At 40.8% G+C, this 243,628-nt stretch overlaps 10 protein-coding genes and 1 non-coding gene across 25 annotated transcripts; 7 read left to right on the top strand and 4 right to left on the bottom strand.

Annotated features, from left to right (window-relative positions):
- Window positions 1-3,726: 3,726 nt before the first annotated feature.
- LOC146364609 (aquaporin AQPAe.a) lies at window positions 3,727-8,756 on the top strand. Of its 2 annotated transcripts, none has more exons than XM_084917594.1 (6): window positions 3,727-3,878; window positions 4,288-4,479; window positions 5,023-5,184; window positions 5,287-5,451; window positions 5,996-6,076; window positions 7,075-8,756. In XM_084917594.1, the coding sequence occupies exons 1-6, from the start codon at window positions 3,864-3,866 to the stop codon at window positions 7,288-7,290; spliced, it is 831 nt and encodes a 276-aa protein (XP_084773720.1). In that variant the 5' UTR covers window positions 3,727-3,863; the 3' UTR covers window positions 7,291-8,756. The 2 variants fall into 2 exon arrangements, with proteins under 2 accessions (XP_084773720.1, XP_084773719.1); XM_084917593.1 differs by having other exon boundaries at window positions 4,285-4,479.
- A 3,482-nt stretch (window positions 8,757-12,238) lies between these two features.
- mipb (major intrinsic protein of lens fiber b) lies at window positions 12,239-13,898 on the top strand. The gene is made up of 4 exons (XM_084917595.1): window positions 12,239-12,610; window positions 12,805-12,969; window positions 13,059-13,139; window positions 13,240-13,898. Exons 1-4 carry the CDS (start codon window positions 12,251-12,253, stop codon window positions 13,423-13,425), a joined length of 792 nt encoding a protein of 263 aa, XP_084773721.1. The 5' UTR covers window positions 12,239-12,250; the 3' UTR covers window positions 13,426-13,898.
- Window positions 13,899-16,067: 2,169 nt separating this feature from the next.
- On the bottom strand, window positions 16,068-38,485 carry rbm38 (RNA binding motif protein 38). Its single transcript, XM_084915956.1, has 4 exons — window positions 37,975-38,485; window positions 36,390-36,513; window positions 33,094-33,148; window positions 16,068-17,588 (listed from the first exon to the last, which is right to left on the bottom strand). Exons 1-4 carry the CDS (start codon window positions 38,194-38,196, stop codon window positions 17,237-17,239), a joined length of 753 nt encoding a protein of 250 aa, XP_084772082.1. The 5' UTR covers window positions 38,197-38,485; the 3' UTR covers window positions 16,068-17,236.
- Window positions 38,486-40,200: 1,715 nt separating this feature from the next.
- On the bottom strand, window positions 40,201-104,846 carry LOC146364606 (nuclear receptor coactivator 3-like). The gene is made up of 23 exons (XM_084915955.1): window positions 104,525-104,846; window positions 67,443-67,529; window positions 58,241-58,348; window positions 57,259-57,419; window positions 55,286-55,386; window positions 55,014-55,188; window positions 52,363-52,545; window positions 51,746-51,832; window positions 51,459-51,599; window positions 51,011-51,158; window positions 50,206-50,684; window positions 48,993-50,113; window positions 48,739-48,871; window positions 47,482-47,637; window positions 47,012-47,245; window positions 46,576-46,681; window positions 46,305-46,476; window positions 45,680-46,006; window positions 45,186-45,284; window positions 44,351-44,597; window positions 44,022-44,199; window positions 43,709-43,901; window positions 40,201-42,971 (listed from the first exon to the last, which is right to left on the bottom strand). The coding sequence occupies exons 3-23, from the start codon at window positions 58,327-58,329 to the stop codon at window positions 42,960-42,962; spliced, it is 4,542 nt and encodes a 1,513-aa protein (XP_084772081.1). The 5' UTR covers window positions 58,330-58,348; window positions 67,443-67,529; window positions 104,525-104,846; the 3' UTR covers window positions 40,201-42,959.
- Window positions 104,847-119,651: 14,805 nt separating this feature from the next.
- On the bottom strand, window positions 119,652-128,205 carry LOC146364605 (translocating chain-associated membrane protein 1-like 1). Its single transcript, XM_084916347.1, has 11 exons — window positions 128,086-128,205; window positions 127,245-127,305; window positions 125,958-126,076; window positions 125,088-125,204; window positions 124,945-125,003; window positions 123,617-123,701; window positions 123,106-123,176; window positions 122,818-122,922; window positions 122,586-122,729; window positions 122,338-122,498; window positions 119,652-122,222 (listed from the first exon to the last, which is right to left on the bottom strand). The coding sequence occupies exons 1-11, from the start codon at window positions 128,203-128,205 to the stop codon at window positions 122,149-122,151; spliced, it is 1,116 nt and encodes a 371-aa protein (XP_084772473.1). The 3' UTR covers window positions 119,652-122,148.
- Window positions 128,206-128,482: 277 nt separating this feature from the next.
- On the top strand, window positions 128,483-147,267 carry LOC146364603 (MYND-type zinc finger-containing chromatin reader ZMYND8-like). 7 transcript variants are annotated; one of them, XM_084916341.1, is made up of 23 exons: window positions 128,483-128,573; window positions 131,002-131,057; window positions 131,226-131,425; window positions 131,528-131,773; window positions 136,668-136,738; window positions 137,330-137,493; window positions 139,436-139,657; window positions 139,969-140,082; window positions 140,207-140,299; window positions 140,456-140,543; window positions 140,622-140,677; window positions 140,779-140,856; window positions 140,970-141,085; window positions 141,224-141,699; window positions 141,852-141,980; window positions 142,098-142,247; window positions 142,560-143,069; window positions 143,970-144,395; window positions 144,516-144,661; window positions 144,768-144,848; window positions 144,929-145,007; window positions 145,148-145,387; window positions 146,051-147,267. In XM_084916341.1, the coding sequence occupies exons 4-23, from the start codon at window positions 131,760-131,762 to the stop codon at window positions 146,224-146,226; spliced, it is 3,429 nt and encodes a 1,142-aa protein (XP_084772467.1). In that variant the 5' UTR covers window positions 128,483-128,573; window positions 131,002-131,057; window positions 131,226-131,425; window positions 131,528-131,759; the 3' UTR covers window positions 146,227-147,267. The 7 variants fall into 7 exon arrangements, with proteins under 7 accessions (XP_084772467.1, XP_084772465.1, XP_084772466.1 ...); XM_084916339.1 differs by having other exon boundaries at window positions 131,226-131,439; XM_084916340.1 differs by having other exon boundaries at window positions 131,226-131,443.
- On the top strand, window positions 130,320-130,392 carry trnak-cuu (transfer RNA lysine (anticodon CUU)). The gene has a single exon. It is a non-coding gene; the product is annotated as a tRNA-Lys (tRNA).
- A 4,522-nt stretch (window positions 147,268-151,789) lies between the features above and the next one.
- On the top strand, window positions 151,790-182,946 carry LOC146364602 (uncharacterized). 3 transcript variants are annotated; one of them, XM_084918406.1, is made up of 17 exons: window positions 151,790-151,891; window positions 155,204-155,288; window positions 155,372-155,453; window positions 155,542-156,703; window positions 156,821-157,052; window positions 157,220-157,513; window positions 157,664-157,841; window positions 172,630-173,164; window positions 173,583-173,742; window positions 173,830-173,946; window positions 174,085-174,189; window positions 174,348-174,504; window positions 174,615-175,227; window positions 175,334-175,487; window positions 175,597-175,686; window positions 175,791-175,986; window positions 176,136-182,946. In XM_084918406.1, the coding sequence occupies exons 3-17, from the start codon at window positions 155,405-155,407 to the stop codon at window positions 182,129-182,131; spliced, it is 10,038 nt and encodes a 3,345-aa protein (XP_084774532.1). In that variant the 5' UTR covers window positions 151,790-151,891; window positions 155,204-155,288; window positions 155,372-155,404; the 3' UTR covers window positions 182,132-182,946. The 3 variants fall into 3 exon arrangements, with proteins under 3 accessions (XP_084774532.1, XP_084774531.1, XP_084774533.1); XM_084918405.1 differs by having other exon boundaries at window positions 157,217-157,513; XM_084918407.1 differs by lacking the exon at window positions 155,372-155,453 and having other exon boundaries at window positions 157,217-157,513.
- Window positions 182,947-183,683: 737 nt separating this feature from the next.
- Window positions 183,684-188,184, top strand: LOC146364601 (uncharacterized). Of its 3 annotated transcripts, XM_084918413.1 has the most exons (8): window positions 183,789-184,453; window positions 184,768-184,854; window positions 184,954-185,339; window positions 185,435-185,591; window positions 185,693-185,759; window positions 185,874-186,030; window positions 186,922-187,063; window positions 187,472-188,184. In XM_084918413.1, exons 2-8 carry the CDS (start codon window positions 184,774-184,776, stop codon window positions 187,592-187,594), a joined length of 1,113 nt encoding a protein of 370 aa, XP_084774539.1. In that variant the 5' UTR covers window positions 183,789-184,453; window positions 184,768-184,773; the 3' UTR covers window positions 187,595-188,184. The 3 variants fall into 3 exon arrangements, with proteins under 3 accessions (XP_084774540.1, XP_084774539.1, XP_084774538.1); XM_084918414.1 differs by lacking the exon at window positions 183,789-184,453 and adding an exon at window positions 183,684-183,756 and having other exon boundaries at window positions 184,766-185,339; XM_084918412.1 differs by having other exon boundaries at window positions 184,768-185,339.
- Window positions 188,157-218,162, bottom strand: col9a3 (collagen, type IX, alpha 3). Of its 4 annotated transcripts, XM_084918411.1 has the most exons (36): window positions 215,648-218,162; window positions 215,059-215,124; window positions 214,880-214,961; window positions 214,702-214,780; window positions 212,125-212,191; window positions 202,976-203,044; window positions 201,691-201,726; window positions 201,073-201,144; window positions 200,881-200,934; window positions 197,826-197,861; window positions 197,387-197,410; window positions 197,146-197,199; window positions 196,336-196,389; window positions 196,117-196,158; window positions 195,955-196,011; window positions 195,363-195,416; window positions 195,182-195,235; window positions 194,997-195,050; window positions 194,857-194,910; window positions 194,673-194,726; window positions 194,540-194,593; window positions 194,402-194,455; window positions 194,259-194,312; window positions 194,111-194,155; window positions 193,968-194,021; window positions 193,797-193,850; window positions 192,998-193,051; window positions 192,844-192,915; window positions 192,262-192,297; window positions 192,023-192,067; window positions 191,481-191,513; window positions 190,736-190,882; window positions 190,567-190,621; window positions 190,254-190,436; window positions 189,488-189,565; window positions 188,258-189,311 (listed from the first exon to the last, which is right to left on the bottom strand). In XM_084918411.1, the coding sequence occupies exons 1-36, from the start codon at window positions 215,771-215,773 to the stop codon at window positions 189,127-189,129; spliced, it is 2,391 nt and encodes a 796-aa protein (XP_084774537.1). In that variant the 5' UTR covers window positions 215,774-218,162; the 3' UTR covers window positions 188,258-189,126. The 4 variants fall into 4 exon arrangements, with proteins under 4 accessions (XP_084774535.1, XP_084774534.1, XP_084774537.1 ...); XM_084918409.1 differs by lacking the exons at window positions 212,125-212,191; window positions 214,702-214,780; window positions 214,880-214,961; window positions 215,059-215,124; window positions 215,648-218,162 and adding an exon at window positions 203,812-204,853 and having other exon boundaries at window positions 188,157-188,958; window positions 189,090-189,311; XM_084918408.1 differs by lacking the exons at window positions 212,125-212,191; window positions 214,702-214,780; window positions 214,880-214,961; window positions 215,059-215,124; window positions 215,648-218,162 and adding an exon at window positions 203,812-204,852 and having other exon boundaries at window positions 188,157-189,311.
- Window positions 218,163-222,838: 4,676 nt separating this feature from the next.
- Window positions 222,839-226,632, top strand: kcnk15 (potassium channel, subfamily K, member 15). The gene is made up of 2 exons (XM_084918073.1): window positions 222,839-223,221; window positions 223,467-226,632. Exons 1-2 carry the CDS (start codon window positions 222,930-222,932, stop codon window positions 224,465-224,467), a joined length of 1,293 nt encoding a protein of 430 aa, XP_084774199.1. The 5' UTR covers window positions 222,839-222,929; the 3' UTR covers window positions 224,468-226,632.
- The last annotated feature ends 16,996 nt before the right edge of the window (window positions 226,633-243,628 follow it).

The following is a 243,628-nucleotide window of genomic DNA, read 5'->3' as shown; positions in this document are numbered from 1 at the left end:
GGTGCTAGAAACATTCCTCAGAGATTTTGCTCCATGTTGACATGATGATACCATCCGAATGTTGCAGCAAAAATTGAGACTCTTCCGACCAAAAAACGTTTTTCGTTAAACGTTAAAGCAAGCAGTCTGGCATTCTCCACTGACATCACCAAGACATTTTCACCCGGAGAACTGCCGCTCGCTGGATATTCTCTCTGTTGTAGACAATTCTCTGTAAATCTCAGACGTACTCGGATCATCTTGTACTAAAAACCATAAGATCACTTAAATTGCGCATCTTCCAAATTCAATGCTCATTTTGAACTTCAGCAGGTCATCTTGACCATCTCTACACTCCTGAATGCATATAAACAACCTTTAATGCCAGACAACTACTTCCCCTCTGACTCAACCATTCACAGAAAGCTAAGCAGATAAACACTGGATGGATTTATTTCCTTGTAGATTTCCTGATACCACACACTGTGAACCGCATACCAGCACACAGTTGAAGGTTTCATATTTGAAATATGTGGTATGTTTTTGGTGGAATCAAAACATTTCTGTATCACCACTTTAGTTACTTTAACTGTAACTTTGACACCAGTGTTTCTAATTTCTTTGAGAGTGTGCTGAAAGGCTTGCCCATATCAGGCTTACTTAAATATTGGGGATTAACCAAACAAACAGGGGAAAAAAAGAAGCGTAAAGCCTGCTCTCTTTTGTGTGTACATACGAGGAGCACATCCAATATAAGAGTGAAGAAGGGCTTGAAACCGCCGAAGTGTGGCGAAGTGTTTTCTTGCAGGACTGTGCAGCTCCCTGGAGAGTCCTGTCTGAAGCACATGCTGTTGAAAACATCCTGCCATCAGGCCCAGCTGCTCTGCAATAGAAAAGATCCGAGTTCAGTGAACACTTGCTTGCAAAGATTGATATTCTACACTTTCATCTGGGAAGCATCTAAAGACAAAAAATATGTGTGTAGTAAAGTTAAAATGTAAAAATGTGTATATCGTGTCTCTTAGAGCATCTCTTCCCATTACCCCTCACTCCCAAATCCCTTAGCTTGCACTTTGTATGAGCGTGTATATGTGGGTGTGTATGTGAAATTGTGTCAGTGTCAGCAGTATGGGCGGGGGGTTGAAAACTCCCCACGCCAGCGGGTTCCAGTGCGCCCTCCGCCCGTCCTGCTCCACAAATTTGGGCTTAGCCCCACAAAAGGGGGGATAACAGTTACACAGTTGCTGTAGGGAGGAGGGGGTAATCCACAACATAATGGGGCACACCAGCACTCCTCCTCCCCACCTGCCCAACCAGTTCATTCTGGACTCACTCTGCTAGATTTGAAGGCTTTTGATGCTTGGAGGTATCAGGAAAATCAGATTGGACTCCAAACATTTAGATACTCTAAATGAAAAACAACTAAAAAATAACATGTTAGAAAAAGAAAGGAAAAAAACGTCAGAGAGGTGATTAATCTGAGTTTTGACGTAAACCAAAGAATTCTGTCTGCTTTGGTGTGTGTTTCATATCAAAGAGCGAAAATGAAAAGAGTGCATAGACGCAGCATCTCAATAGGTTCTATGGCAACAGCATCATGAAAGGGTTTGTCCCCATGGTGATCAGAGCGGTACCTCACAAGTAGTATGTAGAGGAGGGGGAAAAAAACCCTGAGCCTGCCGACATCAAATCTGAGATCTTTGGGTAAAGTGTCAACAAAACAGCAGGCATTTGTTTGCACCTTTAACCTGTAAATATGTTGCTGCATAAGATGGAAAGAGTCCCTCTGCTTCACATTGGAGCCTTCTGAAACCCAAATTTCCTTCCAGGAGGAAAAGCTTTTATCACATATTTATCCACTGAACAAATGCAATGCATACACCAACAGCCTAAGGTTTTGGTGTTTTCTTGGTGCTCTTGTCACTAATTGGCTCTTTCTATAACTGATATAAAGGCTGAACGTCTGTTTTTCAGGTGCTCAGAACACGCTAACGCAGGTCATCCAACAGGAGAAAGCAGGAACAAAAACAACTTTATCCTGTGGTAATTTTTCCACTGTTGAATGTATCTGTCATGCTGTTGCACAAATGTAATTTAATAAGGAAACAGCCATGCCAGCCAGCCCTTTTAAAATGTGCTTTGTAAAAGGAGCGCTAATGTTAGCATGCTGAGATGGTGACAGTGATAATGGTACCATGGTCATCGTAACAGAAATGGCTCTTTTCTAATTATCATAAACCCATAATAATGATGTCAGTGTTTTTACTTTCAAGATAAATATAAAACACACAAATATTTAAATTTATAAGCTAGATATAGGTTTCAGGTGTGAAAGGTGTAGCCAACTGAGTTCCTCAAATGGCCAGCAGGGGGCAACTCTGGTTACAAAAAGAAGTCTGGTTGTATAAAAGTAATTTTTACAGATAAAACAGCCTTTCATTTCCCTTGTCCATATCCTTAGTAAATACCTTAACAATGTCTTTTTAGGTCTCAGGAGTTAGTTTCAAGTCTTACTTGATGCAACATGAAGTTTATTTAGAAAGCTGCAGCTCTCATTTGAGCAAATGGAGGATGAAGCAGGTCATGCTTTCAGGTGGGATTCACAATTTGCCTGTGAGCAAAACAAACGAACTAATAAACCAGCGAATAGATTTGCTTACAGGCTTTTTGGGAAACCCACAGCCTATGGGATTAAAAACATTTCCTGGCACTAGAGGGGTTAGGGAATCATCAGTTAAATATCTGTGCCAAAGGTTTTGCCTTTTGATCCCATAACTCTGTGAATTTGTGGCCTGCCTAGTCTGCAGGTCAACATTACATTAATATTGTCCATAAATCAATACATGCCAAAAAAAGAAAAGAAAGTGGTCACAAATTTATGATTTATTTCTCATACTGTTTATAATATATAATTATTTTTTTCATTGAATGGTTTCAACCTTTCACATTCACTTTATAGTGTCATTAAATGTTCTGTTACATCTACGTTTATAGCACAGTTTGGAGAACTAAAAATGAACAGTATTTTACTTTATGATTAAACTAATTTTCAAAACTGATTGATTCATTTTTAATAGATTTATTGATAAATATTTAATACTTTCCTGCAAAACTTTCACTCTGCTGTGAATCCAGTGGACTGGATTGGGACTGTTTGCAGGTTTGTTATGGCCCTCTGGTCCGATTTTTACCACCTCTGTTTTGCACTTTTCATAGTATATGTCCATAATAAAGAAACATGTGACTTAAATTGACTTAAAATTTAGTTCAATTTGTCTTCAGGACTATTAAATTTTTTCCCCCTGTCTTTGAAGGCAATCTAGCCTCCTGGGTCTGCATTTCATGTTAAGATATAAACTGAATATAGATGGGTTGCTACAGCAGGTAGCACTGCATGTTTGATTTGACAGCTTTCTTATGCCAGGCATCTGGGTCTCCTCCTGGGATCAAACCAGTGGGTCTTTTGCCTTCTAAACCACTACACGATACATGAACCAGCTGTGAATGTGAGTTATCTGGAAACTGCCCTCTCTATACTGGCCAAAGTGACTCCAGTTAGAAAATCCATGAAATGCTTCTCATAGTTCTTTGAAGATTTGTTACAGTAGTGAAGGTCAGTGGATGTTTTGGAGTAAAGTATGAAAATGGACTGATGTGTGTGCATTACTTGATAAGGCCTGATGTGCACTAGAAGGAGAGGGCGAGGAGGAGAGAGAGAGAGAGAGGGAGGAGGCTGTTCTCATCAAAGGACCTCTCGCAGACTCAGGTTAATCAGGGAGGTAGCAGGAACCTTGAAGTCCTCAGAGACCACCAGTTACACAGAGACACACAGAGAGACCGACCAACAGAAAACTGCCTGAATAAACCTACTTGTTGGGTTTGAAATGACGTGGCGTGAGGTAAGCATGTTAGGTTAATGTATTAATGTTTAAATGTGTTATAATTTACATGGGATGGAGTTTAAATCTTGTCTATTTTAGTAAAAAATGTCTCTTTATTATTAAGCTTTTTGTACAGATTATTAACATTTAAATATAATCAGTAATTTTAAAACTAAATGGATTAAAACAACATTAAGCTGGTTACGTTGAAAGTGTTTTTAAGACATATTTTGAAAGAAAAATATGGATAAATATCATTTGCAGCATAGAGATTACATGTTCATCATGCTCTGGTGATTAAAATCTTTATTTATTTTTTATTTATTTATTTTTACCTGTGTTCTGTTTTTATTTACCCAAAAATGTAACAATATATTTAGAGGAGTAGCTAAAGCCCAACTTGTTTACATCCCTTTTCTATGAGGAGCTACGTAGTCGGCAATTCTGGCACGCCATGCTGGCAGAGCTCCTCGGCACCCTGGTGTTGGTGAGCGCTGTGCTGGGTGCCTCTGTGCCAGGCCCTGGAGATGCCCCTGGAGGACCCCTGTATCCAGCGGTGGCAGTGGGTGTGGTGATTGTAGCACTGGGACACTGTTTTGGAGAAATAAGTGGGGCACAGGTAATTATGTCATTTTAACATGTTGTTTTTCATTTTTCTTTCTGAACTGAACTTGACAGAAACGCTTTCAAAGTACTTGTTTTCATTTAAGTGACTAGGAGTACGAATGCGACAATGTAAAAAAATGCTTCAAGTAAAAGTCCTGCATTTAAAGTCCTACCTGAGTGAAATTTTGCGAGTATAACTAGCTTAACGTACTTGAGCATCCTCATTTTAAATTGCCTATTTGTTAAAAAATGTTCTCATAATAAGTTCATTATATATTTATATATACTATTAGGTAGTTTTATTTCCGGGGTTTCAACCTTGGATGGTTGTCTCCTCTCCAAAGGGACATTTGATAAATGTAAGAGGGTATAAATGTTTTAAGAAAGGAAAAAAAAACCCTGCATAAATCCACATTTCCTTTTTGCACTTTAACGTTTGGAGATCATTGATTTGATCTATTACAATAGATAACCTAAGACTAAACATTAAAGTAAGGGACCGTGAGACCACCGAGACCACCGAGCTGTTTATGTGTGTGCTTGTGTTCCTGCTCAGGTGAACCCTGCTGTGACTCTGGCTCTGTTGGCCACACGGCGCCTTGATGTTCTCCGGGCCCTCGTTTATATCATCGCTCAGTGTTTGGGGGCCTCCTTAGGAGCTGGGGCCCTGTACCTGGCCCTGCCGTTTAAAACTACAGCAGAGCACTTTGTCAACAGGGTCAGTTCCTAGAATGTATGTGTGCTATTTAAAAAAAATAAATTCTAATAATAATTTGCATCTTTCTAGAATATGTTTTTACTCTTCTCGCACCTCACCCAGGTACCTCTAGAGCTGAATGCAGCCAAGGCTCTGGGCATCGAGGTCTTGTGCACCTTCCAGATGGTCTTCACCGTCTTCTCAGTGGAGGACCAGCGAAGGAGGGAGAGCCCAGAACCAGGAAACCTGGCCATTGGACTAGCACACACTGCTGGTGTGCTGATAGGGGTGAGATGAGCTTCTTCTACACCTATAGTGTATTATTTGTATTTTTCCCCCCACTGCTACAGCCACTGTGGGTTGCATTTCTCAATATACATAATCTGGAGCTTTTGTTGCTTTCTGTCACACTGACACAGAAAAAAGATCTCCCAGTTAAATATGTGAGTGGAAATAGTTTTACAGAAAGTGTGATCAATTTTAAAGAAGAGCAACAAAAAACAACCAAACCAGAGAAAAACAGAACTAAAATATAATCGACACGAGGAAGTGTGGTTTTAAATCAACATCTGATTTTATTTAAGGTGTTAAATAAAGAATCCATTGAACCTTTTGCCAACTTATACATTAAATAACTTCAGAAGTGTTTTTTTTTATGTTATTTAAAATCACTTTTATTTAAGCAAAAGACCTGATTGGTTGTTGTGTTCCTTCTGCCATAACATTTTTTAAACTTTAATTATTATGATATATGTCTTTATATCTTAAAGCTACATTATCCTCATGTAGAAAAACAAAAAGCCTTATTGTGATGTTGTTTGTTTTTCTTCAGGCTCGGTTCTCTGGCGCGAGTATGAATCCCGCCCGCTCGCTGGGTCCAGCCATCATCACAGGCTTCTGGGAAGACCACTGGGTGAGACAGAAATCCAAAATCCAAATCTTTTTTTTAAACACAGATTTTTGGTCAGTGTACAAAAGTTATGAAGACATGATTTTTAGTGCAACATAAGTAAAGTGAACAAAATTTTCTACATTCACATGGGTTCATTTTGAAGAACTTATTTTCTGATTTTGATTTTTTGCTAGACTATAAAGACAAATATTTAACTTCTTACTAATGTTTGCTATTGTTATTTTTTTCTTTTCAGATTAAGCTCTTATAACATGGTCACATATTTTAAAAGGTTTTTTTGTAATAAAGAATGGAGACATTTCATGTGTCTTTAAGTTGTTTCATAGTAGATATTTTTGTTTTTAAACATCATAAGATACAAATTAGACATTTAAAGAAAGAAAGGAACATTTGCAGAATTTTATTGTATTTTTAAATTTTTTTCTTCTGTTAATCAGCTCAGCATATTTAAGATCTATCTTGTGATGAGACCAAACTACAGGGTGGATAAAACAGCTAAAAGTAGCTCAAACTTAATCAACTACAACAATGAACTGATCCATGGAAGTGTGCTTTTAAAATCTAACAAGAGCAGAAACTGCATCCCTCACCACACATGAAATGATTCCCTGTATCAAGCAGGACATCTGGATCTGAAAGAGTTTGTGAAATTTTCTTGAGAATTTCAAGATGATTTGATTTCTATATATGAAGATCCAACAGTTGCATTGGTAAAGCATTTATGGAGAAATACCTGGATCTGCATCTTTATTAAGTCTGATGACCGGTCATTTCTAATTCAGGGCGGTCCCCATCTCTGGTCCTCATGCAGACGTGTCAAAAACTTTCGGAGTAATCTTTTTAAAAACAGACAAACAAGCCAGATCAATCACATAACCTCACTGGTGGAGGTGATAATGTCAAATCTAACAGTACTTCAGTTTAATGGATTCCTCTATTTGTCTTAGATCATTTAGTTACCATGAAAACTCATATACCTCACTTTTGCCCACCTGCAGGTTTACTGGATCGGGCCGGTGCTCGGCGCCATACTGGCAGGGATGTCCCATGACTTCTTCTTTGCACGCAGCGCCTCTCGTCAGAAGCTGGTGGCCTGTTTGACCTGTAAGGACATCGAGATCGTGGAGACGGCAAGCATGACCGGGTCGTCGCTGTCTACAGTCACGCAGAATGCCATGAGAGCCAAGCAGGCCAGCAAGCAGGAAAACAACTGAAGAGACATGCACCAAAAAAGCGCACTCTGTGCAACAGCGATTTTTTAAAAGATGCACTGGTGTACACATCATCAAAGTAAATGGTGATGGGGACAAAAGAAAAGGAAGAAGGTGTGTGAAAGGATGAAATTTATCTCACATGACATGCTGTAATATACAAAAGCAGACAGGAGTGCTCGACCATTTAGAGTTTAATGTCATCTAATAGCAATGGTAACATCCTGATAAAGAAGCAGTTTAACTCTTGAATTGCAGTTTGACTGTGGCCATACAGAGACCCGTCTATTAACTGCAAGACTGATGGCTTAATACCCAGGTTGTGAGTGTTGGCGCACCAAAATGCACCACAATGGGATATAATTACTATTTATTTTCACAAATAGTCACTTTTATTTATTTATTTTTAATATTTATATGTCTGATATTGTTTGACCATCTGTCTAAACAATTTTTAAAAATAGCAGGTCTACATGTACAACCTAACAAAAATAAAAAGCAAAAACAAGCAGTGATTACTCGTTTCAACACAATAAAAGAAAAATGAGGCCCTATCTCTATCATTATACGGTAAAATGTGTATCATTTACCTATTACAATTAAAAGTACTTTAAAAAATTCAATTGTATCAGCTAAAACATACTCAACAAGTATCGAAAATAAAAACACTAATATTTGAGAAACTCTCCCATAAATAACAATAAATCATGGAATATAATACTATATAGTATTAGTATAATCGTTCCGCTTTTAGTAAATATTTTGGAAGATTTCTGCACAAAAACAGACATTTTTTGGAATGAGGTTAGCAAACAGTTCAACAACAACTGTCATAAAACGGTACGAAGCACAAAGCACAGTATTTCTCTCTTAGTGTAGGATAATAAAACATCCTCAACCAAAAATGCCCAGAAAATGAATTTCAATGAGATACTTCACTGTTTGGATTTCTGGGAAAATTGAATGTTGGAGCCATTATTAGTCTTTCAACTGTACCTTTACTACTGTGACAAGTTCAGCTGAAAGATCTCATCCTAAGTACGCTTGTGTTTTGGAGGTTCGCGTTATATTTGGTCAATTCTTGTTTTATGAGCTGGCCAACGAGTAAGTTAGCTACAGATACAAGATTAATTTGATTTTGAAAGAAGACCTAGCACAAGATGGAAATTAACTGCAGCTTAAAACATGTACTTGGACTTTTTACTGAAATGCAATCGCTAAATTTGATTCACAGAGAATTATCACATAAATGTGCAGCTCTCCTTACATTTGAAGAGCTTCAGTTTCCAGTCATTCTGGGGCTAAATTCATGAAGGTGATTCAAAAATATAAATATTGGAAATATTCCAATCTTTCCATGTTACAAATGAGTGTACAAATGTACAATTTATACATTCAAATGCCAAATTTTATTCTAAAGAAGATCATCTTAATGTACAAGTCACAGTTTGAAGTTTATGGAAGCTTGTTTACGCCACACTTTGGGGTATTATCTCAAAATGTTTAGTTGGGTATGTAAAACTTTTGACTTACTCAGAAGTAAGTTTTTCATATTTATTTTGTCTAATTTCACAAAATAGGACTCTGATTTCTCCCTTTTGTCACAGAAGAGAGCTGTTTGCAGATTTAAAAAGCAAAATGCTCTAGAAACCTTAAAAACTATCTTAAAAACAGCAATCAGGCACAGATAGCGACTCACTAATTCACACAATGGAGCGCTTAGTTAGCAGATATATCCCCTCATAAGTTAATGGAGACCAAATACAGAGACAAAAGAGAATGATTGTTAGACTTGGACTTACCAGAAAGACAGAAATATGACCCCCAGATGTGTACATGCTAAAGTTACGCATTTACTGTATAAAAGATGATGAAATCTCAGTGTTCACAACTTGTTTCCAATGCTCAGAGTACGTGAAAAAAAAACTTTATTGCAGGCCTCATGGCACAAAAACAGAAATGTCTTAAAGTTGCAGTGATGCAGTAAAATTAGGTAAAAATACAATCTTATTCCTAAATTTGAGAACACTAGCAGTAGTAATACTAACAAAAAGCTATAAGACATGAGTGGGATGGAGAAAAAAAGCCCAGACTGTGTGATATGGAGATAAAATGGCAAAACTTCCCATTTCCTCTTCAGAGTGACACAGTTTTTGGGACGTATGCAGCTAATGTTTTATGTTTTCAAAGAACCAAAGCTAATAAAAAACCCACATGTGATAATGAGGCAACAAAGGGAGGGTTGCAATTCTCACCTTCTGCTGGTGCATTACAAGCACACGATAATTTTCATTTTTCCCCCTTTTTTCACTGCGCGTGGGGGAGAATTTAATGTAGAAGCTGAATTTTAAAAGGACTGGATGTGACCTTTGAGGTCCTTGTTGTCTGTCATTAGTGTATGCAAAAGTGTAGCCAATACTGTGAGATTCAGTATTCACTTTCACATTTGCATGTCATTATAATTCTAACAGAGACTCATTGAAATCCTGCTGAAAACACCCTTATGTTTCAGTTGCATCTTGTGTTTGCGAATGCTTTGAAATGCTAAAGAGGTCCTTAGCCTGCACCGTGGGTTCAATGACGCCCTCATCCAGCATCTCTCTCATGTCTGTGCCTGTTAGCGTCTATCTCTTCTCTGAGGTCTCCTATTCACAATCAAACGGACCTTCATTCCTCTGTAATGGCTCTACAGAAAGAACACCTTCAGTCACAACACGCTTCGTAATTTGAAATGGAAACGCTGAGCATACGCGTGTATGTGGGTGAGAGACAATACTTTGATGAAACCTTTAAAAATATTTGTGCGTGGGTGTACGCGCCTTTATTTTTGCCTCGTATTAAAATGTGTTTTGCGTGTTTGCAGTTTAAATGTTCAGTCGAAATAGAAAAAAGTTGCTCTTTACTGATAATTTGCTTTAGTTTGTCTTAAGTCACAGGCATTGTACAATCAACAACAAATTATACATAAAGAATTTGGATGAACTAACCCTTTAAAATTGATATTAAATAAAAAAAATCAAACCATTTATTGTATACTTCTCCTGTGTTGATGTGTGTAATTTTCATACACATGCACACACACTCTTAAATGTGCATGCAGCATGCGCACATACACTCGCAGACACACATACAGCATGCACAATAGCTATAACTGCCACTGTGCTGCCAGCATTTTGCATTGTGTGTGTTCTTTCTAACATGTATAAAAGGGAGTTAAAACGGCAAGCTCAGCTATCTGCATTCATCACGCCCCAGCTACACACACACACATGCGCACGCATACACACTCCTCCACCAGTGATGTCTCTCGGCTGGTCGGCGTGATGCCCCGGTGCTGCACAGTAACCCCATCGTTCCCCCGCATCCCCGCTGCCCTTCTCCACCTCTCCCCTTTTCCCAACCTCGCGCACACACTGAGAACGTTCAGGGCTTTGGTCGTACGTCCTCCTGCATCACAGCCTCACATACTGCAAACCTCTGCTAAGCACCTCCTCGAAGCTCCTGTCACAACAGAAGGCACAATCTGCTGCGTTGTGTGAATTATTGTTGGTTTGCTGCTTGATTCACTGTTTTCTCTCTGCATTGCTGTTTCCCCCCCTTCTTTGCACACATCAGCCAGATTAACATGTTTCTCCAATATTTCCTAGCGCCACCAAATGGCGCTGGTTGTGGGGCGGTGTCAGGGCACACTGAACCCTAAGGCGGTGTCAAGTTCAGGTTAAAGTGCTCACACTTCCAGGCCTCTGCTGTGCTTGATGCCAATTAAAGATCGCTGATTCTCACAGGCAGGATTAATTATGTGCACGCCAATAAACAGAAGCTGCAAATTTAAACATGCATTTTGGCACTAAGCTTTGCAAATTTGAGAAAATGCTTTGCCAGCTGTTGTTACTTGTGCTTCGGTTTAATATGTATTTTTGTCTTATCTCTGTCCATACGTAGCCCAGATGCTTGTTACAGACAATGGTTTCACAGGGTCAGGCATTTCAGTGTATCGGTCAGGCCAGCACTGTTAGCTTTGGACACTTCCGTCCGGGGCCCCAACTGTATTATTTGAATGTGTGCATGTGTGTTTTTGTGCATACATGTGTGTGTTTTCTGCCCTAATCTATCAGCATGCGTGTCCCCTGATAATGAAAGTTATGATACATCAACAGATGACATACTTCCGAAAGAAAACTCAGCATAACCTGCTCTTCACTGCAACTCTTTCCTCTGTCATTTTTGACTCCTTCTGAAGATGAATACACTCTCTTGTGACTTTTTTCCTGCAAAATGTTACTACCTCACTCTAAAAAAGAATAATTTCTCACTCATTTTCACTTCATATTTTTTTCTTCTTAGATATGCTACATCTCTTTTGGCCATACGCTGTTATGTGGGGGGAGACAGAAGGGTTAAGTTTGTTTGATTTAGGATGTCCAGCACTGCTGCCCCCCGCCCTTGGCCCTACAGGGGGATTATGGCGTCACCTGGGGCCCCTGGGGGGGTATTATAAAGCGCCCGTCTGGCCCTCTCCCCTCCGTCAGAGAGGCTAAAAGGTCCACTGGACGCTATCTATCCCCGTCTCTTTTTAGAAACACCCCTTTAGCATTGATGCCCACCTCTTCTTGACATCCCATTCCACCTGAGATCTCCTCCCACACTCCCACATTATCTCACACCTATGTCTTTGGACAGGTGGACAGAGGTGGCAAGCGAATGCAGCTGAGTTGACTTTACCAACCCAGTCTGGTAAAAGATCTGTTGAGTGGATTCGTCTGTTGACGTTCTGAAATCCTGTTTTGTCTTTAAACTGACTTTCCAGCTGTGTTTGGTCAGCTTAGTGAGCTGACTACAAAAGGGAGACTCTTTTTTTAAAATTTTTGATATCTGAAGAGGATTGAAAAGGTACACATTTGACCTTTTCTAGATTTATTTTTGAAGAATCCTCTTCATCTGGTGGAGAGCCTCAACCGTCACCATGTGGGAGTTCCGGTCTATGAATTTTTGGCGGGCAGTTTTTGCCGAGTTCTTCGGGACCATGTTTTTTGTGTTCTTTGGCATGGGCGCTGCCCTGCGCTGGACCACTGGGCCTCATCATGTCCTTCACGTGGCCCTGTGCTTTGGGCTGGCAGCCGCTACCCTCATCCAGTCCATCGGCCACATCAGCGGCGGCCACATCAACCCTGCCGTCACTTTTGCCTACCTTGTCGGCTCACAGATGTCTCTTTTCCGAGCCATTTTCTACATTGCTGCCCAGTGCCTGGGTGCTGTAGCCGGGGCTGCTGTGCTGTATGGGGTCACACCAGGCAACATGAGAGGCAACATGGCAATGAACACGGTAAAGACCAAAGAGGGATGTTTCAGGAAATAAGTGTAACATGTTGGGAAATCCTTTTTGGTTTAGAGTTTGCAGTACCAATTCAGGTTTAATGTGGTAAGATATGAAACCATGGTTGGATTCAAATGAAATGCATTCATTCACTGCACCTCTCGGCCCAAATATCACCTTTTATCATATTTGTGTATTTCCAGCTGCAGCCTGGCATCAGCCTGGGGATGGCCACCACTGTGGAGGTCTTCCTCACCATGCAGCTTGTCATCTGCATCTTCGCCGTGACTGATGAGAGGAGGAACGGACGTCTCGGATCTGCTGCCCTCTCCATTGGCTTCTCTGTTACCATCGGACATCTCATGGGGGTAAAGACACACGGTCTTAGCATATAATCTAGTGTTAAATGCATGCATACGGAAGTGTAAATATTAGAAATGTGCTTCTTGTGTTTCAGATGTACTACACGGGTGCTGGAATGAACCCTGCCAGGTCCTTTGCCCCTGCAGTGATCTTCAGAAACTTTATCAACCACTGGGTAAGACCTGAAACGATCGATCTTCCCTCACCTTCCTTTTGTTTTAAGAGGTCTCATAAGTGACTCAACCGCTGATAAATATTAACTTTGCTGCTTACAGGTGTACTGGGTCGGGCCTATGATAGGAGGTGCCATGGGGGCCCTCCTGTATGATTTCATGTTGTTCCCACGCATGAGGGGTCTGTCCGAGCGTCTGGCCACACTGAAGGGCAGTCGACCTCCTGAGAACGAGACCCAGCAGGACACCCGCGGGGAGCCCATCGAGCTCAAGACACAAGCCCTATAAACCTGCCCCTTCTCCCCTTCTCTGACTGGGGCCGAGGGATGAGGGACAAGGCCCTGAGCTACACCAACCCCACCTCCACTGCCCCCACCCAGTGCCTTCACATACACACACACAGACACAAAACTAACCCAGACAACTCATGTGTAGACTAACACCTAACAACATTTTCCGGTGCCACTCTAAAAACATGCAGGTCAATCACCTTTAACCTCAACACACAACAACACTCCTCTACACCCAGTCATCTCTCTGTATTCTGAACTGGACTTTGTGTTTTCATAAATGGTGACCAGAGATTGAACCAGTAGCCGCCCCGTCTCTTCCTGCCCGCCTCTTTCCTCCTCCCAAGCAGGCTTTTGATCTGCAATGCAGAAACGTGTGGAAACCCCTTAAATCCAGCAGAGAAATTTGAGGAGGGGAGGAGACTGGGGGGTAGGACGGAGGTGAGGCAGGGATGTGGGAATGATATGTGAGAGGGATAAGAAAACATGGGGCAGGTGGGGGTGGAGTAGAGGGGTGGATAGAGAGGGCAGCACTTCTGGGTTTGTGGTCGTTTCAAGTTGGGTTAGACCAGTGAAGATGGGCATGCTTTTCATTATTCACAAGAATTCTTTTTTTTTTCTCCATTTTAGTTTATTTTTTGTTTTGTTTTCTGCACTTCACACACAAGACGTGGATGTATGATACCATTAGATTTAACCAGGGTTTCATTATTTTCAATCACTACAATTTATCTGTGGGTTTGTGTTTGTGTGTGCGCGCAAGTGTGTGCGTGAGAGTGAGTGTGTGCCTTTGTGTGCGCCTGCGCCTGTACGTTTGGGTGTATTTGCAAGTGAGTGCGTTTATGTGTGTACGTGTGCGACCGAGATCGCACATACAGTACTTTTTATTTCGTTTTACCGCTCTCGTGTTTCGTAACCATTGATTGTGCTCATTTTTTGTCCCCAATTTTTAAGACATTACCATTTCTCCTCCCCCTTCACTGTGCTATTTGGTATGATATTCATTTTTACATAAACCATCTGCTTTTTTGTTCTGAATCAGCGCAATCCAAAGCAAATGTTGTATCCCAGACTTCAAGAGTAGGTCTGCTGATCGGCTGTGCGAGTTTTACATTGAGTCTCCTTTTATTATTTGATCCTTAACTGGGAGCACAAAGCGTTTCAATAAGAATTTCAATGAAAATAAACATAAAAAAAACTTGATACGAGGGTCGGCTCATCTTTGCTTTTTTCGCCTTTAAATGTTATGAATGCAATTTAAATGAATGCAAGAGGAAGTGTGAGTTGTAATAAATAATCTTGGCCAGAAGAGGGCATAAAGAGCACATGGGATAATCTCACATCTAAAATTAGACTCAGCCGAATGACTTCTGGCCAAAATCATAAACGACAAACATTCAGAGTGGGCTCTCGTTTTGTGTGGGTGTGGCTTGAGTGATATATTGCTTTAGATTAAGGGAGTGTCTTTTGGGTAAGACAGGATCAACCCCACATCAGGACTATTGCTTGAATTTGATAAGAAACATGGTTAAAGCTTTTATTGTAGATTACAGCTGATAAACTACAGTATTTACAGACTCAACCTTTTTCAGAGATTTGACACTTTATTAAGCCGCATCACTACAGTGAGCAGTCCCTTCTTTAAGAAGAACTGCTGCACACACAACATACTAAATCCTGATGCTGGAGTGATAAAAGGAAATCCCCCGATTTAACATTTAATCTAAATAAATCCATCCATCCTCTAGAGTTGTCCTTGCTGTCATGGAGTGAGAGGTGGGGTACTCCATGGAGCTGAGTTAGCTTACTGTTTATAGATGGAGAATTATGTATGGATATTTTCTTAAGAATGTCAAGTCAATGTCTTCAAAAAAGGACATTGATATGTCTCTTTGAGAATATGATGCAAAATGTCCTTTTTTTTTCTTTTGCAATGGCAAAGAAAGCCACCAAAAATTCCCGGATTTACCTCCTGATCACCTTCAAGTCAAGACCCACCTCTTGTAAAATGTAATTCTCTTACTGTAATTCTTACATTGCTTTTTAAAAAGGTTATTTTCAGAGTAAACATACCAGATCCACAACCTCCTTGACCACCTTAATAGTATCAATCATTAACAACACAGCAAATCATACAAGTCAAAGTTTAGTGAAGTAAAAGTCAGAAATTCCTGTTTGCTTTCTCCACTGAAGTCACATTATATTCATTTTATCCCATATTTTCTGCTCTGTGTGCCACAGTTTGAGAACCACTGGTCTTTTGGATTATTAAACAAAACACATCAGTGCTGTGCCGTAAATATAAAGTAAATGCTTAGTTTAACACTGAGAACAAAAGGAGGAGAAAAAGGTAGGCTTTCTTGAGGCCAAATGTAGCTAAACAAGCAAGACATAATGTGTTGTTTAGTGGATCTACTGGCTGTGATTGGCTGGCCATGTTTGATGATTTTTCATTGTAAGAAAGGTAATTAACATATTTGTAAAATCTATTGCCTTCATGTCTTCAGCGGGTTTCCAGTTCACCAGTGTAAAGCAGCTCAATGACATAATGAAATGTAAATTTTCCGTGCTGCTGCTGGTGTATGTACTGTGAAGAAGTACTCAGATTTGACCTGCTTAAGAAAAAGATAGCACATCTCATTTAGAAATATTCATTTTATTTTTGCATATTTGTTTAAGATGTGATGTATGGCTTGTTTTAAGACTACTAAGATGATGCGGCGGCACCAGGAAACTGCAGTATCACGACTAAAGAATCTCTCTGATTTCTGCATTCGAGGAAAAAACAAAAACAAAGAAACAACTCTGATCAGTACAAGAGGCTAGAAAAGAAGCTCAGACCTGACACCAGCATATACTGCATTATACCGTATGTCTCTCACTCACTGACACTCACAGAGACCAAACATGGACATACACACACTTTTGGACATCCACATCCAAATACATTTACCTGATCTGTATTGACACCTAAGTAACTGAATAAAGACCGACTCCGAAGATGCTTTTGCTGCAAAAGTTGAGAAAGCCTACAAAGCAGCTACAGGAACTTCATGTGATGACTAATATGCTTGAAGTGTTAAGAAAGTCGATCTCAGAGTGACAATCTAGCAGTAGCATTACACAAAAATATTACACCAGTGTTGTCTACCTTATTAATGTTCCACCTCTGTCATTAATATTGCATATTCTGTGGTAATTACTACATAACAAATTGCCAGCAGTGGAGAAAAGGAACAAAAGGGAATACAATAAACATTTTGTTTGTTTCACATGTGAGACTAATAAAAATGACAAAATGAACTAAGTACAGAGACAGATCTCTAAGGCCATAGACAGAAAGTTAACCTTGAAGAGGAGGTAATTGGAGCTGTGTTTCTGAAGGAGGAACTGACTCCCAGCTTGGCTAGAGCCCAGCATTCAGCTCAGTACCTTTCGAAAAACTGCAGCCACAGCATCATGTCAAACATATTTCCTCGTTGTCTTTACCCCGAAGTCAGACTGCCTCCGAACTCAGCAGCAAGAGAAACATCCAGAAAATTACCAGTAGTCTAATTCCAGTCTCTGAGTGCTGCCACTGATGAAAAACATTCAGAGTGTATGCTGATGACAATAGTAATAGAATGTTTTCTTTAACTATTACAACAACAATAATAATAAAAAAAACAGGAACTAGAGTGCTCTTGAGAAGCCCTTTTGATTATATCACACTCTCTTCCACTTCTAGTCTCATCCTGATGATGTCACGAGTCAACAGTCACGCTGTTTCGAATCATCAAGTCAGCAGCTGCAGCCATGCTCAGAGCTGCTCACTGCATGCGGTCTGGCTGGTGCAGAGGGTAGTGGAGGAAGGCCTGCGGTGCAGCAGACACAGCAGTGAGTGCAGCTAGAGGAGGATGGATGGCAGCCGGAGGGGTTGGTGATGCTGTGATAGTGGGCGCTGGCGTACTGGGGGAGAAGGTGTAGCTGAGGTAGCCAGCGGAGGGCGACGGCGATGGGGTGTAGGGGTACTGCTCCAGTCCTGTGGAGGCATAGGGCGTGTAGGTGGGGCTGTAGTCTAGGTAAGGGGAAGTGAGTGCCGCTGCTGTCGGGCTGAGGTGAGAATGGAGCAGCAGGCTGGGCTGGAGGAACGTCTGGGGGTAGACGTACTGCTGAGTGAGCCTGGAGGGACACAGAAACACATGTTTGGTTAGCAAATATTAAGTAATTCATTATCTGGTTTTTACAAAACGGTAATTAAATGAGTAATTATTGCAACTCTATTACCATTTCAATTATTTATCATATAAATATTAATTTTTTAGTCAAGAAATCAATTACCATATTGTTCTATAGTAAAAACAGAAATATACACTTAATATGCTTAACACTAAAGCACACATAATAAAATAAACGTGGGACTTCTCATTTTTAATGTGTTTATATATAAACATATAATATGTTACACACATTTTCTCATGATCTTTCAGTAAATTCTTTAAACTCAATCACTGAAATCATTAAAAAAATTACACTGACTGAAGCACAACTGTTACAAGGATAGGTTTGTAGGACTTTGTTGAAAATTGTCATATCATTTGTAAATGTAACCGATGAGTCTTTATTTATTGTTTCATTATCGTTTATTGTTAAGATCACTCATACCTGTTTAACAGCACCTTTTGGGGTTTAAGAGTTTTGGGGAACTCTTTGGGAGTCATGTGAAAAAGCAAGTTTACACGGGCATATGGAATTTTGCAGCCTTACTGCTTTCATAGTAGATAAGAGGGAAAGTATGTGCCAGGTGCTTGTAATTAAGTGCATTTGATCAATAAATCAATCATCAATAAATGTGAGAAACTCTTAAAAAGCAGAATTTTGGGTAGTTTGCTAGTCTGCAGCATTCAGCTGTATGTCAACCAAATGCCACAATCTTCCCAGGAGTGGATGTCCCATCAAATTCACTCCAAAGTCTGACGATACAGTGCAGTCAGTCAGGCTCTACAGGCATTGGTTAGCATGTTAAATGTTAAAGTTAATGATAGCACAATCAGATAAAGACTGAATAAGTATTATTTGTTTGACTGACTCTGCCAAGAGAAAGCCTCTTCTCCCCATAAAGTACACGGCAGCAAAGTTGCTTCTGAACAAAGCACAAGAGTTTTGGAAAGACAAGACCAAAGTGAAGATGTTTGGCCATAATGCACACCACCATATTTGAAGCAAACCAAACACAGCATATCAGCCCTGTGTTCATATCAACACCTCATTTCAACTGTCAAGCACACCACGGTGGGGGTGGGGGTGATGGTTTGGGTTGTTTGCACCCACAGCACCTGTACACCTTGTAGTCATTGAGTCAAACATGATCTCTTCTGTATACTGAAGTATTCTAGACTCAAATGTAGGATCATCTGCCTGAAAGCTTAAGCTTGGTCAAATTGGGTCATACAACAGGACAATGATCCCAAACACTGGCAAATGTACAACAGCATGGCTGAAAAAGAAAAGAATCAATGGCCCAGTGAAAGCTCATATCTCAGCCTGGTTAAAATGCTGAGGCAGGACATTAAACGAGCTGTGCATAAAAAAAATACCCATGAAAATCAAAGAACTGAACCAATGATGTAAAGAAAAGTGGGCCAAAATTCCTTGACAGTCATGTGAGAGACTGCTAAATGTGTTCATGCAAGCTATTGAATCGTGGGTTGTATTTAGTTTTTCACAGAACTTGTCTTGTAATAACGTTCTTTCTTTGAGGACTTTTCCTCTGCTTGCGTTCACAATGCCAACGGTAGAAACTCAGGGTTTCCTCTGTACGCCACAGTAGGTGCTAGAAAAGAAACTTAAATGACATTTTAAGAACTATCGTCCTCAGTTTCTGCGTTGGAAACTATAATTATTTCGGCTTCTACTGTATTTTAAATTTAATGTAAATCAGTTGATATTAGCATGTTAGCATGCTAAAATGCTAAACCTTGCTAATGCTAAAAATTAAATAATCCAGCATGTTTTTCATTACTACTGTGAACACATTAGCATCACGTACTACAAACACATGCTAACTTATGTAATTTGTATGCAAGTCAGTGTGTGGTCTGACATGTAGCTTTGCTTGGCGTTAAGTCTTATTTATTATATCTTTTTAAATGTATATCCTATAAGTTGCACTTGATGTTAGTGGAGATGTCTCAAATTAGCCTATAACGTTATAGTTTCTGGGCCTTTTCTGCCAATTTTAAAACCTTTTTTCATGCAACAAACAAACAAACATACAAATAACCAAAAAAACATTAAGATATGGAGAAAAACAATAAAAAGAATGTAGGTCAGTACATGTTGGTTAGCAAAGACAAAAGATGAAGCTGAAATTCCTCTTGAGACTTTAAAGATTGTCGTAAAAATCACACACACAGGCCTGACAACATCCATTTCTGTCTGAATATCCAATGGCAACATCAGGAAAATATGTGTGCAGAGCTGCCACTCTGTATATCACTGCGAGGTCTGATTTTTAAAGCGATGGTAATACGAGATGCTCTATGTTCACAGTTTCTTTAGCGAATGCTCATTTTCTCTATACCCCAAATACTGAGTCCTACAAAAGGTTCTCCTCCTCCTTAAAAAGCAATTATCAGTTCTGCTCCCTTAAAATAGATCACCTCCCTTGTGTTTAAGTTTAATTAGCACACTGCCTGAAAAAGGTTTTAAAAAAAAAAAGACGCTTTGATCCTAATGAAACATTTAGGTAATAAAAACTAAATTGCAATAAACTATTCTTATCGGGATTGGCTTATGTTTCAAAAAATCTGTTTTGCTTCCAAAATATGATTTCTGGATTTGACACCTGTGCACTCACACACACACACACACACACACACACACACACACACACACACACACACACACACACACGCTGCCACAATAGATGCATGGTATGAGATTGTCTGCACTTGGAGCCACAACAATAATGAGAGAGAAAAGCGCTCCACTGTCCTCTTGTATTCAATCATGTCCTTGCCTGAGGCTGCCCACTTAACCTGAACATCCTCAGTTACATCTGGCAAAAGCAACAGCGATCATATCAAAGGAACTAGGTTATGCTACGCTGCTTAAGTAAAAACAACAGAACATGACAGTGTTTAACACTACAGCCTGCAGTCAGAGTCATTAACCTGACAGTAACCTTGTCACTGCATCTGAGCAGGTGATCGGAGCAGTGAGAGGCGGTCTGCCGCTGCTCCTGCTTACCCCTAAACAGAGAGAGCGAGCAGGGATCAGGTGTGATTACACAACAAACACTGAGCCTGCACACAGCCACTGTGCTGTATACACAGCACACAGACACACGCCAGTATGTGCAGGATAGCTGCCAGTATAAATACAGCATCCGTATATTCATTTTAAGCGTTAATCAAATTGAACTCTTCTTTTGAACTTATTTTAACTTATCGTGCCCTCTGATTGGTCACCCTAAACAAAATCCACAAACCTGTTTCCCCCTCATCACCAGAGCTCTAATGCTAGATAGCTGCAGGCTTAGTCTGATTGGCTGGTGTAGGCAATAGAAAGAAAATTTGATATTTTTTTTCAACTACTGATGATTCATGATTTCTGAAAGTTGTTTTTGTTTTTTATTTAACTAGTTGTGGGGCTGAACTGGACAAAAGGACCAAAAGAAAAACGATGGGTAAATAAAATACCACTAAAATACCACTAAAGGCAGTATAAGTGAAACTGATTCTGAGGTCTCTTTAAATGTAATTCAGTTGCTTATTGAGACTACGAGACTGTCCATGACCATTTTCATGGTTTTGGATTTGTTAGTTTTCCATCCTTCCCTCCCTTATTATTAGTCTCACCTGCGCTGTCTTTCACGGGTATTTCAAATTAACCAGCCACCCTCTTCAGTGTATATCCTTCCTGTGTTCCACCTGTGGCTTTTCAGATTTCCTGTGGGGTTTTGGGTTGTTTTTTCTTTTCTTGTGTTCATTGGTACTTTCCCACATATGACCTTTTGCCAGTTTTTGGACCTTGCTTTCACTGTTTGTCCTCACTGGCAGCCTTTAAGTTTAAGGCCACTGCCTGTTTTTGAAGTTGGTCTTTTGGCTTTTATTCCTGCTTCCTGGTGTCATGCATACACAGGCACTGTTAAAATATTAACCACAAAAATGTGGGATATTTTCTTATCAGGTGTATTTATAAATTGCAAATATGTGACTCCTCTACTCTGTTTCTTCTTTAAAACCCCTGAAAACCATTCCTTTTCTTCTATAATATTAAAAACTCATTACTAAATTAAAAAGAAAAAAATGAGTTTATAATTTATTAAATATCATTAAAGTTTGATTTGAGTCTTACAAAATTCTGATTTGGTAAGTTTTTACCAACTTTACTCAATTAAAAAAAAAAAGAAAAAGAAGGAAGGAAGGGCCAACAAAATTGCTGAAGTTCTGGCTGGCACGACGAAGATCATCATCTGCACGGTTTCAACAACATATAAAGTCAAAACAAAGCTGAAGCTAGCAACATCCTTCCTCCTCGACCCCTCTCTATCCCATCTCGTATCCCCCCGGAGCAGAAGTGCAGTGTCATTCCCACGGCTGTGTGCCGCTGCCTGCCTGCACCGGGCCGACTGATCCAATGTGACAGTGGCATCGTACGAGTGGGAGCTGTGCCTCGCCTCTCTTCTCCCCGTGCCTGGCATCATCGCATCACTGTCAAACACACATTTATACATGCACACAAACACGCACAAACTCAAAGGGGATGTAGACAGGCACGCAAACTCTAAATTACAGCGCACACATTGAATCACACAGTCGAATACGCCACATCCCGAAGAAGTGAACACGCAGGAAACGTAATATATGCACACACTTAACAGGTTGTGTGTAGTTAGTTAAGCAGCTTAGAAGAGTGTGTGTGTCGTGGGGGGGAGGGGGGGGTTCAAGCATGGCAGGACTAATTGGCGCAGCTGCATGGGTGTGCACTCACTAACAGACCCATGTGAGCAGAATAACCTCCACCGACTCTGCTCTCCCTCCCCTCTCTGGGTTCGCTCCCTCACAGCCATCTTCCACGTCTGCACTCCCCCTCGCTGTCCTTTCTCAAAACCAGGCAGCGCCATGAAAGAGAGAGGATGCACTGACCAAAGAGAATAAAAACCCAAACATCCATAAAGGGGTTTATTTGTTTTTTGTTTTTTTTTGTTGCTGAGGTTCAAGGTCGGGACTCCTTAGACGAGGAACGAGCGATGCTGAGAGGTGAAGGATCAGCCATCATATCCCTCATGCCTTAGGACAGCCTCGCTTATAATAGTACAGATGAGAGATGTGAGGAGAGTGAGTCAGTCAAAGACACAAACACACACTCATGGAGAGGCACACGCATGACCCTCCGTCCTCTGTCGATAAACACACACGCAGCTCGAGGGGGGGTGAGTGATAGAAAGGCCAACATCAGCGCCGGACACTCAGCTCACATGTCAGCAAGCAAGAAAGACATTTAAATCTGATTCATTCAAATAAGGCTGACACGGAGAAGAAATGTCAAAAAAGGGAAACGTCTCCTGACTTCAACCCATCTCACGCCTGAGTTTTAATCCAGCACATGTCAGTCTAATGAACGCCATCTCACTTCCATCTGACGTTCACTTGTTGCACGAATAAAAAAACATTCAAAATATCCTGTTCCGGACCTGGATTTATCTACTTTAACGGCTTTAACTTTTTCCAGGTATAAAGCTTTCATTTGAAGTTATTTGTCAGCTTCCTAATGACATAAAATATAATCATCAAGTAAATAAGGAGCTTTCAGGTCACCGTTTGCTTTTGATTTCAAGATTTCAAAGGATGTTACATCAGTCTTTTTTTTTTGCCTTCAAGCCACGGCTTCTTTCAAAGTAAGCCCAAATTCATCCATAAAGAAAAGAAAATGTTCAGAACTGTCAAAATGATGTAAAAATTTTACTTCAAACACACATCCAATGAATTGTTCAGATTTTTAATGTGAATAAGTACCCATTTGTAAGGGTTATAAAGAAGATATCGAAGATATTTAACTCAAAATAAATGTTTATAACTTTTCCTTTATAGATTACTCTGTGTTGATACATGTAGCTGGTTCTCAGTGTAATACTGAGAAAACCTGTTATGAATGAAACTGCTCGCTGTTAAGTTATGTGTAGTCCCTATTCTTGCTTCCTCAGGCCAGTGTCTGCAGATGTGTGCACATAAAGTGACTGACATTCATCATGTTGATAAATGAGAGAGTACAGACCATTTGTGGTTGCTCTCTAATGTTGACACAGAGCTAAAATGAACTGTGGAGACACACTTAAGCAACTGTTGACAATCATATTCAGGTAGGCCGTGGAAGTAAAGCTTTTAACCTTTATTGAAGAGGCCAATGTGTGCCGAGAAAAAATCCCCAGCAGCAGCAGCAGCAGCAGCCTGAACCGTTGATACAAGGCAGCATGGATCCATGACTCTACCTTCTGAATGTGACAGGAGAAACTGAGATTCATCAGACCAGGAAGCATTTTTTCCATTCTAGCTGACAGGAGCGGCACATGGTATGGTCTTCTGCAGCTTCATGTGCAGTTCACTCAAGAGATGGTCTTCTGCACACTTTGGTTACAGTGCTTGTTTATTTGAGTTACTGTCCAGAGATGTGGCCATTTTCCTCTGACATCTAGCATCAACAAGGGATTTTTTTAGCTGGAGAACTGCCACTCACTGGATATTTTCTCTTTTTCAGAAAAACCTAAAGTTGTGTAGGAAAATACCCACAGATCAGCAGTTTGTGAAATACTCAGACCATCCTGTCTGTTGCCAACAACCTTTGCCATTCTGATGCTCAGATTGAACTTGAGCATGTCGTCTCTTCATAGCCGCATGGCTAAATGCACTGAGCACATGATTGGCTGATTAGATATTTGCATTAATGAGCAGTTAAATGGGTATACCAAATGAAGTGAGCGTATTTTGAATATTTTAAATAGTTGTTTATAGCAGCTGGAGCTTCACAAGCATAATTGGGAACTTCACTGAGAACAGCGTTTGCTATCTTTCTGCTTTTTCTGCTCTGATTAAGACTTAAACCAATAGTTATTTTCCTCAATTTCCTAGAATAACCTTCTGGGTGAGTACAATCCCCATTAAAGTCTTCACAGTGGTTTGTTTTAAATTGTTTGCATGTTCAGTTTACCCCTATGTAAACCACAGAGAAGCAGCAAATCCTCACAACTAAGTGGAAGTAATTTACAATGAATCAATATCAGTGGATGGCTAATCAGTTAATTGTCTGACGGTGGCAGCTGCAGCTCTGAGCAGTCATAGGATTACTTTACATGATGCAAACACGAGACATGCCTTTCTCTTGTCACATTTCTGGCAGGTTGACAGGTCTTTGCTGTGAGGCGTCTGCAGGAACACAGAAGTGTTGATTTAGCCTGAAAAGTCACTGCTCATTAAAAACTGGCCTCGATCTATATTTTATGCACTTTATTTGTCAGCATCAAGGCATCAGTGGGAGACAGAGGATGAGAAGATGACTTTAGTGCTTAAATGCACATCAGAAGAAAAAAAAAACATAACCCGATGTGGAAGAAGTGGAAAAAGATGCAATCAGAGATCAAAATGTGTCATCTTTTAACAGACGACTGTGCTCTGTGTGCTCTGAAAAGCTTGCAACACCATCTCTTTACATTTTTTGTTAAATGAGGCTTTTCATCCAACAGAGGTGTCGCTCCTAATTGGGTCCCTGGGTAAGAAAAATATCCACCTGAGGGTTCGCCGTCTACCTAAACCCCCCGTCAGAGAAAGAGTGATGACTGCAGACTGAGAGGAAAGAGAAAGAAGGATTATTTAAAGGGGGAAGAAGACAAGAGGAAGAATGGGAAAAGAAAATCAGACAGGGAGAGATACGGAGTTACGGATGTGAACATATTAAACAAGTCGACACGTCGGCGCCCGCTGAGGCCGTTCACTGATTTCCTGATGTTTCGTTGAGGAGCGTTTTATAATAAACGCACATCACACGACCCTGAAGCTTCACTGAACCCAGCCACAACTTCATCCACCCACAGGTGTGCTTTAAGTCTATCACCCCCTCCTCCCATCCTCTACTGCTCTGTTCCACTGCTTCAACAGGAAGTCCCCCCTCCCTTCCCCCACGCCTCCACCTTAAATAGACTCACCGCACATCCATCTCCCTCACCCTCCTTTATTTTCACTTAAAAGAAATTAAAGAGCAGAAAAAAAAGAATCTCACTTCTGCCAAGCAACCGCATCGACGTTGCTGCAGCTTCTGGGTGCTGAAGGCAGACAGCAGGCGGCTATGGGCGACAGACGCCTGCCCTCCTCCCTCATATGAGAACATGCTCCCCCACAGCCCTCCACCCTAACTCAGCTGTACCTCAAAGCCACATTTGGCATCAGTCTGTCCTCTGTCCTCTAAAAACTTAAAGCAAATATGCCAAAGCAGCAGACAGAGAGCTGCGCTTTGTTTGAGTTTATTTTTGATATTTGCTGTTTACTGTGTGAGTTTGTGTGAGCAGACAAAGGAAGAAAGCCCACTGGGAGCCCCACAGTGATGATGGTGAAGTGGGAACAGGGGGCAGCAAAAGGCATGGGGATATATTTAGACGAATCTTATGTCTAGTAGTTTGACGTTTGGGAAAAACATGTTTGTTTGCTTTTCTCGCACTGAGTTAGATGAGAAGAATTTCATATCTGTCCCTTAAATATGAAATGACGGCCAGCCGCTGATTAACTTTAAAGAGGCACCTAAAACCTTAACAAAATTCACCCACTAGCTCCTCTAAAGCTCGTAATTATCATGCTAGAACTTCTTTAAGTTACTGCTCTGAGCCAAGAAATAGTCTGATTTGAAACCCACCTGGTAGGTTTTGATCACTGGAAGGGAGCTGTCATTCTGGCACATAGATCCTTGTTTTTGCTTTTACAGAATTTTTAATTAGTGACATTTAAAAGTGCTTATAGGTGGACTTTGTTGACAAACCCCCACTTACCACTTAAAATGATAAGAATAACCTTTCTGCGAAAGGAATATGCATAATTTCTTATCACTGAAGCTTCCTTGACTCACCGGTTATTTGTTTTAATAAATCATAAAAATTCACCATTTTTTAAAAATTTAAATTCTAATGAAAGTGCAGTCAAAAATAAATTATAAACGACATTTTATCACAATTACAATCAAAGTTGGTGCAGATTTGTCTGTTGCACAAGCATGAGCGCAAAACATTTAAAAATCTTCTATTGTCCAATTTTGGTGAATTGTGGTCTCAGTTTCCAGTTCTTAGCTGATGAGAGTGGCACCTGGTGATATGCATTTAAAGATTCTCTCCTGCCTTCCCATCAGCTTGAAGCTGTCTGGCCATTCTCCTCTGACCTCTTTCATCAACAAGACATTTTCACCCAGAGAACTGGTGCTCACTGGATATATTTTGTCTTTTTTTGGACCATTCTCTGTAAACCCTGGAGATGTTTGTGTGGTAAAATCCCAGCAGATCAGCAGTTTCTGAAATACTAAAATTCTCATTTTGATCCGATGTTTGAACTTCAAGCCATGTGATTGGCTGATTATCAACTAGTTGAATGGGTGGAACTAACAAAGTGTATATTTATATATATATATATTACAAAACGTATGACGCCTTTTGTATGGCCTGCTTTAACAACGTGCTAACCTTATTTACAATCAATATTGTATGGATGTAATAATGATGCTAAAGATACAGAGGGCTGTTAAAAAATAAAAAGAAAGTTTACCCAGGTCATTTTACTTGGGTGGCTGTAGCTCAGGTGGCAGAGCAGGTCAGCCACTAATCAGAAGGTCGGTGGTTCGATCCCAGGCTGCATGCCAAATATCCTTGGGCAAGATACTAACCCCATGTTTGCCTACTGGTGGTGGTCAGAGGGCCCGGTGGCGCCAGTGTCCGGCAGCCTCGCCTCTGTCAGCGCCCCAGGGCAGCTGTGAATGGGTGAATGACTGAATGTAGTGTGAAGCGCTTTGGGGTCCTTAGGGACTAGAAAAGCGCTATACAAATGCAGGCCATTTGCATGCAAAAATGCAGAATAAAAAAGAAACTGTGACAACGGCAACATCTTACACACAAAAAAGATCCCAATCAGTTCAATAAATTTAAATATGAAGATCATTAGTTAGGGAAAACAAGTCCTAGATTTATAATCAGAGAGAAAAGACACCCTCAGTTAAAGTGAAAAATGGTGAATGCCCAACTATCTTGTGATTAAAGACTGGAAAAGCTACTGTTCTTTCTCAACAGCAAGACCCTGTTTAAACCTTGGACTATTTCTTTTAGTTGAGCCTAAAATAAAAGTCCTTCATGCAGCCAAGAAATGTTTGAAACTGACTGCAGTCATACTGATCATGTCACAGACACATCGAGCCTCGGAGCACAGAGATCTGAGCTGGGACAGATGTGCCCTTTGCACGTAAGAAACTGAAAAATCTAGACATTACTCAGGCTGCAAGGTTTATTTATCCCCAGTTTAAACATGTAATTTCTGTCAAATCTGCACTCCAGATTAAACAACTTCTCTCACATTTGTTTAAAGAGTCAATATTAGCTCAAGTCTCCTTCTGTCTGCTTGTTTCACTGTGGTGGATACAGAACAGTAGCAGTGGTATCCTACATTCATCAGAACGCCCTCCTCAAACAGCAGATTTGATTTCTTATCTGCACCAAAGAGATAAAAATCGACATTAGCGGTAATAGTAGCAATTCAAAAATAGACAGTTTCCTGTTGAGAAAAAGGCAGTAACCTGCAGCTGTGGTGCACTGAGACCTCCTGAGGTTAACGCTGTGGCAGACACTGGTATTGCTTCTTCTTTTGCAACAGATTTTTCCCTAAATACACCCTCGAACAATGAAACTCAACTTTGTTTACAAGACACATCATGAACTGATGGTAATATGGCTTCGAAGTAGGCAGTGTTGGAGAGGAAAAAACAGAGGGGAATGCTCAAAATGAATGTATTTGTTTCACTTTTTTTCAGCACTGACATGCACACAGTTGTTGCACACATGAGATTTAAAAAAAAAAAAAAAAAAAAACCTGCATGGTTGAAATCAAAGCAGAACAGGCTGAGATATCTTAAACCAAACCAACAATATTAGTCAGAAATTAGTCATCTTTGTCAGCTATGACACAAAAACAGCCCAGCATTTGCTAGTTTCAGTTCTCAATTGTGACAATTTGCTTTTTTTTTTAAATAGCAACTCTTCAAAATAAAAGCTCACTCAGTAGTTTTCATTGATCTGACTTTTGAGAAGCTGGAGTATCATCCGGTCGTCGGTTTGAGTATACCCTCATTCAAATCTAATGCTTTAAATAGAAAAAACTATAAAATATAAGCGGCTCATAGCAGGTCTTAAAATTAGTAAATACAATCTAAGATCAACTGTAAAATATTAAATATTAAACTGCTATTATATGACATAATGTGAAAAACTAAGTACACCCTTACTGGTTTCATAGCAATTACAAGACGGACGTAAGAGCGGCTTAACAATTTGACAGTCTGAGTGTTCAGATGTGTGTTAACACAATGCCAAGGAGTAAAGGCATCATCAGTGATCTTAAAGAAGCAGTTGTTGCTGCCTTCTAAATGTCCATCATTCTACAGCGGAAAGGATTATTCACAAGTGGCAAACATTCAAGGCTGCTGCCAGTTTTCCAGGGACTGGACATTCCAGCAAATTCACCATCTCTATTAAAGCAAAGGTTTAGGCAATTTGCTGGTCTGGAGCATTCAGATGTGTGTTAACATTATGTGCCAATAATCTTTCGTGAACGTAACAACAAATCAGACTGTGAAATGCTCAGAGAAACTGCAAAAAACCTAAGAGTTACATCTCAGACTCTACATGCCTCAGTCATGCCTGGCGAAAGTCTATTTTCTCTATATAGAATATGGCAACACAGCTTAGGTTTTCAAAGTTGCATCTGAAAACAACACAAGAGGAACAATGTCATTTGAACAGGCGAGACCAAAGATGCCATGATGCACACTGTCACATTTAGAGACCGGGGGTGATCTTGGCTTGTTATGCAGCCACAGGACTTGTGAACATTTCAGCCACCTTTCAGTTGACCATGAACTCTTGTATGGTATTCTAGAGTCAAACGTGAGGGCATCTGTTCAACACCTAAACATTGGTCTGTGTGATGGCGACAGGAAAATGATCCCAAACACACCAAAAACTCTAGAACAGCCCAGTCAAAGTCTGCAAACCTCCATAAAGTGATGCAACAGACAGTTATTGCTGATAAAGGTGGCTCTATCTATTTAATCATGGAGTGCAGTTTGTTTTTCACACACTGCTTCTGCATTTTTGGTTTAGTTTGTGTTGAATAAATAATGACACAATCTAGTATGACATGTTGTTGTTCTTCACAGGCTGGACTTACCTAATTTTAAGAGATGCCAAGGGCCAGATGATGTTTTATGTCCTGGTATGTAAGATGACTTTACCTTGACTGTGTTTTAGTATTTTACACCACAGTGTAAAATAAAAAGTATAATTCGATAATTAGGTTTAAAATTACCTGTCGGTGGATTTTGTTAACAGACCAAACAAATGTGTTTTTTAATCCAATGTTTCAGTTCATACTGACAGAAAACAGAAAGTGTTCTTGCTTCACCTCATATGTCTCATTTATTTTCTTCACAGATCTCCCAATAGTTTCTCAGCAAATTAAACCGCTACCTGCAAAACACACACGCATTACACACTGCCTGAATTTGGAGGTGTTTTAACCCTAACAAACAAAGTGCCACCTGTGGTTTGTGTTTGCCTTTGGGGTGTGCCAGGTGATGTTTTCAGCTGTTTTTCTTCAGTCTGAGGTGTCAAACTGTGACTCTTCCTGCAAGCAGAGATTAACAAAAGACTCCCTGTACGTCAAATCTCCTCTCGCACTCTGGGAGACTTTCTATCAACCCCTCATCACTCATTCATAGACTCATCTGGGTCAGCCTCAATTCCCTCATCACTCATTCAGAAATTGAGGACTGCAATATTAATAGCACTCAGAACAGTTGAGGTTTTTAATGGACTTTTCTGTAGCCGCGGGATCGGAACTTGTCAGCCTTCAGAAAATCAGAGCGAAGAGATCATTTCCAAAACGCTACATCCTGTAAATTCCTTAAAATACCTCTAAAATATAGAAGATCCCATCGCTAAAACTTCAGATTTGTGACAGCCAAAGACCAAAATAGCAGCTATTTGATTTTGAAATGAAGCTCAAAAAGTCAATAGCAGAGCCAGACACACAAAACAAAAGCAACAACTGTGACAGTTGGTAACATCTTCTCCTAAGATCACCTCCTCACTGGCGATACACCAAACATCTGAATCAAGACTAAGTAGGTGTTGACAGAAGAAGAAGAAGAGTCATCCATCCAGTCATCAACAACAACAACACATCAGCTGGGTTCAACCTGCACTGTCTCTCTCTACTGTCTGCAGCATATGATATGAGTCATCCCCCTTGTTTTACTCAGGAACTGAGTCATTAAGATTTCTTTTCTTGTTCACACTGAAACTCTGGGACACTGAGTGAGAACGTCTGTCACCCGTGAATTACACTTTCCCAGAAAGGTTTGATTCTTCCCAAGAAACTAGCACCAGCTCACCAGCACGATACATCTGTTGCCATTCATCTCTTTAGTAATTTGGCATTAAATCCTTTGTACTCTGATACATGAGATATTGACATACACCGTGATGTCGGAAACTAGTTGCAAAACAGGCCTTTTCCCTGACTTAGTGAAAGTGTACAATATTTCATAAGAAACAACACCTCTGATCAGGTGCAGGGCTGAAGCATCAGTGTGCAAACATCCACACAGAGCACTATTATAAACTACTTAAAGGGAAATTAAAGTGAAACCGAGTGTTAAAAACACTTAAAAGTGTTTAGTGCAGCTGCTGGCTGTACTTATCATATTGTATTTTCCCCATCTTTTTAATGCTTTTCCTATTCCTGTCCTGGGGTAGCATGTGTGGTGGTTAAAAACTCTTTCAGTAGGCAAATACCTAAATGGACACAATTGTAGTGGCATCATTTAATCATTATTTGCAAGATGTGTGAATTTTGAGAGAGTAATCTTGTCAAACATGGAAAGTTCTGTAATGATGTTTGCAGCATTTGATTATGGTAGTTGCGCTAACTGTTGCATGTTATCTAGGGTTGTGCCACAGCGTACCATCCACAATAATTCCAGCACAATTTTTCAGCATAAAAAGTGTCATCTCATGATACCAATGGTATAGCAATGCCATAGATTAAACATCCCTAACACGCACAAAAGCAAAGCCCAGACTTGTCTGAGAGGGAGAGCAGCAGTGCTTAAAAAGGGAGCTACCTAAATTTTTGGAAGTGGAAACAGCAAACTTGTTTCAACATTTGAGGCAAACATAAACCATTAAATAAAACCAGATTATGAAGGGCTAGGGTTATGAGGACATGTTAGCGGTTTGTGATGTGCAAGCCAAAAGTAAACAACTCAACCGAGCATCGCTGGAGCGCTTGCTAGCTTCACTCCATATGACAGGAAGACCAAATAGTGTTGAGCAGTTGTGTTTTACACTTAAAACTTCAGGGAAAACACTGCCTAGGCTACATTTGTGCTTACATTTGACTCACGCTGTGTCACTGGATATTTTATTGTGTCACTACTATTGCGCTATAATGCTGCTGTCTTGTCACCTTGTGGCAATAAATTCACACTTCAAATAAAGGCAGTCTGTCATCAGTGTCAGAATCACGGCGGAAAAAAGGATGCAAACTGCCCTTCATGTTGTTTGCGCTAATAAATGCTGCTGCCTACAAGCTTGCTGTATTAAATAGACACCAAACAACATAACAACACATATAAAATATCTCTGCCTCCATTAACTAGAAGGCACCGGTGTTGCTATATGTAGTGATGACAGACACTTGCCTTTCTCCTACATCGAGGGTCAGCATAACAACCAAGATTAAACTTTTATTGATTGTTATGGGTATCCATATACACAGCTAACTGCAGTGAGCACAGTAAACATGTTAGCACCTGCATGTTTATAGACTCTTGTTTTTCCGGTTTCCTGCCACAGTCTCTATCTTGCAGCCAGTTGGGATCATGTTCAGGGTTTTTAAAGGGTGTTAAAAACACCACTTTCTATTACACAACTACACAGTGACTCATGAGTGGCACTGATGCAATGAGACCTCTGTGTGCACAAATGTGAGGAAGCGTGTGTGTGTGTGTGTGGAAGTCGGAGAAAAAGAAGGGATGGGGGAAGTTTGACTAAAAAGCTTGTTGCCTCAGTGAAGCCCAACTCATGCATGAGTGAAATTCAGAATTGAGCTTCTCATGGGTTTAATGGACCAGAAAGAGAGAGAGAGACAACAGAAGACATCAAAAGCCAGTGCACCGATATAGAAACGGGCACAGGGTCGAATACATTCTTGAGGCGCTGCAGAGTGCCAGCGACTACCGAGACCCAAGTGCAGAAAAGGAGTGAGTGCTCACAAATGTCAAGGGCGGAGGAGTGAAATGTATTGTGTTGAGGAGGAGGAGGCAGGTAAGAGAGAGTGAGAGAGAGAGTGTTGGAAACAGTGGTATTGATTCTTCCCCGTCTTACCCATACTGCCTCTGAGCCCACGTAGGATGGACTTGCTGAACTCCAACAGAAAGACCTGCAGACAGAGACAAAGACAAAGAGAGAGGCAGCGGTAAGGCGGGATATTTTAGCTACTGGCTATACAGACAACAGAAGAGACGGGCAGACAAGGACAGAGCTGCTCTCTCCCTCTCTGTCTGTTTTTTTCTCTCTCAGAGGTTAGCATGTATACGGGAGTATCACAGGCCCACTGTTATTCCCCCAGCATACACACTCATACAAATAATGATGCACTCTATTGCTCACAAACATCTGCGACCTCCCTGCCTCCAGACTTCATCGGGAATCAGCTGAGACTGAGTAAGAAAGGAGAAACGTATCCTCCTCCTCCTCCTCCTCCTCCTCTCTGCACCTCCTCTGACTTCATCTTTACATTCCTGCAGCTATTTATTCCTTCCCATTCCTCGTTTTTACTGTACTGACATGACTTCATCACCCCTCCTCCTTCGCCAGGACAAAGAGGAGACAGGCACGCTGTTATTTGTTGCTCTTAACAGTCCCGTCCCCTTCTTGCTCTTTTTCGCCTTCTCCCCGCTCTCCTATTCTCTCGCTACTCTCGCACACAATAACAAAATACCAAGCGCTGCCATCTCCCATCAGCCGCATGCTTGGGGAGTTGCGTCGCAGCCCTCGCCCAGAAATAAGGACACACAGTCAGTTGTTGTTGGCACCGCTGTTTGTCAATCACACCTACACTCCATGGCATTTCAGCCAGCACGCTTTAAACAGAGTAGTGAGGGAGAGCTGCTGTCAAGGTCTGGTGTGCACCCAGATGTCGAAGGGGAAGCACAAAACATGTGCGGTGGTGGTTATCTCTGAAAAAGCCCAGCGGCGGAAAAGCTTGTGCGTAAACTCAAGCACACAAGGAGCGAATGTATGGTGGGAATAAGCAGCTGGCTGGGGTGACGAGCATGCCAGTGGTCGTCCATGATTTATCCAACTAATGTCACATTTAAGCATATATTTATATTTTTTGTGATTTCTCTTGTCCTCCACAAAGCTCTGGGTCAACATCCCTTTCAGTAAAATGTAAATATGTAGAGATTTGAAGCCTGCTTGAGAGCATTTGCTGCCTTTGTTCCTTCAACAACGTAGAAGGCCTTTAGCTGGTTAGAAGTACACTTACTGTAAATCAGTCTGATCCTATTCAGAATGTGCTGTTTACATGGGACACAAGAAGACTTCATATTTCAACAGTATCCAGATTTTTGATTGTCTACCTGCAGCTTTTTTACATTTCACATGTCAAACAGTGTCCTGGATTCAGTTTCTCAGTAAAGGAAACTAAAAGTAACAGTACACTTTAAGGCTTACAATATTCTGCTTCCTTTATACTTCCCTATTATGTTTTTTTTTTTTAATTTTAATGTAGTTGCTAACTACAAGCTGTGACAGAATGAGGTAAAACCTGAATAACATGTTTATAACATGCAGTTTCCCGATCTGCCAACACGTACCCTGGACATGTGATCATAACCAGGGTCTTCATGCAAATAAGTGTTATTCCAAGCCTTCCGTGCAGACTATCACAGGCTGCGATATTCACCTTCATGATCTATCATATTCACATTGTTCTTCCAGTAACGTCCGTGTTCGTCAACATCCACAGAACGGTGGCTTGTGAATGAATTTATTCAGCTGGCACCTGGTACCCAAGCTTTGAGTGCCAGCTGCTTGTCTTCAGCTGGCACTCAAGGCTTCGACTGATAAACAGTGTCTGCTCTTGAAGTGATGCCCAATTTATGCTTCAGCGGGAAATCTAAGTCGTAACCTACGACGTAACCAAACCTCCAACGTAGCCTGACGCGCACCTCCCAAGTAACATAACTACATGTCGTGTTGAATCAGCCCGCAGCTACTGTGATTGCCTGTTCAGCATTGTAGACGCCTCCTGTAGATTTCTGGCTACTTTTTTCTCCAATTTTTGAAATTTTTTATTCACTGAGAGAATAATAATCATCATCTCAGTATGAGAATTAATAACCACAGCGTTGGTATAAGGACTTACGAATGTTGGCAAATTCCTGGAGAAAGATTCCTGAAAGTAACAGAATGGATATGGGGGAACGTTTGTCTCTGGGAAAAGAACAAAAAAGAGCAGAGACTGCATATGAAACACCATCAGCCACTTACATGGGCTTCAGAAAGGTTCCCCTGTGCTACTGTCACTGACTAATTCTGCCCCCACCCCCATATAATCTAGAAAACTAAGTATTTGTTGTGGCTTACTATACTGTAAATCTCAAACATGTTATCTCTTTCACTTTGAAGTCTTTAGAAGCCACCGCCTGTCAATTTGCTATATCCCTTTTTTCCACTTATCCAATTCAAGGTCAAAGGCTGTAGGAGAGGGTACATCCGAGACAGGTCGCCAGTCTGTCACAGAGCCACCACAGGGTGACAGACAACCATTCACGCCTACGGTGAATCACCAATTAACCTAACATGCATATTTTGTACTGTGGGAGGATGCTGGAGAACAGAGAGATCATGCAGGCCTCAGCAGGCTGGTTGCTATGAGGTGATGGTCTTCACCTACACGCTACCATACTGTCCTCAAATGACTAAATTATATTTTTTAAATAAGCCTAGTGATAGTGCACTGTGGAAACCTCATATACCTTATTTGGTGTCATAAATCCTTAAAAACATTCAAGAAGTTTTTAAGCCAGTAGTGAATCTCAGATGCGCAAATACAAGTGGTCCAAACTGCACTTCCACAGAGCAATATTTTCTACTTTTTTAAGCAGCAGCACTCAAAGTCATCCAGAGCTGCACGATAAGAGCCAAATTTAAATCAACTAAGATTTTTGTTTCTCATGGTTGCAGGACTCCTGCTCTAAATAAGCGTTGTTTTTTTTTTTACTTTTTGTGCCATTCCCAACTTGAAACGTCAAAAAAGTCACGTCTAACCTCCACAATTTTTAGCAATCTTTACCAATAAAAAAGTATCGAATTTGAATTTCACACTGGCATCAGCAAATTAGTTTTTTGATTTTTAAAAAATCTTAAAAAAAAACACACTTATTCAAATGAGTTTCACTTCACGTTTTTTATTGGTTGTCCTTCCCCTGCCGGTGGTTGCATGCACCAATTGTGGGAACCACTGCTCTAAATACTCACCAAACCACCAAAACCACTCACTGACAGCTCACCTTTTCAAACCTTCAAATAGCATTTGATTAAAAAGAAGCTTGGTGCTACCTCCTGTTTGATGAGTTTTTGAAGAAAGAAAATAGACGCAGACTAATGCTTACTTGACTGTGAGCTGCGAGGTTTGGCCCCCAGGTACGCCAGGTTCACATTGGCCTTCCTGCCGTCGATGATGGGGTTTGCGTCTTTGCACGCGCGCTCTGCCGCCCCCCTGTCCACCATGGTCACCTGTAGACAGCGTCACAGCATTGCACATTAATACCACTCATGTAATCTCTTAAACCGACAAAACTGCAACGCATGAAAGCTTCTCTACAGTCTGGATGCCAGCATGAGCACTCGGATGAAGCAACACAGAGGGGTGACCCTGAGGATGCTTCTGTCCTCGTCTCCTTAATCTTTTTTTCCCCCTTTTTTTGCAGGACAGGACACTGACTCCACTACATGAAAGGAGAAATGAGTGTGTTTTAAAGCTGCCAGTGGAGCTTCAGCTGTGTTGGTGTGGGTTGAAGTGTAGGAGGCAGACTTTTTTTCTTCACCCTGGCCTGCCAAGGATGAAATTCTAGAATCTACCTTGAGGGACTGAGTTGAGGAGTGGGCAGAAAGAAACTGGGAAGGGGTGATACAGGTTAACACACACACACACACACAGAGTGCAGTTACACCACAATGCAGAACCACAGCTGCAGGCTCCACTGTCAGTAAGAGGGACAGTGAAAGTAAAACAGCTATGCTTGCTTTCATTTTACAGCATCAGACTCTGGACTTTTATGCAAACATAAAGCAGTGGATGGTTTTTAGATCGCTGTGGTTCAAGAATTAAGACCTCTAAAGAGATGTCAGGGATGAAATGAGCACGCTGCTACCCAACTCTCAAAAAAGGGAGGGGGGGAGCTCAACACATGGCTGCTTTAGCTGATCAGCTCATTGGCTGCGCAGTAGGTAGAGATAATCTGAAGTTCAATACACATTAACTCAAAGTCACTCAGACAAACAACCAAAACCCATCCTGGCAGAGGGGGGATGGGTTTTGGTTGTGAGGGAGGAAGTCAACATGAAACTGCTGCAGCCTTATCTTGCAGAGCCAACTGACATGTCACACCTCCGAGTCCAGGGACCCCCATCTCCCCACCCTACACACACACACACACACACACACTCACACACAAACACACAGACGACACAGACATCTGCCCACAGCTGCAGCAGCTTATTACCAACTCAAGTGTATCTGTGTGGGTATGTGTGTCCTTGTTTTGTGTCTGTTCGAGCTTCCATTTGTACTTGGGGAGAGTGGAGATAATTGATGACACACTTATAAGATATAACCTGCTTCTCATGCTTCTGGCATGTGACTGTCACCACCAGACACACTGCACATGGCTCCTGCTTGAACAAAGTGGCAGTGTGTGCAGCGTGCAAGCCCGAGACACACACATTAAAAAAGGGTTCCGATGAAAAACATAAGAATAATGTAATTAACTATTAAGATAAAGTCACTTTAAACTGATTAGCAGCTACAACAGACGTGGGCTACTGTGCTTTAAGCGCCCGCCGTTTAATTAGACTGGAAGTTGCTGATAAAACCTTAATTAAACGCTCTTTTCTGCTTTGTTTATTCACTCTACATGCGTTGAGTTGTTCTCTGAATCTAGCAGAGAAAAGGCAGATGAACTTAGATTGACTCACAAAGCCGTATCCTCTGGATTTTCCCGTCTGTTTGTCCGTGATCACCACTGCCTCGTCGATGTCCCCGAAAGTCTCGAAATATTTCCGAAGTGAAGCGTCGTTGGTGTGATAAGGAAGCCCGCCGACGAAAATCTTGGTGTAAGTTGTGTCTTTTTCCATGGTGGGGTGCATTATCTCTAACGGAACCCCGACCAGCTGACCCAAAAACAGCGGTGAACTCATGCGGCTTGAAGATAAAGAAAAAAAAACGCAACACAAAGGAAAAAACAAAAAACACAACAAGACAGTAGCGGAAACTTTACGCTTTGTGGTCACCGACAGCCTATAATAACGCCAACAGCGCGTCCATGGCTTGACTCGCAGCCCCCGGTTGCCTCACATATACCGCTTTTAGATGTGTACTTGTCTTGGACCCTCTTGTCTCCCGTCCGTGGAAAAAAAAGGCAAAGTCTCCAGGCTTGGACAGGCGGTTACATGCGCCCACTCTGTTTCTGGTCCAATAGACGAGCGGTGCGTCTTTTCCTATCCGCGCATCCCTCCTCCTGCTCCACCCTACCTCCTGCCGCCGCACACACACACACACACACACACACACACACACAGGAAACCCCCAACTTGGTCAGTGAAATGATGAAACGGAACAGCCGGATAATTTGATGTCTGCTGCTGTGGAGAGCAAAGGGGACCAAATGTCTCCAGGAAAAACCGGACCGTGTGCGCGCCTGAGAATGCGTTTGACTTGAAGCTTCGGAGAAAGTTGGTGCGAGGAAAACAGTGATGAGAATGACAATTCACCAAAAATACATATAAAACCGGCAGTTTGTAAAAAACTTTGGACTTTTTCGTATGGCAAGATTCCCACAGCATAGCTTTAAGGAAGAATTATTTTGAACTAAAGTTCGCAATTAAGGTTTTAGCAAAACCAGCCTCCGCGAGTGAAGCAGCCAAAAATGGTGCTACTGTATAATTTACAAGAGATAAAATACTATTAAGGAAATTTGTTCTCGATTAAGCTAAAATATGCCAAGTTCCTCACCCACTACAAAAGCTCTAACTGTCCTGACTTTTTGAACCAAACTAACACTCCACAGAAGTGCTGGCGGCGCTGTGAAGCAATTCGCTGCACCCAATAGTTCCCCATTCTGAGTAACTTCATTAACATGCATGAGCTGGAAGTCATCCCCTGGAAATCATTAACCGGTGGACGAAGTTTTATAAAGAGTAGAGGAGACCTTCACATCTCCAACCTGCTGATCACCCATTTCTCCAACTGAAACACTGCGTATTTATTTAACCCTCTGAGGTCTGAATCATCAGAAGTAGTATATTTTGCAGAAAGGCAAAAGGGACCTCGCTGTAAAAACTGTAAATATTTTAAGGAGTTTTTCGTTAGAATTATTTTTTTCTTTGTTCATAGATCGATAAGAAGTGGGAGAATAATCTAATAAAACAAAACTTATATATTGTAAATGGCTATTGGTTAGAGATGGCGTGATTGTGTGGTGATTCAGAGCTACGAGGGATTTTCCCTCGTAGCTCTGATTGATTGTTACGTTACCTTAAAACTGAAGGGAAACGTTAAAAAAATGATTTGCATTTCAGACTTGCAGTTGTTGGAGAATTTAAAAGGGTGAATGAGTCACCCCACAGCAGCAGGTCAATCAAGTGAAAGTTATTTAAAGCTCTGAAAGGCAGATAGTCTTTTAAAGTTTCTGTACAGTAACAGAAGCTGCAGCACTCGTGGGGATGGGATGGCCTTGCCTGATGTGTGTGTGTGTGTGTGTGATCCTTTCATTAGAGGGTGGGGGTGGATAATTAAGATGAGGGAAGAAAGCGGGATGATACATGACAAAAGCTCACACGTTTGAGAGAGCAGCGGGGCTCTTGCAGGAAACATCCCTGCAGATGAAAGCGAGACGTAAATGAGAAGAAGCTCTCGTCTTTTGTTTTAGAGGAATGGCCACCCAAACGCCCGAATCCCCCACTACATGTTGATAGCTCTCATCCACACAAAGACACACTCACCTCCCCTCCTCCACACAGACTCACGTCTCATTAATACTTGGACCAGATGAACGTCTGCTTGTAACATACACTTGTAGCTCCTGAAAGGCTCAGATACTGCAGCAGAAACACAGTTTCAGCGCTTTCTGTAAGTCTGGATTGTTGCTGCAGGGCGTGAAGACTGATGAGTCGTGCACAAAATCAAACACAGCAGAGCCACTGTAATGTTTAAATATAAATTTGTATTTACATCAATATTAACATCAAGAAACAAGGTAAGAAAAATGCAACAGTATTTTACATCCTGTATTAATGACTGTATGATTCCCAGATGTGTTTTCTCTTTTCTTTAAGCTCCAATGAAGCACTGAGAGGAGTTCCTTTCCGTTAAAGCAGAAACACAGATGTTTTGTTTGAAATGTTTGTAGATAAGTCTTTCATATTCTTCATCGAGAGACAAGGGTTTTAGAAAAAAAGAAATCCAGGCTATTATTCTGAGACATAAATGACATCAATCATGAATGAAGCCTCCCTTTCCCAGCTGAAAAACATTCTCCTGTGTGAAATTTGCAGCACCACGATTCAACTGGCCATAAGGTCTACAGAAAGGAAGAAACGATCACAAACAAAAACCGAAAGCACCTCAGCAGAACCAGACTCATGTCTACTCTATTTCATACAGATGGGGGATATAATATATGCAATTAAACATATTCAGCTCAATGTATATTATAGGTAATGTGCAACAGTAAAAGCACACATGAGTACTTGCACAATCTACATCAGGAACTGTGTCTACGCACTGCAGAATGACAAACAGAAATCTTTGGGTTGAGCGTGTTTTCAAAGGTAGATTTCTCAACAGAAAGTTCCACAGGAAACACATCAGAAATAAAGTTCAAAACTTGAATGTGAAATTAAAAAACACCCTTCCAAGACAGTGGCAGATAATCAGGGGATTTAAATCTCCTTCCTTCTGTTTGTTGCTTTCGTCATGATTAAATATCTGCGGACAAACCGCACAGGCTTATGGACACAGCGGGACTGATTTCCAAAGTCTCGTATATGAGGCTGAACGAAACTGAAAGCACAGAAACCTCAGGAGGGGAAAACAAGTCAGAAATGGAAGCTTGAGGTTAAGTACAGAGAATACACACCTCACATACCGGTAAGACATCTGGGCCTCTTGAAGCCTAACACAATCATGTGTCAACACTTTTTATATAGGCAATTGTTTTGTTTTAATTAAAAGAAATATAATTTACTTAAAAAAAAAAAAGTTAACCCACTAGCACCTCTTTAGCTAAGACTATGTCCTCGGAAAAATAAAGAGAAGTTCTTGATTCGGAAATCACAAAATAAAAATAAAGGTGCGTTCTGAGAGAGGGAAAGTGGCAGTATGAAAGAAAGTCACACGTACACGTACTGCTTACAAAAAGAGGCCCTTCCTTTCCAAACCGTTGGTTAAAGTAGTGAAAATAAAAGCCGAGCCATGACAGAATAAGAAAATTACACTTTTAAATATCAAGCCTTACAAGCTGTGCAAAAAACAGTATGTGACCTACAAAAGCATATATATATTTATATATAGTACATTTGAAGCGTATTTACAATTCATATTCACAGACGAAAGGAAAAGAAAAGCTCCTAACAAGACACCATGTCTAATACTGCAGTACCGTCGTTTTGAGTAAACAATGCTTCAGCTTTGTCCTCAGAGGAAAACCAGGAGGAAGGATTATTGCTAGAAATATGCACACCTACACTCAAATCTAACACTTTCTTTTAACATGTTAGGTAATCTAGGCATAATTTCATAACTGGCAATCCATTTTTGATTTACTTACTAGTAGCACTGTAAACAGGTGCAAGGTAACCAAAATATCTGAATCATTTTGAGCTAAAAATCACCTCCTCAATGTAAATGATCACCTTATGACTCTGTAGAAATATAAGTGGAGTGTTTGAATTTTAATAGAAGACTCTTTGTTCCAAGAGTGACTTTAAAGTGGCTTAAAAATTGTCATATTAATAAATCCGCACACTATATACGAGTGTATTGGATCAAATCTGTGCTTACTGCCTTTCTACTGGTTCCCACTAATGAACAAAGAGCATCTAGGTTACCCATTTCCAATCAACAGCGCCTTTTCTCAGATAGGAAACCCTGAAGAACAACGCACACAAAAATAAACAGAAGATGTCTGCTGCTATGCGTTAATTCTCGGGTAAAGGCCTCTATATTGCCACAATCCTTTTGATGTTGGCTTTTCCTTAAAGTGCAATCAGCCAACAAGGAATTCAGTCGTACTTTAGCCCAGGGGCGTCCCAGGGAATGAAACAATGTGCTACTGCTTAATCACATTCGTGTGAGTGTCACAATCTGACGGCTCGTCATCTAGAACCGCTTTGACAGAGATCCTCCAGGAGCAGCAGAAAGACGGCAGATTAAAAAATCCCGAAGAGTTCAGAAACGAGAGAGCAATCTTTTCAGATCTGAATACAGCTTCATGGTACATTCGACAAAGGAGAGGATGTCACAACACGTTTGTCCACGTGGTTTCACTCGAGCGTCCGTCCACCTTCACCGTTTGGTCCGGCGAGTGCGTTCGGCGTGGGCACGCACACACTGCTCACAAAGAGGGGGATATTATACTAAGGTCCGTTAGAGGAATCGCAAAGGTGTCTGTATGACCATCGTTATGTATCTGTGTGTAAAGAAGTCACAGTGTTTCTGATTTTTTTATGTTTTTTTATGATCGCTGTGTGTTTTCATGTATGTGACAGAGTCTGTGTTTCCGCAGGTTGCCAGACTGACGTTACTGGCCACGAGTCCAAAGGGAAGTTCACGCCCCCACCTGGTGGGAGTACAGCACAGCACAGACTAACATCGCCCAGTCTGCCCCACACACCGCGGTGCTGCAGCCGTCTGCCGTCTCTGAATGGTGATCACAGTGAGACAAAGGAGTCTGCCACGATGTTCAGCAGTATTTCTAAATGTACAGCAGAGGGAGAGAAGAGAGAAAATGAGACAGGGAAGTGCAATCAACAAGTTTTCCACAAAACTAGAAAGAGACACGACAGGTTCAGTCAAGTCTGTCCTAAAAATACTTACATACTTATATATAGTCATTGGTGTCTGTCCTTTAAAGTGGACGTTTATTAATTTCTGCCCTGTTGAAATTGTGAATAATGAATAAATAAAGGTAATTCTGGACTGTGACTCTTACAGAGCAAAGGTATTCTAAGACCTGACAATATAATGTTTTTCTAGTATATGTGATACAAGAGCGGAGGTAAGGAGCCTGTTTTGACAAATATGCAACAAAGAGGACCGTCACACCTTGTCATATAAAGTGCAAAGGACTCTGGGATTTATTTGTGTTACAGAGACAAGAAGGTGGAGGCATGCATCTTAAGTTAGCTTAGCTTAAGAAATCTGCACAAAGATAAGATTTTGGGCTCAGTTTGCTTCTCGGGACTTCTACTTGGATCTTCAAAGAAACTGTAGCAGTCAGTCAGATCTGTAGGTACTTATAAGAGCTTGAGAACCATAAGTGACGACATTAATGTTTCTATACGTTTAAAATAAGCTTAGAGTTTAAGCTTCGCTTCCCTGTGCTGTAAAAACTATGTATACTATGAATAAGAGGACTTCTTTAGTCAGCAGTTAATAAGCCTTTAACACATGTGAGCCTGTTCTTTAGCTTCTCACACCCTCTGAACATACCTGATCAGGCCCCATCGGCATTCGTCCCATCACCATTGGGTTCATACCCATTTGCCCCATGTGACCTCCTCCTCCACTAGGCGGCATGCCTCCGTTCATCATCATGCCTCCATACTGCCCTGGATTCCCCTGCTGGCCAAACTGCTGTTGCCCTGGAGGTCCCTGCTGCGCAAACTGTTGCTGAGGGTACGAACTGGTGACAGGAAGGAAGAAGAGTTAAACTGTTCCTCTTCAACAAGAGAAGAACAGACACTATGCCCATCCCTCTCCCCTCCTCCTGACAGCGAGATGCAGGGGAGTAAATGTGTCGTACCTGTTGCGACTCATGCCTCCCTGTGACCAGCCTTTCATATCAGCACCCTGGTACATGGGGCCACCCTGTGGGTGCTGTTGCATCATGGGATTTTGAGGCCCCAGGCGGCCGGGCATCATGGCATTAGGAGGACTTCCACCTGAGGGGCCAAAAGAGGGGTCTCCTTGCTGGCCCATCCCTGTGGGGAAATCATCAAGCTTCAACTTCAACTTCTCTCCACTATTGCTTAGGTACCCGTAATGTTCAAGGCACAGTTGATAAATACAGTACCAGCACTCACCACCAGGGAGCAGCAGTATTCTGCCTAGAAAGCAGTTAATTAGACTCACCATAGTTGCCACCATAGCCAAACTGCTGGGGGCCCGGCTGGCCCATGGTTGGCCCTCCCATAGGGTTGTCCATACCGCCAGGAGCTGTGACGTTGGGAGGAGGGCTGAACCCTCCGGCAGCTGCAGCAGCTGCCGCCGCCGCCTGCTGTTGCTGCTGCATCAGCATCATCATGCGTTGCCTCCTCATCTGCATGGTGACCATCTCCCTGCTTCGTTGAGCCATCATCTGAGCGTTCAAGAAGCTCGGCTAGAGAAAATAAATAGATAATCACATATCCAGAGGAGAATTGTCACCTGCTGTAGTCATATTTAGACCTTTCTGAAAATATGTGATGAAGAATGTGTTAAAACTGATGGGAAAATGGACACGGTGTAATAATATTTTCCTAAATTTTACTAAACTACAACAGTCAATTACACTATTAAAGATGTAGCACTTGAAAACTGCAACAATGCTTCAATAATAGACTGGGTCTAAAATTGCTGCAACTCATCAGAGGTCACTGTAATACTTTTTTTCAACCCCAAATTAAGGCTGAAAGTCTGCACGTGGCTAAATTAACAAAATTTGTGTCGATGGTTAAGAAGAAAAAGATGCAAAAAAGGTGATTTATTATAACACAGTGCCACATTTAAAAAACTGTGCACACACAAAAGGTCTGAGCTTGCACACAGTAACTCTGCAGCTACTGCGTCAGCCGTTATATCGATTTGCTTGGTACATAAACACCTTTTTGTGTGTTTATTTAGTCATTAATAAAAGTATGACAGGTAACTGCAGTCACATTAAAATCATTTTCACTTAGATGTAACCAAACAGATTTTTGACATCTACCTGTCCTCCCATGCCAGGTTGCATGCCGGGCCTCATGCCAGGGTTTCCTCCTGGGTTCTCCATTTTCAAGGCCATGCCCTGCCGTGTCTGATTCATGAACTTCAGGAAAAAACAAAAATCCAGGATGACACGAGAAAGCAAATATTAACACAGAGCTCCAACACAGAGAGACAGACTTAATATTTACATCTATGGCCAACTTTTGGTTACCAGTTAACCTAACAAGCATGTCTTTGGCCTGCAGGGGGAAGCTGCAAGAGCGAGGAAGCTCCAAATTTCAAAATGGACAAAACTATCCACAGCAAATACAGGTTTCCAATTTTCCAAGGTAAGACCACCACTGACTTTATTTGCATAATGGTACACTTGCGTTTGTCGTTCTAATTTAAACATACTGCATATCCTGTTTGTATCACAAAAACTACAATACTGGGACAACTCTGACCCAAGTTAATTTGCCTGTAAAACAAATCATGATGGTCTTGTGGTCACACCTGTTGTCCCTGCAGTCTCTGTTGCAGCTGGAGCCTCATTGGCTTGTTTGCACTCATCATCCTGGGTCGCATCATGTTGGCACGAGGGTGGCCCATGCCCACCATTCCACCCATAGAGGGGAAACTGCCGCCTTGGCCCATTTGTGAGAGCATGGGCCCAAATCCCCCCTGCTGGGCCTGACCCTGCATAGGGTTCCCTCCATAGCCAGGCTGCATAGGCATAGTAGGAGGTCCAGGATAGCCCTGCCCATAGAGAGGCTTCTGGTCCACTACCATGGACGGATCCTGCCCTGGAAAAGGTTCTAGCTGCTGCTCTGCTCCCTGTGTCTGGAGGAGATAGGACAAGAGGACAGAAAGAGAAGTCTGTCAAACTTCCAATTGGTTTCCAATTGGTTTGCTCTGTAATTATCTTTTTCTAAGTGCACAGACTGATCCCTCTGGGCTCATCTGTTACCTTTCAGCGAGGGAACAGATTGAACAGGGTGAGTCACGACTGAAATATCAAATGCAAAGATGAATGCTACACTCGCATGCAAGCAATGATATTTTTCTCCTTTTACATCACATATTGAGAGGTCTGGAAGAGCACAGGGGTGAACATGTTGTCCTTTTATTGTTTTCTAACCTGGCTGACGAGGTCTGGGATGCCCAGAGCTCTGTCTATCTCCTCCAAAGCGATGCCATCTGTATTGTTCAGCAGGGAGTCTAGCTGGTCCAAAAGCGCCCGTTCATCGCTCTGACCCTCACTCGTGGTGGGAGGCACCAGAAGATCATCTAAGGTGTTGCCAAACTGCCGCCTGCAACAAACGCAGAAAAAGAGAAACTCAGCACAAGGTTCAGGATAAAACATAAGAACATAAGAATTCAATGGAGACCCAGAGGGGTGTTGCATTGACCTGTTTCCCTCCATGCCCATCATTGTGTCCGGCCAGGAGGGCGACTGGTTCGGTTGGCCCTGCTGGCTGAAGGGGCTCATACCCATGCCCATATCAGCAGAACCTCCTAAACCAGCAAGACATGGGTATAGTTATATAGCCAGTCAGCTGCTTAACTGCTACTTTTAAAAATAAGGTTTCTAGCAGGAAACATTCACATTCCCCCAAGAAATGTAATTACTTTACTTTTCATCTCACACTATCATTCAAACAGAAAGTTAAGTTTCGTATATTCATAGTTAAGTTAAACTACGAATATACATTATAGATAGTGAACACAGTATAAATGTACCTGCCAATCTCCTTGGCTTGTATTTCTAAAATTTCACCCTTCTGTCTGTGCTTGTAAACATTTCCCTACCACCATCGGCGCCTGGGCCCCGTATGACAGACGTACCCATATCCATGAGCTGTTGCTGCAGCATCGACCTTGTGGCTGGCACGCTGTTGGAGCGGCTGACCATGGGCCCTGACATTACGCCCTTGCCGTTGTTGTTGTACTCCATGCCCGGGCGCATCATGGGTGGATATCCTGCTGAGCCCACAGGACTGGCACTGGTGCGGGGCATGCCCCACTCACCTGAACTACCCATGGGGGATCTCTGAGGACCCATCCCTCTATTCATTGGTCCTGGCAACACATAAACACCACATGCGTGTGTCAGTATCATCAAAGCTGTTACACAGAGCAGTTTAGCCCAGTCTTAGTCCTCAATATTATCCATTTAAATTGTGATACAGTCAAAGGCAGAAACTGGTGAACACATACCAAAAAAAACAAAAACAAAAACTGAGAGGCAGAGAAAGAGTGAGAGGAAATGTGCGGAGTAAATAAATTCTGAGCTCCATAAACACATAACCACACACCCATGTTTCCTGGATAGCTGTCTGGGCTGCCCATCATGTTTTCCTGCTTGACAAGCATGGGGCGTCTGCCTCCTCCAGGCCCACCAGGAGGCTTTGCATCCATGGACATGGCCCTCTGGAAGGGCACCCGGGGTCCTGAACCCATACCTGGACTCCCTGTAGAAGCAGCATAAAAAGATTTCGGTGCTTTATAAAAATGTAAATGTATGACATGAGAAAAAACAGCTCCTATAATAACATATTTGTCTTGAAAAGTATTGATATCCCATTGTTGCACAAGCTTTCTTTTTATGGATTCATAAATGAATAAATGAGAAAATAATGAAAATAAAGAGAAACCCAACAGAAAATCAAATAGAATCGAATGACTAAAATTAAGCTATTTTCCCCCTGCTCCGTTACTCACAGCGGGCTGCCACAGCGGATAGCTCCACATATTTGATTTGACTGCTGCTTTCAGTTTTTATGCCAGATGCCCTTCCCGACACAACCCCAAAGGGATTTGTGTCTCCTCCTGGGATCAAACCGGGGACCTTCTGCAAATGTATAAACCACTACACTATGGAGCCACTAACCCGATCACTAAAAAATACAGGGAATTAATAAAATAATGCAGTTAATATTGAAAGTATTAAAAATTAAACAGGCTCCAGTCGCCTTCAACCCGAAACTGGACAAGCGGTTGAGAAAGTGGACGGATGTTTTACTCTTTCTTCTTTTTAAGACAACTTTTGTAACACTTTGTGCACTTTCCCACAGATTTAGACTCACTCACATTTTATTAATTGTCATTTATTCAGCGAGCGAGGATATACAAGCTTTTTTCACAGGATTCAAAAACAGCAGCTACGACATATAAAACATTTTAACAGCTTATTAAAGTCAGATGCTGCGTGTGAATACAAATCTCTATATGGTCAAAACTAAATTCCACTGAGAGAGATTATAGTGTTCGCTTCACTTTTGTATTTTTTGGCTTTGAAACTGAAGTTGTACTCTTTGCCACTGTTTTGTCAAAGGATCAGTGTTGCAACATGCAAAATGCTGCAAAGGAGGAGCCCTCTTCAGTACAGCTGAAGAGAAGTGTTTGGGAAACAGCCACACAGACGTTAAGAGTTCAAGAAAACTCTGAATGACAGCATGAGATGCTCAGATGCTATTTCAGTGGCATTTTATCCTGATATCATCACATATGATATTATAACGCCTGCTCTGCGTCTGTCACTTCTCATAAGCTTTGATCTGTAAACCACTCACCCTGCAGGCTGTCGTCAAGGCAACCCGGGGGTTTGCTTCCTGTGTCGTTGGCCCCTCCACCTCCAGCCTGATCGGGGTAAAAGTCAGAGCTTGAACTCCTCAGATCTCCCAGGATAGATTCCAGGTTGTGCAACTAAAAAAAGAAATGAAATAAAAATAGTTACCCAATAAGTCAACAAGACAAGATCAAACATTAATCTTCATAGAAAGCTAAATGTCAGGTCACGACAATAGTACAGTACAGTCAATCTTACATCATCAGGTGGTTCTGACTTAATCTTGCTCTCGGGATGTTCAGGTACAGGGCCGGGCCCAGATCCGGGGATACTCCGTGGTGGGCCGCCAGCAGCCCCCGCAGGTCCCTTCCCGTCTAGCTCTTCGAGTTTGGGTTTAACATCCACTGGCTCTTTGGAATCATCCTTGTTGAGGAGATAATGGAGGAGGGCATGGGTCTTCTCCTTCTTGGGACTATGCTGCTCCTGTTTGGGATCTGTGATCAACCCAGGGCCCGACCCGGCCCCTGAGCCTCCTGTTCCAACCTCAGCGCCCTCCTGGCCCCCGAGAGACACCTTGCCTGTAGCCTCGGCTGTGATCTTAGCCACTTCATCTGGCGTATTGCCGTTCTGCAGCAGCTTGTGGAGGATCTTGTGCTTCTCTTGCAGCGAGCCAGTATAGTGGGCTGATGACATTGATGCTGACACGCCCCCTGGTCCTGTCGCTTGGCCTGAATTTCCACTGGCCGAAGAGGATGAGGTAACCCCAGTTGATGAGGGGCTAGTCATGCCTCCCGTTGCATCCTTACTGTCTGAGCCCGCAGGAGTGTTACTGCTGGTCGGAGGGGGCGGTACAGGGGGCCCCGTTGGCCCACTGCCACCTATTCCCAGCTCCTCTGTAGGAGACGTCAGCAACTGCAGCAGCTTCTTATGTCCCTTACTGTCTGGCACCCTGCGAGGGGGTTCGGAGTTAGCCGCTCCTGCTTCACTGCTTCCGTCTCCAGAGTCTTTAGTCGCTGTTGCTGCCTGGCTATCTGGTCGGTCTCCAGAACTCTCAGCCTGAGGATGCTGATGATGGTGGTGATGGTGCATGGGGTGGTGATGGTCGCTGGGTCCAGGTGCTAAGCCCCCGGCTGGGCTTTTGGAGCCATCCTGGCCTGGTTTGGCTGCCTGACTGGGCTGAGAAGAAGAAGAGGAGGAGTGGATGCTGGGAGAGCTGTCTGGTTTGTGGGCCGGAGAAGGAGATGTTAGGGTAGAGGGGAGTGAGCTCCCTACTCCTTCACTGATGGCTTGTAGGGCATTTAAGGAGCTGCTGGAGAAGGTGGTGGTGCTGCCCCCACTTCCACCATTACTGCCAATGCCACTCATAGGAGAGTGCAACCCTGGAACAGAAAGAGGAGTCACACATTAACTGGATTCAACAATGAATTCCGTAAATTAAAATATCCTGAACACTTGACGCTAACAGACTTACCTCCAGGTGAGAACTGGTTGGAGCCCATTTTTGGGCTTCCCCGGTTCCGAGGTGACATCAGGAGACCCTGCTGAGGAACGCCCATTCTCGGGCTCCCCGAGGGACTGTTCATGCCACTGAGGCCAAAGCCGCCACTGCTCTGAAACGGGGGCTGCTGTTGGTGCTGCGGCATGCCTTGGCCTGGGTGATTCATAGGACCCATCTGATTCATGTGCCCCATCTGATTCATCTGCATCATGCGGTTACCCATGCCTCCTCCTCCACTTCCTCCTCCGCCATTTCCTCCATACATCGAGCCGCCGCCCATCGGACCCATGTGACCCTGCTCATTCATGCTGAAGCCCCTGTTCATGCCCCCCATACCCATTCCGCCACCGGTGTTCATTTGGGCATTCGGGTTGGGGCCTCCCATGCCCTGCTGTCGCATCGTGTTTGGCATCATGCTCCCACCCGGTGCTGAGCGGTAACCATTCGGCTCCCTGTGTGGAAGTAGAATAAAAACTAGCACAAGCTTTGAAAAAAAGCACATACCTTGAAAGTGCACTGTCTCCCACAATAACCTCTCAGACTGTAGACTTGAGATAAATGCATATAAAATACTCGCTCCTCTGCGGATTCTTTTCACTGTTCACAGGATGTCGGTGTATATAAAAGCTACTTCAGCTCCCACTTGAGCTATTTATGTGGCATGAATACCTTGGCTGCCTTGCACAGACATGCTTGAAGTGCTCCTTTTTGTCAGTACAATAAATGAAACGCACTTTGCCGAGTATGAATGCAGTGTGTGTATTTTCAGTTTTCTGACCTCTGTAGTAGGTGCGTGGAGATGAAGCCTTGCGGCTCGTTGCTCATAGGGTGACGGTACAGCTTACTCTTGGTCTGGGCTGTGACTGGAGTGCCGTCAGAGAGGGAGAAGCGGTACAAGGGCGTCTCTGCGTGACCCTGCAGAAAGGCTGCACAGACAGATAGAGTAAGATGACCTAAGTCACAACACAGGTCATCAATCACTTCCTATATGATGAAACCGTCTGTTCATGAGATCAGTACTGAGATGGTAATGCAGGAGGTGTTTGTGTTTAAATAAGTAAGAGTCTTCTTTCTAAAAAGATAAGTAGTAACAATAAACTAAAAACAAAGCTACAACCAAGATAAATAAATATACAGTTAATTAAATAAAGCCTTTTCCAGCTGATATTTTTAATGTGGATTTCACTGAGATGAATTCACTAAGTCCTTATACGTGCGTTACCCACCCTCATGATAGTGGCGTTTGTGTGACCAGGGCTGCCCATCACTGTGCTGAAGGAACATCTGAATGCAACGCCTCAACAAATCCTCCCAGCCCGGACGCATCGACGCTCGCAGGGAGTTCTGGTCGATCTGAATCAGTTTACCTGCCAAGCAGGACAGAAGGAGGGCACGCGGAGGGAGGAAGCAAGAAGACGCAAGAAGAAAGAGTCAAACCTGTTCGTGGGTAAAGAAAGACCATCGCGGCCTGTTTGAGCTTCTGTGTTTGTTTAGTGAGTACGCAGCTCCTCACCTGAGAGTTCATGCCTGGTGTTAAAACTCTCCGTCCTCTCCATGGCTGTCACTCGACGGGCCACGCAGATCATACATGACTGAAGGTCTGCAGGCGAAAGGAGATCAGCCTTGACGATACTTCATATTCACTCTGTGCGTTTGAGGCTTATTATTCAGTTAAAAGTAAATACTTGATTTAAAACAGTTTTAAACAAAGAGCACTTTTAATAATTAAAAGATGTGGAGAAAACCAGGAAAACTCAGATGAGCTGTAATTACGCACTCAAGACATTATTGACCAACAAAGTATTGCTATTTAACGTTAATTTTCACCTTTTATTGTTTTATTTATGTTCCGTATTATTCATTTACTTATATCTGATTTTCCACTTTCTTTTAGAGATCCTCTAACAAAAACACAAAATAAGGGATAAGATGTGTGTTCACCACATTAAACATGTGTCTCATTGAAAAATATATCAATAGACTGTAAATGTGCATGTGAGCCTCTAAATTTGTGAGGTTTCTACAAAACAGTGGATGTTGAGCTCATTCTGTGCACAGACAAAAGACAAAAACTAAGAAAAACACATTTCTGTGTAGAGACACTATTGTGAATATACTGGCTCCTCCTACCTTCGCCCTCCTCGATCATGGCCTTGGGTTGGGTAAGAGCAAAACATTGCATGGTCTCGTAGCGTGGCCCTCCAGGCCCCTCCTCCATGGGGCCGTGGGCATGGCCAAATTTGACCAGCATCCGGCAAGTAAAGGTGTGACTCTTCTGTCGGGCTGCCTCGCTTCCCCACGACACCCCATTTACTAAAAAAAAGGAACACAAACAAAAAGGCGTTTACTCTTGGGAGTAAAATGGAATGAGCCTGACGCTCGTGGGACTGAAAACCACACACAGCTATGAATGGATTGCCTGTCATCAAATATCACAAACAGCTCACACCCTATCCTGCCACAGATCCACACAGACACACAAAGGACGACAAAGGAAGCAAAAAAAAGAAATAAAAAATGGCACTGCAACATGTATTGTCCTTCTTTAATTGAGAAGCAGAAGCTCCCGCTGCTGTTCGGATCCCTGGCTAAATGGACCATGGGATTAATCTAGCCAAGGTGTCGATTTCCAATATCTCCCCCTCCCAGTCTGCTCTGCAGTGGGCAGAGGCCAGGGACACTCAGCCATCTATCCTCATTTAGACCCTGACTTCTCATCACGGCATGCACACACACATTTAGAAGGGGTCACCTTCACAGGGAGATGTAGAAAGAAAGAGGCACAGGGAAAGGAAACTTCAGAGAGAGATCTGACTGTTCGCCAAGGTCTGAGTGAAGCCTTATCGGGCCTTGAGCTGGCCGGAGGTTTCTGTCTGGTAGGTGTGCGGAGGATACAAGAGAGGACACGGGAGAGCGAGACACGTCGGGGAGGTAAGCATGGCAGTGGTGGGGAGGGGCTGTGTGATAGTGAGAGGTGATTTAACAAGACCTTAGGTTTCTCTCTGGAAAAAAAAAAACAGAAAGAAAGAAACACCAGCAGTCACCGGGGCTGACGCCTCCCCTCAGACGCAATTAGCCAACAGCGAGGGAGGACAGAGGGGTCAAAAGCACACCGGCTAACAATGAAAGCTCACTTCATGTTCTGGGGACGAGTGTGTGTGTCTGTTTTTGTTGGTGTATGTGTGTTTCTTGGGTGCTTGTGTGGTGTGTGTGTGTGTATTTAACTGTAGCTGGCACGGTCAGCGGTCATCCCGCAGGAATGTGCAGCGAGAGCGCATTTCATTCACGGCTTCTAAAGATAATGAAGGGGCAGAGCAGCAGAGCGAGACACAATGAGGGGTGGGAGAGCAGAAAGGGAAGCCGGTTGAGAAACAGACAACCACAATATTCGTCTTAGTAGGCAGCCATATTAAGTATGAATGAGGCTGAGAAAGAGCGAGTTGAGGGAGGCACCAGGGACGCTGAGAGGAAAAGTAGATAAAGATGAGTGTTAAAAGATAAAGAGAGCAAGTGAATAAAGGAGCGTGCAGGGGAAGAGGCTGAATAAGTGGGAGAACGTGTCAGTGACATGTCGGAGCCGCCGCCACCACTGCTTCTCGGAGGTTGCTGCTGCTTAGTTAATCGAGTAGCAGGTTCAGTCGAGCACACATATCCATAATTAATCAGCTTTATAAATAGTTCTCCACGCACATGCTCACATACGCGCGCGCACACACACACGCGGCACCCTGACGAGTGGATTACTGACACAGACGTGTGAAAATACACAATAAGCAGTCGGAGAAAGCAACATTTGCTCGAGTGCTGCGCTTAACTCTTTCCTGTTTAGCTATTTCTTGGAGACACGCTCTCAAACGTGATGATGTGATGCTTTATTTGAGTTTATTTTTTAATAATTTTGAGCCACCGAGTCTGAAAGCGCCACTTATCGTGAGGATCACTTCTTATCATTTTTAGAATTTTTTTAGATAACAACACCAAAATAACCAGGAGATGAATTCATAATAGGAGCAATCATCATTTGCACTCCGGTATTAAAGAATTAGCCTCACCTCATCCAACTACACAACAATAAAATGATACTTAGCCCTAACAGAGGGTACTTACATTACTCTGATTGTACACAAATACTAAAAGTAGAAAGATTTCCCATACTTCGAATGGAGTATTTTTAGGGTGTGGTGGTACTACTTTTAGCTGAGTATAAGTTTTGAGTGCTTGCTCCACAACTGACAATAAGACACACATACGTACATGCAAACACAGTGAATTAAGTAGAGGAAAGTGAGGAGGTGCATTATTCAGCAGTACGTAGTTTCCAGATGGCTGCCATGGGATCTGAATAGAGCTCGGGCCTGTTTTACACTGTCTGGACCACTGAGTGTGACTGACAGCCGCGCTACGCTCTGCCTGCTTAGCACCGAGTGGGTGGGTGCTCCTGTGGACATGTATGTTTTGTCAGGTGTGTGTGTGTGTATGCGTGCATGTGTTTCTGAATTGCTCCTATGCACATGAACACGCTTCCCAGGAGCTCCTCATTATAACAGGAGATGGAGTAAAGACCGGAGGTGCAAGAATAAATAACTTTGAGAGTTTACGTTGACGTGTGCGGAGAGTTGTTGTAACCTCTCAAAGTTAGTTTTATACCTCGGCCCTGTGGAAGATGTCAAGCAGAGTTTGCTTTTGAGCAGATGTGTAGCTTTGCCGTGTGTGTGTGTGTGTGTGTGTGTGTGTGTATTGAGACGTGTAGGCTTGTGTGTGTGAGTGTGCGTGTTCCTCACTGTTGGTCTTGGGCAGGTTCTTGTGAAACTCCTCCCTGTCGTCCTCGTGAAGAATGTTGTACACGCTGGTGTTGATGAGCTCCTCCTGTTTGTACTGCAGGTAGTGCGTCACGTTGTCCGACACGAACACTATGCTGCCCTCCCGGTTTACCACGAACAGGAATCCATCCAGAGCCTGGAGCAGAGCGGCCGGAAGTTACCAACGGCCAGGTGGCCAATCGTAAGCATTGATAAAAAGCACGTGATTGACAGGGGAGGAGAGCTGGGCTCACCTGCAGCAGAAGTGGACCCAGGTGGTCCTTGTCGATGACCCCCTGACCAGTTGAGGACACATCTGACTTTTGAACGTCGTCATCGTTGGATGAAGCTTTACCTGGAGGAGAGGAAATGAATCACAACAATAAATAAATAAATCGATGACATCACACGCAGTCAGTTCAAGCCCAGCTGTTTTCAAAGAAGAAAAAAAAGAGCAAAGGAGAAACAAGGTGAGAGCTATGTTACCTGAGAAGAGGAAACAGGCAGTCACTACCCAATCTGCATCAGCAGGGGGCAGCGTTTCTCAAGTTTCACTTTTTTTTTTTTTTTTAAATTTAAAAATACAGGTGAGGAGGGAGACGGATAGAGGCAGGTTTCTCTGAGGAGCCCGTCAGGAGGAGAGGAGGGCTGGGTGCATGTGGAGCAGGTAGCTGCCGTCCTCATGCTTTATATTCAGTGTCAGACTGTGAGGGACTGGCTGGTAGGCTGGGGCTGAGAGAGAGAGCGAGCGGGAGAGAGCTAGAGAGGATCTGGAAGCTGTAATGGTGCAGGGGTAGGAGCTAAGACACCTGAATTAATGGAGGTGCTGAGGCTGAGAGCGGGAAACACAGACGGAGAGAAAGATGGAGATGGGGAGGTCCGGGGCTGAGACAGAGGGATGTGGATGGGAAAAATGGATTGTGTTGGCTTGTTGTATTAATGCAGAGCTCGGTCTGAGAAAGAGGCGGGGGCTGCTTGGCTACAGGAATCATTCTATCTGATTAGCTCCCAAGGGGCACTGATACCCACACAAAGAAAAAAAAAAGCCATTGCTGCCTGCAGCCGGGCGCTGCGAAGTTAGGAAGAGAAGGACGAAAAGAAATGAGGGAAAGGAAGAGGAGAGAGAATGAAACAGAAAGAGAGAGGCTGCGCTCTATCAGTTCATTCAATATCTTAAGATGCTGGGAGCAAACCTGAAGATGCTGCAACTCATTGTGCTGCAATACAGATGAGACATGAGGAGGGAAGAAAAAAAAGGCAGGAGAGCAGAAGTGAAGCAAAAGCAGAGAATCTTACATCCAAGTGAGATGAGAAAATGGGAATGATTGATGGAGAAAAGAGCAAAATGAAGACTGGCAGTAAGACCAACTGAAAGTGAGAAGAGGAGAAGAGGAACAGGTAGAAAGCGAGAGACGAGTCTAAACACCCGTGTCATTTCTGTCTTCACTTCCTGTAACTATGGCAACCTGTCAGCAGCCAGTCAGGGCCAGCTGTAGCCTCTTCCCCTTCCTGTCGAGGTGGCAGACACTGACTGAGCCGAGCAGAAACAAGAAGGAACAAAATTTCACCACCGGCTCTTCCCCCTGATCTCCCTGAAGTTCACCTTGGAAGGAAAAATTGATCCTGACACACGTCCGATTCCAGGAGTTTAAATCTGTCAGTCTGTGCACTGATGGTGCCTCTGCAAGGCAAACGCTTCAGCCTGCAGCTTTCTAGATGGTTTGCTGCAGAAATGACCGCCGCATCACGGAGATGAAACTATGACAACTATGACAAGAGCAGATGTAACTGAACTAATAATTTGGCAGTTCAGCAGAACGGATGGGCATGTGATTACCTGCAAACGTCCAATTAAACAGCCCCTGGCAAGGCCAGCACACAGCTGTGCATGGCAATATTACACACACACACACAGACACACACACACACTCAGAAATGACAGGTTCACAAAGCATTGCCAGTGTTTCCTCCCAAACATAAACAGTCGGGGCTGTGAAATTTGTGGGAGATGAATGACTGATCTGTCCTTGCACCTGGGCTCAGAAGAGGCACGCGTGTGCATGTGCGTGCGTACATGCTAACCCTGCAGCTGTCCATACCGCCTCTATAGCACCATAACACCTTTCCCAGTGTTTCCTACAGACACTTCCTCACAGTCTACCTAACTTTCAGGGCACCTGTCCGTTTACTGCCCCTCAGTAGCCTTCAGATCACCGTGCCCACTCACCCTGCTCTTTGATCTGGCGGATCTGGCGCACCGTCTCTTTGAGGATGGCACATTTGTCTGGTTTGACGTTGAAGCTGTCGATGTCGCTTAGGTTGGCGGAGATCAGCTCCGCCAGTTCCTCTATGTATTTGCTCTCCTGCTCCCGCCGCTTCCTCTCACACCTGCAGGGGGGCAATAAACAAAGATTAAAGCTAAACTACAGCGATGCACTTTTCTCAAAGTGTGATCAAAGTGCTGTTTCTATGTCAGAAAACAATGCAGAGTGGCTGCGAGGTAGATGGCAAGCAGTTTATTTGTGAGACCGATGTCTTCTTTGTGCCGCAAAAAATGTCTAGTTGAAATGTCAGCAGTGGTTGTATTGAAGGTTGAGAACAATGGCTATCTTACGAGTTAGTCATTTGCTGATACGGCTAACTGGACATTACTTTCTTTTTTTTAAAAAAGCTTGCAGTACGGTCACCTTTCCTGGCAAGACTTAGAAGAGTAGATCAATACCACTTCTAGTATTTTTGGATCATATTTGCCTTTATTTTTCAGCTGCAGTGGAGACAGAGACAGAAAATGTGGAGAAAGATCATCAAACGTAGGGTGAAAGGCCAGTGGAAATAAGCATCAATAACACAAAATTGAGTCTACACACATTAACGTGGCAATGGTCAATTTAATGTGTTTGTCCTGATGAAGATCTAACTGGAATAAAAACACATGACTAAAACAAAGTCAGTACGCAGGCACTTTTTATTTCTTGCGTTCCAACCAGGTGAAAATGGCTTTACCTTCTAATTTTCAGAGCGTAAAGTACAAAAAGGAAATAAAAGAATTTTTCCAATCAAAACTACAAAATTTTTTTTGCAGGGTTTCACTGTTACTCATCACGGCAGACATCGACATAATAGCTGTACAGCCAGAGCTCAAGAAGACACTGACCCAGTAGCCCACTTTCCTGCATTTCCCCTCTTGTTTGCTGATCCCACACACTCACCCCATACCAGGCGTGTCACAAGTGGAGAGCTTGCGTTTCCGGTTTTCCGAGCTCAGAGGCTCCATGGAGTTTTCCCCCAGCCCGCTCATCGTGAACACATATCAGCACCTGATAGAAAAGGAGCATAAAAAACACACACACACAGAGGTGTAAATAAAACTTTAATGCATTGAGTGAAGTGATTACACAGTCCCCTCTTAGCCTTTTAGCTCTCATTATAAAGGTAATTGTGAAGGCAGGAAGGCATGACAAGCATCCTTTTGAACTCAGCAAAAATAATAAAGGCAGGTTGTAAATGAATAAAGTGCAAAACAGTATACAAGCAGGCTAAAATATGCTTATATCATGCAAATCGTATTCTCCTTGCAGAGACTGACAAACATAAACATGTCTCGTCGGCCGCCTCCTCCTCCTCCTCTTCTTATTTGGAGAATATGAGCGTACGCATGTGAGGCTGTGTGTGTGTGCGTGTGTGTGTGTGCGCGTGTGTGTGGCTGTGCATGTATGAATTCATCAGCTCGCATGGAGTATCCACGCGGGCATGCACACACATACACACAAAGACACAGGATTAGCAGTGTCTCTGATGATAAGCCACGCAACACAACTAACCCCGATAGACAGCCGTCTGTCTCCCATAATGCATCACATTTCGTCTCCAGGAAGTGAGCTGATAAAGGTTGCGGGGATGAGAGGCAGATGGGCCGAAAAGGAGGAGGAGGAGGAGGAAGAGAAGGGAATAGAGGGAAGGAAAGGAAGAAATGAGGAAGGGAGGGAGAAGCCGGTGCAGTGATGTGAGCTCTGATTGGTCATTTTCTTTGCCACAGTGACAGCAGCTGACACTGGGGAAAGGTAGGAGGGAGGGAGGGGAAAGGAGGATAGAGGGAGGGAAGAGAGGAAAGTAAATGAAGGGGAGAGAGAGCACAAATATAGTGGGAGACAGAGGAATTGCAGAGGAAGAAAAAAAAATACCAAGGATGAGGGGGGGAGAAATCAGAGCAAAAAGAGGTGGCGGCAGTAGGAGGGAGCGAGCTGAGAGAAAGAGAGATAAAGGCATGTCAAAGAAAGAAAGGAGGGAAGGGGAACAGGTGAAAGGAGGAGGATTCAGTAACATTCAGACAGTCTGGAGTGTGTTTTGAATGCATGTGTGGCACACAGAGTGGGCTGAAAACCGCCTGTACCCCTCTTAACCTTCACAGCCAGAGCAGCTTTTTCATTCCATTGATTACATGGTTATCCTCTGACCAGAGCACTGCCTCTCCTGCATAGAAAATCAGGCCAGCGGCAGGGGAGAGACGCCGGCCTGTTATTTAATCATCATGCGCCATGATCTCTGGTGGGATCGGAGCAAAAGCATCTGATTGTGTTGCCTTTTTATTTTTCGGTTTCAGGACAGAGAAGGTCCCAGTCTTCAGTCGTGTGAACTTGGCTTGCGAGAACGAGAACACACCTTCCTACTGAGACAGAATCAATATGAGGACTGCTTTCACGCATGTCTGCAAGACCAGGTGAAACACAAGTGTATTCTCTTGCAAGACAACAACTGGGAATACTCTCCTAAAAGCATGAGATGCTCTGAAATCTCACAGATACTCTTGCTCAATCCTTCCCTCTTTCAAATTTCTCTTTTAATCTCTCCCTCGAGTCCCTCCCGTCTAACTGACTGACTGTCTGCCTTAGTGCCTTTGTCTGCTTGCCTACCTCTTCTTGCCTATCCTACGATCTGCCTCCCTGCGTGCCTGTCTACCTGCCTCCCCGTCTGCTGCTCTTCGTTAGACAAAACCCCCGCTTGCTGTTGTCTGATGAAACCTACCACGAGGGAGATGAGGAGCAGGAGAAGCTAAAAGCAGCGAGAGGGGGAAGTACAAAGTAAGGAGGTTTCAGAACTCAAAGAGCCAAGACAAAGTGTTTGGGTGAAACTCCGTCTTTGCTCCTACACCAACCAAACCCGCCCGTTCGCCTGCCTGACTGCCAGCCTATTGATGGAGTTCTCAAAGGGGGAGTTGCTCTAATTGCAGAGTGAATGAGGCAGCCCCAGAGAATAGTTGATTAGGAGGCTGCTGAATGCCCCAGGGAAATGGGTCACCTCCAGCCTGGCGCGGGCCGCCCGCTTTTCCAGTGCGGGGAGAAAGTCAATTACACGCCACAGGCAGTGTGGGGCCTGGTGGCAGAGAGGCAGCGGGGCTGCGGTGGGTACAATACAGCAGCAGGGGGCAGTGGGAATGAGCCACGTAAAGAAGGAAATGGAAGAGGGTGATGGCGTTATTGAGGGCAGCAAGAGGGAATGGAGAGATGGGCATGAAGACGGCAATTTGAAGGAGACGGAGGGATACTGGAGATGTGAAAGGGAGTGTGCAGAGCAAAAAACATACTGCAAACTAGCTTCCCTGCACCTGGGTTAATGTGCAGTTTGAATGAGAGTATTAGAGAAACTGGAACAAAAACTGTGGAAATTAAGGGGATATTGTTTTGGAAAATGAAAGAGAAATTTTGGCAGAAAAAACCCAAAACACACAGTCGCAAAGCACATTTGTTAGTAAAACTTACAAATGTTCAAAAAACTAACAATAGTCAAATCATCCATACTAGAATCTTATAATCTTATCTTAAGAAGACACGATTGAGTCGGTCGAGTTGTGGCAGAAAACAGCACTGGTCATTTACACTCACAGCGAGTGTACAATAACCACATTTCACAAATCAACTGCTTCATGCATGCAGGCAATTATTTAAAGCCTGATTCACAGTCACAGAAATGCATTCAAATGCAATCTCCCCCCAAAAAACTAAATGAAACCAAAAGAAATTGGTTAAAAAGTTGGTTTGAAAAGGAAAGGAGACTAGGATAAAGAAGTTAGGAAAAAAGTAGAGACAGAATCACAACGAACAGCAACAGTTGGTTTTACTCCAATGTTATAAGTTCCGACTCCTTGGCAGTAGGTGCTAACACTGTCTTTTGACACTGCCTCCAGGTGACAGTGCACAGGTACAACATGTAGACAGGGGCCTGCAAAGCTCAGCGTACGGACTACCCAACACAAAATCATGCTGGGATCTTTGTTCCTAATCCAGGTGTGACTTGTGTCCTACGATACTACAATGCGCTCATGTTAGAGCTGTTAAGAGACCGGCATACTCCTTTAGAAATTTTTGTAGGATGGCCGAACAGCTTCAGAAAGCCCCCACCAATTTCCGGTATCATCAATGAGAATTTATGTAACAGAAGATCTGACACTTTACACCCACTTCGTCCAGCCACTGTCCAACTGTGCAGAAAAAAAGCAGTCAACATCTTTTTTTCAGCCTCAAGCCCCATTTTCTCCATTTCTTATTTTCACTTGTGAATCTCACTCTATAAATCGACTATATCCAAAACAAAGGCATATGTGTGGTAGCCATTGCTCTCTGATGTGACTGGACAGCATACTGTACATTTCTTTTCTAACCATACACCCGCTGTTTAGCCCCCTAAAGCCTGAATCATGAGCAAATTCATAAAGAATTCTAATTTTTAGAAAGTGGAGTGTTTATTGAGCTTTTTGGTGTGTCTAAAAAAGAAATTAAGTATCAGTTTGTATGTGTAAGTTTTAATTTGTCCGGGATTTTTGTGTAATTTGCACCGGTGATCTAGAGGTCTCAAAAACTGAAATATTCTATGCTTGGAGTTACAGGGTTAGAGAAACAGTAACACAAATGTATTCTTATATACCTCTAATGATGAGGTTAAAGGACACTGGGAAGTAAAATAAGAGCAGAAATCCAAGTTTGCACCTATGTTAGACTTCATAACAAATTTGTATGTTCTCACTATGCGTGCAGAGAGGTTATGAAACAGCACTGGCTTTTCACTGACAAACAACAGCAATGAAAAACAAAATTAGCTCCCATCTGACTGGTCATGGGAAAGCCTCCTCGTTTGATGACAGGTGAAGGTTAGCGGACTCATGCAGGCAAGCAGCTCTGAACTTTGATATTAAGTTTGACCTGATACTCAACCCTGATCTTGAACTGAGTGATTCCAAGAGGCCATCACCTTCATGCTGACAGCTGACCCATATATTATTTGGGTCAATGGGCGAATGAGGCAGGAGGATCGTTCAGGTCAGCACTGCTGTGGTGTCACTTGGGGTGAAGCTAAACTTCTGAGGTCTGCTAAAGGACAGTAGCATGCCAATGACCCTGGATCCCGGAGCCCAGTGGGAGCACGACTCACCAGGAACCACAAAGTTTATGGCTTTATGACAAAACCAGAGGAAATGGCTCACCTCATAAAACAGAAAGCATACAGTCCTGTTGACTAGTGAGGGATCTAATTCACACACAATGTTGCTTTCAAAATATCCCCCTTAACTTTGGAAAAGACCTAAAGAACAGATTTTTTAGTCTTGGCAGGAAGAAAGAAATACATTATTCATTATGGAGAAAATACAGACACCGCACTGACTGATGGGTAAGCTACAATCAAAGCAGTATTGCTAGGCAACTGTCAAAATCCCACGATGAACACATTCCTACTCATTCTCATGAGTTCTGAACACAAATTGACATTAATGAGAGTTTACTAGATTTTTTTTTAATGCAAGCCCTGCAGAAAAGAGAAAAAAAGATAGATGATGGACAAGAAACTCCACAGAGAAATGGAGTCGTTCTATTACGGTGATGGACCAAATACTAGGTGGAACAAATTTACTTCTGCAGTTTGCGGGCTTTATACATCCTTTAGAGGGACCTTTTGGGGTTCTTTGTTGTTGCTACTATTTTTATCTCTTGCACATATGATGTCAATGTCATAATCTTAGTTAGGATGGTAGGCAGAGACTGGATCAGAAGACAAACAAAAACCACATACTGCTTTTGTCTCCTGGCTATAAAAGCAGACAGTAGAGGATTTACTAATGAACTGACACAAGATGTTCATGGTGCCCAGAGGGAGAATCAAGTCAGAGCATAAGGACAGGGCATTAATCTATTTCATGTGTCCTCACACTTTGTGGTTAAGAGGAGGGGTGGTGCCTGGAAGGAAGCTGCCTGATGTGATGGTGCTTTCTCACAAGCAGCCTCTATCAGGTAATGTATAGGCAAGTTCAGGGCTACGGTGAAGCACGATGTGATTTCCCCGTGCTTTGTGTTGCTCCTAGACAATCATGACAATGTTGGTCCACATTGCAACTGACCAATCCTGTTGTCTCTGCATTCAGTTAGCATTAGCCAAGAAGTTAGCAAACAGTATTAAAAACTATCACAAGGAAACCAACACAAGCAACCTAAATTTGGCAAACAGCAAATATTACCATTCCAATTTGTTCCAGAAGCTGGCCATGATACGAATCTCTCATATGTACATCATGTTTTGATTTGAGCTACAGAGATGATACTTTTAGTATTGTATTGTACTTGTAGTATTGGCTATATGAATAATAAAAACCAAACATGTTTTAAACTTTTGTCTAAACATTTTCATTAATCTAATGACAAAAAGCTCTGAGGTAAACAAATAAGACTGCAAAAGTAATGTAACTCGCCTTTAGATATGAACATCCCTTCCATTCCTGACTACCCTGATCTGCATGTGGAAATACTGAGCCTCTAATTGCCCTCCACGCAAGATACCAAGATACAGTTGTGGTCAGAAGTTTACATAGGCTTTTTCAAGGTCTGGAAGAAGACCCAATTTTGTCATCCTCAGATAAAAGGGAACTGATTAAGATGTTCAGGAAGAACCCAAGAACCACCCAGCATGAAGGGAATTTTACGCTGCCATGGACTGAGAGGGTGCCGACCAAGAAAAAACTCCCTGCTCCAAAATTGACACCTACATGGTCAAGCCAAATTGCCTTCTGGAGAGAAATCTTCACATGAGACAAAGATTGAGTTATTTGTCACAATCACAAGAAGTTTGGTGGACTAAAAGTGAGGCTTTGCATGGTGGTGGTAGCATCACTGGTGTACTGCACAAAGTGAATGAAATGATGAAGAAGGAGGACTACCTCAAAATTCTTCAACCTTTCCTCAAATCAAAAGCTTCAGTTGAAAGTGGGATATAATTGAGTGTTCAAATGGGACAATGATCCCAAACACACATCAAAACTGGTTTTGGAATAGATAAAGCAAGCTAACATTAAACTTTTAGAATAGCCTTCCCGAAGTCCTGAACTTAAACTTGCAGAAAATTTGTGGACTACTCTTAAAAGCTGGATCTCCGCAAGGAACAACCAATTTAAAGGAACTCTACTAATTCTGCCAAGAAAGGCAATTCAGCCACAATCATGGCAGAAGCTTGTTGATGGTGACCAACTTGCTCAGGGACATTTAACCAACTATCAGTGGTGTATGCACATATTTGAATCTGCATGTGTACTTTTGACCCTGTGTTTATCAGAGAAAATCCATAATAAATTCAAACTTGCGCACACAATTCTTGTTTGTTTTTTTTTTATTAATCAAGGATTCATGCTGTACTGTGATTCCACCCTGGAAAAAGAACAGTTCAAAGAAGTAATTAAAAGCCTAAAATCACAGTGACAGTCATGTCCATGATGATGACTGTATGCAAACTTCTGACCACAACTGTAGATGCACAGAATGAAGTGTTGTATGTATATGTGTGAATGTGGTGTAGTGTTCAAGTGCTTAAAGTGGTTCAGTAAGACTAAACAGTATCTCATCCATCCATCCCTCAATAACTACACTAACCAAACACTGCTCCCGCTCAGTCACATTTTTGGACTGCGCGAGTGTGTGTGTTCTTGCACTTTGGTGGAAACAATAAAATTATTTCCAATAAGATGAGCATCACTTCAATATTACTGATGAGTAACACTCGCTGACGCCAGATTAAAATGGATGAACAGCAGAGAAAAACTGAATTAGGTTTGGGAAAATAGCAAGCAAAGTGGAGAGTCGACAGACCTCCCACAACACAATGAGTCACAGAAGTGGGGGGAAAAAAGGTGCAACAAACAAGAATGAGTCGGAAAGAGTTAGTGGGGGTAGGCGGCAAGCGAATGGGAAAAGATTAGCAACAGCAAATACAACCTCAATCTATCACCAATCTGTGTTGTACATCATCTGTAGACAGGCGGGATTATTCCCATCTAAACATCATAATAAATATCTTGGGTTTCCCCTGTGTGGATTCAGTCAACGTGCAGGCTCCATTAGAAACTTTTATTGTTTGCTGTGCACAAAAAGCCTCATGGTTAATCTTTCAGTTTATCTAGAAACTAATTCATTTGTCATCTCTCAAATGAGATAACAGATCTGTGGCGCTGCCTGCTATCAAGCTTTCCTTGAGTTTGTTTGAACATCTCTCTTTCCATTTTTTCCTGATTGGAGGCGATAAGACCGTGGCGACAGGGCGGTCTAGCCAGAGTGCTTGTTGCTGGCGACAAAAGGGAGGAGCAGACAGGACGGGACAGAGAAAAGGGAGAGAGAAGGTGACAGAGTTAGAGGGGCAGGCATGCTCAGCCTGGGTGATGCAAATAGCCCTGCTGTCGCCTCCCCCGCCTGCCAGTCTTTCATAATCTCTGTTGACAAAACAGAGGCACACGGCCCATGTCTGGCCGTGTAAACTCACACCAGCAGCACGACAAGCTGCTTCAACTACTCACACAAGTTGCAAAGACTGTCTTCTGGTTTATCCTAATAATAAAAAAGACCTGGTCCTTAACAGGTCCTTAAATGACACAGTGTAAGTTATTTAACAAAAACTAAGACAAACTACTGAAGCACTGTGTGAAAAACTACATACACCTTTAAACCTGGATTATACTTGGTTGTGGACATGGACAACCGAGTAGTCATGCCTGTTATACTTCCTTAAAGTTCGCTTGAAGTCCGCTCTCAGGTGCATGCATAGTTGGTGCATTATAATGTAATTTCTCTACAAACAAGTCCTTGTGATCACAAGAAACAGAGCGGTATGCAGACTTTTGTGTGGACCCTCACACTGACTAGGCGACGGCAAAATTTACATCACAGAGAGCCAAGCGGACTCCCGGATGTGTAAAGTATAAAACCTGCTTTCCTGGTTCCATAGGAATTAAGAGGGTAAGTCACAGAAAGGTTATCCACAAGCGGAAAGACAGCTGTCAATCATTTCTTAAGCGGAGGTAACCAAAATTTACAGATCTGTGTGTCTGATCAGGGGCAAGCAGATTCAGAGATACTATGATGATATCAAAGTAGGATATCAAAGGATTGATAAAGATAAATCAAAAAAGTCCAGCACCTCTGCTTAAGAAATGAGCAAATCATTCAATTAATCCTTGAAGTTCTACTGTGTGTGTGCTAAAAGCACACTGCTGAATGTGTAATTGGGTTTAGATAATACCTTTGTAATTAAAGATCAAGTTTTTTTATTTTATTTTTATTTTTCTATTGATTCAATGAGTTTTCTGCTCATCCAAAACCCTGAAGTGCCTCGACAGCCCATCACCTGACATTTATGCAGAGAAATCAACAAAGCCTTCACCTTAACTCACTGTGGAAGATTCCTGGAAGTATCCTTGCCTCACCTCATCCTTATCCCTCCTATTTTCTTCTGCTTCAGACTGAGTGTCTCCCCTCCTATGGCCTGGACTCTCCTTCCTCCCCTTTCCTACCAACCTCACTCCTCACACAATCACTGCTGCTATAAGTGCAACAGCAGCGAGTTTGCAAAAAAACATGCGTGTGAGAATTCACATGAACGAAAGAGAGAGTGTGGTTTGGTTAAGTGTGGGTACACTTATGTGTTGGCGAGTGTGTGTGTTGTCGTCACCTGCAGACAGGGGTAAAAGATTAATGCTCTCTTTCAGCCTCTGTGGCAGGTAGAGCACAAAGAATAATTTGATTTCTCCTCCTGTCTCCCTGCTGTCTTCCCACTCTTCATTTTCTCATCTGCCTGAAAATCGTTCGCAGCCCTCTTTGTTTCCCTTGTTGCTACCGCCAGTACCGGTCTTTTTTCGTAAACTATTCCACCTTCCAAAATTCAACCACACACACACACGCACACGCACTAAAAAACAACAAAAAAACCCCACCTCCATAAAATATTTGCCTCAAAACACACACACACACACACACTTTTCTCTGCATTTCAGCGTTCAGGTCAGGAGGATGTTGCAAGAGTGTGGCAACAACAAGAAACTGTCTCTGACAAACCGTTCAACCTGAACCCAGCAGGCCGTTACCATGCCAACCGTGCGGGATGTTAGCTCACCTTTCGACGGCGCCAAGATGATAGACGATCAGGTCCCCCCTCCCCTCGCTTTGGGGGCGCGGTCCTATGTGGGCTGATCAATGGAGTCTGGAGAGAAAAGAAAAAACAAACACACACACACACGCAAAAAAGTTTAACAATCATGCTCAACAGTGCATGTTCATTAGGGCAATATTAATGAATAACAAGCAGCATTATTAATCAGCAGCCTGAAGACACATGCACAGGAAGCACCATTAACGTCTTAATGAGGAGAAGAAACTGCGAGGGAGCCCAGCCTCGCTATGTGCTTTTGTCTTCATTACGGCTGCACACGTACAGAGCAAACACATCATGGCTCCTGTGCATTTGCATTAACATGCAGACCTCTCCCACAACCTGACCAAATGCACACACACACACACAAAAAGAAGGGATGTTGAGACACAAGTTTTACAGGAAGTCAAAGAGCTGAAACCTGAAAGTGAAGACAGCATGTGATCCACAATTCAGCCACCCAAGTTTTTTAAAAAAGAAGAAAAAGTGAAGTGCTTCCACATCTTTCCCTCTGAATGAATACTTCAAAAACACAACTGGATATAAACACCAAGCCTTTATTGGCAAATATCCACTGTGGCGTAGGGACTTGGAGTAAGAGCACAAAAAACAGACTATTAGGCTAAAATCACTGCGCTAATCCCAAAAGCACATAATAGGCTAATTTGTGTCCATTTAGATCCTGATAAGAAACACTGTGCGTGTGTCTGTGTGTGTTCTTTGGCCATGAGTTGTTGTAGTAGCTCAAGTGTTCAGCGTCTGAACAATCCAAGAAGAGTATCCCGTAGGGGTAAACAGTGCGTAACCATGGGGAACGCTGGGCGTTTCCATGACACCCTGTCATCGGTGAAGCACACCACAAGGCTGGCTCATGTTCTCCTGTCCGTGTACCTCAGCGCATGTGTGCGTCTGTGTGTGTGAGAGACAGAAAGTAGGTTTACTTTCATTTTTATTAAATGAATGATGAGAGCGTCACGTCGGAGTCTCTGAGTTCAGTTTGAGTGCGTCTGTGTGATTCTATTGTTAATCTCTACCAGGCTTTAACTGTTATTTTACCGTTTTTGCCTGCTGTTCTTCTTCCTATAAAACAAATGCAAAAAATTTAATGTATGGTTTATTGCAAGTGTTTCAGTCTTAATATATTGTTAAGTATTTCTACTGTAAATTTCATCAACATTTTATTTTAAAATATAATTACTTTAGATTTATTATCTATAGAAACACCGGCACTGAACAGCAGCAAAATGAGCTCCTGAATTAATTTTTCTAGTCATCCTTCTATGATGGAAAGTTTTTTTATTGCCATCAAAAGCTGATAAATGCCTTAAAGCAGAGATCGGTGGAATGCACTAACAACAGACTTTGAATCGAGAAAAAAAGGTTTTCATGAGCTGCTGTGCTGAAAAATTGAGGTTTTCGGGAGACAAATGTAGATTTAAAAACAGCATGTTAGGCAACAGCAAGAAGATTTGCAAAAACCTTAAGCAAATATTTTAAAACCATATGAAATATTTCTTCATGTTACGCAATATTAAGTCAAAGAATCCATCCATCATTTTCTGAACCAGCTAGCCTATCCTAGCTGACACAGGCTGGGAACACTATCGACGGGTGGCATGGCAAACACAGAGAGGCAGGAAACCATTCACCCTTAAATTCACACCTACAGCCAATTTTTAAATCACTAAATAATCTAACATGACATGTTACATGATGTGTAATATGTTTCTGTGGGAGAAAGCCTGTTAGCCATATTTAACTTTCTCAGTTAAATATGGATAACGGAGAAAGTTACGATCAGTGACCTTCATCTATGGTCATCTACAGGTCAACCATCAACATCTACGAAGGTTGGCGGTTCGATCCCTGGCTGCTCCACTCTGCATACCAAAGTATCCTCGGGTAAGATACGGAACCCCGAGTTGGTCCCAGTGCATTCATCAGATCGTCAATGTGTGCGTGTTAGATCGCTAAAGGCATTTTGTTTGCACTTCAGCGTTCTGTTGTATATTCCTGCGCTAACTAATTTGTCTTTTTCTTATGTCTGATGGACTGTGTCTCTAAAGCAGGATTTATGGTCCAGAACAGGTAGCGGGTTAGCTGTCCGGGGACGGCCCGTCTGCCTTTAGAGAGTTCTGTTGTCAGATGGAGGCAGTGTAGAAAATATGTGGTGCAAGCAGTCTGTGGACCACTCTTTCTTGTGCTGTGATTGGTCTGTCAGCCAGCCACGCAGAAGAGCGAAGCCAAACAGAGTGTTACAAACAATGAAAAGCATCCTCTGCAGTCAGTGCTTGAACTTTATATACTATATTTATTGATCTTTATTTATTGAGTGTTTTTGTCACCTCTCCTTCTCTATTCCAGCCCACTTGTCAACCAATCAACATTAGACAGATGCTTACATCATCTGTTTCTACCGGTGCACAGTCAGGATCTAGGAGAACTGTACGGGACCGTGTCTGGGGTGGGTGAAAATACCTCTCCAGCCCCCGTCCAACTGGAAACGCTCCCAGACACATTAAAGACCTTAAAGATGTTGTAGTAGATAGTGCAACCCCCTCAGGATTATTGATGGACAGATGGTGGCCCCATGCTAGCCACACCTTGAGCAATTATTCAAAACACAACCATCAGAATACTTCTAAATTTAAGATTTTCACTTGAACACTGACTGTTTGCTCACCTTCTTTATGTTGCGTGCTAAATAAGACAGCTGGACTTGATTCAATATAATTTTGTGCAGATGAGTTGCGACAGAATCAAAAATTTGGGGAAAAAAAGCACCTCAGAGTAATCAGCTTTTATACTACTTGGTTACACTCACACAAAAACTGTGAATTGCGGAACAAAATGTAATTTTAAAGCAGTTTGTAACACTGTGTATGTTTACGTGTGTGTTATGTGCCTATATGCCATTCACCATCAGCGACCTGACCGCTGGCTGCACCCATGATTGGGAGCAGATGGAGGCTGTCGGTGTGTGCATGTGTGTGTTAGCAGGCAGGAGACAGGAGGAGGAGGAGGGGTGAGCGCTCTAGTTTAGGTGATGTATGGACTCTCACACTCCAACAAAGACCCTCCTTCAACCGATGTGTTTCCTATTAATTGAAAGGGGAGAAAAATAGAGCCGGAGAATGACTGCTTAAGCAGGGAGAATTTATAGCTCGGCTGCGACAAAGACTAACTGACTCGATTTTTTTGTGCAAAAAGTTTAGGGGGGAAGAGTCGTTCTTTGTGCTGTTCACAAGCAGGGACAAGAGAGTCTTCAGTGTGATCATTACTGTTCTTTGTGCTCACTTTGAAACAGCCGTGAAAACCAGAATGAATAAAATGGTAGTTAACTGCATGTGGCGCTGCTCATACTGGCGTAAAGCCTTGAATTTAAAAGCAGTGTGAATGAGCTTAAGATTCAGAGTCAATGAAGAAATGTTGAGCTTAGGCCTTTTTACAGTCTGCTCTCCTCTGAACACGTGTCTGTTTATCTCCTCACGCTCTTCAATTACTCATCACCACAAAGCTAAACAAGGCTTCAGCCTTGTACTGTCTGAATGTTTGCTTGCTTTGCCTTTCATCAATGCAACCCGAGCGACACAATAAATATCGTACACAGCTGCATCTTCTTCTCGTTAAAGCGACTGCGCTTAAAGATGCAACGAAGATGCAGCCGCAGTTCACAGTTTAAAGGGGATGCTCGCACAAGAGCCGTTGACTTCATGAACACGACGTGCGCAGCGCATCGCGAGTTTCGCAGAAGGAGCTGGTATTTACGGCAGAGATTTCGTCTCGGCGGCATTTCTGCATTTCGAAGCCGCAATCAGAGAAGCTGATTTAGCTCAGCGGTCAGGCTGTTGTGACTTTTGAGGTTTCTTCCTCTTTACTCGTTGCATGATACTCCAGAATCCACTGAATCATTGTTTACTGGGCCTCCTCTTTGTTCCTGAAAGTCACCTCGTTTGGCCTTGACCGTAAAAACCAGGTGACTTACAGACCTCTTTAACAGCTGCTAAAAGTGCTGGTATTAAGAAGTGAAACAAAAGTAACACTTTCACTCAAATGTATGCAAATCCGAACAAAACCAAAAATAGTCAAATAAGAAGTTACCTTCTCAAGTTTTCAGTTTCTCAGCTCAAACACGGTCCATGGTGATCTACACTAACATCTTCGTCTTAAATCGCAGTGGTCCGCAAGCTGAACCACGACATGCTACACCTCCAACTTGTGCTGTATGGCACTTTAATCTAGTTTAGAAATAAGAAAAAATAAAGAAACAGATACTTCCTCATCTGGCGTCTTAATGACAACTGTAAAACTGCGTGCAACCAATGAGCAGTCAGGATAAGATAAAGATGGTAAAACCGGACACGTGCCTTCATCTGGTACCATCAGCTGAACCAGGAAGAAAACCAGGAACGAGGGCCATGCTGTCATGCAAGAAAGTGAAATAATCCCTCTTGCTAACAAAGTCCATTACAGTGTGGATTTATATGAGACTAATCAGTAAGCGGGTGATCTTTCTTAAGTAGACTCAAGGCCTACAGACAAATAAGTACAAATAATATTTCAAAACAAGTTCACTGCAGTAAAAGCACTTTTGGGAATCAGTGGTCTAAAATTGTCGAATGAGGTACTAAAAAGTCCAGTGGAAAAATATGAATCCAGGTACAAAGTGCATGAAGCTGCAAATGCATTAAGATAAAAGAAACACTGTGACAAAGACCCGATGTACCTTTGCTAGATATGGGACCGACTGGACCCTTTTACAAAAAGAACAAGTACATTTTTAAGCCAGAAAAAAAAGCCCTGCGTTGTATAAATGGCACTGAACATTTTCCTGCCCTTTCCTTGCTCCAATGTCAAGACGTGGCACAAAAATTCGGGTTCCAATGAATAAATAGAAACAAATAATGAATAAACAAATAAATACAACAAACACTGGATTAAATGAAATGTAAACTAACACCGACACAAGGCTGGTCAACAGCACCAGCAGCAGTCATCACAAACCCGGGATGTAACTGATACACTAAATGCCCTTCCTGATGCATCCCTCACCTTTTATCCAGGCCTGGTATTAGGAGTGCAATGACTTTTGCCCCCACATGGCTGGCATGTGTACAAACTCTAGCTGTCCAAATGAGATGGACAGTTATAGAAGTGAAATGACTCATTTGAATCATATTCAGTCCACTTGCTGTCATAAAGTCAAACTTGCATCGGGTTACTTATGAAATGTAGGATGAACTAAATAATTTGGCTCATAACATTTGTGAGCAGAAATGGCTTCAGCTGAGAAACACATCTACAGCACTCATATAGTTAATTTTTTGGGGTTTTGTTTAGGGCTGTGCGATATGACCAAAATCTCATATCCCGATATAAGAATTCTATCGTCTGATAACGATATAAATCACAAAAATGTAACATTTTCTGTAAATTCTGTGAATCTCGGGCAGCTCGTCTTGCGGGAAGTGTTTCCAGCTGCGCGTCATGTAGCTGGAGTCAAGTGTTTTAACTGATGCATGAAACTATACATTTTTAGACATAAGTTGTAAAGGCCGCCGTTTTCTTTGTGAGTATTTATTACACGGCGTGCTGCGGGGAAAAGCCTGTTCTAACGTTTGAGTCTAAGGTTTATTTTTTAGCACCTGGCGGCTCTTTTTTAATTCTCATCCGTAAATAATCTGCTCTTTCACGTGATTCAGTTTATTTTAAAAAGTCTCAACAGGAACTTGAGCTTTATTGTGAAAGGTTTATGTGGAACATAAACAAGCGGACACGCGATGGTGTTACCGTCGTTGTTGCTAATGACAACGCATAAAAACAGGCACTTGTCCGTCAGTAGTGTGGTTATATAAAATATATGAGAAAGAGAGAACTTTAAGAAATTAATATAGCCACTACAGTGACCATCAAAATGATGAAAAAATATTGCCGTAAACAGTTTATTTTGCGACACCACGAAACAAACGATAGCGTAAAATGAAACGATAGACGTTTTTATATCGTCATCCGATATATATCGTTATATTGAACGGCCCTAGTTTTGTTTCTGCCAAACAAAAAACTAAATCCAAAGTGAAACCAGCTATACAATCTTAATTAAATAGGACCTATTATGCTCATTCCCAGCTCCGTATAGTTTATTCTTGGACTCTACTACAGTCTAGATTTATCTCATAATAGGCCTTACTTCAGCCCCCCTTAGACTGCCCCTTACAAACAGAAGGTTTGGACAGCAGATGGGTGGCATCATAAAGACCCACGGGTAGAAAAAAACTGAAGCGGCACATTTAGAGGAGATTCTTTGTACATATGTACAAACAGGCTTTTAAAACCAGTTTTAAAGCTCACTTTTTTACCTTGGCTTTTATTCGAGTTCAGTTTCAGTCCATCAGTTGTTGTTTTTTTAATCTTTTTTAGTCACATTTTACTGTATTTGTTCATTTTTATGGTTTATTTTGTTGTATTTACTTTATTTATCTATGGTTTTATCTTGGTAGTTTTGTACCAAGATAAAACTACCATTTAAAAGGTACTCCTTTTAAATGTGCTATAGAAACAAATCTAACATTGACATTTACATGTATGCTGAAATCATCCACACATGATGGAAAATGAGAAATATTAAGTCCCTTTTAAGTTTTCCTGGAGTCATTTGACAGCTGAAAATCAGTTTTTTTTAACACGCTTTAAAAATGTGTTTTTTAAAAAAAAAAAAAAATCACGTCCAGACGGATCTTTGTCTTTAAGAAATATCTTCAGGCGTCTGATGGAGGCACAGAAACTTCAGACTGATCCAGGAGTCGTTTCTGTGTGAGCTTTATTCCTTTCCCCCTCTCTCTTCCCTTCTCCTCACATTTTATAACAGGCTTTTTCTCTCCGTGTGTCTATCTTCTGTAATGGCTGTGAATAAGGGAAATTGTGTGCACTAGCCAGCATACACAGCAGCACAGTGAAGACAGCATAAAAGTACATTGTGTGAAAGTGAGTGTGTGTACTCTGGGTGACTCTGCTTTAGTTTTGCTTCGCCCAGTCCCCCTCCAACAAACCCGGCGCTCACACTGTAGCAAAATATGAGCCAAACCACATCTTGGCACCTTGCCTCCCCTTAAACAAATCAGACCACAGAGGCTAATAAAAAAACTCTGAGTCCAAAGCTCGCCTCCGCAGACAATGGGGTACAAAGAGGGGAGCCACTCTCAGCTACCCCACTCTGTCTTAAATGAACCCGTACAAGACTCAGAGCTTCTATTCACCCCCAACAGCAATAGTTTCACCACTGTCTCCATCATCTACACCCTCTTTTTGTTGCTTTTAAATGGAGCTTTGATGTTATATTGTTCTCAACAGGCCTTGCTTAAAAAACACTAATTGCCACTAAACTAAGAAGCAATTTGCTTCCAAAGTGAGAGAAAACTTTCCATCTTTAGACCAATTACTGCTATCATAGCGCACAGCCTGCTACTTCAAACTTCACACTTCAGAGAGGGGATAGAGGGGGTGGAGGATGAAGAAAAGCAGAGGGAAGGCGTCTGGCTCGGGGCAGAAATAGGCCAAGCAGGTCTAAAAAATAAAACTCATCCAGCCATCCAGGGTGTGTCTGCTGTAGGCTGCCATCAAACATGCATTTACATATTCAAAAAAAGAAACAGGCGTTTGCATGAGTCATCCTTTCCAAGAAGGTAGAGGAAAACCACACAGGACACTGTATCGTGCTACAGTACAGTAGGAAGTGTGCAAGATTTCGTTAGTTCCAACATTAAACATGAATCTGCAGTTAAGCTGCTAAATGAACTGTTAAAGCGACGCAAATATAAAAAGAATAAAAGAAAAGTTAGCGTATCAGGTTTTTGCGCTTTAAAATGATTTTACAAGACTCTTGTAATAAAAATTCTTTTAGAATTCACTTGATAGAAATGCTCAAGATCAAAAACTAAGGAGATCACTTCACACATGCACAGTCTCCTTTATTTGTGTTTAGTCTCATCTCTCCACATAAATTAATCATTTTCAGCCAATGACTAAAAACAGTGAACTAAGAAATTGAATAGTGTTAAGTGTAGTTTTATGACCTCATAAAGTTTGTCGTTTCCTCTTCTTCCATTTAGGGGTCGCCACAACGGGTCATCTGCCTCCATCTCAACCTATCCCTAGCATCCTCCTCTGTGACACCAACCCGCCACATGTCCTCCTTCACTACACCAACGAACTTTCTCAGAGGTCAACCTGAGCTGTCCCTCTGATACGCTCATTCCTAAGCTTGTCCATGAGAATCTCAGCATCTTCACCTCCAGCTTGCCACCTGTCTTTTTGTTAATGCCACCGCCTCCAAACCATACATCACAGCAAGTCTCACAGTGAACAACAAAAGCCCTACACTTTCACTATTACTGACTTTCATTTTTTTCTCTCCAGAGCACATCTCCACCTCTCCTCTTTCACTACAGATCAGTGTCATCTGCAAACATCACAGTCCACGGAGAACAAGCTTCACTTTTTCAAGCTTCACCATGGCGATCATGGTCTCAGTACTGTAACTGAAACAGGAATGATAAAAAAGTGGCACGAGAAAAAACACCACCCTGCTTTGCATCACAGCATTTAGTTTCATTTGTTCAGTAGCTTCTGCTGCCAGGCAACTTTGCAGGGGGTTTAACTGACACACACTCATGAGCAAAAATTAAGCGAAGAACAAGTATTCAGAATTGTGTTGAAACTTTTCAGGCCTCCTGTTGTAAATGAAACCTTTTTTATGTTTCTCCATTCATTACTCCAGACTTCTCCCGTAATTTTTCTGCCGAGAGCACGTTGCTTGATTTTCTTTGTTAAAACTACACGAACCTTTAATGAAAGTGTAGTCATTGGCTCCGAGTTTAAAACCTCACAGTGTTCGAGTTGACGCTGTGTTTGTGTGCACAGTAAATTAGCGAGTGACAGACGAGAGCCCAAGTTACTTCCAAGAACACGAGCTGCACAGTATCACCATAAATCATTGACGATATGTGTCATTAAAAAAAACTACTTTGCTGAACTGTAATTGTGCGTTAATGTCAACAGGGATTGTTGTCAACACCTGAACCTTGCCACGTGCTGAACACATGTGGACAGAGGAGAGTGTGAGACTGGCTAAATAACTACATTAAAGTGCGGATGCATTCTTGCTCATCAGTAATGGCGCAGAGCCACAAAGAGTCCTGATAAGATAAGGACAGTAAAACCTCACATGTCCTCATTTGGCACCTTAGGGCTGAACCGTGAAGAAAACTTGCAGCCACACGGTGACAAACTCTGTGAATGAGTGTGTCGTAAAGACACCTCAGGGTCAAAACATGTTTGGAGCACAAAGTCTGACACATGCCTACACAGTCAAACACAGTACAGGGTTAAATAAAACACCTCACTGGGAGCCATTAATTATGCAGGGACTATGCATTATCATAACATAGAGGTCTGTTACTGTGAGTTAATTAACAATGAACCAAGAGGCATGGCTGTCATATCAAAGAACGACGAATGACTGGAGCTTTGGTAAATACTTAAAACACTGTTGTCATCACAGAGCATAAATTACCTAGTTACAAGCCTCATGGGGTACAGAAAGAAAAATGCAGGGAAACTGCAGAGAAAACACTCACCTGCTTTCCTTTTGGTGATTGTAAAATGTATTAAAAATGAGGGGGAAAAAATAAGGGCTTTCAATATCGCTGTTAGTGTATGATCTAATTAGTGTGACAGGTCAGTCAATAAGTCACTCCTCTCCATATCTAAACACACCCTTAATTGTTCACCTGCTGTCAACTTCTCACAGCAGAATCCAACTGGAATTAAAAGCTGCAGTTTCCATTACCTAAAAGTCATTTATTGTAAGGCAGCAATGTAGGTTTCAATACAAACTGAAACATGTAACTCTAAAACAAAAGGTTGGCTCAGACTGAAATAATCTTAGATAGGTGTAGCAAATAAAATGCCTTCTCTACTTCTATAAAGTAAGAAAAAGACCCTAACACACTGCTCAAAAAATAAATAAATAAATACATTTGAAAACACATCATACCTCAATGGAAAAAAAAAATCATGCTGGACATCTATACTGATACGGACAGGGTAATGTGTAAATCAATAGTTTGTATCCCCTCCACATGCTTGTATGCATGCCTGACAACATTGGGCATTGGGTTTCCAATGAGATGATGGATGTTGTCCTGGGGAATCTCAGATCTGAACCAGGGCATCACTGACCTCCTGGCCAGATTGAGGTGCAGCCTGGTGGATGGACCAAAACATGATGTCCCAGGGGTGTTCTACTGGATGTAGGTATGGCGAGTCTGTCAGTGGTATCAATTTCTTCAACCCCTAGGAACTGCCTGCAAACTCTCGCCACATGAGGCCGCGTATTATTGTGCACCAGGAAGAACCCAGCACCCACTACTCCAAGGATTTCAAAGACTGCCCTGACTACCTCATGGCCTAGCCTGTAGAGGTCTGTGTATCGCTCCGTGGATACGCCTCCAGGACCCACCACCAAATCAGTCATGCTGAACAATGTTACAGGCAGCATAATGATCTCCTTGACTTCTTCATACCTTTAACCATTGTCACATGTGCTCAGGTGAACCTGCTCTCATCTGTGAAAGCACATGGCAAATGCCAGTTGGGCTCCACAATGCCGGCTAGTGAAGTGAGATAATTTTGTATGAGTCTTGCATCCTGTTCCACCTTGCACAAAGGAGCAGATACCAATCCTGCTGATGGATTAACGACCCTCTACAGCCCTGTCCAGCTCTCTTAAGAGTACCTGCCTGTCTACTGGAATCGCCATTGGTCATGGGACTGTACTTGGAGACGTAGCAAACCTTTTGGCTATATATTGGAGGATTTGGACTCAGGTCCAGGTATTGCCTAATGCTAAAAGTAGTGACCCTGACCGTAGCCAAACGCCAAACTAGTGAAAAAGAGGAAACGATGAGAAGTGGAAAAAATGTCTCCAGTGGCCTCCACCTGTAAAACCATTCCGTTTATGGGGGTTTTCTCATTGTTGCCCCACTAGTGCACTTGTTGTTCATTTCATTAACACTAAAGCAGCTGAAACTGATTAACAACCCCCTTTGCTACTTAGCAGAGCAGATCAATATCCCAGACGTTTAATTGACTTGATGCTATACTCTGATTAAAAAGAGTTATTTTAATTTTTTGAGCAGTATATTATGTGGGTATTACCACCAGCAATAAACACTAGTAGGTTCATCTTTGTGGACTCTCTTCTCAGTTCTCTTTTCTTTAAAAGTCGTTGTGCTTGATAAATAAGAAAAAGGCAAGAGAGAAATAAAGAAAGAGAAATATATCCTGGACATACACTGCATTGCTCTGTGGGGCTACTGACACTGCTGCTGTTGAGGAGATAACCATCTCTGCATCTACTTCAAATGCATACTTCCTGGATGGCTGAGGCCGCAGACAAATGACTCCATAAAAAAGTGTTTAGTTGAGATCGGCATTCAAATTTTACCATTTAAATTATCCAAATAGTTTATGCCGTAAAACTGAGCTGGAGAAAGAAGCATAATGTCTTCTTGTTGTGATCATTTAAAAGTAAATGTACAACGTGTATACTGTCGCAGGTGCAAAGGATGTCAGGTAAAAGTACAGGCTGTCAAATACACAGTGCTATGAACAGCTCTGATCCACAGCTCTGCACTGATATCACTCATTCAGTGCAGTGTCCTAAAATAAACCTTTGTTTGAGGCTGGTGTGAGCTGGCTCTGCAATCCTGCATCTGAACTCAGATTAACCTGAGTCTTCATGATCCTCTGCTTTGATACGAGAGGCTAAACAAAGTTTTCTCTTACAGATTACTGCAGAGCAGCAGTTGGTTTACTGAATGTCTTCCGCAGCAGATGTCAGGAAGATTTACATGAACCTTTTATGAGGTGACCAACTACATGAAAAATCACATAATACCATCACGCTGAATCTTCACTGTAAAAAACGTTCAAGATGACGACCCTGTAAAATAAATCTGATGTATAATTCTTTGAGTCTAGGACAGGATACGAGCTTCCGAGGCAGTGGAAAGCACATTTACTCCACAAATGTGCTTTACTTTGAGACATTTTTTTTATTTTAGACACAAATGTCACACCTTGCCACCCGATGCCATACTGTTATATTTATTTAACATATTATTTAACTATTTTATTTATCAGTACAATAACATTTGCATAGTTAACATCAGCAGGCTACTACAATAAAATGCAAAATACTGCCGACTAGAGCGGGGCGATATGGCCAAAAATATTTATCACGATATATATTTGAAAATTTGCGATAACGGTATAACTGACAATATAATTGATGCGAGACAAAATACAACTCCACAACTTTACTAGCGCGAAAAAAACCCCCATCCATTTATTTTCACTTAAACAAGCAGCTGTTTTTTATACATTTTGTGCATTAAAGCTATATAAAAATGTAACAGTGCAAATGCAAATTCCTTGCTGAAAGTTTAACCAAAAGGCATTTCCAGTAGAAATGGGCTGACATATCCTGAGCATAACCATGTATAATATCCACTGAAGTTAAAAAGAGGTGCTTTGCAACATTAAACTGCAGTGTGCCAAATAAAAAAGTCAAATACGTATTTTTCGGACCATAAACTGCACGGGATTATTAGACACATTAAGCGAAACAAAGCAGTCAGAGAAATCAAACTTTATTCAAATCATTCTTCTTGCTTCCTTCACTTCTGTACCATTGATTCATTAATACTGTATTCTATCACAGCTGCTCTATTCCCATGTTGTTGCAGTATATTAATGACTAACCTGGTATTGTGGATGGATTATTTCAGTTGTTCTCCTGACTGAAGTTTGGTCCGTTTACAGCATCCTGCCATGCGACTGCATTTGTCCCTAACCATCAGGAACCTTCACGTTAACTTTTATTGAGTGGAAAAGTGTTAGCGTTCATCCTCCAGCTTCACTGTGTTTATGTTATGCTAACATAGCCGTGGAACTAGCGATCACATAGCACATCATTACATACCACCTAGCCCAACTTCAGTAACCTTACAAACGTCACTGCTGTTTAGTTTTCTGTCTTCATTTATGTTGGAAGTGATAGTAGAGCTGTACATTTGAATTTTTTCAGAAATCTCTCAGTCAGAACATGCTATATAATGTTTAGGTAACTAGCGAAACCATCGAGCTAACTTCCGCTAACTTCCTGCTAACTTCTACCTCCGTTAAATGTAATAAATTCTGTTTTCATGGATATCTGGATGTTAAACTTCATAGTTACACCTGGTAAAGCAGCAATGCTGATCGTTTTATTAAAGATGAAAGAATTTAGACAGTTTTTAACTCTAAGTGATGCTGCAGTGTTCGTTTGACTTTGGGTCCTGAAATAGACCCAGATTACTCCCAGATTTACGAGCACCTTAGTCCGACAAATACGGCACCATTTTTACAAACCAATTCTGGTTCATTCGTTTTACTCAACGATCTCATTTTCTTATCGTTGCCCAACATTGTACCGGTATTACCGTGAACGGTATAATATGGCCCAGCCCTACTGCCGACTGCCTGTGCTACCCCTCAGCCTCCTAGTCGATGCATACACGGCATGAGCATCCTAGGCGACTTCCTTGAGTTCTTGAGTTATAGCATTCACAAGATTTTCAGAGAACGTGATCTGTGACCTTGTCCTTGAGTTCATGGTCACTGAGATTCAAACTTGTCCAAGATTTTTGGTAGATGCCCCTATGGTATGAAATTCAAAAATCTCATTCTCAAGTTACCACATTCACAAGAGTTTCAGAGTACCTTACCACAGTACCAAGAGTACTTGTGGTATGACTGTAGAAGTCCAAGGTGACTTCCTTCTTGAGCTTTTGCAGTCAAGATTTTCAGATAGCTGCCCCTGCCTGAGCCTGGTTCTCACAGAGGTTTCTTCCTGTTAGAAGGGAGTTTTTCCTTCCCACTGTCATCAAGTGCATGCTCAAAGGGGGTTATCTGAGTGTTGGGGTTTTCTCTGCATTATTGTAGGGTCTTTACCTTACAATATAAAGCACCTTGAGGCAACTGTTATTATAATTTCCCGCTGTCCAAATAAAATTGAATTGAGGAAAGTTTTCACTGAAGCTTTTCACTAAAGATGACAGTAACATGTAAAGGAGCGTTACTGCATTGCCACTTTTACTCAATTAAAGGATCAAAAGTTGGAAGCAGACCCAAGTCTCATGTTTCAAATGCAGGTTTCCGTGCGAAAGTGTTCTGAGACTTAGAGCTCGATACAAAAAGATAAACTTGGCCAAGTGGAAAAATGAATAAAAACAGGAGGGTGGGGTTTGTGTGAAAAAAACGGTATGTCACTGGAAAGGTGTTTTGCTTTTTTCTTTTATTTCCTCACAAGATAATTGCATGCAGAGAAAACTCAAACTCTTCTGCTGCTTAAGCTGCCAACAGTGAGAACACTTCATCTGCTGATGCATGCATGTGATGATAAGTTTAAGTGTGTGTGTAAGTGAATAAGCTGCGCGACTTTGTTAGTGTCAGTGGGACATAATTGGCTCACAATAAATCATCAGTGCAGCCTTAGTGAGAGAACACCATCTTCTCCTCCACCTCTACCTTCCTCTCGCCTCCCCTTCTCGCGCTCTCGCTCTCCTTGGTGACAGCGAGGGAGCAGCAGATTCACTACATAAACACCCTGCTCCCTCTATTTATTTGCTCCGAGTCCAAAAACTGCACAGCATAAGGAAAAAATGATAGCGGGTGGGAGGGGTGCAGGAAGAAGAGTGAAAGAGAGGAGAAGAGGGAGGTAGACAGACAAACACACACGTACACTGCAGATTTGGCTGCACACACGTGGACAGGGCGCGCACACATGCATGCGCAGCACTGCACGCGCAGCACTGCACACACTCCTGGTTGAGCATCTAAATCACATTAGCTGCCTGCCTTCAATCCATCACTCCCACAGACAAAAGCACATGGTGGAGAGGCAGGGAAACTGCATGGCAACATGCATAACCACCCACAAACAAACAAACAAACAAACAAGCAAGCACACAATCAGTCACAGAGCAGCTGACACACCTTGAATCCAGACAACAGCAATAAAGGTGAAAGCACTCCTTCCTAAGAAAAACAAAACAAAACAAAACTCCCCAATCACAAATCAGCCTCCATTCACTTCCATGCATCACTGTCAGTGCATAGCAGCTGCACATTCAGGCATACACTCATTTGGCTCTGCTGCTGCTGCTCTGTAAAAAGTTGCACTTCTGTCAAAGAAAACCAACAACTCCATAAAACCACGGTTGCTTTAAATATTTAAAGAGGAAGGAGCTAAGCACGGGCAGAACGACATCTTGAGAAATCTTTCTTTTCTGTCTGTATCAATCTTCCTTCCCATTAGAGGGGGGTGGGGTCCTTATCTAAGCGTGTTTGTGTTTGTGTGTCCGTGTAGAGCCAAATGTTTGTTAGAGGTGCCTCTGATCTTGAAGACAGTGCGGGCTAGGTGCTCCTTACCTAATGGGATGCATAGCAAGCGTGCATGTAGGGTTGTGTGCACCCTTTTTTTGTGTGTGTGTTTTCTCTAATGGCCTATCTCTTGGGTAAGGTAATTGGCTGGTAAGGCAAACGAGAGCTGATGGAAGAGAAGAGAAGAGATTTAGGGAGCAGCACAGATTCAGTGTGTGCTCTGTATATTATAAGAACATATGGTGCCCACTGTGCAGCAGGAGCAGGCAGAGCACCACAGCGCAGCCCTCATCCACTCGTCTAGCGAGTCGCTCTCTCAGCTCCCACTGTTCTCCCTCCCTCTCAGTCTCCGGCTCTGTCTGGTTAACTCAATAACATCCACAGCCTCCTTTTCTTAGTTTGCTGTCTTTCACTAGCAGAGAAAGAATTTTTCTCTTTAAAAAAAGAAAGAAGAGAAAATCATCTCATCCTTTTTTCTCCTCCTTCATCTCTTCCCAGATGACCGGCTCAGGCTCGCGTCTCCTCCACGTCTTTCTTCACTACAGTTATGCCCACTCAACTCATCGCAGAGCTTAATCTAAACCAAAAGGGATTACTTCAATCGCATTAAAATCTGAAAACTGACAGCGCCATCTCTACTGTGACTGGCATTTAGGCTGTGTTTACACATGCACGTGTGCAGCACAAGACACATGCTGGAAGAACTCCCTCACCAGACTGTCTACATGTGAACAGAAGCAACAATTAGACAGTAGTACTCCGCCGCACAGTGCGGTTACGAAACTGCTAGTGACCGAATATGCAGCTGCAAGCCTGTGTGTGTGCGTGCGTGCACGCGGCATCAAAGCAGCGAGCGAGTGGGCTGCTCTTTTAGTTGGCTCATACAATCATTTAAAAATCGGCCCGCTGCACACAAACACACACGCAGATGCACGCACCCCCAGCCGTTTGATGTGTAATGAGAGAAACCATTAGCAATAAAAATGGGCTCTCCCCGCCCTGCTGCTCAGCAGATCTTACTCAGAGCCACAGTTACGTGTCTATTTATACATTCACTCTTCTTGAGATTTTCTTCCTCTCTAACAGGGAGCAGTTTGTGCAGCTTACACCCAATAAAGGCTGCATATCTGCTGCCCTTCCTCTCCCCGTGTCTTCTTCTTCTGCTGCTTCTGCTTCTCTGCCTCTGTCTCCTGTTCCCATCCCCCCTCTCTCTCTCTCTGGCTGTCTCCTCCCTCCTCCATACCCTTCCCCCAGCTCTTTTCTGCTCTGTGCCTCCCTGCCTCTCTCCCTCCCCACCTCTCATCAGGCTATATGCACCAAGGCACAAATTCATGGGGGGGCAGACAGTCAAGGGGAGCCTGAGATAAAGGGAAAGATGGGGGGGTTCAGCAAAGGAGAGATGGTTTGAACAGAAAGAAGGGAAAGAAAGAGCGAATGACAGACTCGCTTGGAAAGAAAGCAGGGGGAAGGGGGTGAGGCAAATAGAAAGTGTGAGAGAAAGAGAGAGAGAGAGCGTGAGGGGGAGGAAGAGGGAAGGGAGCGTTGTTGGGAGAGCAGTGCTGAGGAAGAGGAGGAGGAGTAGGAGGGGGAAGCTCGCTCTTGTTACAGCAATGGGCGTTCCTCTCCTCGATTCCTGCGAGGTCAAAAGTTTACCGTGGTTTTAATTTCACCTTTCCGCAGCCAATCAGAACGCGTCTCCGGCTGCTGGGGGAACTTTGACCCATTCTGAGAATTTGACTGTAAAGATCTGCAGCTCGCCTCTGCTCCTACGGTTTTTCCACTTTATACTTCTGTTTTTTTTCCCTCTCCTTTTATTATTTGTTCCCACCTTTTCCAAGCACACCTCCCCCTCCATGTTTCTTTGAAACTCCTTGATCACAGAGGAGCAAAAAAACAAAAAACCCCTAGTGTTATTGTTGTTTATCTAAGGGCATAGAAGAGAAGAGAGGGGAGGAGAGAAAAAGGGGACTTTTCCTTTCTTTCTTTCTTTCTTTGCATTTCATTTCAGTACTTTTCCTCTGCTTTACAAATGAGATGCCACATAGGCTGCTTGGGAGTCGCGAAACCACAAGATCAACAGCTTCTCCCCCTCAAAAATGAACAATGCACACCACATTCCTCGTTAATGTCACTTAAATACTCAACAGAGGAGACACGCCGCGCTCGGTGTGACCGAGTAGTAGGCTTGCGCGCGCATATGTGTGTGTATGCTCAGGCATGTGAGCATGGAGAAAGTGTAAGTGTGTATCTGTGAAGGGGGAGGAGGCTGCAGTTAGATCATAGCATCAGAGAGGGGAGGGGCAGCTCTGCAAATAGAGCAAGCAGAGAATCAGCTTGACTGGCAATGGTAAGCAGAATGGCTTCGAGCCTCTCGTTAGAAGAAGAGGCCTGGCGTGCTTGTGTGTTTTTCTATTGCTTGCTCGTCTGTGTGCGTGTGTGTATATGTGCGTATTTGATTAATTAACGGCCACCGTCAGTGATGAAGCTCCCCGTTGCTGTATTCTCCCCACCTCGGTGGCACAATTGCCTCCACCCTAGTCCTCCAGCCACCCGACTGGAGGATAATAAGGCACATGCACACGTGCAAACGCAGGTCCTCGGGAAAGCAGCGGGCTGTAAAACCCCGCAAATGTGTGCGGATGAAATAGCAGACGTGATGAGATGTACAGTCACCTTCCACCTGTAGCTGACTTGGATGCTGCCTTTCCATCCTGTTCTCCACCCGCTAAAAATGAATAAATAAATGTACTTGATTCTGTTACTTGATGTAAAGGACGTGTGGTGTTATTCTGCATTGTTTTGTACAGACAATGAATTCCACTAAGAGACTAAAAGCAAACATAAATTAGCTTGTTATCAAGTTTTATTTCCACCTTATATTAGAGCTCACTGTTGAAGTTTTTATAAATGAGCCACACTTTCGTACTGATGACTTTCCTTAATTTTGATGGCACTGCTTTTAACCTTGAAAAAGAAAAATGTTCATATATTTATTAAAGGGGCCTTTAACAAATATAATTAAATATTGCCGGTGTTCTCTTTCTTTTCTTTATTCCCGGAGACTACGCACCCTATATGTCTTGTAAAGGTTTGGAGTTGAGCGCATGTGTATACTGTATACTGTATACTGCTTTTAATTTTCTCATCAATCTCATGAGCACCATGCTGATTCCATAACTGCTTAACAAACGAACTATTTACTCACACCAAAGCCTTTTAAAATTATAAACAGATGTTTATGAACAATTAATAACATCACGTCTTCTATGGGAATCCACAGGTTTGGATCTGAGAGCAACAACTAACAGTACACTGCCAGTTTGGTCTAAAGCTCCACTCTATCAGTAAATAACACAGGCCTTTTCTGTTTATTGTTAAATTCTGAAGCTTTACAAACACTTCGGTCTAGAAGTAGTGGAAAACGTTTTCTATGAGCTTTGCAGCAGATGTGACAGAGAATTTTCCAAACAACTTTCCTTTGACCTTGATAAGGCTGTGGGTTATTAGATGGAAGATGTTTTAACACTCAAGGAAAACTGTAATGGAGCAATTAGGAAGTTGAGAAAATATCTGAGTTGTTATGACATGAAGTTGCAAAATGGGCATGTTTTGTTAAGGAAATTATTTGGTTATTCACGCCTCCTCAAGCTTAATGTTTCTTGCAGTAAAGGAAAAAATGATGAGGGACACGTCTTCAATTGCCTGTTAATGCAAATATCTCATCAGCCAATCACATGGCAGCAACTCCATGCATTTAGGCATGTAGGTGTAAACCGAGTATCAGAATAGGGAAGTGAGGTGATATAAAGTAACATAGTCAGTGGTGCCAGATGGGCTTTAAACTGCTGATCTACTGAGATTTTTCCACATAATCATTTCTGGGTTTTACAGACCATTTCTAGGTTTATCCAATGTGCAAGATTTCTCTGTTGAGGTTAGAGGCGAATAACCAGAGTGCACTGAGCTGATAGGAATGCAATAGTAACTCAAATAACCACTCTTTACAACCATGGTAGGCAAAAGAGCATCTTTGAAAACACCAGCAGAGAACCACACCAGGTGCCCTTCGTGTCGGCTACAATTTACACGGGCTCACCAAAACAATAGAAGATTGCAAAAACATTGTCTGGTTTGAGGAGTCGAGAACATTCAGATGGTAGGGTCATGGATCCATCCTGTCTTGCATCAAAGGTTCAGGCTGCTGCTGGTGGTGGTGCTTTGGGCTCCTTAATACCAAATGAGTGTTGTTTTTACCATGCCCATCTCTTTATAACTACAGTGCACCCATCTTCTGATTCTGATCTCAGATCTTCTCACCCTGGTTTCTTGAACATGACAGTAAGTTCTTTGTACTCAAAAGCCCTCTACAGTCACCTGACCTCAATGCAATAGAGCACCTTTGGGATGCGGTGGGATGAAAGATTCACATCACGAATGTGCATCCATCAAATCTGCAGCTGCTGTGCAGATACTCAACAAGGTGTTTCCAGCACCTTGTTGAGTCTGTGACACAAATAATTAAAGCTGTTCTGAATGCAAAAGGGGGCCTGACAAATACTAACAAGCTGTACCTAATATAGTGACCAGTGAGTGTATATTCAAATTCCAATTGCACAACAAAGAATAGAAACGGGAAAACGTCTGGCCTTTTTTTCCCCCTCATAAATGATTTAAATACTACATGAGAAATGCACTGAATCACACAAATTTTTAACTACATCGCTATTTAGGTCACTTATACATAACAAACAAACATATATGTGTATATATAACTAACTTAAAATAATTTGAGGCATGCTGAGTTTTTGATCGACATGAATTTGTGGGAGCTTTTTGTCAACAGAAAGCTACAACGTTTGAAGGATGTGCAGAGGAACCTCAACTTTATAAACCACTTCTGGAGTCTCGAGTAGACAGATTACATTACATCTCATCTCGACTTCCAGCAAGCTCTTTCATTCTTTTCTGTTTGACCGTTTCTAATAAGTTCTTAGGTCACACGGAGGTGCCGTGGGCTGTTTTGTGTCATGCTGAGGAGGGCTGACAAGAACTGTTAACGTGTGTGTAATGTATTTCAAACATGAAAAGTTATTAGTTTCCAGTTTTAAATGCCACTATTACATTAAACACATACTTTTAGTCTATGCAAAACTCTTGCAAAAAGACACACACACAAAAAATGTTAAGTATTCCAGAAGGAGTACAAACACAAACACTTATACTGGTCTAACTGCAGTAGTAAGGTCTGTAGCACCTTGCCTGAGGGTGAGAGGCCTCAGTGTTACCCAAGGGTTTAGGGTTACACAGTAAATGGACTGTTTGAAAAACACTTGAAATTTAACAATGTCAACTGCATTGCCTATTCTTCTTCTGCTTCAAATCCCTAACCCCCCTGTGGCACTAAAACCAAAAGTCTTTCCCACTCTCCCCCCGTCCTCCTCGTCCTTCTTTCTGTCTATTTTTTGTGCAGGAGAAGTAAAACGAAAATGTGAGGCCTTGTGGAAAATTTAGCGTCACTGTGTCCCTTACCTAAGACCTCACAGTTTGTTTTGTTGGTAAATACAAACTACACAAGCTCTGATAACGCATGCACACACACACACACACACACACACACAGTATTTGTCATAGCACCACAATCACACAGCAACAAGTTGGCCGACAACCCCCCCTTTAACTCCTCCGGCTATTTTTCTGTTCTTTTGTGCAGCTACGTGTGTCAGGACAAAGGTTAAATGCAGAACAGCAACAAATTAGTCCAGACTAGACAGAGCTGAATATATGTGCATGTTCATGAGTAAAATGGTGTCAAAAGGACACGTAAAGCATCAGAAGACATGAAACAGGCCGCATGGCAAGGGACACAAAAAAAATCTGTGGTAATAAAAAGCCTGTCAACTAGTTTCCTGGCTTGGGAACAAATGTCGTCCAGCCAAACTGTTCTGTGAAAACTGATCTCAAGGTAATGGAAGAAGCTCTCCACCGTAGACTCAGAAAGGATTATTATTATTATTATTTTTATTTGGAGCTAAAATACTTTTGGACACAGGAAACAATATTCAGTCTAACAGATACGCTGAGAGTTCTGTTTCTTCAGGATAGTCATTTGCTAAGCACATTTTTGCTTGTTAATGTTTTGAAATGCTAAACTGAACTGGAAGTGCAGCAAGCCGAAGCAACAAATTTGGTAAATAATAGTTTAATAAGACTCAGGTCCCACTGTGTAACTAAAATGTCAAACGCCCATCTTAAGCCATTTTCACATCAGCTTTGCACCATTTCAGGAGAACCAGGTTGTGAAACTCAGCAGACACACTCCTACACAACTTCACTGGTTTCAAAAGAGGATACCTGTAAGGATACACTCACCAAAGGGTGTGTAGTCATATGTACTTGTTGATGCAAATAAATATAAAGAAGAAGAAGAAAAACACCTGAAGTGAGTCTGAAATGAAGAGATAATCTGAACGAAGATGATTAGTAAATAAACAGGAACTTTCCAAGTAGTCGTCACTTGTTGTGACATAACCACCTGAAACTGAGTTGTATGTGATTAATAAATGTGCTGACGCTTGCCTGCAGTTTTCCCGCAGGCTACATTTTACTCAGGCTGGTGGGTAGCTGTAAGTTCCTGATGATCCTGAACACCTTACATCGAGAGGATTCTCAAGCGTAAGCCTAAAATTTTAGCCAACTCAAACGAGCCACTTTGAACTCAACGCTGCACATCCTCGGGCCCCCAGCAACACACCTGCGAAATGTGGATGAACTGGATAAGGGAAGGAGATACCGCCAGACACACAAGCATATAAAGTTCATAAGTTTCATCCTGAATGTGAGCATCTGTAAAGGATCTGTCTGCCTACAATTTGAAAAGTTTAAGGTGGTCATTGTTGTTAACTGCTCTGCTGAGGTATCGCAGTGGCACGCACTCCACAACAATAAGTAGGCAACGGTCCAATAAGTAGACATCGAAGTATATTTGAAAACGTATTTTTCATTTTAGATTTTTACTTTTTCCATCCGTCCAAGAGAAGAGCACCATCTGTGGTCACTTTGTTAATTCCTTTGCTCTTGTTTTTAAAGTTCAGCTGCCGTTCACCATCTAGCTCCAGGCTTTCCCATCCCAACTCTGCTGTATTGGGCGACAGCTGACGATTGCAGTCCTTCGTCTGCTCTGGAGAACAACTGTGAGCTGGAGGGCCACTCTAACTAGAACCTGCAGCAGGTGGAGAACTGCTTCATTATCCGCTATGCCGAGCTCAGCGGCTCTGCAGAGCAGAACAAGGACTACCATCGCCAGCTGGCGTCCACGACAGCGGCTTTGGAGTTCATCTGTAGGAGAACTGACTCACTGAGGAAAAAGTTGTTTATTGTTACTTTATTCTGCATAAAATAAACGGCAAATAAAATATTTGCAGAGGAGAAAGTCGACTACATTAAGGAAGATTATGTGCGTGCAGATCTGTGGAAAACAATCCAACTCCAACTTGGTCCGAGTGGACTAGGACATAGAAGTAAGAACTAGTCATTTGCAGTCTCTGCATTAGTCCATGTGCACATCCACAAACAAATATTATGTCAGCAAAAGGTAGAATGCATTTATGCATTTAGAATTTTTTTCCCTTGAAGGAGTCTGCAGTGTCAGAGACAGGCCAAAGTAACTAACTAAAAAGAAATCATGAATGAAGAAGGTGTTTTGTACAGTTCAACATCACAATCCAAAATAGAACTGGCAACAGCAACACATCTCTACCTACAGAGCAACACGGGAACAAAAACATTACACTGTGTACTCCTGTCATTTCTTAGAAACGTTCTTAGAAAGCCGAACTAAATTAAAGGGTGAATTACTTTGTAATGTGATTGGGGAGAGATTCGTTTTTGTCACATGTCCCCAGCACTGTAAAATCTTTAAAGTGCTTTGCAGTGCTTGGCACTTCCTGAAATCATGAATCTTTTACTTTAACTGGTCTTCCCAGATAATTTTTCATATTCTCACTGATACATTTTTTAAAAATAGCTGAGCTATTTTTGAGTCTGAAATCCCACTACCTGAGTATGCTTGACCACTGCCCACAGGTGCAAACCTCCAGTCTGTACATCAGCAGTCAGATCACGAGAAGAGTTTCCCTTCCTCGCACTACACAACACTCAGCCCAGCATTTTGTTACTGTGCACCACTGACCAGAAATAAAGGTCGAACTCGAAGTGTCCCGCAGGTAAATTATTAATGGCTTGTTTTCTTTTCCTTCCCGCACCCTTGCTCTGCCTCTATTCCTCTCCCCTTTTTCTCGTGCCTTGATTGTTGTTTTCTCACCATCGTCCTGCCATCCCCACCTTCTCCTCCTTCTGCCGCTCTCTCTGCGTCCTCCCTACCTCTTTTTCTCTTTCGAAGTCTAGCGTAGATATGGTGCTATTTTTAGCCTTTGTAAGATAGGGAGAGAGATCGTACTTAGCTAACACGTACTCTCCACAAGGCCTTTATTGGAGACCTGTCATAGACGTGTGAGAGACAACGGTTTTCAGTTAACAAATAAGAGGGTGTCGTGTGTTTCCACTGCGCGTATGTGTGTGTGTTTACTGTAGTACCACATAAATATAGCTAAGCTACTCTCCTTCCGGTAGACAGGAACGTCCTCCGTGGCATGGACATTTGTTACAGATACAATCTTTGATTCAAATAAAAATAAAGAGTGCCACCACAACAAAAATTCAAAGCACATTACAAACTAAATTATACAGTTATGATGGGTTAACATTTGTGTGTGTCTAAAATTAACAGTCGCTGCCAATAATTTCCATGGCAAAATTTGGAAGGTGAGAAAATACACAAATGAACTAACAACTGTTTTAATATTAACCTTCATGTTAAGTAAATCGCCTTTACCTCACAGCTGGAAATAGTCTGCTTTAGGTGGGTTCAGACTACAGGAAGTACTCTGTGGTTTAGGTAAGCTGCCCAGATACAATGTGCAGAAGATGACACACACAATGCCCTTCCATTGGCAGTAAACTACCACCTGCACTATTCTCACGTCGGCTTAATTCACACATCACACGGACTGTTAAATGATGTCACTGCAGAGCTTAGAAATTTGCGTTATTTGGCTGTTAATGTCTTTAAATTCAAGGCTGCAGTGGATCTACGAAAAAGGGCATTAGAGTCTGGAAGACCTGTGAAGGTGCCCTGTGGCTTTTGGTACCAATACCAGAAGTTCCTGTGAGTTGCAATTTACGTGCTCCAACGCATTTACCAACATCCTGTTGCTGGGTCGTGGCTGGTCCTTAGAACACTGTGGTGCTCAAAAATGGCTAACTGGGAGCCAGCTAACTGTCTGGAGATCCAGTGCTTATCAAAGTTCCAACATTAAACATTTTAATTAGAATAAAATCTAAATATCGAGTTTTCCAATTCCATTTCGCTTTTTTTTCTCTCTCAGAAAACTGGAGGAGTCTTACCAGCTCAATAACCATTAACAGCCCCTTGAATCTGTAGACAAGCCGAGCCTGAATACCTGATGGTTACCTGAGCAGGTAGCCGAGTCCAAGAGGAGATGATATTTCATCCTAGGGATCCTATATAGCGCTGATCTGTCACAAACAGCAGCATGTTTACACAGTGTGCTTAAACAAAATCAAAGCCTTCTTTTTGGGTAAAGTCTGATGTGTTCGACAACAGCTAAAAATACACAATCAACAGCTATAAAAAGCATCTAAAAGCGGAGCACGAGAGGAATAGGACATTTTATCTCACTTTGCATCAAATCAATATTTAAATTCTGGCCCCTTTCCCTCCACAGAGAGCCTGCGAATGTCACCGCCTGTTTACTACGACTCGGATCTCGCAGGACTAACAGACTCATTGGAAGTGAGAGAAAGAAAATGAGAGGGGTGGATAAGGTTTAAAAAGCAAAACCTGATTTAACTAAAGACACTCCCCCTGCCTAAACTGAGCTCGAGCACACGGAGGGACGTCTTTCTGCTTCCTAGCTTGGCCGAAACATGTGCATAGCTATATTTAAGCTGATATCGTATTTATTTGTATTATTTCGTTCCAATGTACAGCACTTTGTGTCAGCTGTGGTTGTTTTAAAGTGCTTTATAAATAAAGATGGATGGATGGCTGGATGATAAGTCCAGCAGTGAACAAGTTAATTTCCAAATTAAGTGCAGTTTTTTTTTTTCCTGCAACCGATCGACTGGTTAAAGAGCAGTTCAACTGTGTTTCACTGCAGCCTGCGTGTAAAAGTAAGCTGACCGGAGGTTTGCACAAAAAAGCCTTTGTGACATCATAACAACAACAATGTGACCTCAGAGGGTAACCGGAGGGGCAGCCAATATAACGTAGCACACCCGGCCAGTGTGCTGCTCAACACTGCCGTGGTGAGGTGGGGGGTTACAAGCTTTGGGAGTGCTCCACCACTACCCTGAGTTGAGCGATGCTGCTGGTGACACGGGGAAAAGGAGCTAGTGATGTGTGTTTATGTGTGTGTATACATATATGTGAGTGTGATAGAGTGATATGGGGGGTCGGTGTGGCATTTAAGGGAAAGGCAGTGCAGGAGTGAATTAAGTTGACGAGGTGGTCACATAACAGCCGGGTTCAGGCAGAGTTGAAGCCACTTGCTTGCTACGCTGCAGCTGGTAACATTTACCTCATCCTCTACCCCATAAATGTATGTGTGTGTGTGTGTGTGTAAAACTCTAAAACACATAAACTAGGTCTGGATTTTACAATGGAAAATAAGTAAAAAAACAGAACTCCCCTTGTTAGAGACACACACACACCCCTCTGAGGACCCCTTTAACAGGCATCTGTTAACTAAGAGCAAAGAGAAAGGTGAACCTAACCTCCTCTTGACCCAAAAGTCTGACTCTCCTTTTGATTGGGGCTCACAGAAAGGTCACCGATTGTGTTTTTCTAACTTTTAAACAGCCATCCGCACACTATGCTACACTATAACGTTACCGACCACAAAAAGCGATTCTTCCCTGCGCTTCCCCGAAAATGTTTGACTTTGTCAAAAAAATCCAGCTAAACTCTGCGTGCACCCAGAAAAAAAGAGAGGCAGGAGAAGAAAATCTAAAAGTTTGCCACACTTTAGATTTGAATGCATTCTGTGACCTCAACAGCTGAGATAATATAGAAACAGACTGTGCTGACACTTTAAACCTGACGATCCGTGCCATTATTAAACTTCAGGGGTGGCGTTTTATTATAAAGTGACTACATTTGATTAATTTGCCAATTTATTCATATGATCTCTGAATCAATACAGCAAAGCACACACAAAAATAAGCGATCGACCGCATTACGTGTCTCGTCTTGTGGTGACTGCAGCTGCTAGATGAGGGCGCATGTGGCCTCCCATGTGTCATGTACCCACTCAGCTCTTTTCCTCTTCACTGTAATTTTTTTGTGCCGTCCTAATAAATTCACTGTCACTTGTGTCCGCTGTATGGCACAAGTGTCTGTCAACACAACCAAATACTGTTAATACCATTCTAACACAAATCTTTAAAGCATAACAGTGCATGGCCCAAGTCTATTGAGGACATGTCCTTGCTCACCCACATTTGTCTTCTGACAGCGATACAAAGACGTGAACAACAACTGGACCCCTCAGGATGAATTTTAATCAAACTGGTGATGCTTTCACATTTTCTCTACAAGCAATTTGTCCTTTTTTTTTAAACTTTACGACAAAAACAAGCCAAAACCTCAATTACATCCTCAGCCTCAGGTACAGTCGGTGTTTAGTTTAGTGCTTATTAGGAAAATGAAACCATTATGACGAACACACTAAACATTATAACTGCGAAACATCAGCACTGTCGTTATGTACAAGCACGCCGGCGACAACGTCGCAAGCTGTAGAGCTGCGATTCAGCGGCCATTCATCACACAGTGCCTCGCTATTAATATCATCCAACAAAGATTACCGTTAGACTCAATTTCCTACAATGTGTCGTGCGATGAAGCGGCGTGATTCCTTGGTGCGCGGGATTGTTTAGTGCACACTGTATGCTGCGCCGAGTCTAGTCAGCGCCTGCAAACATGCAGCAGAGCCCCCCCAAGGGATGCTGCTGCAGCCCTCTGAGGGGAGAGGAGAGAAAGTGAGAGAGGAGAGGAGGTGGGAGAAGCCCCAGGTAGCCTCACAGCAATGCACCATTAGAGAAAGGAAAACACAAAGCCAAGCTCTGCTGCTCTCTTCTTCTCCAGCCACCGTACCCCCCTCTCTCTGTCTCTCTCTTGCACTGACCAGCTAAATATTTTATCAGCTGGCAAAAGAACCTACAAGCCCCAAGGCCAGGGGCTTCTTTTTTGTTTGTTTCTTTATTGTGGAAAGTAACTGTGTGTGTGCGTGCGCGCGCGTGTGTGTCAGAGACGAGGTGGAGGCAGGGCCGAGTTTGTTCACCGACCACAGCGTCACTGAAGTGCTTTTGATTGGTCACTTTGAAGTAGTTCTTCTGTTCTCTCTCTTTCTGTCTGTCTTTCCCTCCCTCTCTCTCTCCTCCTCTCTCCCTCCGTACATCCTGTGTGCAGCATGCTGCTCGGTTCAGAGCTGGATGAACGACCTTGAGCAGGCGCACAGGGCTGTGTTGCTATGGCAACGAAGCCTCGCACAACCAGTAACAGCTGGATGCAACAGCACTCCCTGAATTTTAGCGGGAGTCGCCACGTTAATAACGACTCTCTATGTCTCCTCCCCCCTCGTCTACTCTTCGCTCTCCCCTATGTATCCACCCCCCCCAGCCTAACACTACCATCCACCCACCCACACGCACACACACACGCACGCACACACACACACACGCGCACACACACACAATAAAGAGCTACTATCGTAAGAATACAGTTTGTTTTCTTTCAGATCTTAACACATAAACTTATTTAGTTAAAGTGCAATGACCCAGACATCAGAAAAAGTTAAAAAAAATAAAAGTCTCAGCCAGGAGACAAAAACACACTCAAGAAGACAAAGGTTGAGGTGAACCGGGGTGAGAAGAGAAGACAGAAATCAAGAGTGAACCACAAGTAAGAAAACAAAAGACAGAACACGGAGAAGCGCACCGAGATAGGCACTTGACATTCTTCTCACAGAAGAAATAGCTCTCAGAAAAATAAAGCGGCAGAGGACATGAGCTGCACCGAGGCATTCTGGGGAAAGAAAGGAAACAGAAACCAAGGATACACTCTGACAGTCCATCAGATCATCCCTCTCCCTCTGTGTGTCTCGCTATCTATCATCGCTCCAACTATGTTTGATATTTAGTGATTCTATTATCACATAAACAGTTTTTCAGCTACCTGCTTTTACACAAAATGAATTTTTCTACTGGCTCAATTACACAACTGACTCCAGATCAGTGTTAAAAGACATGCAGTAAGTGGGGTTAAATTATTGGTCATTCTAAATTGCTCATAGGTGTGAATGTGAGTATGAATGGTTGTCTGTTTCTCTATGTTGGCCCTGCATCCGGTCCAGGGTGTACCCCGCCTCTCACCCTATGGTAGCTGCGAAAGGCACCAGGGCCCTCATGACCCTGGAAGACTGAATGGATGGATATTAACATGTTAATTTTCCCCAATAAAGAAATTATGTAACTGGTCACTGCTTAACTCTTACTAGTCAATGATATTAAAAAGCCAAAAGCAAAAGTTCAACAAATGAGGTCTGTTTTCCAGCGTTAGGTTTGACAGTGCTCGCCTTTGACACACGACAAAAGGAACTATATAAACAGGTGTTTATATAAATGTTAAGGTCAAAGTTATAAAACAATTGATGTAACCATGACAGATCCTCATGGCCTTGGCTTTAGAGGGCCGACCTTGAACTGAACACCCTCTGCCACTCCCTGTGCCGCTCCCACTCATTAGTTTTGCTCACATTAGCAATAAGAATAACATATTTCAAAAATACCAAAAGCTCTTGTAGTTAAATCCACTCATTAAAACGAAATATTTTAAGTCAGTATTCTTTAGTATAGAACGTTGCTTTTTGGGTAAGAATTTGATTTTCAGTTTCAGTTTTATTACAGTCTTTTTTTAAATTTGCATTTAGTGTCACAACTTGGGTCACTTTTCTTATGCAAGAGCTCTCCTCTGAAAAGGAAGCACACCTCTTTCTAGACTGTTCAGCGAGCTGCAGCATCCAGGTGCCATGTGAGAAAAAAAAGAAAAAAGAAAAAGTAAGAGACATTGTGTTTCTTTCAGTGTTTTCTAATGTTCTAGGCTACATAAAGCCCTCTTGCGCTTAGTAGTAAATTAGTTATTTGCACACACACTCACAAAAAAGTGTGACTTGCACTTGGAAGTGTGTCAGTCTCCAAAGTAACTGGCAAACAAGCTGTTTCATCGTCCTGCAGACAAAAGATCAAAACTTGCACTGAACTTGTATTTGGTTGGGATCTGATTTAAAATCCACAGAGGTAAAGTTAAAAAAATGTTATAACTGTCCAAATACTCAAGACGTTACCAAACTGTGTATATATATTTTTTTGGTTTTGTTTTGGGAGGCGTTATGTGTCGCAGCATCTTTTGAAAATAATGATCAGTGATACTGCAGCTCGACACCAAGAAATCAGAGAAATCTGTGTCGCCATCATTTCTTCTCGTATCGTCTTTAATCATGGAAGCACAACAGCTTCCTTTACATTGACTGTGGGTAGAATTTCTGGTTTAAAACTGTTAGCTTGAAGATAAAATATAACATATTTGGTACCAAACATAAAAACCAAAGTACAAATCCCTTGTCTACCTCCAATTTGTTATCAGATGAATAGCTGTAGTATGTGACTCTTGATAACTTGGCTTGCTGGTTTCTGACTCAGAAGGAGATCCATACTGACTAGAACTAGGTGCTTGTTTGAGATCAGTAACTGCATTTATGCAGCACTTTTTTAGTGCATTACACTACAAGCCACATTTTACCTTTTCACATATTAAGATAGCTATTTACTTATTTTACTAAAACACTTTTCTGTGCTCATGCTGTCCCGTGTTAGGTAGTGTAGAGCAAAATGTGTCTGTAGCACCACCTGCCAGATGTAAGTTTATTTCTAAATGTTTGGATTGAAAATCTTGTTAGAACTGGCCGTCCACTAAACAGCTGATCTCACTGTTGGCCAAGACGTTTTGTACTGAAAACACACAAGTGGAACAAATGAATGAATCTGTGTGTGTTATCGGCAGTGCCGCATGTGATTTTAATCATCTTTCTGCAATGCAGTAATGTAACGCATTACTGTCCTATATTGAGTAATCAGATTACAGTTACAATTATGTAATTATTTGTGTTACAAAAGGTTCTTCAATTATCTGCACAATGGGTGAAAAAAACAAAACAAAACAAATATACAAATTTTCATTTTCCTGCTTCTTTTTTCTTGCACAACAAACAGCACATTTCAGTTTGTGCGCAGGTAGGAGGAAAATGGTGGAGATATGGACATTACTTTTATTTTTATTGCAAAAAAGCACAAGAGCCTGACAAAAGTAAAGTGCAAACTCCATCCAGGATAGAAACAACTATCCACTACTGCTAATACAACACTGGGTCTACACAGAAGGATCTCCATGACAGAACCCAGAGTGACTTTACAGCTGAGTGTACGCAGACCCCAGCCCAGCAGCCAGAACCTGATCTTCAACAGGCTCTGGCTGCCTGTCGTTGGCTGTGATGAGTTTGTGTAAGTGTATGGGACTGTAGCCTATGGTTTATACTGTTAACTGGTAATTATGTGACAACGCATTTCAGGGCACGCAAAAGTAATTACGAATAGTTTCAAAAATTACTTTCTCCAGGAAGTAATTAAGTAACATCATAGATTACTTTAGAAAAAAAGTAATGAGTAATGTGAAGTTGTTTTTTTTTACTTTTTCTGACTAGTGACCCAAACAGAGGTTCCTACCCATATGGAAAAGAAATAGTAAAAACTTACATGATTTACTCATGAAAGTGGCCACTTTCTCATTACTTTCATATATTGTTTTAGTAAGTATCCAAAACATACAAGTTTCATTTATATAATTTTTCAAGGGATCTTATATCTGTTTTCACTCTTGTATGCTTTTCATACAAGTTTCACACAAGACAGATTCAAACTTTATAAGATTTATATATATCTTTTCCATATGGGGAGATACAGCATTGAAGCACGTCAATAATTACATTAAGCCCCTGTCACATGGGCCAAGATCAGTCAGTGAAGCCCTGGTAGCTTCCAGCTAGGGAACAACCTGTAGTCTCTGACAGCTGGTGAGTGGTTGTGTGAAGCTGATTTTTCTTACATGAAACTGGTTCACAAAGAGGTATATAGTGCTTCATTTGCAATTGCTTTGGTTGCTAGCAGATTATCGTGGTTGTCTATAGTTTGTATGGAAGAAGCTGACATGTCTCCAAATACCAATTACTCGCTAAATGGCGCAACATGAGAGTTGCCTTAAGGTGCTTTATATTGCAAAGCGAATACCCTACAATAATAGAGAAAACCCCCAACAATCAGATGATCCCCTATAAGTAAGAACCTGGCAGCAGTGGGAAGGAAAAACTCCCTTTTAACAGGAAGAAATCTCAGCAGCCAACTCCTGTGAAAGGAACAGAGAACGTTCTGGTTCTCTGGTTTCTAGTCTTTTGGTTTCTTTGTTAATGTTCTGGTTTCTGTCTGTGTTTCTTAGTTGCTTTGTCTCCCCTGTCTGCTGCGTCCCCTTGTCAAGTCCATGTCTGTGTTATGTTTCCTGTTTTACTTTGAAAGTCTGTGTCTCCTGTTAATGTACCTGGTTTTGCTTCCCTTGTCTCGTTAGCCCTGATTTGCCTCAGCTGTGTTTCCCTCTTGTCTCTCATTCCCTGCTTGCTCCCTCTGTGTATTTAAGCCTTGTGTTTCTCTGTGTCAGTGTCGCAATCTACCATCTTATTATGCTGTGTGTTCTGCCTGTCAGCTTTTGTAGTTTTCAGTTTTGTTTTATAATAAATCTAAGTTTGAGTTTACCTTCCATCGCCGTGAGTCTGCACTTTGGGTCCTCCTTACCACCACTCCTGCCTGCACACGGCCTACACATGACAAAAGTTGCTACTTCTGTAACGTGTACGGTGGTGTAGGCACAGCTTTTACTTTGAAAGTAAACATTTTCCATTTCTTGTTTGCATCATGCTTTTATAAGTTAAACTCCTGCTCCGTGGTTAGTTAGCAGCTGGGATAACAAGCAAAAGATTCCAGGTGCGATTCCAGAAGGAGTGACCCCTTGTAATGATGGGAGAAACCAAAAGTACTTTTTGCAGACAAGATGAAAACTTTGATGACTGTAGCAATCTACAAACAACGAGAGCAATCACAAGGTTTTCAGTGCAGCTCTCCCTTTGCAACTGATGTCGCACAGCATCAGCCAGGAACTACACGCCAACCAATCAAGGAGGGTAAATTTCTCTAAAAATCTTCGGTTTCTAGGGAGAGTCACCAAATGGTCTCCAGGTCTCAGGTTTAGGTCTTGATCTGAAGGCTTGCAGGTAGCATCATGTGTATTTAAAGATGCACTATGTGCACATCATGCAACCATCATCCATTAGGTATCTGGGCTTCTACTGAATTCAAAATAATTTTCAAATTATGAATTATTAAGAAATCTTGGAAACATTGTGTATTTATTGAAAATGTAACTGATCTTTTTAATGAAGAATCACTCTTAAACTATATCAAAATGAATATAATTCAAGTCACATTACGCAAAGGCACTGAACTAAAGATGCAGCATCATGATGGGGAGTAGATTTGGGCTTTTAGTGAAGGGCAAACATGCAGCAGACTAGTCATTTAAGCTTAACTGTCCCGGTTTACTCATTGGTAAAAGCCAGAGTTGGAATTGAAAATTAAATTTGATGAACTGTCGAGCCCTAGAGCGCCCCGTTTTATAACATAAATGTGCAAGTAGCCCAGTAGGCTTATGTGTAATAAGAGTATGATTTTATATATATATATATATATATATATATATATATATATATATATCACTTCATCACACAACACAAGCATTATTTAGCTCAGTAATCCAACTTGAAAACAAGTCTTTTTAAATTCTACTAAAGGGTTATTGAGGAAAAATATATTTCTATACCCGAATGTAAAGTAGATTTTTGTACGCTTATTGAAACTTAAAATACTTTATTGTCAGTGAGGTCAAAATATTATTTGGAAAAAAAACCCTGCAAAATCAGGTGCCCCAGTATTCATCGCTGGAGTGTTGATGTTTAAGTAAAAGACAGGTGGACAAAAATGAGTGAGATTTAAATATGAGCACCCGCTCCTCTACAGAGTGAAATCAATGAGAGCTGGTGAAGATTATTTCCTGTTTAACACATACTGACATGTCAGAGAGGGGCCCCAGCAACAACAGGACAACAGTTAGCTCACTACTCTGGAGCTGGGGGAGGCAAGGGGACAGCGAGAGACATGCCACAGAGAGAAGAAAGAAAATGGCAAAGAATGTGAACAATCTGAGGCAGAAAACTTCCTGAGTCCACAATAGAGGTGGAAAAAAAACCACACACACTCACACACACACACACACACACACACACACAAAACCCCAGAAACAAGCGAGCAAAGTCGAGGTGGGTAAAAACGAGATTGACCAAAGACCAGGACACAGACAAAAGATGAGAAATACCAGGTGGAATTCCAGCAAGAGGCTCCACCTGAGCCCCTCCCCTTTTGGCACACACCCCCTCCTTCCTCCTCTACACACACACTCACAGATTCCCAAGCTCCCAGGCTAGTATGTGATGTCCTGCTTCTCTGCTTCAGCCTCACGAGCCCTGCCCCCAGTGCCTGACCCAGTCACCAGCATCCCCTGCTAACCTCTGTCCCCTTTTTCCCCATTCAGCAAACATAATGCATCACTGTCACCCTCCTCCTCCTTGTCAATGCATTCATCCCGCCATGCGCTTGGCGAAACCCCTCATGAGTCCTGGCGGCTCGCTCACAGAACCTCCCTGTTCCCATTGCCTTCGGTTCCTTGTGAGCAGGTTGTAGGCGTGTGTGCGACAGCACGTGTGCAGAGACTTGGTCCACAGAGTTGACTGTAAATCTGTCAGAAGATGGGTGCCGTGCAACGAGACAACAGCTCCTTGCTGCGACACCCAACCCCCCCTCACTTGGGCAACAGACGCATTTGGGGCACAGAGCTGAAACAATTACTGTTAATAATAAATTCCTGATTAAAACCCCGTCACGAGCAGCAGCCAGACAGTTCGGAGAGCATTTGACTAACTATACATCAATTAAATTAGGAGAATAGAGCTTTCAGTAAGTGGCTTAACAGGACTGAATATGAAACATCAGTAAGATAAACAGAAGAGGCTAACTGGCCTGAAAGTGTTTATTTTAGTTGTCCTGTCATCCGTTATTTACTAAATATTTTTTTTTCTGTAAAAATAAAGCCCACCTCTGTTTGCCAAAGCCCAATGTCACAACTTTAACTGCCCCAAAACCCAAGTTTACTACCATTACCAAACAAGAAACCAGCAGCTGCTCACAATTTAGAACTGGCAATCCTAATGGATCAAATATGATGTCCATCATATTTTTTCTTGATCAACTCTTGTCTCTACCAGACCTTTCTGGAATAGCAACTGTTACTTCTGGATTTGCTTTTTCCAAGTTCCAGTTTTGTGCATGCACCAAAAAACCCTCAATGAACTAGCAAGGACACCCTCAGCCTAACAGTTATGGTGCAAAGTGTCTACCACTGAGCTACTTACAAGTTGCAAATGAAAAGCAATGTTTGAAGTCAAAAAATGATAGGCAAATGTTTCCCTGCAGAGTTTGCATGCTATTCTCTCGGAGTCATGCCCTTCCTCTCGAAATGATCCCACACTTTGGACTTCCTGCCTGACATGTGTAATTACTATCTAACTATAACGTCTGTTTGCAACTCAGTTTTCTTCCCCTTAATCGACCAACAAACGAACCAACATCTGGTCAACAAACTCTTCCCATTGGCTAATATTTAGTTGACTATTAGTTTGTTGTATAACTGAATATTTCAGCCAATTAAAATAGTTCAGATTGTTATAGTAGCTGAAACTTGAACCCATTTTTATTTTCATGTAAACCTTTGGGGGGGGGAAGGCGCCATCAACAATAACCAGTTAGACATTGTAATGTCATGCATCACTAAATAAGCATGGGGAATTCTCTGGTTGCAGCATCTCATCTGTGACTCGCTGCAAATTGACATCTTTTGAGAAGGATATCTGTGAGTGTTGAGCTGTCACTGTCTTTAACCTTTAAATATTTTATATCTTATAAAAGAGACTAATGGAAACTATCTTTGTTAGCTGCAGCCACGTTTGGACACGCATCTAAATTTAGACAGCGACTTCAATATAATCAACTCAGCCTCACATCCCTCACCTGCAGCATCACTCCGATTCAACCTTTGTTTACACACACTGAAGTGTAAGGCTGCTATTATCCAGTGTGAGCTGGGGCTCTGGTGTCATGCTCAAGGACACAGTGCTTTCCGGCGTACGCACACACACACTTACACCACCGGCTGGCTGTTTCAGGGATCAAACCGTGCACCTTCATAATTGCAGAGCAGCGGGTACGCACAGGGCCACGTTGCTGCCCCCTGCAGATATACAGTTAGAGACATTACTGAGGATGAAGCAGATGGCAGGAGGGGTTATGAAGGACCTAACAGGAAAAAGACACCATCACGACGACCATTCACCGTATCACCTCACACATTTTAAGGCAATGCATGACCCCTTCGTGCACTGCTGACGTGCACACTGGAGACACACGCCGTAGACCGGCTGCACTTTATTTATTTGAATTTAATCGGTCTTGCACGCTGGCTGAGCGGCTGGTTGACTGACAGACGGTCACCGTCGTCTGCCTCCTTCCTGCAGCGCACGTTTGTTGTAAAGCGACCAGCAGAAATACAGCGGGAGCCGCTTTCACATACAGTACGCAGCCGAGTGTGTTTGCACGCTCCTGCTCATCAAACATCCCGGTCCAAATTCCCTCACGTTGCGACAGCACCGGGCTCAGCTGTTTCCCACCGACTGTCGCGGACAGCGAGCATCAACCGGTTTAAAACAAACAAAAAAAATCACCCCGTGATTTTGCGTTCAAGCGCGAGCGTGCGAGTCCAAAGCATGTGCTGTCCCAAAACTTATTCATGTTCTGCAGCAAATCTACTGGAGGCACTATTGCGATCCAGCGGCTCGTGCGTAAACTGGCGAGCTTGTGCGATCAAGTTAAGTTTATGAAATGTGCCAAACGTTCAGCCGTGCTGCAAATAAGCATGGCACCGAAACACGCACCGCATCACCGTTACAAACCGGGGGCAAATGTTTTCTGTCATTTACTTTAAAAAATAAAATAAAATATGTATTCTGTGCCCTCCGCACCGCGCCGATGCCAATATTGTGTGCGCACTGCCGCTGGAAACCCAAGTCAAGACATTTCCGTCCTCTATTGAAATGCAAACCAAACGCAAAGTCTGGTCAAACTGACTGAATAGGAGCGCGCGTGCTGCACGTACTTACCTCGTGGACGTATCTCTCTCCCGAATCGATAATTTCTTCTTTACACCATTAACTCTCCGCCATCTTCGGCTCTGTTTGTTTAAATGGGAAACACTCCCGAAGCCCAAGAAGCCAGTTCTGTAAGTTGAGGCGTCGCTGGGACTTGTGGGTAAACGAGTTCTTTCTAGAGGAGCCCCGCGCTTCCGGATGGCTCGTCCAACCCGGATACGGACTACAGGCAGACTCCACCACCACACGGGGGAAGGAGGAGGAGTGGAAGGTAGAGGTGGAGGTGGAGGAGCAGGCACCGTCTGTCTAGCAGCGTACAGACGGATGTGAGCGACGAGAGGGAAGATGCCACAGTGTGTGTTATCAGTTAACCTCACTGCACGAAAAGCAAACAGCTGACTTGTTTGTGTTGATGGGAGGAGCTACAGGCTGCAAATATCCAGACTTTTTTTTTTTTAGCCAAAAGAGGGCGTTTGGATTGAAGGGGTGATAGAAGTCAAGTCAAGTCAAGTCAAGTCAACTTTATTTGTCAATTCTGCCACATGTACAGGACATACAGAGAATAGAAATTTCGTTACTCTCAAACCCTAGGTGAAATAGCAAATGAACATTTAAATATAAGAGAGTGATTAAAAAAATGCAAATAAAATAATTAAAAATAAAAATTTAAATAAATACAATACAATACAATTTTAGCGAAAAGAAAAGAGCGAACTTGAGAGCAAATAAGGACGCAGAGGTCCTGTCCTTGCCTTGTGCAAAAAAAAAAAGTTCACTTGGATAAATAAAAGCCGCCTCTGTGTGGTCCTCATTGAAAGAATGTGGAACAGCATTTGTTTAGCATATTTAACCACACCACTTCCTATAATTGTGCTTTTCTGTTTTGAATATGATACTCAAATTTAGTTTGTTGCTTTTGCTCTGAACTCTGTTTTTTTTTTTAACGTTGTGTTCATTGATTTGAAGAAACAAAGAAAGCGATATTGCTAAATAAATAATTCCATAGAAACATATTGTCAATAACTAGTGAAAACTTTATGCATTTAGTTATTATTTTATGGACTTTTATGGACTTGTCGCCATTGTTTTTGCACTTGCACTGATTTCATCTGGATCCTCCCTAACTGATCTCAATGAGCATCAAGTCTGCACTTGTTGGTAGTTGATGTCAGGTGTCATCGGAGGGATTGCGGTATAGTATACTTAAAATAGGAGCAAGTTTCAGTAATCTGCTTGACGTTCATGCCATCATGCAAACTCAAGCCACCTACAATGTTGTATAAATACTGAGCCTATCCCATCTACGGTAGGCCGGGAGGCGGACCACACCCTGGGCAGCTCTCCAGTCTGACGTTCAACCATTAAAACTTTTTTTTGGTGTTGTTTCTTCAGGATAACAAGTAAATAACTGCAACTTTATCAATAATAAAAAAATAAAGCATTATATTTGAAAATGGATTATATTTTAGCATTAGAATATAATTCCGTTTAAAGAACTTCTTGCAGAAACATAAAAAAATAAATAAATGTACAAACTTTACTTTGGCTATATATACAACTTTATACAACTTTTTTATGCCAGGTGTCCTAACAGTATTATGGCTTGTGACTTTAATATGAAACTAAGCTAACATAAAATTGTTCATTCTCCTATCACCGTCTCTGTCTTATGACTCTTTTTTTGAAGGGGGGGGGGGGGGGGGGGGCAGTGATTTATCAACAGCTGTTAAAGAATTTGTCAGATTTATGAACCACAAAGTTTTGTCTTTATCAGATCATGATAACCTCTCAGAAGTTATGATATTTGTATTTTTCTCATTTTGGGATCAAACGTGGTAGCCTAACATTTATTACACATGCTTTTTATTAAGGCTTTGGCCATAGAGACATGTGTCCAATTTTAAAATCTAAACCAGGTGTGTGCTTTTCTTTGTGGACCAGCTGGTAACAACTAGCAGACAATAATTTCCAGAGAAAGGAAGTAAAACTGTCAAAGTGTGCTCACTTTAGGGCTTAATAGATATTAGTGAGATTGATGTGTTTATTAGTATTGGTGAAAATGTGAGTAGATAGATGAAAAAAGAAAGAATAAACAGCTAAGCTGCAGCAGAAACGTGCCAAAGATATATTCAAGTTCAAGATAACCTAGGGAGTGACTCAGTGCGCAGTTTGTAGATTTCCTGCACAGTGTATAATGTTGTGATTCTTAAGTATTTAAAAGAAAAGCTATTTATTTAAACTCCCAAATATCTGTGTCACTAAGATGTTAGTTATAGCTCGCACATCTATAAAACATTGACATTTATAAAAGTTACCTCCCAGTTTTACTTTTTTCACAGAATAAGTAAAGTGCGGAGTTGCTGTGAGTTGTGACACGTGAGCACCAGCTCATTTTGTTCTGACGCCTGCGTTTGTGATATACATCCACTTTAACTTCACATGCAGATATTAATAGCATTAAGTTTTCAGGGACTTGACCTGAGAATGACCGACTGACTGAAAAAAAATTTAAACACGTGTCCACGGCTGAAGCCAGAAAAGGTACGCTTTTCTGATGTTGTTTCACAGGACTTACAGATAAGAGGGAGTTAAAAAGAAGAAGAAGAAGAAGGAAGATGTAAGTGCATGTTTACATGTTTCAATGCCAAAAAATTACATCCAACGAGGATGACAGGGCATCAGTGTCAGGGTTGTTTAATGGATTTTGTCAGTAGTGAATTATATCAAAATAAATTATTAAGACTTTCTGTGTGGAGCTTGCAGGCTCTGCCTGTGCCTGAGTGGGTCTCCTCCCACAATCCAAAAACATCTATGCTAGGTTATTTGGTGATTCGTAATCGCTTTATATGTGTATTAGAGTGTGTGGTTATCTGTCTCTGTGTGTTTGCCCTGTGGTGGACTGTGACGTGATCAGCCTATACCTTTTTGCCCAAGGTCAGCTGGGATGGACTCCAAACTCTACGCTGGATAAGCAGCCATGGGAAGCGGTGGATTGATCGTTATAATATACTAAAGATTTTTTCTTTTACCATTTCCCAGAGAGATCTGAGGCAGTTCTAAAAAGTTTTTCCAAGAAAACATTTATAAAAAATTAATAATTTGTGGACAAAACAACCATACACATGGGTTGAGCACGGCAACTAAATCTCTCGTCATAAACCATTGAGTTTCTGTCAATCAAGATTATCTCAATTATTTTTCAGTCCTAATTTTCCAGAACTAACCAGCAAAACAACCCCTGAGCCCAATTGTTTCCAAAATAATAGTAGCTTTTGTATAATAGCGTGTACAGGTCTGAGTAATATGTAATGTGAGAGTATGAGTAATCATAGTATCTCACGTGGTAATGTGTATGTCATCAGTTCATGTAACATATTGCAGATCCTGGATTTTTTTACTCAAATTTCTGTGTGAATTTATTTTTTTCAAATGATATTTTCTAATATTAGCACACAGGGTTAATGCTAATAAAAGTATTAACTCTGCTCTGCTTGCTGTAAATAATGCATTATGTTAGGAAAACTTATTTACCCCATTTCTGATTTCTTTGTTTGCTGCTTATTTGTCACACTTGAGTGTTTCAGGTCATCAGACCAAATTTAAATTTTAGACAAAGATAACCCAAGTGAATACAAAAGGCAGTTTTAAATGATGATGTCATTTATTAAGAGGGAAAAATATGTTCTTTTTCTGAAATGCTGTGTTAGTTTTACATCAAATGTAACAGAACACAAACCAGACCACAAAATATTTTCCTAAATGTCTTCGGGATCATCAAGATGTTTTTTGCCAGTCTCTTTCTTATTGTTGAATCATGAACTCTGAACTTAACTGAGGTAATCCTGCAGTTCTTTAGATGCAGTTTTGACCTCCTGGATGAGTCGTCGATGCACTCTTGAAGTAACTTTTGTAGGCTGGCCTCTCCTAGAAAGGTTCACCACTGTTTCAAGTTTTCTCAATTTGTGGATTATGGCACTGGAGACCCGAAGCCTCAGAAGTGGCTCTGTTTGTGGGTTTCTTTAGATTTTGGCTTGATCTGTTGCTTCTTCGGATCTTTTGCCTACTTCACTTCGTCAGACAGGCTCTGTGTAAGTGATTTCACGATTCAACAAGTCTGGCAGTAATCAGACCTAATTCATGATTTAACAAAGGCGGGCTATTATTTTTTCACATAAGACCAGGTAGAATTGAATGCCTTTTGCCCTTAATAAACAAAATCAATATTTAAAAACGGCATTTTGTATGTCCTCAGGGTATCTTTGACTAATATCAAAACTTGTTTGTCGATCCCAAATGTGTAAAAAATGTGCCAAAAAAAGAGAAAAAGAAATCAGGAAGCAGGCAAATACTTTTTCACAGCACTCTGTATGTGTTACAGATTGTTGCAGTATCTTGTAAACAAATGCTGAAATGTCACTTTATATCCTACGGCCCTTTTGGAAGAGCTGGCCTCCATGAACTGGGTTTGCGTCGCTGGAGGGACTGCGGCTCCTTCAGGGCACCCATTTCTTATAGATGAGGCCCCATATGCAGGCTCCATATGCGAGCTGGCAGGGTCAGTACGGAGCAGTGACATCTGAGCCGGGTGGCCTATGAACTGGGACATGTCAACACAGCACCCCGACTGCTGCCAAGATAGACAATTCAGGCACAGATAGCACCAAAATCCATCATCATGATAATACTAGGCAGACAAGACCACAGATAGATGGACAGATACACACACACACACACACACACACACACACACACACACACACACACACACACACACACACACACACACACACACACACACACTAACACTAACACTAAGTGTCACTGACAGTGTGAATGGAAGTGGTAGAAGAGAGGAAGGTGAGAGAGAAGTGAGCCAAGATGATGAGATAGTAGAGTTTAGTTTAAGGAAGTTTAAGGAGACAGAGAGACAAGTTCACAGATAATGATGAATGGTCCATATTGCCTGGAGGGAAGGATAGCTAGAAAACCTAAAGGTGTAAAACACACACAAAGTAGAAAAAGACAGTGTGGCGGATGGAGGAGAGGAAGTGTTGAAGCGCAAAGAATCCTCGAGGGAGTGAAAATAAGGTGGAACTACAATGGTTTGACTGGGATGAGTGAAGAAGGGTGGGCATACATGGAGGAAAATAAGAAAATGGTGAGATGTGTTATTATCATGGCATCATTTATTAGGAAAAGCTACCCATTCTACCCACAAATCAGCTGCCCATCACATAAAAACTGTCAAATAAATATGTGTGCTTCACGTCTGTTCAGTCCTAGAGCGACACACAAACATGCACACACATACACACACACACACAGAAACTTAAGCCTCTTTTTTTTTTATTTAGTAAAAGTTAGACTTGGTGCAGTGGCAGAGTGTACAGAACCAAAAACAGCTGGCGTAAAAATTAAAGCAGTTAAGAGGTTGAATAGAAAAAAAACTACATAAGCTATTTAAAAACTACAAACAGAGGTTAAAGCGAAAAAAATTAGCACTATCATCATCATTACCTTGCATACCACGTGCAATAATAATTTTAATTGTTTTTTTCAGTCATACTAGAGATTGACCAGTGATTGCATGGATTTCTTTTCACTGTCAATCAATTGGAAATAGTTGCAGCCACCACTTTCAACTGCAAGGCAATTGCAAAAGGCAACCTGTTTCTAAGCAAGCACTGCCCAACTTGGAATGACTGCAGTCACTCTCAGACAGATTGGCAAAGATTGCTGAGTAATTTATAAATGCAGACAGATTGCCAAACATGTTGCAATTAATCAGAGTCATTCTGCATTGATGAGTGCAACGCATCTCTTTGCAGTCGGGAACTCGACTCAATTGGTTGTTATCTGGTTTTATTCCCGTATGAAACCAAGGTGCAGTGAAATCGCCACCTGACAGCAGCTACATCACTGCTTGTTGGAATTTCCATTTCAAATCTATGAGGTTTTGGCTGGATTCTGAATGCTAATGTGAATTTCTGTGTATGTAGATGACACCAGATTTGCAACAGATGGCAACAGATTGGTGATTTTTAGTGATTTATAACAGTTAATTCCTGCATTATCACAAACAGATTGCAATTTTAATTGTCATCTTGACATCATTCAATCGAAAACTCATATCACACTGACTCTGTCTTATTGCTGCTTTGTTGCCATTTTGATGCACCAAAGTCACTTTAAGGATGGCAACTGACTGGGAGTGATGGCAGACATGCTCCTCATCTTCAAAGCAAAAAATTTAGAGGAAATGAGATCACGAGGTCATTGCACAGTTGTACATAATGTTTGATAAAATTATTGCCCACTGTTAAACTGGATACAATTCAGTCACATGTCTGAAACTTCATCTTGCAGAAGGAGAAATAACTCAACAGAAGTCCCCACCCCAGCCAAATGTGTACTACAACTTTACTCTGAAGCCTTTTTCAGTATGAATCTTCCAAAACACAGTCTTTATAAACACTTTTTTGACTGAGAAATCAAGATTTCACAAATATTGACCTAATTTGTTTAATATCTCTAGAGTTAATGGCTCATCATTAGATATGGCTCACATGTTTAAATCCGCGTCAGTATGAGCTGTAATCACATCGGTGCTTGCTCAAAGCTTCATCTGGTGCTGCTGGTGTTTTCAATTTTTATTTGGTTAGTGTCATTCCTACAAAACCTCAGCTTTATTTTGAAATTAGTGCTAATTAGCTGTCACATTAAACTAAAATGGCGAACATGATACCTGCTATCATAGCTGCATTTTAGCGTTGTCACTGTGAGCTTGTTAATGTGTTGCCACAGAGCTGCTCTCTTGTATTAAAATCCATTGTGAAGCTTTTAGAACCTTTACATACGCATACTTAGTGGATAATAATTTCATAATGAAGATAATTATATTTTTAAGGATTGATACTTTGTAAACTTTTTTAGTTGGTTAAAAGAATAACTTTCACGGGGACAGTAACAATGTTCTTGTTACTGTCTCTCAAACTACAAAAAGCAAGATTTTATTCAGAAATGGGCCAATTTTGGCTTCCTGAAGGTAGGATATAAAAAAAAAAACCTACTGTGCACTCTAGATAATGGGCAGCAGTAATATTAAGAAAAGGGCTAAAGCAGAGAAATCCACTGATATAATCCATCCAACCATCCATCCATCCTCCTCCGCTTGTCAAATGTATTGTGAATAAGCATCTCTTTGAAAATGTCAAACTTAATGGGCTTTAACAGAACAACTGTTGGACATTATTTCAGACTTTTGCTTACAAATAATTTCACTTAAATATATTTAGTGAACTGCTGAATACCTCTGAGAATATTGGCTACGCTTGCAAATGGACATTTCTGTGTTTTGAAGTGAAACACTTCAATTCATTAAGTCTGCTCCTGATAGAGTGGAGAATTGTTTTTTCTATGGCGGCTGACTTCAGGTTGTAGTTCCATAATATTTAAAGCCACATTATTATGGTACTTACTATCATTTGGAAATTTTCATAAGGTTGCCTGAGGCTAAAATAATGTGGAAATGAGTAGAAAATGAAATAGGAAACACACACACACACACACACACACACACACGCACACAGCAGCAGCAGCAGCAGCACCATAATGTTGAACTGACTCTTACTATGCGACTTGACCTCCTTGAATCTTCGAAGATAATAAAACATACTTAGTGCACAGTAGCACTCCATTAGATGGTTAAAACATGGGCTGAAGATGATAATGCTTTATTTACTGGCATGCAGATTATTATGGAGACATTTTCTCTGAGAGAATTTAAAAGACTGCAGAGAGAGTTGTGGGAAGGTGAGAGCAACAGGGAAGCTGTTTAAAATTCCAAACAGGTAGGGACGAGGCTTCAGGAGGGTAGTGGAACAGCTCCCAGCACGCACACGCACACGCACACACACATGCGCGCGCGCGCACACACACACACACACACACACACACACACACACACACACACACACACACACACACACACACACACACACTCCAGAGAGAGGGAAAAGAGACAATCCATATGCAGAAAATACTGTTACATTTGTATGTGGCACTAAAGCAGCTGGTCGATTAATTGACTTCTCATGTCTATCAACAGACTTAGTTTCAAGCTGTTAAGACAAAAAAGGGTATTTGAAGCCATCAACTTGATCTCAAAAATTTCTAGGCATTGTCTTTATGTATTTAAAGATTATTCAAGAAAATAGCTCGGCAACGTGGTCCAGTGATGAGCACCGTCATCTCACAGGAAGATGGTTCACAGCTGGAGCCTGCAGGAGTTTGCAGACATGCCAGAAAGCTGCAGTTGGACTTACCTTACCTCTATATTGCCACTCAAATGACAGCAGTATATGTAATGTATTGAAATGTATTCAACACATTGGGGGTTTAGATCTAGGACATGGAAAAAGAGGAGATGAGAAGATCTGTCAGCAAATGCAGCAGAGAAGCTAAAGGTGGAGCTGTGCTAAATAATTAGTTTGTCATACCACCATATGGCCAAATCCCCTGTAGCTATTACCCTCTGTGTCCACTTCTGTTTGTGAAATATAGCTCAGCGTCATACAATGCAAAATCAATACAACACAACTGAACAGACAGAGCAAAAAAGGAGGGAATTGTTGGATCACTAGCTTGAAAGCCTCGAGGGACAGTGAAGTTGCTGTTTCGAAAAACAAAATCCCAGTTTTTGTTTTGTTTTTTTACCACAGTTGTACCTAATTTGGGCATTACCGAGAGGGGTCAGGAAATGAAGGAATACGTGTCCCTGCTAGTGCTGTCAGCTGTCCCATTTGCCTCCTGGGCATGCACACACATGCAGATTTATAGGGATTCATGTTCCAGATGTGCAGTTTGTTGATTCCAAGCTTCATGTGCACACAATCTGTAGAGTGCATTTATAAATCATACTCACATTGCCCCTGGTACTGGTCCCACTGCCTTTCGTTGTGCACAGTAGTACAAACTGGCCATGTTTAGGATAGTTTATTAGCTACAAAATTATTAGGTAAGCCTACAAGAAATCAAAATGGCAGGTTTGAGAGAATACGGGGGCAGATTTGGAAGTTTGCAATAAGTCTAATGCACAAAAATCCTTAGTGCACTCACCATGCACTCTCCAAATTTTCCCCTGCAGTGTTGGCAGGGTCTGAACTTTGGGGAACCTGAGGAGAAGAAAAAGATTTTTGGATATATTTGGACTTACTGTTGGCGCACATCTGTTAGGTCATTAACAAATGCATGCAACATTCGTCTGGGCAAATTTTCAGAAAATTCACAGTGCTGAAGGCCTGTTTTAGTCGGTGACCTGCTCAGTCAGTCAATTCTAATAGCTCTCTCAGCATTACTGAAAAGGTTTTAAAGTGCAGTCAAAGCTACCTAGCTTGTTTGTTCCGTTTTAAAATGAGAAAATAAGTTCATAGTGTTTATCTAAAAGCCTGACAACATTGTTTGCACAATGTTGCCCTTTTGTGGAGAACTTTATTCTTTAATGCTGATAAGCTACATTAGCTTGCTTTTCGTTGGACCTTCTATTTCCACAAGGCCAGCTCTGTCGAGAAGGCTTAAGTGTGGTTAAGTAGCTGTGCAAAATTTTATGTCCAGCTTCACCAAAGTTGAGTTAGACATTGCTTTATACTGGTGAGTAAACCCATTGAGAGAATCTGATATAAATGCAACCTTCTGGTTCTAAATGTGAATGTGTGTGGGCCACGTTATGCCCAGGATCTTACCTAATAGTCAGCTTGAGAATGGTTCGAGTGTGCAACAGAATACCAAGACTACCAGTTAGACTATTTGGTATTTTGATATTATCAGATCAAATTATCTCTGAACCTGCTTGCAACTGATCAGAGATACAGATCTGTAAAAGAAGAAGAAGAAGAAGAAGTAAGAAGAAGAAGTAAAGTACCCCCCGTTTCCATAAAGAAATAATAATGTACTTCAATTCAATTTAAATTGTCACCTCAACGCACTTGATATTGTAAGGTAGACCCTACAATAATACATACAGAGAAAAGTGTGTGTGTTACACTGTCTCATTATTTATTTAAGAAAAACCAAAATGGAAAAGCAGTGTCTAAAAAACTAACACCCCGTGATTCAGTAGCTTGTAGAACCACCTTTAACAGCAAGAACTCGAAGCAATCATTTTCTGTATGACCTCATTAGTCTGTCACATCATTGTGGAGGAATTCTGGCCCATTTTTCGTTATGACGTTGTTTCAGTTCCTTGAGGTTGGCAGTTGTTTGTTGATTCTGCTGTGGCACTTCATTCAGGTTGAGATCTGGACTTTGGATCATTGCAGCACTTTTCTTTCTTTCTTTCTCAGCCATTCTGATGGAGATTTGCTGCTGCTGTTTGGGATCATTGTCCTGTTGCATGACCCAATTTCAGCCAAGCCAAGTATCCAATCCAGTGTCTGCAAAACAAACCCAAATTATTACCCGTCCACCACTGTGCTTGACAGTTGACATGAGGTGTTTGTCATGTCATGTTTGGTTTTCTCTGATGGCCCTGATCTCCTGGATCTACCCCTCTCTGCCTCTGGCTCCTGGGGGACATTATTGCAGCTTCCCACTCTTCTACTTCTGTCCTTTTATTATATTTTCTCCTATTTTCATTTTACTATTATGAATTGTTGGAAGGTCTTGTAAGATCACTGCTACTCAGGGGCCGAAACTCTCGTGATGCAGGAGAAATATCTCTGTGGTCATCACTTGTTTTTAACTTGTAGTCATGCAACTTCTACAATATATATTTAGAATGTTAGGTCACTGCAAGCAGAAGCTACTTTCTCACAGAAAAAGATCCTTAGATTTACAAAAAACAAACAAACAAAAAAGTAACAATAAAACTTACTTAATTTATTAAAAAATAGAAAGAAAAAATACTACCAATCCACTGCCCACTGAAACTTTTTGCACTGGTGCTTCTTCAGATCGTCACTTGACATCTGATTTCCATGTACAAGTAATTTCTTCCATTCCGTTTCCCTCATTTTTGCCATTAATGAACTTCTCTACACAAGCAGTAATGTTTAGATTTATAGCTCTTTAATGTTTTTGTGGTTTTGTTTGGCTTTCTGCATTTCAATTTCACATTAAGAAGGCTTTCACTAAATCATTATTTCTTCTAAACAGACTCGCCTGATTAAAGCAACAACAGACACTGTCACACATAAAATACACAAACATACACTTAATAGCTGCTCATGGTGGACAAAGAGTTTTTGCATGAAAATAAACAGTACTGTGCAAAATCTTGAGCCACCGTTCATTTCTTCATCTTTTGCCTTCAAAGAGTTACACTTTCTTCTAACTTTGCAGGCTTGAGGAATATTTTTCTGGACTTTCTGAAGGTCTTTCAAAGTTTTCCTTTGGACATAGGCTGCTTTTTTGAACACAGCCAGTTGAGGTGTTTCGGGCATCTGACAAGGATGTCTCCTGGACTCCTCCCAGGTGAGGTATTTTGGGGATGTCCTACCTATGGGAGGCCCCAGGACAGACCAAGGACTTGCTGGAGAGATTACATGTCTTAGGTGAATTGTAAACAAATCAGCGTCCACCTGGAAGAGCTGGAAGAAGTGGCCAGGGTGAAGAAAGTGCTTCTCTAAATCTGGATAAGCAGTAGAAAATGGATGTATGGATGGGCTATTTTTTTTTGTTCCCATTTCTTTAGTTAGACCTACAAAAACAATAAAGACAACACAGTTTGAGACGAATAAAATAGCATTCTTGCTGCAATCATTTGATTCCCAAAGAGGCATTGGCTGAAAGCTTGACATATTTCAGCATGGTGTGCAGTGTGTCCATAAAATATTGGAAAAACTGAATAAACTCAGGATAAAAGAAAAGATAGCAGGCACAGAAAAAAACTATCTATAGCAGATGAAAAGTATCTGAAAGTAATTTCCATGATAAGTTGGGGAAAAACACAGCAAAGACCTCACACAGGACCAGAGAGATGCTTCAGGCCTTTTAGTTGATCCATCTGTGCCCCATCAGAAATGGGCTCAGTGGAAGGGCAGCTGTCAAGAAGCCATTTTTAAGGAAGGGAAATAAGGAGGCTGATGCCAAAATACACAAGAACTGGACTGAAAATTAGTGGCAATAGTTTTGACAATAGATCCCAAACATACTGTCAATACAGCAAAAGCACACCTAGATAGAAAAACACAATGGAACATTATCAATCATGGATTGGCCTTCCCAGAGCTCAGACCTCAACATTACTAATGCAGTCTGAGATCGTGCTGACAAATATGGAACAAAAGGCAGTCAACATTTAATGTCCTTCAAGAAGCGTGGAGAACTGTTCCTGAAGACAACTTAAAGAAATTACAAGCAAGCTTGGCAAAGACAGTTCTGGCTGTGCTGAAGAATAAAGGTGACTGACTTTCAAGCTTATTAGAATTAAACTGTTTGTTTCACTTTTCCTCGGCTTATCTGGAAAATCTAGGACAATTCTCAAACTTGTATTTGGTCCCTCGAATGGCCACTGTACTGAAAATCATAGCACTGATCTCTTTTTCCTTTACAGTTCTGTCTCTGCTCCCATTTGCTTTACATTCCTACCTCTCAGATCCCTCCAGATGTTTCCACCCCATCTACATTCTGTCCTTCATCGGTCTACATATGCTCGTTTACTCACCTCACCCACAAGTAACAATGAGGTCATGAGTTTCTTAGATCTCCACCGAGCAAAACCAAACTGGTAGAGCAGCTGCTGCTCAATTTTGCTCATTTTAGACAATCAATGAAAATAACACTGAAGGAACACAATGCTTGCAAGAGATTACCCCCCACACACACACGTGCACACACACACGTGCACACACACACACACACACACACATACATGCTCCTGTCCTGCTAATTGTTGGCAATTAGTCTGCAAGTCTGGGATTACATGTCTTATTAAATACAGAATTTCAAATGAGCTTCGTTAAATAAGAAAGTACTCCCATTTTAATGAAGCTAATTTATATGGAAATTACACATAATACTGACGATTCAGTGACAGATTTAACCTCATTGGGTGAAGGGAAGGAAATAAAAAAAAGAGGGGGATAGTGATTTTTATTCCTCGTCTTAGCTGGACCTTACAGCTGGACTCTTTCTGCAAGTCTGCTTTTAAAGCACAACCTCAGAAAGTTCAGGTCATGTATTTGTGCTGGAGATACAGCCATCAGTGTGCGTATGTGCATGATGGAGAGCATGTGAGTGAACTCCTGTCCTTGTGCTGACCCTGCAGAGCTCCAGTACTACCTCTCTGGTTCCCACTGATCCATCATGCTGTCTGATTGTCCAGAGAAAACCCATTAGTCTGACACAACACAACACATTAGCAGTGAGCTGCAGGTGTCTCTTTCCCGTGTCGTGCTCATTCTTTACCAACCATAGATGTAAATATTAATTGACCGTGTAGTGGTGGACATGCAAAACATGAGCTGATGTTTGGATAAACAAATGTGCGATCTGCGGTTTGATTTCCCATCAAAGTCTTAAAATGGTTTGTAGTACATATTGTGTGAGAAGCCTGTGTCTGTCCTTCTTATTCTTACTGGTGATTTATTAATGCAGGTCTGTGTGCAGCCACATCCCAGCAGACCGTTCCTGTCCCTCAGGCTAAAAGCTCAGCATTGCCCCCTTGTGGTAATTAGCCAAGGAGTACGATTTGGTCAATATTTCCTCATATCTGCTGACACCGTCCCCAACGGATAGTGTGAATTAAAAAGGTTTAATTTTAAACAGGCCGACAAATATATCCTTAAGTGCAATAAGTGGAAAGATGTAATGAGCAGGAGGTGAGATAATGAAAGCGCACTATCATTGCTCTATGAAGGACATTTTCTTTGCTGTTTCACCTCTGATAAGGATAATTATCTGTAGTGCTCATAATTTATAGGACACTTTAAAACGGCAGTATGGCAGTATAGTTTGCATGTCTTTTTCATAAGGTTTCCATGGAGACAGGTCTACTATTTAACCTGCAGGCGGGATGTTTAAAAAAAAAAAAAAAATAAAAAAAAAAAAAAAAAGTTTTTTTTTTGGAACAGGAGCTTTATTGAAAACATGAAATTAAAAAAAAAAAAAAAAAGTGGCAAGAAAAATGATCAGAACTCACAAGAATTTGCATAAATATATACCATCAAAGCTGATAACATATTTTAAAGGAAAAAAAATATTGCAACATCTATAAATAAGCAGCAAAAGAAAAACAAATAAGGACAATGCAAAATGAGTAAAATACAATAAACATCGTGTGGCTTTTCTTTGTAGGTTTTTTCCCCCGTTTTCTTTCTTTTTTTTCCCCTCTTAAAAGCGATTTCATGTTCAAATGCATTAATGATGGTTGCCACCTAGAGGCTATTCATACAGCTTTACATTGTAGTCTTGATTTTCAACAATGGCAAAATGCACAGATTTTTAACTCCAATTTATAATTCACCAAATAGAATCAATGCAGAAACAGCCTTAAGTGAGCAGTGTTATGGTCCATAATTCATTTTTTGCACAATGATGCAAAAAAAACAAACAAACAAAAAAAACAGAAGAAGAAAAAAAGCTTATTTCCGTGGGATTATACAAGCTATTGTGTCTCAAAGCGAAGGAGCCTTCAACCGCGGTGTGGCTCATGATTCAGGGCCTGATTGTTGCACAGTGAGACATCTGATGAGCAAGAAAAGGCCACAGATGCTTTCACTCTGCACTGCTAGCTTTAAAAACAGGCATCTTACCTGTCAGAATGACACAAACAAAATGGAAAAAAGAAAAAATCCTAACGTGTGGATGACATTATGACAGTGTTAAATATGTATGTTGTGAAAGCTGCAATGCATTTCTGCAGTGTAGTGTTATACAACCGAGTTCACTTTGCTCTAGTAAGGCCATGAAGTTATATAAACCATTAGGCTACGTAAAATTTACACTCATATCACTATGTATACCCACACTAACAGTTCAGCAAACAGTTCTTTAGTATATAAAAACAAACAAAAACAATTCATAACATAGATGCAAATCAAATATTTACGTGTGTACTGAACAGTGAATTTCAACAGTTTCCCTCTATAAAAATAGCTTAAAAATCTGATACATACATTAGTACAGTGTAGGGTTAAGTCAGTTTTGTTTTTTTTGTATCTTTTACATCTGAGACAGTTTAATAACAGGCTGGTACATAAGTCCTCCGCTCTTCCTTCCCTCCTTTGACACTGCTATACACAGACTACAGGCTTTAAAAGACAGCCCAAGTCCCACTAAGGAGCGCTAAAGGGAGTGCGAAATGAATGGCATCTTCACCTCCTCCCTGCTCTAGACTAAGACTCCAGACTCCAGCTGTGTGCAGACAGTCTTTTCTGTACAGAGCTTCGCATGCACAGTGGTTTAGTAGTAGAGCAGGACTTGGTCCGTGAGAGGAAAGAGTTTGACCGGCAATACAATACATGTGCTCCGTAGCAATGTCAGGATCACTGAAAAGGTGTAGAAAGGAGGACAAAAAATGTGCCGCATTTGGCAATCAGAGAATCTCTCTCACACAGGATAGAACATCTGAGAGGCGGAGACGTTAAACACATAAGCATTTAGTAACCGAAAGCCTACAGAACATACACCTAACCCACAACTCGGTGTTTTTGCACACAGAAGGGTGCCGGGAACCGAGAAAGACCCAAAGAACAGGATATTACTGTGAAAATACAACCAAAGGGCAGGAATCAATGAACAGATTGTCAAATTTCATGCTCTGAGACCATCATCAGCATCAACATCATTCAGGCCCTGTTAATTCACAAACATACACAGTAGGCAAAACAATATTGCACACACACACGAGTAAGTGCACAAGCATACAAACTCACAAACATGCCTCCCATTGCTCTCGGATGCAACTTATGGTGTAAGTGGTGAAACGCTTGTCCCCTGATGCCCAAGAACACAAACAAACAAAAGTAAAGAGAGAAAGGCAAACACAACAGAACACAAGCAGTGATATAAACCACCAACATTATAAGGACACTTGAAGAAAGATTGTATTGTTTGGATTAACTAAATGCAGTTTTGCTATGTACCGCAGTGTTTGCTGGTTATAGCTTTTCAAAGCATATAAAATAATAAGTATCTGTAGCTTATGACAAAAATAAATAACTCAAACCTCTTGCAGCAGTTGTAAAAAGGCCACTGAATGCTTGTGTGTGTGTGTGTGTGTGTGTGTTGTGTGTGAGAGTGAGAGTGAGAGTGAGAGAGAAATGCAAACTTAACAGCACAGGTAAGAACTAGGCATTAAAGTCTTTAGCCTTAAACCGTCATGCATACATTACCATATAAAAAGACATAAGTGCAGCCTCAAATTGTTGTTCTTTTTACCCTTCTAACTTCCAGTCATGCCATTGTAAAGATTTAACTGAATGCATACGGTGGCGGCATCACAGGTTACAGTGCAGCTTCCTCTTGGTAAGTCAGTTCACCTGGAGGAACAGCTGTAAAAGCCCCTTTCAGACATGTGACTTTTCTGTAAAAGTCAAGCCAATAACATTTACCCATCACACTTCAAACACCAGTCTAAATGTAATCGCATAGGGACATAGACATGTTTGTGAGCTGCTGCAGCCCAAAAACATCCCAACAGCAATAACATGAATACAGGTGACATTTTAGCTCACCAAATCCATTTGTAATCTGCAATAAGATTAGGATTATAACAATGCTCTGTGTTGCATTTTTCCATATTCCCAATCCATCGTACCGTGAGAAACGCCAACAGAAAAGTGAGCCCTGTTTGAACGACAGAACGCCATCACTTAAACAGATCGATGAAGCCAGCGAGGTTACATCACCCATGTCTGAAAAGGGCTCAACAGGCCGATCACCAGGGTAGTGATAAAAGCAGTCTAAAATATAACAGTGCCTCAATCCTGCAACGTGTTGGATTTCAATGGCAGGTGCTGTTAAATGATGGCAAGGAGTTAAGTACAAGTTTCACCTTTCTCACTGCAGCTACGCTAAATATGGAAATAGCACAAACATTCCTTTGGAGTGAATAATTTAAGAGATTTTTCCTGACAACGGCAGATTATCAAAGATTCTCTCTCGTAGAGCAAGAAAGGCTTTACATTTTGGAACACGAGCCATAGCCTGTGTGTTTTTTCCCCAAACGGAATAAAGGCCCAAACTCTAATTGACACCCTGTACAGCTGATGTGTACGCTAATACTTTATATTAAGTTGCCCTGAAGTGGGTGGCTTTTTAAGGTACTGTGACGTTAACTTGATTCAGTGTCAAATTACCAAAGAGCAACTCAGTTTAAAGTACCCGACAAGCAATCTTAGTTTTACACAAAAGGACACTTGATTAGCTAAATCCATCCTGTTAAAGCATCAAAACCACAACTGCCCTGTCAACATCTCCGGCAAACCCAAATGAATAATAAACACTTCTAGCAGACAGTAACACTGAACTTTGTTGGAAAGGAGTCTCAGCCCCCCAAAAGGGACAGTCATGTAAGGTTTCCTAGCGTGCTTAAACATTTGTTTTGGGGAGCAGTACACATAATTTTAAGCTGTGTAAAGACAAAGCGTCACATTGTCAGAACTCCCTCACTCGTTCTCCTCCTCCTCTGTGAAGCTCTATGAGGCTTTAGCTTTCCTTGCCCGTGGTGAGGTTTTATCTTCAGATTTGACAACTCCATTGGCAGCTCCACCTAACAAGATGAAGTAAGTGAAAGAGTCCCGGTCAATTTGATTTCACACTGGCATATTCATCAGCGACCATCACGGAGCAGTAAAGAATCCCAACAATAAAGAGTGCACACTCACCCCTTGTGGGTTCCCTTTTGTGAGGCTTGCTCTTTGGGCTGGCCGCCTTCTTCTTTGAGGCTTGGTTCTGGCTGTGCTCTCGCCACTTCTTCAACTGGAAATTAATGAATTTCCACATCATCCAGGCCTGTGTCAGGCAGATAGCTGCCAGACAAGTCATCCTGAGGGGCAGGATGTTGTTAATTTAAGTTTATTGCCGTCTGTATTTTGGCTAGGTGCAATACGCTTCAAATCCCAGCTGGGCCTACCTTATGGTGAGCACATTGAAGTTGCCTTCAGCTAGGGAAAAGCCCTGGTTTTCTGTTCGGGGCAGGCCAAAACCAAATGTCAGAACCGAGAGTGTGAGGGTGAGGAGGCGGGCGATGACAAAAAGTAGGGCCCACAGAGTAAAACTGCAAAGAAAAACAAAACAAAAAAATAGGCATTAGGTCGTTACCACCCACAAAGTAGTAAATCCTAAATTCAGCACAGAAGCCATACCCTTTTTGCTTGTTCTCATCACTGAAGTAGAAGAGGCGTGAAGCATGGAACAGAAGCTCCACCAGGTAGTGAGGGACCAGCAACACGAGGCCCAGTCGGTGAAGGCTGTATGGGCAGGACACAGAGAAGGGCAGCAGAGCAATGACAGTAATGAGGGTAACTCAGAATATGATTTTTTTTTAAAAAAAAAAAAAAAAGAAAAAAGTCACCTCACAAAGTGACCTTTGTGAGTAACATGCATGCTTCTTCTATATTTCTTCCTCGGGATAAAACTGTTATTGCACTCACTTTAAGACATAGGCACCGGTGATGTGGACAACATAAAGGCAAATGTAATAAAGCTGGCGTGGGATGTCTTCCTGTAAACAATAAAACAGATGAGGAGAGTTTGTTAGCATCAGCAGATAGCCATAAAGCAAACAGTTTTCTGTGAAAGAAAACAAACAAAAAAAAAAAAATTATCTATCTATCTATCTATCTATCTATCTATCTATCTATCTATCTATCTATATATATATGGTGCAAATCACTGCATGATTCCGGACAATTTCAGAAAAATCAGTCAGTGAATCAAATTAAAATAAAGATTCAGAAATGCTGCTTCATTCTTTGGGCCTGAGGCGATGTAAAACTCTGTCTTGTGGTCTGATAAATCAAAATTTGAAACTGCTATTGGAACTCAGCTCAGCTTAAAAATCCCCAACTCATAAAACCGAAATGTATTTTTATTGGAATTCGATCAGTTTTGGGAAGGAAAAAAAAGGAAAAAGGGGGAAAAAAAAGGGAAAGACATCCTTACCTTCCGTACTTTTTGAAAGTACAGCTCAGGAAGTGCGTGGAGCCAATACGCAATTTGGCAAATGTAGAAGAACTTGACCTGAAAACTAAACAAAGGACAGGTTGTGTAGAGGACAAGAAAACCTTTCAGCACCGAGTCAACAGCAGTAGGGCATGCAGATAATTAATTAGACATTACATCACATTCCCCAACTCAGACTGAAAAACTGAAAAATGTAATAAGTTGTGAGTTTGTCACATTTTATACCCATTAGGAACAATTATAACTATGCCCATAAAAATGTATGCAAGTCCAATGCTTCTCTCACATGTGAATTGCTGTTTTACCAGTTGGACACAGACAGACAGGAAAGACTTCAGTGGCAGGATTGGAAAACAGTTGAAGAAAAAGGTTAAATTCAGCATTTTGAGCATGATGATGTTGTCTTCCTTACATTTCCTCCTGGGGGAACCCAAGGTGTTCCCAAGCCAGACGTGATACAGTCATGTGAAAGGAAAGTTAGCAAGTACAACCTTACTGCTTCTGCAGGAATTAAGAGGGCGAGGAGCAATCACATAATGCTAATCAAATAAACTTAAATTAACTTATTATCACAAGTGTGGACACCTCTAGAAAAGTTTGGACAGTTGGCTGGTCTGGAACATTCAGTTATACGTTAATGCATGTGTTAAAACTCCATATTACTGTAAGTATTTATGGTAAAGGTGCTTCTACAAGCTTCTGGATCATAGTGTGTACTTACTTTCTCCCCATGACTGCATATAGCCCTATAAAAACCTTTTCATATGACTGAAAATCAGATAATGATAATGAGCAGGTTCTGGTCTCCTCCCAGTTGAACATGTTCAGAAAACGTACAACGGGGCACTCAGGAGGCATCCTAACCAGATCCCCGAACCACCTCAACTGTCTCCTTTCGACGTCAGGAGGAGGAGTGGTTGGACTCTAAGCTTCCTCTAGATGTCTGAGATCCTCACCCTAGCTGTAAGGCTAAGCCCAGCTACCCTACAGGAAATTCAATTTGGCCGCTCGTATTTGCAACCTTACACTTTTGATCGTGAACCAGTACTCGTGGCGATGTTTTCCATTTAGGATTTCATCTACATTTCAACCCTTTCTTAGGTGGAGCCAGTCCACCTCATGCTCCACCTTCCTTGTGGAAGATGAATAAGACAAGTACAATACTTGATTAATTTCTCATGTTATTAAAACAAAAGGGCTGAAAAGTCTCAATGAAAATATCTCATGAAGGTACGTTCTTCTTTAGATTAATCACTCAGCTTTAAATCATGAGTCTATAGTATGTGGAGGAGTGTATAACTACTTACACCATGCGAGTATGTGGGTAATCCTCCCATAAGAAAGTAGGATTTGTTGCAAAGTCCTCCTGCGTGAGAAAGAGAGACACTGCATGAGATGAGGTCTAATGCAGGCTGAGACAATGCACCTCTTGGATTTCTGATCCTGGTACCGCTGTTAGGATGCTGCAGCCCCAGATGAAGGAGAACAGATAGAACGCTGCAAGCTGCCCGGACTCATTGAACTTGCTGTGCTTGGTTTTTGACAGGTGCAACCTCCTGTTCATTTTCTGAAATAAAAGTAAAAACAGACAACCTAATGAACACATTGCCACAGACCTAAGTGTTAAATTAAAAAACAAAATTGGGCTGACACTTTTTAACTCCACCTGGTAAAGACAGGAGTCAGAGTGGGGTGACAAAGTCTCTGCTTCATAAACTTTAAGAGCATTAGGAGTGGTTCTGCTGACAGCCAGGATGAACTGGAGAAACTCGTTTAAAAATCATGGACTATTGTTTTAAGAGGTATGAAAATTGCGATTCTATCCTTTAAGAGTAAAGGACCAGAAAAATTTACCCTTCTGTTATATCTGTTACATGTTGTCCAAAAGAGATTTTGAGGTAAAAATACATCTAACAACATTCTTTTCTCCTGCTGAGAACGATTATCAAAGCCATAAGCTGTCAGGAGAAACATGAACATTGTTTCAGTCACTGTGCTTTAATGATCGCACAAGCAAGGAGGAAGGATGGAATTTGATCACCAACAAAAAGAATAGGGACATAACGGAGGCGACACATGTGGCAGTGGAGACTCTGCTACTTTGATCCTTTTGAAATGAAACTCTAAAGACCATTGTAAAGTACTGTACGCACGGGTTCCTTCCGCCATTGTGATTTGCTTTAAAAGGGCATGTACACAAGCTGTTAAAGGGGAGACTGAGTTATTGTTAAGCACAGTTCTGGTTTTATTTGCGACATCAAAAACAAGCCCGTTTTAAAAGAGGGAGAAAAAAGGTCAGGCATCAAGCCGATGTACTCACATCGAGAATATATTCTTGTATCAAGGCATGAAGGATGACTGCAATAAGAAGGTAAAAAAACACAGTGGCCACGTCTTTAGGGCCATACTGGTAAAGGTTGACTGGGTCGCTTTTCTCATCTGCAAAGAGGACAAAAAAAGAAAAACAAGAAAAAACAAAAACATAAATAAGGTGAAGCACTTAAAACCTACAAAGCCGTGTTTCATTTTATTCAGGTAATTTCAGGCTTAACCCTGGTTTTTCAGTACCACACAGGTGGAACACTTCTTACCGGGAAGTGAACCAGCTATGAAGCTAACCTGTTATGGAGCAGGTCAAGTTTCAGTTTAGAGATCAACAGGTATGAAATCACCACCTACTGACTAATGAATTCTCCAGAATGTACTGACACTGTTCCTGGAAAACCCCGTTGACCTATGTGCTCAGATAGCAGGAGAGTCTAAAGTTTTTTTAACAGCATCTGAAGTCTTTGTTTCCCTGAAGAGCATCAGTTTCGGGTCTTAGATGTAATTTTTTTTTTCTCATTGGTGTCAAAAAAAGTAAAACAATTTCATTGTTCTATAAGCATCAACATAAGATCCTAAAATGGAAAAGAACTGATACCAAATTTGCACGTTTCCTAAGCAAAAATCTAAAAACAGAATTCAAATGTATTCATTACACACAGACTGTTAAACACCATCAAGGCCACAGCCGAAAGAACAAAACTAAAACTCTCTTTTAAACATCATTTTTAACAAAATACTCAATTATAATCCATCGGGTTCTTACCTGTCTTAATGACAGAGCTGTTATATTGATACGCGTGTTAAATTATACAGTCGTTATTCCAGCTTTCTTTCCTGGCTTTGAATGGGCCAAACTTTATTAATAGCGCAGCTGCTTTCTAGTTTTACTGACCAAAGTGCTGATAACACACTTTTACAATGTGAGTCTACAGCGCTTTTCTTCTCACACACTGCTGTTTTTTCCCCCCAGTGTGCATTTTGTGTTCAACCTCTAGTTTCATCTTTCTTTAGAGTGTAAATAAATAAAAGTTGTTGCCAGAACACTTATCAACAGCTGTGATTGGTCAGATGCTGCCAACATGTGACTGTGCAGGGGAAACCCTGGGTTACCTTAGAGAGTTGATAACTAGCTTTGTGGGACTGCTTAGCCTGGCTTCCAGCGTTAAGCTGAGTTAACCCAGATAACAGAAATGTACCCTGGGTATATTGAACTCACTTTGTAGCACAGGCCTCAGAACAGTGAAAGGGTGCAATAATAGACAGAATAATATAGGCTCACCAAGAACTTGAGTTACGTTGTACTGAACTGTGATGAACATGATGGCAAACTTTGCTGTGACCTGTAATGACAAGAAAACACTTTGATTATTGATGAATTCATTGGGATGCAATGCAGTAAACTTTACCTCAATCAGAGGTTCACAACTGAATCGCACCAATGCATCTAACTCACAGTTTTGTTATCAGCAGTGAAAAATGAAGAAATGTGAGGAGTGAGTGCTGCAGAGCAGCTACAGCATGTGGAATTCCACTTATTCTCATAATTGGGGTCTAGAGACCTCCAGGAGCTGCCTGCAGGGGCTCCCAGGGGTCTTCACTACCACTGGCACAATGACTCAGTATAGGTGCATCAGGGAAATTCAGCTAAGATGTTCTTAATTAATAAATCATAAAATGCAATATATTCACACAGAGTATTAAAAAAAGTTTATTTGGAAAGTGGAGAGACATTTCCCGTCTGGAAGCAGGGTTTGGACATGTTTGATGAAGGAAATCCATCTTAGTCCTTTCAAATATGGCTAGGTACTAGTCAGCTGTGGCGAATCAAAAGGCTGGTAATCAAATGTGTGGCACGCAGGCAGATATTTCCTGACCATCCTGTTGTCAAAAGCCAGAGAGAGGCAGTGCATTAGTCTAGAGTGGTGGTAAGATGACCTGTTAGCTGTGCCAATGGGCCTCCTTACCATCTTCTTTGGCAATCAGTTAGACACATGAGAAGGTAAGGAGAAAGACACGCTAGCGCCCTGTCACTGGAGTGCTGCTGTCATCCCAGCTAGCGAGAGTTAGCATCAGCTAACATAAATCGACTAAGTACAACAGCTCGTCCAGTCACACTGTACCTCAAACATCAGGCCAAGGAGGATGATCATGGCCAGGCACGACACCATATCGGCGTGATTCTGGATCACAAACTCGTGGCTCAGCACCGGTGGGCTCTTGTTCTTCTTGCGGAAACCCATGGCTCACCGACCCTGCCTGGCTGCCTGGCTCCGGGGCTGCTGTCACTGAGTCTAAGCGGGGTTGGAGCTAGCTTCCCCTGCTGCACTGCTGCTGGCCTCCTGGCCTCAACAGACGGATGCTCGCTCTGCTCTGGGACGATCCCTCCGCCGTAGTCCGCAAGCACAGTGAACCGCTGCTCGTGTGTTTAGTAGCAGGCATGAAGACGCATCGCACCGAGCCAAACACCACAGCACAACACCCACTTTATTCCTGCTGCCCGCTGAAGTCAGATGACGGGCCCTCCCACTTCGAAACCCCATCCATGAACCGCCCAGTGTCATTGACGTAGAAGGAGAACCCGGGCCCGTGGTGTCTTCACGTTCCCCACGTAAGCGCGCTCCAGGTTTCAGGAAATGCAGGCAGAGAGATGCTAAATCACCACGTATGGTGATGCATTAAAGACTTACCGTTATTTTAAATGATTGGCGTGTTTGAAAATTATACTGTCTACCAAAATAGCAGCTGGTGACACTCCCGGAAGCCAGCAGGGGGTGTGACCAGATTTTTTTTTAAGTCAAAGTAGGCCAAAGAATATGTTTCTGTGGACAATTTGACAAATGGTTGCAGAAAACTTTGACACAGTCATTGTGTGGGGCACGTTGTGGGGTTATCTGACAAAATAAATAGGTACAAATTATGCAGGATAGGGATTGGATCCATATTTCTAACTTCTTGAGGGCATAAGTGGAAGCAACAGTGTGCTTTATGGTTTGTGATGATTTTTGTACACTTTTGTTTTGCAGTAAGTGTTAAAGCTATCATCTTCGAGTTTCAATAGGGATGCATACCATGTCATCCTACTCTCTCAATATGTGTGTGCAGTTTCAAACGGAGCTGGATACTTACTTTTGAGTCATGTAATCATATACAATCGATTATATTCAGTCTCTTTCAAGCATTCAACTCTGTCTTAATCATACTTGGAACTCAGAGTCACAGGGGGATTTTTTTTTATTGTTATGTGCTTAACATTATATTTAAAGAAATCCAAATTATTGTGATGCTGTGGGACCCCAAGTAAAAAGCATCTCATTCTGCATTTGCATCTAAACATATGAAACAATCTGCTGAGTTAAAACCTCTGTACACCTTCAAATGACTGCTAGTCACAGATACAGCAGGCACATTTCCTATATGCTGACCTAAATTGTGTCCTATAACTGCACTTACTGTCTGGTGTCCACTATTTTATGTAAACACCAGTAAATTTACATTATGAATATTGTTTAAATTACAGTTATTTAAAAAAATTAAATAAATTCCTCTTTTCAAACTGTAGTTGAGGATATGTAAATGTAAAACGCTTTAATATGGTGATTATATGTTATCATATTCTATGAATTAATTCATAAGATGATTTATTAAGTAAATAATCCACTATATAAAGGAGTAATGGTGTGGTGAGGACAAATATATTTTAAATACATGTCTTACTTAAATCAAGCTTAAATCATTTTAAGTTTTAAATAGAAATTGTCGGAGAGACCGGAAGTTAAATTTGGTAAACGATGGTATAATCTGAAAAAGGTCAACTAGAGGTAAAGTCGCTTGCCAGGTAGTAAGTCTTTTGATTCTATATTTAATGTTAAGAATATATTGTTTGTAATTATAATATAATTACTTCTAATTTCAGAGGGATAATTTTGTGTCAGAGGTTAGCAAACATGTTAACACATGGTCGCTTACATTTGTGACAGCTAACCGTCGACAATTAATTTTAACCTTCATTGATTTTTATTTTTTTATTTAGTTTTTATCGGCGGTGTTATCCGTCCAAAGAAGCAAGTCCCTATATATATACACAATTCTATTCGTTTTTTGTTCACATCCAGGAGCTGTGTGTTTAACACTAACGTGTTTAGACTGTTGTTAGCTAACTTCCCAACAATTTAAACAGAATTCCACGTTCATTTTATCTCCTTGCACCATGGCACCAGAGGGCAGTATGAGACAGACCGGAGAGAACTGCACGTAGCCGTTCGAGTACAACGTGTGTACACAAAATAAAATGTTTAGTGCAGGTCATTTTCTCTAATTTGGGTGAAATTTCTAAACGGCGATGTGTTTCATCAGCGCCCGGCTAGCTCAGTCGGTAGAGCATGAGACTCTTAATCTCAGGGTCGTGGGTTCGAGCCCCACGTTGGGCGGAAGTCTTTTTTTTTCTTCTTCTGTGTGCTTCACTTCCCCAAATCACAAGAACACAGGGCTCCATTGTGCTTACACGGAAATCAGAGAAAAGTTGATCCGCCGCGAGTCTGCTCTGCTTTATAACTAATCAAAAATTACTTGGCCATAGTTTGTGCAAGTCTTGGTTTTCTTTTCAAATTCATCACCCTATTTTACAATGTTTGAAATGTAAATGAGCCTTACTTGGAGGAGAAAAATGGTGCTGAAAAAAGCCCCCAAAGTGGTTAAAGGAAGTTCAAAAAAGATCATTGAGGTGTAATTTTTAGTGCTTGTGATACTGATAAGCAACATATGGCGATATTTATATATCAGGACATATTTTATGTTTAATTTAATGAAGTCCTATGCATTGAACACATTTTTCTAGTATTCAAATACTGCTTTGAATTCTACATAAAGTATTTAAAAATAGACTTTTCATCACATCAAATTAAAGCCTTACAGATGACCCAAACAGCAGACTCAACAAATGAGATAAAGCAAAAAGGAACGTGCATGTGTTCCTCAGAATGAATTGTTATATTGTATTGCCTAACAATCTATATGTTTTACTCTTTATCTGGTCATAGTTGGGTCTGCTGAAAGTCAGATGGGACCACATCTGGTAACTGATCCAGCTTATCAGGTAATCACTCGTACACAGTATTTTTGCATATGGTTTGTTTAACTGGCCATTATTCATATATACATAATAAAAAGTAAGGGTTAGCTTCTTTAGGATTAAATACAAGTATCATTTCTTATATAATTTCTTATGTTGTTCTGTTTTTTGATGGCTGAAATGTCCGAATAGAAGAACAGCTTTAGCCTCTCTTTTCTTTGGAATAAGCCAAGAGGGAGGAGTTTAAACAAAGGCCCTTTCCACATAAAAAAATGGAAGCTTGTGCAGAGAAGCCATGGTGTCCTGCTCTCAACACTACATGCTGCCGTTTCTGCTTCTAAAACCTTCAACTAAGACGGTTGTTTCCTGATTCTGCTGTTGGAAGCTACAAAGTATTGTTCCATGGGTTTGTATGTCAGAAATACTCGCAGTAATCACAATATTTTGTGGTTTTAAGACCTAGCTCTGTGCTTATTTTTCTTCCCCTGTCTCAGACTCTCACAGTGCTGCCCCTGCCTGCACTGAACAAAGATAATTACTCAGGAAACATTTCGGCCAATCAGGCGCGGCCTTGCATCTTGCTCGTGAGGAAAGCGACCAGTCAGGATCTGGCTAACATCACCGGGGCCTGATCGCCTTGCCTGAAGAGCGGAGCCTTCCCCGACTGAGGGCTGAGAGTGTCCTCCATGTTTTATAAGTGTTGACATAACAGTGTGTCAGGCAGCCATGCATCCACAGAGGTAAGCTCTGTCTTTTTTATCTCAGACTTCTGATAACAACATGGCTTCCTTCTTCGTGTTGTGTTGACTGTTGGTTTCTAATGATGAATGCGCACACCTTAAAGTCAGTTTAGTGTGCAGGAGGAGGAGGAGCTGGGGTGGATTGGAGGCCTCGTAAGGCCTCTGTGCTCCACAGTGCTGAGGGTGGGAGGGTGGGGGTTGGCTAACGACTCTCACCCTTGTTCTCTCTCTATGTCTCAGGGTCACATGAGTGCCCCAGACAACCAGCCTGCCATACAGGAGGCAGAGTGGACCATGAAAAATCCTTTTATTTTTTTAGAATGCAAAAGAGAGTTGGATTTTAAAATGGCACACACATCTCCTTTCTGTTGTGGGAGTGTTTGTGGTTTTTTTTAGAATGGCAGAGGAAGAATGGGGGATGGGCAGTGGAGGAAAGGGTGTATTATGTACTGTTTCTAAGTGGATTGGCTCTGTGGTGTTTTCTTGTGTCATGCCAGGATGGGGACTACATGCAAAGGGCAACAGAAGTGCATGCTAGGAGGGCAGAGTGCGCAGGGCATCACGTCACTGTAACATTTTTATGTACACATATGTGAAAAATATCTAGAACATGAAAACTGTAGCACAGTGTACACACATTTAGGAAAGCTGCACTAAGACTGGGTTTTCTACAGTCCATACTAGTCAGAGGCCACATTACAAACACTTTGTGACAGGGTAATCCCCTTCCAGTTTTTCCAGTGTAATCTCTATAAACTGGTTGCCTCTATTTACACTCATAGGCCTGGAGTTTATTGCCCCTGGCTTCTGCAATTCCACAGTGCTGTTGTGAAACTGCTTCCTACGGTCTCAGCCAGGCAGTAGCCATTTTGTGCTGCTGTCTTCACAGATCACACGGCATAAGCAAATATAACACACTACTCGTGGAAATAACATAAGACAGACATATTTTTAAATGTTTCAAGTCAAATCAGTTTGTTTGAAATGTGCTATTCACATTAGAGTCAAGCAGAATGCTTTACATAAGTATCAACTGCATTTGAACAGCTGCTAAAAGTGTCGTTAAGAAGGATTGTTCCTTCAAATAACCTGTCATGCTGTCCACATCATAGTCGGTACGTTGTGTTTTGTCATGTTGCACCGTTTTAGCAGTCTCAGCTGTGCCGGAGAAACAAAGAATGATTTCTTTTTCTTGTGGCCTGACGCAAGGCATTTTTTTTTTCATGTAGGCAACATTCAGAAGAGAGTAAGGTTATAATCAGGAAATTACTCGTAGTTTAAAAGATTGCTATCTGTGAAACCAAAACCAAAACCTTTACTACGCCACAATGCCTGATTGAGAATTTATGTTAAAATGTGTAATTATTAAATTTTAGATGGATATATGTGGGGCAAAGCTCTGGGCCTCTTTCTGTAGCATTGCAGGCTATAGAGAGGGTGACAGAGGTTGAATAGCACAGACACTGAGTTGTGCATGACAGCCACAAGGCTTTTTTAAAACATTAAAGGGAAAAAAAAAGCCCCCTGGTTTTATGCTGTCATAATCACAAATTATCAAACAGAACCGAAGGAAAATAAATCGTCTGAGGCAGAGGGAAATCTCTGCATTGCAGCAAAAACGCTTTTTAAGAGGAAGAGGGGAGCCTGCATACTGTGATCTGTGTGGCATAACACAGCCGACCAATAAAGTTCCACCCTGTTGGCCCTCCAGCCAATTGCAGCTGCAGTTGAGGTTAAAGATTGACAATCCGAGGGAGAGCAGCAGGGAGAGCAAGGCCTTCTGGAAAATTCCACAGCCATCTTTGATTCACCCTTTACAGCCTTTTATAAGATCCAGGTCATTTTTTTTTTTCTTTCATACAGAATACGCTGTGTATACTAGCAGTATACTGATTAAGTGCTGGGAGTTGTTCTAGATCAGGCACCTTAATTTACTTAAAGTCATTGTTTAATGAAATGCTTTTATTTCCCAGGAAAAGCAAAAGCAAAAGCTAATCCTATTTATTTCTTCAGTTGTCTGCATGTGTTTGTTGCTCTCATGAAAGCCGGTTGTTTCTTGTCGTATTGCTAAATCAAATAATCTCTCTAGGGTTTTGTGTAGCAGACCGTGTAGGATACCTTTTCTTTTTCGCAGATGTTTTCAGTGGCATCTCTAATATGATGCAGTATAATGAGTGCAGTATGGTGTTCGCATTCAGTTGCATTTCTGGATTTCCAGACGGAGCCAGATATTTATCTGTTTAATGTGTGAAAATTGTTTATTGTTTTTACATGTAGAGAAGCTTTTCCATACAGCTTTGCCAGGACCTGACTGTGGTTTTAGAGTGGTGGTCTGTGTTTCTTAAAAATGAAATCTAATTATTCCATGACAGCAGTATTCACACAGAAGGAGGGAAGCCAAGATTGAATACAGGGAACAAAAAACAAAAAACAAAAACCAACACACACAGATGAGAGCTTCTGACTTTGCTGGATTTTCCTGTGTCTCCCTCCCTGTGTTTCGCCTCTGTCTCTGTCATTGGCCGTGAGGCTTTGCCCCGACATAGACCATGTTTTTTCGTAATGTTGGACTGTAATCTCCACAGATCTCTCTGGTCCTCCTGCATGGATGTGCCAGTGCCCGAGTCTCAGCCTTGGAGTGGGGGATGGGGGAGAGGGGGGAGGGGAGCAAGCTGTGGCCTCCATTTTCTGTGACAAGAGAACCCTGCTCGTCTCTCACAGGAGTGGAATCTAAAGACATTGATTCAGTGTTGTTTCCTTTTTGTCCGTCAGGTACTTCAGTACTTACTGAGTGGGAATACTGTGTTTTCTTGCACCTGACTATTATGGAATATATCTCAGAACCTGCTAAGGATTTATTTGTTTAAATCTTCTTATTTGATGGATCATAGCTCCTAATCTGAGAATGCACTTTGGATCTTCATACTTTTCTTTTTCCTTTTAACTTCTGCTAATCCTGTTTTCTTTGTAGTTGCATAAATGTCTTGCCATTGGTGTTGAGAATGTGTATTATAGGGTTGTTTGGCAGCTCAGGGCTGCTTGGTGATGGCGAATGTTCTTTTATAGGGCTGTGGCACACGTAGCAGAGTGAACTGGCTAACGGTTTCTTATTTTCATGTGGGCCTCATTTGTTCACTCAGTCCGGAACAGGAAGGCCCCGGAGGGGTTGGGGTGTGTGTGACTGAGGCTGTGTATGTGCATTTGAAACTGCAGGCTAGATGATACTAGATACCCAAATGCCATGAGAAACTCTGCTCAACCCATGTTTGTCACTTTTTCAGACAATGCAAGCTATGCTTGTATTCTCTCGAGTTTCAGATAAACCATCGGTGACTTGAATGTTTTTAGGAACTGCTGGTGATTGTGAGCCACAGTGTATTTTCTTTTGCCACAGTGACAAACTTTAATCTTAAACCCCTTTGTCGATACATCGTGGTTTACTTGGTGTTATGAGCAAACGTTTATGAGTAAGCGTAACATCCAGATGAACAGAATCAACTTTTTTGGATAACTTAATTGGATAACTGAGCGTGCATCAAGACGTTACAAGCATAGGTTTACTAGCCATTATGCTCATATGTAATCGCTTTTGTTTTATTGATCAAACTCATAGGATTTGCATTTTGAACCCTCCTTGCCTCTCAGTGAGCTGACATTTGTTTTAACTTTTTTATGGAATGTCTCTTTAAGGATGGAGGAGGGGACATGCAGAGCATTCCTTTAGTTTCAGAACTGAAAAAAAAAAGATTATCCCACAAATGTGGTTGGCCTTTGAGTTCTACCCCGAAAACCACTCATCCTATCGGGAAACCAGAGCTGTAGCCAAAGCTATGATCTGGTCAAGTGTGTGACCTGTCAGGGGTCTGTGGGTGGGTTTTCTTCTCTAGGCTTTTCAATAAAGGCTACATCCTTGGAACTAGGCCCTCTGTGGCTCTCACAAAGGAGGAGCCAAACACTCAAAGACCTTCATTTATTGCCAGACCCCCTTTATTCCTGTCTTTTTTTTTTTTTTTGCCTCAGAGGAAGTGGGGTGCTACGCAAGAGCAAAGGGAAATCAGTCGTTTCCAGTGCTACATACAGTATGTGTGTTGCATTTTTAGGTTTTGGATTTATTTATTAATTTAAAAAAGTGTTTGCCACTTTATAAACAAAGACATAAAATAGTGCCAGAAATGACAGAAGATTTAATGTGACCATAATTAAGATCTAGGCCAGAAAGATGTTGTCAGATGAGCGTTTGAAGTTTATTAGATATATCTCTTCCTACTGGTCTCTAACAATGGGCCCAAATCCTTCAGGGGTATTCTGTTGTTACTGAAGGGGCTTGAGAGGTGCTGTTATTTGCCATGGGGGGCTGTCCCTTCAGTGGTATGTACCAACTCTCTGTGGATTTTTCTTTTCTGTTTTTGTTGCTACAGATCTATAGGTCTATGCACTGTATGTCAAAGAAAGCACTGTGTGAATATTGTGACCTAGTTGGACTAAAATGCTATGACTGCAATGTAAGGACAGAGGTGCAGGGTAATTACAGCTAAATGGCCCTACGTGTTGTTGAAAATCTCAGCTTGTGCTTAGCGGAGATCAGCGTTACCATGGTGATATTTATCATCCTTTCTCTTGGAGCATAAAGAACATTTGCAGACTCCATTGTAGATGATAATATGGAAAGTATTTTAATTTCATGAAACAAAGTGGGAGATGTTGTAAAATCAAATGAAAACAACAACAATGGAAATCAGCAGAGTCCCTGTTGACAGATCCTCTGGGACCCGGGTGCCTTAGGTGGTGTTCCACTTGTTTACTGCTATGCTGATGTGGTTTCTGAACACCCTTTCTGACTTTGTGTTTGCCTCTCTTTCTGTGTTTCTGTGTGCTCCTGTTCGGTGCTCTGCAGTCTGGCTGAGGAGGAGATAAAGACAGAGTCTGATGTGGTAGAGGGAATGGATGCATCTGTGCGATCCAAAGGTAAGTCTCTAAGGCCGAGGACCTCACATTAGGAGCCAAGCATCCAACACAGCTCAGTTACAGTAAATAACCTCTACCTTCTCTGTATGTTTTGAGGAGAAGAGTCTTAATATGTTTTGCTGGTCTCTTAGGATCCATTTTTCCTGACAGTCTGCCTGCTGAATCTACACGGGGTGTAGTTAGTTCTGAGGAAGCCCTCTAGCCATTTATTATGATGAAATAGTAATTTGACGTGTATAAGTGTTGTCTTCAGTAACTGCTTTTCAGACTACTGTGATTGCTTTATTAGATGGAATATTAGATGGTTAAAAATAATAGTGCTGAACACTGAATCTATTGTACTGCTCGCTTGAAAATTAATAACTTCAAAATACTGTTCCTCCCTCGGTTTCTCAAGGGAAGACGTGTGGGTCGATGACAGTGATGTATAATAGTTTTATAGTTTTGTTTTTGGTTTTTTTTTTTTGTCCTCTTTTCCTCTTTTTGGTAATTATTTTTCTTAAGCTTATGTAATGTGTTGGCTGTAAATACACTGAACATTACAAGCTTGACTCCTATTGTGTGATGACACGATTATCTTTATGTATTCAGTCCCTGATCCACCAGGGTCAGCAGAAAGATCAGTGGCACCACAGAAACGAAAGGTGTCGAGTCCCACCCATTCCTCCAATGGGCACTCTCCCTCAGACACCTCCCCCAGCCCTCTTAAGAAGAAGAAGAAGCCAGGGGCCTTGAATTGTAACAACAAAGACCAGGTAAGGGCTCTTGTAAGTGCAAGTTCATTTTGAAATCAGGTGTGTTCTCAAAGGCTATTTCTTTATCCAATTTCAATAATGGGCCATATACTTTCATAGAATGTTAAGGCCAGGGTTGTGCCTGAAAAGAACCATTTCATATGATGTGCTATCTGACCACATCAGAAATCAGATATGTTTATGGTCAATCTAACCGCTGTATAAACACAGCCATAATAAAGTGTATTTTCAGGGTCTTGAATGGGAAGCGTTTAGTGTTATTTATTTATTTTTTGCCTCATGCTTCCACAACTAATGTGTACAATATATGGAAAAAAAAATTTGCACTGCATACAGTTGGCAGCAGATTATACCTTCCACTTCTGGAAGTCTGCTAGGGTCTGTTTGAGTCTGAGTGACGTGAATTTCATCATCAGACAGTTAGTGGGAGGATTGATGCAGATGTCCGTGTACTTACGTTACAAAGCACCAAGTACATATGCTTCCCGGGCAGCACAGTCCAAGTGGACGTTAAAGATGTATAACAGGATTGACTAGTTGGCTTTCAGGTCTTCAGCTGTCTGTGTAAATGCCAGGCTTTAGCCAGTTGTTGGTTTTGAACATGAAGGGTGAGACGGAGACCTCCTTGTCCATCATCAAAGGAGATGAACTAGGGGGAGGGGGTATCTGAGGGTATTCAACAAGAATATGTTACCAGATGTACTGGTGCTATAGTCCCAAGTCAGAATTGTCAAATAGACAACTCAAGTTGGTTTTGCAGCTCGGAAAGTCAGAGCAGCCCCACCAACAGTGACTAAACAATCCAAGGTGGCAGCTGTGAATGTAAACCGTAGTAAAACTTCAGAGTTTTTTTTAAAACTATACTGCCATTGTTTTGTATTTGTGATTCGCCAAATAAGGTAAAGCAGCAGTATTTATTCAGGCTCTATTTATTTTTAAACTGCAGAAATCAAGCATTGCTAACTTGATGCATAAATGGCTACGCCTTCCTAACAAGCAAAACAAAGCCTGTTTTCCTTGTTTTTCCAACTTTACTGGAATGGTAGTGAGCTTTGACATTTTTGACCAGCGTTGAGATTCAAGGTATACAGAACCCAGCAATAGTCTAATCTAAGTGCCATATACTGCCTGTGAGAACACACTGATTTTGATCATAATCTCTTGAATACTGGCCATTTTTAAAGTAGACCCACCATACAGGAATGTGAGCTGCCATAATTCACATGAATATATTATTTTGGAAACAAGTCGTTTAATGCAACGTCAGTCGCCAATGGTCATTAACGTTGACATTTAGTACCAAATAGCCTAGATGGATATGGTTTTTATTGTTTGCTTGGTGGATAATGTAGTGTTGCGTGATTCCTTTTAGTCCTGTGTTGATCTTACATGATATTGAAAGCTAATTTAGCCCCTGTTGTATAATTTGACAGGTATCTGATGTGAGCATAGTTATGTCTTCGTGGCACTGTTGAAATACATGCTTTGGCTTTCTGGGAAAGGTCAAATAAGTAGCAGCTGGATTTTAACACCACTCAAATTGAATGCCAAAGACTTGAATTTGGGCAAAGAAAGACTCTTTTGAGCCATCTATCAACTTGTATTCATGTAGTAACATGTTAACACTAAGATACCATTTAGGCATTTACCAGAGAGCCACATCATGCAATGTTTACTCTTTAGGTTTAAGGTGAGCCATGTCTCAGCTTGCACTGTAGAACCTGTTTGGTTAGTATTGATTTCATTTGAAGCCTTTACACGACTAGATGTTCAGACTATTAACTGATTTTCTTAAAACAATTTTGTGTTGGACTGATTGTCTTTATTACCTTCTATGCTGCTTACCCTGCTTATCCCAGCTTGTTTCTGTTGCACTGCACCTTTTTGTGTTCCTGCGTGTTTTTTGAAACCTGCCCCCTTGTTTCTCTTGCCTGCATTTCAGTCAGAGCTAAGACATGGTCCCTTTTACTATATGAAGCAGCCAGCACTCACCACAGACCCTGTTGATGTTGTACCGCAGGACGGCAGGAACGACTTCTACTGCTGGCTGTGCCACCGCGAGGGCCAGGTGCTCTGCTGTGAGCTCTGCCCCAGGGTGTACCACGCCAAGTGCCTCAAACTACCAGCTGAGCCCGAGGGCGACTGGTTCTGTCCAGAGTGTGAGGTATCTTGCTGTAGTCATGTGCATTTATGTGGGTGTACACAAGTAATTGTGGAACTGTGTGCCATGAACAGCAGAAACTACCTTTCAAACTCATGGCTCATGCTTCTGTGAGCATAAGAGACGACATTAGAAGATTAAAGTTCAGATCTACTTATTCACTTCTACGTGTATTTGTTACACAATTCTTCAATTTGGGATACACTAACTGAATCACAAAAAAGTGATTTAAACTTTACGCAGTTTTAGGTATGAATAGTATCTCTTTAGTTTACCAATTATTGTCTTGTTTTTTTATTATTATTTTGTTGCAGAAAATTACAGTCGCTGAATGCATTGAAACCCAGAGCAAGGCGATGACAATGCTGACAATAGACCAGCTCTCCTATTTACTCAAATTTGCACTCCAAAAGATTAAACAGCCTGGGGTAAGGGGTTTCAAGTCTTTATATGCCCAGTTGCGTGTTGCAGATTCAACCAAAGATTCTGGAAACATCCATGAGGAAAGTGTAATTCATGTGTGCTTATTTCCTGTTTGTCTAATCTGAGCAGACTGAGCCCTTTCAGAAGCCTGTATCTCTGGAACAACATCCAGATTATGCAGAGTACATCTTCCACCCCATGGACTTATGTACTTTAGAGAAGGTACTCGTATATAGATTTAATTTTTTTTTTCTGGAGACATATTAACAATAAAAAAAACAAAACTAGAATTAGAATGAAACATGAGGTAATATGCATATAAAATGCTGGCAAAAGTGCAGTTGCTTGACTGATATTATTATTTTCACTGTACTATAGAATGTAAAGAAGAAGATGTATGGTTGTACTGAAGCTTTTCTTGCTGATGTGAAATGGATCTTGCACAACTGCATCATCTATAATGGAGGTAGGCAACTTTGATGTACGTCATTACTCCCTTTACTGTCGTAAGAATATATAAATTAAGCTTGTGCGTCGTTTCCAGGCAATCACAAATTAACAGCAACTGCGAAAGTCATTGTCAGGATCTGTGAACATGAGGTAAAGCAACTTTAATTACTTGGTGACATTTTTGTAAACGTGTCTTATTTATGGACTTGCATCATCTTCATTTAATACTTTTTTTTTTTTTCTTTTTTTAGATGAATGAGATTGAGGTGTGTCCAGAGTGCTACCTGTCCGCATGCCAAAAAAGGGACAACTGGTTTTGTGAGCCATGTGTAGGTCTTTACATTAATTTAAATCCATAAAAGTAACAGATTTTTTTATACGTTTTAGCTTGGATATCAGCTTTGTGAAGCACAGTATTTTACTGTTTTGCTCTATCCAACAGAGTCAACCCCACCCCCTGGTTTGGGCTAAGCTGAAGGGCTTTCCATTCTGGCCAGCAAAAGCACTTCGTGAAAAGGATGGGCAAGTCGATGCACGCTTCTTCGGGCAGCACGACAGGTGAGATGAACCTTTTGGGCACTATAGAGGAAACTCTCCTTGTTTTAGAGGTTTAGAAAAGACCCGAGTCACTGCATCTCCACTGGATATTAAATGTATTAAAACATTATTTTGTTCTGTTGTTGCATTTCTACATAGGGCCTGGGTTCCCATCAACAACTGCTACCTCATGTCCAAAGAGATCCCTTTCTCTGTAAAGAAAACAAAGAGCATTTTCAATAGTGCCATGCAAGAGATGGAGGTCTATGTGGAAAACATTCGCAAGAAGTTTGGAGTCTTCAACTACGCACCCTTCCGCACTCCGTACACCCCCAACAACCAGCTACAAATGCTGGTGGACCCTTCCAACCCCGGTGCTGGTACAGTGAAAACAGAGAAACCAGATAAACTTCGCTTCAACTTTGATATAACCGCTTCTCCTAAGATGGTCCACAGCAAGAGTAGCACACCCAGTAGTATGAATCGGCGGGTCTCAATGACAGACATGCCTCGGTCTCCCATGAGTACAAACTCTTCGGTTCACACAGGGTCTGATGGAGAGCAAGATGTGGAAAAGGGCAACAGAAATCCTGCACTCCATTACAGCACTGGAGAGGAATCAATGGACTGTACTGGTAAGTCTTCTCCACTCTGGTTGCATTAACTCTATTTATGTGATTTTAACTTATTTTATTCACCATTATAAGTTTTTTTTCTTTTTTTTTTCTTTTTTTTTTTTTTTGTTGCTTTTTTAAAAAAAAAATTTAAAAAATTTTTTTTATTACAGCATCTCCTGTTTCAGGGAAGATGGGTCCTGCAGGCAGCGTGTCAGGTAGTCCAAAGCCCTTTAACCCAGGACTGGTGCCAAAGCAGGAGAGGACTGCAGGGACAGGTGGCATCCTCAATCTCAACCTGGGTCAGTAACAAAAAGCAAAGAGAGACTGCATTTATGTTCTCACAAAGGCTAATAATCAAAAAGTACTTAATAATGAATGAATTTGTGATTAAACAAACATTTACATGTTCATTTCAGATCGAGTCAAGGCTGAAATGGATCTCAAAGAGCTGAGTGAGACTGTTCAACAACAGCAGCAACAACAAGGAGTCCCTGCGCCCCCTTCTACTCCAAAGAGACCCATCAGGAGCTTGGACAAGACTATTGAAAGCTGCAAGGCACAGCTTGGTACATACAAAACCAGTTTGTGACATGACTTGCTGCAGAGCTCTATTCTTGTACTGTATAAGTCATTTGAACTTGCCAATGTAATGATTAATAACAAATCTAGGAAATTTAAGTTGTGGATTATTTCTCAAGACTAATTTGAATTTGGCAATTTTACAAATGCATCACGGCAGTTCTGACTCTCTAATCAGTGGCGGTCATGAGTCTGTGTGTCTGCTGCTGACTAGGGTTTATTAAGCTATTACCAGAGAAAGGGTTCATTATTTCTTTCTGACAGAAAGAAATTAACACAATGTCCATTTCTTAATATAGGTATTGATGAGATATCTGAAGATGCGTATAAAGATGTGGATCACAGTGACTCTGAGGACTCTGAGAAATCAGATTCAAGTGACAGCGAGTATCTCAGTGATGAGGAACACAAGCCAAAAAGTTCAGCTCAGGAGGACAAGGACAAAATGGAGAGAAAAAGGTCTAAAGCAAGCACTGATGGAGAGAATAAGGAAGGAGCTGTTGCAACGGGGGATAAAGCCACCCCGGAACCCCCACTCAAAGAGAAGCAGGGTAGCAATGGCCCAGATAGAGACCTCAAGGACAAGCCCAGAACACCCCAGTCTCAACCCCTTGCTGACAAACCCAAAGCCCCAGAGGATGTCAAAGCAGCTGCTAATACATCAGCAGCTGAGCAGGACTCTGATTCTGAAAGAGAGCTTGTGATTGACTTAGGGGATGAACATGGAGGTCGTGACTCAAAGAGGGCGAAAAAAGAGCTGGGATCTTCCACTGCCAAAGCTGCCAAAGAGTCTGTTGCCAAGCTGGAAGGTGAGGCTTGTTTTTTTGTTTTTTTTTTCGGGGGGGAGGTTATACGAAACATCAGAGTGTCAGGTATGGGGAATTGCACAAGTTAAGGCATGATGTGAAAAACCATGAAACCCTTCAGATTAAACTGTGCAGTGTTTCTCTGCTAGGTGGAAGACTGTGTAGGTGACGTAAGGGTAGTGATGAGCTTATTGATTGAGTTGATGCACAAACAGGGTCTACATTGAAGAATCGTCGCAATCTTAGCTGCGATTATCACAGAAGTCGACCTCTAAAGTCTGCAAAACAACATCTGGATAAGCTGGAATTGTTTTGGAAAGAAGGGCTGTGGGCAGAGGAAGTTAAGTTTGAGTGTTTTGGCCACAATGACAAGCAGGAGGGTGGGGGGGCGGAAATATAAAACTGTGGCTTTGTTTGGCAGTCAGTGGCAGAGAAACATTACTAAATGGAGAGGACAATATATTCCAGTAATTATCAGGAAGCTTTGCTTTCAAATGCCATGCATTCAGACAAGAAACAAAGTGACTGGGTTCTATGTCTACATAGTGATCTCAATCATACTTTGAAATGCTCTATGGGTAATAAAGTAACACAATTTTTAAAAGTAAGACTGCAACGATTCTTTTCACATTCTTTTTCTTTTTATAGAAACGTGAGTAAATTGCTGTCTGTCAAAGGGCGTTATTAGGTGCTACCTTTGCTGAAGCATTTCTACATGTCCTAATTAATAATCTTTAGTCTTAAATCATCATCGGAGAAAGGCTGAATATCAATTTCAGTCTTCTAAGGTCTAAATAAATATAATCTTATATATGCTATAAAATGTTAAATCTGTTTAATGTGGCTGATTTTGAAATGCAGAACGCCTCACCGATAAGAGACTTTTTTTTTTTTACTGCTTAGGCAAACTGCCTTCATCTGCTGCATCAGTAGCACCAGCACGTGATGTTACATCCAGCATGAAAGACTCGTCGCAGCCTTCTGTCACATCGGCGCTCAACCTCGTTTCCTCTGCCGCTTCTGCTCAGCCCAGTGCCACGACCACCACCAGTGGATCCACCAGTACACCTCCTGTCTCTACTTCTTCACCAGTGACTACAGCTGTAAAGAAACAGCGTCCCCTACTGCCTAAAGAGACTGCTCAAGCTGTGCAGCGGGCTGTAGTTTGGAATCCAACAAAGTTTCAAACGTCTTCTCAGAAGTGGCATATGCAGAAGATGCAGAGGCAACAGCAACAGGATGGAGAGCAGTCGGCTGTGCAGACGCGCAGCCCACAACAGCAGAACTCTTCTTCAAGCACTCGCTATCAGACCAGACAAGCAGCCAAGGGTATATACACCAATACAATTAGTCATGTCCACGTTAGTCACCATAACAAAATAAAAAGTGTACTTGAAGTTTTATCATTTCCCTTTAATTTTTTGTTGTCGTCATCATCATCCTCTGCAGGGCAACAAAAAGACCCACCTCTGAGTGCATCCTCATCAACATCTGCCCAGGTCACATCTGGTAGCTCTTCTTTTATGTCTGGTGACTTGCAGATCCCCACAGTCTCAGCTGATGTAGCTGCAGATATAGCTAAATACACAAACAAAGTAAGTTGGAGCCTTTTCCTAAAAATTCTACTCTATTAACTTTGTTTGCAAAGGTTATAACTGAGTATTTCAACAGTAATGTCACATTTTTACCAACACTTTGCAGATTATGGACACAATAAAGGGGACGATGACTGAAATCTACAATGATCTTTCCAAAAGCACATCGGGAAACACGATTGCAGAGGTAAAGATTGTCAGTCAAAGCAACGCTTTCTATGGTAATAATACGTCAGTATTTATAATCACAGTGTATTTTTACCACAGATTCGACGGTTAAGGATAGAGATCGAGAAGCTCCAGTGGCTCCATCAGCAAGAGTTGTCAGAGATGAAGCACAATCTGGGTAAGATACCCATTTACCTCTGTCACTCCTCAGAGCTTATTTGATCTTCAACCCGCCTTTTCCTCGCCATCAAATTTTAAACAGGTGTCGACATGGTATGCAAGTTTCAAGTTTTTTGTTTTGGTGTCTTTTAAATGCAGAACTAACAATGGCAGAGATGAGGCAGAGTTTGGAGCAGGAAAGAGAACGATTGGTGGCTGAGGTGAAAAAGCAAATGGAGTTAGAAAAGCAGCAAGCGGTGGATGAGACCAAAAAGAAACAGTGGTGTGCTAACTGTCGGAAGGAGGCCATCTTCTATTGCTGCTGGAACACCAGTTACTGTGATTACCCCTGCCAGCAAGCCCATTGGCCAGAGCACATGAAGTCCTGCACACAATCGGGTAAGACAAAGCATACCTGGGATGGATGGATGGATGTAATTTTATTTTATTTTTTAAAGCGTTAAACTATTAGTAAAACTAAGCTAAAAGTGACTATGGTGACGCCTTCTATATTTACCTGTCAGTCGGTCATTTTTTGGTCATGTAATCACTGCATCACACTTTTTAGAAGGAATAAAGTTGCCCACTGAATAAACGGACCTATAAATGACACAAAAGATTAAGAAATTAGTTAGAAGAAGCAGGGTAGAAATGGTTAGGAGCTTTATTACAACAGACTTGTCATCAGTGTTTTGTTTAGTTAATGTAAGTGCTCTTCAGTTTCAGTGGGATATTCTTTTTCTTTTGTATTCTTACATTGTATTCCTATTTGGTAATTTTAATGTGATTCCAGATTTAATGTTAGATTTAAATTCAACATGAAATCGTCTCCAATTTTGTCCGTTTTTCTTCCCCACTCTTATTTGGTAGCTCAGCCCCCTAAGGTACAGTGCAAATGTGAAATCATAAACACAAATGTGTTACATCATTCATGAGAATTGTAGACATTTTTTCCCTTCTTACCTAACCAGTGGTTTAAGAAACAAACTGTGCGAAGATGATTTAGACAACCTGTATATATTCTCTTCTTAAATTATTATTATTTATTTAAAATATAAACAGCCACAGCGCAGCAGGAGCCGGAGGCAGACCCCAACTCAGAGCCGTCAGTCAAACCATCAGGCCACTCTCCCGCCACGCAGACCGTGCCTTCAGGCTCAGGATCAATATTGGACAAAAGCAACTCTCCCACATATATGGACAAAAGCAAGGACAGTGCTGGTGTTACTGTGACCTAACTGCTACACTATGGGCACATTTTGGGAGGTCACTGTGGGACTCTTTGGTTCAGATGTGGTGCCGGAAGGCCCACACCTCTGTGACAAATCGCTTTTTCCCATTCCCTTATGTACACCTAGTTTTTGGTTCAAATGTCATTCTCAGTTTCCTCATCTATGTTCAGGTGGATTCACCTTGTGAAAGCTGTCTGTCTTGAGAAATAAATGTGAGTCAATATGTTTTCCATACTGTAGTTATGTTACAGCTCTCTCACCACTTTCTCATCTCTGAGCAAGATTGTATGAATCCACATAAAACTTTTGTCTTTATCACTTCCATTGCTGCTCCTTCAGGGTTGTTTTATTTTGCCGACAGTTCTCCATATTGTGAGACAAAACATTTGAAACAGCCATCAACATTTATCATGGTGCCATCAGAGATCTTTTGACTGATGCAAGTTTTATCTTTGGTATAAACCACCGCTTCATGCCAACTAAGGTGTTTGGGGTTTTTTGTTGTTGTTTTTGTTTTGTTTTTTTAATTTAGCAATGCAAGTTTAAAAATGGTTTCAGCCATGTACTCTTCATGTCAGTGGTGGCATTTGTGTCTCCTACCAGTTTTGTATTGTAGTTTTATGTTGTATAGGACTACAGAAAGAGATCCAATTTATGAAAATGAACTAAAAATTTAAACTGTACAAAGTTTTTGTAAGAAGATACCTGAACAATATTTATAGTGTTATATGTTTTTATAGTATGTTTGTTGGAATTACATTTCTATGTGTTTAAAAAAACAAAACAAAAAAAGTTATTGGAAAGTATATTACTTTATATGAATGTCAGCTCTAAGCAAAGCCAGTTTGACCAGATATCCAAAGTAAATCCTGGTCAGACTGCTGCTAAGAACTGGGTAGACATTAATAGAAACTGCATTTTGGCTGGCTATTACTGCCTGTGAGCATGTCTGTTTTGAGCTTGTGTCTCGTTCTTGTTTACATATTGTATATAAAATAAATGGATCCGTGAAGAAAAAAAAAAATAAAAAATCGTCAGTTTGGTGCATGAGTTGTTTTGAGTGTGATGTGAGAAAGATTTTGGCGGGGGCGGCACCAGGGAATTATTTGTTTTATTCATTCCTAGTTCAGCCCCATTTACCAGCACAACCAGTTTGAGGTGGCTTTGGATTGAGAAGTCTGCATGACTTTAAATCTACTTTCTCCACAATTAGTTGTTTGTTAGTAATATTATATTACATATTACTCTGACTGCAACAGTGAAACTGCAAGGAGTAGATAAATAACTGGGGTCAATCTAAGGAGCTTGGAAAGAAAAGCATTTCCTTGAGGACGTTTCACCTCTCATCCGAGAAGCTTCTTCAGTTCTAAGAACAATTGGTGGCGAGTCCCAGATGTCTGTCCACCAATGTGTCCTTCACAGACAAACTAAGGTCAATCATCCAAAGCAATGGACAGTGCCGCAAGAGACGTGAAGAGAATGCAGGCAAGGTGGAGGGGGTCCTTTGAAGTATAGTTTGAAGAGGGTGGCACTGACATAAGGAGACCGAGCAGAAATGCCAAGATATTCACTGGGAGTGAACAAAATTAGGAATGAGTACATCACAGGGACAGCAGTGGTTGAGCCCTTTGGTGACGAAATTAGAGACAAGGCTGAAAAAAATGCTAAAATCAACACAAAAAAACCCCGAAACACATTTCAAACACATTCACTTTAGAAATTAATAGAAACCACACTGATAAAAAAACATAAAACTCGTAATGGAAAACTAAAATAACAAAAGCACTAAACATATTTGACGTTATTTATTTTAGCACAGTAGACCTCAGTGTTGGACATCCTCTTCAAACTTGAAAATGATTGAAAATGTGACGTCATTCAGGGGTAAAACCGCTAAGGATTCTGGGAACGAGTGGCAAGCGTTACTAGCGCACGCAGGCTTTCACATGAAAACAGTCAGTCACACAGCGATAAAAAGAAACACAAAAAATGGAAAGAAGCTGTTGTATTATTAACTGCAGTAGCCGGTCGCAGGGAAGCCTACGGGTAAAGAGATCGGTTGTTATCTGATTACGTCGTGGAGGAGAAATTGTTTAAGCCGTGTTTCCGAAGTAACAAAGAGCCGACGGATGGCCTGGATTGCAGCCATTCCAAGACCAAATATAACGTTCCCGAACACTCCAGCTTACATGTTAGTCTGCTCCAAGCATTTCCACCCTTTGACACAACTGACTGGCAGATATTTGTGGATGCAGCTGATGGCAACATCAATGAACTCACACACTCTGTCATTGGATATATTGGAAAGTGCATGGATGATACCATCACAAAAACCACTGTCTGCATATATCCAAATCAGAAACCCTGGGTAAATAAAGACGTTCGCGCCAAGCTAAAAGTGCGGACCTCTGCCTTTAACTCCGGGGATGCTGATGCATATAAAGCAGCCAGGTACGACCTCTGAAAGTCCATAAAAAAGGCCAGAAAGGACTACAGGGACAAAATGGAGTCCAGCTACCACAGCTTTGACACCAGGCGACTGTGGAATGGACTGTGCTGCATCACTGACGACAAGAAGGACAACACAGTCAGTGTTCAGCCCACTGCATCTCTTGCAGAAAAGCTTAACAACTTCTATGCTCGTTTTGACGCAGACAACAGAGAGCAGATCCTCTACCCTCAGGAGGACAGTGAGGCTGCAACTTTAACTCTGAAAACAGAAGCTGTGAGATGGACCTTTAAAAAGGTCAAGCCTCACAAAGCTCCAGGACCTGACGGCATCCCAGGCCGGCTTCTCAGAGTGTGTGCAGACGAGCTGGCAGAGGTGTTCACCAACATCTTCAACCTCTCCCTGAGGCAGTCAGTGGCCCCCATGTCCCTCAAAGCATCCACCATCATTCCCGTTCCCAAAAAATCAGTGGTCTCCTGTCTGAATGACTACCGTTCTGTTGCACTGACATCCGTCATCATGAAGTGCCTGGAGCGGCTGGTCAAAGGTCACATCTGCTCCTCCCTCCCTGACACACTGGACCCTCTTCAGTTTGCCTATCGGACAAACAGAGCCACAGAGGATGCCATCGCCCTGGCAACGCACACCACCCTCACTCAGCTGGAGAAAGGGAATACATATGCAAGGATGCTCTTCATCGACTACAGCTCGGCATTTAACACCATCATCCCCTCAAAACTTGCCACGAAGCTTGTCGACCTTGGGCTGGGAACACCGATCTGCAGATGGATTCTAAACTTCCTCACAAACAGGCCCCAGGTGGTGAGAGTTGGTAAGCACACCTCCTCACCACTCATCCTAAACACAGGTATGCCACAGGGTTGTGTGCTTAGCCCCCTCCTATATTCCCTGTTCACACACGACTGTGTTGCTAAACACGAGTCCAACATCATCATCAAGTTTGCGGATGACACAACCATCATAGGCCTCATCACAGGCAATGATGAGACGGCCTGTAGAGAGGAGGTGATGGAGCTGTACGAGTGGTGTCTGGAAAATAACCTGACTCTCAACATCAGCAAAACTAGAGAGATGATAGTGGACTACCGGAAACGACCAGTCAGAGAACACCAGCCCATCCACATCAACGGTGTCAAGGTCGAAAGGGTCAGCAGCTTCAAATTCCTTGGAGTCAACATCACAGAGGACTTCTGCTGGACCCTTCACACATTAGGAAAGCTCGCCAGTGGCTTTATTTCCTGAGGAGGCTGAGGAAGTTTGGCATGAACGCCAACATCACCTCAAATTTTTACAGGTGTGCAATTGAGAGCTTGCTGACGAGCTGCATCACAGTTTGGTACGGAAGCTGCTCTGCCAGCAGCCGTAAATCACTACAGAGGGTTGTGAAGGCAGCAGAGCACATCACTGGCACGAAGCTTCCTGCCATTCAGGACATTTATCTTCAGCGATGCCTCCGTAAAGCACACAGCATCATCAAGGACCACAGCCACCCAGCACATCAGCTGTTCTCCTTGTTACCATCTGGCAGATGTTACAGGAGTCTGTCTGCTCGGACTACAAGACTCAAAAACAGTTTTTACCACCAAGCCATACGACACCTCAACCACAACACTTAAACACATACAACACAGTCCACAGGACGCACTCAGAAGCTACCTGCAGCTTCACAAGTACTCTGTTTAATCTGCACTGGTCACTCCACTTTATTGTCATTGATATTTATATTTAAAAAGTGCAATACTGTAATTTTCTGCTGCTCATTCCTGTGCAATATCCCATCTGCCCTCCCGTCATATTTCTTTTCAAGATTTTCTTATTTAATCACTAGTGTACATATATTTATATTTATAGATACATATATATTTAGTCATCTTTTCTCTTTTACCACGTCTCTCTAATATTTTGCTCCTTACTATTTTTCTATTTTTTTATTACTTTATTTTATTTAATTTATTTTATTATATTTTCTTCTACTGTATCATGCTGCTGAGTGACTGCTGCTCGTCAAACACATTTCATTGCAATGTTGACCCTGTGCTAACTTGCATATGACAAATAAAACTGAAACTGAAAACCCTATGCTGCGTTCACTGTGGCTTTGCGGGATAATGTTTGTTGTGTTTTGTAGGAAAACCAACCTACAAAATGCTGGAATGCGATCCAGACTGGGCACCCTCTATCAACCTGGGTCATACCGAGTGTAAAGCTGCTACCACAGCGAGATTTGATCGGTTAATAGAGAGAGCGATATCAAAACAAAAAAAGTATGCAAAAAATATGCGAAAAGTCCCGCATATATGTGCCCAGGTGTTGTATTGAAGCAATCAAGTGATGAATAACTGTTTTCCAGTATGTTGTTTTGCAATGTTTTTTTTTTTTTTGCATTGTTGATTTGTTTTTTTTACCGAAGCAGCTAATAATGGAATGGAATACAATTTTGCCTCTTTCTTGCAAGATTCTATAATAGAAAGAAACAATAATGCCAGTTATAAATAAAGACAATAAATTGAATGAATTACGAAACACTCAACATTTTTTCTATTAGATCTGAAAATGTTGTGTAATACTACAACCTGAAACGATAAATAGATTGCGTTGGCCTGAACATGAGATAAAGGGGAAAAAAATTAACAACAGCTGTGAAATGGAATAGTCCAAATCACCAAAGTAAACTGGACCTGGGCTTGTTGCAGGGATCTGAAGTTACTAAACATTTTGTCCTAAAACTTAGGACCATATAATAATAAATATGTGCGTGATGAAAGTTGGGCAGCACGCTAACGTCCTTACTCCACTCTGTATGCTCGTTTGTGTCTGACCCTTTCACTCATTTGATTTTTTTCGTCGTCCTTTTTTTGCCTTTTCGTCAAGTCTGTCTTTGTACGGACCTGTCGTGTTCTCCGTCGTTTTGTACATAACTGTTTTGGGGCAAATAAAATACAAGTAGAATTAATGATTACCGGTGCTGTAAATACTAGCGCTTGATGCAGTGTTTTGATTTTGTTGCCACGGGTACCCACAAAGCAATGCGCGAAAGTCACGTGGTCTGACGAAGACGAAACCACGTCGCTCTCCATGCGAATACTTCTCGCGAGAGTATGTTGCAGCAAGGTCCAGAAAATGGAAGGCTGTGCTGTGGGTACTAGCTAGGTTGCCGAGCGACTCATACCATAGCTGGAAAATATATAAATTACATCGAAGGTATGATTTCCGTGTCTGTGTACGGGCGTTCAGCATTTAATTCTGTAGTCGGTATCGCTAATGAGACGTAGCGCTGCTGCGTAGAGTATTTATTAACAGGTGATTTAGAAGCTTAAGTTTAGCTTTAGCTACGCTAGCTGCAGAGAACAATGTCGTCGCCACCACATAGAAGACGCCTCTCTTTTACCTTTATGGAATAACTTGTTTGCGGGGTTTCAGGGCAAGGACGTTTCGTTTGCGGTTTTACAACTGAATTAGGTGTGGCAGTTAAATTAGTACGTGCTGTGGTTTCATTTGGAGTACAGGAACATTATGGACTTCCCAGCCACTCTTTGCTGAGTTTTTGCATAAACGTATCGCTCCTAGCAGGCCAGTTTTGCAATGTGAAGCATCAGTGAACACAGCAGCTGGTTGCACCGGGTAACATTAGCAGCAAGTAGAGCTCAGAAATTAACCACAGTGAGAAAATGAACTGAATTTCATCACCATAAACGTCTCTGCGAGTTGCATCTCATAAACTGTTAATGCAGACTTCAGCCGAGCTGAATTTTAAACTCAAAGTAATTTGTCTACGAAGCAAAACAGGGACACAGCACGTGTTTACAGATGTGCAGTGCTGTGAAAAGTGCAAACATCTTTTCCTTTACTGTGGCAGTATGGGAATACTTAATACAAGTTAAATCCTCAAAAGTACAAAGGGTAACGTGATAAATGATACACATTAAACAACATTTCACCCCTCTTTTTATAACTGTATCCTACAGTTTGTTAAATTATATAGTTATTAATATGCAGTTTGTTTCTATTTAAAACTCTGAAAATGATTCAAAGATATTGTTAACATGATTGTGTGTTATGTGGTTTAATCTTACCTTATCTTAGCTTAAAGGTATCTGTAACCTTCCAACAAATCTACTTGAGCAAAAAGTACAGATTTTGCTACAAATTGTATTTAAACTGAATTGTAAAATATCATTATTTCATGTACATTTTCCACATACACCCAATTCAGAAGTGGAAAACACTTAAATGCAGTGCAAAGAAAGCACTTGTACGGTGCTTGGGTAAATGTACTGACATCTTTGCGCGTCAGATGGATTAAGCCCAATGTTGGCATTGATAAAAAATCTAATCCAGTTGTTTCACAGTTAAACTATAGGTTGATTTGATTGGCTGACTGTAAGTTGTGAAGTCAGATTTATTTCTAAGCACATTTTAAAAACACTTGCTGACCAAAGTTCCAGAAAATGATGTGGTTATGGGATATGGGTAAGAAATTGAAAAAAGAAAACACAAAGTGAAAAAACATGATGAAAGCAGGACAGACAAAAAAGTAACTCAGTCTGGTTTAAAAGCCAAAGGAAATAAAGGGTTTTCAAAGGGGTTTTGAAAGTGACTGATGTTGGAGAGATCCATGTAACTAAGTGTACAATGAACAAATGCTCATTTCAGGCATGGAATGCAGTCATGTGAAAAAGAAAGCGGACTCTATACAGCCCTGTGAAAAACTAAGTACTCCCTTAATGTTTTCATAAAAATTAAGAGGGTAAGGAGAAGCCAGGTGGTGCTAAAAACATACACTTGATTAACTGATCATTATCATGTTAACACATTACCAGAAGTGGATGTCCATGCAAAATCACTTTAAGGTCAGTGCTCAAAGAAATCCTAAATGTTGATTCTGTTCATCTGGATGTGAAAAACATTTCTTCACTCATGTGACTTCTTCAGGCTGAGACTGAAGAAGTCACTTGGATGACCGATGAAACGTATCTTCCACTGAAAACGCTACAACTGTTTGGGATTTCTTCTGGGTTTGAACAGCGTGGCTTCCTTTGAATGTCAGCATTTCTTTCTGGATGATTGAGCATACATCAGGACATGCTCAAAGAAATGCTCAAGCAATGCAATGCCCGAAGGGGGAAAAAAAAAATGAGAGCTACATCTCACACTCTAAAGGCCTCAATATGTTAAATGTTCATAACAGTACAATTAGAAATGACTTAAGTATGACTTATGTGGAAGGGTTGCCAAGAGAAAGTCTCTTTTCTTTATAAAAGTCATGGCAGCAAAGCTTAGGTTTACAAAATCGCATTAGAACAAACTCCAAGACTATGCTGACATGTAAGCACAAATTCCTCATACCCACTGTGAATCACAGCAGTGGAGGGATGATGATTTGGGGTTGTTTTGCAGCCATAGGACCTGGGGACCTTGCAGTCATTGAGTCAACCATGAACTCTTCTATATACCACAGTACTTGGACTCAAAATTGAGGTCTTCTGTTTGTCAGCAAAAGGTTGGCTGACATTGGGTCATGCAACAGGACAAGGACCCCAAACACACCAGCAAACCTACAACAGAATGGTTAAAAGAAATACAGAAACATGGTGTTGCAATGGCCCAGTCAAAATCCAGACCTCAGCTTGACTGAAATGCTGTGGCGGTTCTTTAGGAGATCAGTACATTAAAGAATGTCTGTAAACCTGAGTGAACTTAAACATTGTAAAGAAGAGAGGTCCAAAGTTTCTCCACAATGATGTGAGAAACTGATAAAGTCATACAGAAAATTCCACTAAATACAACTAAAGGTAGTTATGTACGCTATTAGGTCTTTTATTGAGTCATGGGAAAACTTTTACACGACTTTAACATTTTTCATTTCATAAATTGGTGACCCTCGCGGTTTGTTCAGACATGCCCACAACAGACATGGAGACCACTGTTCAAGTGAGCTTGGAAGTGTGTATACACATCAAAACAGTATTTGTGTTTAGGCAACATGTCGTGCATTGTAATGTTACTACAAGGTGAACAAATATTGGTGAAGAGTGGTTTTCCCCACATGTTGTTGCTCCAAATCAAGGTGCATGAAGTTCAAGGAGATGGATGCACAAACACAATCTTGTAACTGCCTATCTTTTAAGGCAACTGCATGAGGTTTAGACTTGTGTTAAAAATTATATATGAACATTGCATGGTGAGACTTTGTAAGGCTTCCATTGCTCACTTTCATAAATTAAGATGCAATCAGAGTATTGAGTAGGAGTTCATGTCAAAGAGGCCCATTAGCTGGTCAGGAGCTAAAGTTAATACAGGCTATCAGAAATCCTTTTAAATCCTCAGTGTTGAAACTGTCTGTGGTGCTAATGAATAAGCTATGTGATGTGGAGTTTATTGCAGTGCTGTTTCATTGCAAAGCAACAAATGGAATTGAGCTTTTTAACTAAATTGTTTTTGCATATTTTTTTTAAATCACCTGTCTCTAATGTAGATTGGTTTGGGTTTTTTCTCCATCCATGATTTTTACAGGTTCACAGCAAGAAACATTGGGATGACTCTTTACACACCCTAAACACATTTGGTGTTTGCAGCTGTCTGCATACAGTTTGCACAGGTACGTGTTTTCTGTTTTATTTCTTGTTTAACTTAGTGAATTGTGAACATAGTTTACAGACACTAACTAAAAGGATCTTGTAGGTTTGAACAGCGTGGCTTCCTTTAAATGTCAGCATGGACATGATGGACAACAGCAGTGTTGCTGATGATAATAATAATTCAGGTACAATCAGCCTGCCAGTTGCCTAAAGGTGAAAAGTGGGTGTTGCTTCTCTTTTTTGTTAAATCAATTTCTTTCTGTTTATCTGCAGACGAACAGCAGATGCCCTCAGAAGAGGCCGAGTCAAGTGTTAGGCCAACCTTGTCACAGGTTAGAAAGTCTTGGGGGTTTCGACGAACAACCATTGCAAGAAGGGAGTTCATGGAGGAGGTTGGAGACCTAACCTACAGTCCTCCAATTGTTCGACGAGGCAGAAATCGTCGGACCAACCAAACAGCAGCCCAGACCGCTACAGAGACCCCCACCACCCAGAAGGCTACTCGTACAGCAAGGAGTGTTATTGATGAACTTCAGTGGTCTGCCCCATCCTCACCTGTCTCTGAGAATAGCAAAACTGGTTCAGAAACTTCCGCAGGAGGCAGCCTTGATCCCAGCTTATGGCAGGATTTTGGGTCTGCTTTCCACACTGCCTTCACACTGCTTGGGGGCAGTGAGGGCCTGTCACTAACAATGTCAGATGAACTGGCGGTTCCTGACATTTTAGAAGCCACTGAAGCCATTGAGTCTCCTAATCCACAGGCTATAGATGAAACTGAGATGGCTGATAACATTGATGACATGGAGATTGCACAGCCAGTTGCTTCTGGCAATGCAGAGGGAGAAGAGATCCATGATGTGGTTTTAATCTCAAGTCACGAAGAGGATAGTGATGAAATGACTTTGTTACAGATTAAGGAACAGCTGGCTTCTAATAGCAGACAGGAAGACTCGAAAGCTAGAGGAGGGAAAGGAGGAAAGGGAAAGGCCAGAGGAAAGGGGAGAGGTAGAGGAAGAGGTAGGGGCAAAGGTAGAGGGAGGGGTAGAGGAAAGGGGAGGGCTGTGGAGTTTCAGTCAACCATTGCAGATGATAAGGACAGTGACGATGATGTGGTGCTGGTTAGTTTAACTGAGCAACAGCATTTACAAGAAGTGGAAAAAGAAACTGATCCACAAAGTCCTCCTGAAAAAGAGGGTTCGGCTGCTCTCTTTGATACAGCCCTAAGTCCTGCTCAGCAATCAAACTCAGACTGCATGATCATAGACAGTGACTTTGATCAGATTCCTGAGCTAACTCCCGGTCAGTTTGATGAAGTGCCAGAGGAGGAGGAGAAGAAAGATGCTAAAAATACAGAAGAGTTTTCAAGGATATCACACAATGAAGGATATGACTCAAATGCTCTGTTCTGCATCTGCAGACAGAAACAAGATAAGAGGTACATGTTTATATGTAGTAACTGGATTTCTTAGGCTGAGCTGTTCTTTCGGACGATTTGCATAGTTCAGCTGTGTACCATTTTCACTTCCTATTATCTATTCACTGCTTTTTAAAGGTTTATGATCTGCTGTGACAGCTGCCAGGAGTGGTTCCACGGTGAATGTGTCGGTGTCAGTGAGACGCAAGGCCGTCAGAGTATGCAAGAGTACGTCTGCCCACCTTGCACTATAAAGAAACAAAGCCAGTCTGAATCTCACCCTCAGCCAGACCCTGAGCTTAGCTTTCCTGAATGCTTGACACAAAGTCCTGCTGTTGAAGAAGCACAAGAGGACCATCGAGCAGTTAAGGTTTGAATTTAATTTGGGTTGTCATCAATCTTTACACTGCCCATCGCCTTCATTTACAAAACCTTTAGCATTTTCTTTCATTCCTGTGTGACCACATACGTGCGATAGATAATCTTCATGAAGAAAGTTTGCTCTCTGGATTTAAGATTAACATCTGTTTTCAGCAGACTGTGCTGGTAGAGGAGGAAACGGAGGAGGAGGAGCAAGAGCAGGCTATTGAAGCAAGGCCAGACCCTGATGCTCAACCTGAAGCTGAACCTGAGCCTGAGATGGATAGCTCTCTTCCCTTGTGCATCGGACCTGGTTGCTCTAAACAAGCACTACCAGATTCTGTTTACTGTGGCAATGACTGCATCCTTCAGCATGCTGCTGTCACTATGAAGACACTCTCTGGCCCTAAGGTGCCCAAATCCAAAGGACGGGCACAGAGAAAAGCTTCCATGTCAAGACCTGCTGCAAAGGTAAGAAAAATTAGCTTGCAGACTGAGAAGAGTATTGAGGTGTGTGGGTAATAGATTTTCATCATGGGGTCATTTCTGTAGTTTCAGGTAGTTAGTTTCAGCAACTGAAAAATTTTATTTTTTCACCCTATGTAAACATTTCAATCATAGGCTCAAAAGTCAAGTCGGACATCAAAGAGGCTAGCAGAAAAAGCTGAGCTGCGAGGTGAGGAGGAGAAAAAGGAGGATGATGGTGAGCAGGAGGCGGCTGCATCTCCTGTCATCTGTGACCCCAGTCTCACAGAAGCTCAGGCTACCTCCACACCAGCATCAAACTTACACACAGCGTGTATGTATCATTCTATACTCACACACATTCAAGCAGTTTACACATCATGCACAAAGTGCCTGTTTTGGAATTACAGGTTTACCTTCCCCTTTTGAATCAGTAGAATTCGCAATGTGCACACACACACACACACACACACACACACACACACACACATTTTTACTTATTCCCTGGTTCATAGCAGGGGTCAGCAGTGGGTAAGTATTTTCACTTTTATAATTCCCCTGTTCAGTTGCAGTAGCACAGATGTTCTCGTGAAACAATCTTGACAAGTCAGAATGCCAGTCTTACCGAAGCACAAGCATATAAAAACCGTGTCATAACAAAAATCCCTAAATGAGCAACACACAGCTGCGCTTGGTGACTGTGTTCAAACAATGCTTTGATCTTTGTCTAAACCTTTTGCAAATGTAAAATGCAAGCTGGAACCAAGTTATTGTTGGGATGATCTCTATTTCTACAAACAAAATATCTATTGTGACGCAAAGGGCTCCTTAAGAAATACTTTCTGTTAAATTGATGGACGAAACAGCACATAAAATGTACAGTAATGCTTAGCTCTAGCATGGTGCTCCCATATTCACAGCATTACTCATTATTTAATAATTTAAGCACTCTTGTGCATTCTGTTTTCATTATACGCCCTAAAATTCAAATATAACAAGTAGTAGCATCAGAAACTGAAAGTTTCCATTATAGATGTCTGGCCATGCAGTATAATGACATTGTTATGAGATTTGTTTTTTTAGAATCACAATATATGATTCTGTAATTGATTGATTGATGGTTACATATAAGGGAATATAAAGACATAATGCATACTCAATTTTAAAACTATGCAAGGGATTCATGTGAAATTTTGGCTCCAATGTCAGTTTAAAGTCACAAAATCAGTATATATTTCTGTTTTAATTTATTCCAACATTTTGCTAGTGTATAAAACATCTTTAGTTCTTTATATTCAGTTAGAAGATTGTTAGAAGACAAGTGCAATGGATAAGTCATCTTACCAAAATCAGCATTCAACAAGACCGACGTCAACTTATAACAGTAATATGGTGCATTGCGACATACATTAAACACTACATTGCATATATTTTATTCCACACTATATATGACATTCCTTTAGGTCTTTGCCCAAAAGCTTGTTTTTATGAAAATTGATATGAGGCTTTCTTTTTTCAGTATGTTTTTTTCAGTATTGAATAATAATGAGAAACTTTATTTATGCAGAACTTTTTCTTAACAAGGTTAAGTCTTAGACAGAAAGAAATTTTAAATGGATAAAAAATACTCGTTCAAAACTAAATCAGAGTAATGAAAGGTTTTGGTTTCTGAAATAATTTAGCGCTAGTTATACAAGTTCTTCTTCTCAAATCAAATGCAGCCAACATATGATGGTGGATGTAAGGGTTGATTGTTTACTATTTCACAAGTTAGGATACACTCATCTAAATTACATGCATGTTTTCCACTCCTGTAAAAAAGCAGACCTCTTTTCAAGACCACAGTTCAAACACTGTATAGACCTGCTGCAGCTGTCCTGCTGCTGGTTCGACCGTAGATAACATTAAACATTCCGGTTTTTGGTATCCCTTGGTTTACATGTATTAAACTAAATCTCCTGCACATCAAACCACATTAAACCATCAATCACACACTGCTCCACAATGCCACTAAGTACACTGGCTTTGTGAAGTCCTCATAATGATGTCTCAAGTGCCCAGATGGTATAATTTTCTCGAAGTTGATCGTCTGTTCAAAGAAGTGCCCTAATATTCCAGCCACCATGCCATAAGGATGCATTTTGCTTTCAGACATTGGTCTGATTCCTCCAACATGCAGCATCTTCCTGGTTTATTTTGTGGGCAGTCAACATTGGAGCATAATCTACCCTTTGTGTTAAATACACATACACAAGTTGAAAACCTCTCTGTCTCACTGTCACGCAACATTTTGGGTATTTCAAGGAAAACTTTATTTTTCCAACTTCCAATGCCTTCAGTCGTCAACACACAAACAACCACAAGCACACACTCTTGGATCAGTCATTTCACAGACACACCAGCCTTAAGTTGGATAGGATTTGGAATCAATAGAGACGCTGCAGCTGGTATGGAGGAGGAAGAGGAGGAGGGGACTGGAGGATTCATGAAGATTTTGAAGTGTCAGCTGGCCACTGTCAGCAAAAGGCTCCATTCCTCTGAGAAAAGTCTTCACACTGCTGCAAATGAAGAAAAAATACTTCACAATGCACACACACACACACACACACACACACACACACACACACACACACACACAAAAACTGGGAATGAAAGAGGTGTACATCCTTTTTTTAAAAAAAAAAAACAAAAACAAAAAACCTGGTACATTTATAGTGTTAAATAGCCTTACTTAGGCCATGTTATCCCACATTTAACTTAAAATTTTAAATCACTACACTCTCTTTTTGCTCTTTCAAACATATACAAACCATATTTCTTTACAATTTTATACACATTAACAACAATACTGCCCTAATTTTGTGAACTTTGGGCTCTGGCCCAACTTGACTGGACTGTCAAAATTAAAATTTTGCAAAATTACTCAACAGACTAAAAAACACAAAGGTGAAAACAACAAATGTCGAGATTAAAATAGTCTGTTTATGACAAGATAACAATATCATGTCTTTCTCACATTTTGAAAGATATAAATAGGTAAAAGAGGGAGAAAGATGGGAGTATGAAATTTAAGCCCGCATATATACTGATGGCAAAGGAAGTCTACTCTACACACTTGCACAAACACACAAAACAACTCAAGAGATCAAAACAGTAAGTTTCTTGAAAACATGAACTCAATTTACAGTAGCTACCCAGCAGCCCATCAGAAACCTGGTTGATAACTGGTGGTAGCCACTGCTTAATGCCTCATGGAGCCTCTGAATGTGTGGAGCTGTGTGATCACTGTCACAATTCTGGCAAAAGCTGATGGTTCGGAGTCATATCTCCAGCTTTTGTTCTGTGCCACACAGTGTCTCAGTGGGATAGAGATCAGACAGCGATGCAGGCTGAGACATCATTTTTCACCAGTTTTTCCTCAGGGTGATTGTGATGGCAGCAGCCAATTATGACCTGTTGAACTGTGGTATCACTTAATGTGATGATATTCTGCACAATTCCATTGCTGTAACATGAGCTGACTCAGAAATGGAACGTTGAACTCATATGGCTTTTACCTTTGTGTAAGGAGGAGCTTGTTGAGGATTGCCCCTGCCCACCATCAAAGTACTCTCAGGGATCTCTCGCTGTGGTTTCTAATCATATTAATTATATTGGTACTCCTAAATTAGAAGACAAAACTTTTTTCTTTGTTCCCACTTGGTATGCAGAATTTCTTTTACATCAGTGTATATATAACAAATTGCATTTCTAGCTGTCCCCTCAATAAGCATCCTCACCTTTCAGAAAGATGTAACCTCTTTCATGTAACCTAACAAGCAAAAGAAAGAGCATGTTATTGCAAAGCTGAAAGCATGGTTCATGGATGTTGAACCTCTTCATAGTTGCAGAACAGTGATGGAATGGATGGGGTTTCCTTTGGATAGTAAATGAAATCAGATCAGGTATTCCATCTGTGTCCCATTAGTTTTCATTATTGGTGATACAGTACATGGAACAGCAAGTTAGCATTTTTGCTCTCAGATACACCAATCCAAAAAGGTGATCATTCGTATCCCATTTTTCTTTGGAATTTTAGCACTGCTCTGAAAAATGCATAGTGCACTACCAAGCAAATTAAACCGCATAATGTTTCACAAACACTCTCAAAAGCAGGCGAAATAGTCTAGTGTCTGTACACTGAACAGTAGTATTGCTTTGTGTATTGATAATTCTTTTATTTCTGTTTTGGAAAGAGATGAAAGTTCTGTGTTAGAGCCAAAATGCTTTAAAGAAGTTTTTCTGTACTGCTGGAAGTCAGTGCATGGCATTGTTAAAATGAAAAAAAAAAGGAGAGAAAGGGTCCATAGTTTGGGTGTCTGAAGAGTCTGTTTTCACACAGATACATTCATAGAAAAAAAAGAATAGTTCTTAAAACACCAAAGGAAACAATACAGAACCAAAATGTGACCAGCTATGATTTTTTTTAATTTTTTTTTGCTATTTACAACAGGTTCTGTCTCAAGTGTATTGCTCAGTAGGCAGGGAAAACAACAAAACATAAAAATCCATTTTAACATATATTTCTCAAGTTAAAAAGTTTAGAATTGGAATTCCTTGTTGAATTATAAAATATATCGAATAGACGTGCTACTTCTGTAGGTGCCTCTAAAATAGTACACACTATGAAAATAAGCAATAAATAAAACGACATTCATACAATAAATCGAACTCTTTCGGTTGAAGATAATTATGACTACGAAGACAAAAAATGCTATAGTACATTGCAGTAATTAGTCTTGATTTAGAGCAGTGACTGCATCTGGATAAAAAATTCTCTACCTGCTTTATTTTTCTTGTACAAATGGATTTGGCCTTTTTTTTCTTTTTTCAAAACTCTGATGGAGTTGAGTGGTCTGCTGCAGTAGTCCCTGTCATACTTGTGTCATAGCACATCTTGTCACACATGACAAAACACAAAACCAATGAAGCTGAACATGCAAAGCCTTGTTGGATTATGATCAGTTTGGAGTGCAGGAAGGGACAAGGATCCATTCTTTACACTCGTAACCGTTAAGAGTATGTAATAATATTTCCCTGAATAACTTTTCTGATTGGAGAAGCCTTTAATTAGTAATTATAGCTTTTCAATTGATTGTGTAGCTGCACACACATATGATGTGATGGATGAGTGATTCGATGGGTGTCATGATTTTTGTGATGATGGTAATGAATTTTATCAGACGTTATCTGAGTGAAGCTCTTGCTTAGAGTATATTTCTTACTTTTCCAAACTTCCCAAACCAGCATCCAACTTTCAGCCCACTCCACTGAACACATGTCACAACGTAAGCATGAATACCAGATATTTCGTATTTATAGAACTTGCACATGACTAATGCTTTCATATGAGACCTGAATGATTAGTTGTGAAATCCTGCTGAGATTTTCTGGATAACATACGGCCATGCAAGCATTTTTCCCCACAGTATTTCTTAGGATATTACCACACATGTTGCCCAGACAGTTTCAGGAGAATGAGGTCCAAATATTATCCAAGGTCATCCTTTATTCATAAGTAGCACACAGCAGGCTTCATGTATAGTCATAGTTTGGTTCATGCTTTCTCACTTCTGAAAATATTCTGCTTGGTTTGGACGAAGGAGCTGCCTGGGAATGGTGTACACAAACATGACACCCACTCACAAACTGTGAATGCATTTAATCGTTGCCTGTGCCATTTTCACCTTCCTGCAATCAGACATCACACAGACTTTGGAAAGGGAGCTGGCAGGCTGAAGAAAATTTATGTTCAATCCAGCTGTGCTGGACATTTATGTGCATTCTCCCATCCACCTCTGTCGGGCTGTGTCGAGAAAAGTTTGGGAGCTGCGCAGCATGTGTGAAAATTATAGCTATATGTCCTCATAGACTTCACTGTTTTCAGGTTGAGCACCAAGCTGCAACCTTATGGTGTGTAGTGTAGCTGTTGAGGGAAAGACTTTTGATTAGTTTGATTGTTTACACCAAGAAAAGAGGGGGCTGTATTATATTTAATTTGAATCAGAGCACAAATACTTGATTCCATTTTGAGAAATTTTGCCTCAGCGGATTGAAGTTTTTTTTTTTTCATTTTTATTTTATTTTCGGGGCTGCATCTTAAACCTCTTTAGTGTTGTCTTGCATGCTTCTAAAGGCCTGTATATATTCAGTGTGTTTTTTTCCGACAGTCAAATCTTTTTAATACCATCTCGAACCTAATTGTAAAACACAAGCACCCTCTACTGGCCAAACAAATAATGTGCAACCATGGAAAGAACACTGCTGATGTTCTGAGTAGTTCACATTTTTGACATCTGCTCAGTGTGGAGATTTCTTGACATTCTTGTGTGATAGCACAGAATTAGTAACCTAGAGTATTTATTATTGAATATTATTCTAAGTAGTGTCATTTTGAAAAAAAATAAATGATTTTCTCCATCAAAAAACAAACATATGCGCTAGCATACCTATAGTTGCAGTGTTTGAAGCGTTCACTATTTTCTCCTGAAGGTGTGTGTGTGTGTGTGTGTGTGTGTGTGTGTGTGTGTGTGTGTGAGAGAGAACTAAAAATGTACCATCTAATAGTGATTACAATTAATTTAATTTTATAGGAAACTAAACTTGACTTATGCAAACTTCTTACTTGGGCTTTTGACAGGGATCTGTCTATACCATTTTTTGCCTCTGAGGTAAAATCCCATTTGAGCCACATGATTCATTATATATATTCTGATCCATGATAACATGAAAAGAACATGTGTAAATAAATAGCAGCCTAATGATAGTCTTGCCTTGATGTGTTTCCCTCATGGAGTCTTGCCAACAGTGTGTGTATCAGTAACATTATGCCGTCTTAGTTTAAAAAAAAAGTTTAATGACCAGAAGGGAATAGCTTGATTGAAAAATAGCCCAGCATGTTATTCATCATTAAAACACAACTTGATTATTCACTTTCGTTTATAAATGTATTAAATTACTGAAATTCTACTCTCAGTGAGTCTTAAAGATGTGAGGAGGTGGTTTACAGTTTAAATTTTCTTCTGGGTCCAACTTAATTATTTTTCTCGCCTCATAAAATCAAATTAGGGTAGTGTCATTTCCAAAAACGTGATTCTTCTTTAATCTAAATTATTTGAAGTTGAGAAAAATTATTTGATTTTAAAACTGGAAACTAGGGAAAATCATTTGCTCTTTTAATTTTTTTTTTAAGCTGCCACACTGCAGAGGAGACACGCTGTTGTAGTACTTGCATAATGTGACTTGGTAATGTCTTACTGCAATGAGCAAGCCTCAAGCAGTATATGTTGCTGCAGAACTTTCAAATATCGGTCACAGATGTGTAAGTTAGCCACCCATTGTGCACCAATTTACCCTTTAAGTAGAAGCTGACCATTGATAAATATGACAGTTCTAATGGATGCTCTATTCTTTCGTCCAAAGCATGCCAATTCCATGATTCACATTTATTTTTTTAAGTTAGAATTTTTTTATTTTATTTTTTCGTATTTGTTAATGCAGGGTCAGAATATGTTTGCTTGCAATTTGGGTGTGACTCTGATCACAATATTTTGCACTATGGAATATTTTTGATCCAGGCAGCCAGAGGATCTGAAGATTAGTATTGGTTTTTAGATTTGTCCCCTGTGTACAAAGATTTTCTCTGAACTTTTCAGTTATATGTATCGTAAATGAGAAAATCTCCAATCTTTGCAATTGGTTCATAATTTGTTCAATCATTTGCTACACAGTTTTCAACACATTGGAGAACCCATCACTGTCGCCATTTCTGAAAGTTTCAACTCCTCTTGGATGTTCTCCCAACAAGGTGCTAGAAACTAAATTAGTTTTGAGGCCTCAACAGGTTTTTTAAAGACTGAAACACATTTTCAAGATCATCATCCGACCCATATCCAGACGTCTTCCCATGCGGATGCTATTTTCAGTCCCATTTAGTTCCCTAGCACTCGTGCATCTGTACTCCTTACCAGTTCTTTGTCCAGTATGTCAGCAGTATAGGGTTGTGGTGATGGATATCAGAGATCACCTATGGGCAAAGTGAGCAGCTATAGCTCTCAGGTCAAGGCATTTTTTCACAGATCTCATTTCCCAAGTAATGCATTAAATTATCATTATTATGAGATTCATAAAAAATTGAATCTGCCTCGCTCTTGGTTCATTTTGCACCTCCACATATAGCCGACACTTGCAACACAGGTATCTGAGCATGCTCGGGTGCACACAAACAGGTACATATCTGGACTTCTGTGCTGCTTTGAAGTCACTGAAGCAATGAAGCTCATCCATCATCATCAAATGAGAAAAGATCTGTATTTTTCGACTGCTGGACTCAGCTATCTAGGACTAGGCAGTTGAAGAATGAAAGTGTGACAGATGAGATATTTTACACACAAAACACAAGCTGGACCAAAAATGTACTCCCGGTGTGTGTGTTTCTCTTTCACCTGTGCCCTCTTCTCCTGCTTGGGCTACACAGTGTGCATTATTGAGGGTATGCTACTGGCCATTAGCAATGCCGAAAGCAACAGTATGGCATCTGGACTGTGGAGGAAATCACCCAACCATACTACAGTTATCCTTTAATTTGATTTTCATTTTGTGGAAGTGCATAACTTGCAGCGAGCAAAGATTGTGTTGCTTAAAAAAAATGTGTACTGGCACATAATGGCGTGCAATTATTTAGGTTCATTCCAGAACTCTGCATGTTGACGGTCACAGTCTGAATTTGTAATACATTAATGTTTAGAACCTGGGTTCACGTTAAAACATTTGTATATCACAAATGTCAACATGCAAGTGGTCTTCCAATGGGTGACTTAAAAATAGCAGCAGTGCTGAAAACCCGGAGATGTAAGAAAAGAGAACCTCAAAGAGAAGACTGACCCAATTTCAATAACAGGATTATTATATTTTTACATAGACTAATTACTTATTTTAAATAAAAAGTATATACAGTGTATGCAGTATATTGTTTGTATCTCAGCTACTCATAGGTTTTATTGAGAAGAAAAATTTGGTTTGTGCAGTGGGAATAAAGCTAAAGCAAAAGTTGATTTTACAGATAACACTTAATTGCATTGTTGTAATAATTTCTTAGTGCTGGAGTCATTGCAGGAAAAAAAACTATAAGATTTAAATTCAATTCAGTTTTATTTATATATAGCGCCAAATCACATCAATAGTTGCCTTGTAGCACTTTATGTTGTAAGGTAAAGAACCTACAATAATTATTTAAAAATCATTACAGTCATTGTTATTTTATCTTATTCTTTGTGCATATGGATGGATTAGATGGATTCGTATGCTTAAGAATAATGCTGTAAAAAATATAGTTAAATTAGAAATCGCACTGTGTTTAAAATAAAAAAATCAGATGCATCCATTTTGACAGGGCCTTGTGATGGATGAGTATCTCCTGCTTGGAAAAATTACAAAATGATTAGAAAAGGAAATTATTACACCAGTCTGGCTAAAAAAGAAAGAAAAAAAGAGTGGTACAAAAAGTTATGATAATAACTTGGTAAATCTGTTGCTGTTAGTAAATACACCAATCAGGCATAACATTATGAGCTACTGCCTAAAGCTGCGCATACACTGTGCGATTTTGAGACACTGGCCCACTTTGAGACAATTTTTCAGTCGTGCGACCGTTTTGGGGATCGCCCTGAGTTCGGCCTTAACTGTGTGTCATGCATCATGTTGTATACATGGGGTAACGAGAAGCGATTAAAACCTCATGACCAGCTCCCGATCAGCAATCATATGGTCACAAGAAAATCAAACCTGTTTGAAATCCTGTCGCCCTCCCCCCTGGTGAGGGTTTCAACGCAACCTCTCACACTGCGCACGCGCAAACACAGAAATGGAAGTGAAAAAGACGGAGTAGCATGGCAGCGCAGCGTGTAGAACTTTTCGATGTGGCCTCACAAAATTATCACGACCGCAACAACCATCAAAGGAGTTGGATGGACATTGCTGCTCAATTGCAGCTGCCTGGTCAATGTTTTTCATTAGCAATTTAGCAAAGTTGATGGTGGTGCTGTGTGTGTCTGTGTGAGTGAAAGACAGAGAGAGGGGGAGAGTGAGCAACAGATTTTGTGTTATAAACCTCATGTTATGGACGCACAGTGTGAGCACTCAGGTCGCATCAGAGCATTGGGCCGTATAGTGTGAGACCGTGCATAGGGACCCATGAACTTCTAACCCCTGCGATTCAATCGTACAATTTGAGCAGGAGCTGAATAACGCGACTGAAAAAATTGCACAGTGTATGTCCAGCTTAATATTGTGTTGGTCCCTGTTTTACTGCCATAACAGCCTGTATTTGTTGAGGATGGACTCTATTAGACCTCCGAAGTTATGCTGTGGTATCTGACATCAAGATGTTAGCAACAGATCCTTTCAGTCCTGCAAAAAGACTTATTTGGCCAGGACATCCTAGAGATGCTTGATTGGATTGAGCTCTAGGGAGATCAAACTCATTTTTGTGCTCCTCAAACCATTGCTAAGCCATTTTTGCTTTGTGTCTTCCTGAAAGAGGCCACGGCCATGAAGGATTATTGTTTCTATGAAAGAGTGTACATGTTCTGCAACAACCCACCTGGCCATCCGCGTTTTGTAAAATAAAATGTGGTTCATCAGGTCAGGCCACCTTCTTCCATTCCCCTGTGGTCTAGTTCTGCTGGTCACGTTCCCTTTTTTGGCGGTGGAGGGGGGTCACTACAGGTACCCTGACTGGTCTGTGGGTATGCAGCCCATTACACAACAAACTCCAATGTACTGTACGAACCAGCATGAACTTTTTCGACAATTTGAACCTCAGGAGCTTGTTTGTTGGAACAGACCACATGGAACAACTTTCACTCCCGAAATGCATTAGTGAGCCTTGCCCTCCCATGACCTGTTGCTGGTTCACCACTGTTCCTTCCTTTAATCACTTTTGATAGATACTGCCTGCTGTAGACCCAGAACTCTTCACAAGAGCTGCAGTTTTGGAGATGTTCTGACCCAGTCATCTAGCCATCACAATTTGACTTTGATCAAAACTCAATCCTTACCCTTAACCATGTGTCCTACTTCTAAAACAGCAATTTTGGGGATAAAAATGTTCACTTGCCCCCTAGTTATATCCCACCCACTAACAAGTGCCCATCATGAAGAGACAATCAGTATTATTCACTTCGCCTGACAGTAGTCATGATATTTTGCCAAATCAGTGTATATTAAGTATTCTACCTCAAGTCCATTGACAGAAAAAGGGGGGACTGCTGTCAGGTTGTGTTTGGGTATGCCTGTGGTGCAGCTTTCAAAATGACCTCATGGGAGCTAGATACTGACTCACTGCTATTTAAACTTTAAGCCAACTGCAGTTAGCTGCCACATCGACACTCTGTGTTTTTCACAGTGCAATAACTGATTTCCTGACAGATTTAGTACATCTGTCAGTAAATACACCAGAAAAACAACAAAAGCAATATTTACAATTAACACGTATAGTCAACAGGGAAAAGTAAAGCTGTTTTTACTGAAGTCTGCAGCAAATATCAGTTGTTGACACCTGGCCCACTCTTGTTTTTTCACTAATAGTAGGACACTATGAAGACACCTCATCTGATAGTGGTTAGGTTAATCAAAGAAATAGTAGATGGAGCCTTTGCCTTAAGTCCTCAGGAGGATCCTGAATGTCAAGGTGTTAATGGGTTGGTGTTTGTGTTCATTTTCATTATAATGATCTCTGACGGTATGGGACAGTGGAAATTATGCAAAGGATGAGAACAGGATTAAAGCAGAAATGTACCTTCAGAAGACCAAAGGCAGTTTGTGACTGAAAAACTCCCTTGCTGAACATTTATTGAAACTTCAGCACAAATACCTAAAGTGACGACATTCTTAATTTTAGTCAATAAAAAATGAGTTTCATAGATATGTGTTCTGAACAATTGAAAAGGATTTGCATCATAACTTTGCACCTACTCACTGTGGCAAATGATTGTTTCTTTCTCACTTTAGGCTACTGTGTATGTGAGTCAATCACACAAATAAAGATTATTCATGATTTAGCTCATAGATGTGGAAAGTGACTCACTTGCATGTTTGTTCCTTTGCTCTATCCTTATTTTTTTTATATTGTTCATTTTGTCTTAAGCCTTTCTACTTGTCAGTGGACAAAAGAAAGCGGTGAAATCTCTGCAGATGACGCACTAAATCCCTGATCTTTTATTTTCTTGCTTTTCCAAATTCTTTTTACAATCTACGGTGCTTCCTGTCTCTCTGAAGATGTGTCATTGTTTCCTCTTTCTTTTAGCAATTTGGGTTTTCTGACCATAACGTTCATCATTTCTGGAAGTTCACTTTTTCTGTTCATTTAATTTTTATTGATGTAGTGCAAACTCACAATAAGTCACCTCAAGGCACCTTATAATCCAAGGTTAAGAGCCTACATTACTCATACAAAATCTCCTTGATTTCCTTCACATTGCATTGATTTAAACCTCCTGCTTCATAATAATGGTCATGCCATACACTGACCTAAAAAAGCTCATCTTTCCCATTCTTGCTAAGCTGAGGCTACACTGTGCCATCCGTCCTAATCCCACAGTAAATACTCAAACACTTCCACATGTGAACATTAAGACTTCCAAACCACACCATACAACGTCTACAGGACTTTGTGTGGTCTTGCAGAGGTTGGATGGTATTTGTCTGATATTCCAAATGGGACCAGTGTATTATATGTTATGCATAAAATTCATCAGTTTCAAAAGTGGAAAGGCTGAAAAATGCACGCATTATTTGTGTTAGGTTTCAAAAGCTGTGTTTATAAATAGCAATTTAAAAAGTTTTGCCTAACAGAGTAGTATGCAAAACTGGGATGTTTTATAGCACTTGTGCAATTTATCAATTTATATATGCAATACAAATTGCATATATATTTTTTTGGTGTTTTAGCTGTTGAACAAAAATAATTTACTCTCACAATAAAACTGAAGTTAAATATGTAAAAGTATAATAAATATAGTAAAATCATTATCAATAATTTTTTAAAATTATTAGCAGGGTTAAATATGGGATTAACTATTTAGAATAACCCGTAATAGTCACATTACCTGTCCTCAGGGGCACTTTGATTATACAGGTTTACACACAAGCCTTTATTGTTGTTTGTCTTTGGTTGAGCTAATGTAAAATGTGGTCATTTCATTCAGCTGCAATTCATAAATAGCAACAGTTAACTTTATATCAATACCAAGTTCAGGTTTTGGGCTGGATTATTAACATCCTTTTTTGAACATCCTCATCAATACAACTGGCTTTATATTGTAATGTTTTTGCTTATTATCCCAGTGGCTCTGCACTAATATATCAGAGCTATTTGTATGTGTCTTATGCACAGACAGCTATTTACACAGCAAGTCCAATACACAGTAGCAGGCAGTGTGATTTATGAAGATCTGATGTTAGTTTTTCTTATGAAATTTTATTTGGAAGAACTTGCGTTATTATGTCAGGCACAGGAAGTCAGTAGATTATGATTTTCCTCCTTATAGCAGAACTCTAAAGCACATTTATCAAACATTTTGTGTGCATGTGAAATATGTAATCTAAATATAAATGATACATTGGGTCTATTTTTCAGTAGTTTGGAATCACAGAACTATGCCTTTGTGGTTAATTCTCATTCATAGTGATAAATGTGAAGTGTGTTCATGAGACTCAACACACTTTTTTTAATGCCTCAGCATTCCACAGTAAACAATAATTGCTGATACATTTTAAAAAGCCTTTGAGAGGAAAACAAATACACCCCAGGAGTGCAGAGGTTTTGGAAATTCTGTCCTTTTTTTGGTACAAGAGTTACCAAACACATAGTAGTGAAGTCATACAAAATGTACATGGAATATAGATGTATACAAAAAAGGATCTTTTTCTTTTTCTTCCAGTGAGTGGAACCGGAAAACAATAACTGCACATATACAGTTCACTTGCTAGCATTGCTCTGGATAGACAGAGTAATATAGTTATATGCCAGAATGAAAGTATTCAGGGAGCAATGAGCAAACAAAGACTTCTCCACAATAGATTTCAAATATCCGCCTATACTGGCCTTTATTGTGAACTCAGCATCTACAAAAAATAAATAAATAAATAAAATGGATGATTGCCCCAACAATAGCATATAAAAACACATTTTACTAAGGTTTGATATTTGATCAACCAAAAATTAAACACATAAAACTCAGTGTATTCAGAATTGTTTGAACTTTAGCTCAGTTTGTTGTTGTTTTTTTAATGCAAAACTAAAAAACTAAACAAATAAATTAAGATAAATGCAATAATTCTCACTGCAAACAGTGAGGAGAGTAAAGCCAGGCAGTGCTAATGATGCTGAAAAGCAAAGATTAAGTGTAGCTGTACATGCAAATTTAAAATGCCTAAACTGCTCTTGGATTAATCATTGTAGCTCCAAAGTACAACATTTTACCTTGTTAACATTTAGAGTATGTTTAACCAGGCTGAATTGGTTAATCTAAAAAAACAAAAACAAATTAAGAAGTGCTATAAGTTTCCTTAATATAATTGTAGGGAAGCATTTGATGTATTATACAATAAAGTTGTTTTTTTTTAAGCAGCAGGTTTATGTTAAATGTTCATGAGCCTGTACTTGTGAGTCTCTGTGCCTGTAATTCAGTTTTTGCCTCTTCTAATTGTACAGTCATAAAATCACCAAAAGGATTTTTTTTAAATTACCTAACCTATTATTATCTGGCCATATGAACTACAAGTTTATTCACACATCTGGCAATTTGAATCCGAATCTTATAGATGGGACTCTGAATCTGATACAAAACTTGTAAATCTTTATATTTACTGTTTAGTATCTGAGCAGTTAATGGGGTGCAAGACCAGTTTTTTATTCATGGATTTGCAGTAAAAAAAAAATGATTTTTTTTTTAAAGATGCCACTTATTTGTTTATCTAGTGTGCCATGTTGGTTCTTATCACAGTTAGATTTATTTGATAGACTGTTCTGAGAGATTTCTTCATATTTACAGAATGGCTTCTTGTGCTTTTTTTTCTAACAGCTAATAAGGACAGTAAACAGGTAGAGGCTGAGAAGGAAGCTGTATCTCCTTCAGCACAATCTCCAGAAGACCCTTCACTAGATGCAAGTCTCCTTTCTAAACCTACTACTGAAGCAGCCCAGCCACAAAGCCACTGTGAAGAAGGAGCAAAGGAAACTGTAAACAGTGACTTGCCAAAGCATCAGTCATCAGAATCAGATCCCCTAATAACACCCGCCCCAGAAAAATCTAGCCTGACTCCAGCCACATCGTCCCCAACCACCTCAGCGCGCAGACATCATGAGACTGGGGCTCTTATGATAACGAAGACCACATATGTTATACCAAAGAAGCAGTCTGGTTCTCAGTCTCCATCAAGCCACACGTTAGTCTCAGCATCATGCCAGAAGCCGTCTTCAGCCCCCACACCCCTGAATGAAACCCGAAATCTGCCGGTGCCACCCGCACCCAGTGCACCCTCCTCCAGGCCCTCTCAACCCAATAACCAGGTCAGACAGAGTATCCAGCGCTCTCTCACCAGCATCCTGTTCAAAAGGTGAGAACTATATCACTGATAAAATGAAAGTCACAGCCTTAGGTTTTTTTATTGCACATATTCTGCTTTTTTGGTGGGGTAAATGTAACATGAGATTATTAAAAACATATAATAATAGGTCTAGTAGAAAAAAATGTAAGTATAGTATCTTTTTGTTTTTTAAAAATGACACTTGAGCATGCAGTAATGAACTGTGCTGAGGGAACCAACATTTGTTTTATTTGCCTTCCACAATTCAGAATCATTCTCATCTAGGTGACTGGTTATTAAGTAGCATTACCAACACAGTGTAAATAAGTGTCCTAGACAATTTAACAGTTTTCTCAAACTAAGCTTTAAATTTTTTCAGTAAATGTCTCTCAGTCTTGAAAAACAGCATATTTCTGGACTAACTCTTTTTCTTTTTCCATTTGCTAAGGGTGTGTGAATGTGAGGATTTGGAGATGTCTGAGAGCGAAGCTGCAAAGCTTGTTGCAAGCATTGAGATGGAGATGTTTGACATATTTCGCAACACAGACAGCAAATACATGAACAAGTACAGAACTATAATGTTCAACCTAAAAGACCCAAGAAACAAGGTATGTTGAAATTTGTTACCACCAATTTTAGTTTATGTACATATAAATATAAATCAAATTGACGATCTACTTCTTTATGTCTTCTAGGGCTTGTTATACTGTGTGGTACATGGCGATATCAATCCTTTCAGACTAGTTAGGATGAGCCAGAAGGATATGCAGGCTACCAAGGCACCTGAGCCAAGTGTAAAAGAAACAACAGTGGTAAATAATATTAGTCATAAACCATATCAGTGAAATAAAATTGTATTGTATGTTTCTACTTGATACCAGGCCTGATAAAGATCAGCCAATGTTTTTGTCATAAGTGATTATCTTAAATGGTTGCTTATGTCTTTCTAGGTTAAGGATACAGCTGCTAAAATAAGTTTGCCCAAGCCTGAAGCAGTTAAGGTTGATTTACCCAGTTTGAATCCTGCAAAATCTGACAGAAAACCTGATAGCATGGTACGTACCTATCTTATTTAAATTAAACAGGTGGATATACAGTTTTTATGGTGATTATGCTGTGTCTTTTACATCTTTTTTTTTTTCATGACGCGTTACATCAACATCGACTAAGAATTGTTTTTTGTGTTCTTGTGTTGGTATATGTTGCTTTACAGGAACAGAAGAGAAGTCTTCCTGCTCCTGCAGTCAAGCCCAGGGCAAGCCAAACAAGCCTGGCCAATGCAGTGCCAGATGTTCTTGCCTGCATGCTAAAAGACACAACATCAGAGCACAAAACTCATCTATTTGACCTAAAATGCAAGATATGCACAGGTAAATTTAAAAAACGATGAGAATAAATGTAAAAACTACTAGACATCATTATCTGCTGATTAGCTGTTAAATTCAGATTTTTAAAAGTAGTTTGTCATTCCTTCCTAAAGGCCAAATGCAACCTATGGAAGAGGAGGAACCTGCAAAGAAAAAATCCAAGCTATCTGTATCCAGAGATAAGCACGAACCATCTTGGAGAAAGTCTGCAGGGGATGACTCCCCACTTCTGGCACCACCTGACTCTCCTGACATGGATTCTCCAGCATCCAACCTATTGGACCCTTCATCCCATTTCAATATTGATTCTGCTGCACTGACTATAGTGGAATCACCTGCTTCTCCTATAATGGATTCTCCAGCCTCCCCCACTTTAGAATCTCCTGCTTCTCCTACCATAGAGTCCCCTGCATCCCCAACTCCAGATACCTCTAAAGCTACTGCACCAAAAAGACCATATATACCAGTTTTGGTTCCACCTGTTTCCACGGTAACCATTACACAGCGTCGTGATCCCCGCACTGCAAACAGGTTCTCAGCTTCGTCTAGTAGCACCTTTGGTCCTAGTAACACAACTCATAAACGGGCTGCTCCTTATGCTCTTGTTAAAGAAAACATTGCATCGAACGTAGCATCATCACTACCACCAACCAAAACAGTACCTAAATCCATCTTAATGAAGCCATCTTCCACTGCTGATCCCAGACTTTATGGACCACGCTCGAGGTATAAAGAACTCCAAGCCAATGTTTTTTTGCTTTTTGTTTTTTGTTTTAAATTTGTCCAGAAGCTGGGCATTTTGTACATATGATTGTTGTGGTTTCTGTTTCAGAACCGTGATCTCTGAATCTCCAGCTGATGGTGAGACAACTCAGTTCCTGGCAAAGCAGGAAATACTGTGGAAGGGTTTTCTAAACATGCTCACTGTAGCCAAGTTTGTCACCAAAGGATATCTGGTGTCAGGATCTGCTGAAAATCTTAAAGCGGTATTGTAATGCATGATATTAATTACATTTTTTATTGGCTATATCAAAAGGATTTATAATTGTCACTGGGTGGAGATATAAAAAGCATTTATTTTTGTGGTTTGTATAGGATCTACCTGACACTATACAAATTGGAGGACGAATCATGCCTCAAACAGTGTGGGACTACGTTGCAAAACTAAAGACCTCAGTTACAAAGGCAAGCAGAATATACTGTATTTCTTTTTGCATCTTACCACATATAATAATGTTGAGGATACATCAGTATTTTACATGCACTTTTGTTTGCTTTGTATTTGTTAGGAGTTATGTGTGATCCGGTTTCACCCTGCAACAGAGGAAGAGGAGGTCGCCTATGTCTCCCTTTTTTCCTATTTCAGCAGCAGAGGTCGTTTCGGTGTGGTCGCCAATAGCAGCCGTTCCATCAAAGATGTATACCTTGTCCCACTCAGTGCAAAGGAACCAATCCCATCTATGCTACAACCTCTTGAAGGACCAGGTGTGAAATGCTTTGACTGCTGCCTATTCATAAATAATTGACATTTTTCTGTTTTATATGTTTGAATATGTGAGGGTTCATACCAAAACCATACCAGAGAGTTGTTAGCCTTAGTGTGTTTTCTAATGTGTTATCTAATTTTTTTCCAGGACTTGAAAGAAACCGGCCCAATCTTCTTCTTGGTCTAGCAATCGTCCAGAAGGTCAAACGTCCAGGAAGTTTGCTACAGGAAATGGAAGACAAAAGACCCAAAGTTCATATGTCCAAGGACCCTATGTGGATCCCAAAACCACCAGTCCTTTACGGTTCTGACAAATTGGAGATATTCCAACCCTATGATCCAGAGACTCCTGCTAGTACCACCCCTCCTGGTTCACCATCATGCCCTGGGTCACCAACAGACTCTTCCTCCTCTGGCTCAGTCACCATACCATCTCTATTAACTTCCGTTAAAGCGGCCCCTTCTGTTTCTACCTCAGCCACTATTGCTACAACACAGTCCACCTTTAACAGCAGCTCTGATAAAAATCCCATTACTGGGTCCAGTGATAAGACACCACTACAGACAATCTTGAGTACCTTGTTTCGTAGTAATCAGGCTGACTCCACTGTCTCTGATGGACGTTCTACAAAAACAACAGTAACTGCTAAGAAGAACCCAGTGCTTTCTGGATCAGTGGTGGATCCAATTGTCCAACAGTATGGACACAAAACCAAAGCCAAGGAGATTGAAGATGAAAATGACTTTGACCGACCATATGACCCAGAGGAAGAATATGATCCAGCAATGGGATATGCAACCGTTGCTCCACAGACCACAGAAAAAATTAAAGCTGATGCCCCAGCATTATCAAGCTTTGTAGAAGATGATGTGGCCTATGATCCAGAGGACGACACTATCTTTGAAGATATTCAAAGTAATACTCCTGTAGCAAAGCCCCCTGTTACAACTCAAACATTTGATTCTCCATCATGCCCAGCGACGGTTTCCACTTCTTCCCCAGCACAAACTTCTGCTCCAGTTGCAGTCATGCCACACCTCCCTACAGGCACAGTGGTTGTCTCAGCTGCAACACTAAGTGAACAACAGAGGATGCTTGAGGAACTCAATAAACAAATTGAAGAGCAAAAACGGCAGTTAAAAGAGCAGGAGGAAGCACTACGTCAGCAGAGAGAGGCTGTGGGAATGTTCATGGCTCACTTTTCTGTTTCGGATTCACTTATGTCTCCCCCACAAAAATCTTTGCCGCTTAACCAACTGTCCTCTCTGCAGAAAGGTATTATAAAAACAGAGTCAAAATCTTCAGAAACAACAGACAAGGCTACCCCCCTTACAGAGACTGTGGCCAATTCAAATTTGGATTCACAAGCTGTGAAAGTAGAAGACGCAACACCTGTCAAAAATTTAGGAAATGATACAGATGGTGTTGCAAAGCAAGATGAAACACAGAAAGGTGTGGAATCTGACAAATATTCATCTGCTGGAGAGATTGAAGATTCTGATGTAGCTTATGATCCTGAGGATGAATCACTTTTCAATGAAATTCAAGATGATGTTTTTAAGGGGGGAACTGTAACAACTATGGACTCTCTGTCTAGAGCAAGGTATGGTGGCTCTCACAAGGGTATGTCTCCAAATTCATACCACAGTAGAAAACGAAGGTCATCACCAAAAAAGCGGAGTCATCGGGAAAGGGACCGCCACAGAAGTCCTTCAAGACAGTCACAGCATCGTTCTCGTTCCCGGTCCCGAAGACGCAGAGAAAAGGATAGACACAGAAAGAGTGAAAGAGACAGGTCAAGACACAGAGTTAGAGATCCATCTGAACGGCAGGGACGCCATCGCAAAGATCATACCACACGCCGGCATTCTCTTGGGCGTAGAAGATCCCCATCTTCTTCTAGAAAAACAGAATCTGTGTCAGTTTCACCAAAACTGAACAGAGGACCCTTGCCTCAGGTCCCTGAGAAATCAAAACATGCAAGTGTTCCATGCAGTTCTCTAGACTCTGCTGGACAATTTGAAGAGAGTCACATATCACATGTTACAATCAAAAGTGATCCAGATGGACAAAAATCAGAGTGTAATCATGTTGAGAGCTCTGAAAAACACTCACACGAACCTCTATGTAATGTGAAGCTTGAGATTTCCGAACCACCAAAATTTCAGGAGCTTCAAAAGATTTCACTGAGTGACCATGATATGACACAGCAAAATAAACTCTATAAACAGGACAATTTGTTTCACAGCAAACTTGACAGTACAATTCCTCTTAGAGAAATTGATCCACCTATTCGAGATTCTCCCCAAAGCCCAGATCCAGAACCACAGTTTGTGAAACCTAGCAGCATAGAAAAGAATGACTCTGTTAAAACTGATGAAGTCAGCGATTCAAGGGAAGATATTAGAGTCTTTGAAAATAATTGTTTGCCAATTTGTGGTCAAGCAATGGTGTCTGTTGGAGATGTGATCTCAAATATTAAAAGCATGGATTTTAGAGCATTGAATCTGAAAGCTTTTGGTGCCAAGGGACAAGGTCTGACAGAGACACATAATGAGACACTAGCAGACAATCCTTGCTTCAAGCATTCAGAAACAAAGGGTCAAGAGGGAGGATATTCAAATCCAAGTACAATCTTAGGAATGAGAGAACAAGGTATTCAACATCAAAATACTGTAATAACTGGTTCATGGCCTGCCTTGAGAGATTCAGAAATGAGAAGTGAAGCACAAGATAGTAATAATGCTGGTGTGCCTTTTATTTCTGGTGTAAATCCAGAAATAAAATGCCCAAGTCCTGATGTTAGACAAAATATTGTACCTACTGTTACAAATTTGTATATGGGGGAGGCAAGCCTCCAGCGCAAAAGACAAGTTAACATCATGAAGGGCCCTTTGTCTGACAGATCTGCACCTGGTAATGTTGGTCCAGGTCCAAGGGATTCTTTATCAGCTGTGTATCATCTAAATACAGATATGAGGGGGCTGTTTGAAGTTAATGAGAGAAACCAAAATGTTAGTTGTGTGCAGGAAGGTTTACAGTGTCCAAAGACAAATGAACATAGATCAGAGCCAGAAAACACAGATATCAGCAAAGATGTGAAAACAATGGGAACAAAGCAGTCATTTGGGGGTCCACAGGTAGAAGCTATGGCTCCAGATAGTAGTGGAGGTGGTAGAGGACAAAAAGATAAAGATGAAGGTCAGATTTTTAGATCTGATGTAAGTAGTGGGATGAGGGAGTCAAGTCCATTGTTTATGGGCTTAGGAAGACCTCCTAGGCAGTCAAGACATGATGGCAGTATGGCTTTTGAAGAAAGGTGCCCCCGTAAAAGTACTCTTCAGCCACATGGCACAAATGCAGATTTTGGCAAGCTTGGTGGCAGTCATGCAGATGCAGTTAATTCAAACATGTTGAATTCAGATTGGAGAGGTCAAGGATCAGACATAAGAGATCATTGGAGAGGGTCAGATTCAGTCAGGGAAGCGCCATTGGTACAAGATGAATGGAGTGTCCATTTGTCTGATAGAAGAGGTTCAAACATGGAAAGCCAGGGACCTTACACAGGAGGGAGTGGAGGCCCAGAATTCGGACAACCAGGGGCTGAAATGAGAGGTCCAAACATGCAGTATCCAAAGCTTAATAGTGGAGGACCAGAGGACTCACACCTCATGGAAGGAGGACTTGAAAGGATAGACCCCATTATAGACAATCAAGGACCTGACTTAGGAATACCAGGGGCTTCCGATTTTGTGGGACCAGAACCTAAAAGAAGAAGTGTAGCCATGGAGGTTGCTGGACCTGACAGAAGAGGTCCTGTGGGTCTACATTTTAGAGGATTAGGACCTGAGAAAAAAGGTCCACATATGGAGCAAAAAGTACATGACATCAGGGGTCCTGGCGGTCCAGATTTCAGGGGAACCTGGGGTGAAAGGATGGGTCTGGATATGGCTGGTCCAGGGTCTGATAGTAGAGGTCCAGGAATTGAAAGGAGAGATTCCATGGAGGATCCTGGGACTAATAGGAGAGGGGCTGGGTGTCCAGAAGGACCAGGGCATGAGAGGGAAAGTATGTCTATCGAAGGTCCTGGACATGAGAATAGACGACCTGGAGGTCCTGGGTTCAGGGGACCAGGACCTATAGAAGGTTCTGGGCCCGAGAGAAGAGGACCTGGAGGTCCTGATATCAGCAGGCTAGGGTCTGATTGTAGAGGTCTTGCTATGGGGCCTGGCAGAGTTTCACAAGGTCCAGATTTTAGTGGGCCAATACATGAAATACCAAGTTTTCCTATGCATAGCCAAGAACCTGAAAGGAGAGGACCCGGAGAAATAAACACAAGTGGACAGGGTCCTGACAGGAGAGGTTCACATATTGGTGTTGCTGGGCCTGAAAGAATTGGTCCAGGTGTGGGAGATCTAGGGCCTCACAACAGAGGACGAGGTGGACCACATTTCAGGGGTCGTGGAAAAGAAGTTGGGTATCAAAATATGGAGATTCCAGGGCCTCATAGGAGGGGTCCAGAATTTGGTGCACAGCGGGTGGAAAGGCCAGGTTCTGGTGTGGATCCTGGGCCTGACAGAATAGCTCTAGTAGGTCCAGACTACAGTGAAAAAAGATATCCAGATATGGAGGGCTCAAGACCAGGTTGGAGAAAATCAGATGGCCCTGATTTCAGAGTTCCAGGCTACAAACATGAAAGTTCAAATACTGAAGATCCAAGACATGGGGGAAGGGATGACTGGGTAGCATGTGAACCTATTCAAGAAAACCCAGATTACCATGCCCCAGAACCTGATAGATTGGGCCAGAACTTTAGAGGTCGAAGGCCTATGAGGAAAAACATTAGAAGACCAGGGCCCGGCTTCTGGGGTTCTGCTCCTGAGAGGAGAGGGCCAGACACAGAGGAACAAAGGTCAGATGAAAGAAGGACCAATATAGAATTCTTAGGACAAGACAGAGAATGCTCAGTGGATGACTGGGAAACATATGCTAGTAGAGGATTTGGACCTATCCAAGAGGGTCAAGATGAACAGGACCAAGAAGATATTAATCAAGGCCTGTTTAGTGAATGGAGAGGTCCTGAAAGTAGTGGACCAGGTCCCATGCAGAATAGACCCAGTATGTTATTTCAAGGACCTGTAAGGGGTCGTAGACATAACTGGAATGCTCCTGGCTGCAGAAGTGCAGGGCCTGTTGAAGAAAATCCAGATATGGTATGCCCAGGGCCAAGTAGGGGAGGCCATGGAAATGATTGGACAGAGCTTGATAGAGAGGGTGCTGGGGAATTTTTTACAGGAGAAAGAGATCTAGACAATAGAGGACAAGACAGAAAAGCAGGGCCAGGATCACATATGCACAGTCATCCAGATATGGGAAATGACTGGAGGCTGCCAAGTGTCAGGGGGAAAATGAGAGGGCCAAACATTGAAGGGCGTGGGGCTCTCAGAGGAGGTCCAGGCCTGATGAATTCATGTCTAAACAGGAGGCAATTTGAGATGGAAGGCCCTAATAGAAGACCTCCAGCAGGTCGAGATCTAGGACCCCCAGGACCTGCAAACAGAAATCTAAGCATTGAAGCTCCAAGGTGTGATGGGAGATTTTCAGATAGTGGTGATCTAAGATCTGAAAGGCATAATGTAGAACCTGAAAATCCTGAACCAGGTAGACAAGGATTTGATTTCAGAAGGGAAAGTAGAGGTCCAAAAATGAGAAGTTTGGGGCCCAATAAAACAGACAGCAGGGGGCCATCACCTCAGCGTTCAGATTTTAGAAATGGACCTGGTAGGTGGGATGACAACACTAGGTCTGAGCCAGATCCAAATAATGACATGCAGGTGTCAGATATAAGGGGGGCAGGTTATGTTAGTAGGGGCCCAAATATAAGGGGGAGAGATCCCAGGCAGAGAGGTCAAACACCCATTAATGAACGAAGAGGCCCTCGTCCCATTGCAAGATTCCAACATCCTGGAGATCCACATTTGGCACAGTTTAATAGGCCCCGTGGCCCAGGTCCAAATAGCGGCGGAAAACCATTCCCTGGTTTTGAAAACCCACAAAATCAGCAAGCCATAAGACCTCAAAGACACAGAGGTGCCTTACTTCCCACTCCAAAAGAAGGTCTCATACGTTTCCCCAAAATATGATTGCTTGGATTTTGGCATGAAACTAAAACACATTTCCAACAGACTGAGCGGAGTAGATGTAGGTAAATTGATAACATGTAAAGAATGGGTAAAACCTGCTTGTAAGAAAGAAGAAAGAAAATAGCACACCTGAAGGTCCAATCATAAGGGAAGAAGAAACAAAGGATAGGGTCGATTTGGGGGGGAAAATAATAATGGGTTTCAGAATTTAAAAAAACAAACAATTAACCTCTATTATCAGTGTTGGAAATTAAAGCAATGGTGAGCCAGATTAGTCACTGGGAAAAACATGCAGACCTTTAAGGACCTAAAGCTGAAGAATCAGACATCTAAAATTGCTTAGCATTGTTAGACTTGACAGAGATACCTTATCATAATGCCCAATGAATGTATTTCTTTTCTCACTGAGAGTGACTACCCATGTGCTTGTTAAATTTTAATATGACATACAGGCAAAGCCATGCAAAAAATCCAACTTTGTAACTTGATAGAAAAGTGCTCAGAGATTACGTTTATTGTGTTGTAGTTTTTCTGTTTTCAAAGTAGATGCTTTTATTATTGTTTTTTTGATTATTAGTAAAAGTCCTGCTAAATATAATTTTCAGTTGTAAATTTAACTTTATTTGTATTTGTAGATTGACAAAGTCATAAATGTTTTGTACAGAAAATGTACAGTTTTTTTTCTGTGTTTGTTTTTTTAATAGCCAGACTGTCAATATGGTAGCCCTCATCTTCTTTTATGTAGTTCTGTTGGTTAAAAATGACCCGTTCCATTCATTTTAGAATGCAAGAAGTCAATAAAGTAACACACTTTATATGAAGTCTTATTTTGTCACATTTAGATTGATAGCTTAAAACCAGTTAATTTAACAAGCAAATCTCATATCAAAGAAAAGTGACAGTTTTACTACCTTTGTGGCAATAAATTATTCTGAGACATGAAAGCTGGATTATTTTATTTAAATACAAACTGCTAAAACTATTTGGTGAAACATTTCCGATCTTCTGATCACTGTAAAGATTACTCATGACTCTGAGGTATTAATTGTTACTGATTGTCTTGTAAAATGGGTGCTGATTCACTCACACACACACACACAACGGATTCAAACGTCAGGCAAATTAAGGCAATACTTAATTAGTTTTTAGGTTTTCGAGGCCTCTTGCTTGGTAGTGTGGAAATCACAATAAGCGAAAGTGGGTCTACATATTTTCTGTAACCCTCCACATGTATAAAACTTGTATTGCAGGAGTCTAGTTTAACTCAAGCATTGTTACTGCTGTTCTGTTGTTTTCTGTCATTTTACTTAGGATTAATTTCTCTGTTTTCCATAGTAGAGTAATTCTCAGGTCTTAAGAGATAATCTGTATAAAGTTTGAACTGCAACTGGAAATAATCTTTTATTTAAAATAAATAAGGAAGTCATTACAGTTTTTGCAATGTGAATGAGTATTGTGGAACAGTTTTTGTTATGTAGAAAAGTACTATGTTGGCCAGTTAGGGGTGGTGCTTAAACTTCTTTTTTTTTTGTAATATATATTTAATTCATTTTCTCAACGACTTATGGAAGGTAGGGTCATTTGTGTGGGGGAAACCTATCCCAGGTTGCTCAGAGCAGGAGAAGGAGGTAAATCTGGAAAGTTCACCAGACCATAACAGGTTTGACACATGAGACACAGTCTGTTTTGGACCCCACGAGGTTCAAACTAGATAGTTATTTTATATATCTAAAGACTTTAAGAAAACTTTTTATGGTGCAAATGCTTTTATTCGTTTAAAAAAATGAAGCTCTTTCAGTTTTTATGAATCAAATAATCAAAACGGAAAATCTGGAAATATCTATCTATCTATCTATATGTATATATGTGTATATATATGCGCATGTATAAATGGAGTTGCTGCAATCAATGTATTTACATATTGTGTTTTTTGTATAAAAATGTAACATATTTAACTATTTTTGATCAACCAAAAGATACTGAATGACAGAAAAGCGTGGAAAAAGTAGGACTATTCCCCCCCCTAACTGATCAATAAAAAAATAATATTTTCTAATTTTACATAACTAATTTATGATGACAGCTGTCGGTTTTCTTTAGGACCCCTCGTATATTTTCCGTACATACTGTGGGGCAGTATTCCCCACAATTGCTTGTTTTTGTGTTTAAAGTTCCGCTTACGAGCTTAAAGAAATTATTGTATACTGAGATAATCGGAGGTTTATCTGTGACGGGGAGAGGGTTAGCGCCGGTAGCTGGACACGGTCGTCGTTACAGCCTGAGGCCAAGCATTAATACGTGCTAATCCCCGAACAGAAAGCGGTACAAAGAGTTTATTAATTCAGTAATAACAACTTTTGTGCATTTATATAACTTAAGACTGATTGTTTTAAATGCCCTGGAGTTTCTAATAGTATTACAAGTTTTAAAATGGCGGTACAGCCTGTTGATTTTGGCCAGTTTATGCCAACGTCTCCTTTGCTAATTGTAGCTAAGCTAAAATTCACGACAACGTACCTTCACGACCTAAATTATAATTATACAATTTCTTTAGCTAACATTAAGAGTAACTTTAAGTAACAAAGTATTTAGAGTAAGTGATCTGTATTATGTCTAATATTTTTCCTGATCTGTAGGGAAAGATGTCCTTTTCTTCAACCTGTAAAAACATCAATGTGTTACCTTCATCAAGAGAACAGATAAGTGACTCTGCTGGAATGATTGTGAGTCAAGGTGGATGCTTTACCCATGAACATGAGCAGGTATTGGGCAGTGAGCTTGGGCTGATGGAGATGACAGAGGTTGACTGTTCTCACCTTCAGCATCTTCTCCAAGCCCATGTGGAGGCACAGTCAGAGTTTCCAGATGTCAGATGTCACCTCTCTACAGTGATGGTCAAAGAACAGGCCACATCCACAGTGATTTCTCCCTTCAGAAGTGCTCAGGCTATTGATCTATCAACTTCAAATGAAGACCACTGTATAGTAATGCCTGGAGAAAAGACACCAGTGTCTTATGGAGAGGTGCCAGGTTTTGTGCTGGCCAGAATTAGAGCTGAAGAAAGCCCAGCTGAACCTTTTACCAGTGACAAGACGTCCGTACAGAATCGCACCAGACCAGCTGCTAGAGTTTGCTTAGAGAAAAGATTTAGCGCCATGTGTGCTGAAACCACAAGACAACAAGATATACAGTCTGCAGTTCTCAGCAAGTAAGTTTCAGTAATATGTATATACTATATGTGACTATCATTTTATTAAAGTATAGCATACATGTACTCATTTTGTGCGCTATGTCATGTTTCAGTTTTTTGACAATACTTCATCAGTCTGCAGAGGTTCAAGAGACAGTCACGCATCCTCCAAAGCAGAAGTGGGTGAAAATGGACAGAGCAGATTCTTTTGGGGTGTCTAGTTCATATATAGAGGGTGTTTATGGCCCAGTCACCAACACGTGTGGACAGGTATGCTGGGAAAAAACAAACAAATCAATGTGCTTTTATTGTATCTTAATGGTAAAGAAGAGCCCACTGTTTAATAATTGGTTTTTCTGATTTAATTTCAGGTTATGATCCCCAAGAGCGTTTTAAATTTTCACCCAGCAGAAGAGCAGCCTTTGGTTAATGTAGAAAGTAATAATTAGTATTCTAATATTTCTTCATAAGCCATAACTGTGTTGTTGGCTACAATTATGGACTGAAAGGCTGTGTCTAACTTGGTCTCACATGCTTGGGTTTTTTCCACAGAGGATGCAGTGATACCTGCTGCGGTGATACCCAAAGCTGCTAAAGCCGCCCCAGACTCTGCTGGAGAGCCACAGAGCAGCAGGAGGAAAATCACTAGATCTAGTATGTTGCTCAGCCAGCGCCGGGAGAGACACAACAGTAAGGAGAGGGAGCGCAGGTGAGCAGCCGAAGGTTACACATGGAAGTGTCCCTGCATCGATAGCGTGCAACAAGATAAACATTTGCATTTCAGGAATATCCTGGGATGCTTAAAGTGTGTTAAGTGTGCTTGCTTCCAAGGTCAGAGATTTAAAAGGCGTTGCATTTAGGCACAAAAAGAAAACTATTTCAATTTACAAATTTTAAACATTTTGTCCTCTATTTCGGATGGAACAGTGGTGCACTGGTTAGCGGTGGCTGTAGTTGAATATGTGTGGTTGTCTGTCTCTGTTTTAGCAGGTCATATATTAATTGGAAGGTCGGTGGTTCAATCCATGGCTTGTGCAGTCTGCATGCCAAAGTATCACCGACAAAGATACCGAACCCCATATTGCACTCTGATGCATCCTTCAGTAATAGAAAGTGCTTGCGTGAATGGGCGAATGTTGTATAAAGCGCTTTGAGTGCTTGAGTAGAGTAGAAAAGTGCTATATAAGAACCAGTCCATTTACCAAAAGTGCATTCACAGTTTCTTCTCAGAGCCTCACAGTGTAGTGATGGCACGATTTAAGTGAACTCAGTCCTTGTTTGAATATATTCGGATAAGTAGTGCAACAGCAACGCATCAGAACTGAACATCTTTTGGGTTGTGATCATTAGTTTTAGCTGCTTTATGTGGAAACTTGATTTATTTTGATTTAAAATAAGAGTGTCACTGAGGACTGAAAAGAAACCTGATTCCTATGCAAATGCTAAATCACTTTAAAACAGATACACTCAGAAGTTAAATGGTTCATGATTTGAAACTGCTGAAGAGTTACCAAAGAATTCTTAGTGACTGATGACTGATTATTAAACATACAGAACTGCATCGCTCAAAATCATCTGCATTGTCTGCGCTGTCGTGCAGGAAGAGGATTCGTTTGTGCTGTGATGAACTGAACACGTTGGTGCCGTTCTGTGACTCGGAGACGGACAAAGTCACCACCCTGCAGTGGACCACAGCTTTCCTGAGATACATTACTAAAACGTATGGAGACACTTTGAAAGAGGTGGGCATGTGTAGAAAAGTGATTGATGAAAAGTGTCCTCTAACTGAATTATCTGAGACTAGAAAGCTGTGGCTGGAAGATAAGAGTTAATTACATTTCCCCTTGCTGCCTGTCTAATTAGTGAAGGAAACTTTGTGACTTTTGTTATTTAGAGTTCAAACTAAAGTCTTCACATTTTTACAGTTTAAAATCAAATAAACTTTGTTTTAACTGAGAGAAATCATTTGCTGCAGTTAGATTATGCTGAAAAAAAATGTACAACATAGCAAATAAAATCACGCCATACTTACAACATGCGCTACCGCCACCAGAAGGGCAATCTAGACAGCTACAGACTTGCAGGAAGATAAAACATCTCTGGTACTATGTGTCATGAACCACTTCAACCTCCAATTCTTCTGTTTGCAGGAGTTCCAGAAAGTCTTCGCTCATGAGAAAGAACGCTTTGGTAAGTCCAGCTCAGGTCAGGACCCAGTGCACCACAGGATGGATGAGACACTGAGCAGCATTTCCCTGGCAGCAGAGCAGTGACCTCTCCTCATTGTTTTCTTCTATATGTCAGCCACTAAACTGAATTGAATTCAACTGTCAGAGTAGCTCAGGCTTGCCCAGTGAGGTGTGGGGTTAAGATGAAGTATTGTTGACATGGTTAAATATATCCTTTCGATCACACTGCAACGATCTAGAAACTGGAAGGATTAGTTCAGGCAGTGTGAGGGCCGAGTTTGACACATCAACCTTTTGGAAAGGAAGGGCTTTCCACACACAGATGGCGCTGTTTCTCTTCGAAAAGCACAGGCGGCGCTCTAGTTGGCAGATGCCGTCCCTTCAACTATTTTATTTTGATAATATGTGCAGTATTTATACCCTGTATTCAAAATTGCACTTTAATGTCTTGTTTTCTGTTCATTTTTATTCATTCAGAATGTTTTCTACTGAGTGCCTGCCAACATCTGTTCTGTATTTGGATATTTAAGCAGTTTGGTATCAAAGTAAGTGTTACTTCCTAGTTAGTTAATGGACTTTTTTGATTTCAGTGTTTACAGCAGAGTATTCTGAAAAGCAGACTGTTCATTTGATATGTAGAGAAGAGTAATGTTTTACTGAAAAGTGGCTTTATTTGTTCTTTCTTACAACATGTCGCTGTAGCATCTTACTGTACATACAACAGTCACCCACAAATAATAAATAGTATTTAAAGTCATGTATATTTAATAGTTACAGCACCGGTAGTACATAGTGGATGTGGTCATTGCAGATTGGAAAAAAAATACTTTGTTCCTAAAATTCTTAAACTGTATTTTACAATGTGTGATTTATGCTTTCATAAGTTTATTTTGCTTTTGATTCTGAAGTCTGAAGAATCAAATTCACATGTCATAAAAAAAAAAAAAAACAATAACAGAAAACAAGCTGTAAAAAAAGACTATCAAACCTTTTTTTTTCTTGCATTAATCTACACAATGTCTGGGAACCTGGATTTTTGTTTTTTTATTCCTTTTACAGTACATACACAACTCCTCCACAGAGGCTTTTATGCTTCTTGCACTTATTTCCATGTTGAGGTAACATCTGTGATTTACATAATGGGCCATGATAAATGCACATTCACATCAGAGACAGTCACCATTTTTTTTAGTGTTATCTGCAGAAGGATGTTAATCAAAGTGTTTGGGGCGTTGAAGCAACATGTACAAAGTTTTTATACACAAAGGACTCATCATTCACTTTCCAGGTGTTTGTAAGTCAAGTCTTGTCATGTGATAGTACTTGGATCAATGCAGTTGTTCTCTTGCACTTCTCCTTACCTCTCTCCATTTCATATCATAACGTTGTTTGTTTGATTTTTTGTCTCTCAGTTGCGCTGATGTTCATGTCACTTGCTGGATGTTCCTCTATTTTGTCAAAAATATCACACCATCTGATGTTACTCTTCCCAACTTGTGATGCATGTATTTAAATAAAGAGGACTTTTTTGTGGCCACTCTCTTCTTTCATTCCTTTTATCCTCACTTATAACTCTCACCTCGGAGTGGATGGTGTCAGGGTGCAGGAACTTATGCTTAATTGTTTTTGGGGTTAGAGGATTTCCCAGCAGGTGATGTTCCCTGACAAGCTGATGTGTCACAGATTCCAGGAGGTCCTTGGTGTCCAGTCCTGCCTACTCTGCCTGGCTCTCCGGGCTCACCTGGATCTCCTGGAGAGCCATCGCGCCCATCTTTAACAATTCCAGGTACCCCTGGAAGACCTGTGGGAATGTGCTGTAGTTAGAAGTTGCAGGAGTGACAGAAGACTTATACACTTATGTCTGTTTGACAAGTCAAAGTCTGAGATGAGTGGATGTTTAGAACAGTAGTTCAAATGTAGGTATAAAAAAGAAAAATGATTGGTTCAGATGGAAGTTCTCCGTATGAGAGCACATACCTTGGTATCCTTGGTCTCCGGGAGGCCCATCAATGGCTTTACCAATGGATCCCTTATCACCTGCCTCACCAACATCACCTGTTGTGAAAGCAGAAAATTTCAATCAGTGGTGGAAACAAAGTGCATTTACATAGGTGTGGTGCTAAAGTACAGTTTACATGTTTCCTTTTTATACCAGTTTAAACTTTACAGTGAATTCAAACCTTTGTGTCTTGCTGCCTCTTATAAAAATCCCAGTGGGGCTTTTTGTCATGACTAATTAGCTTTTCCACCAAATATGGCTCTCTCTTAACCCCAAAAACTCAGGATGGTTTCATGGAAGTAACTGCTCGAGGCTTAGCTAGATCAAATGAGCCAATATTTTAGTAAGGAAAAGCAAACAAAAGTAAGAAAACAGAATTCATATTTGGGTAGCAAGAAAGTTTTTTAGACCAATAATCATCTCACCATCTTTTGCTGGTAATCAGCAGCCTTAACTCCCTCAGTGTGCAAAAATCTCATGTATTGTTTCTACACTGAAGTAATGAATGATTAAATCTCTTTCCATCTAAAATGAATATTTTTATTTTTGAATAGTTAAGTAGTTATGTTGCTAATGTGTCTTTTAATACAACGTGTTTACTGGTACTTGTGTACTATTGCTATTTGAGTGAAGGATCTGAGTATGTCTTCTATCATTGATGTTAACCATCTGATTATGCAACCGTAAGGCTAAACAGCAGTGAAATTATTTTTGTGCTCCTGTGACATGTTTCATTTTTCATACCTCTGGGACCTGGATCTCCAAGTTCTCCTGGCAGGCCTCGGTACCCTGGTGGACCTCGGGCACCTGGATGCCCAATAGAGCCTGCAACTCCTGGCTTTCCTGGCGGCCCTGGAGGGCCAGGGCGGCCCACCATTCCAGGTGCCAGGGGTCTTCGCAGGTTGGCAGCCAGTTGTGCAACCTGATCTACATGTTGGAGAAGCACCAAAAGGTAAAAATCCCGCATTTAAAAAAATATATACACATATATATATATATATATATATATTTGACAATAGAATGAGTTACACGTGAAGATTAAATTAGGATCTCTCACCATCAATCATTGGGCCACATAGCTCTCTGATGTGTTGCTCACTTGCCAGTTTACCCTGAAACACCAGATTTGAGGCAGTTTATATGAAACCATTTACATCTATATGTTCTAAACAGGTAGTTTTGTGCAGTCAAAAAAAAAAGAAAAGAAAAAAGAACAGCACACTTACAGGTACACCTCTCTTTCCTGGAAGTCCAGGCACACCCTGTTCCCCTTGGAAGCCCATTGGGCCTTCTTTTCCTGGAAGCCCTCTTCCCCCAACCTCTCCTTGTGGACCTGTCACGCCTTTAGGCCCCAGTTCACCTCGCTTCCCTGGCTACAATCAACAACAATTATCTGTTAAATAACTCATTATGTTTGCAAAAACAAATTGATTTATTCCAAACTGAAGCTGAAAACATCCATAACATTTGATCGCTGACTAAACACCAAACGAGGAGCAAACTGGGTCTGTTGAAACAACGCGAGGGTGGCATCTTGTTGCTTGATAATTACTCCAACTAGCACAGCAAACAGTAAATGAGACTAAGAGAGGGTGGCTCATCAGTGCTGTCTCTAATTACATAAATTGTGCTGCAGCTTGATGTTACTCGCCTTTCCCTCGTGGCCATAGCAGCAAACAGGCCAATAAAGCTAAAGCAGCAATACCTATCTCTAATTAATCCTATTAAACATGGAATGTGAGGCTGAATGATGTGCAGTGACTCTGACAAGTAGGCAAAAGCTCAGAGCTAGGTGCCAGTTTTTAATGTTTAGTGAGGGAGTTTGGAACAAACTTGCTGCTAATTACACCCACACATAACATCTGATCTATGTTTGGTGTTAATAGATGTTAATAGTTTGGTGATAAAAAGCTGATTTCTAAGATGTAAAAGCACAAAACATTGCAAAATGTAACAGGAAATATAGCTCACCTGCCCTTTTTGTCCAACTGGCCCAAAGGGACCCTGGAAATAAGGACATTGTTTTAGATAATTCTGAAAACGTTATATTACAGAACTGTATGCAGCATTCAAACAGTCAAACATTGTTTGGTACAGCATCTTTCATGCAGCTTTGAATAAAAAAAGAGGGGATAAAGACAATAGATAAGTCAAAGTCATGCTAAAATACAGAGAAATACACTATCAGAATAAGTAGATTTAAATAATTGTTTATAATTGTGTAAAAATATCCATATTTTCAGTGTTTTCTGATCCATTGGCAGCAAAAACGAAAAGATACCTCCCTAAAACTTTTTGTCCAGCACCATAAAACTCGTTAAAGGACCCGTGGAGCCAAATACACTTGTACAAAACAATGAAGTGCGTTAAAGACACGTGCATGTACTTGAGTAGGTGGAATGGCCTTAGCCTCTGTACCAAGAGTACAACTAACTACTGCAAACACAGTAACTGCTCTGTAGGTTACGAACACCGCACAGTGTTAGTATTCAGACAATGACGAAAACACTTACAGGATCTCCGTTCTCTCCTGGTAACCCATCACTTCCTGCAACACCCTGAAATGACAACGTGAGATCTGAACTGCATGTGACATAACTCATAACTGAAGAAAGTCTTTCATCTTATAAGCTTATGAAAAATCTATGTATTTGCAGGACTATACATATAAAATAATAATTTCTTTAGTTTACTTTTCAAAAAGCTGGATGAAAACTATCACAGGACATCAGTGGAGATGTTGGTGACTTACCATGTCTCCTTTAGGTCCAGAAGCCCCGACTGGGCCCTATAGGATTGAAAAAAAGAGAATGAGAGAATAAATAAGAGGCATGCAGAGATATTTATTGAAGGCCGGCTGGCTGGGAAAAGGATGGGGGTTGGGGATGAAAGGAAGCACGGTGGGCTGGTTGAGGGGAACCGGGACTGGTATAAAGGCTGGCTTTGTTCTGTCCTCATGTTCTGAACAGGAGGCCACTTTGTGTCTGTGCTGGGCTGCAGTTTGAGTTTATACCACTAAGACTGAGACAGGATGGTAATACAGTGGGATACAGTGTCCTAACGTGAACACAGCTGGACAGTCACACGTCTCCACTGTGATTGTGTGGAGATACGCGGGGACACACCTACACATGTCCATGTTTGTTTTATACTGGGGTTGTTTTTGTTTTTTTTTTAGCAACAAATAAGTCACTCCATCACTTTACATTTCTTGCTTTCATATTCTACTTCAGCTGTAAACTGGTCACATTTGCATTTTGGACTCCTGGGGTGACAAAATAGACATTTTAAGATGTTACAGGGGCATCATTCTCCTGAATAATTAAAAACCCACCCTGTCACCAAATTCTCCACGAATTCCTGTTGGTCCTGGAAGACCCGGATCTCCCAAGTCTCCTTTGACTCCCTGCAGCACATGACACAAAATCATTAAATTAAGAAATAGTAATAAGAAAAAGTGATGATGATAAATCATTTAAAGCAACTACCTGGAAGCCTTTCACTCCCTGAGGCCCAGGGTTGCCCACTGGTCCAATACCTCCCTGTCAGAAAGAGACATAGTCATGTCATTTGTCTAGAAAACATGAAGCACTAAAAAAAAAAAAAAAAAAAAAAAAAAAAAAAAGCACTGGAAATTAATGATGCTTCCTTCTTTTGATTCGGGTAAGAGAAACTAAACAAATGCAGGAGGTCGTTATGTGAGGCAGGATTTGTTATGCAGTGCGGTGTGTGATAGTAGGGGTGTTAATTCCGTGGCGAGTTTTATCTTTCTTTCCTTGCCGCAGGCTCTGATGTGAAAAACAAAGATCTCTCTGTTTATAAATTCTTCCCTCATGAATACCTGCTCTCCCTGTAGGTATCGCTCCATAACTCCACCTTAGTAAGTCACTGAATCAGAGAAAAAAATACTCCTAGCACTCTTGGAGATTATCATTCACATGGAAGGCCAGTGGTTCATTTTATTCCAATTTAGTACCATGTTGTAGACTGCTCCTCATTTTAGACTTTTACTTTGGGCTCTGTTAATTCCATTTCTTTTTCAGCCATTGTGGTTTAAAAACCGCCCACTGGTCATTAAAGAAGCAAACTTTAAAGTATTGGAAACCTAAGCCTAAATTCTATAAATGGGTTGTAATCAAAAGATGTGCAGCAGGAATTTTAATAATGTGGCAGAGCTTATATTGAGGCTTTTTCTGATTTTTTTTAAATAGCAATGCTAGAATTTCAGCAATGCACCAACAGGTCGTGCACGATTTCACTTAATATACAGCGTGATCATTAACTTACCGCCACTCCTCTTGGACCTGCTATCCCCCTCTCTCCTGGGATGCCAATCTCACCCTGAAGAGAAGTGAAAGAAATTGCAGACAAGTCAGAAAAGTTTAGAGAGCTCACCTGCTGGGTCAAGTGACACATTTATTAGACTGTAACTCCCTAAAAGCACCATCAGATACATACAGGAATACCTGGCTCTCCAGAGGGTCCCATCTCCCCGGGCTTTCCTGGATCACCCTGGTGTAAAGGAACGAGAACATAACAGTTTTCCTCCATGTTTCTAATCATAGTTTTAAAGTTAGAATATATTTTGTGGTGATACTCACAGCTTCTCCTTTAGATCCTGTTGTACCAGCCTTTCCTGGCAGACCCTAGAACCCCCCCAAAATTACATGAATGGACATAAAAAAAGCACAGAAAGTGAAGGTGATTCTCATGGCAGTGATGAAAGTGGTGATTATTAATAACACTTACAGGAAGGCCATTTGGTCCTTTCTCTCCAACTACTCCGTGGCGTCCAGGATCGCCCTGTCAGCAGACAGACGTCATAGTTGGTGTAAAATCTCTTTAATCAAGCAGTTAAAGCAAAAGATTTTTTTAAAAAAAAAGCATCTTACCTTCTCACCATCCAACCCTGGGGTTCCGTCTTTGCCATCTCTGCCAGGAATACCCTGTTGGATCCATCAGATATGACTCTCATTGTTCTGACAGGTGATATAAATATAGAATCTTAAATTCTGTATATTTGCACTTACAGGCTCTCCTTTGGGCCCTGGTCCACCAGAAGCTCCTTTGGGACCAATTTTACCCTGTTAAAAGACACATTGAGACTTGATATTTACATCTTATGTATACGCTCAAATCACAGATCAAAATTATTTAACATACTATTTCTCCTTTGGGTCCTTTGAATCCCTGTGGTCCTTTTTCTCCACCATCACCCTGGAAACATCAGATTAAACACACACACAGCTATTCATTGATGGGATCTGCCATTTATTTAAGCTGTGAACTACTAACCAGCACTAATAAACTCTTTCTATTTTTGTGATATAAACATTGGGAGACTCACTGTCTTTCCAATAATGCCAGGGATGCCAGGCTTGCCTCTGAAACCAGGGAAGCCCTGGGGACAAACAGAGAACGAGGTCAAAAGAAACACCCTGACACAAATCTACATCTACTGAGTGAAAACAGGTAAAAGCTGCTTACTCTGTCGCCTACAGGTCCCATTGGGCCTTGTAAACCTCTTAGACCACGTGGACCCTGAAACACAGCATTTGAACATTTTGAAAGCACTTTAAAAGACAACAACAACCTATTATCATCAAATAATTCTTCAGAAAATCCTTGTCGTAGTGCATTAAATCAGCAAAACTTATGTGGGCAAATCTCACCTGCAGACCCACAGTGCCAGGAAGACCTGGTGGACCCGGTGGTCCAGCATCACCCTAGAGACAAAACAGGGCAAAATGTAAACATTAAAATCACAGAAAGATGTTGATTCTCTTTTCAGCCGTAATATAAAATAATAATAACAGAAACAGAAAAAATCTTCAAGCCATATAGCTAACTCACTTTCTCTCCATCTTTTCCAGGTTCTCCCTTGTCTCCTTTATGCCCGGTGTGACCCTAAATGAACACAAACACACACAGAAGTGAATGGCGTCATGAGCCGAGTGCTTATATTTACACACTGGGAGATTTCAGCAACATTTTGGGTTTACTGTGATGTAGATCTAATAAACTTTGGTAGGATGTTTGATGTACGCAGACTGCATGACGATAACACCTCTGCTTCTTCTTTTCACCACACAGCTTCCTCTGTGCAGTCGTGATGGACTACGGATCATTTAAGCAATGCTCCCACAATTCAGCTCATTTTTAATTTAATTTTAATGGAATGCCAAACATTTAGTTTTGTGCATTTTAACTCCATACATTGTTTTTTTCATGAGCAATGCCATGCTACATTGCTATTGGTAGGTTAGTAGGTATAGGCTGTAGCAGCAGATGCATTCTAAGAAGCTCATCTTACATTTCTGAAACACTTTTGTTAGTGCTACTTAAATTGCTTTTTATAGTATGACTCTTTCCTGTCGGCCACCTTTGGTCTAGCATCGTGCTTAAAAAACAACACAAAACAAAAAAACCCCAAAACTCTGTTTACCTTGAATCCCGGCATTCCCGGAGGACCAGGCGGGCCAGGGGGACAGATTGCAGGACACTGCAGAGTACAGAGACAAAAAACTGAGACCTCTACAGCCAGTGTATGTAGAGAGCACATCTTCATTTTTCTGCAAATCACACCGTTTTCACAAGAAACACTTACCAGAAGGTCTCCATTGAGATCATGAAGTGTACCGGGAAGACCCTGAAAGATTGAATAATGACAACACAAGTGAGAAATACGGCAACATTTACTTTAAACGTGACTTTGCTGCATTCTTTGTTTTTTTAGTGCTTTTCCTGATATCCACTGGGTGACTGGGAAAATATGACAATGTGGCTACTGTACCAACACCAGATATACAATGATAACTGCACTTACTGGGAGTCCATCTGGGCCAGTAGGTCCCGGTAGTCCTGGAAGACCCTCAGGACCCTGAGAAACACACAGAGGAGCAGAAGCACCTTCAGCATCTCAGGATAAAAGACGTGATTATTTTCCGAGTTGGAAGGTTGTGATGGAACTAGATTAAAATCAGGAATTGTCTTTGTACTGTACTCAAACAAAAATGTGATTTTCTTGTTTTCATTTCACACTGTTGTTTGAGCTTAACTGTACAGAGTGAAGTAAACTTGAAACCTCTAGAGCAATCAGAACAATTTCTTTTAAAAAGGAAACGCCTTGCTAGACTTTTTTGTGGAAAACCCATATCAAACACTATTTATGATTATTCAGTGAACAACCGATGACCCGTTGCTATAATAATTCTGAGAGTAGCCTGAACATTACACTGAGTTCTAACAGGCCTGCGGGGTCTTTGGAAACCTACTGAGCTTTTACAAATGAGCTGAGTTCAGCCTAAATAAAGTGTGACCCAGTAGAAACACTGACGATGTGTCCTTCTCGGTCAGTGGTTATTCTTATCCTCCTGCTACAGTATACAGAAATTTAGGGCAATGTTGTCGTGGTTGATTTGAAGCTGAGATCACAGGATCTGTTAGCTTTACTGTAGCTTATTGTTTCTGCTGCAGAGGCTCGTGTATACATTTTCTGCGATTATCTTTTCACAATAAAAATCAAGCAGAACATAAGAGTTTTCTGTAGTTACAGAAATGAAACAGACTACCTCATTCTTATTTGAATGAAGAAATCCCTTAATGATGACAGGAGATCTTAATTAGAGACACTCACCACTGGGCCCTGGGGTCCGGGTCCGCCTGGCAACCCGTTGGTGCCGGGAAGTCCCTAGAAACAAAAGAGACTGGGTGTTCGCATGCCACCAGAGTACATATGCCGCACACTGTCTGAACTACATCAAAGAATAACGAGCATCTAATCGCAGAATGTAAATAAGCAAAAATAAATAAATAAAAAATGACACCACAGGTGTACTCCCCCAGAACAACATAAAAAGACAGTGCTGTGTACTCACTGAAGCTCCTGGTCTCCCTCTGCCCTACGGAAGACACAGGAAGGCAAATTAAGTCACAAACACCTGGGAAATGATTAGATTCACACACTGAAACAATATCCACCATGAGAATATTTCTCATGGATTGTTGCTTTGAGGCCAGTGTGCGCTTATGTATATGACATCTGAGTAATCCTAAGACAAAATGTGACACTGCTGCTTGAGTCACACAAGAGCTGATCATAAACCTGACTTAACAGGAGCACAAGTACAGAAAGGTATTCTCTCAGCATGAAATAATAAAGTCGGAAAAAAGCAACTGCTGTAGGTTTAATAATTACTGTGGGTAAAAGTATTTTAGGGAAATATTCTGTGTAACAGTAGCTTCAGTCATGTGCTTACTTATAAGAGAAGAGGAAAATAAAGGCTTGTTAGGTTTTACACATGTGGGGTTACTTACAGGAGGTCCAGGTGGCCCAGGAGGACCTGCTTCACCCTGTAGATAGCAAGGCACAAATCACAATCAGCCTCTCAGGCATAATCACACCTAGCAGAAACTTTTAAGGCCCATATCTCATTCTATTCAATTCAGTTCAGTTTATTTATATAGCGCCAACTCACAAAAACACTCACCCCAAGGCACTATTGCAAAGTAAAGATGCTACAATAAATGCTCACATATAGACATAACAGAAATTCAGATTTTTTTCCTTTTTATATATATATACTTTAGGTTTAAAGTAGCCTGTCTGCAAGAGTTTGTGTTTTATGTGTTAATAAAGCCTGCTATTCCAGCAGGATGAACAGTACTGGTGATAAACATCAACTTATTCTAAAGGAAAAAAAAATAGTTTTAAACAGTACAACGTCTATCTCGAAGCAAGCTTCCATAGTTTTGGCAATACATTTCAGCCTAGTGTTAGGTCAAGAAGAGCCAGCCCACAGTTCTGGTAGATCACCTGATCTTAACAACAGACCTACATCAGCTGAACACTCATCTGATGCCACTTTATGCATCCAGTTGGTTAATATCATGCAGTGCTGAATTTGTCTTGGTCTGTCTGCCGTTTTTGTGCATTTGCAAGCCACTTTGCAACCCGTGCCCACCCAAACACCTGCTGTAATGCTGTATCAGATCTGTGATCTGCTACTATTTATGGCATATAAATGAAAAATAAAGGTTGGATGGGTTGGGGATGGAGCAAATCATTTCACTGCTCATGCAAGGGGCCTAAATTCAACTTGGTTTAAGTTAGGCATTAGGAATTACTACCTTGGATTTAGAAAAAGGTCATTGTCTGGGTTCAAATTCAATGGCTGTGATCTCTTTTAAAGGTTTGATTTCTTGTTTGCAATGATGGTTCCTTCCTGCTTTCTCTGGACAAAATATGTGCCTCTGACACAACAATACAATACAAACAATTACAACAATGTAATACTCTTTTCTGGCATCGTTGTATTTTTACTCAGTTGTATACGGCATTTATATTCTAATTTTATCCTATTGTATATTTTATTCTATTTTATTCTACTGTATATAGTATTTTATTCTATTCTGTACAGTTGTGGACTGTATTTATTCTTATTGTATTCTAATTTTTGCTTCATAACTTTTGCACTGTCCACTTCCTGCTGTGACAAAACAAATTTCCCACGTGTGGGACTAATAAAGGTTCTTATCTTATTATATCTAAATATGTCACTCAAAAATTTGTGCTCACATGACAAAATTAGAATTAATGTCCATGAACATGAACATAGAAAAAATATGAGAATCTTGCACTGAATTGGAGGTGTACACTGAGCAACGTTATGTACCTGAAAAAATGAGATCAGCTAACTACCTGAATATGTGGAACGACCTGGTTTTTCCATCAATGGATTTTTTGTTCCCTGATGGCAGAGGCATGTTCCAAGATGCCAGTGCCAGGATTCTTCTGGCTCAAACTGTGAAAGTGTGGTTCACGAGGCATTAGACATCATTTTCACTCGTGGATTGTCCACCACAGATTCCAGATCTCAACCCCAGAGACAATCTGTGGGATGCACTGCAGAAGACTTTAGCAGATGGACTCTCCCATCATCAGTACTGGAAGATGTCGGCAAAAAAAACCGTGTGAATCGTGTGAAATATGTGAGCTAAAGGGCTTTTTTGGGCTGAGCTGTAAAGACTGCTTTTTTGTGAGCATCTCGTGTGTCGTTATGACACTTTTTCACACGTGCAATATTTAGTATTGCACATTAAAAATAAAATATTATTTGAACTCATGTGTAATATTTATACAATGATGCCCTCCCAACTAAACAAACAAACAAACAAACAAAAGAAAGAAAGAGCAAAAGAAAGATAAAAACAGATAATCTCATTGGGTGGGCCTAAGTTTGGTTTTCTAGCCAAGATTTAGGCTAGCTGTGGAGGACAGTAATAAGATGCTTTTTCAATAATTATTTTTCAAGTTATTGGACTAAATGATCAAACTGTGGTCTGCTGAGGTGCCCCGTCTTCTTTTCTTTTAGTTCTCCTTTGTTTACTTCCTCCCAGCTGTATTTGTGGTGCCTCAGAGGACGATTGGCAAAATGACTCCAAACAAACAGATGTAACACAGCAATGTTGCACTAATTCGCTCCATTCCTCAGCGTGTAATAGGACATACTGTCACACACATCATAAACAAATGGTTGTGATGTTGCTGTGTATACACTCACACAGACTTTATGTCTGATTCAGTTAGTTGTACTTTGACTCTGTCAAAGACTTTAACACTTTAATCCTGTCTTTGCATGACTCTTCAGTACTATGAGCCAGCAGTAACAGTGTAGTCGTCTGAGTAATCAGTGACATGGGTTGACACAAGCTTCCTCATTAAGTTGGCTAATTAGTGGAATTGCTAAGGGGCTTGGAGAGTGAGAGCATTATCTGTCTAGTTGGTCACTTTGAAGCCATTTTATAGTGGCCACACGGTCTTTATCATATCATATGTTATATTCATATATTCACAATGGTAAAGAAAAGCCTTCCTGTTTCATTTTAAGACGCAGCAGCAGTTGATGTCATAGGTGCTGTAATTCTGTCTTCTCTTGTGCTTCTGATAGGATAATACCTGTTTACCCTCGGCATTGGAGCAAGAGTTCATTATCTCCCATGGTTTCACAGATTGGTGGGAAACGGTGTGCATTCCTAGCCGGATTATGGAAGCAGTAGAAATAAATCCGATTCTGATCCCTCATTAAAAATATTCCCACTAGGAGGCTGAGCCAGCTTGACAAATCCAGGCCGACAGAGAAAGCACAGACCTTGTGCCTGTTAGGCCTCTTAAACATCTTCATGCAACAGAATCAACATGCAGAGTTTGCATGCATACGTATATGTTCCTACATGTGTCTTGCAAGTGGCTGACTTCAGCTAAATTATGAAGGCCAGTGTGAAGTAGATAGGAGGTCTTTAAACCCAGCTAGTGCATCTTTAAATGTATTAGCAGTGTCCCAGAAAGCTCACAAAACTGAGAAAAACTTACTGGTTCTCCTGGGGGTCCATCCCTGCCAAGAGGACCATCGGGACCTGTCAAACCCTGGAGAGGAAGTGCAATGATGTTTTAAACAGTAACTGGTCATTTTATAGCATCTCTATGTTTGTGTACAGATAAAAACAGAGCTGGTGTCTTGATTTTAGTTTAAGGACTGGCTGTGTTTGCTTATCAGACACTTACATCTACACCTGGAAGTCCCGGCAGTCCTTGTTGTCCTGGTCCCCCTGGTTTTCCTGCTTTCCCTTTGGGACCCTACAAAAGCAGAGTGAGTAATTTACATCCCAGATAAACAATTAATTTGTTCTTCTTGTATCACAGAATCATCATCAAAATAAAATAAAGGTAAACACGTTAAAGGGAAAACCTAAAAGACAGACTGTAAAGTAACACATTTCTGATTTCAGGTTATTTAAGGCACCAAGGTGCTGTTTTCTTTCGACTGAAGGCAGGGTAGTCTGATTACTTTTGAACCAGTAGGAAAGACTCCTAATAATATTACGCTTAATTTATTTGTTTTGCACATCTAGTTAATTGTTAGTGAGTTGCATATTCAAATTTAAATGGCAGTCTTTCTTTGCTCCATAGCTCATGGATATGCATTTTACTTCAAGTGGAGAAGAAATAGTTCTGTCTCTGGATCATGGTCTTTAAACAAGTTGCAGCTATTTAACACCATTTTACAATAATTTGACCTATTTTGAGGAACTCAAAGGTGCAAGAAAAACACTTACAGTTAGGCGCATGCTTATAGTTGTGGCTGAATAAAACGCACTTTGCTAAAATTGTTGGAATACTTACTGGTTTCCCTGGCAGACCGGGAGGTCCTGGTTTACCCTGTTAATCAGATAAAAAAAAATAAGTAAGTAAATTTGTTTTCAAGCTAATCTTGAAAGAGACAAATTTCAAAGCCACTGCTACACAGACCCAAAAACTTTAGCTTTTTATTGCAGAGCTAGCATTAGCCCCTCTTTGCTCATCAGTAACTTAGTGTTTTAGGTAACTGAAGCAGTGAGACTGTGGGTTGCTTCACTCTATACAATGTTTAGCTTCTGCTGTGACTGGGGAAGAGCAAACACTACCAAACCAGTCAGCGACCTGATGCTGACCGGTCACATGACAGTTTGGTTTGCATAGGGGAGGGGTGCTGAAGGTGCAGGCAGGAGGTATGAGGTGTAACTTCAGATGGTCTCACGGGGTTGGGGAATGTATGAATGGGCCCTCTGTTAGCCTAAGCTTCACTGGAGTCACAACTAAAAGTTTTCTGACAGGCATGGACAACATTTGCTTTCAGTGTTTTTCTTTTTTTAGTTTAGTTTGACAAAAATCAGAAAGGATAAGGGAGTACTCTGCAACGTTAGCAAAGTTGTTCTTTTTACTTAGCTTGCCTGTAATCCAATTTCCTCTTCATCCCTGTGCAAATAAAGCCTTGTTTTACTCTCTATTTATTTTTTACTATAACATCATATGCTTACCTGCAATAAAAACCTTGAAGGCAAGGCATCAGGGGAATGTAAAACATTGTCTGTATTCTCTGATTTGTCTAACTACATGCTATGATGGCCTTAACACTGCATGAGTCCTGTAATCATCTTAAGGAGCACTGTAGACAAAATAAAATGTTTTTTTTCAAGAAAACACAAGTTTTTCTAATTTAGAACAACTCTGTTCAGAAGATAAACTTAAAGCCTGCCTACCTAATAGCCATCATTATTATTTAATACTTGTAGGAGGGGTTGTGGGAGGAGTCACTCAAATAATACTAATAAATAATATCACCTATCCACACCTAAGCACAAGCAAACCATAGTATACCATAGGTAACTGAGTGTGAATTTCTATATAAACTAAATTTTCAGTTTAAAAAAAAATCTGTCTGTATTCTTGTTCTGTACTTTTACTCCCAATTTTGCTTAAAATATGAAAATAAATCTAAAATAAATAAATAAATGTGGGTTTATTACCCACAAAAATATAAGTGCTTACCATCTACTCTTAACTCCCATCGTCTTGAACTTTGGTGCATGTTTAATAGTCTAAGTGACAGAGAGGTGTTTTTATATGCAGACACCCTTGGTCTACTCACGTCAGTGCCATCCCTTCCTGGTGGCCCTGGGGGTCCTTGTAGGCCAGGAGCTCCTCTGAGGCCTGGCCTCTGGAACATGAAATTAATGAGAATCAACCCTCTTTTGATGGAATGCAGTAAAAATTTGGAGGCAACAGAAAGTGGTGATAAATGTTTGGCATATTTTGACACAGTGACTGTGAGAATGAATAAGAGAGAGGGAGAGAGATAGAAAATAATACAACTAATATTAACGATGTAACGGCAAACATATACATCACGATGAAAAACATTATTCAAATCAGTGCTGTAAGAACACTATGAGAATCCTCTTCAATTAAACCTGTACTGCTGTGATCACCCAATACAACAGTTTTGCTCTAAAGACTTGCTCCAAAGCTCGGCTCAGTCAGGGAGTGAACAGAGGTTTCATTGTGCGCACTGATCTCCAATCCGCGCATTCCACAGGTTCAAGCAAAACATCGGCCTGACTTCACTAACTAGCGCAAAAGATAGAGCCACCTGCACACAATTACACTGCAGAGCAACAAACCTGCAGAACCAGAGAGACCCCTGTTCATTTTAGTTCCTCTTTAATTTGTCAGGATTAATACAATATATGTACAACTAAGGAAAAAGGTTCACAGAAAGCATCAGGTTCTCAGGTAGTGTGCAAATGTCTGCCTGAAACCTGCCGGAAGAGAGTCACTTCTATCATCATCATCATCACTGTCACCAAAACAAAAGACACACTTTTTAAATTACTGGCTTACTACATGAGATCTGCAGGTAAAAAAACAAACCCATCACCAATGACATGCAAAGAAAAAGAAGGGTAATAACTTAGTAACTCTTACCTGGGCTGAGGATGATATCAATAGTTGGGACAATAAAAGCACCCAAAGCGCAGAGAGCACCGCCATAGCTCCCCACTCGCCCTCACAAACCCGAGTTTATACAGAAAAAGTCAAATCCCCGGCCCTCGGTCCTCTCTCGCTCCCCCCCAGCGTCCAAAACGGAGCCTTCCTTCACCTGGCGGCGCACAGCTCCTGAATAGCTTTCTCTTTAGTTCCAGATAAACCCGAGCCTCCAGCCGAAGGGGCTGAACTCAATCTAGCTGGCTGAACACAGGCGAAAGGGGGGGTGGGAGGTGGAGAAGGTGGTAGTATGCAGGGGGGGAGACAAGATTTCGGACTCTGAAAATGTGGGCCGAGCTAAAAATGTATTACAAAAAAAAATTTAATTACCCCCCCAGAAAACCCCAAAAAAAACTTCACACAGTGAAATGTATGTGGAAGAAACACAGGAAATAAAAAATCATTGGCCAGCAGGGGCGACACCTCTGGTTGTTAAAAGGAGCCTGATTATACAAAGTAAACGGGGAAAGCTCCGCTGCTCTCCTGATGTATCCAAACGTTTTCCATGAGTTTTTGGTTTCAGTTGCTATTTTCAAGTTTAGTTTTCATACAGATTCTTGTCTTTTTAGGAGTTGAATAAAATAGTTAACAGCTGGTTGAGTGTTCACCCTCAGCATCTGAGAGAACCGCTGTTTGATACAAATCCAGGATTCTTGATAAATTTCAGTCTGGCTTTTAGAGCTTATTCCACTGAAATGTGTCACCAGTGAGAGTGACCAAGCTATGGTTGATAGGTTGAGATACTGGGTGGGTGTATTGGGGTCTGCTTTGGAGTGATTCTCATCATATTTGTCTGAATGATCAGACAAAAATTGCCACATGGTTTTGTTTTGGGGCCTTTAACATTTCTGTTATATCTTCTCTCTCTGTAGCACATTTTGAACATTTTAAGGACATTTCTTATCAATACCACACAAATGACAGTTATATATATTGCTATTAAGCCCCAAGATTTTTCTGAACTACAGATCTTGCACAGGGGCTTAGACTCTATTGAAACTTGGGTATCACTTAATGTCACACTAAGCATCAGTAAGGTGTTAGCAAGTACTTAATTCATCATTTATATACCATTACTCCTGCTCAGTATGTTATTCATAAATACAGACATTTATTCATCTGTTACTCCATGTACAGCTATCACTGCTAGTAATAATCATAATCATCATAATAATAATAATAGTATCTGTATGTAGAAGTGGCATACTATGGAGGAGTATTGCTATACAAATACTTACTAATACCTTAATGATGCTTAATAGTTTAACATGATTATGAAGTGCTACCAAAAGTTGGATGGCTAACAATTTTCTCCATCTTAATGAAAACAGAAATCCTCGTTTGCGCTGATGGTAATAGAAACTCTAGATGCCCTTGCCACTTTTGTTAAATCTTCTATCAAGAACATTGGGGTTAAGTTTTGACTCAGCTTTCCCTCTGGATGTTCTCATTCTAATCTCTGGTTTGCTCTTACTTTTATTACTTGCCTTTATTTCATCTCTGGATTTTATTTTTAAGTCATTGTGCAATTAAGAAAACTTCTTTGGAGGTTGTGAAGTGAACAAAACGTTTGCAGGTTTTTCAGAATGCCCCTGCGAGGCTTCTAACCAAATCTTCTAAGTACTCACATGTCACATCATTGCTAATTCATTTTTACTGCCTCTCTATTAATTCAGAGTCCACCTTAAGATTCTCCTTATGAGCTTTAGATCCCTGCATTGACAAACACCAGTGTATTTTTGCATTCATCCATCCATCCTCCACAGGTTTCTGAGATCATGTGATCAGGGTCATTTCAGAGGCAGGAGACTGCAAGCTGATTGCACATAGGTGCAATAGTTTTGGTCAGGCAGTGGTCTCCAACCACTGTTTTGTCCAGTGTGACTGTAGCTGGAAGGACAACAGTGTTTGAAGACCGTGGCATGAACAATGCAGCAACATGGTGATAAAATGGCACTAAGTTGGAATCAGTCTATCAGTCTGCGACTGAATGAAGTCAACTTGAGTTACTTGTCTTAACAAAGCTTCCCTGGAGTTTTTCTTTAGACAAATGAAGAAAAAAAAATGTATTATTATCTGTGATAATACAGCAATTAACTGTGATGAGCTGGAGAAATGGCAATATTGTGGTCTACATTCACGGAAACTAACATCAGCTACTTTCAGAGTTCAGCCATAACCTCACAATGACATAGTGGCTGCAGGATGGCGATTTAAGGCAAAATGATGTAAGCACTAGGCAACCTTGCTCTTCTATAGAAGTATAGTCAAATACAACCAGTTGACAACCAAATGAGTCAATGGATGGATGGATGGATCCCAGCAGGCAAGCTAGCCAGCAGGCTGTCACAACTACTTGAAATCAGTTGCCAAATGCAAAATCGGTGAAGTCACTGGACAACCAGTTTAATTATTTGCAAGAAGGCCGTTGTCCTACTTTTACTCTAGTGTGACTGAGCCATTACAGTTTACAGGGGCACAACAAAACACATCCATGGTTGAGCTATTCACGTTAACCACTTGTTGAAGCAGAGAACAGTTCGATGGATATAAACTACATTCTCGCAAGCTATGGACATTTTGCTATATAAAATATCAGGAAATGCACAGAAAAATAAGAATGAACAACCTATTTAAAATGAAGGTTGTGTAAATGTTGTTAAAAGACCCAAAGACACTCAAATGACCAACAGTTTAGAAAGAGCATTAAATCCTCAGAATTCAGCTGCTTGAACAAGTAAATATTTGGTATTTAACTATTTAAGTCATTAGGCGTTTCAGCCCCACTTCAGATAAAGCACATCATCATATCTCATCAGTGACATAGTAGCTAACAGACTCACAACCTGCCAAGATTTCACAGGTTATCATAAAATGTGACCTTGAGAACAATTTGGTTGAATAACTGTTTGGTGATTGCTGTGTGTGACCTTCTCTAAGATCTGACCTGTAGCATAAGAGAAGTAGCGACTGTTGTAAATTATGGACTGACACCATCAGCTGGATGAGCTAAAGAAGCACAAAATTAGTGACACATTGCAAGTTTTGTGTAATTTAAATGTAAAATATTGCATTGAGGTATGTCTAGAGCTACTTCTAATATTCCAAAGAGGGGAAGAGTATATGTAACGACTGAGGGTGGACATAAAAACAATGCTGAAACTCCAGCAGTGTGTACCTCTAGCTCTCCCTTACACCCTCGACTCCACACTGCTCCTGAGTCCTGAACAAGTTGTTGTGCATCAATATCCATCCTTTTTCTTCTTGTCACTGCTTTGAGTCACATCTTTTCACACAGTCAAATTTGTATACTAAAAACAACTCATATTTCAGACTACATAACAGTTTCACAGAAAAAGCAAGGGTCTTGGGAATTGGTGCAAATGCTGTCTGCCATCTCGGTGTATTCTTAAGAAATGCAATTTTAACACAAAATCTGGACTCCGACGTCAGAAATGCATTTCGAAAAATAATCAGAAAATAGTACAGCTTTATTCTGCTTCATTAACGGCCAAGTATTTAGTCAGGAGGGAAAAAAAGGAATATATAAAGTCATAACCATTTCATTTCGCAAATACAGTAACTTGAACAATAACAGTGGAAATTAAGTGCAAATATAAAAAGATGCATCGATATAATCACCCTGGCTTGTAAGTTCACAGACTGTACCCATTTCAAATTAACATACAGCAGACTTTAAATTATATCCAAAGCTTTATCAATTCTGCCACAAAGAATTACACATTGTACAATCAACCAGTCTTATCACATTTTTGGCAAGGATTTCAGTTGTTCAAAAGTCTACCTCCCAAATCCGCATGGAGACATACAGACTGTGCAACACTACTGAAATATAACTTAAATGATACCGAGTATTAATTCCATTTTAACAGCAGGATCCAGCAGAAACACAAGAATCTCTTTCTCTCTCACACACTCGCGCGCGCGCGCGCGCGCACGCACACACACACGCACGCACACACACACACACACCTCAAAGAGGGAAAAAAGCTCTTCAAATTATTTCTCAGTGCAAAAAAAATTTTCAAAATTCAAAGTATTAAGGTGTTAAAAACGCTGAAAACTTCATTTCATTGATATTCAGTAATAATAGTACTTTATGAATTCTGCAAAATTATTAAGTATCTGTTGCTGACAGTCTTAGTCATAACGACTTTAAAGGATAAGACAGGCCATATTCTATATTTTTACTGTTGACAAAAAGCAGAAGACTGAAAATAGCAGTAGATTTATCCAACTTGCATATTGCAGTCAGGCTCTAGGTGCCAGAGAGCTCCACTGTCATTCTAAAACTACTGAAAATGCATCAGTGACCCACAGTTTCAATCCCCCAGACACACTCCTGCTACTGTACATAACATACAGTATACCACTATTTGAACCTTACTTCTCGACTGTAAAACTCAGCTTTAAAAAAAAAAAAAAAAAAAAAAAAAAAAAAAAAAAATCAAGCAGGTCCCTGACCTGTTTTGAAGTGTACCATCTTCTCTAGATTGGAATTTGCTTTAAACTCACTGCTACAGATGACATGGTTAAATTACTCAGAGTCTAAGACCTCAGTCACACAGGCCTAGAGACCAGCTGGCGACCAGCCTGATCTCTAGGGAAAAATATATATTACCTGACTGGTTGGTGAACAGTTGCTGACTGTTGCTGTGTGAAATTGGTTGTAAAGAGCGTGGTGGCATCAAAGAACTCCTTGTGATTGCTTTGGGTGCTAGCACACCAGAAACTGAGAAGGTTTGTATCAAAGTAAAAGTTGCATCTTGTTGGTTTGAGCATCAAAAGGCACAACTGTTACTTTAAAGGCGAATGTTCTATATTTTGCGTTGCAAGCCAGCGTCATCCATGCAAACTACTAGCGACTGCAGCAACCTGCTAGTGACCAAAGCACCCGCACACAAACCTTTGGTGCAGCACTGTACATCTCTCTGCCACCAGCTTCCTTGAGCAACAGCAAGCAACCTCCTGCAACCACTCATCAACTTGTTGCACATTTACCCTTTGGTGACCGTTGGTTACCAGAGGGGGTCTCTTGGTCCCCCTTGTTCATGAAAGTGGGCCTTTCATTAACAATTTCACAGCAACTGCTTGCAACTGGTCAAGCAATACTAATTTTCCTATAGAAACCACTGGTTGCCAGGCAGTTGCCAATTGGTCTCTAGGCCTGTGTGACTGAGGCGTAACTAATCACACACTTTGGTGACGCTTTGGTCCTTTTTTTGGGATTGGTTTAAAAGTCAAAAATATACAATACGGCGTGTTTATCCTTTAATATTGTCTGATGGCCATGTAGAAATAAGAGTCGAATCCGGTCCCACATTTAACAAATTAATCAATTCATATACCCATCAGCCACAACATTACAACTAACTACATAACACTGTGCAGGTCCTCCTCATTCCACCAAACAGCTCTGACCAACCTCATCCAAGGCATGGACACAGTCTGGTGGTGTCTGACATAAAGAAGTTTGGGTCCTGATCATTGAGAGTTGGGTCCTTCATGGTCTGGGCTCCGTCTGGCATGTTGGATTGGGTTCTGGGGACATAGGTGTTGATTGGGTCAACACTATGGGTGATTTGTCATTTTTCCTGAGCAGTTTTTGTGGTGTGTTGGGTCACGTATCCTGCAGGGTGAGGAAGTACATCAACTAGGCATGTACGTGTTCTATAACAATGTTTAGATAGGTGATATGTATCAAAATATATAAAAGCCAGGACGTAATGTTTCGCCGCAGAAACTGTAAGATCAGTGCTATTTACTTCAACCTCAAAGTGGTTTTAATGTTGTGGCTGATAGCTGTATAGTCCTTCAAAGTTAACATCTTAACATTAAATATAGTAGAAATAAGGCCTAGAAAGATTTTAAGCCATACTTTGTCCCTATATTACATTTTTTCCATTTAATTTAATATGAACTTTGTCCATCAGTTCATTAATGAGTTCCCCACATTCTGGTCTGAGCTTGTGGGGTTCGATTCCATGTCAATATCCTCGGGTTCCTTCCCATTTGTCTGTTCATCCACACCGTTGTCGGTTTTCATCAGTGACCCGTTTGTTGCAGACATACTGTCCTGCAACGTTTCGTCTGCTTCTTTTTTATGTGGCACTTGATTAAAATCAGTCCTTGGGATTTTTTCCTCCCTTTCTGAAGACAGAGAGGGCGAGTGTTTTGAAGTCTTATGAGGAGTTTGCACTGACGGGCTCGTTTGACCAGTGGCTTTACTAGGAACAGCTTTTTCCTCTATCTGCCCACCGGCTAAGCCCCCAGCCAGGCCATTGCTTGGCAGCACCTTGTTATCTTCTCTTTTCTTCTTCGGTGGTTTTTCAGGTTCTACATCCTCTTCTGTTTGCATATTGATGTCTCCATCCTGGTCATTTGAGTTACTTGTAGATTTCAGCTCACTGTCTGTGCAGGACTCGCTTTTCCCTGTCACAGTGTCGTTACTGGGCGAATGTTCCATTTCATTAACGTCATCTGAAGAGTCATTTCCATTACCCAAAATTTCATTATTACACTCAGTCTCCACACTTCCATTTTCGATTACCTCAGACTCTGGTTTAGGCTCAGGGGATGCCTCGGATGGTTTGCTTTTGTCCTTAACTGCAGTTTTAACAGTTCCTTTCTGAGCCTTTGCAACACTATCCAGTCCATCTTCCTTCTGTTGCAGGGCTGCTTCTCCATCTTTGCCTTTAACGCGTGAAAAGACTTCCTCCTTTCCATCACCATTCCCTATAGCGTCAGGTCTCTTCTCTGCCTTTCTGAATAGCTTCTGAACCTTTCTGGGACACCACACAAACTTATCCTTTGGCTCAAAGTGAAGGTAAGCAAAGCGCACAAGCTCCTGACGTTTATACTTGTCCAGCACAGCAAACAGAAAGTAGTCGAGCACGCTCCGTTTAACACTGCTCAGAGTCTTTTTGACCAGAGTCTCCTCCAGGAAGAAGCGCACCAGAGGAGCCTGATAGTGCTCAAAGCCCAACTCCCCGAGGCTTTTCAATATGCGAGTTATCCGCAGGTTGTTGTGCATATTCCTGCAAAGGACAAGGCAGTTGAAGCTGTAATCACAAAAACAACTACTACATATGTGGGAAATTACTGACATGAGAATAATAATACTTACCGCTCCAGGTTTCCAAAGCGCTCCTTCCAATTTTCTGCACGTTTCACTTCACCCGTCTCTTTGTTAACCAAACGGATTCCATAAAAACCCAACATGAGTTCATAGGACTCGACTAGTCGCCTTTTGGCATCTTCGTTCTTCTTGAAGGCCTGGTGAGAATTTACAGCGCATTTAAAAAAAAAAAAAAAGAAAAAAGGAAAATAGATTTACTGGTTAGAACTGTTTCAAATATGAAATGAAATTGTCAAATTTTCAGTGATGCATCTTATTTGACCTTTTGACCTCTACGGTAACCTTTTATTGGGCGCTCCTAGATGCAGGAAAGCCACAATGCTGCAAAGAGGTTACATCACATATATTTTGTTTCCTTTTTCAACATGCTGTTGAATGACTCGTAGAACTTGCCTAGTGACATGCATATAGCCACTGCATTTGCTCTTTTGGTTCCCTACAATGTTAAAGAGTTAAATAAATTTGGCTGTGGAGACACCAACAGACCTGTAGCCAAGTGATCAAACCAATGCATCAACATGCAGCCATATTGTAGACACTGACATTTTTCCATGCTACATTTTTTTAGGAATAGTTACCAAACAAAGAGCCAACATTACTATATGTGATGAACGTATTATGGAAAACATAAGAAATTTAACCTGTCCAACAAACTGACTTTGTTTCACAGTTAATGGTCAAACAAAGTGGGTTGGGGGGCTGGAACAAGAGGCGGGGTACACTCTGGACAGGTCGCCAGTCTGTCGCAGGGCTAACAGAGAGACACAACTATTTATGCTCACAGTTACACCGACGGTCAGTTTAGAATCGCCAGTTAACGTAACCCACCTAACTGCATGTCTTTGGACTGTGGGAGGAAGTCAGAGTACCTGACCAAGACAGTAATTTTAGGAAAACTATAGCAGTCTTTTGCTTGATTTAACCTGGCAGTTCCAGTCCAGATTCAATAGACTTCATTTCATTCTGACTTTGGACTCTGACAACTTTATGGCATTAACCTTAATTCTTTTTCAGTTGCTTTGTGTTGTGATAGAAAGTCACTGTTGACCAACTCTGCTACATTTTGGTAAGAGCGCTTTCCATTTTACACTTACCTCAATTTCCTTCTTGGTAAGTTCTGAAGCCATGTAATTAACCCCTGGTTCTCGCAGTGGAAACAGCCTTGCAACAGCAGACAGTTCAAGAGAGAAACAACAGAAGACCAATTAACTTCTAATGACACGACACTTTAATTCAGTGGTGCTGACGCCAGATGTCCCTGTGAACAGTTTATGACCCAAATATAATATATTCTAGTGCCTTCATCCAATACTTTAAAAGAACATGCATATGCTATAATTTCATAAATTGCCTCGTTCTTAAAAACATTTTTAAACAAACACCGCTGTGTAAACAAACGTGACATCCTTCAGTGTATTAACATTTATTTTTTTTTGGCAGTTTACAGTAACAAATGTAAAAACTTAATGTGCCACGAAAGGAAAGAGTATATGTAACAGTTTTTTCCCCCACTGTGAACACTCCATCTATTTCTGGTATGCACTATGGATGTGGAAAAGCATTTGCTACTTGACATCTTGTGCACATGTAGAGCGTAGGCTTCTCTCATTTCTCCGTCTCCTCAATCCTCCTGCCTGCGATCTGGAAATCGATCTCAGTACTCCATGCTCAAAAATATCTCAAATCCTAAAATGCGTCAGGAGAACAGAGGCGTATCGATGTAGCTATAACTGAGGTTGTACAGGTGTGTCCTAGGCACGCAACTGGAATACACAGTACTTTGCAAAAGTCTCGAGTCAGCCCTTATTTCTTTATATTTTGCTAGGAAAATAGGTGTTAGCGATTTACTGAAATGTGCAAACATGCATGGAAAATCAGTATATAAAAAGCAAAAGCTGAGTTTTTTGACAGTCAGCACCTGGTATATAAACAAACTTTCTTGTAATTTATTTAAGTAGTCTTCAGGAATAGTTTTCCAGGCTTCTTTCTTGCCTTTTCAGTTTTCTGTAAAGATGATCTTGCAGTGCTTCAATGATGTCCAGCCTGTGGGAAGGCCAAAACATGACTGATAGTGCTCCACTACAATTGCTATCCAGGTACGCCTTTAGTGCATTTGCACTGAGTTTGGGATCATGGTGCCAAATGAAAGCATTGCTTATAAGACTCTTTCCAGATGGTAGTTTATGGTGGATCAAAATCTGAGGGTACTTTTCTGCAATCATCCACCTATCAATTTTAAAATCATCGCTAACAGCACTGACTAAAAGACAGCCCCAAACCATGACACAGCCTCCACTGTATTTTGCAGACGACTGTAGACACTCACCATCGAGTCTGTCTCCTTAACTCCTCCATACATATTGACATATTTGAACCTTAAGACCCATTGCCATTGATTTTCAGTGCAGTTCTTGTGTAATTTGGCATACCTCAGCCTTTTCTCCCCAATTCCCTTTCACTGAGGTCATTTCTGATAAGGTTTCAGTGAACAATAGACTGACCAACCAAAGCACCAGATGCATCTCCTGCGCCAGGTCTTTGCTAGATTTGTTTCATATTTTGTAAAGGCATACTTTTATGATATAGTTCACCTCCTACTGTATCCTTCACTTGTCCAGTTTCTTCCAATTTGTTTTTAAAAAATATACACACACACACACACACACACACACACACACACACACACACACACACACTATGTGAAGATATGCCAGGCTTCTGGCTAATAGCCCTTTTTGTTCGTTGCAAAAATACAGTTTTATGCCTTTCGAATTGTTATTTTTGGCTTTTCCCCTAGATTCAACAAAAGAAATAGGAAAAAAAATCTGTTTTTGTGACAGGCTGTGAGGACTAAAGTGCTTACAGATACAATTCAAAATTGGTTCTTTGCTAAGTTGTCTGCTATGTGTAGACAGCAATAGATCATCCCTTGAAGTAGATGCTTTTTTAGGCTTAACAAATAGACTGATTCTTATATTATTTCTACTCTACCGGAGCACTCAGAGCGCTTTATACAAAATGTCTCATTTGCACAAACACTTTTTCTATGCTTAAGTGCTTTTTATCTAACATTCAAACTCTGATAGATGCTAGGAGATTAGTATCCAGCCCAAGGATATTCGTCATGCAGACTGGAACACCCAGGGATCAAACTACCAGCCTTCTCATTAGTAGATGTCCTGCTCTAACTATGTCTCCTTAAAAGCAAAATATAAAGAAATGACAGGTGACTTAGGACTTTTGCACAGCACAGATGGAAGGACGCTACAAACAACTAGTCCAATCAGTATTCATGAGTAGTGTTAGTTACTTAAATACAGTAGACTGTGTAACCAGCTTTAGTGAAAATTAAAAAAAAAAAAAAGAGTTACATCTGACATCATAAAATAAAGCAGAAGTTGTGCAATAACAGAAAATAATGCAACTGTGGCTCATGTCCTATTTAATCAACCCTACTGAGAATTAATAATGTCTCTTCCTGTTTGCTTGGAGGGGAAGCAAGGAATGAAGGAAGTACAAAATGAGAAACGAGTGAATGTGTTTGTGTGTATGCGTAACAGGCTTCAGACTACAAGTTCATCAAGATGGCAAAAGTAAGCTGTGGTCAGTTCTGTTGCCGTTAGGCTGGATATGGCTAAAGTACAAAGTTCAAAGTGTCAAACAGTACATACCACTGGATGTACGAGTGAACTCTCTCCAGCCGTTTGTAGTCGTTTTTCCATTCCTTAAGAAATGATTCAATGTAGATATCTGCGACAAATGAGACAAAATATTGGTATCATCACCACAAGCACGACTTTCACACATACAGCAAATATTATATTATATGCAAACATATGAGTATTTTACCATCAGGAGCAGAGGGAAACTTATTGAGATAAAACTGCAGATTGTTCATTTTGTCCTCTGAGCACTCCTCGTCTGCAAGATTCTGTCCAAACAGAATAAAGGAGACTTTAACATCTTTCAGCTATGAGCACGATTTTTTTTGTTTTTTTGTTTAAGAGATGAGCTGAGGTGTAACTTACGGGGTATCCTCTCCTGTAGTTTTGCATGTCCTTTGCTGCTCTCATGTTTCTGGGCGTGTGGTGCCACTGCAAATATTAAGCATACATAATAAAATACATTGATATGCATCAGGCGTCTCACATAAATGAAATGCAGGTCTTGCATTGTATTGCATTAAAAGTATAAACAACCTGAACTGATATACTACAAATCAAGGGGTCATTAATAATTGTGTCACGACCTATGCTGTTCCTGATAACGTCATAGGAGTTGCCATATAAGGTCGGGTTAATCAAATTCCCACTGTTGCAATGAATTAAGTCTAGATGTTAATTAATTCCTCCTCCATTCTAACTATGACTCACAGACTACTGCTAACTGTGAGCAGGCCAGAGTAAACATTTACGACGATTTTCAACTAAAAAGTAAACTAGCAGCGAGCTAGGCTAGTTAGCAAAGTCGCAGCAGTGATGCGTAAAGCTAACGTTAGCTTTCCACACCAGGCAACAGAAAACGTAGCATTGAATGTAAAAGAAACGAGCTACACTAAGGTACAGTAGGGTTTTTTTGTCCTTTGTCCTCTGGCTGAGTAATAATAAAAGCACGTACTAAAGCCCAGCTCGATTTGTTTTTGTCTTGATTTGACCGACGGGTTTGGCTCTCTCCGGCCGGGTCGTCTCCATCACTCTCTGTGTCCCAGGTGGAGTCGTACTCACAAACACAATCGTCCTCCATGCTTTAATTAAAAAAAAAGATATGCGACTAGCTAAGGCTAAATTGTCGAGTAGCCTGGTTTAGCGCTGCAACCGTTGCTGAATGAAGCTACACTTGCATGTTCAGGTTAGACGAGGACGGCCCTGACCATCCGTCTTTCAGGTCTACCATCATCAGATAGCGGCTTCGCTGGCGGCTGCAGTCCTAGTGCTGCCTTCAGGAGCTTCACTTAAAAATCAACCATGTGACTTAACTACGTTTACTAGCACTTTAATCCACCTATATTTTATATTTATTAATTCTGGAAGCTATGTATTGCTAAAACCCTCTCTTAGTAATTGTTATCATATAAATCTAACTCCATTTTGGTGTTATTTGCAATCGTTTGGGTTTTTAAATATACTCATTAGCAACGCGCTTTTCCGATACACCCCGAAGACATCAGCTTACTGAGCTGGTTGGCGGTGTTAAAACCCGCAAACCAGCTGAGTCAGACAGCATATCTTAAATGCAGTAAAAACTTTCACTTTACTGTTATATAATAACGAAGCAACAGGGCAGGAATGAGAGATGAGGACTGATTAACGCATTGATGAAAAAGAAAAAAACAGCTCTACATAAAGAAAAACGATATAAAAATAGGAAAACTAACCAGACCAATAAACCTAAAATGTGTCTTACTAATTGTCTCATTTAATTTGTAGATGACATATGAATCGAATGCCCCTCCTGTCTGGTAGCTGAATGTCTCAGATATTAAAGGAAGGTCAAAAATCCAACAATGCACGTAGTGATCTGGCAACTTTTATAAATGTGAAGGTTTGCTTAAAATGAGCAGTTATTTGCAATCTTGATTATTATATATATTTTTGAGCAATAGCAACAAAAAAGTCAATCTTTCAATTTCCTACTCACTCACAAAGCCATCTACTTCTGGGTCAGGAGGGAGTTATTCTGTCTATAAGGATGCACACTTTTCCTGTTGTCATTGGGGCAGGGGGGCAGTATATCATACAACAAGCCAGACAACCACACACACACTCACACAACAGTCCAGCCAATTTAGAACCACCAATTAACATAACAACAAGCATGTCTTTGGACCGTAGGAGGAAACCCTTGCAGGCATGAGAACCCACACAAAAATCCCTCAGCAAACCAGGAAGTTTGAAAACTGGGAACCTTCTTATGGTGAGATGATATCACTTACTACTATTACTATTTGTCTGACCAACAGCCTAAAATCCCAAGTTAATCTTTTACTAGTTATTAAACAGTGCAACTTTGTTTTATTATTTCAGCTTGTAAAAATGACATTATCAATTAGATCATGACATTTTTTGTCTACTAACTAGTTATTTAATTGATGCCAGAAAATGCACACTGACAAGTTATATGATTGTGTATTTTCTTTCGTGCAATATCTTCAGCATAACGGTCTAAGAACTTGGATTTAGGTTTCATACAATAAGAACCTGCAGCATAAACAAGGATTAAGAGGTGATAACATATAATTGGACCATTATATCATTTTTTGACAGTAATTGGACAGAGTTATTTATATGAGACGCCAGTATTTCAGCATTAGAAGGTATAAATAGAATCATGTGTTATCACAGGGGATTCAGTGTTGAATAGCCGCTGGTGTGGGTTACTATTTTTGGTCTCAGTTACTGTGGAAACCAGAGGGCTCTGCAGGCATCCAGTATTTGCTGTTGCTATTTAGTACCTCTGCCTCATAAAACAGATTCTCTGTCGCCTTTTCCCCCCAGCGAGTTCAGTACAGATGAGAAGCTCTACACAGAGATTAGAAAAAGCATGTAAGCCCATCTAGCTGTGTTTGTCAGAGATTTGATAGTAATCTAACGCCTAACCCTTGCCACCCCTTCTGACTACGAGCTTCCGGCAACAGGCTGGTGGTTGGAATTAAGGATCATCTGCAACAGAACAAGAAGACACCTGCACCGGCTGAACATTTGTGGCTACTTCTGCAAAAAGCACCATATATTTAAGCCAATTTTAATTTTTAAACTAATTTACTTAACTAGAAATGATAAAAAAAAAAAAAAACACAAAAAAACACAAATTCAATAAATCTGTTGCACTGCCATCCAGAAACATAAAGGCATGCATGCAAGACTTTCTTTTCACAGTAAGTACACAGATTTTCTTGGGCAACAGCACTTTTATCAGTAGTATATATGGTCATATTTCCATTTGTGATCGATCTGCAAGTTCTTCTTTTTTTGTGTTGCAATACTCCTATTTGGTAACTTTAGGTAGTAATTCAGGTGCTTAGCAGCTGGAGGTACATAATTAGTCCTGACATGTCTGTTTTTCAGCAAGATTATGCAAAATGAAGCTGAAATTCATGAAACCTGGTGGAAAGTAGAGTGGAGCAAAGTTTGCACAGAAACTGTTTTAGCTAATTTGCTCCCTTTTTGCTCAACAGAATCCAACACGTCCAACATAAGCAACATGGCCTGGCTGCCAGACTACACTGACATTTATGTGTTTCTCTTGATCCCTGCATGGCTCATAGTTTGTTTACCAGTGGCTATTTAATGATCTTACATCTTAAAGCATAGGACAAATGCACACAGTCACTTCTGAAAACCCATCTGAAAACCTACTAATAAGGACCTAGTGGCTCTATGACGTTTGTGTGGATGGTTTACAGCAATTAAAGTTTCAAATGGGCACAATCATGGTGTATGTATTTATTTTAATTGCCAGTTGTTGACTTTACTACGGTTAGCCAGGCATTATAAGTCTTACAATGAGGAGAAGATAATGTGCCTTATGGACAAGTTGATATCATTAATACACAGCTGTTTCTGTTTCCTTTCTTTCCTCATACAAATAATGTAAATGTTGAAAAATGTGTGCCTTTATGCACACACCCTGTATCTCTGATAAAAACCCAGTCCCAGCATTTTAAAATGTAGTATTTAATTTATTTATGCCATCTAAATATAATTATATTCAGCATTTACATACTCATTTATGCACTGTATTCTACACATGTTAATGGAGCACTGAAAGATTAAGTTTGAGTGCATTAACTTTGATAATGACCTTGCTGTTATAATAATTCTGACATTAAATGTGGTCACCAAATGATGTGCAGACTTTGTGTGTTAAAATGTATCGACTGCATATTATCAGAATAAATCAAAAATCCTAATTACGTGCAAAATATGCTTTCGCTGGCCATTTAAGAACTCTGTGCTTCAAGTGTCAAAGGGCACACTTTATAAAGTGTCCATCAAGAGTAATACAAATGTTTGATGCCTTTTAGGTTTTCACAAAGGAAATGAAGATTTAGCTCAACCTTTATTGAACATCTTTAGTTCTTGGTGCCTGACTCTGTGGAAAAAGAGAATCCATATCTCCCTCAGCTGTTTAACAGTGAAAGCCTTGCAGAGGTATTACCATGAGTCATATCTTTTTTTTCATTCTCATCATATCTGGGTGCTTTTATTTCAGGGAACTGGGAAAATGGGAATCAATAGTATGCATTTACACCTGCGGTACAGAATTCACAAAAATGGTTTAACTGCTGATAAAGCACACAGAGGAAAGAAAAGTTATTCATTTTAAGCGAAGAGTAAGAACAGGAAAAAAGAGAGCTGCCGAAAAAAGATCAATTCTCATATCAGACAGGAGTCACAGACTGAAGCATGAACATTCAGAGTATTTCTTCAAAACTATTCTCGGAGAGCTGCATAGACTGTGACTTCATGTGTAATTTCCCTTTGGAATTAATTAAGTAAGAGAACTGATGAAATCAGGTATGATCAAATAGTCTGTGTTATGCATTTAACCCTTGGTCTCCCTTGTGTACAGCACAAAGAGGACAGGCCTGTGTGTCTGCTACACCCCAGCAGTTGTTATAACTGTAAATTAGAGACATATCCAGGGGGATAATCCTTACTATTGCCTTCTTACCTGCTGTGTTCCTCTCTTGAGATAAAGGTCGCATATTTTTAATGCTGGTCTTGTGTCACTTTGTGGAGTGTAAGTATTTTTAGGAGATTCAGCTTACCTCCAGGAAGAAAGCAGCTCCCGTAACATTTTGTAAATATGTGTGCAAAGTACCCTGAATAAAAGCTTATATTTTGATTGTTGTCCTGTGATAAAATTCTTTCAGTTAAGTTTTCAGCAAGGGTTGAAGAATTTAATTTCAGATCACTCTGCAGATTATTTTCCATACCTGGGCTATGTTTTGGCCCTGCTGTTGCAATAAAAACTTTAATATAGACTTACACTTATATATATATATATATATATATATATATATATATATATATACATACACACACACTGTTTTATTCTTGCAGTGTATTTTCTTTATTGATAAAGACAGTATGTTATACTGTGCTGACACTGATTTAACTGATGTGACTTCTGCTCAATCAATTCATTGTGACACAGCTCTCACATACAGAATTTATATAAGAAGGTTATGTCAGCATCTTTTTTTTCTTTTAAGGGTCATAATTTAAATATTTAATAAGACATAAAGAAATTAGAGTATGACATGTCTGGGCTGTCAAGCAATCTGATTTAGATTTTTTGCTACAATTTCTTATTTGCCGTCCTAAATCGCCACACTATAGAAACAAGAAATTCATTATCTCGATTCAAAAACCCACAGCTGTCCGTGTCTTTGTGTCTAGCTGCTTCTTGCATCACACGTATTGTCCCTAGATAATTTTCTTTCTTCTGTCCTTGAAATAAAACGGCTCGCAGCCTGTTAAACAAAAAGACCCTAAAAGTTTTTTTTCTTTTTCTTTTTTTGTAGAGGAGGTTAATTTTTACAATCTCTCCTTCAGGATTTTGACAGATTTGCATTTTTGTTGTTGTAGAGCTGACAGATGGGTTTTATTTAGTGGAAAAAAATGGGCCTTCAGGCATGAGGTCCTCTTTTCACTGCATGCCATGTGCAGCTTTAACAAGGTTTTGCAAAATCTGCATACACTTACCAATTACCACATGCACTGTGGGTGTAACTGACTTTGTGAGATAAAAAAAACAAAAACAAAACAAAAAATAGCAAATGCTGTGCGTGGACAGTGCACAGCTCTGCATAGCATAGCTGTTTATGTTCACATTTTTCTCCACAAATAATTTAGCCTTATAAACTTACCAGCTGTCATGTGGCAGCTGTCAGAAAGTTAATATTAATGTAATGAATATGGACACAAACACAGTATAATCCAGCCCTTGAACATGTACTACTTGATTTCAAGTTTTCATTGTGATGTGTCATACTGTAGTATCATAAATATTAGATTGAAAAAAGGAAAACACAAGTACTGTTTAGGGAACAAAGGAAAACACTGCCTCTAATGCATCCTGCTGAATGTGTATAAATATGACCTCAGCATAGTCTACTTAATATTTTCCTGACATATTAATTTGTAGGTCTGCGGGGTTATAATAAAATACACCTTAGAGAAAACAGACAACAGGTATAACTCGATTAATGAAGCTTCTGTTTAAGTCTAAACACTTATCCTTCAACTCTGTGGGGATTGATGGGCCTTCTCGCTTTGTTCCAGGTCCTTGGGCTTTGAAAGCGATGTGAATACAAGCTGTCTGGATTGATGGGTGGCTGTTGGGGCTTTGTGTTCCTCTCTTATCAGCTGAGATGTAATTGATTTATGGAGCGCTGGTTTGAATCAAAACAGGGATGTAAGTGCGCTGATTTTGCCACAAAAACAGGACCACGGAGAGCAGGTTGCTCTGTTTGACAGGAACAAAAGCACACACAATAATCCACCTGCTGCTGCCCTGTACTGACATACAGAGGATTCTTCTTGCTTAACTTAAAAAAAAAGGTCTAAATAATGATAATTTATGTTGTGATGCAGTGACAACGTTATTAACAAAACCGGCTTGGATCATTACTCTTAACTTATTAGTGTCAACCTCACTGATAGTCCAAGTCTGTGCCACTGGTACAAGTAACCATAGCAACCAGCATCACCTACAGTAAAATTTCTAGAAGCTCTACAATAGCAGTGCTTTTTTTTTTTCTCTTTAGCCACTGCACATGAACGCAAGCGTTCTCTCACATAAGTAACGCTCTAAGGAAACTGATTTAAAAAAAGGAATTAAGATTGTATTTCTCAGAATTTTAACTTCCGTTTGTATTTTTGACCACATTGTAATTTGGGATAAACTATGTGTATATATTTACTTTATTCCTTCAGTCTTATTTATTTTTTTACTGTTAACTTGATTCCTTAATTTTTTTGTTGTTGATATCTTTATTACTTCATTTTTCTCGCTATTTTATTACTGATCTATTTTATAGAACAAATCCAATACGCCAGATTTCTAAACACTGTCTTACCTGATATTTTATTTGTTTCCATGTCTTTAGCTCATGAGGACCTTTACATGTTTATTTTTTATTATTTAAGGCTTAAATTAGGCTTTCATTGTAATGTTTGTACAGTTGAATGGATTTTAATTAACTTTCGTTTAACCTGGGGAGTACTTACTTCAGGACCAGATGTTAGAACTTTGAGCTTTTTTATTTTATTTTATTTATTTATTTTTAAAACTTTTTTAATGGTTATGTTGTTCCCCAGATTCGGTGTCTGCAAAGATTTTCAGTCATATTAAACGCACCTGAACCTTTTCCCTGCTTCACAGCCTCTTGAGCCTCCACTTAGTATGTGCAGTCACAGTGCCAGGTCAAATGTGAAATCCCACTGGTTGCTGTCCATGGTGCTGAGCAAACCTCTTCATATTAAATAGGCATAGAAATTGCTGCACATAACATAACTGAACATCCGCGAAAAATATTACTTTGTATTTTGTGCTATGCCTTATATATCTATGTTATAGATATACACAAAATTTTTCCTTCTTCTTCTTTATTGGTGATTGTTTTGCGCATGCGAAAAGGCAAGCTGAGGCCACTAAAACAGATAACGGCGCAGAGAGCCGATAGCTCTCGGTACGCACAGGAAAATATGCGCGTTTTAAAAACAAAGAAGACATCCGAACCATAACACAGTCAAGAGTTAAAGGCGTTATTTTCCCACCCGCCCCTCGTGAAATTACATGTCACGCAACAGGCTGGAAAACCAATGTGGAGTCTAAGCTGAAGAACAGTACCACCTGTAACACCGTGCCCGTGCTTCCGACTTTCGTGCCGATGCCGAGAATGAAGAAGCAAAACGTCCGGACCTTGTCGCTCATCCTCTGCATGTTCTCCTACTTGCTGGTGGGCGCCGCGGTGTTTGACGCGCTGGAGTCTGAGTCGGAGAGCTCCCGCCGGCGCATCTTGGAGCAGAAGCGCAACGAAATGAAGAAGAAGTACCGCTTCTCCGAGGACGACTACCGCGAAATCGAGAGAGTAGTGCTGCAAGCTGAGCCCCATCGCGCCGGGAGACAGTGGAAATTTGCTGGCTCTTTTTACTTTGCCATAACAGTAATCACTACCATTGGTAAGTCAATGTAAGGCTTCTTCTGCTTTTTTATTTTATGTTTTTGGAAATGACGGGTGATGTGTCACTTTGCTTGCTTCGTAATTCACAGCACAACATTATTTTTTCTGCAAGAATGCAATATTTGAGGCTTGGTTTTAATGACATGTTGATTAAAAATAGACAGTTGCTCCATGTTTTACCAACTAAGCGTTGCTTCATGATGCGTCACAGTGTCATTACATTTTCCATCTCTTTGCATTAAGGTTATGGACATGCAGCCCCTGGAACAGATGCTGGAAAGATCTTCTGCATGTTCTATGCTGTACTCGGCATTCCTCTCACTTTGGTTATGTTCCAGAGCCTGGGAGAGAGGATGAACACATTTGTCCGCTATCTCTTACATAAGCTGAAACAATGCCTGGGCTTTCAACGCACTGAGGTGTCCATGGAGAACATGGTCCTGGTGGGCTTTTTGTCCTGCATCGGAACACTGTGTGTGGGCGCCGCAGCCTTTTCCCACTTTGAGGGATGGAGCTTCTTCCATGCTTACTACTACTGCTTCATCACACTCACCACAATTGGCTTTGGGGACTTTGTGGCTTTGCAGAAAAAAGAGGACCTCCAGGAGAAAACGCCCTATGTCGCTTTCAGCTTTATGTACATTCTGGTGGGATTAACTGTTATCGGAGCATTTCTTAATTTAGTGGTGCTCCGTTTTCTCACCATGAACACTGAGGATGAGCGACGGGATGCACAAGAAAGGGCTTCAATGAAGAGAGACAGAGGCCTTTTGGATGGGACCCTGGGCCTTGGTGTTTTAGGGGAACAAAGCAGAGATAGCCACAGTGAGAGGAACAGGAGCAACATGGTGCACAGCCATAGCACACTCTTCCTCCCGATGGAGGAAGGAACCAGTCGCACCAACCTCATCTCTTCCCCGGTGGATCAGGAAAGACGAAAAAGCCCCTGCAGGCACAGGTTGCATTTCCAGATAAAGGCAGGCAGACGCAGACAGGAGTCGAGCCTTAGCTCCCTCTGTTCCTGCATGTGCTACCGTTTAGAGATTTGCGATAGCCCTCTTATGTCCCACAGTGAACATCGTGGCTGCCACGTTAATTCTGTTTATTACAACTCAGTTTCCTACAGGATTCAGGGCTGTTCACCAAGTTCCAGGGACAACACTGGACTAACTTCGCCAGGAAGCAGGATCTCACCTGGCCATGGTTTCCGGGAGTTCCCTCATTTACGAAGAAAGTCAGTATAAGGAGCATTATTGTGAGGGAAAAGTGTTTGCACAAACTGTAAACAGTATTTTCAGAGACACTGTATTTTGTGTTACTTCTCCTTTGTGCATGAAGACAAAGGTTCTGTTTAGTAAATAAGTTGTCTGTTGTGGCTATTGAAAATAATTTTATTTCTAAAGCGAGAAGGATTTTTTTCTTTCTTTCTTTACTTTCACTGTTTTTTTTTCTGTTGGTGATTCTGCTGTTTTGCATGCATGTTAGGCACAGTGCAGTGCATGCTAAAGAGAATGTATAGCACAAAAGGTGACTGCACGAGTGCCATGTAAAGATGTAAAAAGTCAGCCTTTTTAATCTACACTTTTAATCAAAAGTATTTTGGCTATGAGGGTTATGACTGTATAACTGTTTGGTGAAGATATGTGAACAATCCTCAGTGGAATTTGCTCCTGGTTTGGAGAGAATTTCATTTTTCGTGCCATAGATGGAAGATGTCATAAAAAAATAAAATAAAATTCCCCACTCGCCCCTGTGGGCGGTCAATCCTTCAAGCTCGGGTCCTCTACCAGAGGCCTGGGAGCTTGAGGGTCCTGCGCAGTATCTTAGCTGTTCCTAGGACTGCGCTCTTCTGGACAGAGATCTCCGCTGTTGTTCCCGGGATCTGCTGGAGCCACTCGCCTAGCTTGGGAGTCACTGCACCTAGTGCTCCGATTACCACTGGGACCACCTTCACCCTCCACATCTTCTCGAGCTCTTCTCTGAGCCCTTGGTATTTCTCGAGCTTCTCGTGTTCCTTCTTCCTGATGTTGCTGTCATTCGGAACCACTACATCGATCACTACGGCCGTCTTCTCATGTTTGTCTACCACCACTATGTCCGGTTGGTTAGCCACCACCATTTTGTCCGTCTGTATCTGGAAGTCCCACAGGATCTTAGCTTGGTCATTCTCCATCACCCTTGGGGGCATCTCCCATTCTGACCCCGGGACTTCCAGGTTATACTCGGCACAGATGTTCCTGTACACTATGCTGGCCACTTTTTCATGCCATAGATGAAAGATGTCATAATATATATATATATGTATATATATATACATATAAATGCCTTAAGGAACTTTGACCAAGCACATGACAAATGTGGCTTTTTACTCATCGAGCATTGCAGGTGTGAAGTGGGATGCACTGCTGCACTCTGATATAAAGAAATTACGCTTGTTAGAGGACTAATCTGAATGTAGCACACAACAGAAACGTATATGTAGCAGGTTTTTAGTGAAACTGGAAAACTCATGATTTTCTTTTTAGCAAAGGAAGTGCTGTTTCTTTGTAGACTTGATTTGTACTCAATGTGAATGTCTGTTTTATTGTTTTATTAAACCAAAGAAAAGGGCCATTAAATGAGTGGCTTTTTTTTCTTTACTTTTTTCAAACTTATTGTTCATCGAACAAAATTGCTCCTCTTTGTATGCAGTTATTTTCCTTCACTTGTCTTCCACTGATCAGTTTTTAATCTACTGGAACATCTCAATATGTGGTAAGAAGAAAAGAAAAAAAGAAGCAGTTTTCTCTTTGTTGACTTCCCTTTATCTGCTGAAACATATCTGAGCAAAGGCATATAAAAAGGTGCCATAATGAAGTTTATAATCCTACTTAATGTGGTGATACTTTATCATTTGTTAAGATGGCGTAGGGTTTACATAAAGAAAAAAACAACCTAGTCCATTGGCTTATTTATATAATTTAGGTCAGTAGACAAGAATAAAATTAGACAAATTTATTTGAAATATCAAGATTTTTTAGTTCTCTGTGTTATGTCAGCTTCAATATATCAAGTGCATGCTTTACACTCAACTACAGCTGTTAAAGCACTGGTAACATAAATATTTTTGTTAATCTGTATCCAGTTTAACTGTACCTTCACCATTTGTTTGTTCTGCAACTCATGAAACGGTTGCCCAGTTGTGTTAAAAATTTGAAGGCATTTCACAATATCATCCATCCATCTAAACTACCATAGGGTGTGAGGCAGTGTTCACCCTGGACAGGTCAGCTGTCTGTCCAAGGTGGATAAACTACCAACTGCAGACTGCTGACAAATGGAAATCTATGGCCAATTTACCCAACATGAGGCAACAGTGCAAATCAACAGCATACTGTGGTGGAATTTAATAAAAGTAAGCCTATATTTATGCATTGTAACTTACTTGATCCAGTTACTGGAATTACACTGAGCCACTGAAATTCTGATTCAGTGAATGCACTTTACACATTGTTTACTTTGTGTACTGCATAGATTTTACATTACATTACATTAAGAAAATTAAGATGTATTATTAAATTGCACCATTCTGCTGTTAGATAATAAACTACCTAATAAATAGAAATATATTAAAAAAACAAATAAAACAAAAATAGTTTCTGAATGCTCTCTTCATCATGTCATCGTGTGTGACACACACACGCACACATACACTTATATATACACTGTAAAAAAGTTTAAATTACATACATATTATATTAAAGCACCACCCCCAAAAGCAAGTTAATAACTACCTGTGGACTTAAATACATATGAACTATTCATATTTTCTTCCCTTGAGACTATTGCATTAAATCCAGCCCAGGAGCCCTTTTATGTTATTTATACTTCTAACTCTCCTGAGTACCCCTGTCTATTTGAGATATGGAGTAAATCAAAAGTGGCAATAAACAACAAAAATAATAAATAAAACTCCATTCTCGAGTGGAGCGCCCAATATTTCAAGCCATTAAACACTACGTCTTCTCCACTGTCATGAGATAAAATCACATTACGTGTCGTAATGTCTGCCCATTGCCTCCATTTGCTATTTTTAAAACCTGTTTTTGGTTTGGAATGGGGAACCAGAAGTCATAAAGTCTTTACATAAGTGTCCCCGAGCTTACATTTCAAGCCATCTGTTGGTCTGCTGGAACAGAAAGCTACTTTACATATAAATGTAAAACTGATTGGGCAATAGAATCTGAAATGGTGATTGGTTCTGAAATGCCATCTGCTCCTGCTGCTTGTGAATGCACACAATGGCATTTACGCTCTTTCTTATATTGTCACATCACTAAATCTCATCCTTTCTTCACTGAGTACAACAAGCCCAATCACACAATTTGTTTGTCTCATACTTTAGAATATGAAGTATTTTGATCTTTCTGTATGGCAGAGAAAACGGAGGGGAAATCTGCTACAATACCTTTGACAAGGGGGCCCTCTAAAGGTGGTAACAGTTTTTGGAGCTATTTGGAGTAAGTAAAGTCATAAAAAACCTTTAGCCACTGGGGGGCAGTGTATGTCTTTTAAAAGGCAGTGAACCCCCTGATGTTTTCATCTGTTAAAGGGTAGCTTGAGTAAACTCAGATATACTGAACAGGATCATGCGCCCCCCGCCCATGACACGTAAAGACATGTCATTATTTTGTCATTTTTATGAAAATTGTGTTTTTATCTGATATCTATAGGGTTGAACTATATAAATCAAGAGTCTAGTAATCTAAAACCTTAAGTGTGTTTGGGTTTGCACCATCAAAGACATTAAAAAATGCAGCACAAGCAGCTTGTTAGTCAGTACACCGACATCAGGAATCACACCTACTGTTACTCCCTAGAGCTCGACAATCTGTACAGCAAATGACACGGTCTATAATTTGACCCCCAATTCGGTTGAAGAAAAAAATCATGGAAACCCAAAGGATTCCCAGGAGAGTTCCAGGAGGAAAGAATCGGAAGGAATCTTAGGAAGAAAATGGGGAAAGAGGAGGGATCCTTCAGACATGCAGCAGAGGTCACATGAACAGAATTTATTGATAGTATACACGGAATACAAGATGACAATATTATTGATGAATTGTGAAACTATGGAAAACGTGGATCCAGGAGGACAAATGACTTCCAGCTCTTGCTTAACAGGTATGCCAGGTACGGGTATACCTGATCCAAAAAGGATATAAAAAAGAATGTACAGAAATATACCTTTCACACTTATGGGAAAAGAAAAGATACACCCTGAGGAACTGAGAGACAAACAAAGGAGAGGCAAAGATGCTCATTTTATTACTTTGTATCGAAACAATGATCAAAAATAATAACCTGCTACATGTCAGTATTTTAAAAGGTTACATTATTTCCTTTTGAATTCTATTCAGTTTTATTAATACAGCACCAAATCACAACAGCAGTTGCCTCAGGGGGCTTTATATTGTAAAGTAAAGACCTTACAATAACACAGAAAAAAGCCCCGACAATCAAACAACTTCCTTTGAACAAGCACTTGGCAACAGTGGGAAGGAAAACTTCTCTTTTAACAGGAAGAAACCTAGGGCAGCACCAGGCTCAGGAAGGGGCAGCCATCTGCCATGACCGGTTGGGGGTGAGGAGAGGGGTAGAGGATAAAAAAAACATACTGTGGTAGCTAGCCAGAGATTAAAAATAACTAGTGATTAAATGCAGAGTGGTGTATGAACACATGGTGAAAGAGGTGAGTGAAGAAGAAACAGTCAGGGCATCATGGGAGGGCTCAAGCCATCTAGGCCTACTGCAGCAACTAAGAGTGAATACAGGGTCGCCTGATCCAGTCCCAACTATAAGCTTTACCAAAAATGAAGGTTTTAAAAAGTAGAGAGGATGTCTCATCCCCAAATCCATACTGGGAGCTGGTTCCGGGAGAAGGGCCTGAAAGCTGATGGTTCTTCCAATGTCGCCATTACGACACGTAGACGTAGCTCTTCTTTTTACTATCGAGTCTCAGTTACTTCACTGAACATGTATGTAACATATGTGTATGTTACAGATAAGGTATTCTAAACAAATACCCAATGAAAAAATGTAATGAAACTGAGGATTTGATTGCTCCATGCATGCCTGCGTTCAATAGCAGTGCCTGTAGTGTTTCTTACCATGTGGCGAGTTAGCTCTGCTAATACTGACAGTGATAACGAAACTCAGAACAATGTTATATATTGGTTTTATTGATACTTTGGACAAGATAAATTAAACCCATTTTCAGCCACAGTAATGTTGCCTCAAATGTCATCTCACATGCCCCCAGGAACAGACACTCCCCCACATCCCTTTAACTGTCAAGTGTGAGTGTTACACAGAGACGTATAGAAATGTACAGATGTAAGGTGATATTGCTGAACGTGCTGCTGTACTGTACACATGTATTAGCCACGGAACACTTTCTCTTTGACTGGCCACGTTGCCATAATTACATTTGATTATCAATATCTGTCGGATCAACATCTGTAGCTATCGTTTCTAATCCACTGCACAGTTCTTACTGAATCCATCGATTTAAATATCAATTTTCCAGGAACCAGTTATCAAATGAACTGCATGAGTAGTACAAAGAAAGTATTGGCTTTAAACCAGGACATGATTAATTTTTACGATGATGGAACAAAGCCAAGATGGCCAAACTTTTAGAACATGGAAGATAAAACAGCTAGAAATACGACATGGTGTGCTATGGATGGCCACTTCACACGTCTCATTCGGATGTCTCTGGATAAGAGGTTTCAGTTGAATTAAATGAATTTAAATAACCTCAGATTAAGCGTATTGCTAATTAAATTTTTTTTTGTACTGTACATTTTCCATTCTTTCCGAAAGGTAAAATTAATCCTGGCTGAAGTGGGCTGAAACAGAGAGAGTGATATTTCTCTCCTAACACATCAGTGTTACATAAACCCAAGAAAACTCCCCGCGGTGACAGGAGAATCCCTTCATCCTATTTTATGATCCGCCCAAACAATTTTGGGTTTTACAAGGTTTCTTGTGCCTGAGGACATGGATCAAAGTAAGGTGCTACATCTCCTGCTAAAATGAATGATCTTGAAAGGGATAATCAAATAGAGACTCATCAAAATAGGAGATGGTGCTGGTAGCATTTGAAAAGCTTATTATACTTTTGTGATGGTCACTGCAAATTAATTGAAAATTTGAGTCTTTTGAAATGTAACGGGAGGCCGGCGCCTTAGGTCTAAGACACCCCCCCCCCCTTCTAGGAAGTGACTACATAATTAGCATTCACCATGCAGAAAAAGTTTTGGTCACTTTATTATTCTGTGTCTTCAATCTAAGCTCACCATGTTGCTTGACGTGGATAATGGGGCTGCTTTAAAGCATCTGTTCTCTTTAGCAGCTGATGACGGCAAGAAAACACGCATCAAAGACTTTAAAGCCGAATCTCTCCTTCCATCACTCAGCAAACTCCTGCCTGATGTAAAGCATTTTTGTGACTCCTGTCTGTGAAAAGTGCTATAAAAATAAATAACGCTTTCTCGCTTGCTTGATCTCTTTAATGTGAGATGTGACACTGATGATGAGGAACATGTGCCGCATACAGCCCAGGGCCTCTATAAATCAAACTATAGACGTATCCTAGAGGACTGCAGTACAGAAACAGGGAGCACACTCCATATTTTGATGGATTATTGGTTTGATAATTTGATAGGATTAACGCAACTTTCTTTACATGCATGGGTCGCAGGCAACGGTTCCTGTTCCAGTTTGTTTTTGTTTCAGTGTTATCCATTTTCCTTTATAATTATATGTCTGTTTGTATTTTCAATATATTAAATTATAATGAAATTCAAAATCATACACATGCACATTTTGGTTTCTTCTAGACTCATTCTAACTTTCTAACTTTTCCTTCTGGATTTTCCTGCAAGGATTATTGCATTACTAAAGTTTGAATTTATTCTTATGTTGTTTATTTAGAGCAGAAGAGTGCAACACTGATACACACCCTTCCCCCCTCCCTTTCCAAATGCCTTCGATGCTTGTCCCCTCCCGGGGAAGATGGCGGTCGACTGGACCAGCGCAGACATGCTGCAGGACTGGACCCGCCCCTGTTGCTTGTCTTGTGTTTCTATGGTGTATTGATAGTCATGTGCTTTTTGTATGCGCTGAGGTGTTTTTTTTCTGTTCTCAAACTGATCTCCCTGTTGGAGCTCAGTCTGGGGGAGTTCTTTTTTCTCCTCGTCTTTCCTCATGTTGTGTATTTTCCATTGTTATACCTCTCTGACCTGTCTTCCCCATGTGATGTTTGTGTAATGTATGTATGGTTGGAAGGGTAAGATGGCGCTGGCACGGCTGGCAGCCTTAACCCGATTTCCCTCGGGATGAATAAAGTATGATCAATCAATCAATCAATCAATCAATCAATCAATATATAGTCCATGTGATAGAACTGGTCTGTTGAACCGCTTGCCAACGTGTGAAACTGATCTTCCCATCCTCTTACATTAGAAAGCATCATTTTTCAAGGTGTTATCCATGGATCAAGCCATGAGAATGGTGGCCTGCGCTGTTAATAACCAGAGGTTTAAGTCATTGTGAGCTTTATAGCCTTCTTATTGACAAAGACGTTTTCAATTGCCTGAGAAATCACGATGCAGTAAGACTGTTTAGCCAAGGAGCCGCGCCCAAGCTTTTAATGTCTTTACGAGGTCCATGAACTAAAATGACTTTGACACCCCTGTTTAAGAGTATTGTTATGTATATATATATATAGAGACAGGCATTACAAATGCTGTGGTGTACATATAAACAACATATGTATTATTTTTAGGAGTTTGATGGTTACAGGACCAGAGCTCAAGCATATGCTCTATTTTTTTCTATTAGGAATCCAAAAGACCCTTTGAATGATCTTTTAATTAACAGAAGCACACGTAGTCGGAGAAACTAGGAAGGGGATGAGCTTTTAATAAAGATGAATCAGTCATGCAGCTTTCGTAGCCACCACTGAGAGGCAGTGACACACTAGATAGCTTACACAATGCACCTCCTATGTTTGCCCAGCTGTAGCTTGTGTGCTGTCATTACCCCAACCGCCCCACTCCCCCCCAAACTCCCAATCTCCCCATCCTCTTTACTATTGCCACTACTGAGCTAAGCATGAGATGGAGGTAAGTGATGATGAATAACAATCAGGGTCTTCCTAAACGGATACAAAAGGAGAAGCCAATATTAATGTGATTTTTTTTAATGTGCTAAATCTTTCATCATTCATTTCAATACAAATGTTGACAGAGCACATTGTAGCAGGGGCTCAAACACCACAATAATTAAACACTTACTTCAAACAGATATGTGAGCAAATGAATAGGACACCAACACGCATACACATGTGCAAAAATGACAAAGTAATCTCATCCATCCTGCTAAATTCTCTGCAGGAAAGTCATTAATGGTTTTAAATGAGGACGAGCTGCCACTGATAGAACTGATCCATGTGTGAAATGGAGTTAAGTGGATGAGGATGACAAGTGGAATATTTTATAGCCAATTCTCATTGCTCATGGTGGCAGTGTAAATTATGCTTTTTTGTCTAGGCCTACTGCTTGGTGGTTAACAAATGACACTGACAGCTCACATTTTACTTGTCATTGACAAATATTCAAGAATCATCTTCATCACATGACTTTTAAATCTCCATTGTCATCTGACAGAGGTGGTGCCGGTCACTGACTATCCACAGGTGAAGGAGGTAAAGCCGTCCAATATAATCCAACCAAACTTGTTACTTTGTGGGGAAACCTCGGCTCTGGAGGTTGTCTATTAATCACAGGGCTGGAGTACTTGAGGAGACAACACCTCCTCCTGTCAAAGTGTCCTTGAGCAAGAAATTGAACCCCGAGATCCTCCCACTGGGAAGGTCGGCGTCTTGCATAGCAATTCTGTCACCATTTGTGTGCCAATGTGAGATCAGAGGCCATTTGCAATCTTGTACTTTTGCTCCACTACATTTGAAGGAAAATATATATTTTTTTATTCCACTTCCATCCTGAAGCTTCTCACGGGTTACTGTAAAAACTGAGGTTTTACATAAAATGCATTCCCACAAATTGTGCACATAACATAAGTGAAACCATCTGAAAAAAGGGCCATTAAGAGTACTTTTACTTTTTATATGTTCATTTTACTTATATTCTTTTATGTGTTTTTAAATACATTTCTACGTGCCTGACCTTTACCTGCAATTACGTTCAATCTGTAGTTTTGCATGGTCCACTCTTTACAAGCAAAACAATCACATCACCAGGTTACCAGGTACTGTATTAAACTTTCATCTTACATACTTGAGACTTTAGGGTTAAAAAATAGATTTTTTCTTCTTTTTGTTGGTCCTTTCAGGGTTTGCCATAGCATCCTCTGCAAGTCCTTCTTCACTACATCCATGAATCTTCTTTGTGGCCTTCCTGTTTTTCTTCTGCCTGGCAGCTCCGTCTTCAACATCCTTCATCCAGTATATGCACTATCCCTCCTCTGCACATGCCCAATCCATCTCAGCCTTGCCTCTCTGTGTCCCCGTGATATACTAATTCTAGTCCTTTCTCTTCTGGTCACTCCCAATGAAAATCTTCAGCCCATGCAAAGATAGACCACAGGTGGTGCTCAAGCACCTGCCCTTTTGGTCTTTTTCACTTGGTAAGTTCAATTTTTTCAAGAGTTTTTTCCCTCAATTTCCTAATTAAAAGCTTAAAAGCCTCTTTGGCAATTCATTGTCATCGTAACCAGGTATGCACACGCAAAGTCCTAAGGCGCAGCATTATGTGTCTGACCTGCTTTTATGACAATAAGGCGATGGTAGCATTTAGCCCAGATACATCCTTGCTTGTCACTGTTATGAAATTAAAATACTATTACAACATGTCAATACAGTTAAACATAAACAACAAGAGTCCACCATAAGCCTTTAAAAAGCAAGCTAGTCTGATTGAAAATGTACAAGTGAACTGTGTAAGGACCTTTGTGTGACAACAGAAAGAATTAATCAATGCAAATATTTGGATGTCAGAAACACTGGGCCTTGACTGATCCGCCTGGACTCCCACATGGCAACTTCTTCGGAATTTCCATTATTCTTTCACCATTTTCTTAGCTTACGGGTGTAGCCAAAAATCTCTTGGATTATTATGAACTCATGAGCACACACTGCGTCGGATGAAATCAAAGTACACACATCCAGTTGCAGTGGGTGTACAATAGTGATGTGGTGGTCATGAACAAAACGGTTCTTAGACCCGACTCTTTGAAGTGAACGATGCGAGCCGCAGTTTTTTTCCGCTTTACTCTGCACATGAGCCTTGTGCTTGCGCTGAGCAGAGTGGGGAGGGGCGGTAGTTACACTCGAAGTAGCAGAGAAAGAGACCCAGGGACAACATCAAGAGACAACATCATCACATTAGAAAGGTATAGTAATCATCCACAACTATTTTCAGTTGCAGATGATAAAGGATTCAGAAAGTTCATTCATGCAGTGAATCTTATGTATGCAATTCGAAGCAGGAAAACACTCTCCCAAAAAATCATCCCAGGCCTATATGACATTATAATTTTTTTTGCATATTTTTTGCATATATTTTATTGTGTTGTGGTTTGCAGTGTTTTGTGTTGTTTCACTTTAAATTTGTTTAAAAGGAAAAAGCTGAAAATTTAAATATTTAAAAATTGAAATGTAAATAGTTGGATTTTGTGTTTATAATTTATTTATTACATTTTATGTGGATTGAATAAATAAAAGTTTATTATATTTATTCATAAACATATATAAATAAAACCACGTTTTTTTTTACATTAGTAATTTCTTTTGTGCATAATTTTATATTGTTGTTGATAATAAATTAACGAAAGCAACAAAACAACCTGAAGAGCCGGTTGGGAGCCGAAAGAGCAGGCTCTTTTTAGTGAGTCGGTTCTCTAAAAAGAGCCAGAATTCCCATCACTAGTGTACAAGCGAGCCACATGTCTCTAGCTGTGGGCGCTCTGTGATGAGCAATCTCTCAGAGCAGGCTGTATGTTACCAGCAAAATGAAAGAACTTCCAAAGTTCATGTGCAAGTGATTCTTTATCATTTTCCACTCTATATGAGGCCATATAGTTTACAAAATTAACATAATGCTGTAAATAAGTCTTGAAAGTAGCGTTCGAACCTGAACTCCTGAGAAAAGCGTTTACCGGGGTCAGGTAAGGGAGCTGAAACCAGAACACTCGCCCCTGCTGACCATTAGGAATAATGCAAGCTGAAGGCAGTTCTGCACTGGCTAAATTTATAGTTAATATAATTAACAGACAACAGAAAAAGATTTTTTTTCAGATATTTCAATAGAGAGTTTAAAAAAAAAATCTTTATTCTTTATTTAAACAGGAAAATTAAAAAAAGATATATTTTAAGTGTGCCCTGGCTGAGATAGACAGACAAACAACCAGCAGTGGCTGCATTAAATTAAATGTAAATACATTGTGGTAATTTTACTTTGATGTAACTAAAGCAAGTGAATGATCAGAATACTGTCCATATTTGTGTACATGTGCTTAGTAACTGATCATTATTCTCCTACACACACACACACACACACACACACACACACACACACACACACACACATATCACCAGCACAATCGATCCAACAGGCTGACGCTCCTCATCCTCTCATCCCAGTGCCTCATGTTGGTCTCCGAGCAATTAGCCTGCTTGCATCCCAGTCAGTACACAGCACATATGTGGCTAATCTCTCTCTCTCTCTTCACTATCTCTCTTTCCTTTATCGATTCTTTTATCTCCCGTTGGACATGTTTCTTTCTTTCTTTCTTTTTTTTCGCTCAGAGCTTGACACACATAACTGGAGGTGTGACAGGTTTTTACAGCTTTTACACAAATACCCTTTATTTGCCTGTAAAGGGCTGTTGTTGGGAAGTCGGTAATGGATGTATGCGTCTAAGGCTGTCAAGTCCTTGCCGTGTGTGTGTGTATAGGAATGTGTGGTGTGTGTGCATGTTGTTTGTGTAGGTGTGTGTTGCAGAGACATTTCTTTTGCAGAGCTGTCGTAAAAAATAGACATTCACTGCCCCAGAGAGAGAAGCCATTTCTGTTTCATAGACAAAAAGGTTTCTGGACTCTTTAGAGATAACAGCTTTATATGGGAATATATAGCAGTAATTGTCTCTGACAGCATGAGCTTCTTTATATGGTCTCCTTATGAAAGTGGGCAAACTGTATTTATTCACTATAGAATATACACTGAGTGACCACAAAAGCAGAACCCCCAACATAACAGTTCTGTAATAAATACCAAATAAAAGTTTAATGCTTCATTTTTGTTCACGCAGTGTCAGAGAGCTGCTGATTCAGCTCTGTGCTCACATAAGCTGGAAGTTTATGGTCTTGTATTGGATGACTTTGACAAGTATTTTCTCATGTTTTGGGTTCACAGCGTATATGAAAGCTGCACTCATAAAACAATATGAACAATTATAAGCAATCTAATATAAATCAGTACAGCAATAAGATACAACCTCTATGGTCCATCTATAGAAGCTGTATAGAGACATCCCAAGACAAATGACAGCACCAGTCATTTTTAGCATCAGTCACTTTATTGGTGGTGACTCACAGAGCTATGAAGTCTGCAGGGGAGAGAGTAAGGGTGGATGGACGGGCTGTTTGCCACAGGAGACTAAAGATTTTTAGTTTATTTCAGCTGTGACCCTGGTCATTACCTAACAACTAGTTCATGATTATGAAACTATCCTCTGCGGGAAAAAATGGCAATATATAAGAGGACCTCAAAGGTCCATATACATATGATTTTTTCAGAGTGGTTTATTACTTCAGATTAAAAGTCCTCTTGTGTTGCTCTTTCAGTCCAGTCCTTCTGTAGTCTAAATCTAACCAAACCTGTGAAAGGATTTGTAGTTTAACTGATGAGTAAATGTAAAATATTATTTTTAGAATCAATTATTCTTTTCTGTGATTCAGTACAATTTACTGTCAAATAGCTGCAGTCTGTAAAATGTAAGCATTTTATAAAATGTAAAGCAATTAATATGAGCTTCAATTCAGTGTTGTGGCTCTCTATTGCTGGCCAGACAAATCTTGTGATTTGTTTGAGTTTTCTGACATTTTATCAACCAAACCATTCATGCTTTTTTTTTCTAGCAGAATATTTTTTTCATTTTATGAATGAATTTGGTGAATGCAAGCAACAAAACTACACACTGAAAAGTGTTTGGAAGTCTTCTGTGCAGACAAAGAAAGAGTTCGGTGAAACCTTCAAGCTTGGGGACAAATGCGATTATATAGAAGCAGCTCAGCCTCAACCCAGCAGGAACCTTTTGTCACAATATAGCTTAATGAATTGGAAAGAAGCGGAGATGCATTTAGTTTATAAACTTCGAACAAAGTAATCAATCCTTCTTCTTTTATTTTTTTTCTACGTTGCAGCCAAAAGACTAATGACAGTTGCCATCCAGCAGTAGAGTAAACACGACCAAGACTCCCTGCTGGCTGCTGCATGTGGTGACCTGGGAATGAAGGAGCACAGTCGTGCTGACTCTGTAAATCTGAACAGCACAGAGGCAGACTTGTCACAGTGCCAACCATTCGATTTGTTTAGAGACACAATATGGCCATCTTGGCTGTGTTCTGGAAAAGACGCCAGGGGAGCCAGTACTTGCCAGCCAACTTTCTCTTGTCGCTCTTTCTCTCTTATTTTTCACTGCGAGACCACGCTCTGTGGGGAGCATTTGAAGAGGGAAATGCGTTTTCATGGTAGATTCAAAGCATTGATCAAACATGCAGAGTTCTCTGAAATAATTCAACATTATGACACTTACATTGTCTTTTGCTTGATTTATGGCTCATAACATATTCATGTTTCAGTCTTTTTTTACAGTTCTCTGAAATATGATTGTGTTTATACACATTATTTAACTCTTTAATGCAAAACATCTTAATGAGCAAGCTTCTAGCAAGAAAAACCTCTTTGAATGATTTCTGCAATGACAAATAAAAGCCATTATCATTTTTACATAATGACTGCATTAACAGCTCTGATAACAGTGTTATCGCGAGTATCATCTGTCAGCCTTCTCTTCACTGCAACAATAGACGCTAATTACACCTGTCAGAAGAATTCAGCATTCACATAAATGTAGATAATGTCTGTCTGATAATTCAGCTCTGTCAATACTTGGATTTATCACAATCTGGGCGCTACACACCGCACAACAGTAAAGATAAAAGACAAAGACATGATACCAGTAATCATTAGCCATTCCGTCTGGTTTATGAGCACACATTTGAGCTCCCCTAAATATTAAAGGAATACATCCATCCATCCATACTCATGGAGTCTATCCTAGCTTTGAAAGAGCTCGAGATACACCCTGGACAGGCCACCGGTCCATCACGGGGTTACTTCAGAAAGACAAATACTATCAATGCCCACAACTGTGTCCAGCCTCTATAGGTTCAACATTTAAATTACAAAACATATTTTACCTTCCTTATTACATCCTTTGTGCTGTCTAGCTAGACTTCTCTGCCCTAGGTTTCTCCCATAGACTGCACCTAAAAGACTGAGCTAACGTCAGGGTCTGACAAGTAAAGCTAATGCAGAAGTACCTGTATTATTTCTAATGACCATCAGGAGGCGACTCTGATGATTACGAGAAGACGTCCATTTGTCTGTACTTAAACAGAACTTGTTTCTCCTTAGCCTTTAACCATACAACATTTTTTCCTGATGAGTGTATGTTAGTTTTAAATTTGAAGTAATATATGGTGTTGATTTAATAAATTATGGTCGCCATTAGATTCCCAAAGGAGGATAAATGATTATGCTTTACCAGGTGACTAATGCTGGTGTATGAGTGCGCTTGTCCTTCGCTTTCTGGTGGAGGCAAAAACCATCAGCTTGAGGGTTCCCAGCAGGACTTTGTTAACCAATGACTCTAAATATTGCTCTTTTCTCCACTTATCTGTGCATTTTTTGTAGTGATTTCTATTATGTCAACTGGAACTCAGGTTCACCTAGCAGAGAGTAAGCACAGCTCTTGGTCATCATTAATGGCGAACATGTTACAGTAAGTTGTGCATGTCAATTTGAATACTGCTGCAAATTATCAGACACACCGAGAACCATTCAGTGGTCATTAAGTGCAGCCCAAGGTTTCAGTAAGTCTTTATGATGAGTGGTCATTTTTCAAATATGTCAAAGGAATGAATGGATCCATTCACGTTGGCAGCAAAGCCTTTGTGTCATTCACATGATGGAAAAGTACAATACCAATATCAGATAGATGATATATCATCTTAGTCACCAGGTCAGTGCTTAATGGGGCCTTGTGAAAGATGATGTATATGTGCGTATAGCAAAAGTGAACTTTATGAAAGTGACAATGCGTTCTTTCATAGCTGTGTTTCTATTATGAAGGTAATCAGAGGTAGACAGTAAGAAAAACTCTCAAAAATTAATACAAATGTGTATGGCAACAGTTTATGTTCCCTTGTTTCCTTTCCCATTAATCATCTTGTGACCTCCCACATTTACTTGTGACCCTTAGAGGGGACTTACAATCAGGTTGGAAATCGGTGGACTAAGCTAGCCGACTTTATGCTTTACTTTATGCTGATTTGATACTTCGGAATAACCGATTAGAATAATCACATCAGATAGTCCTTTACCTTTGATACCTAAAGCACAACCCATAACACATTTCAAATGTTTTATTGCACTGGCACTTTTCCTTCAGGAAAGGATGCTAATAGTAATGCCATTGCACTTATTTGGATACAGATTTACCTCTTTATCCTTCCACAGACAGCCTGCATGTGATGTTTTTTTTATTAAATAAAAAGTCCAACTGTCAGAGACAGCTCGTGTCTGTTGACTGCAGAAACCATAAAAAACAGAATGCAATATGTTTCTCAAATGTCAAGCGCAAATCTCAGAGAGGCAACGGAGACCTTTTCTTTCAATGCTGCATTCAGGCTGGAAGAAAATTAAATGATTTCATGACCCACCGTTCTGTATTTCTGTAAAAATGCTGCAGGAGGTCAACATTTGCATGGATGTTACCTATATGAGGGCATGGTGATTCTTTGGTTCGGAAGCTTTTTTTTGTGTTGTTGCAATTTTGTTGTTTTCTTTCATGTTCTTTCCAACAACTCAATTTTCATCTGATGAAACCTAAAGTAAGTGTGGTGGTTTTCCACCGAGGAGGCAGACTTTGGAATCTGGAGACCTGAATGGAAAAAGAAAGTGAAGGAACGAAAAAGTAAATTTAAAAACTGGAGGAAGTCGAAGAGTAAACTTTCTGTTTACAATGACTGTGTTCTGCTAGAATAATTGCCACGGAGAAAGATATGAAAAGGTGTGTCAAGTGTGACCTAATTAGCTACAGCAGAGACTTTAACGCTGCAGACTGTCTCTCAAGTGAATTGCCATCGAAGAGATTGCTGAACTGAACTACCTGTATGAGTCAGTGGAGAAAAACATGCCGCTTCTTTCATTTAGGAGTTTTAAAAATGTTGTTCTGCTACAAAGGAAACAGCACCGATCATTAGAATATTAGGGATATTGAGATTAAAAGTCAGGAAGTCTAATATAATACAGCTGATCAATAACAATTTAGAATCCAGCTTCTCTATTAAACAGATTACAATCTTTCTCTTACCTTTTTCACCTATTCTTTCTCAACCACGTCATCTGTTTTTATTTACTTATTTTTACTCATCTCTTCATCTACATTAAAAGCATCATTAAAATGTCTTAATTGTTCTCCTCTTGTCTTGGCAGAGGTTTATCTCTGTAATAGGCTCACTATTGAACAATCACTGGTAGTTGAACAGTAATGAACTGTTATGTGACCTGTGGTGTGTGAGTAATTGATTCTGAAAGCAGTGTTTGTGGGCACAATGTGTGTCTGCAGGGTGAGCAGGCACTGTGTAAAAAGCAGCTGTTGTTAAGGCTCAAGAGTGTCGTTGCCGTTCCAGCCTATAGATGGTGATGCTGCACTTCCTGCTGTTCTCAAAATAAGCCTCGATCTGACTTTGCTTGGGGCTTTAAGTGATCATCCCTCCTCAAACAAAGAGACAGCTGTGGTCAAAAACAGCAGATGCCCATGCCATATAGATTCAGATTTGTTATGTTGTGTTTGGGGATGATCAGATTATCATGGTTTATTTTACTGTTCTCTGCCTCCAACTTCATACTGCTGCTCATTCTTTTAGCATTGCTCTCACACAGTACCTGTAACCGTTTCCTCAAACTGACCAGTGACTAATTAGCTAGCAAACGTTCAGTGGACATCTTTAACAGGTGTGCATCAGACTGCTGTAAGAGTGATATTCTGTATTTTAAGACTTTGCAGCATGGACTCTTTCTTTTCTTTTACAAACAAAAAACAAAAAAAACAGAACACTGTTTTCTATTTTTTATTCAAGTTGCTAAAATTAGCAGGCCATGCTAATTTGGCTCAGTAAGAACAGCTGTTAAAGTGCAACCTGAGGAACTCAAATGCAGGACACAGATGAATAGTTTTAACAAGTTTCAGGTAAGTGCAACAACAGATTATGCTCAAGATCAGTTTTTCTAGAAGCAAAGACTTCAATTAGGTAAATGCCCTTAGGTAGGTATTCATGTGGGTATTTTTACCTTTCCAGCACAGGTTCAAGCTTCCAGTTTTCCATAGACCAGAGATAGACAGGTCTCCAACTGAAGGAATGCGAGAGTGGGTCAGGCAGGTTATTATTGTGGTACCACAGGATGGAGGAGGTAAGCTCGGGTAAGGACAAAAGGTGAGCGTAGCAAAGCAGAAGTATTTGGCCTGAGTTATACTACAACATGAGTACAATGACAAAGTTGCAGTAAGTGGAGAGAAGAGCAAGTTTTGTGATGAGTCCTCCCTGGACCACACCCACTCCTCTAAGAGAGTGCTTAGTGCCAGCCACACACACAGCTACACAGAGAGAGGAGAGAAAGAGAGAATAAAAGGACACAAGAATGCTAGAAGGCAGGTCCTCACCTGAAGGATGGGTGGACCATGACAACAACACCTATTGTTATTTTTAAAAGCAACATCTAACGGCTTTATGTGACTAAAACGCCTCCTCCAAATTATACTTTTGCAACTGGAGCTGAATTTGTGTTTCATAATTTTATGTTTTCAAGTATCTGGTATTTCTAACTCTCATATCTTTTTCTCATATGAAAGTGAAGCACATTGCCTGAAATTACAAACACTGTTTCCAAGTATACACCAGTATATTGCTAGAGAAAGGTCATGCTCATTTCTACCTCTATATTTTCATTCTGGGATTCTACCAGAATATACCAGCTATATTCAAAGGTTTTTTAAAAAAATCTTTATTTGTATCATACTGCATGTTATTTGGCCCAGTGGTTGAGCCTCTGTGTGCTGAAGGAGGCAATATCAGCTCTCAGCTCTTTAATGCCCACCAGCCTCAAAACCAACTTTCTTCTGATTAGCCAAATGGCCTACGGGAAGAACACAGTGCTTATGATGTGGGGGAATTTTTTCTAAAGTAGTGATAGGATAGAGTTCGCTGGATTCTGTTCACCTAAAATATTAATTTGGATTTCTTTACTGACTCACCTTACCTCACCTTTACCTTGTGAAGGTAAAGAAGTGGACTACTGCGTAATGGACCGAATCTCAACCCAGTTCAGCGTGCATTTTAATTTCCAAAGACAAAGTCAAAGGTTGGACAACCCACAGAATAAACAACTGAAGATAGCTGAATGAAAGGCCTGAAAAACAAAAGAAAGAAAAACATCCTTCAGGGTTCTCTGGGTTTCAGACTTCAGGCAGGAATTTCCTCTAAAGTGTTTTTTTGCAAACTATTAAAAAAAGCTCCACTTTAATTATGACTATGTTCATTTTTCCAACTGCATTCAAACTGTAGAATGTAACTGTGAATAAACATGGCTGTAATTACTCAGTACACCCCCACCCCCATAATTTGAATCTAATACGGAGCCATAAAGAGCAGAAACAATTAAAAATTCTTTCTCTGTCAAAGCATGTTAAAGCCAGACTGCACGTATGCAGCTACCATTTTACATTTTTAACATTAATTAGCTGAAAATGTTGAGTAATGTGGAAAAGAAGCATCAATCAGCTGACACAATCCAAAGTTGCTGGCTATAAAAGTACTGTTTTCTGTAACTTGCTCTGAAGTTGAAGACCCTTTTTCTTTCAAAACAATTTAACCATAAATTAATTATGGGTTAAAAGGCTTGTCTATTGCTACCTACAGAAAAAAACGCCCCATTAATTTTGTCCTTTTTATCCAATGTTCCTTTCTGATGGTGTACTGTAAGGTATTAGTATAC

The sequence above is a fragment of the Perissodus microlepis genome, chromosome 20, assembly GCF_051167445.1.
Source record: "Perissodus microlepis isolate ML-2025 ecotype Zambia chromosome 20, ASM5116744v1, whole genome shotgun sequence".
Taxonomy (NCBI): Eukaryota; Metazoa; Chordata; class Actinopteri; order Cichliformes; family Cichlidae; genus Perissodus; species Perissodus microlepis.
This window is presented reverse-complemented; position numbering and strand designations above follow the sequence as displayed.

Coding starts and splice junctions, on each gene's coding strand:
- LOC146364609 (XM_084917593.1), top strand. Junction 5,185..5,286: donor CAGAGCACTTTGTCAACAGG/GTCAGTTCCTAG, acceptor CACCTCACCCAG/GTACCTCTAGAGCTGAATGC. Junction 5,452..5,995: donor CTGCTGGTGTGCTGATAGGG/GTGAGATGAGCT, acceptor GTTTTTCTTCAG/GCTCGGTTCTCTGGCGCGAG.
- mipb (XM_084917595.1), top strand. CDS start 12,251: ATGTGGGAGTTCCGGTCTATGAATTTTTGGCGGGCAGTTTTTGCCGAG. Junction 12,611..12,804: donor GCAACATGGCAATGAACACG/GTAAAGACCAAA, acceptor GTGTATTTCCAG/CTGCAGCCTGGCATCAGCCT. Junction 12,970..13,058: donor CCATCGGACATCTCATGGGG/GTAAAGACACAC, acceptor CTTGTGTTTCAG/ATGTACTACACGGGTGCTGG.
- rbm38 (XM_084915956.1), bottom strand. CDS start 38,196: ATGAGTTCACCGCTGTTTTTGGGTCAGCTGGTCGGGGTTCCGTTAGAG. Junction 36,514..37,974: donor AATCCAGAGGATACGGCTTT/GTGAGTCAATCT, acceptor CGCTGTCTACAG/GTGACCATGGTGGACAGGGG. Junction 33,149..36,389: donor ACCTCGCAGCTCACAGTCAA/GTAAGCATTAGT, acceptor CTCTGTCTGCAG/GTCTTTCTGTTGGAGTTCAG.
- LOC146364606 (XM_084915955.1), bottom strand. CDS start 58,329: ATGAGCGGGCTGGGGGAAAACTCCATGGAGCCTCTGAGCTCGGAAAAC. Junction 57,420..58,240: donor TGTGACACGCCTGGTATGGG/GTGAGTGTGTGG, acceptor GCCCCCCTGCAG/GTGTGAGAGGAAGCGGCGGG. Junction 52,546..55,013: donor GAACCTGCCCAAGACCAACA/GTGAGGAACACG, acceptor CCTTTTTTTTAG/TAAATGGGGTGTCGTGGGGA.
- LOC146364605 (XM_084916347.1), bottom strand. CDS start 128,205: ATGGGTTTCCGCAAGAAGAACAAGAGCCCACCGGTGCTGAGCCACGAG. Junction 125,004..125,087: donor GCTGCAGCATCCTAACAGCG/GTACCAGGATCA, acceptor TTTCTCACGCAG/GAGGACTTTGCAACAAATCC. Junction 122,923..123,105: donor ACCGGTGCCTATGTCTTAAA/GTGAGTGCAATA, acceptor CTGCCCATACAG/CCTTCACCGACTGGGCCTCG.
- LOC146364603 (XM_084916341.1), top strand. Junction 140,678..140,778: donor TCAGGATCTGTGAACATGAG/GTAAAGCAACTT, acceptor TTCTTTTTTTAG/ATGAATGAGATTGAGGTGTG. Junction 140,857..140,969: donor ACTGGTTTTGTGAGCCATGT/GTAGGTCTTTAC, acceptor TCTATCCAACAG/AGTCAACCCCACCCCCTGGT.
- LOC146364602 (XM_084918405.1), top strand. CDS start 155,405: ATGGACATGATGGACAACAGCAGTGTTGCTGATGATAATAATAATTCA. Junction 173,165..173,582: donor ACCAGCATCCTGTTCAAAAG/GTGAGAACTATA, acceptor CCATTTGCTAAG/GGTGTGTGAATGTGAGGATT. Junction 174,190..174,347: donor ACAGAAAACCTGATAGCATG/GTACGTACCTAT, acceptor GTTGCTTTACAG/GAACAGAAGAGAAGTCTTCC.
- LOC146364601 (XM_084918414.1), top strand. CDS start 183,696: ATGGAAGGTAGGGTCATTTGTGTGGGGGAAACCTATCCCAGGTTGCTC. Junction 183,757..184,765: donor GTTGCTCAGAGCAGGAGAAG/GAGGTAAATCTG, acceptor TTCCTGATCTGT/AGGGAAAGATGTCCTTTTCT. Junction 185,340..185,434: donor CAGTCTGCAGTTCTCAGCAA/GTAAGTTTCAGT, acceptor GTCATGTTTCAG/TTTTTTGACAATACTTCATC.
- col9a3 (XM_084918411.1), bottom strand. CDS start 215,773: ATGGAGGACGATTGTGTTTGTGAGTACGACTCCACCTGGGACACAGAG. Junction 197,200..197,386: donor GAGGGAGACCAGGAGCTTCA/GTGAGTACACAG, acceptor TTTTGTTTCTAG/GGACTTCCCGGCACCAACGG. Junction 194,022..194,110: donor CAGGATCTAAAGGAGAAGCT/GTGAGTATCACC, acceptor CCTTTACACCAG/GGTGATCCAGGAAAGCCCGG.
- kcnk15 (XM_084918073.1), top strand. CDS start 222,930: ATGCCGAGAATGAAGAAGCAAAACGTCCGGACCTTGTCGCTCATCCTC. Junction 223,222..223,466: donor AACAGTAATCACTACCATTG/GTAAGTCAATGT, acceptor CTTTGCATTAAG/GTTATGGACATGCAGCCCCT.